This window comes from Zootoca vivipara, chromosome 15 (genome assembly GCF_965207765.1).
Source record: "Zootoca vivipara chromosome 15, rZooViv2.hap1.1, whole genome shotgun sequence".
Taxonomy (NCBI): domain Eukaryota; kingdom Metazoa; phylum Chordata; class Lepidosauria; order Squamata; family Lacertidae; genus Zootoca; species Zootoca vivipara.
The window spans coordinates 24,374,747-24,653,381 of record NC_142598.1 but is presented as its reverse complement, the minus strand read 5'-3'; the positions used below and the strand labels follow the sequence as shown (position 1 = coordinate 24,653,381).

The 278,635-nt window shown below is 43.9% G+C and overlaps 4 protein-coding genes and 1 long non-coding RNA gene across 18 annotated transcripts; 3 read left to right on the top strand and 2 right to left on the bottom strand.

Moving 5' to 3' along the window:
* Positions 1-36,690: 36,690 nt before the first annotated feature.
* LOC148683421 (uncharacterized) lies at positions 36,691-42,892 on the bottom strand. Its single transcript, XR_015947224.1, has 3 exons — positions 42,423-42,892; positions 40,797-40,982; positions 36,691-38,301 (listed from the first exon to the last, which is right to left on the bottom strand). It is a non-coding gene; the product is annotated as an uncharacterized LOC148683421 (long non-coding RNA).
* Positions 42,893-48,005: 5,113 nt separating this feature from the next.
* Positions 48,006-167,256, bottom strand: LOC132591255 (uncharacterized). 14 transcript variants are annotated; one of them, XR_015947354.1, is made up of 12 exons: positions 167,172-167,236; positions 163,851-163,973; positions 155,858-155,973; positions 147,108-147,213; positions 136,261-136,404; positions 134,129-134,259; positions 131,764-131,934; positions 122,553-122,594; positions 81,267-81,403; positions 77,407-77,529; positions 49,689-49,850; positions 48,006-48,315 (listed from the first exon to the last, which is right to left on the bottom strand). XR_015947354.1 is itself a non-coding variant. In XM_088659012.1 (9 exons), exons 5-9 carry the CDS (start codon positions 136,328-136,330, stop codon positions 81,386-81,388), a joined length of 432 nt encoding a protein of 143 aa, XP_088515138.1. In that variant the 5' UTR covers positions 136,331-136,404; positions 147,108-147,213; positions 155,858-155,973; positions 163,851-163,973; positions 167,172-167,236; the 3' UTR covers positions 80,210-81,385. The 14 variants fall into 14 exon arrangements, 7 of the variants coding, with proteins under 7 accessions (XP_088515138.1, XP_088515139.1, XP_088515142.1 ...); XR_015947350.1 differs by lacking the exons at positions 48,006-48,315; positions 49,689-49,850; positions 77,407-77,529; positions 81,267-81,403; positions 122,553-122,594 and adding exons at positions 127,521-130,309; positions 137,774-137,880; positions 152,259-152,340 and having other exon boundaries at positions 167,172-167,254; XR_015947351.1 differs by lacking the exons at positions 48,006-48,315; positions 49,689-49,850; positions 77,407-77,529; ... (1 more) ...; positions 122,553-122,594; positions 167,172-167,236 and adding exons at positions 127,521-130,309; positions 137,774-137,880; positions 152,259-152,340; positions 166,706-166,830.
* AMTN (amelotin) lies at positions 55,566-71,381 on the top strand. Its single transcript, XM_088659018.1, has 10 exons — positions 55,566-55,619; positions 57,786-57,830; positions 59,342-59,398; positions 61,230-61,313; positions 62,372-62,464; positions 64,119-64,178; positions 66,341-66,436; positions 67,697-67,732; positions 69,350-69,376; positions 70,926-71,381. Exons 1-10 carry the CDS (start codon positions 55,566-55,568, stop codon positions 71,379-71,381), a joined length of 1,008 nt encoding a protein of 335 aa, XP_088515144.1.
* AMBN (ameloblastin) lies at positions 85,432-100,398 on the top strand. The gene is given in 10 exon segments (XM_060268944.2): positions 85,432-85,510; positions 86,295-86,341; positions 88,798-88,845; positions 89,737-89,856; positions 90,761-91,003; positions 91,343-91,384; positions 92,524-92,583; positions 95,929-95,973; positions 96,886-96,930; positions 99,609-100,398. Coding segments are annotated over 10 exon segments (1,212 nt in total). The 3' UTR covers positions 100,092-100,398.
* ENAM (enamelin) lies at positions 110,335-126,423 on the top strand. The gene is made up of 8 exons (XM_035097408.3): positions 110,335-115,795; positions 115,896-115,940; positions 117,366-117,407; positions 118,735-119,052; positions 120,464-120,505; positions 121,965-122,015; positions 122,573-122,614; positions 123,427-126,423. Exons 1-8 carry the CDS (start codon positions 115,742-115,744, stop codon positions 126,109-126,111), a joined length of 3,279 nt encoding a protein of 1,092 aa, XP_034953299.1. The 5' UTR covers positions 110,335-115,741; the 3' UTR covers positions 126,112-126,423.
* Positions 167,257-278,635: the final 111,379 nt, after the last annotated feature.

The window sequence follows — 278,635 nt, the reverse complement described above, 5'->3', positions numbered from 1 at the left end:
GGCAGTCCCTGATCTCGGGCTTGCAATCTAAAAATCCTTCTCTAGAATCTCCTGAAATTAAATCTCTAACGGGTCAGTAGAGGCCGCCCAACAACCTTCAAGGAATAACCAGTTCCCACTAAGGGTGGAAGTACAGTGCTTTCTTCTAAATGGACTTGCATAGGGACTGTTAGAAAGCACACCTCAGCTTGCTGTTGTTACTTGGCTAAACAATTGAAGTAAAAATAACCTGTGCAAGCTCAGAAGCACTGATCTCATACTCCACTGTGAGTGAATGTTTAGTTAATAATAGTACTCCACAGTCTGAAATGGTGCTTCCTCCTCAAATAAACTAATATTTTACCAATAGCTTCCCTTCTACATGCTTTGCTCGTTCTCACAATTCATATAAACATACTCTGCATATGCTCAGAGGCATTTTCCATGGCCAGGGAATCTGTTTTTTGAGGCTGAGAAACCCTCTGAGAAATTTCATTAGTCTTGCTGAAACACTTTTCGCTCTACTTTAAATTACCGTACCCCGCCCCCCCCCCAAGCAGGAACCTCTTTGGGAACCTAGAAGTGTGAAGATGGTGAGGGGAGAAACAGCTGAGGAATTTTGCTGGTCTTATCAAAGCTTGTTTGGCTTGCTTTGAAATTCCCCAGATGTTTTGCACAATCAAGAGGTCCCAAGTGTGCCTCAAATTTGGCTTTAGGCAATACTTGAGGCCAAGCTAGAGGTATTATAGAAGCCAAGGGGATTATACGGTGGTGAGCACTGCTGAGATAATATATGCGGTATGTTCTAAAATACGATATGAATGACCTATATTGCTATTTCTTGTAATAATAGTACTACCACTATGGTGGCAGGAGGAACCTGTTGACAAAATATCCATCACTTTAGTCCCGTGTGAGTGAAAGCTGAATTACAGAGTCAAGACAGTAGACACAGATCTTTGTCCTCCACATATGCTCCTCACAACAACCCTGTGAGGTGGCTGGACCTGAGAGATGGTGGCTGACACAAGGTCATCCAACAAATTTCAGGGCTGAGTGGGGACTTGAACAGGCCTCTCCACCCCTGGTCTGTTACATAACACAAGGGGGAACCTTTTCCAGAAGGAGGGACTCATACCCTCCTTGGCAGCGTTCCAGGAGCCACATGCAAGTGGTGGGTGGTTCCAAAGGCAAAAGTGGACAGATGTGTTGAACCAAACGTGAGCTGCTCCGGAAGCTCTGATAGCGCTATCTTGGCACTCAAGATGACCCCACAATCAATTGGTAGCAGTTGTAGCCAAGAGCTCATATATGTTTATGTCCAGCTTGCTTTGAGGGTACCCTTATCTGTGGGATTGGGATACTGAGCTCTGAGGCCAGAGAGAGGGATTATCTGTGATGTTTTGGGTATTGGTTACCTGCCAGTCAGGTGGTCAGGTGATGTTACTTTGCTGTATAAAGAAGTAGTAACCATGCTGCTTTCATCGCTTACATAAATAATCGTCTCTGCTCCTTTGATATCTCCGCACCTAAAGGCCTCTGGATACTATTGGCCCAGAGATGGAAAGAACATGAAGTCCTGATCAGAGATGAATGGCTGATGAAGATGATGGACTAAGTCAAAATGGAGAAATTGACCGGGAAAATCAGAAACCAGGAAGAGAAGAACTTTAAGAAGGAATGGGGAAAATTTACAATGTACTTAAGAGAACACTGTAAACAACTAAAAACTTTGGTGGGATTTGAATAACGTTTGTAATGTACTAATAACTAAGGTAAAATTGGATTATGTAAGAAAAATAGAGAAAATAAGTGAAGCCGTGGGAAAAGATTGAAAATGGTAACCATGGAAGGGTAGAGGGGAGTAAAAGGATGCAGGGAATCCTAAATGATGATGATTGTTGGAATTTAAATTTGCAATGTAAAACTTAATTAAAAAGACTTATAAAAGGAAAAAGAAAAGAAGAAGAAGCTATGCCCTTTTGCTTGGGTGCGGACAAGCCATCTCCTTGCTGCAGTGCCTGCATGCTGCAGAGTCTCTCCTGTGTCTGTAAGCATAGCTGCCAAGTTATCCCTTTTTTTAAGGGATTTTCCCTTATGCTGAATAGGCTTCCTCGCGAGAAAAGGGAAAACTTGGCAGCTAAGGTAAGGGCAAGGGGAACTGGCAGGCTGCTTCACTGTAACTTTATGTCTTTCTTTAATAGAACGTTAGAACGGATTGCTCTGATGTTTCAGAATTCTTCCTTGGAACTCTTGCGTATCACATACAGTGGTACCTCGGTTTATGAACACAATTGGTTCCGGAAGTCTGTTCATAAACTGAAGCGTTCATAAACTGAAGCGAACTTTCCCATTGAAAGTAATGGAAAGTGGATTAATCCGTTCCAGACGGTCCGCGGAGTAACCGTTCATAAACTGAAGCGAACTTTTCCATTGAAAGTAATGGAAAGTGGATTAATCCGTTCCAGACGGGTCCGCGAAGTACTTAAACTGAAGCGTTCATAAACTGAAACATGGGTGTAATTGGTTCCGGAAGTCTGTTCATAAACTGAAGCGTTCATAAACTGAAGCGAACTTTCCCATTAAAAGTAATGGAAAGTAAATTAATCCGTTCCAGATGGGTCAGCCGCGTTCATAAACCGAAAATTCATAAACCGAGGTGTTCATAAACCGAGGTTCCACTGTACTCCCACGAGCCCTGCTCTGGCTCTGTGTTGAGCAGTGACAGAGCAACAGACGTAGCGTTTCCTTTGTGCAATGTGCTTGCACTCCAGCCACCCATCTCTCTCCATCCTGGGAAGCAAGAGGCTTTCTCTTTCAGTTCAAAGACACATCCCAGCCACACAAATGCTGGAGAGCAAAGCATTTCTGCAGGGGGGAAAAACCACTGGAGGGAACGAAATTGCTCAAGATCTGCTATTTCCAATAGCCAGTGTCCCCCAGATCATCAGTCCAAACTGGCCTGAGTGCTGGGAGGGCTGGGGCAAATGTTGCGGTGAAAATGGTTAGAAAAGAGGTTAGAGCTGATATCCCCCCCCCAAAAAAACCCCTATGACAATGACAAGAGGAGTTCACAATAGGGAAAACTCCACCACATGTGGAAATATGTGCCTGGCAAATTACAGCCCTTCCAAAACCCAAGAAGGAAGAGATCATTCTTTTAATGCACCAATGTTGGGCTGTTGCTGTACAATTCCATCACTATAGCAGTCAAGCATCTTCTCTAATCCTAGCCAAGACTTATTTCAACAGAATTTTTCAATGATCTGGCATTCTAGTTGTAATCTAGCTTGCTTCCTACATTGTCTTTCCCCACCTCCTTCAACCTGGCTGCACAGTTCTTTATCTTTAAAACGGGCAGCTCATCGATGGAGGATTCTTCTCTGACAGCCCCTCAATCAGAGGACTGCAGGACACATGTCAAGGAGGCCACATGACCACTCTAGCCCACTTTCTCACAAGCTATCCTTCTTCCTTAATTGCCTGGTGTGTGATACAATAACTTAGCCTGTGATGACATGGTAATTCATAGGAGAAGGCTGCTCATAGCGAGTAATAGATATACAGTCATACCTCGGTTTAAGTACACCTCGGTTTGAGTACTTTCAGTTTAAGTACTCCGCGGACCTGTCTGGAATGGATTAATCCACTTTCCATTACTTTCAATGGGAAAGTTCGCTTCAGGTTACATACCCTTCAGGTTAAGTACAGACTTCCGGAACCAATTGTGTTTGTAAACCGAGGTACCACTGTATATTAATGAAGGGGGGGGAGTGTATCTGAGCGCGGAGAGTGCTGTCGCACTCAGATCCTGCTTGCTAGCTTTTCTTGGGTATCTGCTTTGGCACTGTGACAACATCATGCTTGGCGAAATGGGCCTTGGGTCTGATCCAGCAGGGTTTTGCTTAGAGTTTTAAGCATCCAACAAAAGGGGCCAGATTGAGGCCATGGGAATAAGCACAATGGGGCAATATCTGGTTATACGCCTACTGGGAACGAGGAAATGTTTAAAAGATGACAAAATATGGTCAGGGGACTGTGCACTTATCTGGAAGCAAGACAACAATGCAAAAGGAGCAAGAGATGGATAGCAAGAAAGGGGGCAGGCTGTCTGATCTGAAAGCAGAAGATTGGGAAAGTGTTTGTTGTCTCCGTCCTGAAAAGTCCACAACATCAGCTGCACTGCACAACCCAAAAGTGAATTTCCTTATTCAATAGGGTTATATTCCACCACGTTGTGTGTGAGTTTTTTTTAATGAAGCCTTTCTCACCAGGCATGTATGTCACATATAACAATAATGTATAAAACTCATAACTTGGAATTAAAACCTTCAATGGCATTAAAAATGGCCAATTCACCAATTCTTGGCAAAAGTTAACAGCTAAAATAAGAGAACCTAATGATGAATGTTTTGTGGAAGAATGGAAGCCCTTTTTTTGGATCATTTAAAGAAATATTATCATATGATGAACACATGAGCAGGATTTGAATTCTGAGCAACAGATGGGATTAAAGATCACAGTAGTTTTGTTAAGGGTTAAGAGATAGAAGACAGGGTGCACCAGAGGGAGAGAAACAGAAACACCTTGGGAAAGGGGACGGGAAGTTGGGATAAAAGGCTTTTTTATTATGTATTGAAATATGTGTGAAATTTTGGAAAACTTAATAAAAAAATGGAAACGAGTCCTGAGAGATTTTGCACAAAGCAGAATCCTCTGGTGTGCTCATGCACAAAGAGCCAGAAAACAGCATGGAGAGTCAAAATTCAATTTGTTTGCCAGAATCAAATGGGAGGATGAAGAAAACATATTTCCTTGTCAAGCTTTGTAACTTGGCAAATATTCAATTAATTTCAGACCTTTTTTATTATTCTTGTTTTGGAGCCATCTTCAGTCAGCTGAGGAAAAGACATCTGAAAGTGGATCAAGATAAAAAGAAAATCTAATATAAAGTTATCTTTACTCCTCTTAAAAACAGTCATGCAAGGGAATGTTATCATATGTTGGCACAATGCCTAGTGACATAGGGAGTTTGATCTTGGCTGAGGTCCTATTGCACTATCAAAGAAATGGTGGAGAAGAATCTGGTTTGCTTTCTTTATCCTGCTCAGTTAGACGTCGTAGAGATGTCTCTAGAGGCCCATTTGAATATCAGTCTTAAAATGCAGCCTTCTTCATTAATTCATTTTATGGAGCTTCATGGAGAGATTTAATAATCTGCATGATATGTCTGTCTGAACCCTACAGAAATTCTTTTCGCATCCCTCAAGGCTCGAGGCCCACAACTGAAGATTCGCACCTGGTTTTCCAAGGTGCTTTGCCACAAAATGCAATATTTTGAAAAAAGCAAAAATCCTGTTCAAAGGAGAGTAACTCCTTGAAACCCTGTGAGATACTGTTACATTCACCCCACTTGAGAGTCACCATGGTATAGTGGTTTGAATGTCAGGCCAGAACATGGGAGACCACGATTCAAATCCCCATGCAGCCACAAAGCTCACTGGGTGACCTTGGGACAGTCACCGCCTCCCTGCCTAACCTACCTCTCAGGAGCACGGAGAACCATGTACATTACCTTGAGCATCTGGGGGGGGGAGGTATAAATGCAATAAATGATAAATAAATTTCTCGTGGTGACAGGTTCCAGGGGCTTAACCAGGATTGGTTAGGCAACCAACTGCAATGTATAGTTTTTGCAAACACAATTTTTTAAAGTAATTACACCACAATAAAACACTTTCTTGTGTTTTATGCCAAATGAATGGCAGAGGTGTTGAAAACAAAGGAAGAAGAGATTTCTTTAGAACGACATCGAGACAACAATGCCACAAGGCATGATGGGGATCAGGAATAACCAAGATAGACGTAATATTTGGCAAGGACAAAAAGGAACGATATGGTTAAAATAAATACCACACACAGGAAGAATAAAGGAGAGCTTCACTTGCAGATTCATAAATTATTAAATGTGTCAACACGAACTGAAGTTAAAAACATTGTAGCTGTTGTATAAGGGATTATTATTAAGATTGGATTGTAATTGGATTGAGTAACGGCTTGGAAGCAGAATTAAAGGGAATTATTAAACCTTGAAATCTAGCATGCAGGGGGCCACCTAAATTATTAATTGGCTATTTGATTGATGGGTATTTGAATTGGTATTGTAATTTGGTATAATAATAATAATAATAATAATAATAATAATAATAATAATAATAATAATAATAATATATTTATACCCCGCCCATCTGGCTGGGTTTCCCCAGCCACTCTGGGCGGCTTCCAACAGAAAAATAGAATAAAATAATCGATTAAACATTGAAAGCCTCCCTAAACAGGGCTGCCTTCAGATGTCTTCTAAAAATCTGGTAGCTGTTTTTCTCTTTGACATCTGATGGGAGGGCATTCCACAGGGCGGGCGCCACCACCGAGAAGGCCCTCTGCCTGGTTCCCTGCAACTTGGCTTCTCGCAACGAGGGAAGCACCAGAAGGCCCTCGGTACTGGACCTCAGTGTCCGGGCAGAACGATGGGGGTGGAGACGCTCCTTCACGTATACTGGACCGAGGCCATTGGTATTGTTATAATAAGGCTTACATTGGATTTTTGTAATTGAAAACTATTAAAAAATATTGCAAAAAAGAGAGAATGCTTTAGAGAGAATTCTACAAGCCCTTTGTTAGACTGAGCATTGAAATCAGTTCCTTTAGCCATCAGCATCTCCTCCCTTCTCAGAGACACAACAGCACTTTCCAATCTTTCAATAGTTTGGGTTCTCAACAGGAGTCTTGTCTACCTCTTTAGCCTGTTTAATCTAACAGCCTGCCTTCCTTGCTAAGTTTTTGGAAGGCAAACATCAGAGCCACCCAAAAAGCCCCGTGTTTCCTTAGTGTCAGGACTTCTGTTGGGTTTTATTTATTTTACATATTATCACATTCATTTTCCACCTTCCCTCTGATTCTACCCCTCCTCATTTCATCTTCACAACCCTATGTGAGATGAGGCAACTGGCCCAAGATCACCAGTGAACTTCATGGCTGTGATTGGGGATTTGAACCCTGGTCTCCCAGGTCCTAGTCCAACACTCTACCCACTAGACCTCAAAGGTCCTGTGCCAGACCAGCATCAAGCATGACCAAAGCAAGAGCCACCAAAACTGAAGGCATCTTGCCCCCTCAGTTACCTTTCTTACCTGGTGCAGGCAGGACAAGTTCAACACTTGCTGGCATCAGAGGGAACAAGGAGCGATAGAAGCCTCACAATAATTCATTTCCAGAACAATCCTGCTGGGGAGTCAGGGGCGTCAAAGATTTTGCATCATCCAAAGCCAGAAGCTGCCTCGCAGAGTGGGTGGCGCCACTAGGCTAGCTTGCCAACAGGTGGGTTGCAATTGCTTAGCAGAAAGAAAAGTTGGTGGAACGAGGTGGCAAGGAGGTCAGTACAGGGCAAACACACTGGCAGGAACCCCAGATGGGCTCTGCTGGTGTATTTCACAGCACCAACCTCCCCGCTGCTTCACCCCCTTACCTCCCAGTAACTCACCTGCTCATAGCTGTCAACTTTCGGATTTGAAAATAAGGGATCAGCAGCCTCACCTGTCCCGGGGACAGTCTACGGGTATATCTAACAATCCAGGATAGCAGCGGGAAACGGTGCTGGAATAAGGGAATTTCCAGCAAAAAAAGGGGAAGGTTGACAGCTGTGGCTTGGAATAAGGGAGTTTCCTGCAAAAAAGGGAGGGTTGACAGCTATGTACCTGCTGACAAACTAGTCTAGTCTAGTGGTGCTGCCTCACTTTTGCCAAAGCCTTTCCAGTTTTCCCCCTTGATGATTTTCCTCTCCTCCGCTCAACAGGCTGGAATAGTTGTCTCTCTGGCCTGGGAAAATGTTGGGGGACTGCGAAGGCTCCAGTTCTTGCAGATATATGTCTTGCCCTGGTACATATCCAGCATGCTCTCAATTTGCCATTTGCATGCCCCCTTCCATCAAAGCTAGAGAATTTGTGGCCCACTGTTATTGGATACCAACCCCCATCAGCCCCTGCCAGCATAGCCAATGGCTAGCGATGCTGTGAGCTGGAGACTGAAATCTTTTTAAAAGGCCTTCTCCACTTCCCCCCAGAATGTAGAATGAAGAACAAAACATGGCAAGACTTTTTATGAAGAACAGGCATGGTGCCAGTGCAGGGTAGGGATTAGAGCCGTCTTTCCAATAGGGCTTAGTGGTGCGCCGCATGAGGGCGCCGGCCTCTTAGGGGTGCCTCAGCAAGTGGGGGAGCTGCGTGGCTTTGCCGACAGCCTCCCCGTTCCCTGTACGCCCACCAGCTGCACCCTGCCAACCATAAGGCTAGCAGGCATGCAGCTTCCCTCCCAGGCCTCCTCGGAAGGAGAGCGATCTCTGCAGAGGCTTAGGATGGAAGCTGCGCCCCGCCAACCGTATGGCTGGTGGGCGAGCAGCTTCCCTCCCAAGCCCCCCCCCCAGCCTCTGCGGGGATCACTCTCCTCCCGAGGAGGTTTGGGAGGGGCGCAACTTCACTCCCAAGCCTCTGTGGGGATCACTCTCCTGTAGCAGCATGGGGGAGAGTTGCGCCTTCTCCCCAGATGGTTGGCAGTGCTCAGCTACGGCCACCCCAACACTATATGTGGTAATTTGGGGGCGCTGGGTGGATATTTGTACCCCGACGCCGCATCTGCTAAAGACGGCCCTGAATAGACTGGTGAACTAGACCCAAGAGACCCAAGAGATCAGGGTTCGAATCCCCACCCAGGCATAAAGCTCTTGATGTCACCTTTGACCAGTCACAGTCTCTCAAACCTATCCAACCTCAGAGGGTTGTTGTGGGGATGAAAATGGGGAAGAGGAGAACCACGTATGCCACCTTGTGTATCTTGGAGGAAAGGTGAAAAATAAATGTAATAACAGATGAAAAGGTACAAAAAAATGGGGACTATTCCTGGTATAGAGGGAGAGTTGCCGTGAAGTCTATGTTGACCAGCTGTGCCTTTCCTTTCCTAAAGAAAATACATCCCTTGAAGCAAAGCATTTCTTCAGTGCACACGTAACCCCCTCTTTTTCCTTGGTGACATTTACTCTACTCATCTCTCAATGACAGTGTCTGCCAACAGGGAACTATATTCCATATGTCTCAACTCCTGAGAGATGTGGAGGGTTAGATCGTGATTCAACAATCTGCTGCGCCTTGGGAACAGTGGGTAGCAGGGCACAGATCGAAAGTTGATGTGGAGTCAAGTTTCATTTCCTAATAAGCTATTCTACCCTGAGGAATAAGGAAGCAATTCCCTGACTAGTGGAAGAGACTTGTGCCAAGAAATGAATGTGTGAGCCCCCCCCCCCCACTGTGGTATTTAAACACGGGAATATAGGGAACAGTCTTAGACAGCCTTTTTTTGGGGGGGGGTATAACTTTTATTAAATTTTAGAATATTCATTTAAACAACCTTAAAATACCAGTGACTTCCCTTCTTTTCTCTCCATGGTTCATTTTGCATCACATAAATCCCTGCATATTTTATATAAACTAAACCAATCAGTATTCCGTTGTTGTTGTTGTTGTTGTTGTTGTTGTTGTTGTTGTTGTTGTTGTTGTTGTTGTTGTTGTTGTAAACCAATAGTATTCCATTGTTACATCCTCCAAAACTTATCTTTATGCTGCAAGTGCTATTGGGACTCGAACTCAAGAAACCCCTTTCAAAAAGATAACAACCATGCTCCTATTCCCACACCCCTTTGGTGAAAATGTTTTGTGAATTGAAGTTGTTGTTTTTTAAGAAAAAAAATGTAAAGGTTAGATTTGCATTTAACTTACAGAGGAGCCACACAAACAGCAGACTTAGGTAAGGTGATATATCTGTTGCTGGATTTACCACTTCTAAGTGCAGGAGAAGACTAAATTTGAATAGAATGCTTCCTCCTTATCAAACTCTTGGAACTTACAATAACATCAGGGAGAAGTTAACCCCAGATTGCCTGGTTAACTGCACTAATATTTGAAGGACAACACACTTGCTCTGGATTATATGATTCTGTGGCCTATCACAAGACAGGCTGTGAATCCCAGCTAACTCCCCTTTACTGAACTTCATGTTGCAGAAATTGCATTTGTTTGCACTGGCTTCAGGAGAGCTAATCTGATGGTCTCTGCCTGGAGAAAGCAGTTTCGAATTCTCCAGCAATTCCTGGCTATCTCTGTTTCAGGTCCTTCTGCTAACTTGATCTGTATCTCTGGTGCTCTTCGCAATCTGCACCTTTTAAGTTAAGCCACCCATCCAACAAGGTATCTGAAGAATTTCATCTTCCTCTGAGAAACGGTGGTGGAATTTCCCCTAACTGATGCGCCAGTGCAAAAGATAACGATAAACTGAGGGATTGCTTTGTGTAAATATTGTTTCATGGTTATCCGTTTCCCTATGGTGTGGAGAGTTCCAAGAGAGAACGTGGTCCAACACTGGGCAAGGGAGGTTTGAACCCATCAATTTTAATGGACTTGAGTGTGACTAACACCATGTAACCATAGTGTTTTTATGACATCCATTTATATATACAGTAAATCACAAGCTGAGAAGGGGGCAGCAACCTGGAAAATGCCTGTCTTCTGTTTCCCTAAAGGAAACGCCATGCAATCTCAGATTCCCCCACCCCGAAGGCAGCAGTTGGCCAGCCGACAGAACTTCTTTCTCCTTTGCTGACTGCATTTGAAGACATAGGGCAGGCACCCCCAAACTGCGGCCCTCCAGATGTTTTGGCCTACAACTCCCATGATCCCTAGCTAACAGGACCAGTGGTCAGGGATGATGGGAATTGTAGTCCAAAACATCTGGAGGGCCGAAGTTTGGTGATGCCTGAACATAGTGATAACCTTCTCCTCCATTAAATTGTCTTACTCCTATATCAACTTTCAAATGTTTGCTGAGAACCTTTCATTGCTACTTTGCCTTGTCTTCCATAATTCCATTACTACATGGGAAGTTCTTTCTTCAGCCTTTGACACGAGTTTGGTGGGGCTTACTCCCAGGTACATGAGTAAAGGTTTGAAGCCTTCATGACATTATCCAACTGAGAGGTAATTTGGGCAAAGCACATGGGTTCTTCAGTAAGATAGAACAGAACAGAAAGTAGAGGCATGAGACAAGATTTGGAATCATGGTCCTGGGTGCCTCCATTGGCTTTGGCTAAATTTGAAAAATACCTATACAGCTTGAGGATTCAATCAGGCCTGCTGGTTATTGGGTACTGAGAATTGCAAAAAGTTTACGGGTTCTTGCGGTCATCTCAGTTTGGCCCATATCTCTTTTCTTCCACTGCTGCTATAATCACACTGGACTTTACCCACTTCTATCCTATGGGCTCTCTTGAATGAAGCATGGTGATAAAAGACTTCTTATGCAAAGACATTGCTGATTTAAACCACCACCACCACCAGTTCAATGGAGTCAGCACATAAACATTGTGTTCTGAACCAAATTTAAAGGGGAAGTGGGGGTGGGAGTGACTTTTTAGCAGCATGTTTCAGCAGGCTGACCAGGGGGGGGGGGAACTGATGGAAGAGGAGAGGTCATGCCCAATGGGGTTTGCACAATTCTGCCCCTCTGCTTGTTTTTTAAGAGTAACTGTGGCTTCCACACAGGAAGTGAGGGGAGCACAAGATGGGAGCATGTCATGAGGTCTTTTTTAACAGTTCTGGACAATTATGGTTTCAGGAGGAGGATTGCATTAATTGCATGAGTTGTGGCCCATGTGTATGCATGCCAGGAAGAGGTTAATTTTCATTTCTGAAGCTAGATTGGTGTGGCAGTTAGAAGGTCTGACTAGGATTGGGGGAACCCCCACTCAGCTAGTTTGACTTTGGGCCACTTCCTATCGCTCAAGCCTGACTTACCTCTCAAGATCTTTGTGAGAATAAAAGGGAGGGGACCATGTGTGCTACTCCAAGCTCCTTTGAAGAAATGTGGGGGAAATACGTCAGAATGTTAACAGTCCTGGGAGAACCTCTTATCCACATTTTCCTCATATTACCTATTAAGACCTATTACCAAGAAGCAGGTGTCTTTTAATTCCGTGACTGCTGTCACCATCTACAGTGATCATGGAACCCAAGAAAGTAAAATCTCTCACTGCCTCCATTTCTTCCCCTTCTATTTGCCAGGAGGTGATGGGACCAGAGGCCATGATCTTGGGTTTTTATTTTTATGTTGAGCTTCAGACCATATTTTGCGCTTTCGTCTTTCACTCTCATTAAAAGGTTCTTTAATTCCTCCTCACTTTCTGCCATCAAGGTTGTGTCATCTGCATATCTGAGGTTGTTGATATTTTTTCTGGCAATCTTAATTCCTTTTTGGGATTCATCCAGTCCAGCCTTTCGCATGATGAATTCTACACACTGGGGAAGGACCATATCATAGCTGCCAACCCATTTTCCCTGGGAAATCCCCGTTTTTCCAGCTGTTCCTAGCTGAAAAAACAGATTTTTTTGTTTTTCCCCGGTTTATTCTGGCGCGGTGGCCATTTTGGAACTGGGCGGAGCATGCTCAGAAGCAACTTTTGATGCTGCTCTGCCCAGTTCCAAAATGGCTGCAGTGCGACTACTGGCACGACGGCCATTTTGGAACTGGGAAAAGCAGCATCAGAAGTCACTTCTGAGCATGCTCCGCCCAGTTCCAAAATGGCGGCAGCGCTACTTCCAGTCTGCTATTTCCGGCCCGGTCCCTTATTTCTCTGACAGCAACTTGGCAGGTATGGACCATATATATCAGGAAACACCAGCAGCTCATGGGGAAGAATGTTGGCTAAATGGGAAGGACCACAGCTCAGTGTTAGAGCAAATATTTTGCATGGAAAAGATGCTAGGTTCAACCCACAGAATCTGCCAGTTGGAAATGGGGCCTGTTGCTGCCAGTCAGAGTAGATGACAGTGAGTAAATTGGACCAGTGATTTGAAGGGGAATGGATTCTTTATTTCTATACTGCTAAAGTACAAACTGTCAAAATATCACCCCATGCAGTGTTTTTTTTTCTGGAAAAAAAGTAGGGGTACTCACCACGAAGTTTGCTTGCTTGTTTGTTTATTGAAGGCCCAGTCACAATGGGTAAAAGTAAGATGTGATTAATAAACTCAAGCAGACAATGATCTGGACTATGGTAGAAATGGCCACAACTTTATTGAGGTGGATTTTTAGGTTCAGGCCACAACATTATTGATTAAATATATAAGTGGTATAGGGCAGTATATAAATTCAATCAATATATACTGTATAAAAAATAAGAAATAAATAAGGAAAAATCATTTACCGTACTTTTAAAAATGTAAGGGAACTCAGTTCCCCTGTGTTCCTGCTCAAAAACAACAACACAAAACAACGACAAAACCCTGAGCCTATGACTTATATATTTATATATATTATTGATTTTTAATTTCAGATAACGAAACATACCCACAGCAGTGGCAGCAGTGGGCACTGCTGGGCCTGCATGGCGGAAAGGCTTCCCTTCAGCACCGGGCACTTAGCTCCCAGGCAGGCCTTGCACACAGCAAGCACAAGAAAGGCCAGCGCAGCGCCTGCCTGCCTGGCCTCCCACTTGCCTGTCCATTCCCAAGTGCAAGGGCTGGCGGACTGGATGGCTGGGCTCCCTCACCAACTTGCTTGCTTACTCCAAGGCTTTCCTTTGGACCACATCAGTGAGACTGAGGGGGGGGGGTTCTTTTCATCTGGGCAGCCCAGGACCTCCATACACCCTGTCAAAGCTTGCACCCCAGGGAGGTAACTTTGGTGCTACTAATGCAGCAGGTTGACTTCACCCCCGGAGGTACACTCCATTGTCTCTTGAGACAGACGGAGGCCAACCATGTCATTGTGGCTTGCATATGGTCTTCCTGCTTGGACCCTGTGGGAAGCAGGACAAGGTAGGCCTTTGGTCTGACCCATAGGAGCCAACTCCTAGGGTTCGAGGTCCCTTCTACCCCCACCCTTATAAAATATTTGAAGGGACCGCTCCGTCCCCAAAGTTGGTGAGCATTGCCATTCAAATGGTGTGCGTTATTTTATTCAAGTTGCCCCCCCTGGTCTGAACCAGCAGGACTTTTCTTAGGGCTGAGCCAAACTATGCATTGTAGTGCTCAGTTCTGCTTTCAAAGGCGTCTTGCAATACAGCCAGGGCTTATCTGTTTAAAGAAAAAGAAATAAAACATTCCACAGGGATCTATCTGCTTCTGCCTAAGCAGATCTTCATTTTGCTTTTTGTTTGGCTTTGCTTTTTTCCAGACATCTGGAATATGCAAGCAGCGTAAAAACCACAAGCCCCATAGACCGATGGGAAAGCATGATAACCGGTTACCCCAAGCGACTCCCAAGGTAGACATAACTCTTCTTCATGCTAAAACGGCAAGGTTTTTCCTCATATCAGTAATTTTCCAAGGCAGGTTGTTCAGCAGCACATGTCAGATAAGAAGATTATAACTCATTGCCTCTGCTCTGAGCTACTTCCAGCCTTAGTTTTGGATTGTCTCCAATCCACCGCACAGCAAGCAAAGCTGCAAACGTCAATGTGCGCTAATGAAGACTGGGATTGTTAGAAACTTTGCCATTACATATATACATACAATCATTTTATTTATTTGCCACCTGTGCTTGGCTCAAAGCATGCCCAAGATGTGGAAAAAACACATAATTACAACATAACAAAAGCAGCCGCAAACAATAAATAAAACTGCAAATAAAAATAAAAATAAATGCATAACCTAAATTTCCTTACCTGGCTTCCTAAACTCAGCATTCTTCCACTTTTGCTATGTTCTTTCCTCACCCTTTGCAATGTATATCTTTTCTAAATTTGACTATAGAAGACTGTCTTGTACTAGGTAAGACTATTTGTCCATCTGGACCAGTACAGTATTGTCTTTTCTGATAGGCAGCAGCTCTCCAGGGTCTCAAGAAGAGATCCCTGCTCCCTGACCCTTTTAACTGGAGTTGCCAAGGATCAGATCTCCTGCCTGTTCAACCTTTGCTTTGCAGTCCCTTCTCCAAGCAAAATAAATGGAGACACACGTGTAAACGCGGCCAACTTAATTTACACATTTTGTTCTCGAATGCACAATGTCGACGTTTGGGGTGGTCAAGGAGGTACGTCCTTCTGTGGGCCTCATCCAATAATTAATCTGTACAGCCTGTCAGCTGGTCAGTTCCTGCTCCTATATATTATTAAGGGGGGAGGCATGGAAGCCAGTGAGTTGCTTGATCAGTGTCTCCAAATGCCTATATCTGACCTGACCTCGTCCTTTTGCACTAGAACACTCTTATTTAATGTTCTGCAGAAAATATTACTTGCTCCCATGTGGCCTTCAGCTAATAGCGGATTTCTCAATGTATGCATGGCCTAAGAGAGTTGAACAGTGCCTTACACAACATGGGTAGTTATGCTTCTGCATTTTTTTCCATTTAAAAACCAGCTGTTCATCTCCAAGTGGGAAAATGAAGCAAGAATATTTGCTCTGGGTTATGGGTGATCAGTAGCAAAAAGGCAGGAGCTGGTGGCAGTAGGATGTGTGTCAACATTCTCCTACTCTGGATGGAAAATGGGAAGATGGACTCCTGTGCTTTGAACAGCTGCTAGGACCAGGCTGAAATGGTGGTGAACAAATTTCACAACCCTGCTCCTGGAGTTTGCAGTTGGGAGCCATTTCACTTTTTTAGTTGGAGTGAGAAACAATTTGTGTTAAGAATTCTTGAGTAGTGTGTGTGCTCCCCATGAGAATCTGATTAGCCACTGTGAGAACGGACGGGCCCTTGAGCTGTTACAGCCAGGCTCTTCCTATGCCAGGCATAGGCAACCTTGGCTCTCCAGATGTTTTGGAACTACAACTCCCATGATCCCTGACCACTGGCCCTGTTAGCTAGGGATCATGGGAGTTGTAGTTCCAAAACATCTGGAGAGCCAAGGTTTCCTATGCCTGTGCTATGCTCTGAGGCATGTATAGGATTGTACTGCCTTAGGCACCCTACAATCTCTTGGTCTCAGCCCCTCACCTACAACATGAATACTCATTTATCGTTTAGGGGTCTTAAGAACCAATGCAATGAAGCACTCCTAGCAAGCATTGCTGTCTTGTTCTTAGAGCCTCTGTGCAGTGGATCCCAGCACCAAACCTTTAGAAATAAATCAGAAACAAAACAGGGACATTGCACCACTCTGCATTTAGAACTAATAGAGAATTAATTGATTTGCAAAGATATATGTTTTATATGTGATGATTGCACAACAAAGGCCTACTCAGTTGGACATAGCATCTTCTCATTCAGGTGGCAATTTTAGAAGCATATATAAAAAGTGACTCAACAGCACTAAATTTCCATTAGTAGATTAACATAACTTGGTTAACAAGACTAGAGGGCAAACCATCAGCAGGGACTTGTAATTTTTATTTTATTTTTCACAGTGCCTTGTGCAATCAATAAGAGGAACCCCAATGTTTTATTTCTGCCTTCACAATTCATAATACAGTGAACCCTCCGGATACGAACTTAATTCATTCTGGGGATCTGTACATACCCCAAAAAGTCTGCATCTAGAGGGGCCACTTCTGCGCATGCACGCGGTTCAATAGAGCATGCGTATGTGGCGAAACCCGGAAGTATATACTTCCAGGTTTACCACGTTCGCAACCCGAAAGTTACGTTACCCAAAGGTAAAGTAACCCGAGGGTCCATGGGAGCTTCTCCCTCAAGGCAAGTAGCAACTGGGTGGGGTCTGCACTAAGGATTAGGTCTGTCATCAGGGCAATGGATTAACTTCTACCTCCCTTATGCCACAGCCTCAATTCAGATCAGAATGTTTAAATTTATGTGTACACACACACACACACACACACACACACACACACACACACACCACGCTGATGAATGATATAAATCTGCTTTGGCCTTAAAATTGTGCAAAGCAGAAAACAGGATACTCCCTAGCTGACACTGCAATGAGTTCTTTCACTTTTATGATATCTCTTCGAGGGAATGAACTTACTGGCCAGATAACTCAGGCTAGAGATTCTGGTAACCTGAGATGGCGTGTGTATTTTCCAAATATGGATGGACATCTGGAAACACTCAGCCTCATGTGTTTGCAGAAACAATGCCCCTGGACTATCTGCATTGAGATGTGAGTTGTGTTTGGGCAAGGAGGTGTAATCTGATCAAAAAGTCTTGATAATGTTCCAAATGCAGGGTTCTCAAGACCAGGGTTCTCGATTGCACAGGGAGTCTCCATTGGATATGCAAGACTCCCTGCTACAGAAATTTACTCCATTGCATAAGGGGCTGGAAGGAATCATGAGGCCCTGTGGGTGAGGCTAAACCTGTTCCCCCAGCCATCCTGCCTCTTTAGGGTAATAATCCCTGAAGAAGACTAAAGGTATTGTAAGATGGTCCACGAGACCATAAACAATGGTGCCTGGCCTGTTGTGGAGCAGTTTGCGGCTCCTTGAAAACCAGGTTTGCAGCTTGAGGGTGCTTTTAGAGCCAGCTTGACAGCTGTAGCATGATGTGCCTTATACCAATTTGAGTTGGTTAATTGACAAGCAGCATCCCCTTCTGGAAAAGAAATCACCTGGCCACAGTTTCCTATCACACTTTGGTAACATCATTAGACTAGCACTGCAACACATTGTATGTGGGGCTGCCTTTGAAAATGCATCAAGCGCTTGCACCAGGTTCAGGATACTAGGCTGTTGACTGGGACCCATGCCGTGTTGGCTGCCAGGTTCTTCCCAAGCTCAAGTCAAAGAGCCCCCTTTGACCCCTGTTAAGTCCTAAAGGGTTTGAAGCTGGAGTACCTGAAAGACCACCACGTTCCATGTGAATCTGCCCATTGGCTGAGATCCTCAGGTGAGGATCTTCTCCTTGTAAACTGGCCTTCGAAGATTCAACAATTTAAGACTGCTGCTCACTGGCAGCACGGTGGGGTGGAAGCATTTCTCTGATCTCCTGCCAGGTGAGTCACTGCTGTTTACCAGGAGAGGCAGTGGCAAGGGTGGTGTGGTGCAAACACACTAATGGAGCCAACCCAGTGGTCCTGCCAGCACATTTGCACTGCACTCCCCTTCCCACCACCTTGCCTTTCCTTATAAGTGGCAGTGACTCATCTGTTTGGACATCTCAAAAGTGTCTCCAATCCATCATGCTGTTTGCTAATTGACTGTCTGGCAGAAGCTCTCCAGGGCTTCCGGCAGGAGCCTTCCCCAGCCAATGTGGTGTAGTGGTTAAGAGCGGTGGACTCGTAATCTGGTGAACCGGGTTCAAGTCCCCGCTCCTCCACATGCAGCTGCTGGGTGACCTTGGGCTAGTCACACTTCTTTGAAGTCTCTCAGCCCCACTCACCTCACAAAGTGTTTGTTGTGGGGGAGGAAGGGAAAGGAGATTGTTAGCTGCTTTGAGACTCCTTCGGGTAGTGATAAAGCGGGATATCAAATCCAAACTCCTCCTCCTCCTCCTCCTCCTCCTCCTCCTCCTCCTCCTCTCCTTCTCCTCCTCCTCCTCCTCCTCCTCCTCCTCCTCCTCCTCCTCCTCCTCCTCCTTCTCTGTAGATTTCAAGGGTTGGACCTGGGACATTTTGGATGCAAACCATAACTCCTCTACTTACGTCATTCCCACATTACTATTTCTTACGTACTGTCCATCTTGTCCTTTTAACGCACATTTTATTTTATCTGTCTGTAGATAGATAAGCAGGCCATGTCACGTAATCAGGCCTCCTGATCTGTAAACGCTGCCTTGATGGGAAAAATATATATTGGGGGAACAAATTTTTTATTCCCTTAATGGGTCTAAAAAGCTTGATGCACCCAGTTGGCACATAGAATATAGCAGCCCATTTGACGTCAGCGAAGCAGAGGCTGTTTGGAAAAGTGGGAGGATAATCTGGCCCCCCAGAGTGTGCTCGGCTGCAGTTTTAAGAAAAATAAAGATAATATTCAAGGTTTGTTTGAATTCTACCACAAAATAGAAAGAGCACGATAGCAGCTGGTAGCTGCTTCCAGAAGGCAGCAAGAAACCCTTGCTCTTCTGCTGTAAGGTACAAGTGGAATTGCAACTCACTTTCTTCACCATTCGAGATGTGGGACTTTCCCCTGTGCGTATCTCTATACATGAATTGTACATTTAAAGCGGTACCATACTACTTTAAACAGTCACGACTCCTCCCAAAGAATCCTGGGCCCTGTAATTTGTTTATTACCCCCTTCACAGAGCTACAGTTTCCTTGCAAAAAGGGATAAATTGTTAAGCCGCTCTAGGAATGATAGGGGGAATGGGGATTTGGATTTGATATCCCGCTTTATCACTACCCCATGGAGTCTCAAAGCGGCTAACATTCTCCGTTCCCTTCCTCGCCCACAACAAACACTCTGTGTGGTGAGTGAGGCTGAGAGACTTCAGAGAAGTGTGACTAGCCCAAGGTCACCCAGCAGCTGCATGTGGAGGAGCGGAGACGCGAACCTGGTTCCCCAGATTATGAGTCTTAACCACTACACCAAACAACTCTCAGCATCATTAACAAATAAACTCTAGCTCCCAGGATTCTTTGAGGGAAGCCACAAGTGACTGTTTAAAGCGGCCTAACACTGCTTTTTTTTTTTAAAAAAAAAAAAACTTTTCGTTTGTATACTGATTTTCTATATTATTATACACAAGCTGAAGAAACAACAAAGATCACATGCCTTATAACAGATCTGAGCCAATACAAAAATGCAATGATAAAAACATAACTTTAAAATAAACAACTTGCATCAAATAAAGTAATATTCAGTAACCCATTACAATGTAATAGCACACGCAAATAATAATTAAACAGAAATTCACTCCTAGCAATGACAATAAATAATTTCTAAATTATAATCAATAAAAAGTCACAGTGCCTAAAATAACAATGCAAACTGAGAAGCAAAGAAGCAGGACTTATAAAAATATTTTTTAAAAAATATCCCTGAACTCCTGCTTTAAAGGTAGAGACGGGGTCCCTGTTCCATCCACATCAATGGGCTTGACATATCTGCTGCAGGTGGAGAAGATGGAGTTACAATTCACTTGAATGAAAAGTTCCAAGAGGGCCTTTTTAAACAGACCCACACCCACCATTATTTATTTAGTGCCAAGGAGCTCATTCATTTAAGCATGATGACCTGATTACTACCCATGAAAGTGTCAGAAAGATGTCTCCTTTGGATTAAAGGAAAGACACATTGCACTGCTGTAAATTGCTTGCGATTGTTGGGGTAACAGTACCCTTTCTGGGGTGAAGCAGCGGACCAGACATTTTTGGGAACTCGCCTTCCCCCACAATACAGATCAATGGAGACAGTCGGGCATTTTTTTTAAAAAAGAAACATTACATTACATAAGCTTTATAACACTTCTCAATTAAGTGATGAAAATAGGGGTGTCCCATTCCATAATGATTATTTTACTACAGTGGTACCTCACGAGACGAATGCCCTGCAGGATGAATTTTTCGCAAGACGAATGCATCTTGCGATCTGATGGTGACTCGCAAGACAAATTCATTTTGCGAAAAATTCATCTTGCGAATCGCGGTTTCCCATAGGAATGCATTGAAATTTAATTAATGTGTTCCTATGGGCAAAAAAAAAGAAATTTCAATGCATTCCTATGGGAAACCGCGATTCACAAGATGAATTTTTCGCAAAACGAATTGACTTGCGGAACGAATGAAATTCGTCTTGTGAGGTACCACTGTATTTACACCACACCTGCTACTGGGTTGCCCCAGCCACTCTGGGCAGCTTCCAATATATATAGATAAGCATAATAAAACATTTAAAAAAACCCTTCCATATACAGGATTGCATTCGGATGGCTCGGAGGCTGGATGACTCCATACCCTCCAACATTTCTCCAATGAAAATAGGGACATCCTAAGGAAAAGTGGGACATTCCGGGATCAAATCAGAAACCGTGATGGCTTCTCTAAATCAGAGATGTCCCTGGAAAATAGGGACACTTGGAGGGTCCGCTGAATTGGCAAGTAGGGTGACACATTTGGCACACCATTGCATTGCAATTCCCATTCAGAGGTTAACTATGCTTTTGAGGCTGCCATGCCAGTCTTCAAGTATTACACAACATGCAATAGTATGGAGAAGAAAGCAGACCTTTTAACACTGCTGTCTGTAACCTGTGCCCTACTCTAAAAGGATAGTGGAGCCGGGCATGATGAAAAGGCTGGGAAAGAGCTTGTATCTCTTCTGCCACCTACCGGCCATTAAAATACTGACAATGAGTTGTGGAGCTTTCCACTTCAAGGAAGGTTGCATGCACAGCTTCAGATACGTTAGAATGACACAGTCTAAATAGTTTTAGTGGAAGCAACAGGTCTCTATCTACCCTCTAAATTCTCCTGGGCAAGAGGAGCTCTGAAGTTGCCTTGAATGTCTCTGCATTTACTTAGTTATCTAAAACATTTTCGCCTTGGCTCGTCATATGGCTTTACAATATAAAAGCCACAGGGTCAAGAACAGCAAAAACATTGCAATACGATAATGGAGTCAAAACCTGACAGTAGTGAATTTCTGTTTTAAATTACATTTGGGTGGCAGCTTTCCCAATTGCCTCTGCTTGAATGTTCAGGGACTCTTCTATGGGTTATCAGCAGGCAAATCCTTCCCAAGAGTAAGAGATGCAGTGATCACTATAGCCACAGCTGTTGATTTCCAGCTGTTGATTGCTGAGTTGCAGAAAGCCAACAGGTAAATATTTTCTACAGCACAGAAACAGAGTGATAGGAAAAGTTGTAGAGGTTGGATTTCTGTCTTTTGTGGAGCTGTTGGAAGAACCTGTCCATTAAGATTCATTTTAAAAACCAAACAAACCAAAATCCACAAGCACAGCTGCCAAGTTCTCCCTTTTTTTAAGGGAAATTCCCTTATGCTAAATAGGCTTCCTTGTGAGAAAAGGGAAAACTTGGTAGCTATGCCCACAAGTGAGGTGCACTAAAAGGTTGCAATGGGAAATGTTCATGTGCTTGATTCCAGGCAGCTGGCTATGACCTCTTGCCCGATATTCCATTCCCCTCCTCCCATTGTCCCATTACTCCCTTCCAACACTCAATCAGCATTCTGTTCCCACCCCACCAAGATGTTCGGTCCTCATCAGTGGTGTGTGGTCAGTGGACTAGTGGGACTAAGCGAGTTCCTTAAATTTTCTGCGTAAATTAGAGTATTAAAGTATTGCAATTCCTTCCCAAAACCCAGGAAGCTTCTGCTTGGCTGAGGAAGGGAGGTGCAATGCTCACAACATGCATGCCATCAGCCAGCCACACCCCTCCAATAGCCCCTGCAAGCCGGCACCTCTGGTCCTAACTGTTCCCCTACAAAAAATTTCACCGCATGCCACTGGTCCTCATCAAGGTTTTCCACCGGCATTTAAAAAGCTTTTTCCTATTTTTTGTACTTCTACTAACTTTGGGGTTCTCCTAAGCCTGCTGATTCTTTCCTCTTTCACCTGGATGGTACCAAAAGAGGTTTGATGGATATAGCAAGCTGTTGGCTTGTTGTTGTTTACCAGAAGGTTGCAAATCTGGCACGCTTGGTGGTGCCTTGCACCACACTGACCTCGCAGCCACCTGGTAAGCAACAGTGACCCACCTGAGAAGAAGCTAGTGTTGTGGTTCCACCCCTTCTCTGGCAAGCTGCTTTTGGGTGGTACCATTTTGGCTATAAGAGCAAACTCATACTCCAAGAATGAGTTTGCTATTAGTGCATAGGATGCTTTTAAAAACAAACAAACCACTGAACAACTTTGATATTGTAAATCAGAGACACCATCAAATTGAGTGCCTCCTGCTATCTGCTTGCCGTCAGTGGATTTCAGATTGTGCCCCAAGGATCTTTCCTCTGTGTGTGTGTGTGTGTGTGTGTGTGTGTGGTTTCTAGGGTACCCTCTTAGAATCATAGAAGAGTAGCATTCGAAGGAATCATGAGGGTCATTTAGTCCAACGCCTTGCAATTCAGGGATCTTTTGCCCAACATGGGGCTTGAACCTGAGACTGTGAGATTAAGAGTCTCAGAGCTCTAGTGACTGAGCTATCCAGGGAAGTATTTTGCAAGCCTTCCTGCACTCCCCTTTAACCTGCAGCATCAGAGGTTGAAGCAGGGAGCACGAGAAAGGGTGTTGTCCTACGTTTTGCAATCCTCCCTGTGCTTCTTCCGTCCTCCCACAATATTGGAGGTGCAAAGGAGAAGTGCAGGGATGCTCACATCCTTTGCCAACATCCTACTTTGAACCCTAGGATACCTTACAAAGTGCAGGAAATCAAGGGCAAAGATCATGTATCAACAATGAAATATTCCCCAAATACAGAAGGTTTCAAAAATCCAGACTGGGGTGACTGCAAAACCATATTATATTAAGGAGACTGGGTTCACTAGGCTTCTACCGTCCTGGAAAAGAAAGACATCCAGGGACTGCAAGACTACATATTTCAACCCTCCTTACTACTCAAGTCGTCTCCCAGTGGAAGCCTTGTCAGCCTAGGATGTTTGTGATGACAAGGATCTGGCTTCTGCAGCCAGAGGTTGTTGAACAACAAACAGTTGCTTCTGAAATGCCTTTTCATTGCTGCCTAGTACACAATTCTGCTTACTTAGGAAAAGCTTGCTCTGAGGTTCTCAGTTTGTGCATGTGTTAGGGCTACGCCTGGGGTCAAGTAGGAGTGCTCATTTGCCCAGCACATTCTGTTGCACAACATTAGAGAGCTAAGAAGGCAAAAGATTTTTTTGGGGGGGGGATAGGGAAGAAAACCATGTTACTAGGGAGCAGTGCCATAGCCACAGGGGTGCTAGCTGGGTTTTCTGACCGGGATGAAGCCTTCCGAGGGGCACCATTGAGGCTCCCAGCTTGTGTGTGTGTGTACACAAATGTTGTGTGCGAGCATTCCAGTTGGAGAACAGCCTTTACCAAAGGTGTCATGGGCTTTGAAGAAACTCATCTCAGGTTGCAAGGGAGAAACGTGCTAAGAGGAAGGCATGCTTGGCAAATCCGCACCGTGATCAACTCCCGCCTGGAAACCAATGTCCCCACTGTGGAAGGACGTGTGGATCCAGAATTGGCCTCCACAGTCACCTGTTAAAATCATGTTTATGGAAGACAATCTTACTCGGCTACGAGTGATCGCCAAATAGTAAGAAGAAGACACAAATGTGAGTGGCAGGGTGTCAAACTGGGTCTTTGACCTGCTGGGGAAGAAAAGAGAACCCACGACACACTTAGAACTGTGTGTCTTGTGCTCTGTGTGAGGGTTTAAGGCTGCAATGCATCTTTACCTGGGGAAAAGTCCCACTCTGTGGGGCTCTGTGGGGTACTTCTGGGTAGACATGATTGCGTTCTAAATGGTCAAAGGCCTGGAAACGATGCCTTATGAGGAACGGCTTAGGGAGCTGGGTATGTTTAGCCTGGAGAAGAGAAGGTTAAGGGGTGATATGATAGCCATGTTCAAATATATTAAAGGATGTCATATGGAGGAGGGAGAAAGATGGTTTTCTGCTGCTCCAGAGAAGTGGACACGGAGCAATGGATTCAAACTTCAAGAAAGAAGATTCCACCTAAACATTAGGAAGAACTTCCTGACAGTAAGAGCTGTTCGGCAGTGGAATTTGCTACCAAGGAGTGTGGTGGAGTCTCCTTCTTTGGAGGTCTTTAAGCAGAGGCTTGACAGGCATATGTCAAGAATGCTTTGATGGTGTTCCTGCTTGGCAGGGGGTTGGACTGGATGGCCCTTGTGGTCTCTTCCAACTCTATGATTCTATGATTCTAGATACAAAACATAAAGTATTACATTTGTGAGAATGGAGTTTACCGTGATACAGAAGCCCATTTTTTGGGGGGGATAACTTAATGGAGCATTTACTTTAAAGGGATAGACAAAATCTCTAGCACTCGCTTAACTCTCCCACTGCAATAGATAGAGCATTGATGAGGAACCTGTTGCTGTTGGACTTCAGCTCCCATCAGCCCCAGCAAGCATGGCTGATGGTCAGGGATGATGAGAGCTGTAGTTCATCAACTTCTAGAGGCCCACCAGTTCTCCACCCTTGCAACAGAGCTTCAAAGAGTTATTGTCGGTCAGAATGATCCACTAAAGTATCACAAGACAGTGATCAAAGTGCCAAGTTTGGCAGAACTCTAAATCAGATGATTTTTAAACAGTGTTACATATATTCTTGCCAAGATATTTTATATTGCTGTGTGCCACTTTGTGTGAACTTTGTCCCATAAGGTGCTTTATAAGTCTGTATAATTTTATAATCATTTCAATACATAAATAAATAAAATGCTAACATTCTATGCATGTCTGCTTAGACATATATACCCTATAGAGGTCAATGGGACTGCAATCCTATACTGACTTACTTTGGAGTAAGCCCCGCTGAGTGCAATGAGACACTTTTGAGCTAGTTGTGCATAGGACTGTCCTCTAAGACGCTACATCCACATTTCCGTTTGCTCTGCCGTTTCCCCCTGGGGAAACCTGTCATTTAGTGCTGAATCAGAACAAACTACAATAGGATTTTCCTCAGATTGTCATTTGTTCCAATTTAGCACTAAAGAGTGACTTTTGTGTATGCCATCAAATGCCAACGGTGCCCTTCAGCTCTCTATATTGGACAAACAGGCCAAACCCTACGCCAAAGGATAAATGGACATAAATCTAACACCAGGAATCACAAGACAGAGAAACCAGTAGGAGAACACTTCAATCTCCCAGGACACTCTATACAAGATCTAAAAGTAGCTGTTTTATTACAGAAAAATTTCAGAAACAGACTGGAAAGAGAAGTTGCTGAATTGCAACTCATTACCAAGCTTAAAACCATGGAGAGACCTGGTCTGAATAAGGACACTGGATTCTTATCTCATTATACATGATCAAGCTTTCTTTAGCACCTCAGCCCTTGCTTTTTCCTGCAAGACCAATTGCAGTCATCAACAGGTTTCCACTCCTATCAGCCAATCACCCATTCCCACCCCTTCTGAGTAATACCCTCCCCACCCTCTGACTATACATAAGGGTCTGGTGACTTCTGTTTCAGTGTATCTGAAGAAGTGTGCATGCACACGAAAGCTCATATCTATGACAAACCTAGTTGGTCTCTAAGGTGCTACTGGAAGGATTTTGTTTGTTTGTTTTGACTGCGTCAGACCCACACGGCTACCTACCTGTAAATAATACATAATACATAATAAAAAACTTAGTTGGTCTTTAAGGTGCTGCTGGAAGGAATTTTTTAAGGTTTATATAACCCATCTTTAAAGCTTTATATATTTTCCCATTTTACTGATCAAAACATTTGCCTGAAACTGCATGTGGTCTTGCTAAGGCAGCCTACTGCCGACCTGGGTCATCTTTCGTCTGTTTGGTAAGCCTTTGCCTGAGAGTGTAGGAGCATAGTCAGGTTGGTCTTAACTCACACATGCCATCAACTTGTCAACATGACGTTGCTTAATCTTGAGGCTAATTGCTTCCCTCCCTGCCCTTCTCTCTAATGCTCCTCAGACATAGATGGTAAGGGGAAATATGCGAAGTTTAGGATGGCCCGTGAGTCATTTACCAATCACGGGGGAAATGTTGCTAAAGTAGTGCAATCTCACATGCTATATCCGGATAGATAAGGAAGTCAGTGGTATATTAGGCTTTAGCTCGTGGAAGTTGCTGCCCACAGGGTTACACAATGTGACCTCAACATTGCCTTTGCCAAAACAATACCAGTCATTCTTAACATGACAGGAGCAATCCGGGTACATTCACGAGGTTAGTAGTCGGGGAACTGTCAACCCCATTGACAACTTTAATGTGGTCTATAAATAAATCCTTCAAGTGGGTAGCTCAGTTGGTCTGAAAACACCAAGATTGCAGGTTCAATCCCCACATGGGACAGCTGCATATTCCTGCATTGCAGCGGGTTGGACTAGATGATCCTCAGGGTCCCTTCAAACTCTGTGATTCTATGAACATGGAATGAGAGTGACTAGGTTGTTGTGACTCTTGCTGGTTATGCACACAGTCACCAGGGTTTCCTTCCTGACCCTATGTCTCTATTTTCTGGGACTTGCCCATGTAAAGTGCTATTTTTTGTCTTTATTTTGCCATTCACGGAAATGTTAGGGACGATTTTTCAAAACATTGATAGTGCAGAGAGCTAGCAATTAAGTCATCACAGGGGAGGACAGGTGTGCACCTTCTCTCTCCTGAGCACTTGCCTGCTGGTAGGACATCTGCAAAGGGGAATAAAATGCTTCCTGCCTCCATCCTCCCATAACCTCCCATTAATTCATTAATTGTTGCCAAATAGGTTCAAGATCTAGCTGTTTCATTAAAAAAAAGGTACAATTAGATCCATTATGAGAACAAACACAACAACAACAAATAATTATACAATTCTGGACCCTTTCTTAATAGACTCTGTCTGCTTAAAGAAAGCACTGCAAAAAAGGTGATTGCGGAAGGAAGGAAGGGAGGAAGAAAGGGAGGGAGGGAGGGAGGGAGGGAGGGAGGGATGAGGCTGATAAGATTGATTTGGTATCCTAGGAAGAAACATAGGAAGGCGCCTTACACAGAAACAGACCCTTGTCCCATCTAGATTGGTATTGTCTGCACTGACTGGCAGCAGCTCTCCATAGTCTTTAACCAGCCATATCTGGAGATGCCAGTGATTGAACAGGGGACTTTCTACCTGCCAAGCCTAGGGAATATTCTGCACTGTCTTGGATACATCACAACACAAACAAGCTACCAAGAGGAGCAGTTTGCATTCACTGCATACATGACATGAGATCACCCCCTGGACAATCGCCTCAGTTGTGGTGTGGCTGCCCAAATAGGACGAGTGCAAACAGTGGGGGATGCAGAAAGAATGTGCCCCCTGATACCCTGCAGTGAGGAAGGGAAGAAGCCCAAAGGGCGGGGAGAAATCCTTCAGTTCTAAAGCTGCGATTGACAAGATAGGCTTTGGGGCTTTTAGGCTGATCCTTAGGCAACACCTGCTGATCCTCTGTGGTGAAAGTCATCCTGTATATGTGTGTTTGTTTGTTTCTGTTTCTTAGCTCACCTTCCTACAGCCAGTGGAAGGCTTAGCTGGATATAATTCCAAGGACACCGCATTCAAAGCCATATTGATTCACCACCATGTCCTAAGCCAGGCATGTCCAACTCCCAAGAGACTGTGATCTACTCCCAGTATAAAAAAAATGGCAGTGATCTACCCATTGTCATTGGAGGAGTGTGTGTGGATTGCCCAGTTATTGAGCTTGGGGGGGGGGTAGGATTGCCCAGGGTTCTTCAGCTTTTATTTGTTAACTTTCGGTAAACTTCATTTAATCCTACTATTGATAAGGGTCCCATGATCTACCAGGATCAGCCAGGGATCTACCAGTAGATCACGATCTACTGGTTGGACATGCCTGTCCTAAGCAAATCAGATTGTGTGGGAGACGAGGTCTGTCATCACAGAGATTTCAGATGGATGCATGTAAAGGTAAAAGTAAATGACCCGCTGGACGGCTAAGTCCAGTCAAAGGCGACTATGGGGTGCAGCGCTCATCTAACTTCAGGCTGAGAGAGCCGGCGTTTGTCCACAGAGAGCTTTCTGGGTCATGTGGCCAGCACGACTAAACCGCTTCTGGCACAACGGGACACCGTGTCAGAAACCAGAGCGCAAGGAAACGCCATTTCCCTTCCTGCCACAGTGGTACCTATTTATCTACTTGCACTGGCATGCTTTCGAACTGCTAGGTTGGCAGAAGCTGGGACAGAGCAACGGGAGCTCACCCCGTCATGCAGTTTCGAACTGCTGACCTTCCGATCAGCAAATCCAAGAGGCTCAGTGGTTTAGACCACAGTGCCACCTGTGTCCCTTGAATGATGTAGTCCTTTCAAAAGGACAAGAAATATTTACTAATAGAGCTGGAAGGGAAGCCTTCCTGAAATCCAATAGAACTGATCTAGATGGACTAATGGTCTGATTCAGTGTAAGGTAGCACTGTAGGTAGGTAGGATTCAACTTCTATTGTGTGAGCTGGCCCTTACCTAGCCAGACCCCTGGCAAACACCTCCCCCAGGCAGGATTGGGCAGTTGGCTGGGGTAGGCGGAGACCCCCTGCATCCTGCCTGGTGAGGTGGTGCCAGATCTGAACTTCCAGGGAGTTGCCTTTTTGTGGTCAAGAGGGCTGCGTGAGACCATGCAAAATGTGCCCCCCATTTTATGTGGGGAGCGGTCATTCCTGTGATACACAAACTCAATGGCACCTCAATCAGGAGATCGACAAGGTCTATAGAAAGCATTGGTAAGAAGCAGGCAGGGACAACAAAGAGGAAGGGTGGGGAAAGTGATTCCTCTCTTGTGGGAAACTTATTCCATCCCAGCTAAAGAAGAAAAACAGCATATGATGCAAATATACAGGGCCCTCTGGAGGAGGCAACAGGAAGTATGCAGTGGCATAGCGTGGTTTGCTGGCACCCCGGGTGTGTGTGGGCATGCACTCCTCAGATGGGGGCATGGTGCAGAGGGTGAACAGAGCCCACCACACCAGCCCAGCCCTCACCTCCCTCCTACCTGTCAGCTACAGGAGAAGGGTGAGGCGATCTCCACCATTCATCTCCCTCTTGATTCCAGTCCCTGACAGCAGGCTCTGGGACCCAGAGAAGCACGTGGGCAGGACAGTGAACCCTGTGGAAGCTGGCACCTGCGTGAGGGCACCTGGTTCGCGCAACCTCAAAATTGTGTGCCCAGAGCCACAGTCCCCTTAACGTCGCCCCCCCATGCTATGCCTCTGGAATTATGTGGCCATTTTCTACCCCCAAACAAGCACCAAGTTAGCATGGAACATGGCTGCACTGGGGCCCTTCTTGGTGGCATCCAGCTTGTGCCCCTGGAAAGGAGCACCCACACCCACCCACACCCAGAAACTTGGTGTGGTCTGAATCTGACAGTGGCCTGGTTCACAGTTAAACCACTAAACCATAGTTAAACCACATGCTACTCCTGCCACTCCCACTGCTGCCAGAAACAAAGCCATAGTTTGGCTTAGAGTTATGCCTGTGTATGCTGTGGTGGCTAGAACCCTGATTGCGAAAAATTGAAAAAAGAAGAAGAAATAATTCCAACAAAACAAGAATGGCAAGATAAACTATTTAGTTATGTCGAACTGGCAAGATTGACAGATGCGACCAGAGGGCACAGCAAACAACAATTTCAAAAAGATTGCAAGAAATATAGCGCTCACCAGAAAAAGCAATGCCCGCAAATTACTACTACTTGGACTTGTTTTCATTAACTTTTGCAAATCGATTTATTGTTAGAATATAAATAATTAAATAGAAATATAAAGAGAGTTAAAAAGAAGATAAAAGGAAGCAGATTATTATGGTTGATAACAGACCCACGTAGAGGATGAAGGAAGTCATCAAAGAAAATGGATTTGAAATTTAGTTGAAATATACTGTCCATTTGGGTATTTTTTCAGGTACACTTTTATTTTTGTTATGGTTCTTTTTGTTAATATTGTTATTCCTTTTTTGTTTTTCCTTTGTTTCTGCTATTTTTTTCATTTTCATTTGTTATATAATGTCTCTGTGTTATGTTTGCTTGTCTGCACATAAAATAAAAAAAATTTAAATTTAAAAAAGAAAAGAAGAGTTATGTCTGTATCCAGGCTTGTAGCTTGTTTCTCACAAAAATACAGTCGTGTCTTGGTTGCCGAATGTCTTGGAACTCGTACGTTTCAGCTCCTGAACAACCGAAAACCGGAAGTGAGTGTTCCGGTTTTTGGATAATTTTCAGAAGCCAAACGTCCGACACGGCTTCCATGGCTTCTGATTGGTTGCCGGACGCTCCTGCAGCCAACCGGAAGCCGCATCTTGGTTTTTGAACAGTTCCAGAAGTCAAACGGACTCCCGGAATGCATTCTGTTTGAGAACCAAGGTACGACTGTACTTTGATCGGTCAGTCAAAAAACAAATCTTAGTTACTGCTTAGGGCTTGTTTGGAAAGAAAGAAAACCACAAATACTGTTTCAGGCATAAAGCTAGCCGAAACCTGGCTGCTCAGCAACAGAGCCAGAAGCAAGTGAGGGAGAAGCAAAGTACGTGGAATTTTTAACAGTGTGCACTTTTAAACCATAAAGCTAATGTCCCCTGATTTCTTCTTTGCCTCCCCATCTCCCCATGCTAAACCAAATAAGCACCAAGTTGCCATGGAAAATGGCTGTGCTAGGGGATATCTAAGATGAATATCTCTTATAGTGCTGATCTTGGGCTCTTGTGAAAAAGCCTCTTCTTTGGGTGGCTGGGGGGGGGGAACTGAATACAATAGTCCTTGCAGTCTCCAAAGTATTTCAAAACAGATGTTTTTAAAGGTATTGCATGCACATTTAGAAGAAGATTAAGTTGAAATGTTCTAATCCCAGAAGATCTTTGGAGGAAGTTTCCACCTAATCCCAGGAAGCTTCTGATCATATATAACTGTTGCAGATACAGCACACAGGTATCAAGCCAAGAGAGAAGTCCAAGCTGCTAAGTGAAGACAAAAAAAGGTGAGCAATAATACTTGCATTGATATGTGTTTTGTGTCTTTGTCTGCACTTTTATGGTAAACAGGAATAATACTTAGGTTGAAAAGTAAGACGAGAGCCAGCTTGCAAAATCTAAACTGCCTTAAGCTCCTTGAGTTCAGCGGAAGTAGCATCTCCTGATCTTTCACATCAAAAAATCAAATGACTTGTTGTGACTTAGCACTCCATTTCTGAAATTTGTATTCTGATGTCCTGTAAAATGTGTGTGCTCTCTACTTTTATCAGTTTGCATAGTTAGTGATGGTCATTCAATGCATGGTGCTTTACTATTATTTTTGTAAACCACACTAAGAACGTATGACCGAATGGCAGTATTAAAATAGCTATAACCAATAAATTTAAAAAAAATGAACATCCTCTTTCTTTCAATAGCATCCTCCTAGTACCCAAATTAAAGCAGCCGCATGAGATCTGCTTATAGTGAAGTAAGTTCACAGAGTCTAGCACTATCTTCCCTGAGAGGCAGAAATTCCAAGTTCTCTGGAATCTTTCTTAATTTACCTGTGCTCTGTTTTTTAACCAGAGGTGCCAGAAAGCGAGCCTGGGATTGCTTGGTTGCAAAGCCTGGGCTCTACCCTTGAACTATGACCTTGCCCTAATAAAACTGGATGGGCACAACCCAAATTAAATCACGACTTTGGATCCTGTCCATGTTTTCATACTGTACCTCAGGTTTTGGTACGAGTCTTCTGAATGGCACAGGGTACCCACCCAGGCTTGTTGACTGTAATATGGTCGGAAAATCTCCAGGTGAAACTACAGCTGGTGAAAGAGATTTACTTAAATATTGCTAGGACCACCAATTATAGGTTCTAATTAAAGAAAAAACTTTGGGAGTGAAATAGATGCCGCATACCCAGAATGTTCTGGTCAAATCCAGCACATCGTTCACTTCCACTCTACTTCCATTCTTAATTCCTGTCCCTGCCCGTTCCTGCTCCTCTCTCTCGCAGTCCACATGTGGATGCCAAAGTTCCGTTTTAGTAACGCTAGCATTTGGTGTTGACTCTATGATATTGTTTTTGCTCATTGCTCTTAGGGATCAAGCAAGCAGAATGAAGACTCTGATCCTTCTTGCCTGCCTTCTGGCCCTCACTGCTCATTTTGAGGTAGGCACCGAGAGTTGCTTTTATATTGCAGCAAGGTCTGGGAAGTGGGGGTCAGGCAAAGGTCGGGCAGCAACGGCATGCAGCAGTGGCGAGAGAAAACTGGCCGGTAGTGGTGGCAGGCTGCAGCAGCAGGGGGCAGTGGTGGCAGGGGGTGGAGGCTGGGCGCCCACAACAATTTTTTTGTGGGTGTCAGGGCCCCCTGGAGTTGGCACTCGTGTAGCCCATTTTTGCAGTTCTGGGCAAGCAGTGGAAATGGTAGACTGGCTGATCGTATTCTGACTTGCATTTGGCTAGGAGAGTTTGGATAAACAGTACTACTGATGATGAACTTTGACTTGCCATAAAGGGCTCCTTATATCTACAAATGAAGAATTGGCATAGGAAGAGTGAAGTATTTTTATTTGTTTATTTCTCCATGGGAATAAGCACAGAGTTAAATACATTTATGTTTATCCATGTCTATTGTAGGGATATGGCTGGATTGGCGCTGGCACACCACGTCAATTCTGCCAAGGTTAGAGAATTACAGCGCTGGCAAACCAGGCTGAATGTCAGAATAGGCAGACACGTGTTGACAGGACAGTAGAACAACGGGGCGGTGGAAAAGTACTGGAAGTCACAAGATTGGCACAAGGAGGGGTGTTTGAGGAAGAGCAAGTGACAGGAGCATGGCAAGGAGTCATGTACACAATGGAGCCCGTGTGGGGAGTGTGGGGGTGTTACCAAAGGCGTGAACATTTCCTTATATGGAGTTGTTTTGGTCCAAAGTTGTGCCTGAAGGGTTAATCATTAACAGCATGTGAGATTGTCAATAAAAGGAAGCCCTCGGGTGTGGCCTGGGGTCGCCTTCCCGTGAAACTATCATCCTGTCATTGCATAGTTCTTTGCCAGCGCAACAGTCTATGCCAACTCTCCATTGTTGTTCTCTGTCTTCTCTGTCCTCCCAGGCTAGCAAGAGTGGAAGTGGAAGCAACGAAAGAAGGAATTGGCGACACTTCCGTCCACAACAAGCCTACTTCCCTTCCTATACAAGGAATCCATACTTTCCCCTCCCTTCCTATGTAGGGAATCCATACTTTGCACAAAGTCCTTTTGGATACCCCTCACAGAATCCATATTCCTCATACCCACAGCTTTATTATATCTTTGTCCCTGTCAACACTACCCGTTGAGGTAAGTGTCCATTAAAATGGTAGTAAAGGATTTAGTTTCCTGTGGCTCTGCTAGGGACCAGGTGAGCTGGGCTGTTTTGAGCAGTCATTCAGTGACAGCTTGCAATGAAGATTCAAGCCCAGCTTCTATCTTTTTCACTGAAGAACTTGGATGCAGCAACCAAGACTTCATGAATGGTTTCTAGGACTAAACCCTAAACATTTTGTAAACAGTTTTTGGTGGTTGTATACCTGACCGGGCTAGCCTTCCCATGAGACAGTGCGAGGTGACCGCCTCAGGTAGCAGGATCCACAAGGGCAACATATCCCAGTGTAGATCTTTATCCCACCCTCCTTGTTCCTGATGTAGATAGATATTCATTCACTGACATAGATCTTCACTGATCTTCTACACAAAACCAAGTGGTGATTCTTTGGCTAAACCAGTTTAAAAATAGCAGGTCCTGTTTGGTTTGTGTCTGTGTGTGACCGTGTTCTGAATAACCTGAAGTTGAAAACAGTTTTTTCCACCCTTATGGATTTGATTATTACCGATTTGTTCTTTTCAATTAACAGGTCTGGCTGAGATGCGTTCTTCAAGACAGACACTCAAAGAAACAATTTTCTTCTGTTGCAATGAACTACCTGATACCATGCATGATACAAATTTAATTTGGGGGGAAAATTCATGGTTTGCAATATATTCCTTTGAATAAATATGTCCAGCATCTACTTATGTTTCCTGTGGGTTATTTCTTCCTTCCTTTCTCTTCACTGTCAGGGCCAGCCCCAGACATTTTGGCGCCTGAGGCAAATGCCCCAGTTGATGGGCATTGACATTCAAATGGCGTGGGTGCACTGCATCATGTGATCAATAATGTGGAGCAGTGCTTACCTCCCCCCCCAATATTTTATTCAAGTTGGCACCCCTGAACCCTCTCAAGTGTAGTTTGCTAAGCATACTTTTTATATACCGTTGAGGCTCCTCATGCCCCACCAACCCATGCTGCACCCCTTGCCCCCCCTCCCGTTTCCAGTGCCGATCTTCTCTTGGGGAAGGAACCTCAGATAGACTTACGGTAAAGATGGCGACAAAGATAGCAGCTTAGTTAGCTTCGTCTGCCTTCAATTAAGATTTTAAGTATCGGTAGTGTTTTTAGCCCTTCTGAATCTTAACTTTACAGTTTTAATGATTTATTGGCTGCCTTATCTCCCCACCACTGCTCTTGTTTCTCTTAATTAGTGACTTACTGCTTTATTGTTTTATTGCTCTCTTAGGGAATACAGTGGAACCTCAGTTTTCGAGCGTCTCGGAACCCGAACAATTCGGATCCCGAACGCCAAAAAACCCGGAAGTAATTGCTTCTACTTATGAACGTGCCTCGGGAGTCCAACAGCTTCCGATGCGTGTTTTTCATCCCCCCCATTGACTTTGCAGCCAGCCCATTGATCCTTGGTTTTTGAACATTTCATAAGCCGAACGGTCTTCCAGAATGGATTACGTTTGAAAACCAAGGCTCCACCGTATTGGAAATGTGGGGAGAGAAGATCAGCATCAGAAATGGGAGTTAGGGGGGAAGAGAGAACCTGTGCTTTTATTTTCCAAAAAAATGTTTAGGGGTACTCTCATTTTCCTACTCATATTGAAATACTGCCCCTCAATGAGGCCAAACTTAGATTCACAAAATGTTTAGGTGTATGCGTACCTTTGCGTATCCCCCAGAAAAAAAAAGCACTGGAGACAACACAGGAGAAATGTTGGAAATGGGAGAGTCAAGATTAGCATCGGAAACAAGGGGAGGGAGTCATAATAAAAATAATAATAAAAAAATAAAATAAAAATAATATATTATTTATACCCCGCCCATCTGGCTGGGTTTCCCCAGCCACTCTGGGCGGCTTCCAACAGAAAAATAAAACACAGTAATCTATTAAACATTAAAAGCCTCCCTGAACAGGGCTGCCTTCAGATGTCTTCTAAAAGTCTGGTAGTTGTTTTCCTCTTTGACATCTGTTGGGAGGGCGTTCCACAGGGCAGGCACCACCACCAAGCAATAAGCATCTTAAACAAGCAGGGAGTATGAAGATCAGCACCGGAATGAAGATCTTCACTCCCCCCCCCATATTGATCTTCACTCCCCAATTTTACCTGGTGCTGATTTACACTCCTTCCTTCTTAAACATCACTCTTTGCTGCTTCTCCCTCTTCCCCAAGAGAGGGAATTGGAAATGGAAACAACACCTTGAGTTAAGGGGGTTGGTTGGCTCACATTAGTTCACCTTCTCCACTGTCTAGGTCAAGGGTCAGCAAACTTTTTCAGCAGGGGGCTGGTCCACTGTCCCTCAGACCTTGGGGGGGGGCGCGGCAGAATATATTTTGAAAAATAATAATAATGAACAAATTCCTATGCCTGACAAATAACCCAGAGATGCATTTTAAATAAAAGCACACATTCTACGCATGTAAAAACACCAGGCAGGCCCCACAAATAACCCAGAGATGCATTTTTTAAAAAAATGACACATTCTAGTCATGTAAAAACATGCTGATTCCTGGACCGTCTATGGCAGGGGTCCCCAGACTTACCCGCCTTTGGGCCGGAGGGCGGGGGAGTGCGCGCCCGTGCGCATGCGCACACACATTTACTGGCGCGGTGGCACGCTTCCAGGCCGGAAAAATCACCAAAACTTGTGCGCATGCGTATGACCCGGAAGTGCACCGGAAATGACCTCTTCTGGGTCGGGAGAGGCCCATACGCATGCGCAGAAACGATTTTCAGCACTTTTTTCAGATCTGGAAGTGTGCTGCCGTGCAGCGCGCCGTAAGAGCGGGCAGTGGCAGCGGGCGGCGGGGGTCGTCGCGGGCTGGATTGGGAGGCCAATTGGGCCGCATCCGGCCCCCGGGCCGTAGTCTGGGGACCCCTGGTCTATGGGCTGGATTTAGAAGGTGATTGGGCCAGATCTGGCCCACGGGCCTTAGTTTGCCTACCATGGTCTGGGCGGTGCTGCAAACTAGGTTTTTGTTGTTGCTGCTGCTGCTGCTTTTTGCGGATACATCCAGCAATGTGTCATTGACACAACAGAGGTACATTAGTGATGGATATATATCGGATTGTCCACATATCATTCCATTTGAATCATTGTCCTGAGATGGTTTCCCAGAGTTCCTGCATTCTTGCCATCAAGGGTGGCACTCCTGTGCTATTATAGTGCAATGAAAACAGCACAAAAAATAATCTAAACATTTGTGGTATAAAAATTTACAAGATTTCAGCAAGTTTTTATTAATTTATTATTATTATTATTTAAATTTGTATACCGCCCTTCATCCGTTGATCTTAGCACGTTGAAACTACTAATAAAAATATACAAGATAAAAAGCACAAAATAATAAAAACAAGAACAAAAAGAAACCAATAACCTAGGGTTGCCATACACCCAGAACTTCCCAGACATAGCTGGCAATCGGCCGTTGGAAACAGTGTTTGGGCAGAAATTGCTGACATATTGCAACCCATGTCAGCAGTGTCGTTTTGGGCGATTTGCCTTAAAAATAGCTCAAAAACTCAATTTCCCCCGAGATGTTGCAAAATAAAATCTTCCTAACCTTTCAAAGGGTATAGGTTGATAATCAGCCAAAGGCCTGGTGGAAGAGGAATGTTTTTGCCTGGTGCCTAAAGGTGTATAATGAAGGTGCCAGACAAATTTCCCTGAGGAGAGCATTCCACAAACATGGAGCCACCACAGAAAAGGCCTGTTCTCGTGTAGGAGGAGTATGTGTGCTGTGGAACTTTTGCAGGCACAAACAGCACTGAAATTGTATAATTCCCCGGACACCCTCATGAGTGGAAATAATCATGAATGAACATTAACATTGACTGGAAGGACCCTAGCAGAATTGATAAACTATACATGCTTTGGAGCATGACTCTATTCACATATTATAGGTTTGCCTTCCCTGCAGCTACTTAGGGTGACAATTGGTGGCAGAGGGCAAATTTTGGGACAGGGCAGGGTAGATACACAATAGAGAGGGCAGTTTTGGTGCCAGGGAGCACTGGTGTCTTTACAAACCATTGTAAGACAGATGCAAACATCAGGAAGGTTTGGGATCAGCTTGTAAGAGCTTGCTTTTCAAATTGGGGGGCAGGATAGTTTCAACCCGCCCCGCCCCACTTCACTGTCTTGTTTCAGCACCATGGACACAAGAACATAAGAGCAGTGGGTGACTAGGGATTCTTCTTCTTCTTCTTCTTCTTCTTCTTCTTCTTCTTCTTCTTCTTCTTCTTCTTCTTCTTCTTCTTCTTCTTCTCCTCCTCCTCCTCCTCCTCCTCCTCCTCCTCCTCCTCCTCCTCCTCCTCCTCCTCCTCCTCCTCTGTCTTCTTTGTCTTCATCTTCTTCTAAATTTGTGTAACACCCTTCATCTGCAGATCACAGGGCAGTTAACAACATAAAAATACAAAATGAAAACACAATATACATATTAAACAAGATGGCAACTCTTGGCCATAGGAACAGAAATAAGAATGGAAGAAGACAGGTAGTCCTGGCACAAGGTTTTAGGGAGCCCAAGGGCAAGGTGGACTAAATGGGCTCCTTATTAATTCCCCTCATCTCCTATTCTTTATTTGTGTATTTCGCTTATTAGTTACTCACTACAAAAGCATCTCTAAGCTACTGTCAGGGACTGGGCAGAGGAATGGTGGAGACTGTCTCCCCGTCCTGAGCTTCCCAGGGAGGAGAAGGAGGAGGAAGACAGTATAGATTTACAACAGGGGTTTGTGGGAGGTCGCAGCTCAGAGGAAGATGAGGCTGATAGTTGGGAGGAATAATGGGAGAGGAGGAGGCAGAACCAGGACAACACCCAGCTGATGTGGTGTCATTAGAAAGCATCCCAGACCCTCCATCTCCCAGAACCTGGAAAGCCTTAAAAGTAGGAGAACAACGAGCTCAAAGACAGAGGGCATGCAGCAGTACCCAGAAAAGTGATGAATGAGGAAGTGGGAGAGGTGGTGTGTGTGTGTGGAGATTCACTTGGGACAATGCCATTATCCAAGAGGCTGGGTTCTATAGCCTATGTCCGTAAAGATTGAAATAAAAAAAGGATGGTAAGAAACTTGTCCTTGTCTTTATACTTTCCTGGGCAACCAGCTGGGAGCCACTGACAGCATCCTGACAGCTACATACAAAAAATTGTTTTCACTCAAAGGCATAACATTAAAAAAAATGCATTGCAGCAAACCTAAAGTTCTTAAATTTATATCCTGCCCTTCCTCCTGAACGACGCGTAAACAGACCCAGAAAAATAACATCATCAGAAAAAACGTAGCTACAAACAGCAGAATATTTAGCACAATTTGTCGAATGCCTGGGAGCAGCGAGAGTTTTTCACATGGGGCCATAATGGTGTTAATGATAGTGTCTGGTGGACTTCACAGGGGAGCTGCAAGTGGGGAGCCACAAAGCAGGTTCTCCCCTTAAAGGAGAACATGGGTTGCGGAAGGGTTAACAAGACATCCCAGGGTTGGAGAGGCGGGTCAGTTTGGATGGCCACATGTGAGATTGGTGGGTGTGCTTTTGCTGGGGAATTTTGCATGTAGCAAATGATTGATTGACAGCCTTAGTCCCATATATGCTTAGTGAGCAGCTTTCAGTTTCCACTTTGCTGCTCGCAACGAATCTCCCGCCCGCCCTCCACTAATTTTAGGTGTCTTTGCATTGACCTTGCTGCGCCTGTCATGGGGTTGCCTGTTTTGGATCAGGGGCCTGTTAGGAATTTGCCCACTTGGCTGATTGGCTGGTGCCGGGTTTTTTTTGCCTACTGCATAGCAATAAGTCACAACTTGTAAGGTTGCGGTTAGGCATTGGTTCAAATTGGATGGTGGAGGGGGATGGATTTTGGTTGGGTCTGCCCCTCATGGTTGCTGCTACCTTTAGGGGTATTCCGTTAAAGGAATCCTGGGGCTCTACATGTTTGTCCGTTTATCCCCGCTAGGGGCCAGGGCTGCGCATGAGCCTCGGGGAGCATCTGAGGGATGAGGTCAAGGGCTTGGGCCCCTGCCCCGATCTCTCCCAGAGGTTGCTCACCTACTGGCACCCTCCTAGGCTAGCGGGAGTCAGATCTGTCCCAGGGAGGGGACAGATGGCTGGAACCAATGCCTAAGCAACCACTCACATCAGTTGTATTTAAATAAAGTTGTGGCCAAATTAATGTCAAAAACCTTAAACTTAAAATATTGTGCGAAGTGTGAGTTATTGGGGGGATGTCTTGGTACCTTGGCACGCGACTGAAAATGCCTTCTCCCATGTTGGCACCCTCTTAATCTCCCTCAGAGGGGTTACCTTGAGGAGGGCCTCAGATGAAGGCCCAAGGACTTAGGTTCATACTAACTCTTCCTCGAATCTGATTCCCACTGCACAAGGAGGTGACGAGGTGGCAACAGCTACTAGTGCTTCTCATTGCTCCTAGCACCCACAAATTTTCCTCTTGGCAGCAGTGGCAAAAGAAGTAGCTGCGGGGTCCCTGCTGAGGTTGTGGGCCTTGGGAGTTACCTGAAAAAGCCAACTCCTGACATCAGCCTTGGAGACAACTGAAAAACCAGCCTAAGATGCATCACAAGGCAAGGATGATGGGGCACAAAGAGAAAGGTGCTGTGAAGGATGTCAAGGTTGTTCACTTTAATGCTGGCCATTAAAGTAAATCCCACCAACCTTATTGTGATTTGAAGACTGGTGGTTGTGGGAAATGGAGGATATTGGTCCCAGTCTGATGACAGTCCCATGTTTAACCAGGTTAGGGAAGATCACTTGGGGCATAACACAAAACTGGCATATGTGCTATGGCAACGAGATTGGCATTCCATAGTGAGATTTGAAAATACTAACTTACTTCCTGGTTGCATTCTTCAGCACAACTCACCATGAGTTTTCTACTCCAAATCCACGATCTGGTGGCTTCCAGTGGGGATGGCAAAACTCACTAGATGACACCCATGACCACACAGTGTGCTCTGTTACGGTCAGTGTGGGTGTGTTGGTAGGGCAACTTGTCGTCATAAGCCACAACAACATATAGGACACCTCTCATTTCAGTCTCTGGGGCTTCCTAAACCAAAGCACAACAAAAGCAAATTAAGGGATGATCATCGCACATTAGTTGACTTTAAGAACAAAACCCAGTCATTCCTTTCCTTCCAATTCATATCAGCCAAACCACAAAGCTCATCTTGATGAGGCAACAAATCCTTTTTGTTTCCAGGTCCTTCAGACTTAAGTTCTTATCCCAACCCTACAAACATTATTATTCATTAACATGTTTGCATGAATCAAACATGAGGTTTTGGGCTTTTTTTTTTTTAAAAGAAAGACGTGCACCGAGAACAGCGATACCGCCTTTGCAGTGACGAATGCAACTTTAGAGAAGCCAATAGGCTGGTTGATAAAGGGGGTCAGGTACAAATAGTGTGGATTGCCATGGGACACCCAGTCCAAGGTGCCACAACCAGTTTTTCTAGGAGTGTTGCACTAGGAAGGAATAGTCAACAGGTAGGTAAATTATTTGTTTTTCTAATCAAAGTTGCTTTATATTTTTCCTTGTTGTATAGAGTGGTGCTTAAGATCTAAATCTGCTTTCACTGATTATTTTCTAAGTGGAAGCTGGGCTTAATCGGGCCCTTGATGAATGAACAGATTTATTTTGAGTGAAGAATAGCCTAAAATGACTACAGAGAGGAAGAAGGGTCCATGGGCTTAAATTAGCCATAACTCAGTGATTTCTGGGGTCAGGTCTTTGAGCAAATATATGATTTCATAACACATGAACCTGTGAAATTCATTGACTGAAGCATCTGGAATTGATCCCTCTTCATGAACTATGTTTCTGCCTATCTTATATAGTAATACAGAAATTTTCTTTTTTCAAGTAACATATTGAATTTTTGATATTTTCCTATTATGAATATTATTATTATTATTAAAAACATTCCACTCTTTATTCAAGGAGCTCAACAACAGGGCATACAAGATTTTTCATGTCCCTCACCCAGTGCTATTTTTCTAGAAAAAGAGGTGCTAGAACTCACCATGAACGCCTCCATTGTTTTCTGATAATGTCAATGGTGCCCACCTGAGAGGTGCCGGAACTGAGTTCCAGTGAGCTGAAAGAAAAACAAGCCCTGTCCTCCCCACATTTTCCCAAAACAACCCTGTGAGGTAGGTTGGACCAATTGATAATGGCTAGTCCAAGGTCACCTAATCAGCTTTGTGGTCGATTAAGGATTTGTAATCTGGATTCCCCACTTCAATGCCAATACAGTGGTACCTTGGGTTAAGAACCTAATTCGTTCTGGCCTATTTCTCTGTTTTGCTTCAACAGTCAACCCTTTAAAGCAGGCATCCCCAAACTTCGGCCCTCCAGATGTTTTGGACTACAATTCCCATCATCCCTCACCACTGGTCCTATTAGCTAGGGATCATGGGAGTTGTAGGCCAAAACATCTTGAGGGCCGCAGTTTGGGGATGCCTGCTTTAAAGAAATAGCACCCACCTATGAAATGGCTGGTTTGGCAAGGACTATGGAGACCAGATTCACAGAAGCTTAGGGCTCCTATATTCTTATCTGACTGGCAACAATGGGGTTAGTCACAGCACCAGTGTGGGTGACACTGTGGTCTAAACCATTGAGCCTCTTGCGCTTGCCAATCAGAAGGTTGGCGGTTCGAATCTGCACGATGGGGTGAGTTCCTGTTGCTCTGTCCAAGCTCCTGACAACCTAGCAGTTTTATAAGCACACTAGTGCAAGTAGATAAATAGATACCGCTCCGTCGGGAAGGTAAACGGCATTTCCGTGCACTCTGGTTTCTGTCACGGTGTCCTGTTGCGCCAGAAGTGGTTTAGTCATGCTGACCACATGACCTGGAAAGCTGTCTGTGGACAAATCCTGACTCCGTTGGCCTGAAAGTGAGATGAGCGCCGCAACCCCATAGTCGCCTTTGACTAGACTTAATCGTCCTTTACCTTTAAAAACAAAAACCCTTTTAGTCACCTTTTCCTCCCAAGAATACCCCAGGCAATAATACCACATAGGGTTGCCATATTTCAAGAAGCTTTTTGTTTTTGTTTTTCCCCACTAAATCTCCATATTCACCAAATTTTTAACACTTCCAATATGGCCATATGCCAATTCAGCAAGTCACCACATAATCCTGCAGTAAAGTGTTTTTCGGGTAGTTAAAAGAAAGAAAGAAATCCTTCCGCCATCTCACATAAAGTAAGTAAAAAATTAATAGCATTTACTCACAACCCCTAAAGTTCAACACAATATTGGGGGGTGTGTGTGTGTGTGTGACATTTTTTTTACCCTAACCTGAAACTGATGAAATTCATTAGTGGGCTGAATATTTGGCCCAACATAAATGAAAAAGTTTCCAGAGCTGTTTACAAAGATCAGTAACAACACTAGACAGTCATAAGGTGGATGTCCCTTTGAAGGAGAAATTTAAAATTATTAGGGAAATGGGAGAGGAAGTGCAAGAACTGTGTTGGTTGGAGCAGGCAAGGACGTGTGAACACAGAAGGGATGGTGTCTGAAAAAAGGGGGAAGAAGTGAGAGATGGAGGAGAAAGGTGGAAGAAAACACAGAAGGCTGGAGAGGGGGGGCAGGAAGAGTAGCAAAAAGCTAAAAGGAAGAAATGAGTTGGTGGGGAATTGAGGGAACAAGGAAGTGAATGGAGCTAAGGGAAGATGAGGAAGCAAAAAGGAAAGGATGGGAGGAAGGATGAAAACAAAGAGGTAAAAAACAGACGGGAAGGGAATGAGAGGGTGTTGTGCTCCCCTCTGACCTGGCCTACCACTGCCAGACGGCCTGTACAGGTAACAATAATAATGAACATTATTATCCTCATTGAATAATATCCTTAATGAAGACAAGTAAAACAATCAATGTGTACATAAGGAAAACTGCCCCACCTACTTTGTCGGTGTCCCCCACCCACTGAACTGGCTATGGGACTGGCTATGAGAGTAAGGCTCCAGCTAATTTGTATATTATCCCTGTATGTGGCTGAGACAATTTTCCCCCACCCTGGAGTGCAACTGGCACTTGCTTCTTGTTACTCAGCTGGTTTCTCTCCCAACAGAAATCATCTGTACCAGATGAGACCCGCCATCCTGTTGCTGTTTTTATTTGTCGCCATGGGTTCCTCTCGCTTGGTGCGCAGAGTGAGTATAATTACTTCGCGACAGTCGCCATCTAACAGCTTGATCTGTCTGTCTAATCAGTTGAAGTCACAGCCTAAACTTTGCACTCTGCTGTGTTGTGCTGGTTGCCTGTGAACCTTGCCAAGGCATATTCAGCAACAAGGCAGTTCCCCTAGTGCCTCTTAATGTAAGCACAAAAGGCGTTTGATAGAGCAGAAGGAATTTTTAAAACTGCTGATCAGGGCCGGCCCAAGACATTTTGCCGCTTGAGGCAAAACAGAAAACAGCATACCCTCCCTCCCTGCCTTCTTTTTCGCCAACTCACCTCCCTCCTCCTCTGCTGCCTGAAGCAACTGGAGGTGGCCCAAGGAAGCCCCAGTGGAGGAGAAAAAGGGAGGCCAGAGAGAAGCACGTTCTACTCTTCCCAGGTGATGCCAGCAGGTGACAAGTGCAGGAGGCGGCAAGCAGCATGCTGCATGGGAACTTGGATCTGCTGCCCCTCCAGTCTGCTGCCTCACTGAGGTTAATGGATGGGCCAGTCCTCCTGTTGATGCAAGGCGGCCACACCATTCAAGAGAATGGTACATGTGATACTAAAGCATACTGTCTTTTTTTTGTGTGATCAGCCAGTTCACAGCATACCCTCCAAAATCAGAGATGATAAAAAAATGGGACGTGGGACCCCCAGATCCAGTTTGCAGAGGCAATTGCACCACCCCTCCCCACTGCCAACCAGGGGTAAAAGCAGCAGGCGAGCTGGATTTGGGGGGGGGGCTCCCCTCATCCCTGGGCCAAAGCATCAGCCAGGACTTACCTCTGGGAAGGCATACGTTCAACAGTGCAATGGAAAGCAGGAGCCAGAGACCAGCAGCGCAAGGAGCCTTCATTCTTCAGGAGCTGATTTGCTCCTACCCTCGGCTCAGATCCCCACTCTTCCCAGTGCTGTGGGGTGCATTTCCACACACACACACACACCACCCCCATGCAAAAACACATGTCTTTTGGTCCTGCTGTCTCACAAGAGAGTGAAGAACCCCCCCCCAAAAAAGGGACATTCTAGGATCCAATCAGAAGCCAGGATGGTTTCTGTAATTCTGGGATGTCCTAGTCAAATCAGGATGGTAGGGAAAGGTCTCTTTTGGTGGTGGCCCAATGGAGCCCTTATGATTCTGAAAGGGAATGTTCAGAATCTGGTCTCCAGTCACATCCAACCCATCCATTCAAAACACTCTTAATACCATTTCAACAACCACGGCTTCCCGCAGAGAATCATGGGAACTGTAGTTTGTAAAGAGTGCAGAGAGGTATTAGAAGACCCCCTTACAGGGTTAAGCTTCTAAGCACCCATAACAAACTACAGTTCCTGGGATTCTTTGCAGGAAGCGTTAACTGTTAAAGTGATATGAACATTTAAAATGTGTGACCTTCTTCTCTGATATCTCTCCAAGACCCTAGCAGATCAAAATAGATGTTTCCACTTGTCTTCATTGTGCAATGAAATTACCAGCATACATGAGAACATGCTCTGTTTTCACAGCCTAGAAATGGACATTGGACCAAGTATACGCCAACGCTTGGACTTCACAACTGGTGGTTCTCGAGAATTCCCAGGCTGCCACCTTGTTTGGTGGTGGTTTATGTGCCTTTCAAGAAGCCCCTGGTGACCTCTGGAAATGGAAAACCTGTGACGCCTGGAAGAGTTCCGGATATGAGCAGAACTAATACACCACCGGGTTCAGTTACAGGAACTAATGGCAGAGGAGACATGAACATGGGAAGAGGGGATAGTGACCCCCTGGACACAGCTAGTCAAGATTGAATTGCTGAGGGAGTCCATGGATAGATTTCCTGCATTTCCAAAAGGCAAATGCAGCCCAGTGTGTGTCATTCAGATTAGGGTCAAGGAGTTGAGAAGGGGGCTTTAATTTCCCCACCCCAGTGCCATTTTACCCTGATCTAAATTGCTCTCTGGAGCTGCTCTGTGCTTTGGGAGGCAAAACATACAGACGCTATAAGGGCTCCAGTATGCTTTACATCTTAGCACCAATAGCAGTTGCGTGGGGTGGGGTGGGAGGCGAGATTTAGGTCAGCTAAATGGCATGAGAGGAAAGGGTTAACAGTGGTTCTGAATCCCCTCCAGCTGTATTTTCATTTTAAAGAAACTGTTAGAGAACCAATCAAGAATCTTCTGCGCTCTCATTTTGTTGAGCCCTAAGATGCTGCACAGAATTGAAATGAAACACCATGTAATCAAAAGGAATTACAGAGATCTCAAACTGAGTTGGCATTCATATTGGGGTATAGTTTTTTTTGTTTTGGTTTTGGTTCTTTTGTTATTTTTTGCTGAAGGGAAAAGTAGAAAAGATGAATATTGACCTTAGCTGTGTTTTCTTTTCTTTCTGTTTTCTTCCTGTTCCCCTCAAAGACTCAATAGTCCCTTAGTTTCTTTTCAAATTTGTTTTCTTTCTGTATTTTGGTAAATTATCTTCATTGGTTGAAAGCTAGTTATGACTTTTGTAACCATTTGATATATATACATACTTTTACATTAAATTGGAAATCCATGTTAAATATCATGCCACTGATTTTTTTTTTTTAGTGCTTGGCTGACATGGTGCTTAAATAGTGCTTAAATTCAAAACTCTTTGACCACAGTGTCTGATTTGTAAAGTGCTGGCTTAAAAACAAAGACACTGAATAGTTTTCTTCAATCTTCACATCTCTGTACCACATATTAAAATCATAACATGTTGTATGCCAACGGAACTGTGAGATCAGCTGTGACAGATGAAATGGGTTGGGTGGTATGTTGCCTTAATAAGTGAAGCTGATCCAAGCAAACAATTGTCCGTAGCTAACAGATCAATAAAGCCAGGCTGATCTTTGTAAATGGCATGATTGCTGTATTTCCTAAAACGGACACCAGAGGGAGGAAAAACACAAGCTACTACTGTACAGGATGGTATCTTTTTATTTTAAAAACTCCATAAGAGAGAAATAAACGACATTTGTTTTGAGTTCAACACAATTTCTAAGATCAGGAATTGTAAGGAAATGATTGGAAACATCAGCAGTAATCTTCTAGATGAATATAAGAAAGGCAAATATAATGCCTTAAGCTGTTTTTGGTGCTAGTAGTAGTTATGATGTTCATATCTTGTGCTTGTATCTTGCATTCACCAAGAATAAGAGAAAAGGAAGTCTATTTTAACCGACAGTGCAGTGTCGGATTTATGTATAAGCTAAACAAGCTATAGCTTAGGGCCCCACTCTCCTAGGGCCCCCCCCAAAATGTAAAGAAAAAAAACCTGGATGTACATTTCCAAAATATAAGATAAAAAACAAATAAAATAAAAACCTACATACCGCAACAGTGTTTTGTGTTGTGTAGGCTCCTGTGATGTAAGTAATGGGCCCCGCCTGCTAGTCTGCTCCCTAAAATATCACTGGTTTGCTATTATTATTTCATGTTCTAGCAAGTTTCTAGAGACTAGATTATGAATCTTTGTAAATTGTGTTTCTAAAGGAACCTTTGTTATTGCCAAATGCCAATGTGTTTGCATTATTAAGTTTGTTGTGAATAAAAAATAATTTTAATTACAGGTAGGTAGCTGTGTTGGTCTGGCGTAGTCGAAACAGAAGTCAGGAGTGAATTCTCCTGAGAATACCCCTCCCCACTCTCACACTATATATAAGGGTCTGGAGACTTTCAGTGTATCTGAAGAAGTGTGCATGCACACAAAAGCTCATACCAATGACAAACTTAGTTGGTCTCTAAGGTGCTACTGGAAGAAAAATATATATTTTTTTTAAAGTTGGAGCTTAATAATTATTTCACTATTAATATATTTCTTCTTAATTGTATTTCACTATTAATATACTTCTTCTTAATTGTATTTCAGTTGCATTTCAAACAATTACTTTGATAAAATACATATTTTGTTATATGCAAATGTCTTTAGGTACCTATTAGGTCCATAAATTACCATATAGCATATATTCAACAGAAAAACAGCGACAATTTGTTGTTGACAAAGGACAGCTGGACATATAAAGGGCCCCATTACCTTCAGTAGCTTAGGGCCTCATCAGACCTAAATCCGGCCCTGGTCGGAATCATCCAACAGCAAGTGCCACACAATACAGTCCTGGTGTTTGAGGCATCCTTGATTCAGTTGGCCTAGTTTAGCTGGAGCTTCAGTACAGGCACCTGTTGTTGTGAATCCTTTTTAGCAAAGCAGCTGGAAGAGGAGGAGGAGGACAGGACAGAGGAAGAAGAAACAGCTGTTAGTGGACAGGGAGCTTTTCCCCATCCTTTGGACCCCCTGGGAAACTCAACAAACCTGCTGGACCTGGAACAGGGTGTGGAGATTGCATCTGAAGGGGACAAAGCTGTAGGCAGCCTGAAGAAGGACCATCCTCCTTGGGTCTACCCATAAAAGCAAGTGAGAGACTAGGGTGTTGTCTACAAGTCAGACAATGGTTGGGTGCTGAACAAAAAACAGGCTTGAGTGAGAGAGAGGAAGAAGAGGAGGAGGCAGAAAGCACTGCAGACATAGGACAGACAGCTGAGGAGGAAGTTGGGGCTGAGGGGGCTGAGGCTGGAACAGATTCCCTGGAGCCAACAGGTCCTACTGTATTTAGCTCCCCTCCTCCCTTGTCTCCAAGAGCATGGAGAGTTTTGCATGTAGCAGAGCAGAGAGCACAGGGGGGTGGGGCTCCCCAACAGAGTTTAAGACTGCTGGGAAAACAGCTGGATGAGGAGAAGACTTCGGGGAAAGTGGGAGGCACAGATCGTCAGTCCTGGCAACTGGTTTGCCAGGGCCAGCCTTGCCCATAAGTTTTTCTGTTTGTATTCTGAATAAAGAATCAACTTTACAGCTCATCTCTGAGTCCCTTTGCTGACCTGCACCAGCCCTGACACCAGGTGGGAGCAGGCCCTTTATCAGACAACTGTTCTGAAATCCTTACTGTGGCATAGTGGTGTCACCTTGTGATAGGATAGGGATAAATCAGGATTATCTGATGTGGTATCCTACAGAAGTTTTGGGCTCCGAATCCCATCATTCCAGCCAGCTTGACTGGTGGTAGAGCATGGTGAGAATTGTAATCCAAAACATTGGACGGGCACCACATTAGCCTTAAAATCAGGCCTTAAAACCCTAGGTTTTAGGACAGGTATGGGGGGGGAACCTTTGACTTTCCAGATGTTGATGAACTGCAGTTGTTCTAATCCCTGGCAGGGCCTGATGCTAATTGTAATTCAGCAATATCTGGAGGGCCAAATGTTCTCTACACCTGACTTAGGAGATGGAGGTGTGGAAGCATCCTAGCTAGGAGGTTTGGGTTGGAGCAGGAATGTTGTTATTGTTGGCATCCATATGTCTGAAGAGACAATGGAGTGTGCCTCCAAGGGTGAAGTCAAACTGCAGCACCAAAGTGACCTCTCTGGGGTGCAAGCCTGGGTAGTGTGTATGGAGGTCCTGGGCTGCCCAGATGATAAGCCCACCACCACCCCCGACCTCACTGATGTGGTCCAAAGGAAAGCAGATCAATATGTTTGGTACCAGCTTGGCTGCAGAAGTTGCCAGAAGGAGACATTCAAGGCACCAACCTTGAACCTTAGGGACTTCACTCCGGATTTGGGTAGGGTTTACTTCTTAGCCTGTTCTTCTCCTGAAGATGTTCCACAAGGCAGCAGAGGTTTAGGATCAGAGTTTTCCTCCTCCTAGATGGGCTTCCTTCCCAGGTTGCCAAGTCCCAAGAGAAACAAACCCTATAGAAGAGGGACAGGGAGATAAACGTTTTAGTGCAGAGACGTGCCAAGGATGAGTTGAATCAATGGAGCAGCAAATGTGAATAAGAGGATGGGGGTTCTGCAGGCTCTCCCCATTTTGGAACCTACCACTGCTTTATCATGAGAAAAAAGAAGGCTTCCCCCCCCCTCTTTAGGAGTGTTCTGCAGGGGGAGTTCATTCACCTTAGACACCCAGGAATAAAGAGGTAGTGTGGATTGTGTCCTTTCAATATGTTGCACTGCCAGCCCAACTGATTTTGATGGCAATTTCAGTGTTGTGAGTCAAGGTGAGTTTGTCGGTACATTACTAGTCACCAGACAACCAGAAAGCCCGTAATTGGCAGCACAAATCCAAAGCTATTTTAGGAGATCAGTATGGGATTAGGAACACCTTTTGAATCAAATGGGTGCATTGGTTCTTGCTCATTATGTCTACTTATGCTAAGTCTATTATGAATCACATTTTTGCTTACTGCACACTTTGAAAATAGCCCATTTATTACATGTAATTCTTAACCTAAATGGGAAACATTAGTTTCTTTGCACTATAGAGAAAAGTTGGAGAAGTAAAATTATATACCACCAGTTGATCTGTCATTTTCATCTATATTATCACAAACGAATTAAGCATCATTTCTGTTTTGCTGATGCTGCGTCCATCTCTACTACAGATAATCTTAATGACATTTTTGCCTTGTCTAAACCATTAATTATGGTATGATGGTCAGGTTACCCAGTTCCAGAATTAGGTGTAGGTTTGGTGCAAGAAGTAACTTGTTAAAAATATTCTTTTTATTTCCTTTTCCTTTTTTGTGTGCGTAATTAAGAGACAGGTGGGGAAGGAGGAAACCATGAAATCAAGAGGTGATCAGAAAAAGTTATTCAGTTAATGTATGTATTTTTAGAAATGTATTGCTCGTGTAAAACAATGAACTTCAAAAGAGAGAGAAAGACCTAAAAATAGGAGTTTTAGGCCCAGTCCTAAATATATTTTTTATTCTGCACACTTCCCATTAAGTTTAGTGACACTACCCTCCACCCAAACATATGCAGGGTTAGGCTGTGTCCAATTTGCAAAACACTTTGCATTTAGTCTGAACTGGACACTATTGATGGTCGAGTATCTGGATGCACCTTCTTCATCTGTTGCTATGGTTACTGTTCAGTTTGTTCAGCCTAAGGCATAGCTGCCAAGTCTCCCGTATTCCCCGGGGAACCCCCGTTTATCCAGCTGTTTCCCGCTGGCAGCCCGGATTTTAAAAAACCCCGTAAATCCCCCGGATTCTTACTGGCCCAGGGAGGCTCCTTCTGCGCATGTCTGGAGTCTCTGGACATGCGCAGAAGCGATTTCTGGTGCTGCAGCCATTTTGGAAATGAGCAGAGCATGCGTAGAAGCGACTTCTGGTGCTGCTCTGCCCAGTTCCAAAATGGCCACAGCGCGACTTCCGACGCTGCAGCCATTTTGGAAATGGGCAGAGCATGTGTAGAAGCAACTTCTGGTGTTGCTCTGCCCAGTTCCAAAATGGCCGCAGCACGACTTCCGGTTCCGCACAGCTGCCGATCCCGGATTTTTCAGTCTGGAAGTTGGCACCTATGGCCTAAGGATGTGCTCAGGATGTCCGGAATTGTAAGGACATTTGCCTAGCTGATTAAAGTAACCAGAGGTAGCATGATCTGCTGGGTGGGCAAGACAATAAATGCTTCCTTGTAGTACAGCAAGGTGCCAAAGGTTTCGAAGAAAAGCATGGCAAGACACGGGGAACAGAAGGAACTCTTTTTAGACCCCACCATTTTTTATTACTATTGGCCTATACATTCCATCTGTGTGTCAGATGCTTGACACCTCAATTTCAGGTGCTCCTGGAATACACTAATATTTTGGATCCATTTCTATTCTGGCTCTCAGCCTGGTTTTGAGACTGGGATTGGACAGGGGGGCTTGCATCCTCATGCTGGATCTCTGATGGGCACACCGACCTGTCAAAGGGACTCATGGGGAAGAAGAAGAAGAAGAAGAAGAAGAAGAAGAAGAAGAAGAAGAAGAAGAAGAAGAAGAAGAAGAAGAAGAGGAAGAAGAAGAAGAAGAAGAAGAAGAAGAAGAAGAAGAAGAAGAAGAAGAAGAAGGGATTTGATATCCCGCTTTATCACTACCCCAAGGAGTCTCAAAGCAGCTAACAATCTCCTTTTCCCTTCCTCCCCCACAACAAACACTCTGTGAGGTGAGTGAGGCTGAGAGACTTCAGAGAAGTGTGACTAGCCCAAGGTCACCCAGCAGCTGCATGTGGAGGAGCGGGAAAGCGAACCCGGTTCACCAGATTGCGAGTCCATCGCTGTTAACCACTACCAGGCAAATCCAGTCCCCCACTCCTGGTTTCCATCTTGTCCCCAAACTATTTAATATATGCATGAAACTTCTGGATAAGTTGTCCAGAGATTTGGAGTGTAGTGTCATAGAATCCAGAGAAAAGGGCAAAGCCCACCCCCCCAAACCCTCCAAGGAGGCCTTTGTCGAGCCCACTCCAGCTACTACCCATCTCTTGGGCTTCCTATTCCTTTGGCCCTCCCACTCACAGCCTTTTCTTACTAACTGCAGCGATGCATCTTCTGTTGCTTCTCTACTTCCTTCCTAAACCACATAGGAAGCAAAGACACAGCCTATACTTCATTTCTCCTGTTCATCTCCCAACCATCCCCACCCCAGGACCAATAGCCTTTGTGATCCCCCAGGGGAAACACATACATACACTGGGGGGGGGGACCTGACCTCTCCCCGCAAATGTCAGGAAGAGAACAAAGGGCAGGAGTGAGCCTAATGGGCACTTGGTGGGGAGGGATGTAGTGATGCTTGTAGGTGCTACAATAGAGGGTCTGATGGGGCTATATCAGGCATCCCCAAACTGCGGCCCTCCAGATGTTTTGGCCTACAACTCCCATGACCCCTAGCTAATAGGACCAGTGGTTGGGGAAGATGGGAATTGTAGTCCAAAACATCTGGAGAGCCAAAGTTTGGGGATGCCTGGGCTATATGGATGCAGCAGACCCAGAGAATGAATCAGAAGAGGGACCACATTTGCAGAATACATGTCACCCAGCTAGGGCTGCACACACACCATACATGTAAAGCACATTCCAGCCCCCGCCCCTGCCCCCCTAAGAATCCAGAGAACTGTAGTTCATTAAGGGTGCTGGGGACTGTAGCTCTGTGAGAGGTAAGCTACAGTTCTAAGGATTCACAAATCTACAATTTGCAGCACCCTTAACTACAATGTACAAGATGTGCTTTACAATGCCCAAGAGAGCCAGTGTGGTGTAGTGGTTAAGAGCGGTAGACTCGTAATCTGGGGAACCGGGTTCAAGTCTCCGCTCCTCCACATGCAGCTGCTGGGTGACCTTGGGCTAGTCACACTTCTTTGTAGTCTCTCAGCCCCACTCACATCACAGAGTGTTTGTTGTGGGGGAGGAAGGGAAAGGAGATTGTTAGCCGCTTTGAGACTCCTTTGAGTAGTGATAAAGCGGGATATCAAATCCAAACTCTTCTTCTACTCTTCTGAATATTTGCGTGTTGAGACCCCACAGGCACCCCCTCAAGGAGGAATAAAAACACTAGGATGCATGATATAAGGTTAATGTTATTGGGCAAATTTAGGCCACAACTTTATTGGTTACAGAATGTGAGCGGTATTGGCTTAGGCATTGAGTAGACCAGGCTATATCTGACTCCTGCCCGCTGCACAGGAAGTCTGGTAGGGTAAACCACCGGTAGGGGGAGCCCTGTCGATGCAAACCAACTTGAGCTTCCCCCTGGGTTCCCGGAAGGGTCATGGCATGGCCCTAGCCCTGCCCTGGGCTTCAGACAAGATCCACACCCCCGGATTCCTTTAATTGAATACACCTACACATGGAGGGGCAGGCGATGGCCAGGCCTCCCCTCCCCCATCAGGAGGTCACCCAATGCCTAAGCACAAAACCTTACAAAGTTGTGACAATTGCTACGAGGTAGGCGAAAAGCAAATGGCCTGAGCCAATCTGCCAAGCGGAAAAATTCCTACCAGGCCCCCCAATGGCGACCAACCAAGGTCCATAGCAAGGCCATTAAAGACCAAACCTGCAAAAAGGGAGGGAGGGTGGGAGATTGAGAATGCGAGCCAGGAGGAAGTCTCTTGGCTTGTGCCTCAGTTTAAACTATCCCCGGCCACGCCCCCCAGCCAGCCGATTGGCTGGCTGATGGATGATGTGGCCGGGATTCCCCCCGGGCGGCACGGAACAACGTCCGCGCCCCCGGAGGGGAGTGGGTGGCCACGTGGTCCACTGCAACTCCGCCCCACCAGGAAGTGGAGCGGATTTGTTGTGTGTACAGCCTAGAAATGTTTGTGCAGAATACATGTCCCCTCCATAAGTTGGGGCATCAATCTGAAGAACCAGCGAGTTGGCCCAGGATATGGGTGAGCCTGAGGAATAATCACATGTGATCTGAAAGTGGGGTGATGGTGGTTAATTGCATTCTCTCAGAGGCAGCTGTGTTCCACCCCTCAGAGAAGTGGGCCTGGTTTGGTTTAGCTCATTCCATGTGTTATGGTGTTCCATCTCAGTGAGAAAAGATTGTGTGGCGATACCCCGAGTCCTCCCCGAGAGAAATAAAGACACAAGACACATTGCATAAGGTTAATGGGCATAAAAAGGCCACAACTTTATTGATTACGGATGTAGAGAGGTATTGGCATAGGCATTGGATCTAACTGACTATATCCAACTCCAGCCCGGTCTGCTGGCAGTATGTGAAGGGTTAACCAGCCATTGGATGAGTCCTGCGATGCACATCAACTAGGAACTCATACTGGGGCCACCATTAGGGGTGTGCCCTCTGGCCCTCACCTACCACAGCTTCGGACTTGGCAACGCCCCGGACTCCTTAAGGGAGTACCCTTCTGCATTTCGGGAGAGGTGATGGCAGCAACCTCCCCCCCCCCCCCGCACCTGTACATTCTCGAGATAATCCAATGCCTACTGCCAAACCCAAAGTTGTGATGATTTGCTATGCGGTAGGCGAAAACCACCAGGCCTGAGCCAATTTGCCAAGTGGGAAAATTCCTACCAGGTCCCTTAACGGCGACCAACCGAGGTCCGCAGCAATGTCAACAAAGAACCAGAGCGAGGAGGATTCCCCGCCGCGCGCTCGCTTAAATGCGCGAGCCCCCCCCCCCCGGGACATCTAGATTGGATGTGCCGAGGGCGCGCCGCAGTGGGGAGCCGACCAATGGGCTGGGGGGAATGCTAACCATTCCCCCCCCCTAAGTGAAGGCCTCGTGGGCCCACAACATCTCCTCCCCCTCAGGAGGGAAGAGATTTTTCCCTCAATAACCACAGACATTCTGTGACATAATGATACTTGCTGCTAATAAGATGTTGGGCATTGCGTGAAACACAAATGACTGTGTGTGGGTTCGGCTTTGATCACTGCCCACTTGGAAGAGAGTTTAAATTCCATGCAGGAGGCGGGCACGTCCCAAAAAGTCTCCAGCAGCTGGGGAAAGAGCTTCAACAAAGCAGGAGGAGAACCAAGCCATTATTTCTTCTGAATTTGCCATACAACCACGTGGTAAGAATGCCTTGTAATGCCAAGGTAGAAATTTGTAATGAAAGACGGTGGGGGGAAAATTCATTTCTGATTCTTTCATGCAGGTACCAATTTGAAATATGAAGATTGTAATTCTACTCCTTTCTCTCCTGGGGCTGGCAATCTCTTTACCAGTAAGTAGCTTTTAATCTACTTAAGCTTGGCTCTTTTGGTAAGATGCATACATACCTAGCAAGCTACAGCAAAGTACACTTAATGTATGGCATAGCTCTGGGCTTCTAGCTGATAATGGTTCAACATGCTTCTCCCTAAATCCAAGCCTGCAGGGGCAGTGAAACTCACCATGCCACATGGAACTTGGCTTCCTCTGTGCTGCAATGCTTTCCCAAACAGGAGGCAACTTCATGCTCCAAATGTTAACACTTAGGTGTGAAAATGTCCATTTTCAGACTTTTTTTTTTGTAAGCAGCATTTGGTTATACCAAATTTCAGCTGGCTTGAAAGTAGTAATTTTTGGTGTGTGTGTGTGTGTGTGTGTCCTTATCTCTCCCGTCCCCATTTCCTAGGTATGCTTCAATTCAAATGTCTGAGTTTCACACTGTGCCAGTAATCAGGGGCCTGCAATGGGCTATGCCTGTGCTACATTTTAGCTTTCTGAAAGTATTTTCAGTATATAATGTTTCTGGGGGCAGGCCTGTGAATGTCTTTCTTTCCAGCCTTTTTCTGCTAACTAGTCCCAGATTATGTGTGTGCTTTCTGTGTGGCAAAATACCTAAACCGCATGGGTTACAATTTATAAGAGGCAGATCCCAATTTGAAGGCAAGACATAGAAACGTCCTGCTTTCAGGGTTTTTTTTTTTTTTTTGGTAGTAATTGGGGTACACTGAACTTTACGTGTTCCCATTTTCAGAGTGCCCATTTTCGATTTCATTTCTCAAGTGAGCCAAGAAGACAGTAAGGGGTATATGTGTACGTTTTCAGAGAATGACAGGGATTAGAAAGGTTTATATCCAGGAGAGAGATTGCTGGCTTGCTTAATTTAAGGCTCAGCATAACAACAACAATAATTTAAATAACTAACAGTTTGCTGCCCTTTCACGGTGTCCCAAATCAGCTGCCTGAGGTAGGTTTACTTTGTCTAAAGGCAACTGCTTGCCTTTCATTGCTCATATTAGTTTGCAAAGCACTATGTGCATTGATTGTGCCATTGCGAAGTTTGTGCCATTGCAAACTTCTCATAGCTGACACACATTTTGCTTTTTTTAAATAAAATAAATAAATCCTGAATTAACATTAGGGACATGCATCCGTTTCAAAGGAAATTTTAAAAGCTTACTTTGTAGAGTGTGTATGAGAAAGAGCTACCCCCCCCAGAAGTGTTCTCAACCTTGTTTTGGGGGGCATCTGTGCCCTGTGTGAGTCTTACCTGTGGTTGCCATATGTCCAGAATTTCTGGGACATATTCGAAATATGTCAGCAGCAGTGTCCAGGCGAAAATTGGTGAAATGTCCAGAAAAATCCAGACATCTTGTCGTTTTTGCTGATTTTCCATTAAAAAATAGTTCAAAAATGTTAATTCTGTTTGCGGTTTCAGTAAAAAAAGCTCAACAACTTTTCTGTCCTCCTTTTCACTGTTTGAAATATGGCAACCCTAGTCTTTCCCTACCTCCAAGGATAGATCATTCTGCTATGTCCCGGGTTCAATCCCTGAATGTCTTCAGTTTAAAGGAGGGCTGCGTAGCATAGGCCTTGGGGAGATATTTAAATATTTACACAAGTACTGTAAACACAACACTAAAAAGTTCATCAGCAGCTCAGTGCAGATGCACCTGGCAAACAAAGCTGTCAAGTTCTCCCTTTTAAAAGGGAAATTGCCTTATGTTGAATAGTGTTCCTTGCGAGAAAAGGGAAAACTTGACAGCTATGCTGGCAAACACAGAGTAGTGAATTTTATGTGCTAATTTATGCCAGAAATATAATGCTGCAATTCACAAAGCTCTGCTGATGCTTGATCTCTGCCCATCTCATTGCACAGAAAGATTTGTGTTCTGTTTCTGCAGACCTCTGAAACTTCAAGCTATGATGCTGGGGAGATGTTGCTACCCTGATGCACTGGGGTAACCAGTGCACTGCCCAAGCAGTTGGTGCGACATAACCTGTCCATCATAAGCATTCAGGAACTACTGCATTACCATTATTTCATTTTGAGTAGGTTGCAATGATCCTACCTAGATCATGAACTGGTAACTACGGTAGTTACGTATAGGAAAAGCGAATGAAATGCAACGCCAATCCATTTTGGTGTACTACATCTGGAATGTATTTGCTTCCTCCTTAGCTGAACCAAATGGGCAGAATCCTTGCTACTAGCAACAGCAGAGAGGTAAGCAGCAGTGGCAGAGAAAGTGGGTGGAGGGACAGCCCGCCCTGGGTGGATCGCCGCTGTGCCGATAGGGACGTAATGGGATGTGCAGCGCCCATGGGGACACATGTGCCGCGGGGCCTCAGCCGCCCTACAGCTGGGGGGGAGGCAATGGGTGGACAGCGGATGGCCAGGCCATCATGGGTGCCATGCACATTGTGTCCCTATGGGCAGTTTGCCCCAGGTGTCCGAGAGGCTTCCTCCACCGCTGGTAAGTAGTGTTCTTGTGTGCATGCTTTGAATCTTAGGAAAGGGTTTTTAAATATATATATATTTCCTTGTCACTTGTACAAGTTGGATAATTAGCTAGACAAATGCCTATCAAGATGACAGTGATGCTGGAGACTGGCACAAATTCTTCCCCCTAGATACAGATTGTGGGTTGCTGGATTCCCTTGGCACCTCCTCAGCCTCAGCCCACCCCAACTATTGGTTCTGGCCAAGCAAAAGGCACAGGAGGGCCTGTTTCTCAAGGTCTGGCACTGTTCAGCACTAAGCCAGAGTGCACTTTGTGGTGAATTTGAGGGAGAATCCTCAGTAGAGGAAGCTGAACTGATGATCTCTGTGTACAGTCATACCTCGGTTTAAGTACGCTTTGGTTTGAGTACTTTCAGTTTAAGTACTCCACAGACCCGTCTGGAACGGATCAATCCACTTTACATTACTTTCAATGGCGAAGTACTTCAGGTTAAGTACATTTCAAGTTAAGTACGGACTTCCGTAACCAATTACAGTCATACCTTGGGTTAAGTACGCTTCAGGTTGAGTACTCTGCGGACCTGTCAGGAACGGATTAATCCACTTTCCATTACTTTCAAAGGGAAAGTTCGCTTCAGGTTAAGTACGCTTCAGGTTAAGTACAGACTTCCGGAACCAATTGTGTACTTAAACTGAGGTACCACTGTAGTTCCTATTTGCAGAGTATGCGGAAGACAGACCTGGATTATTTGACCCTTTCATTCTCTTTACCCTCCTATAGAAATGATGCAAGACACGCTTGTTTAAAGTTTAAATACTGTAACGTATAACTTTTACTTTGTGTACTTGCAGTTGTGGTTTTGCCCCCCGCATTGCCCTCGCAAGGTGGTACCTTTGTTCAGGAGTTTTGTGTTTCCTGCAAATATTTGGCTTCTCTGAGTTCTGGTGACAAATGTGCCACATAATTATAAGGGCTGGTGAAGGTGTGGGTGTTATTGTAGCATTTTTGTTCTTTTCTTCCTTTTGTTCCAACCTGAACATCTCCTAAAAGCCTTCATTGAAACATTCTATTTTGTTTTACCGCTGTGGACATTTTGAATGGTTTTCAGTCGAAGTGAACTGTCTCCCAAGTTTAAGTACATGTGTATAGGAAAACGTCCACAGTACAAGGGAAAGTCAGCTATCATAGTATAGGAATAGTCTACATCACTTCTCCAGTGATGAATAATTCCGATTATCCCTTGCAAGAAACTGTTCTGTAATTCAATCCTCAGATACTACGACTGATGCAAAGATACAAAGCCATGGGGAACAATCCACAGCAAACACAGGTACTGCCATAACCTTAAAAGCAAAGTAATTGAGGTGCAAGAAGTTAGAAAAGAAAAAATGTAAGTTTTAACTGCATTGTTCTTGTAAAAGTGACCTCTCAAGATAACCTTTAACTGCTGCAGAATTAGGTCATGATTTTAGTTCTGTATTCCTGTGTGCTGGCTTTGCTCTAACTTATTAACTGAATATTAACAACATTGAAATTTCAAGGCTAATTTGATGGCTCAGTAGAAGCATCCAGTTCAAATGGCAGTGGAATGAGAATTGACAACAGGGAGCTTGGAATGCCAACAACTCGTCAGAAAAGGCTGCCCCACTTCAAGTTGTGCAAAGCCCACTTTAAGCTTCTCCTAACTTAGATTTGGGCTTAGACTACACCTCTAATCTTTGCAGCTGGAGACTTGAGTACAAGACCCACAATCCTCAGCTGCATAAGGCGACCAAGGCTAGGTTCTGCTCAGTAAGGGAGGTGCGGAACTAATAAGGAGGGGAGTGATGGGGGAGGGTGTTCATAGTCTGGGTTTTGCTAGCATTTATTTGTGAGCATTTCAAGGTTTTTGAGTACATAGTAGGAATGCTTCCAAAACCCAGGTGGTTTTTTGAGACAAATAGGAGAGTGTCTGCACATGTTATAATCCAGGAGAACTCATGGAGTCTATTCTTGCCTCAAAGGGACATTTGGCACCAATACTCATATAGACTTCTGTCGGTATCCTTATCTTTGAGCCTCTCTCCCCCCCCCTCTCTCCTTTATGGGACTTCCTCCCAATCTTCAGCATCCCCAGTAAAGCTATTTCTGTCCCTAGAAGCTGCTGTGTGGTTTTAACCCCAGCCAAACTGAGAGCATTGCTGTCCTTCACAGATCCACAGGTACTGAGTTGCAAACATTCTGACACACTGCCCACTCAATTATGATGGATGATAGATAGATAGATAGATGATAGATAGATGATAGATAGATAGATAGATAGATAGATAGATAGATAGATAGATAGATGCTAGGTAGTAATAGCTTCCTGTTCACCAAATGGTCCAGGGCAAGTTACAAAAATATCACAATTAAAACAGGTGCAATTTATATTAAAATCATAAAAGACCACAAAACTAACTGATAACAAACTTAACAAAACAGAAGCCCAGAAGAGCAATGGATAGGAAGGAAAGAGGAAAGGAGACATATACTCAACCAAAGGCAATCAATACTGGCTCTGCCAATAAGTACCAGTGGCTAATTAGTACAACCTCAGTGCAATACAGGGGGTGGTGCTGTGGTCTAAACCACAGAGCCTAGGGCCTGCCAATTGGAAGGTCAGCAGTTTGAATCCCCACGACGGGGTGAGCTCCCATTGCTCGGTCCCTGCTCCTGCCCGCCTAGCAGTTCGAAAGCGCATCAAAGTGCAAGTAGATAAATAGGTACCGCTCCGGCGGGAAGGTAAACAGCGTTTGCGTGCACTGCTCTGGTTTCGCCAGAAGCGGCTTAGTCATGCTGGCCACATGACCTGGATGCTGTCTGCGGACAAACGCTGGCTCCCTCAGCCTATAGAGCAAGATGAGCGCTGCAACCCCAAAGTCGTCCGCAACTGGACCTAACGGTCAGGGGTACCTTTACCTTTTTACAGTGCAATATAGAATTAATTTCATCACTAGAAAGAAAAAATCTTGGAGCAGTATCAACACTTTGGGAGAGCTTTTCTTTATTTCGAACAGAGGGCATCTCTCTTTTAGAACTGAAGCACTAAGCAAACATAAACCTGATCCTTAAAATAAAATAAAAAACAACGTTCAAATCGCAAACTTCATCCTTAATTTGTGTTCCCTCCTTGATGGTAGCAAAGGCCAAGGTTGGGGCCTGGATTGCCTCCAGCAAAGCTGGTTCCAGATCAGAATCCATCAGTAAACCAGGTGCCCAATGAGGTAAGCTGGAAAGAATTTATCTCACAAGTCAATGTTGTGTAATGCGTTTCCATGGTAGTTGGTACCGCTATTTTAGAAGTGCAGACAGAGAAATCAATGCCAGCTGCTCGACTCCAAATTGCAGGCCTTCTGGCTCATGGGGGAATGACCCAGTGGAACTGGTCTGGCTAGGTCCATTAAACAGGATGCTGTAGGTGGGCTGAAAGCAAGGAGCTTAGAAGTCCCAGGCCTTATGGTGTGAGGGCAAAAATGAGAAAAGTTTGCAGCAAGCAGATCTGACATAATGGCTCACATTCTAGAGGGAGTCTGGTGCCTGACTGCCTTTGCAGATGAGGCTTCTGTTACTGTTATGGAAGACTGCATACATCTGCTCTGTGTGGTTCAAGACAAAGAGATCTGGGCGCTGAATGGGAAGACATTTCTCTCTTACTGCTGGTGTTATTTGTGCTACTAAATTGACTGTGCAGAGAGGAAGTGAGGTGGTTAGAAATACATTTTCCTCAGCCCAAGTAAGTGGTTCCAGCTATGTCCCTCTGTACTGCACATGGAGCGGTCAGTCTATGGACTGAATAATGATGATTCTGGGTCTGTGGCAATACTAGTTCACATTCTTGCTGCAGCAGCAAGGGTCAATCCCATTCTGAATCAGAACTGGGACTAACGGACCCTGAGAGTCCAAAATGTTCTTGCTCTTGTGTGTTTCAAAGCTAAATACCCTTGTTTTGAAGTCATTCCCTTAGTCTCATCTATTTGCACTGGACCCACTTCTGATTAAATGTGTTTGAGATTACATACAAAGTCTTTTCACCACAGCTGACTGTGACTCAGATTTCAACTAAGAATATGGGAGATAAATTTTGCATATCTCATGCCCAATATCTTGATTCAAACTATGCTTATCCATATTATTTACTCAGGCTAAAATTCTATGCAAAATGGGGTTAAGTCCTATTGAATTCTGAGTGGACTGCACTGTCCATCTATTCCAGCATAACCAGCTATCCAGGTTATATTTTTTAATTACATGTTGATCAATGTGATTCTTTGTCGCCCTTTAGCAGGTTGCTCCACTTGAATGGACATTTGCAAATTTCCCAGTTGCTTCCAATTTCCCGCAAAACCCATCAGAGCTGGGAGGGCCAAACATGCAAGTAAGGAAGCTTCTTAAACAGTTATGTGCCATCTTAAAAGCAGATCATTAATGCATTGTGGTTTTCTAACTTGTAACAGAGATTTGAGTATTATTTTATTTTCTTTCTCCATGTAGGCCAGGCATTATTTTATTTCAGCATGTAATCCAGATGTTGTTCAACTCCAGCTCCCACCATCCTTGACCATAGGCTATGCTTACTGGGGCTGATGGAACATTTGGAGGTCTTCCTCCTATTACTGTAGCTTCTTTGTTGTTGTTGTTTAGTCGTTTAGTCGTGTCCGACTCTTCGTGACCCCATGGACCATAGCACGCCAGGCACTCCTGTCTTCCACTGCCTCCTGCAGCTTGGTCAAACTCATGTTGGTTGCTTCGAGAACACTGTCCAACCATCTTGTCCTCTGACGTCCCCTTCTCCTAGTGCCCTCAATCTTTCCCAACATCAGGGTCTTTTCCAAGGATTCTTCTCTTCTCATGAGGTGGCCAAAGTATTGGAGCCTCAGCTTCTTTAGGACCTTGTTTTACCTCTTCCAGTGTTTTTAAATAAAACGGAAGGATACATTGGCCTGGCTGACACATCACAATGAGCCAACCATGGCTAAGCATATGTGTGTTGAGGTCTCAGCCACTTTGTTGTTGTTGTTGTTGTTGTTGTTGTTGTTTGTTATATTTATTTATACCCCGCCCATCTGGCTGGGTTTCCCCCGCCACTCTGGGCGGCTTCCAACAAATACCAAAATACATTAAAATATCACAGATTAAAAACTTCCCTAAACAGGACTGCCTTTAGGTGTTTTCTAAATGCCAGGTAGTTGTTTATCTCCTTGACCTCCGATGGAAGGGCGTTCCACAGGGCGGGCGCCACTACCGAAAAGGCCCTCTGCCTGGTTCCCTGTAGCTTTGCTTCTCGCAGTGAGGGAACCGCCAGAAGGCCCTCGGCGCTCGATCTCAGTGTCCGGGCTGAACAATGGGGGTGGAGACGCTCCTTCAGGTATATAGGACCTGTTGTGCTGAGCTATGCCATGGTTTGGCTTAAGATGTCTTCTGAACCTGTGCTCATGATGTAGCTCTCCCAGACTCTCTCCACAAGCCATAAACCACAGGACAAACCTTAAAGCTCATAGTGCAGAGGGCTAAACCACAAGCCCATATTTGGATGACAGGATAAGCCAAGCTATGGTATATTTCAGTGCAGTGCAGCTTAGCAGCAGAACCACTGTAGAGAAGAAAAGCAGCAGCAGGAGTCCCTATGTTTGTGCGTTCATGCTAAGCCATGGTTTTCACTTAAGCCTCAAGTCCATGAACCAGGCCACCAGTTCTTCACTGTTGTGAAACATTCATTGTGAAGTCACTCCACAAAAAGTTTTAAAAATGAGATTTCAAATGGTTTGATCATTAAGGGCTGACCTAAATATTCTAGAGCTGCTATTATTGATTTGAATGATTTCTCCTACTCCTCGGCCAAGAAAAGTTCCCAGAGCAGCAAACACTGTCTTGTAGTTGCATGATCTGATATCTAGAATACTCTTTGAACATTAGAATACAAAGTAATATTCTGCCTAGCAAATGTGAAATACTATGACTTTAAATGTTGTTGTTTTTTGCATAAATCACTTAAAAACAAAACAAAAAACTCAGTCATTTTTTTATTACAGAATTTTCCTGGCTTCAGTGTACTACCATTCCCCCAGATGCTCCCAATGGACCTTAATTCTGTAAGTTATTTTTCTTCCCAAGCATGCCATGTTCTATATTTGGTTTCATCACTGCAAGTTTCTTTTTTTATTTTTAACACAAAGAAATTGAAGAAATCATTCTGGTTTTGCTCTGTAGGAAGTTTTCTTATATAGGAAGCTAAGTTTTGTTATATCTGAAGGTGTTCTGATGTAAGAAGACACCATTAGTGCTGCTCCTAACACAGAACTTCTATTTATCTGAAAGAGTCAAAATATAATGCCATAAGCACAATATGCCCCAATTTTCTGGTACCTCTCTCTTTCAAACCACTGTCCATGACTTTCTTTTCTTTCTTAATTGTTAAAGCTGTTGCTCTTTGGGGTTCTAAGAAATACACACACAAAAATAGTATCTCAGAATCAGATCAGAAGGTCAGCGGTTTGAATCCCCGCGATGGGGTGAGCTCCCGTTGCTCAATCCGTGCTCCTGTTGGAAAGCATACAGTGCAAGTAGATAAATAGGTGCAGGAAAGTAAACGGCATTTCCGGTCGCTGGCAGGAAAGTAAACGGCATTTCCGGTCGCTGCTCTGGTTTGCCAAAAGCGGCTTAGTCATGCCGGCCACATGACCCGGAAGCTGTACGCCGGCTCCCTCAGCCAGTAAAGCGAGATGAGTGCTGCAACCCCAGAGTCATCCACGACTGAACCTAACGGTCAAGGGTCCCTTTACCTTTAACCCTGTAGTAGCAGGGGCTGTTGCTTACTAAGAGGAGGAAGGAGAGGGGCAAGGTGCAAGAGAGCTGGGTGCAGTGTGAATGGGCCAGTTGAGCCATTCTAGTGCTCCCACAACCTCCCTGCCACCGTCCCAGTAAACAGCAGTGACTCATCTGCCAGGAAACGGGTGTACTGGCTCTGCCCACCCACTGACCTCATGGTCAGATTCGAGCTGGAATGAAATTTCTCTGAAAACAATTTTCTGATAAATGTTCTGAATTTTTCTTTCTTTTTTCTTTCTTTTTTGTACTCCACCTGAACTGCTGGGGGATTTATTTTGAGGAAAAACAGCCATGGGAGTCCTAATCCAGAATGTAATTTCTATCTGGATCGTGTCAGTTTCCTGCTTGAGCAGCAACCCCCCACCCAACTGCTTTTTGCCCCCAAATAGCAGCTGAGACGAGAGGCGATTTTTCAGCAGGGACCTTGCATAGGTTGCCTGTCTAAATCAGGACCCCATGTTTGCTTTGTCTTCCAAACCAAAGCACACTTTTAAAAACACTGCAGATAAAGTAAAATGGTGTTTGGCCCTGCATGCCCCCGTTTAGCAGGCAAGCGGATCATCCATGGATCATCAGAGGCACAGGTGCAACAGAACAACCAAATGGCTTGCAATCTCCCATGGTGGTCTGCTACTCAAACCGACACCTCCTTCTCAGACGTTTCTGTCTGCTGTAGTTCCCTGTTCCAAACTGTGGCTGGTGCTGTGGGTGAAAAAGCCAGTGCCCAATTCTCAGGGCTTCAGGTTGAGGCCACACACTCATACCCTCCAACATTACTCCGATGAAAATAGGAACATCCTATTCCATAATAATAATAATTTCATTCATTATACGTACCTCACCCATTTGACTGGGTTGCCCCAGCCACTCTGGGCAGCTTCTAACATACATAAAACATAATTAAACATTAAACACTAAAAAAAAACCTTCCCTATACAAGGCTGCTTTCAGGCATCTTCTAAGGTTGTGTTTTTACATATCTCCTTGGCTTGGGGGGGGGGGGAGGTCACATAACTCCATATTTCGCTGATGAAAATAGGGACGTCCTAAGGAAAAGTGGGACATTCTGGGATCAAATCAGAAACCAGGGTGGCTTCTGTAAATCCAGGACTGTCCCTGGAAAATAGGGACACTTGGAAGGTCTGCATGCTGCCTGTCAAATGACGCAAACAACGAGATTCTTCAAACTGACTCAACATTGTCTTGGCAACATTGTGGCTGCCCTGCTTGCCCATCATGGGCTGGGCTCGGCTGAACGCCTCTGCTATGACAGCTCATGTCCCTGTCATCTGCTGTGTTTGGAATTAAAATATTTATGGTTCTGAGAAATTTTAATCAGATTTTGCATATTCATTTCAAATGGAACATTTCTTCTCTTTCTGTATTTCCCCCTGATAGTTTCAAACCCTTATTTCTTTTCACATAGCTTGCTATTCTGTTGGGGGCGTTGACCCTTCCTCAGACGCTGCCTGTTCCGGGCGTTGGAACAACTATGCCACAACAGCTGCTGCCACCCCAACCGGTAAGTATTTTATAGTACTTTGAGGCTGCAATCTCAAACCTGATTTGTTGTTTGGTTGTTTAGTTGTGTCTGACTCTTTGTGACCCCATGGTCCAGAGCACGCCAGGCACTCCTGTCTTCCACTGCAGTTTGGTCAAACTCATGTTCGTAGCTTCAAGAACACTGTCCAACAATCTCGTCCTCTGTCATCCCCTTCTCCTTGTGCCCTCAATCTTTCCCAACATCAGGGTCTTTTCCAGGGAGTCTTCTCTTCTCATGAGGTGGCCAAAGTATTGGAGCCTCAGCTTCAGGATCTGTCCTTCCAGTGAGCACTCAGGGCTGATTTCCTTCAGAATGGATAGGTTTGATCTCCTTGCAGTCCATGGGACTCTCAAGAATCTCCTCCAGCACCATAATTCAAAAGCATCAATTCTTCAGTGATCAGCTTTCTTTACGGTCCAGCTCTCACTTCCATACATCACTACTGGGAAAACCATGGCTCTGATTACCTGGCAGTAAATCCCACTGAACTCTGAGCATGCACTTATAGGATGACACTGTAAACATACTAATGGTGCAAGCCTGTATGTCTGCTCCAAAGTGAGCAAAGGATGGCAGCTAATAGTGTCTGCACTATTCACCCTTCGCGATTTTGGAATTTATGTTGGTGCTAGTGAAGAGATTATCGGGATCCAGGTGGCTCTGTGGGTTAAACCACTGAGCCTAGGGCTTGCTGATCAGAAGGTTGGCGGTTCGAATCCCTGTGACGGGGTGAGCTCCCGTTGTTCAGTCCCAGCTCCTGCCAACCTAGCAGTTCGAAAGCACGTCAAAATGCAAGTAGATAAATAGGAACCGCTACAGCCGCAAGGTAAACGGTGTTTCCATGTGCTGCTCTGGTTTGCCAGAAGCGGCTTTGTCATGCTGGCCACATGACCTGGAAGCTGTACGCCGGCTCCCTCGGCCAATAATGCGAGATGAGCGCGCAACCCCAGAGTCGGTCACGACTGGACCTAATGGTCAGGGGTCCCTTTACCTAGTGAAGAGATACTGGTGCAACACTAAAAAAAAGCCACTCATCTTTCTAGATAAGACAGCACAGATGAAGATTGTAAACTGGGATGCAAATGAGAATAATGTCCCAATAACTTCTGTGATTGCTAATAGCTTTGTGAGGGGTAAACTACATTTTCGAGCATCCTTGGGTAAGAGATGTGCTTTAAAAATATGGTGCGTATTTTAAATTTGTCAAGGAGGTGCCAATCATGACAACTTTTCTTGCAGATGCTTCCAATTATACTTGCACAAATGGGGCCACAGGTAAGAAGTTAGACAACATTATTTTATTAATAATAAGAATATTATTATTATTATTATTATTATTATTATTATTATTATTACCCCATCCACCTGGCATCCACTCTGAATCTCTCAGGCTCTTGATATATAGTTGTCCCTTTCTTTTTTCCTTTTTGCCTGAAAAATGAGGGGTGAACGCCTGTTAGATATTGCTGAGCTACAGTTCCCATCACTGCTGACCATTGGCAATGCTTGTTGGTGCTGATGGGAGTTGTAGTCCAACAACATCTGAAGTGCCACAGGGTCCCCATCACTGCCCTGTTCTCTCATTGAACCTGAGGGAAAGGAGCGATCTCATGTTCCCTGTCATATCCACTCTCCACATGCTGGTAGAAGGTCAGGTGAACCTGCACTACACATATAGGCTCCCTGCATGATTTAGCTCCCCCATGGCCTGACAGGGGGTATTGCAGCAAGGGGGTGGGCTAATGGCCATGGCCTCGCTTTCCCCACCTATCCTCCAACATTTCACTGAGGAAAATAGGGACGTCCGATGCTATTTTTCTAGAAAAAGAGGAGCTGGAACTCACCATGAACACCTCCCTCATTCTCTTAGAATCTCTTAGTTATTGTTAATTGTGTGAGGGAATATGGCTCCAGCTTATTACAGGTGCCCATTCTCATAGCAAAGGGAAAGGTAGCTTAGTCACAAAGCATTTCCCTTGCAAGCAGAGGGCTGCATGTTCATTCCCCCAGCATCTCTGGGTAGGGTTGGGAAGGAGACACAATGCTGAGCTCAACAGTCTGGCTCAGTGTGAGGCCGCTTCCTTCCCACGTTCTGCTCTTGAGAGAAACGCATAGGTGGAATGCATGGGGATTATTTCTCTGTCCTAGATCTGGCAGGGTGTTTTAATTTCCATGAAACCTGCACAGAAGCACACACAGGCAGATAACAGATGGTGTAGATGCACGCTAAAGAGCTAGGAACTGGTGGTGTTGCATAGTGGCTATGTTTGTTGACAGACCGAGCTGTGAACAAGGAAGTCCATTTTGTACATTGCCTCTGCCATATAGTAATTAACTATCCTTAGCTAAGCCACCCAACCCCTCAGAATCAGCTCATCTACAAAATGAAGGTGATACCGATCTTCCTTGCAGAGATTTTCTGAGGATAGCTGAGGTAATGTTTCTGAAATGTTTTGAAAGCTCAAAACACAGTGTAGAAATAGTAAGTCTACTTATTATTCTCATGAAGAGGATAATGCATGTCATTATGCTTATTTGCCTCATAAGACTACTAGACTACTATTACTACCAATACTACCCAGTTTGCATTGAATTTGAATAGACATTTGTGTGTGTGTGTGTGTGTGTGTGTGTGTGTGTGTGTCACACACAAAGAAAATTTCTATTGTTTTTATATACTGAATAGTTTCATATCTGTTATTAGCATATTGTAAATTTCTTTTGGGATGCCTCATGGCAAACTACTCCTAAATGAAATGAAACAACAACCACAAAGCCTGCTGGTGTTAGTATGTTGTGTACCTTCTTAAAGATATCATTAAAAAATATATATAAATATTTCTGCAAATTTAGCATTTGCTTATCTCGTCCCTCTCATTTTCTGGGCTCTAGGGTGCAGTGCTCAGTTCTGAAGAAATGGTAAGAAGCTCACTCCTTAATTTCTTATATTCATTTCTCAAAATAGCTGGTCAGCAATCACCGCCGAGCTGTTTCAAGCCCACCCTGTTAGTGTGGCCCCCTTACTTCTGTGGCCTCCACTACATAAGAGAACAATGAAGCACCCATTCCAAGATCCCGGGTCAAGGCAGGGGGGAGAGGGTATGGCAGAATTTGGTCTTGGTTTCAGGACTCAGTATCCCTGAGTATTTTAGCTTTCATTTTGAATGTGAGGATATATACCTTTAGTCAAGGTATATATGAAAACTCTGGGGAAGTGCTTAAGAGTGGTAGACTCCTAATCTGGGGAACCGGGTTCGCGTCTCCGCTCCTCCACATGCAGCTGCTGGGTGACCTTGGGCTAGTCACACTTCTCTGAAGTCTCTCAGCCCCACTCACCTCACAGAGTATTTGTTGTGGGGGAGGAAGGGAAAGGAGAATGTTAGCCGCTTTGAGACTCCTTCAGGTAGTGATAAAGTGGGATATCAAATCCAAACTCTTCCTCTTCTTCTTTTGAACTGAGGGCCAAAACTTGGACACCTTGGAAGACTCCCCTAGCCTCCCCTCTATCCCCACCTGATGATGCTCTAGCACACCTGATGATGCTCTAACACACCCTAGCCAGCTTCCTAGTGTGGGTTTGAGTGACTACTACCCACTCTGGCCACACCCTCACCCTCACCCTCTGGCCTCGCCCACTTTTGGCTCTGACCACACCCACCACAGGAATGTAACGGGCTTCCTCCCAGGACATTCTATACAAGATCTCAAAGTAGCTGTCTTATTACAGAAGAATTTCAGAAATAGCCTGGAAAGAGAAGTGGCTGAACTGCAATTTATCACCAAACTTAAAACCACAGAGAAACCTGGTCTGAATAAAGACATTGGATTCTTATCTCATTATACAATACATGATAAAGCTATCTTTAGCCATCTCACCCATTGCTTTTCCTGTGGGACCAATTTGCAGTCATAAACAGTCATAAATTCTTCCTGTAAGACCAAATAAACAGTCCGGTTTCCCACCACCCTTTTGAATGGTGCCCTCCCCACCCTCTCACTATATGTGGGGATCTGGTGACTTCTGTTTCAGTGTATCTGAAGAAGTGTGCATGCACACGAAAGCTCATACCAATGACAAACTTAGTTGGTCTCTAAGGTGCTACCAGAAGAAATTTTTTATTTTTATTTTTTGTTTCGACTACACCAGACCAACACGGCTACCTACCTGTAACTAGGGCTTCTGTTAGTTTGATCTGGCCCAATAATAACTAATAAGGATTGATGTGTGGGTAGGCTTGCCAAAACGAATTTGGTATTCTCCCATCTCACCATTAGGGAGATGCAGAAGTTCCAACTCAAGCACTGTGGATAAGGAAGCACACTGCCTTCCTCCTCCTCCTCCTCCTCCTCCTCCTCCTCCTCCTCCTCCTCCTCCTCCTCCTCCTCCTCCCTCTCTAATGTCCAAAGAGGCTCTCTGTGAGCCTGTCATCCTGACAAATGTTCTATTGCTTTTCCTCTCCCTTTGTAGCCACCACAGTCACAGATTGTTGGGGTTCTACTCCCTGGAGGAGGATTCTTCCCTTTGGGCCAGGCTGGGGCCCTTCCTGAAGGTCCAGAAGGTATTCTTCCAGCAAACCAGGCTGGTTCTAATCAGGGCAACCTACCATTTCCAGAGGGCACAGCAGCAGCCATCCAGAAGATTTCTCCAACAGCAAGTGATGGTCTGAGCGAGGTTGCAAGCGGCTTATACCCAACCCCCTCGGGCTTCAGACAGCCAAGCCCTGTGACGAATGGCGTGTTTGCCGAACCAACTGCTGGCATGAATATGGAGCCGAGTGAACTCCGGGAACAGCCTACTCCTCTCATAAGACTTGATAAGGACAATAATGGGAAGCAGCAGCACAATCCGTCTCGGTCACATGTGAGAGGAGACAGCTACGTGCCATTAAGCACCGTGGAGAGTAAGCCATTGAGAGAACCATAAAGGGAGACCGCTCAATTATCATGTCTTCTGTGTATTGTATATCGTATGCAGATGCTAAAATGTGTGTGATAACTGAGTTGAAATTTGGGCTAGGGGTGGTTGGAGGATTTTTTGCTTTTTGAAAAAATAATAATCATTATGGATTGTATCTAACACTAATCTTGCTTAGACGAGACCCAATGACATTAATGGACACGAGTAACTTAGGCCCCTCAACTTTCGTGGGTCTTAGTTGGATACAACCTTACTAGTTGGAAAATTTGGAAATTCTCATTCCAGGAAGGGAAATACTCTTTTAACAGCCTTATAAGAATGCTTAGCAGCTTCTGATTCCGGCTCTAGATCTTAATGACGAGGGGTTGAGTTGGGTGATACATATTGGGTGATACAGATTAATTTGAGAATCTTTTTATTTAGCTTCATGCCTCTTTACAGTGAGAGATCCTTTTTCATAAAGATTCTCTCTTATATACAGGGAGGAATCTTCACATGCAGGGGTTCCATTTAGGGAGGGCAACTAGAATCTCCCTTTCCCCTTTTCCAGGCACTGTGCATAGATCTGTGGCCTGCAAACAAGTTCCATGTACTGAGCCGCTATTGTGATAAGTTATTAATGGCCTAATTACACATGTGGGCAGAAGACCTGAGTTTTTAAACATAGGACCTGCCCAAATCACATGTAAAAGGGTGCCATTTAAAGTACAAAAATGGGTGCCTGATATCCTCTGCCTGGTGCTGTTTTTGTCTCCGTTTTTGTCTTCAACTAAGTCTTCAATTAAGGGGCCACATGTCAGTTCCTGCCTACTAAGGATAAGACTTGAAACAATGCTTCATCCACTTTCTTATATGATGCAAAGCCAAAAAAACAAATTTTAAATTCATGGGAGATAAATGTATCCTGCCAAAGATATCAGATAATGAGAGACTGTCCATCGGAGAACACATTCATTATATTTCACGATTTGACATGACTTGGTGAACAGTGTGCCACAAATGTCCCTTTCCTCATTGTGCCATATTGCATCTGATAGTAATTTCTGGCAGCAATGCATAATAAACAATAAGTTAATAAATATATCTTCAGAGGCATGTGAATGGGCTTAGATTTAGTGCGCTATTCCAGCTGAAGGTTTTAATCATATTAAAGGGAGTGAGAAAATTTTCCATTCACAATATGAAACTTGTTCTGGTTATTTCTTCTTTATGGTTGCTTGGAATTGTTTGTCACTCTATTACAAATATTACGCCTGCACAAATGTAACAGCTTGCCAGATGGGACGAGCTCCTCTCCTCCCCAAGTCCTGTTTGGGGGTTTCCTCATGCACAAACCCCAATTTTAGGGACACGAGGGGGAAACCCTGTTGCACAAGCGGAGGTTCATTAGATAACAATAGTATCATAACATACGTTGCTTGAGTTAAACAAAATCTAATATAGTTTGAAAACCAAACTAGAGCTTTAATAGCTACTCTGTTGTTGGTGGAGCCTCTTCCCACCTCCTAGTTTTGTCTGATTATTATTCTTCTTGCAGTAATCCCGAGAAAACCCATTAATCCCAATTTTATTTTATTTTATTATTTTATTCTTTGGTAGATTTTATTTTATTTTATTCTTTGCTAGATTTACAAAAAGGAAAAAAACACACCAATAAATAAATTTTAGAAAGGAGCAAGACGAGCAAGATAAGCACAAAGCATATTTTTAAAAATATCAAGACTCCTTACGCTCCGCTATGCTCCCCCTTTCTTCCCGCCCAGGGCAGCCCTACCCTCTGCCTTCACTAATAATAATAATAATAATAATAATAATAATAATAATAATAAATATTTATACCTCGCCCATCTGGTTGGGTTTCCCTAGCCAATCTGGGTGGCTCCCAACCGAATGTTAATAACACAATACAGCATTAAACATTTAAAACTTCCCTAAACAGGGCTGCCTTCAGATGTCTTTTAAAAGTAAGATAGTTGCTTATTTCCTTGACATCTGATGGGCGGGCACTCCACAGGGCAGGTGCCATTACCGAGAAGGCCCCTTAACTTTAGTGGCTCTTAGTTGGATACAACCTTACTAGTTGGAAAATTTGGAAATTCCCATTCCAGAAAGGGAAATACTCTTTTAACAGCCTTATAACAATGCTTTGTTGTTGTTTAGTCGTCTTAGTCGTGTTCGACTCTCCGTGACCCCATGAACCAGAGCATGCCTTGGAAACTTTCACTTCCTTCTCAAAGCTTCTCCTTTTTTTAAGTCTATGAAGATGTCTATGGAGTTTTCATGGCAAAATACTGGAGTGGGTTGCCAGTTCCTTCCCCAATAACAATGCTTAGCAGCTTCTAATTCCGGCTCTAGATCTTAATGATGAGGGGTTGAGTAGGGTGATACATATATTAGAGCTGACATGTCACGTGGGGCTGGACCTCAATGTCTCCCCCTCCTGGCCTGCTCTCCAGAAGCCACTATGAGCTGCCCAAGAGAGGAGGCTAGTGGTGGTGGCCAAGGAGAGGCCATGGAGAGGCAATGGGATGCTCCTTCGTAGACACCACTGCCATGATTGCTGCTCAGGAAAAGCACCAGGTCACCCTCCTCCCCAGGCTCAGCGGTGGCAGTGGTGGTGGGAAAAATAGGGACATTCCAGGATCAAATCAGAAACCAGGATGGCTTTCATAGTTCTGGGACTGTCCCTGGAAACTAGGGACACTTGAAGGGAGGTGACAGAGCCATTGCCGGAGTTTCAACCTGTGAGTCAGAGGATGGTGTTATGGCGGCATCCACCAGTCTCAACAATACTGGTTGAGTACCGCACCCTGAGGAAGTAGCCTGGATCCTCCTCAGAGTTTTCTGCAAAACACTGCAAGGTCATGAATTATGACAACAAGAGCATTCTCTCTCACAGGCTCACCCACCACATTGGGTCTGTTTACCCAGGTACTATTTCTACACACATACTATTTCTTGCTGCAGAAGCTTATGACACCCCTGCTGATTTTTTTGCAGAAAACCCTCACTGAAATGCCAATTGTAGCACAACCTGTGTGCTCTTGCTGTTTTCCTGAGATCTGTTAACCTGAGAATAATAATAATAATAATAATAATAATAATAATAATAATAATAATGAATTTTTATTTATACCCCGCCCTCCCCAGTCAACAGAATTACAATAAAACATAAAAATAATTAATTAAAATACAGATTAAAATAAAGTATTAAAATTTAAAGTGCAGCCTCATTTCAAGTAGTCCATAAATCCAAGCCATGAGGGAGGAAAACACAGGGGTCAGGCTGAGTCTAACCCAAAGGCCAGGCAGAACAGCTCTGTCTTGCAGGCCCTGCGGAAAGATGACAAATCCCGCAGGGCCCTGGTCTCCTGGGAAAGAGCGTTCCACCAAGTTGGGGCCAGTACTGAAAAGGCCCTGGCTCTAGTAGAGGCCAATCTAGCCATCTTATGGCTCGGGATCTCCAGAATATTGTTGTTTGTGGACCTTAAGGTCCTCCGTGGGGCATACCAGGAGAGGCGGTCCCGTAGGTACGAGGGTCCCAAGCCGCATAGGGCTTTAAAGGTCAAAACCAGCACCTTAAACCTGATCCTGTACTCCACCGGGAGCCCGTGCAGCTGGTAAGCATGGCTGAGAGAAGCTTTCACACCCTTCAAAAAACAGGGGAGTGGTGAAGCGCCTGCAAGGTGAAATCCCTAGGCTGTCCAGCAAAAACAATCTAAGGTGTAAGGCCTGCAAAAGACCCCCAGAGCCTGAGAGTGTCTGGAGACAGGAGACAATATTGAACTAGATCAAGGTGTCCCAACCTTGGGTTTCCAGCTGTTTTTGGACTGTAGCTCCCATCATCCCTAGCTAGCAGGACCAGTGGTCAGGGATGATGGGCATTGTAGTCCCAAAACAGCTGGAGACCCACGTTTGGGAAACCCTGGGCTAGATGGACGTATGGCGTAAGGCAGTTCTGTATGCTTCTAGTTCATCAGCCATGTATTGCAGCCCTCCAGGTGCATGACAAACTTCCCCCAGCTTTTGCAGTATTAGGCAAGCAGCAAGAGTCATGGCCCATCATATATCTTAGTGGACTGTGTGACTTGTGATATGTCACCAGTTGTTTAAGCAGCCATCCTACTCTGTTGCTGTTTGAGACTTTCTTCCAGCCAACTGCCGAGACACGTAGCTACTGCCTATCTCTCCACAAGGCTTTGCTCCTCCACTTTTCTCCCTTTCTTCTCTTCTCCGTTTACTCCTTTGTCATTTCAACCCCCCCTTCCTGAACTCCCTCCTTACAATGAAGGCATGAGGTACCTGCACATTATTGCAATTTATGAACTGCCGTCCATTTAAAATGGTCCGTGCAGCTGGAATGGAAGTGGCTCTGAGCACTTTGCAATGCTAACCGTGCTTCCCTATTTGCTCAAACGCCCCATCTGGTCTCTTCTGAAGCCACTTATATGTATTGGGTGCCCGGGAGACATCAGCTGGGTAATTTGCTAATACTTTAGGTTGCTAATGGCAGCTCCTGGTCTTTTTGTAATTAATATTTGCTCAAACGTTTCCCCAGGCTAATCAGTATTGATTGGGAAGATCAAAGCACACCCCAATCCTGTGCGATCTTTACTTAATTTTAAATGAATTCCTCCTTCTCGGGAGTTCGCCAGTGCATGGAATCTGAAACGCAGTCTTTACAAGGAGAATATGAAAGCAAACTATTTTAGGGTGGAAACGTATTTCCATTTCAAAGCCCCAAAGAACTATTTCTCTGGGTCTTGCACTGGCAGACAAAGTCTGGGCTAGAAATACATTCACTGCAGAGATTGCTTGCCTCTAAAAGAAGGAAGCCTGGCTAGCTCAGTTGGTTACAACATGGCGCCGATAACGCCAAGGTTGCAGGTTTGATCCCTGTATGGGACAGCTGCATATTCCTGCTTTGCGGGGCATTGGACAAGGTGATCCTCTGGATCCCTTCCAACTCTACATTTCTGTGATCCTGTGCAGACCAGACTTTGCCTGGAGCTCCAGCTCTTCAGCTCGCAAAGACTCGAAGAAAAAGCACCTGCTCTAAGCTGGTTTCACTTCTACTCATGGGGTTGGTTTCACGAAATAGTATTGGGTGACTGGGATTCAACCTCTGCAGTGGATAGGCAGGGTGATATGACTGAGTCCCTAAGGCCACTTAACAGTTACATGAAGCCTCTGGGGGCAATCTTTAGAAGATGGGGGGCAAGGGGCCACCAGTATGCCGGTGACACCTAGCCCTAGTTTGTGAGATGTAAGTGAGATGTGGTGTAATATTTCTTAATATAGGGGTGGACTTAAGGGTGTTGGGGAGTAATGAGTAAAGGTTAAAAGTAATGTGCAAAAATCACAAACATACCCTCCATCTCCCAAAAACCTCCAAGCCAGGCAGGGCAGTCTCGAGCAGGTCGCATGCCCTGGTGCTGAGGGGCGGAGATCGCTCCGGCGCCCCCGCCCTCGCAGGGCGCAGCATGGTTTCTGCGTGGCTTCGCTGCACGGCGCCCTGCCTATCGCCCAGCGCCACCGGGGGTCTACCTAGAGCCAGCCCTGAAGCCAGGATGCCTTCAGGAGATATAGGAAATGTGTTACAGGGTGGGACAATGTAAGAAAAGGAAGATTGCTCAGGGGGGAAAAGCTGTGTAAAACAAGGAGTAGTTAGCCCTGATTTGTGTGTCCCCAAAATGAAAAAACCCTATCAATTCAAATCGGATTGGCTATCTCTCATTACACCCCTAAATAATTTTCCCATTTTAAAAAAGGCCCTTTCCCCAAGATTCTCTGTGTTCCTTCTTTCTTTCTTTTTGCAATTCTGAGTTTTCCAGTTGTCCTTATCAAACTTAAGCCATAAATTCTTCTCCAAGCCTGGAAATAAAACCTTGAAATCACCTGGTTTCTAGCTAAGATTGTACCCTCATCCCTCAAACCAATTGCCCCAAACAAGATTTCTGTCTCTAAACAGGGATGAAAAACTTGGTTAAAATAAAAAGCAATCCAATTTAACAAACATAAAGGCACACACCTGGGCAATTCCAGACAACAGGGGAAGTCATCACTCACACAACTTTAGTTCATATCTTATATCCCCGACGTTCATCCCATAGTTTATAATTGGGGTGTTTTTCCTTGAACAGCTGCTTCCTAGCTGAATAAAAGAGGAGAGGCATAGGTAACTCTCAAATTCAGAACAAACAATGTGTAACATCAAAAGGTACCTAAAGATATAAATGGATGAAAGGATCCCAATTAAGCAACAATTCTGTGTTGCTCCAGAACAGGTTTGAGTGGGCTACAGTGATAAATCCACTCCTTTTTAATTAGAATAGGGAGTAACCAGAATCCCCTTTTCCAGGGATCCCTTTGGTGCTGCTATCGGAAAACTATCAACCAAAACCATATTCAAAGGAAGATATAGTGTCCATCTCTCTGTTAATGTCAAAGTTTGTATGCTGGGAAGAATGATCAATGTATTCAAGGATGTTTAGCCATAATTTATTTTGCTCCCTCCAGACCTTGGACTTGGCACAATAATCAAAACTTCCTGAAACCCAACTTCAGTTCATAGAGGAAGTGGATCTGCTCCTTCTTACAGCACCCCAAAACCCAGAAAATAAGTGTTTAAAAGTCCAGTAACTAAAACAAAGTAGTGGATACAAAAATGCATGTAGTAGGATAAAGTTTGAATAAGACGCCTATAACTATTAGGGATGCTTGCTTGCAAAAATGTGCCCATCAGGGAAAAAATTGCCTGCAAAGTTGTGTGTAATACACAAAATTCACACTAAAGTGCTGCTGAATTTTCATGGAAACTTCCTATATGAAAAAAATGCAAACTGATGTAGAAATGTGGAGAATTGAACTTAAGAGTGGAAAAATGAGAAGCTGGGTAACTCAGTTGATTAGAGCGTGGTGCTGATAATGCCAAAGTTGCAGGTTCGATCCCCGTATGGGACTGCTGCCTATTCCTGCATGGCAAGGGGACTAGATGATCCTCAGGGTCCCTTCCAACACTACAATTCTATGATTTAGCCATTACTAGTTGGCTTGATGTCCTTTCTTAGTTACTGGAACATATTGTGGCTTCCTTTCCACCATTGCCACTTATTTTTAGGAATTTTGCACCAGAGGTCAGACTACCGCCAATACCTCAGGGCATTTAGATCATTTCCATTGTCTAGCCAAATCTCTGCTTGCCTTGCTGAGTTCTAGTCAAAGCTATCTTTTTCTAACCGCTTGTGTGTATCAGCAAGCAGAACACCATCCATTACCAGCAATTTCAACATCGTGTGCTCTGTCTGCCCCATTTTAATTACCGTTTGTGCAACATTGAAACGCAAAAACTTCAGAAAGTCTTGCCTCATCATTCTGATCTGAGACACTACTTCACTTTCACACATAATCCAGCCTTCTGAAATGTGCAAAGAGATCAAAACAGGCACTTCTTCGACACCGGCTCAGAAACATAAACTTTCAGCTGTTTCGTCTTCTTCAAGAGCCACTCATAATTCAGACAACTGATGAGTCAAAGTCTGTTTTGGTCCATTTCCAGCCTCTTTCACAAGCATTGCTGAGGATAATTTCCTTCTCCTGCCTATACTAGCAGAGGTCACCCTGTGGCCAGCACATTGTTTGACTGACTAGTTGGGACTTCTGCAAGTATATGGTTCAGGATAGCCTGCCATCTGAATATTCAAGACCAAATGAAAACAAGCTCATCAACATTCACCAGGTTTCCCTCTCTAGCTCTGGGGTTATGCTTCAGGCACAGCACTCACTTTGGCATCAAAAGTGTTCCTTCCAGTGTTGTAACGCCAGCCTTTGGGCAACCTACAGGGTGCACAAATACCACATACATTGCCCTTCTGTCAAGGCCCACAGTGTTGGAATATAAATTGTGTGCATCCTAGAATTTTAGGAATTTTCCATGGGCAAAGCTAATATTGACAGAGACTTCCGTCCAAAATGGCGTCCCTATAAGGCACCACCACACCTTTCAACACCACACTTGGCAGAATGTCTGTGCATGCAAGACGTTTCTGACAATTCCTTCATCCAAGTCATTTATAAAGACAACAATTGGCCTAGGACAGAACCCTGTGGCACCTCACTTGTCACTTTCCCCCAGGATAACAAGGAACTATTACAGTCATACCTCGGTTTAAGTATGCCTCGGTTTGAGTATTTTCAGTTTAAGTACTCCGCGGACCTGTCTGGAACGGATTAATCCACTTTCCATTACTTTCAATGGGAAAGTTTGCTTCAGGTTAAGTACGCTTCAGGTTAAGTACAGACTTCCAGAACCAATTGTGTTTGTAAACCGAGGTACCACTGTAATGAGTTCTAGTCCAACATTTCAACCAGTGCACCATTCTGGCTCACTTTACTTCAGTTTGCATGCAAATTCTTTCCAAAACCTTTTTTTTGGGGGGGGGGTCTTTTTGGTCTTTCTTTCATCATAGATGCAACAAGTACTAAGAATATCTTCCATAGCCTCCTTATTCCCAACTGCAAGGGAAGCAGGAGGTGGTAGAGACAAAATTGACTTTGCCACGAATTTCTGCCTTGTTTGAACATATCTAGAGCACTTAAATAATACAATCTCCATTGACATTCTCCTGAATTCAATTCCTGAATTCTTTAGGCACTTTCAAAATTTCCCCAGAGAATCTGGCTATGTGACAAAGTAATTTTGCCTCGAGCCTTTAATTTAGAGGATGAAAGCAAGTCAAATCACATCACAGTGGAAGTCAAACGCCTGACTGCTGGTTTTGTCCTTTCTTCCAAGTTAAGAGAAAAAGTTCAGTGAAAGAAAAAATAGTGCCACAGCAGGAAACAGAGACAGCTTTATTGTTGTAATTTCATTTAGACACGGGGGCATATTTAAAAGGAATATCGAGATGTAAAGGCTTTATGTTAAGGGAGGCATTCAGAATGGGTGTGAGGTACCGTACATATATTCTAACTTCATTTATCAGAAATTTACTTTAAATATACAGAGTATTTCAAATCTCCCATTTTGAAGCATTAATATTGGTTTTAAGTGAGCTTTAAAAAATGGTCATGTGACAATTCCATGTCCCCTTTGGAAAAAGTGAAGAAGTGATTTGAATTCTTTAGTATTCAATGATTTTTATCTGGATGCCATGTTCTGAAGGGGTTTTTTTTGTTTGGTTTGGGGTGTTTTTGGGGAGGCATTATATGACTTTACATTTTCTGAAGAATCCATGGGATTTTGGGATGGGAGCATCCTGGTCTTAATGGAGGGATATGTTCAACACTCATTCACTGTAGCATCACTAAGTGACTCACAGGTGTGAACCATCACAAAATAATCACCTCTTACAGAACCACCATGTTATTTCATAGAATCATAGACTTGTAGAGTTGGAAGGGACCGTGAGGGTCATCTAGTCCACTGTTCCCAACCTTGTTGTTTTTGGACTACAACTCCCATCAACCCTAGCTAGCAAGACCAGTGGTCAGGGATAATGGGAATTGTGGTTCAAAAACAGCTGAAGACCCAAGGATGGGAAACACTGATCTAGTCCAACCCACCCCCACCCCCGAAATGCAGGAATCTTTTTGCCCAATGTGAAACTTGAATTCATGATCCTGAGATTAAGAGTCTCATGCTCTACTAACATATCCGAGTCATATGATGTCAATTAAAATTAAATACTTTTTTTCAGTAAAGTTCCCCCCCCCCCTTCAGTAAAGGATCTGGCATGGCGCTATGGTCTAAACCGCTGATCCTCTTGGGCTTGCCGATCAGAAGGACGGCAGTTTGAATATGCATGACAGGGTGAGCTCCTGTCGGTCTGTCCCAGCTTCTGCCAACCTAGCAGTTCGAAAGCACACCAGTGCGAGTAGATAAATAGGTACCACTGCAGCAGGAAGGTAAACAGTGTTTCCAAGCGCTCTGGCACTCATCACAGTGTCCTGTTGCCCCAGAAGCTGGCCACATGACCTGGAAAGCTGTCTGTAGACAAACGCCGGCTCCCTCAGCCTGAAAAGCTTACCTGCAGAAACAACAAAAAGAGATGAACTCATTGGCAGGTTTTGAATAAACATTCACAATCTTATTTAAGTAAATATGGAGAAAGACAATGCAATAACATCTAAAGTATATGCAGAAGATAACAAATAATGTAACAAACCAGAAGGAGAAGATGAGGGAAGTCAATGGGGAGGATGGGGATTGTAAAGCCAGTGTGGTGTAGTGGTTAAGAGTGGTAGACTCGTAATCTGGGAAGCCGGGTTTGCGTCTCCGCTCCTCCACATGCAGCTGCTGGGTGACTTTGGGCTAGTCACACTTCTCTGAAGTCTCTCAGCCCCACTCACCTCACAGGGTGTCTGTTGTGGGGGAGGAGGGGAAAGGAGATTGTTAGCCGCTTTGAGACTCCTTCGGGTAGGGATAAAGCGGGATATCAAATCCAAACTCCTCTTCTTCTTCTAAAATGTAAAATTGGATAACTGTATTTGCAATTTGTTATAATGAAAGAAATTTAATAAAATATTTATAAAATAAAATAAAAAGCGAGATGAGTGCCGCACCCCATAATTGCCTTTGACTGGACTTAACTGTCCAGGGGTCCTTTACCTTTTACCTTTGCTTCCCCCCCAAGAAAAACAATCTATTAAATTTCTTGAGATGAAATATCACAAAACAAATCAAAGTTTTCATTTCATACTTTTGCAACTTAAACAGCTGCGTGGTAGGTAGGTATTCCACAATACAGTGTTTCTAGAGATGCAGCAAGGTGGAAAGCTACACCTGTGGGATAGCTACTAAAATGGAGCGGTTTCAGGTAGAACACTTCTGTTGGGGCATGGGGAGGGTGACCGCCGTGACACCTGGCGTCATAAACAAGATTTCACCTCCATTTTGCTTTGTTGGACACATTCTGTTTTTGTGCTCATTTTCTATGTGTTAGACAATGGTTTCTATAAATATAGACTCGAGGATGCAATTATATGTAATGAGATATTGTGGCTTTGAGTTTTATGTGCTGTGATAAGGGTAGGTGGGATCTGTGGGAAGTCTGTAATTCCCCTGCCCTTTTGCTCGGTATTGATTGGTTAGCCGGCCATTTCAATAAGGCTTATATTCTAGAGAGAGAAGTTTACAAATCATTCCCGTGAAAGCTTTATCTTGTGAAGATTTCTCAAGTTGCCTCAAGACGACAAAGGGTGGGGGATTTTCAAGACAGCGTGAAGGTAAACATTTCTTTCCATCTTCTGTAATAGATATGCTTGGATGAAGGGAGCTGTATTCCATCGCAGGCAAGAGTTCTGTCTGAGAAAGAAAGCAGTCACGACAGCACACTTTCCCCTGAATTTTTGGTTCTGCCTCAGGCTAGTGGTGTGTGTGTATAAAAAGAACCCTGTGGAAAAAAAGTGGCAAAGCTTACATCACGAGAGCTCAAGGCAAGTATGCTAGGCCATTTCCAGAGAGTCGCTATTTTGTGGGTAGGATTTAATTGCACACTGACGACCTTAGTTTGGGCAATTAAAGTGGATTTGGTGCTCTTGCAGAACAAGCCCACTTCCCTTCAAAATAATAATAATGGGCCTTTTGTGATGAAGGAAGTGGTGAGGAGAAGCACTGGGAAAAAGTGGGATAATAATTGCGTGAACTGAGGTCCTATAGCCTCCTCAGAAACAAATCAGAGTGAATGTTCAAAAAGTAGCAGGCTATCATATCACCGCCCTGCAAACTTTGTGCAAGTTGATTAGGACAAATGCTCACTAAACACAGCCCCTCCAAGTGTCCCTATTTTCCAGGGACAGTCCCAGATTTACAGAAACCCTCCTGGTTTCTGATTTGATCCTGGAATGTCATTAGGATGTCCCTATTTTCACCAGAGAAGTGTTGGGGGGTATGGAGTTATGTGACTCCCAAGCCAAAGAGATAAATAACTATATAACCTTTAGAAGACATCTGAAGGCAGCCCAGTATAGGGAAGTTTTTTTTTAATGTTTAATGTTTTGTTATGTTTTTATATATGTTGGAAGCCACCTAGAGTGGCTGGGGCAACCCAGTCAGATGGGCGGGGAATAAATAATAAAGTTGTTGTTGTTGTTGAATAGGATGCTCCTATTTTCCTCAGATAAATGTTGAAGGGTATGAAAACAGTCTTCAGGAAACAACCTTGGTCTTTAAGGTGCCAAATAACTTACTTTGGTTTTGATTTTTGCTGCAATGGGTTGTCATAACTTCTTCCCTAAAATTTATCATCAAGAAACCCTTTCACTTTCCCTCAGCTACCACTGGCAGCTGATTTGGGGTTTGTTATTGCTGTATTTTTATTCCCAGAGAGAGGCACTTTTCTACCTCAGGTGCTAAAGTAACTTGACTGGCTGTGTGTACAAAATACTTTTTGTGGCGTGTGTTTGTGGACAGGAAAGGGCACATAACATTTGCAGCTTTGCTTCAGGCAGCAAAATATATTGGGCCACCTCCAATTCCCCAAGCAAGAATTTCCACATTTGTCTTCCGTTCCTCTATAAGTGAATTACAGGACAATTGTATTTAATCTACAAGCCCTGCCACTTGTGGAATATGGCCCCGCTGTGCTGGAGAGCTTGCTTAGGATCAGTTCATTAGCACTGCTTTTTATATCTCTGTGCACTCTCAGCCTAAAATTACTTTTTGCAATGTTAGGCTATAAACATGTGACAGAAGCTATTCTTTGGGGAAGAAAAAACGTTTGGCACAGGGTGTATATTATGTAGGCCTGCTTGTGATTGTTATGAAAACCCTCATTATCTTGTAGACTAAAGTTTCAGACAGTTTCAGCATTATACTTATTGGAGATTAGCCTATGCTCAAAAGGTATAAAAGCAGCAGACTCACCAGGAACCAGAGAGAGGTTTACTCACGAGGATCTCCACTGGCCCAAACCAGTACAATGGTACTTCTACTTGCGTTCACCTCCGGTTATGTATCATTCAGGATACGTACACGGCAAACCCGAAAGTATTTTTCCGGGTTTCACCACGCGTGCATGCGCAGAAGCGGCACCTCCGGTTGTGGGAACCTTGGGATCTGACCAGAGCTCCGGAAGGGATCCCGTCTGCAACTGGAGGTACTTGGAAAGTCCATTTTTAAAAGGAACAAATTTAGTTCAAGTACCTCTTATCCAAAAATGAACCTGCCTGAGTTCAAGTTTGCACTTTTACAAAGCAAACAAATTCACTCCCAGTTCATCCAAGCTTTTCAGTTCATAAAAAGTTTATCCTCACCTGCTTCTAGGCTGAAGTGTAGGGTCCGAAATCAAATCAGTAAACGGCATGCAAGTAATAAGCTCTCTTGACAGGCAGAATATTAACAGGTAAAGAAAGGCTTGCCTGCCACACAACTGGCACAAGGCATTGTTTGTTTAGTTCCCGTATCTCTCCTTTTCTCCACAAGCTACTCCTGTTGGAAAAGCAGGTATCTTAGATGCTGATTAATTGAATGGACACACACATGCATTTCGTAGTTTTCCTGTTTTTACTTGTCGCTGACTTTTCTTTGACGGTTTTTTCTTGTCTTCATTTTTTTTTCTTTTGTAGGTTTTGTGTAATGATTTGTAATAATCAATAAAGCTTTTTTCTTTAAAAAAAAAAAGGAAAAGCAGGACTCCATTCAACAGGGAAGATTCAAAAATGCCTCACATTCCTCCTTCTGACTGCTTGGCAACAGTGCTAAGTGACCAAGCATCCTTCCTTATTAGGTTGAGTGTGATGTCATGATAAACTAAATCCATTTAATTAGTGAGTAAAATAAATTATTTAATTTATTAGCATTGTATTAACAGTGTATTGTAATGTTGTATAAATAATCTTTTCCCCTCCTCCTAGGGATGTTAAGAAATGGTTGTGGGTTTTTTGTTTCAGGTGATAAAATAACTTCAAGCTTGGAAGGCAAACCACATTTGTCAAAGGGGTCTTTGCACTGACTAAGCCACTATTTCACTGTTTACTATATTTCATTTCCAGGACCTCATCATCCTCTGAAATTCTTCCCAGGTCCTTTTTTTACTCAAGACATAAAATCAGAGATATGAAAAAATGGTTCCTTATCTCAGTCCTATTAGGAATCTGCTCTGCAATGCCGGTAACTAATACAATTTTACCTCAAAGTGTTGTCCGTCAAATTAATGTTTTGTTTTGTTACTAGTAGCATAGATTGTTATTTTGGAGACTTGACATGCACAGCGCTTTCCAGAGTAGTTGATCCTCTGGTTCTTTCTCATGCTGGAGGGAAATATAACATCATAAATCTCAAGATGGCTTCCAAGGCATTTTACAAATGGTTTGAATTTTATATGACAAAGGCCCAGTGTTGCTACAACCCTGCCGAGACTGGGTTTGGGCTTGATGACTGGCTCCTCACACAACCTCTTCCCCTATCCAGAGAAATCTTTCCCCTTCTTTTCTTCTCCCAACATTAACTTTAGTAAAGGTAAAGGCGCCCCTGACCATTAGGTCCAGTCGTGTCCGACTCTGGGGTTGTGGTGCTCATCTCGCTTTATAGGCCGAGGGAGCCGGCGTTTGTCCGCAGACAGCTTCCGGGTCATGTGGCCAGCATGACAAAGCTGCTTCTGGCGAACCAGAGCAGCTCACCCCGTTGCAGGGATTTGAACCGCCGACCTTCTGATCAGCAAGCCCTAGACTCTCTGGTTTAACCCACAGCGCCACCTGGGTCCCATAACATTAACTTTAGTTTTGCACAGAGGTGAATCTGTGGCCATTTTTAGATACCTAAGCCTCAATACAATATAAATTCCATGCAAAAGAGCAAGTCAGCAATGGCAAACGTGCTTCTCCCCTTTCTGAATACACTGTAGGTGATTAGCACCTTCCCTAATGCATGTGTTGCAAAGGGGGGGGGGGAGATTCAATAGATATTTTGTTTGTCAGCAGATGCTTCTTCAACTGGGATACCTGGAATGGGTGGTATAAGCCTTGAGGTATTGAGATATATTCCCCCCCCCCACACACACACCTGCACTTCCAAGTATCTCCAAAATATCTGGAAGTCATTATGATAACCTTTAAGGAGAGCCGGTCCAATTAGCATCTTAAAACAGGCTTTTCTGAATGATGGTGTTTGCTGTTTTAAATCATTAATGCAGTAATGAATAATTAGCCAGGGCTGCAATGCTACAGCTGGTGAAAAGCTACCTGAATTGTCTTAGGAGGCTGTAAATGACATCCTCCAGCAGACAGGGAGATCTACAGACAGGCCTTGGCACAGAGAGCCCTGCAAGCACAGATGTTCCACTAGCAGTGGGGGTGGGAAAACCAAGGCAATTCTGGGGGCACATCAGGGTAGCCATGGATCATGGTGCCAACACTCCCTCATGCCCCTGGCACACCCACAGAATGATCCAGAACCAAAGGCAGCTTTAGCATAGATCAGACACCCCCAAACTTCGGCCCTCCAGATGTTTTGGACTACAGTTCCCATCATCCCTGACCACTGGTCCTCTTAACTAGGGATCATGGGAGTTGCAGGCCAAAACATCTGGAGGGCCGCAGTTTGGGGATGCCTGGTGTAGATCAACCAGAGGTACCATCATTGTTTCGGCTCTCTCCAGTATATTTTCCGTGATGCTTAGGAACAAATAAATTCTGTTGCATATGGGCTTTTATAACTAATTCACCACCCAGGACTGTACCTGTCATTTTTTACTCTATCACCTACAACAAACGATGGTTACAAGAGTTGATCTCAACATCACCTAAGAACTGGCATGCAGTACACACCTGTTGGGCTGCTGATATGCACAATCTGCTAGTGGAGGTTGGTGCACTAGGGCAAATGTGGCAGTGCCCCCAACAACCTTGGTCTGCCCCCTGCCAGCCCCTGCTTGCCTGCCTCCTTACAGACATCCAGTCCAGGGGGTGGCACTGGCTGTCAGCTTCTCTCCCCCCACCCCATCTTAGAATTGTCTTTGCAGATGTCAGCAGGGAAAAAATGGGGACCAAAGTAGAATTAGCTATCTCTGCCTGTCATATATTCTTTGGACCATTTGATAGATGAGAAGGATGAATTTTATGTATACAGTGGTGCCTCGGAAGTCGAACAAAATCTGTTCTGGAAGTCCATTCGACTTCCAAAAAATGTTCAGAAACCAAGGCGCGGCTTCCAATTGGCTGCAGGGAGCCCCGCAAGTCACGTTGGACGTTCGGGTTCCAAAGAACGTTTGGAAACCGGAGCGCTCACTTCCGGGTTTGCGGCATTTGGGAGCCAAAATGTTTGACTCACAAGGCGCTCAGGAACCAAGGTACGACTGTACTCTGTGTTAAGAGAGAAATATGAATTACCTTTAAATGCTCAATGGCAATATCTTCAGAAAAAGCATTTGCTAACTACCATTTACGGACCAACAGCTTTTACAACCTCAGAGACCCCAGAGATGTTAAAACAGCTGATTAATTCTTATGTAACAAGAAAAAAACACCTATTACCTTATAGAAATATTTATTAGCAGCAAACCAGTTCAATACACATATATTAAGGGAGGAGCGGAATAAAGAATTTGAAATCTCAGTCTTGGCCAAGCAGTGGGAAACTGTGTTAAGCTCTGTAACAGGGTTTCCCAAAAATGGATCTCCAGGTGTTTTTGGACTACAACTCCCATCATCCCTAGGTTTCAGAAGCAGATGTCAGGGATGATGGGAATTGTAGTCCAAAAACAGCTGGAGACCCAAGCTTGTGAAACCCTGTTCTATAACAAGGGTGTCTCTGGACCTTAAACAAAGACTCGTACAACCTGCATAGAAGAAAATTTGATAGATTTTCCACCACCCTTTTCCTCTCCTGGATGCTAATGCTTCAGGTCATCCAATGAAACTGTCCAGTAGGAGATTCTGAACAAATAAAAGAAAAGTGCTTCTATGCACAATGCATAAGCAACATGTGGGAATCGCTGCCACAATGGCCATTAGCTTGGATGGCTTTCAAAGAGGAAGTGACCATTTTAATACAGGATTGGTCTGCCAAGGGTTACTGGCTGCCACCTTCAGAGGCAATCTATTTCTGAATACCAATTGCTGGGCGCAAAAAAGTCGAGAAGGGCTGTGGTTTCATGCTGTGTTTGAGGGCTTCCCAAAAGAATCTGGCTGACTGCATTTGGAGACAGGATGTTGGCCTAGAGTGGATGTGTGTGACCTGGGGAGCTCCTTCCACAATAAGAAAGCTTCCACAATATCGGGGAGCTCCTTCCACAATAAGAAAGCTTCTCTTAGATGTGTTGTTACTTATATTCCAGGCACTATCTCTGGCATCAAAAGATAAGGACCTTGAGTTAAATACCAATTCTGAGTATCAATGGGCCGGTGGGGGCAATAAGAGGGAGAAGAATATTGCAAAGATAAAATGGTTGGTATTCATGTTGTGGGGGTTTTCATTTCTTTTCAGCGGATGAGACAATTGGCGGGACCGAACATGGCAAGTCCACTCCCGCAGGTAACTGCAGCTAACTACAGACACCCTCTTTGAAAAATTATCTTTCTAAGCGAATGTAACTGCAATAGAAAATACATGATGCAATTCTAGAATATTTTCCTATATGACAAACTACAAAAATAATAATAATCCATTGTTCCTTTGGCAATAGAAATCCAATTGTAATATCCTGCTTGCTCAGCAGATGTCTGCTTGCACAAATAAAACTTTCCTTTCCTCTGCGTATCTCCAAAAAGTTATCCGGAGGGATGGGGGATGCCTCTATAGTACATTTGCGGGGGCCCAAATCTTCATGGGGGAAGGAGAGGAAGGAGAATTCCTGTCCTATCTGCTGGTTACTGGTATGATGTTGGATCTTGTCTTAATATTCAACAGTCACATTGTGTTCAACATGTGTACAGCCTGTGTAACCAGACCAGGGCCGTCTTAAGCGCCCCTGGCGCCGTGGTGCGCCGGATCCTTCCGGCGCCCTCCCGCCCCGTTTCCCAGCGCGGCGGGCGGGCAGGCTTACACTGTAACTTTTGAAAAATCCTGTTGTACTCCTGAAAGAAAGGCTTTATGTTTTATTCATTGATACGGGTTTGTGTTGTTTGTATTTCTTTACTCATTTGTAAACTAACTTGAGGGTTCCTTGGGTACCCAAAGGCATAATCTTTGTAAATACCGGTACTTCTTTGTTCCACCTTTCTCTTCTGCCTCCATCTCTCTCTAACTACATATATGGCTATATTATCAAGCAGAAAAGAATTTGGTATGTCAACATAACAGAAATCAATAAGAAAACCCATTTCCAACTATTTATGATGCCACATTCTAACTCAAGTTTTTAAGAATGCTAAAATGTGAATTGGAACTACAGAATATCTGCATTGATTCCTGCCATTTCTTTAGTACGCTCATCCTTATAGCTACGCAGATCCGTTTAATACATTGTGGATGCACAATTTTCTTCCGTCACATTCATCTTACTATTGGATAAGGGGAGGACCTCAGCAACATGAAACTCAACAGGTAAGCTGTTCACTCTACAATACTTTTGGAAACTGTACTCGGTATAATGAGGATTAAAAATAAGGTGCTTCCAGGCCATTAGAATTTTGCGGGAGAGATTCAAGCACTTACTGGGACTTTAGGTTTGCGCAATTAAAGTGGATTAAAGCCTGAGTGCAAAACAAATCCTTTAAAAAACAAACAAACCCTGAGCTTTTTGTGGTTTGGAAAGCGATGGGGAAATGCATTGAAAAGTGTGAGGAGAATGAAATATTACCAGGAAGATGTGCAAAACAGTCTGCAAGCAAATCAGGATGGATGGAGGATGAATGTTCATTGTCAAATAACATATCGGAATGAATACTCAAGTCATAGTCTATTTTGGGCACAAAGATCAGGATCATAGTTGCCAAGTTATCCCTTTTTTAAAGGGATTTTCCCTTATGCTGAATAGGCTTCCTCGCGAGAAAAGGGAAAACTTGGCAGCTATGATCAGGATGAATGCTGAATAAACAAGGCATCTGGATGTGAGGCAATAGCTTTCATATCTTTTAAATGATGACAGCCAAACTGTTCCCCAAGATATTTGCTAGGAAGAATGGCAATCTTCTGTTTGCTGTCAGGGTACAGTATATATAGGGAGACAGCCCTCTTGGAACACATAAGGAATGATTAAGGATTGTGCTATATAGGCATTTAAAGAGATCATCTTTATTTCAGTACAACTCAGTCATTAGTATCGTTTGCTAATTATTTGACATCTTGAATACTAATGAAAGAACCTGAGATTTTGCAGGCAAGAGCCTAATACATTAGATACTTTTAAAAAATGCATGCACTACCTTTGGTATCGTGGACATAACTTGTTAATGACTATACCCTTTTTCCTTCTGGCTATTTGTCCTCCCCACGCCCCTCTCTACAGTATGAATACAGCATGCCTGTGCACCCTCCTCCACTGCCACCTCAGCAGACACCCATTCTGATTCAGCAGCCTGGACTGCCAGAGCAAGCTCTCCTCCAGCTCATGAATCTCAGTCCTACAAGGAAAGTCCAACTCCAGCAGTACGATATGCAGCCACCATTCCAGCAGAAACCATTTCGGCTGCCAGAGGGAAACCAGCCAGTTGTCCAACAGCAGCAACCGTCAGAGAGACAAACTCAGCAGGTCAGTTTTATAAACAGTTGACATCTAAGTCCCAAAGCCACTGGTACAGGTTTCAGAGACTCTGGTGCTTGAATCCTGGGCTCCAACCGCCCCCACCCCACCCCACCCCACCCCACCCCGATGATAGGTTCATTTTCCTACCAAAGGCCAGTTTCTGAAGATTTTGGAAGATTTTTCTTCCACAGAATTTCAAATTTCCATCCAATTCTGGTCAACTAAAACACTGTTGTAAAAGCATCCAGCCTCAACTGCAAGTTAGGATTAAGGCCTGTCTTTGCTTTTCTTCTTCACTTTGTGTCTCCTAACCTTATGTCTCTAATGTTTACTTGATAGGTACAGTTACCGGCTATACAAGAATACTCAGGGACATTAGGTCAGGCAGTAAGTATAGAATTTTATCACGTACTAACTGTACCCGGCCACGCATTGCTGTGGCTCCATCAGGGCCCCATGTATCTGGACAGATGTAGGATGTAACGATACCCCTCCCTCTGTTCCCCTGGTGGGTGATGTCATATTCCCCCCACGTGATGTCACCCCCCACTCCGAGACCTCTCTCTCTCTCCCCCTCACATACCGTCCGGGGAGGCTCTGTCCAGTGGATTCCGGTGGGTGGGAGCCTGGCTCTTGAGGCCCAGTATGTCTCTTGAGGTGGCGTGGATGGTGGTGGAGGGGTCCGGCCTGCCTCTCGCGCCGTCGGGGGAGGCGACGGAGGCGGCTGGGGCCTGGCCTGGGTCTCGGGGTCCGGCCTGGGTTTCGAGGTGGCATTGGAGGAGGCGGAGGTGGGTTCAGGGTATGGCCTGACTCTGGAGATGGAGCCGTTGGTGGTGTGGTAGGGATGGCAGGGCCCAGTCCGGCTCCCAGGGCGGTCTAGCTCTCAGTTGGTGGTGCGGTCTCCGGGCGGTCTGGATCTCGGTCTGCGGTGTGGCCTCCAGGGTGGCCTGGCTCCCGAGGTGGTCTGGCTCTCAATCGGCAGAGCAGCCTCCGGGTCAGCCTGGCTCCCGGATCGGCCCCGCTCCATCAGTTGTGGGGCCTGGGGGTCCAGCCTGGCTCTCGACGGCATGTGATTCTGCAGAGGCCTTGATGGGGAGTTAGGAGGGGGGGGCAGGATTATGGGGCTATTGCTACACAATGGAATCTGTTCCTTTGCTGTCCACTGGAGGGCGCTATGTTTTAAAGACAAATTCAGGTTTTTACCTGTCACAGGTGTGACATCTGTCAATCTAAGTGCATGCAAACACTCATATGACGTGCATGCAAATGACGTTGTGTCCAAATTTGAACGCAATCAATCAAGAAGTTTCAGAGAAAAGTGGAATTTAACAAACATGGACATTTTACATATATGAGAGTCTTGAAAAATTAACATTGAACTATATGCACAAATACTGTAAGCCGCACCTATAGTTCTTGGATACTTTTCTTGGGTACGTATTACAGTACTTGTTCTATATATTTTTTAGTTTTTTGCATTGCCTTGCATTTCACTGGATGTTTCTATGCTCCTTTCTCTTGCAAAGCTCTACCCAGGTTTACTTGGAACCCCACAAGATGCAGCCCAATAACCACAGCAAAGCTCTGTATGTTGGTTCTCAAAACAGAGTCAAGGGCGTAGCCAGGATCAAAACTAGGGGGGGGGGCCAAGCCATGATCATTCAGGGGCGGGGCCACAAAGTGGGAATGTGGGCGGGGCTACAGGGCCAGCTGGCCTGACGACATCGTGGTGGCGGCAGCGGCCACCTTGTGCTTCTGGGGCTGGCAACGGCGGCGGCTACCCTGCTTGGCTGGAGAGGACGGGAGGGTCGGGCAGGCAAGAGGGGGTGACAGGGTGGGCGAGGGCAAGGTAAGGCACGGCCGCAGTCACGACGGCTCCGAGGCGTTGCTGCATATCAGCATAATATTTCAACCATGTTGTGGGTTCAAGCCCCACCTTAGGAAAAAATTCCTGCATTGCAGGGGGTTGGACTAGATGACCCTTGTGGTCCCTTCCAACTACAATTCTATGATTCTATTGATATATTGCCATAGCATATGCATCATTCTGCTTTCTTGAATTGTCCTACTCCTAGGCATAGCAGCCAACTCCTAGAGGCCTAGGTGCCTCCCCCCCCCCAAATACTAGTAAATACCGTATGTGAAAGAGCCATCCCCCCCATGTTGATGGGCTTTCTATGTGGGGCTTATCTGCCCCCCCCATATTTTATTAAGAATGGAAGAGGGAGGGAAGGAAGGAAGAAATAGAGAGAGGGATAACTCATATTTGTGGGTGCCTCTGGGTGATGCTGTGATGCTGGAACTCTGCAGCAAGAGGACGGGAGGGTCGGGCAGGCGAGAGGGGGTGGCAGGGAGGGTGAGGGCGAGGGAAGGCACGGCCGCAGTCACGACAGCTCCGAGGCGTTGCTGCTTATCAGCATAATATTTCAACCATGTTGTGGGTTCAAGCCCCACCTTGGGGGAAAAACCCTGCATTACCATAGCATATGCATCATTCTGCTTTCTTGAATTGTCCTACTCCTAGGCATAGCAGCCAAATCCTAGAGGCCTAGGTGCCTCTCCCCCCCCCCCAATTACTGGTAAATACCGTATTTGAAAGAGTCACACACACACCCATTTTGATGGGCTTTCTATGTGGGGCTTATCTGCCCCCCCTTATTTTATTAAGGATGGAAGAGGGAGGGAAGGGAGGAATAATAGAGAGAGGGATACCTCATATTTGTGGGTGCCTCTGGGTGATGCTGTGAAGCTGGAACTCTGCAGCAAGAGGATGGGAGGGTCGGGCAGGGGAGAGGGGGTGGCAGGGCAGGCGAGGGCGAGGCAAGACAGGGCCGCAGTCTCGATGGCTCCGAGGCGTTGCTGCATATCAGCATAATATTTCAACCATGTTGTGGGTTCAAGCCCCACATTGGGGAAAAATTCCTGCATTGCAGGGGGTTGGACTAGATGACCCTTGTGGTCCCTTCCGACTACAATTCCATGATTCTATTGATATATTACCATAGCATATGCATGATTCTGCTTTCTTGAATTGTCCTAGGCATAGCAGCCAACTCCTAGAGGCCTAGGTGCCTCCCCCCCCCCAAAAAGAAATTACTGGTAAATACTGTATTTTAAAGAGTCCTCCCCCCCCCATGTTGATGGGCTTTCTATGTGGGGCTTATCTGCCCCCCCAGTATTTTATTGAGGATGGAAGAGGGAGGAAAGGAAGGAAGAAATAGAGAGAGGGATAACTCACATTTGTGGGTGCCTCTGGGTGATGCTGTGATGCTAGAACTCTGCAGCAAGAGGAAGATACCGGTACATCTGTACAGGAGCCTTGTAAGCAGCTTTCTCTCTGCTTGATTTACAGCAGGCACGTCCAACAGGTAGATTGTGGTCTACCAGTAGATCACTGGATGTCTGTGGTAGATCACTGCTAGATCACTGGCACCCCTAAAAAAAGCTCACCCAAATTTTTCCTCCTCCCTAAAAAAAGCTGAACTATGACCTGAAGCCCTAAACAAAAATGGGCCTCCCTCCCTCCTAAAAGAAGCTCAACAATTTTGACCTAAACCCCCCAAAACAGGGCTTCCCTTCCTTAAAAAAACTCAACAGCTTTGACCTGAACCCCCCAAAAGGGGGTAGATCACTCCCAGTTTTTAACTCTGTGAGTAGATCAGAGTCTCTTGGGAGGTGGCCACCCCTGATTTACAGTATACAGATGCAGGAGGAGGGGCAGACTGGAACACCAATGCTTTTTATAAACATCACTGTGTCTATCAAAGCTACAGCCCCCCCCTTCTTATTCACTTCCTTTTAGCCTTGCAGGGCCACCTTAGTCAAATTGAATCCTCTGCACCCTCATTAAATCGCCAATAGAACTGTTAATGCGATCCCTGAATGCCCATTAACAACTCCCACTGAATAACAATAGGGTGAATAGGGTGGACCTTGCCTGAAGGGATATTCTGCTCCATTGTCTTAACTGCTTAAGTACTGGTAGCCACTTTGCTTTATTTATTTGATGTGTTTTTGTTACAGCTGTGTTCCCGCCCCCAGCAAGTGGAGAGCTGCTCTTGCTAAAGCAAAGCCCTTTCCACTTCAGTTTTTGGAGGGGCAAAGTATTGGTTATGGTCTGTAAAATACAATAATTTTTTGCTTCTAGGGGGGGGCAGCTGCCCCCTCCTGCCCCCCCCTGTCTACACCCATGAACAGAGTCATGCTGCCAACACACGGATTCCTATAGCTGAACTCTCTTAACATGCAATCCCAGTGGTGCACTTAGGTGCTTTCAGGCTCAGAACTTTGTGGTATTAAAGGGAAGGTGTGAGGCTCTTTAGACAGTAAGCCAACCCATACGATTCTTACTAGTAGGATTTATTGACTGATCTGGAGAAAAGCCATCAGCACAGTGAATCACGTAAAAATCATTGCAGTACCTTAATCTCACCCAGGAGAGGTGTTGGATTCTTCTTCCTTGGAGGTTTAAAGCAGAGGTTGTATAGCCATCTGTAATGTATGATCTAGTTAAGATTCCTACATTGCAGAAGTTTGGACTAAATGACCCTCAGGATCCTTTCCAACCCTACAATTCTATGATTCTATACTTGCTGCAAAGAGATGATGACTTAAGTCGACAATGTAGGTACTAATTATAAGAGCAAGAATTGGGAACCTGTGGCTCTTCAGATGTAGTTGGTTTACAACTCCCACCATCCCTGACTATTGACCATGTTGGCTAGACTGATGGGATTTGGAGTCCAGCAGCACCTGGAAACTCAAAGCTTCTCCATCCCTATCTTAGGGCATTTTGGTGAGACTACCATTGAGAACAGGATGCTGTTGGGCCTGTTGTCTGATTCTAAGCTCTTCACTGTTTTGCATGAAACAACAAAGAGTTCTGCCCCCGAAAGCAAAACTACTGCTAATTGGTTTTCTCCTTTGTCTAGATGCCACCCAGTTTGCATTACATGTCTTACATGGCCAACCAAGGAGTAAGTATGTTGCATTCATTTATAGGCAATGAAATCCTTATCATTATCATGCCAGGGAGACACCAAAATATTAAAGGAATATCTGGGGTGCAGTACATCTCTGTGTGCTCTGCGCACAGTATGAGAATGCTGGCAACACCAATATTGTTGTCACCCCAGTAGAAGCTGTGGCCAGCTAGCACCAGAACCAAAGGGCAAAGTGTATCTAAGCGCAGACCTTTCCCCGCACAGGAATGAATGGAGAAGGAACTCAGGGGTGCCACCCGAATGAGGGCAGAGCTTGCCCTTCCGCTACGGCCAATCCTCAGCACTCCCTTTCCTCCCCACCCAATGTTCTCCTTATCACAGCTTGATTACTTTGTCTCAAAAAGCTCAACAAGAGTATCTGAGACCTAACTTGCCACCCATCTACCCATCTCAACCCGTTCATCTGCATAGCCTCATCCTTTTTGTCACTCACACTAAAATATGACAAACAGATAGAATCAAGGAAGTGATTTTTCCTTATGCTGCTTGCAAAAGAATAATTCCATTCTAATTTAGCTATTCAAATGTGTGTGTGAGAGGGAGGGAGGGATGGAGCACACTTATGGAAATGATCTTAAACCGACTCCTGGAAGCTACACATTGCAATTTTTTAAATTTCAAAAGACAGGAAGAATTTTCAGTGAAGGAAAGCAAAACACTCCAGAGCTCATTAACTTGTTTATGATACACTAATGTTTCAAAGGGAAGGAAATAATATAAGCAGCAATGTGGACTTTTAAACCATGTAGATAGAAATGTTTTATGAAGTGCAATCAGATGGGTATAGTAATATGCTTTAAAATGAAGGGTGTTTTCCCACCGCTGTACGCGTATTGGCCTGGCATGATTTGGTCCTCATCTGCTGTTTGCTTACATGTTCCTTAGGTGCCTCCTGGCAGACTGGGAATAGTAAGCTCAGAAGAAATGCAGGTGAGTCATGATAAGTTGAAATATGCCTCCTTAATTAATGCATTAATTTACACTGTGAATGAATGAAAAAGCAAATTCTGTTTGCAAAGATACTTTATGCCAGCTTTCCCTCACCTGGTGCCACCCAGATCTTAATGGGCTCCAGCTCCCATCAGATCTTGTCTACATGGCCAGCGGTCAATGGCGTTGGGAGGTTTTACCCTAAAACATCTGGGGGACAGCTGGTTGGGGGATGGCTGTGTTATGCTATAAACATAGCTGTCAAGTTTTCCCTTTTCTCGCAAGGAAGCCTATTCAGCATAAGGGAATTTCCCTTAAAAAGGGGGGAGAACTTGACAGCTATGGCTATAAACATTAAAAGCTAAGTATTGTAATAGTTACCATTCAAGGGACTCTATGAAATGTAGCAATGGCATTCAGAGTTGCTAAGGGACGTTTCCCAGTTACCTCACACAAAAATTGACAGTACAGTGGTACCTCGGTTTATGAACACAATTGGTTCCGGAAGTCTGTTCATAAACTGAAGCGTTCATAAACTGAAGCGAACTTTCCCATTGAAAGTAATGGAAAGTGGATTAATCCGTTCCAGACGGGTCTGCGGAGTACTTAAACTGAAGCGTTCATAAACTGAAGCATGGGTGTAATTGGTTCCGGAAGTCTGTTCATAAACTGAAGCGTTCATAAACTGAAGCAAACTTTCCCATTGAAAGTAATGGAAAATGAATTAATCCGTTCCAGATGGGTCCGCAGCGTTCATAAACCGAAAATTCATAAACCGAGGTGTTCATAAACCGAGGTTCCACTGTACTTGGAGAGGTCCTTGCCCTCCAACTGGTATAATGCTGATTACAGGATTGTAATGTCAGCAGGTCTCCATAATTCTCCTACATGGCTAGATAAGTATCACAGTACAGGTTCACCAATATTGAGTGATGTATACAGTTTACTGCTGAGGCTGGAAGAGAAATATTTGGGAGAAACAAATATATAGCAGGGTTTCTTTTTCTTTTTTTAAGCCTGTCAGTGCCAAGGAGGGTTAAAAAAAGAAAAGCTTGGCCTTCGAATAAGAATACAAAGATACAAAACATTTTCCCTCAATTAAAAGAAACTACTCCAATTTGAACCAGTAAGTGATCCCCAACACTAAAATCTTACATTAGACTCTAATTCACCAGGAAGTTGATAAATTCAAGCTGAGAATGTTCCATTAAACACACACCTGGCATCAGAAATGCCAGCCCTATTATTATTATTATTATTATTACCCCGCCCTTCCCAGTCAAGACCGGGCTCAGGGCGGCTAACAGCAAAAATATCAACGCAAGTATAAAAGAAACAATTCAATTAAAATGCAGATTAATACAATGTTAAAATTCAATTTTAAAAGTAGAAATCTACAAGTAAGATAAAACCATTAGAAGATAAAACCTTAGGGGAGGGTAACCCCGGGGTCAGACTGCGTCAGTCCAAAGTCCAAGCGGAACAGCTCTGTCTTGCAGGCCCTATGAAAAGATGACAAATCCCGCAGGGCCCTAGTCTCCTGAGAGAGAGCGTTCCACCAGGTCGGGGCCAGTACTGAGAAGGCCCTGGTCCTGGTCGAGGCCAGCCTAACCACCTTGTGACTCGGGATCTCCAGTATGTTATTATTTGTGGACCTTAATGTCCTCTGCAGGGCATACTGGGAGAGGTGGTCCCGTAGGTACGAGGGTCCTACTCCCTTCTCATTCCAAAACATTCTAGAGCAAATGTTTCAGCACTGAAGTCACAGCCCCCACTAGTAACAGACAATGATGTGGAGCAGGAAAACATGCATTGGTTCAGCTTGCTCGACACCTCTCTCCTCCCCTGGCACAAGCAGGAGCAACAAGCCATGCTCCCTGGTTTAGCCTTTCATCTGAACCAGGGACTGTTCTCTTGTTTCACTCAAGCCACAATCTCCAGTTTGGGTGTAACACTAAGCCAGGGTTTGTGCAAGGCAAGGAGTGAAGTGAGAGTCCTCTGCACATTCACAATGAACTACGGTAACTATAGCTTACAGAAATGTGAAAATACGGCTGAGATTGTGGATATTGGAAAAGATCTGCTAAGTGCTATTGGAGTGGGCAGGGGCAGAGATTTAAGAAATGGTTTTCATAACACTAAGCCAGGGGTTGTGCAAGGCAAGGAGTGAAGTGAGAGTCCTCTGCACATTCACAATGAACTACGGTAACTATAGCTTACAATAATGTGAAAATACGGCTGAGACTGTGGATATTGGAAAAGCTCTGCTAAGTGCTATTGGAGTGGGCAAGGGCAGAGATTTAAGACACGGTTTTCATTTCATGGACATGTAGCACTGCTTCCTTCCTCCTAATATTACTGGGAGGATGACACCAGTGGTATAAATGGAAACACCAGCGCAAATGGTTAGAGCATAGTGTTGATAATACCAAGGCTGCAAGTTTGATCCCCATATGGGAAAGCTACATACCGTATTCCTGCATTACAGGGCATTGGACTAGATGACCCTCAGGGTCCCTTCAAACTCTATGATTCTATGAAATATCTTAGCTGAGATTCTAACTTTGGCGAAATCCACATTTGTTTTTCATAGCAGGGTAAAACTTAGCAATGGGGATTTATGGCAATCGTGGTAATGAGACACACTGCAACTTTTCTCTCTCCCCTCCCCCCCCCAGGGTGGTGGATTTGGCGCACCAGCCTATCACGCACCAGGCCCAAACCTGTTTGCCATGAATGCTGGATATGGAAACATGCAACCAAACCTCGGTGGGCCAGGTGATTACACAGTTGAAGACGACCAGCTTGGAATAACAGAACAGCCTGAAGTTCAAGGAGGAGCCAACGCAGGTGCCAACCCTTCAGGCAAGGGGAGCAATATCATCCCCCTAGATGGCAGCCAGGGTGGTGCCTTGCCAAATGCCAACAGCCACCTGCTAAACCCCGCGGGCCAGAGCAAAGGACCAGCAGGTGTACCCCAGGCCACAGCAGTCCCTCCGGCAGCTGAAGGGCTCCCTGGCAGCTTCGTGCCTTTTAATGCTGACGCTGCCATGCCTTTGGATCCCACCATGTTCCCCGACACCGTATCCACAGCCAATGCAGGAAATGAAGCTGGTTACCCACAAGTAGGTCAAGATATGTGGCATTTCCAAGAGCCTTGAGTGCCCTTAAGGAATGCATTGCCCACAAGTGCCCTTCAGGTATTTCCTGTGCTTGATGCATTGGCTTAGGAGGACTGTTAATCTTCTGCACAACGAGCACCAAAGCATTAAATGTGCTAATCAATGTATGCAGCTTGTGGCAGTGATGGCGTAATCCCCCCCCCCAAATGTCTTACATTTCACGTCTGGAAAAGCAACGGAGGTGCCAGATGATTAATGGCTGAAAAAATGAATTCTGTTTCTGCTGGCAATCGCGGAGGTTCCCTTCCCTTTTGTTTATGCCACTTTAGCTTTCACATGCTTTAAGCCCTGGCCTGATTGATATTTTAAACAATGATTATTATTTATGAAACCTTTGGCATTAGAAACCAGAAATGCGCTCAAGATTTATAAGCAGTTGCGTGGAGCTTACGGTTGGTGTGTGCCTCCGATTCTGATTAGATGGCTCAGTGTGTTGCGTTGATTTATGTAGGCAGCATGTAATAAACTTTTATTTAGCCATATTAATGCTTCTTGAGGCTTGCTTTTCTTAAAATGTTGAGTAAATGACAGTGCAGTTATGCAAAAGCTGTTCGCAAACATAAGCAATTATTAACCCTCAGTTAGGTCACCTTTTCCTTCCCAGATATTTTGCCTACTGCACGTTACACACAGAACTTTCAGGTAACCAGATTTAATTTGGGGGAAACCAAAGTCCCCCATTCATACTCTTCCCTGAGTCTTCAGTGACTTGATGGCTGGCCAAGTTCATGTTCCTAATCCCCAGGGGCAGCCCATCCTGTTTTGCTGCCTGATGCAAAATGGGAAAGTGTTGTCCCTGCCTACAGCTGAAGTCTCATTTACCAGGGTTACACGGCAGTAGCTTCTGGTGAAATCTTTCTGGAAGCCAGCCAGAAATCTCTCTGTGCCCCCCAGCGGTGGTAGGGGGAGGCAGGGTACCCACGAAGGCAACATACCATGTGATTCTCTACTCCCCAAGGTGGCTGTTTTACCCTGCTTCATGGGCCTGCCAACCCCATAAACTGAACTGCTGGCACACCCAATTTTACAGATGCAACTCCCCTTCACATCCCTCCTTACTTAGCATATAGATTTGCAACTGGAGAAGCTCGGTGTAGCTCAAGGGCTTCCAGTTGCTTTCCTAGCACAGACCCCGAACTGCCAAATTGTCATAATCTAGGCTGGGGGCACGTGATGCTGGATCAGAGCAGGGTCCATGCATTCTCTTTTCAAAAGCGGCCAGCCCAATTTCCTCTAGGAAACATCCATGCATTTCCAACACCAACATTTCTGGTGGTCAATCCAATACCAATACCTTTTGCTGCCAGAGGCCATCCTGCTACTGCCACCCTCAGGCCCAAGTCAAGGTACAAAACTATTCAAGGGGCACTAAAGTGTTTTGAGAACTATGACAACATATCCCACAAGCACCACCTTCTTCTTCTTTCGACAGACTATTTGCTGCCATTTCATGACACCTCAAACCAGTTACCTGTCTTTACCTAGACCTGGTTTTATTTCTTTGGCTAAAAGAAAGAAAGAAAGAAAGAAAGAAAGAAAGAAAGAAAGAAAGAAAGAAAGAAAGAAAGAAAGAAAGAAAGAAAGCTCTCCCACTGCCAGTTGCCCCAGCCTTCACAGACATTGTTTACTGGAGGGGTTTTCCAGTGATAAAATAAATTACTGTAGTGTGACCTGATGGCCAAATGAAGAGTCTGACAGAGTCTGGGTTGAACTAGAGTCTCTTTATATAAGATTAAAATCCATAGAAACCCTGCAGAGGGCAACACTTGCATACCCTCCAACATTTCTCTGATGAAAATAGGGATGTTCCATTCCATAACAACAGCAGCAGCAGCAGCAGCAGCAACAACAACAACAACAACAACTTTATTATTCATACCTGCTCATCTGACTGGGTTGCCCCAGCCACTCTAGGTGGCTTCCAACATATAAAAAAACATAATAAAACATTAAACATTAAAAACCTTCCTATACAGGGCTGCCTTCAGATGTCTTCTAAAGGTTGTATAGTTACTTATCTCCTTGACTCGGAGGTCACATAATATAACTCCATATCCTCCGACATTTCTCCAATGAAAATAGGGGCATTCTGGGATCATATCAGAAACTGGGACAGCTGGAAAATAGGAACCCGTGGAGGGTCTGATATTGGTGCAGGAGCAAACCTGAACCCAATTGCAGTCTCTAGAGTGCAGGCGCTGGAGGCATGGCTTGCATGCTACTTCCAGACTACACCCTGAATGTGTGTAGGAAGGCCTCCACTAGCAAGTCTCCATAGCATCAGGCTGATGAAGCAGTTTAGTGTCAGAAGCAGCCCATATCCCACCTCAAAGCCCAGACAGGAAGCCTCAAGGGCAGCTCGTCACTCTGAAAGATGCCTAAAGAGGGTCACCAGGCTGAAACACAGCTGCTCCCCTTCCCACACCTGAACACCCACAAAGGGGCAAATCTCTATTTAGTCCACTTTCCTCCATAACTCACCCATTGGGCTAATGAGATGGTTATATCCTTGCAACACTGGTCCGTCTTCAACCACCAGAGCTAAAGATACACCTGACCATCAAGGGTCAACTGAGAAAACGGCTCAATCCAAAAAACTGGCACTCCCCAGAATCAGAAGTGCCAGAGAGAATCATTTAAACAGTGCACCACCTGAGCCAAACCTGATCACCTGTTGACCACCCACTCCAAAAAATGTACCAAACATTACCAAGCAGCCAGTCATAAAAGCTGTGTCAATGAAACAAGAGCCATTGATCTAGGCCCAACAAACAAAAATCCCAGGGTTGAACAGGCAGGAGGCAAAAGGCAGATTTAATGTTGCATTTGCCCATCGAGGACCGACTAATACAGTTTTGAACCATACAGATGGGGCTTTCAAAGGAGGTATAGCAAACTGTGCACACGTGTGCGCCTCGGGATAGCGGCCTGAAGCCGCTCAACAGTGACAGGCACAGTGGAGGTCGCCGCAGGCAGCACCAGGGGGTGGCAGCGGGGGGGCGGGCAGGCTGGCCAGCACCCCCTCCATTTTGGCACCCTAGGCAGCTGCCTAGTTCGCCTTAATGGATGTGTCAGCCCTGGGTTCTGTGGGCCCTCATAAGGGATGTGCAAACTAAAAAGAAAACCTCCCTGAGGTAAACAGTATCCTCTCTAAGGGGATAGTCTTCCAGAGTTTGGTACATTTAACACATGGCATCTACCCTAATTGGACATGGCCTTTTTCAAGATGCACTTTCCCAGGTCCTGAATTTTTGCAATGGGAATCTGTGTTAAGTGTACTTTAAGAATTGACACTTGGGGCAACTGGTGAAATTATGAGAGGTCCCACAGATGGAGCAGTCATGTTGACATTTATAGGGATTCGGTGTGCACGGACCACAGGAGCTGTACTCTCACAAATACATCCCACTGGCTACCGTAGTACTGAGGCGGACCAGGCAGTGGACTGGGCCTTTGCCATAAACAGAGGCCTCATAATCCAAACTGTGTTGGCAGCTATCACAGAGGCAGTGTCATTTATGATTACAGCTGCGCGATGTGTTGGCAAATATGGATTCTTACCATTCTTAGATAGGGACCCAGGTGGCGCTGTGGTTAAACCACAGAGCCTAGGGCTTGCTGATCAGAAGGTCGGCGGTTCGAATCCCTGTGACGGGGTGAGCTCCTGTTGCTTGGTCCCAGCTCCTGCCAACCTAGCAGTTCGAAAGCACGTCAAAATGCAAGTAGATAAATAGGAACCGCTACAGCGGGAAGGTAAACGGCGTTTCCGTGTGCTGCTCTGGTTTGCCAGAAGCGGCTTAGTCATGCTAAGAAGCTGTACGCTGGCTCCCTCGGCCAGTAAAGCGAGATGAGCGCAGCAACCCCAGAGTCGGTCATGACTGGACCTAATGGTCAGGGGTCCCTTTACCTTACCATTCTTAGACAGTGTTCTCGAAGCTACGAACATGAGTTTGACCAAGTTGCGGGAAGCAGTGGAAGACAGGAGTGCTTGGCATGCTATGGTCCATGGGGTCATGAAGAGTCAGACATGACTAAACGACTAAACAACAACAACAACCATTCTTAGAAAGTTTTGAACCGGACCTTTGGTACAGCGTGAACACTTTTTGCAAAAAAGAAAAGAAATGAAATGAGCCACATACACATTTATGTTTTTGAATATGTAAGGCCGCAGAGGCAAAGCGAGGCCATATTCTGGAGCTGCTTGGCAGGAGCTTTTGTTGGAAAGATGTGTGGAGAATAATTAGTTTAGTACTCAAAACTCCAGAAGAAATCTGTGCCTCCACAGCTATCTTGGGAGCGTTGCTAAATGCTGTTGCCATGAGCAACGAATCCTGTCCTTGTGACCATGAGTGAATGATGTGGATGGCACGAACAACCCCTCCTTCCCTGAATTCCCTGCACATGGCGAAGCCTTTGCAAAGAAGGGGAAGGGTTATGTCTTGTGCCTGGCGGGACTGACAACCTGACTCTCAGGGGGTCATGAGGAGCGGAGAGTCAACCTCTTATTTAGCACCAGGACCCTGCGCTGCAATGCAGCAATCGCCTCTTTCTCTTGCCTGATTCTGTGTGTCTTCAAAGCACACATTACTTGTGGGGACGCAAAAGGGGGCTTCTTCACTGGTGGCATCAGTGCTTTGGAATGCACTCCCTGATGAAATATGAGAGGTCCGATCTGTATTGGCATTGCACAGGCATTCCCATGATCTTTAGATCCAAATCTCCTGTTTGTATTGATGTGTTGTTCTAACGTATATTTGAATCATGGGTGTTTATATTTTAATGTTTGTATAACTGGTTTTAATAATTTGCAAACCGTTTAGAAGCCTATTTTGGCATGAAATGGTGTATAAAGTTGTTGTTGTTAAACATGAGTGAATGGCTCATTTTGTGCTGTGCTTTGAAGGCACTCTAGGGCAGTTAGAGCAATTCTGATGCCTCTGTGAGTCTGCAAATCTCATCACACAGTGAGAGTTTGATCTCATTCTTCTTTGAATCCCCGAAGATACCAAGAACTCTTAAAGATATCTGGGGATTGGGGGGGGGGGGTTCCGAGCAAAAACAAGTAATGACTGGGCCGCCTGTATTTTGTAACTATATATCCAACACTGTAAGTCCTAGACAAATACACACTACTGTGAATTCACAGAGCCCTGTTAACAACTGAGACTCAGTGCTTGGATAGACATTGGCCCCCTGTGCACTGAACAGCACAACACACTAAAATTTACAGTTAGGAGGCATATTATGAGCTGTAGAGCACAGAGAAATATGGAAAGATTTGTTCAAGGTGTTTGGAAGGTTTTGATGAAACCCATTACAGTTTTATGAATGTAACTTCAAAATGTATTCCCAGAGGGTGAAAATAGGGCAGCACCAAATAGAAAGAAGGAAGGAAGGAAGGAAGGAAGGAAGGAAGGAAGGAAGGAAGGAAGGATATATTACAACAGGCATACAACAGGCATCGACCCTCCAGATGTTTAAGACTACAACTCTCATCATCCCTAGCTAACAGGACCAGTGGTCAGGGGTGATGGGAGTTGTAGTCCCAAAACATCTGGAGAGCCGAGTTTGCCTATGCCTGAATTTCAAGAAGAACTCAACCATTTGTATTCTTGTGTTGCTGAGGAAGACTTCCACTGAAACACGCTGGGCAAGTAACTATTGATATGATCACATTTCTCTGAGCAGCGAGATGTTCCAGAGGTGCTGTTCTATGTTGTTTTCACAAATCCATGCATCTTTATGCAAACTTTCCCGTAATCTACATCTTTGTGTTCATTTTGTTGTTGTTGGCGAACTGCACCACAAAATTCAGAGAGGTGTAGTGTTTGAGGGATCATTGTGATTAGGTTTTGGGAAGTGTGGAATTGGTAATTTCACATTTCAACGTGAACCAAATTCCTCTTCTCTCCCCCCCCCCAGCTTGAAACTTACTCAATATTCCCCCTCATCTTCATATTGAAAGAGAACTTCAGTAGCGATAAGCAAGCGGCTTTTCAGGTAAGCTTGTCCACCATTGCTGATCTTCATACCAAGAAGTACTGACTGGATAGCTCAGTTGGTTAGAGCATTGTGCTGATAATGCCAAGGTTGCAGGTTCGATCCCCGTATGGGACAGCTGCATATTCCTGCATTGCTGGGGGTTGGACTAGATGATTCTCAGGGTCCCTTCCAACTCTTTGATTCTATGAATCCCCTTCCAAGTCAAGGAATCACCAGAATGCATTCTAAAAGTCGCTGGACCAGTCAGCTGAATATTAATACTGACCCACTCCATAAATGCCAGACAGCACATGATGCTGATTGTCCAGACCAGTACTCGAAATCCTTTCCAGCGAAATGCAATTCAGCTATACTTCTTTTCTTTAAAAAATGCCCGATGTTTGGTAGTAAATATATGTTGTGAGAACAGAAACAAAGTAAGAGTAAGGAGAAATATTCAGACAGCGGTGAAGCAGTGCCAGACCTCTGGACCTAAAAGGAATAATCAGGAAATATGACGTCTATCCTGGTTCTGCTGATGGTTTCTGTATTCCCCTTTCATCTTTCATTACAGTTCAGCACATTTCTACTTTCATTTGCTCTTAGATGGATAATTTCATACCAGGGAAAGCAAGACGAAGGGAGGGCTTTTTTTTTTTTTTGGCCAGGAAAGGTGTGCAATGCAAAGAGTTTTCAATGCGCTCAGGGGCTGTTTATGCAAGGAGAGGGTTGTTGTTTTTACACATGTAAAAACAAGGCAAAATGATACACTGGTAGTACATTATCTGTCTATGGCAGACACTGCAATCATAATTTTACATTTCTGTCTCTTTTTCCAAAAGATCAGCATAAGAAGGCTCACTATGCATTTAAAGCACATCCAGTGCAGATTTAAAGCAAATGATTGCAAAGGTTGCAGTTCAATCCCCATATGGGACAGCTGCATATTCCTGTATTGCAGGGGGTTGGACTAGATGATCCTCAGGGTGTCTTCCAACTCTATAATTCTATGATTCTCCCCTCCACACAAACATACTCAAAGAATCCTGGGAGCTGTAGTTGCCCCTCATAGAGCTACAACTCCCAACACTCCTGAAAAAACTACAGTTCCCAGAATTCTTTGGGGCAGTCATGTGCTTTAAATGGATATTACGTGTGCTTTAAATGTATAGGGCAGATCCACACATAGCCGTACTAGTATTTGTTATTGACAGCTGGTTGTTGTTTTTTATAGTACTGGAAAACTAACATGAAGTGTAATAATGGTATTTGGCAATCCCCAGAGGCATATGTTAGCCTGTTGAAGCACAGGCAACAAAGAGTCATGCCTCAGCACTTAAAAAAAACCAAGTAATTTCTTATGGCATGCACCTTTATAGACGTTACAGGCTGCAGTTTGCAAAAATGCCATAGTAAATCTCAGTGCTTTAAGTTGCCACAAGATACATTAGTTTATTATATTTGACAGTACGTACTGATCACTGCTGGAATGCAATAGTGTACAGCATGCGACAGAATATTGTCAGGTGCATGCACAGAGCACATAGGGTATGGCTGCACATCACCATCAAAACCAGAAATCTTAGGGTACAACCCATTATACCTGGGAAGTAATCTATTTGACCCCAATGAGGATTGCTTCTGTATAGGTTTTGCATTGTGTTTAATTACAGGTTTAAGCTGATGAATCAATTAAGTCTGCATGCATGTGAGATAAAAACCAACAGTTCTACAAAGAAAAGCACCTCTTCTTTGCTTTTAAGGTGATGCACACCAGTTCACAGCAGGCATCTTCTTAGATGAGCTATTGCCTCCTGGTTGAAATAGAAGAGGACATTGCCCTTTTCAGGATAGCACTGGTTGCAGGGCCAGCCCACTCATGAGGCAAGGTGAGGTGACTGCCTCAGGTGGCAGTAGGAGCACGAGCTCCTGGGGACACCAGCTCCCCAATGCCCAAAAAGCATGGAGGCATAGCGCACAGCCAACCATGACAGGGCTCCAGTGGCCAGCTCCTTTTCCTCCTCCTGCAGCAGAGGGAAAAGAGTGTTGACACCAGAAGGAGGCTCAGTGAGAGAGGGGAGGGTAGGTCCGGGCGATGGACATGAACAATGGGGGCGACAGAAGGGTTGCTGGGAAGAAGAGATGGGGTTGGAGTGGGCAAGAGACGGAATAGGCTGAGTGCCAGAGGACATTATAACTAAGAGACGGATAACACGGTTTTGATTTGGACTGTTTAAAGATGCTGGTCAGGTCGTCCGGAGAAGGGCACCCGGGTGAAGGAGGGTGATCTTTTGTATTGAGTTAAAATAATAAATGTTTTTTTTTCTGTTAGAATTTATTAGAAATAGAGATTTGAGGAGATTTTTAGGGGAAACAGGAAGCTAAAGGGGATTATTATAGAATTAAAGTGTGGGGAATATAATTGATGGGATTTAATGTAATTTGATATCATAAGAATTTATTTAAGATAATTGAATTAATGCAAAGAATTAGAAAAATTGCCAAAATGGGATATAATATGACCTGGGAAGGACGGAACGGGGAAGTCAAAGTTTAATACAATGGTTTATATTAGATGTTTAATTTTTATAAAAATTCTTTTTTCTTTTTTCCTGATATTTTTTGCTTTTTTTGTATGTTTTTTTTCTTTTTTCTTCTTCTCTCTTTTTCTCTTTTGTGCTAAAGATATAAAGTGGATGTGAAGATATACTGATTTGATTTGTAATGTTGGAAAATTCAATAAATATTATTGTAAAAAAAAAACAAAAAGCATGGAAGCATAGCGCACAGCCAACCATGACAGGGCTCCAGTGGCCAGCTCCTTTTCCTCCTCCTGCAGCAGAGGGAAAAGAGTGTTGACACCAGAAGGAGGTGTCACTGGCCATTGAAGCCACACAGCCACCACATTTGGCTCCCCTCCCAGCTCCCCCCCCCCACAACACTGGGACATTGGGACATCACACGTGTGACATTGCCACCCCCCCAATTGCCCTGGCACCTCTGGATGACAGGATCCACAGGGGCAGCAGATTCCGGTGTAGATCTTCATTCCCCGCTTGCTCCTGATCTAGATCTTCACTCACTCCTTCCCTGGCGAGAGAGGAGGGATGCCATTTTGTGGTTCACCTCAGGTGCCAAAATGTCTTGGGCCAGCCCTAACTGGCTGTGTCTGCAGTTTTTGAAAACGTGAGTTTTAAAAATAATTGCATTAGAAAAACAAAAACCTGCTGACCAATTAATCAGAGGTATGTTTTTAGTAGATTAAAGTGTTTTTAATCCAATGAACTAATCAATTATATGCCGTAGGGCTGAACTCATTATTTACCCATTGTGAACAGGGACTATTCCAAAGTCCCTGTTCATTCAGCATCCATCTGTAATTGCAGATCCATCTGTAATTGCATACAGCACTGGTGAAAATCACTTGTTTTTCATTCAGGAAAAACAAACCATGAACCCGGGTTTGGACATACCACCCAGCCAGACCATGGTTTGTTTCCCAGCAGTGTGGTAGCAGCAGGAGTGGGGCAAGAAGATAGTGCCCACAATTTCAGCAGCTTATGCCACCATGCTAAAGGTTATCATTTAAACCATTTTCTATATATATATATAATGTAAACTGGGTATGTTCCTTCGTCTCCAATGTTCAACAAAACCGCTTGACCAATACCGTTGAAATTGGGACACAAAGTCAAATGTGACTACCCAAGTGACCCTATGCCGTTTTCAAAGACAGATGTGTCACCTACGCCAGGCAAACTCCCCCAAACCCCATGTTTCAGAACACACAAATCATTCAAAAGTGCATGCTGGGAGCACAAGAGAGATTCCGCAACATCGCCCTCTAGCGATGGCTATACTGGTACTACATCTGGAAAAGCTTCACTCTCTACTGTATCTCGGCTCGGCTACGCAGTCTAGGCCGCTTTCAAGACTAGGCCGAGTGGAGGTGGGGGCTTGCCTAGGTGGGGGCTGGGGGAGGAGGGGGCGGGATAGGTAATGGGTCGGAACAGGGTGGGGGGAGTCACAGGGATACGCCTGTGTAAACATAACACATGTAAAACAGGGGCACTCTGAAGGTGAGGGGGGTCTGAAGGAGGACTCTGAGGCTCCATTTAACAGCCTGAGCCACGGCAATGCGTGGCAGAGCCAGCTAGTAGTTTAATATAACTATGGTTTAAAGTGATGCGTGAATAAGGCCATTGGGCTGCATATGCTTATATGGATGGATGCACATATAGCAGTACATATTATTTACTATGCCTTACTAGCTTGATATGTAAATTATTTGATTTCTGTAAAGCAGTGCTTTCTCAAAGCTTCTTTTTCCCAATGCAATTCACGAACCCTCTTTCGATGCAAGTTTAACTATTATTTGAATATGGTCATGTACCTTCTTGATGTTGCTGTTCCAAGGCTACATTTCTACATCCATTTACCTGGGAGTAGGGATGGAGGAGAAATTCAATCTTGTTTGCATTGCACAAAATTTGCATTTCTCAAGGCAATACATGAACCAAAATGCACCTGTCCCCCAGGTTTTAGCCATCCTTTGAAATTTGTACTTCTGTGAAGTTTGCAATGCAGTTCTCCGGTCAAGTAATGTGTACACACCAAAATGTACACACAAGGATAATGTGTGCATAAAATACAAATATTAGAAAATAACATACAAAAATGCATTATACAAGGGGAAATTGGTTGCAAAAATATGCACACTAACAAAACTGGCATACAAAACTGTGTTTAATAGGAGAAATTCACACTAAAATGCTGACAATTTTTCATAAAGATCTGAAAAATAAAACCTCACAAAGTACTGCAGAAATATGAAGAACTCAGTTTAAGATTAGGAAAATGAGAAAATGAGAGAAAGCAGAAAGGACAGCTTTGTCCATCCCTATCCAGGAATAAGCTCCACTGAACCCAAAGGGACTTACTGCTGAGAAGACATGTATAGGATTGCACTGTAAGCTTTTCCTCCCCATGACTTGTTATTAAACATAATAAGAGACTTTGAGATTTGGCAGCTCCTGTAATAACATATGCAAGACCTTTTTACAGTATCAACTGCCTGGCTGAAGCCTAGAGTGACGTCAAATGTCTCACGAGCACTGATTGGCTCCAACCTTGCAAAAACAACATTTAAATGTTGCCCTACAGGTGATTTTAGAATGGAGAGCAAATTGCTTCGATTTTCAGTCTTAAGTTGTTTCCCCCCCTCATCCCATCTCAGGATCCCAAGAATGCTTCCCCACATTTAAGAGGTAATTCTATTTCATATGACTATATGACTCCCCTTTATTTTGATTTTTTTGAAATTCGGGTTTTGCTTTGCTAAAGAGCATAATGGTTGATTAATTGAACAAGGAACAACAAGCAATCAATGACCGTGTTATGTATTATTTGATGTGTCATTTTTTACATTACTTTGCAAATACTGTGCAGCAAAATAGATATTGCTTTAGATTTAAAATCACCATAATAATCACAGAACAGTCATATCAGAGTTATGTGACAAGTCCCGCTGATTCCCATGGGAGAGATTTAAACATCCATCCATGGGACCTACTAATTTAGGAATAAATCCAATTGAACTCAGTAGGGCATACTTCTGTGTAGACAGGCATAGGTTTGCACTGTAAATCAATGTGAACAACATGCAATTGGGGCTATCTAAAAGCGAAAATTCTCAGGTATGGCTTTTGCCATGCTTCTTTTGCTGTATCAACTTTGTAAATGTCAGTAATTCAGCTTTTTATTTAAACTGCTTGAGAACAAGGATGGCTGGTGATGTGATGTTTCTTGGGATTTTGTTGTAATGTATATTCCCAATGTCTATTGTGTATGATGCAAAATATTTAGATTTTTTCCCCACTGTGTTTTGAGATTTGCAACCCAGTTCTGTTTTAAAATATTAATAAAGCTGGTTACTTCTATCTATATGGTACAGTGGTACCTCGGGTTACAAACACCTCGGGTTACAGACTCCGCTAACCTGGAAGTAGTACCTCAGGTTAAGAACTTTACCTCAGAATGAGAACAGAAATTGCGCAGCGGTGGCGGGAGGCCTCATTAGCTAAAGTGGTACCTCAGGTTAAGAACAGTTTCAGGTTAAGAACGGACTTCCAGAATGAATTAAGTTCATAACCAGAGGTACCACTGTAATGCGTTCATTTTTTAACCTAAAAGATGGAGTTGTCCACAGTAGCAGATCTGATGTGGACAGATCTGGGGGTAAATGTGCATAAATGTTAATCTCTTCTGCGTGATTTGTAGATTTTGCAATGTTCTACTTAGGCAAGATCTCTTAGGCTCGCAGACCAGAGAGGTGAAACTTCTCCTCCAGCTATGGACTTATTTTCTCCTTGGGGCAGGGTGTGGGGTGTGAACAGTGCCATATTTACATATAAGCTAAACAAGCTATAGCTTAGGGCCCCACTCTCTTGTCCTTCCAAATATACTTCTTCTTAATTGTATTTCAGTTCAACAATTACTTTGATAAAATATATACAGTGGTATCTCTACTTACGAATTTAATGCGTTCTGAACGCACATTCATAAGTAGAAAAAAATTGTAAGTCGAATCCCATAGGAATGCATTGGGAGAAAAAATTCATAAGTCAAAGCAACCCTATCTAAAAATTCGTAAGTAGAAAAAATCCTATCTAAACCGCATCCAAGATGGCGGGCGGAGCTCCGTTCGTAAGTAGAAACATTCGTAAGTAGAGGTACCACTGTATTTTGTTATGTGCAAATGGCTTTAGATACCTATTACAGTGGGACCTTGGTTTACAACCATAATTCGTTCCGGAGGTCCGGTTGTAAACCAAAACAGGTTGTAACCCAAGGCATGCTTTCACCAATTGGGCCTCAAAAAGGGTGTGTGTGTAATAATAAAAAAGGTTGTAATCCCCCCAAAAGGGGCACGCACTTCCAGGTTTGACGTGGTTATCATCCAAAATGGTTGCAATCCAAAACAGTTGGAAACCAAGGTACCACTGTAGGTCTATAAATTACCATATAGCACATATTCAATACAAAAAAAGTGGCAATTTGTTGTTGACAAAGGACAGATGGACGTATAAAGGACCCCAGTAGCTTAGGGCCTCATCAAACCTAAATCCGGCCCTGGGTGTGAGGCATCATAACTTCCTGTGCCTCTTCTGGGAATACAGTGGACGCTCGGGTTGCGAACGTGATGCTTGTGGGAGGCACGTTCGCAACCCGCAGTGTTTGCAACCCATGTCTGTGCATCTGTGCACGCATGGGTCGTGATTCGGCACTTCTGCGCATGCGTAAAGCGTGATCTAGTGCTTCTGTGCATGCGCATGTGCCAAAACCTGGAAGTAACCCGTTCCGGTACTTCTGGGTTTGGCGCTGAGTGCAACCCAAAAAAGCACAACCTGAAGTGGCTGTAACCCAAGCTATGACTGTATATTTATCAAACACTGTATAGTCTTATATACCTGCTACATCCAGGTAACAAGTGCATTTACCTGAATGGAATCAAACCAATGAAAACACATGGATCACATGACACAGACTCAAGAGACTCAGAGTGCCCAGAGTGGCTGGGGCAACCAGTCAGATGGATGGGGTACAAATAATAACCATTATTTGGAGGAGGCAACCATCAATTGGCTGAAAATGCCATTTCAGAAAGGGTAAAAAGACCCAAAAAAAATTAAACAAATTATGAAATTATGAACTGGGTATCGGCCACTGAAGGCGCCTGGGTGAGAGAGCTTCAGTTGGTCCTCTAGATGACAACTCCAAGGCAAGAGAAGTGTGTGGTGACAGACGGGCCGCTGTGGAGATTCGGCTTTCTTGGCAGTCCACTTTATGGAATGGGGGAGGGACTTGGGCCACCACCCTCAGCCCTCCTTCCTATGGCTTAGTTCTGTCATTACTGGGATTTTTAAAAATCTGTATTGTTGCTTTATACTGTACTACTATGTTGCACATTTTGAAACAGTATACCACCATGGGGACAGAAAGGAAATTCGTAAATTACTGATATAACTAGTAAACAGCCAACCATGGTTGAAATGAGTTATTATGCTACACACATATGAGTTCAGAGCAGCTTAAAATTGTTTGGGTCAACTCAGCCCGCACTCTAGAATGTGTGCACTCATGCATGAGAGAGTATGTCTTATATGTGGCACAATAAAGTTAATTCAGGAGGGATTCCACACACATGGGGAAGGAGATAGAACTACCTAAACCCCTGCCAGGTCCATGACAGTCAGTGGGGAAAGAGTTGGGTGTATTCTTTCCCCCCTTCCTTCCCAGTATAACTTTATTGACACCCCCCCGTTGCTTTCAGCAGGAGGGAAAATACCCATTCCAGCTGCAAGCCAGAGGAGTAATGGTGGTGTACCTTTCTGCTACCCCAATGAGGCACTTTCCACTAACAGGGAGGGAAATTCACAGGATCAAGTAGCCCCACGGTAGACAGTCTGGAAAGATACAACTGCTCCCTAAAGCATTATTTAGCAGAGCCCTGTTGCAGTGGTGGGGGAACATCTGGCCCTCCAGATGTTGTTGCAGCCCCAGCTTGCATGGCCAATTGCATGCTGCAGAGGAAATTTGGGGCACACAACTCTCGGGGTCTCGCAGGTGGCTCTAACGAGCGCTTTTTGGGGGGCCGTGCTCTCGTGAGAGCCAAAGCGGGACATCCCAGGATCCAGTCAGAGACTGGGATGGCTTCTGTAATTCTGAGATGTCCCGTTGAGGGGTATGTAATAAGTAAGGGTGGCAGGAATTGGAGTCCATCATCACCTGGAGGTTCACGGCTTCCCCACCCCTGTCCTCAGCAATTATATAAAAAAATAACTGTCCCACGTTTCTCTCAGGTGTCATTTGTGGGATGTCTTCTTACGCAGTGCAGTTCTGAGGCTCCATGGTAAAGGAGACGACGTTTCCAAGACATAGTCAACATCAGGTATGCCTGGAGCTCTTTGCTGAGGTATGCCAAAATCTGTTCCTGCTTCACTTCCAACTATTCTATCTTAGAACTAGGCTATGTCAGTCTTCTGTAACCTGGTGTCTTAAAGGTAAAGGTAAAGGGACCCCTGACCATTAGGTCCAGTCGTGACCGACTCTGGGGTTGCAGCGCTCATCTCACTTTATTGGCCGAGGGAGTCGGTGTACAGCTTCCAGGTCATGTGGCCAGCAAGACAAAACCGCTTCTGGTGAACCAGAGCAGCACACGGAAATGCCGTTTACCTTCCCGCTATGACGTGCTTTCGAACTGCTAGGTTGGCAGGAGCTGGGACCGAGCAACGGGAGCGGGGATTTGAACCGCTGACCTTCTGATCAGGAAGCCCTAGGCTCAGTGGTTTTACCCACAGCGCCACCCGCTGTGGTGTCTTACCACCTGGTGTCTTACCATCTGCCTGTTAGGTAGGTTTGTACTAACATGCAGGCCACACAAATTTCTCCTCCATCCCTAGTCATGTAACCAGAATGAAGACTAGGCTGTTGCCTTGCAGTAAAGAACACCTGAAGATACCCACTCTTGAAATTCTTACATGATATAAGCAAGCCAGTGTGCTAAAATGAATGGCCCAATACCTCTATATGTGATGGACTGTTGATTGTGTGTATGTTTTTTTATAGGCTGGAAAAGGTGAAGGATGAAGCTAACCCTCCTGTATCTTTGCCTCATGGGCACAGCTTGGGCCGTGTTGGTGAGCATTTCAGATCCAGCCAATTTGCTAGGCCTCCTCTTTTTTAAAATTTTCCTCTGTGTGGTCACTCAGCACCACTTTTTCTTTCTTTCTACCTTAGCTGCGCAAACCCCGTAAGGCAGGATTTGGAAGTAAGAGTGAAGAAGTAAGTAAATTTCCTTCCATTTTTCCTCATTCAACCAGCTCTGTATTTCCAGGGGCTACTCTGTCCCCCAATAATCCAAGCCCCTCGCAGGAGGTTTAGTCTGTTTCAGCTAGTAAACACTGCTTCATAGTAATAGAGCAGCCTGACTCAGAGATGGCCAAAGCCAGAGGTGAATAAAGGGGAAGGACCATAGCAGAAGAGAAAGTCTCAGATTCAATCACTGGCATTTTCAGGGCTGGATCTACACAGATATTTAAAAAAAATGCTGTGAAAATGCTTTTTTTAAAAATGTAAAATATATATGGAATTTGCCATTAGCTCATCTGTGCCACCTAATATTACATTTGTATAATGCACTTAAAGCATTATATTTCCAGCTGTGCAGTCATACCTCGGTTTAAGTACGCCTCAGTTTGAGTATTTTCAGTTTAAGTACTCCGCGGACCTGTCTGGAACGGATTAATCCACTTTCCATTACTTTCAATGGGAAAGTTTGCTTCAGGTTAAGTACGCTTCAGGTTAAGTACAGACTTCCGGAACCGATTGTGTTTGTAAACCGAGGTACCACTGTATAGCTGAGTCCTAAGTATGGCTAGGAAAAAAACCCTGCCTGAAATTCTGGAGAGTCCAACTCACCTCTGTTCCTAAGCATTGTATACAGTGGTACCTCAGGTTACAGACAATTCAGGTTACAGACTCTGCTAACCCAGAAATAGTACCTCAGGTTAAGAACTTTGCTTCAGGATGAGAACAGAAATCGTGCTCCGGCGGCAGCAGGAGGCCCCATTAGCTAAAGTGATACCTCAGGTTAAGAACAGTTTCAGGTTAAGAACGGACCTCTGGAATGAATTAAGTTTGTAACCAGTGGTACCACTGTATACGCCCCATCCCCAAAGAGAAGCAACAGTCTCACACACTCTCTTATGCAAACATGTTCCCCTGATGAACCAAAAATCTGGCAGCATTAGAGTGGCCAGGTGAAAAACAGAACAGGGCAGGACTCTTGCACCTTTATTTGTTGGGTAGGAGACTGAAACTCAGCAGGTGTAGCTTGTCAGAGGGCAGGGGGATGAGCCCTGCCTTCTTTTACCCCTGTCCACCCTACGCAGAATTCTTCCATGCCTGGGTTCAAATTTCCCCACTTCAAGTTTGTGTACAGCTGTAGTTCTCAGCTTATTGTCTAGGCAGCTCTGAAAACAAGTCTTGTGAGATTTGGCAGGCTTAGAAAATACTTTATGACTTCCAGCATTTTGAAATGACTGACAGGATGCAGGCCAGGGATAATTTACCCTCCCACAGTGCTAGTGAAGCCAATAGGGCTAGAATCAAGTTGATTCAATTGAAAACCTGTTCTGTTTAAATACTGTTGTTCATGGAGAGCCAGATTCAAATGAAACACACTCTGACAGGTATATTTCTTCACAGATGATGCAGTTTGGTCCCTATGGCTACATGAATTCACCACAAGTAAGTTCACTCTTTTCTTGGTTTTTGAAACATACACTTTCTATACTTCAGAGGATAGCTCAGTCAGTAGACCATGAGACTCTTAATCTTAGGGTCATGGGTTCAAGCCCTACATTGGGCAAAGCGTGTCCTCCCTAAAAGAGGGCACATGTTGCGGTGAGACCTGGAGACTGATCTCCTGGTTGTGGGTGGGTCTATTGGATAGCCACAGCACCCAATTGATAGGTCCCTCGTTGCTGGGTTTAATCTGGCCAATGGGGTGCAGTCTAAACGGTTCAAGGGACCTACATATACCCATGCACATGACCCAGAGCTTCCTCTTTCGGCTCGTGCATCGGAACACCCACCCACCTCTCCCTACTTTTAGGGCATTTTGCGATTGACCTTGCTATGCTGTCATGTGTCATCTGTCGTTGGGACAGGGGCACAGCAGGACTTTTCCCCACTTGGATGATTGGCTGTTGCCATTTGGGTTTCACCTGCCGCTTGGCAAATCGTCACAACTTGTAAGGTTGCGGATAGGCACTGGTTCATGTGATAGGGATGGGAGAACGGTGTCGCCATCCCTACGTGAAGGGTATTCCATTAAAGGAATCCAGGGACTCAACTTGGTTTGGTCAACCCCCGAGAGGAGGGGGGGTTGTGCCTGTGCCTGAGTCCAGGGGAGCATCCGGGGGGTGAACAGAGTCTGTTCCCAGGCTTTTCACCTATCTCAGTAATAGGCTGACCTATGATGGTGCCCTGGGTCAGCGCTACCTGCAACGGTGTAGGGAGCTAGTCGAATCAGAGCCTATGCAACCATTCACTTTTCTGTAATCAATAAAGTTGTGGCCTAAATTCTGCCAAAAACCAAAACTAAAATTTGAGTCAAATGTGCATTTATTTAGGGGTGTGTGTGTTGTGGTCTGGGTCTGAACATGCAAAAGATTCCTGCATTGCAGAGAGTTGGAATAGATGATCCCTTTCAACTCTATTATTCTATGATTTTATTACATGTTTTTATTATTATTCTTTATTATTCTTTTATCATTATTTGTACCGCACCCATCTGTACCCCAGTCACTCCGGGTAGCTTCCAACATATATTTAAAAACATGTATATCCTGCCTTGCCACTAAGGATCTCAATGTGGCGCACATGGCTCTCCTTCAATTTATCCTCACGACAACCCTGTGAGGTAGGGTTGAGGGAGACCAAAGGCCATCCAGCGAACTTCATGGCAGAGAAGGTAAGTGAACCTGGGTTTTGCTGGTCTTAGGCCATCCCTCCAATAAGAAATGCTATCTCATCATGTGCTGCTTTTATTTCTCTTTTAATCACATTTCAGCTGGCTCATTTGGCAGCTTCGTTATATGGCTACCGCTCGGGTTTCCCGCAGATGTTCCCCCAGCAGCCTATATTGCCCCAGCAGAGATTTTTCCTCTGGCCGCAGCAGACACCAGTGCATCAAATCGCCAGGCTGCCCCCACGCAAGCCTCACCAAACTCCAGTGGCCAGGCAGCCAAACATCAGGCAGCAGCCAAGACCACAGTTAAAACCACAATTACAGCAGCCACCAAAGCAGCCTCAAAATACCCACCCTTCTCAGACCCACCAACAAGTGCTGGTTCATCAACCCCAAAGGGGGAAGCAGCAACAGCCTCAGGTAAACAAGCAGGTTTGATCTGGGGGGGGGGATTGCTCCAATGTCCCCGGCATCTCACCGTCAGCCAGTGCAAGGGATCAGCAGGGCGGGCCCTATCATTAGCCAGAATGAGGGATCTGCTTCAGGCTGCAGATGTTGTAGGGCAGCAGTGCAAGTCCCCGTCCCCCCGGCTTCCCTCTGTTGGAGGACAGAGCTGTGAGTTCCACACTACCTTCCTTGAAGCTCCTAATATAATTTGTTTTGCTCAGGTGGGTGGCGGATGCTGTCCCATCGAAGTAAGAGCCGGCTGCCAGTCCAGTCAGCTTCTGTACATGGACCAGGGCTGAGAGGAGGTGCCATTTTGACCTTTGCCTCAGGCAACAATATGTCTTGGGTCAGTCCTGGCCTTCAGCCCTTATATTCCCATCGCTGCATCTCCAGGCCAGGGAAAGAAGCTGCAAATTTTCTACTTGTCACAAAATGTTAGGGTGACCCCTTGGCCTACTTTATGGGGGGGCATGTCCTATCATAGCTGCCAAGTTATCCCTTTTTTACAGGGATTTTCCCTTATGCTGAATAGGCTTCCTCGCGAGAAAAGGGAAAACTTGGCAGCTATGATGTCCTATATTTGAAGGCATTCTCTATTTGAAGGACTGCCCTGCCCGAATATGAGTTACAAATAAAGAACCCCAAGATGGGAGAGCTGTGGCCTTGAAATGAGTATTTGGATGGCAGACCGAGCTGGCACAAATGTCACTTGGTCGCAGTCTTCACACTATGGGGAGATTCACTTTCTTTCTATGCAAATTACAAAAATTATGTCTAAATTGTGCCCTCTTTTGCCCATGCGTAAGGGGCCACCCGGAAGACACAGGAAAAAGACACAAGGGGCGACCCTAGTTTTCATTTTTAGGCTATGATTATAGGGCATACGCATCAGAAAGGAGGGGGAGAAAAATGAGAGCGTGTGATGTATTGCACCACACATTTAAAGCACATCCCCCCCCCCACAAAGCATCCCAGGAACTATAGTTAAGGGCACAGTGTGGGGGTAAACTACAGTACCCATGTTTCTTTCGGGAAGGTGCATGTCTTAAATGTATGGTGTGTTTTGGACATTTTCCACGTTAAGGGGGAGAATGCGTTATGTGGTGTCAGGCAAACCAACAGAACAGAAGCTACTCTCAGTGGTCATTTTAGGCATAGCTGCCAAGTTTTCCCTTTTCTCGCGAGGAAGCCTATTCAGCATAATGGAAAATCCCTGAAAAAAAAGGGATAACTTGGCAGCTATGATTTTAGGCAAAACAATGATAGCTGGAAATACGGGTGGAATCACACTATTCTTTTTTATTGTAATCATTGCATAGTGACATTTTCTTTTGCAGGGAGTGTTAGATTTTTTCATAACAATACCTTCTCTTTTCCCCTCCAGGCATTCCCACCACAGCAACAATATCCTTGGCAATATCCTCAGGTGAACAGATGTTCCATGTTTAACACATGCAGAGAAATTTGACAATCATTTTAAGGGCTACAGTTGTGGGGTATTTTTTTATTATTAAAAAGGACCTCTGATTAATTGGCCAGCAGATCTCTCCTTAAAATAAAATATACTTAAAATAAAAATACTTCTAAGTTAAATTCTTCTAAATTCACAGGTAGAAGATGCTTTCTCAGGGCTGCCAAAGCTTCCTCCACTCAAACATGGGATGAAGTGCTTAGAAACTCATTTTGGCATTAAGCAATATATTGATGGATTCATTAATATCATTAACTGCCAATAATCATACTTTTGAAAATGATGCCCATTGTGGCAGATCTGTACCTTATCTGAAAGAATGCCTACCCCCTCAGCACCGTCATTGAGTCAATACTGTAGGCAGATTGAGCTGATCACTGAAAACTCACATGGTTAATCTACTAAGATTTCTTCAATGGGTTTGTTGCCAGCACCACAGCAACGTTGATCCAATGCATGCTTCCTCACATATCTTTGTGATTTTTGTTTACATAGGAAGACAAGCGAAGCACCAATAAATCAAAAACCACGCCTGTGGTTGGGTGGTTTTGAGGAGATTCCGCGTAAAAATTACGCAGTTCCATTATGATCTATGTTTTTGTACCATGAAAACACTGGGGGGAAATGTGGTTCTTATGGTAGAGTCAACAGGTGCCAAAATGATCTGTCATGTGATGGTGGGTGGAAGGAAGAATCCATGAAAAACTTAAGCAGTATCAGGGTGCTGCTTTTTTTTTTTTTTGGATCGTCGTGTCTCCTAGATCTCTTCCCATTCTCTCTTATCTTCTTGGTCAGTCTGATCCTGTTCAGATGCTCTGATCTCTGATTATTGTGTATGACTTTTGTTATGTAAATCTTGTCATGTTGTAAGCCGCACTGTTGAGCACTGTTTTAACTATGGAAAGGCGGCATACAAATAAAATGATGGCTGATGGATTGGTGCCGCTTCCTTGTTAAACTTTATGTATGAGGATGAGGAAGTAATCACCATCAACATGAGGATGGGGGCAGGGGGAGGCTCAGAGATGCTAATGTGGGCACCAGGGGAAGTCCAGAGGTACTGATGTGCAGTGGTTTATTTTAAAGTTCCCACACAGGGACTGTGGGGCAGAGTGCTCATGCACTTCACCACGTGCACAACCTACACCCCAGGGGTGAGTGTGAAGTGGCCCTAAGTTTAGCTGTGTTGAAATATTTTCATCTGATCTTTATTGTTGTAAAATGCCATTTGGCCAGGATGGTATGTTAAGCTAATCCCTTGTCCAGTCACCAACTAGCAACCTTGGTTCCTTAGTTAGGATATGAACAGCTACCCAGCATTCAAGCCACATCACCCCGGACACTTATAACATTTACTAACAATGGCAAAACTACAATTATGCTAACATGTGGCTGTTTTTCTTCTGCATTGTAGATGTTTGGTCATGGAGGCTTCCAACAGCAACCATTTGGTCCATATCAGGGAGTAAGATATTCTATTTGAAGGCTTCGGGGGGTAGTGGGGACAATTTTGGGGACCACTTAGCTCTATCCCATAGCTAAAGTGGCTTGTTTAATCAGGAATGATTGGTTGACAATGCCTTTGTCTGGATTCTATTAGTATCTCCATGGGCTGTTAGGGATTGTGTTATATTCTTAAGATTATGGATGTTTTAATTGTGTTGTTGTGGTTCTGAAAAAGTTATAAAACTAAATAAGCAAGCCCTGTGAAACTAATATAGATCCATACAGTGAATCCAAAATGCTGTTGATTCTTCCATTAGAAATAGAAAGAAACGAATTCAGTAGAACAAAGGGGGGGAGAAGTTAAGCACTTTCTGCAGTGGGGTGGGTGGGTATGAATCTGCCCCTCATTATTCATCAAATAGTTCGTGTCTGAGAAGCGAGGGAGAACCTTGCGAATTTCAACGCATCATGTGTGCTTAGACACTGGTCTTTATGTTTTAGAATAGCTAAGCAATTTAATTTCTATGCCCTCCCCGCAAAGTCTATCCAAACTTACTCGATTTTCTTTTTCTCCAGCGTATGCCATTTCGACAGCCACCTGCCAGCAATGAAGAAGGGGTAAATACAATTTGATATAATTGGGATGGTGTGAGCTAAACTATATATGAAGCTGCAGGAAAGAGGACTTCCAAGGCATCCTTGTACATTCTCCTGCTATAAAGTTCGCTTGGGAGCCCCACCCTCCCCATGACCTTCAGGAAGGTCAGGATGCACAGACCACATGGCTTTAATGTTTCCTGATTCTAGTGCTCAGGACTGCTGAGTGATGAATAATTCTATTAACAATAAAATTTCATTTGCAATTAGAATCATAGAATCATAGAATCCTAGAGTTGGAAGAGACCACAAGGGCCATCCAGTCCAACCCCCTGCCAAGCAGGAAACACCATCAAAGCATTCTTGACATATGGCTGTCAAGCCTCTGCTTAAAGACCTCCAAAGAAGGAGACTCCACCACACTCCTTGGTAGCAAATTCCACTGCCGAACAGCTCTTACTGTCAGGAAGTTCTTCCTAATGTTTAGGTGGAATCTTCTTTCTTGAAGTTTGAATCCATTGCTCCGTGTCCGCTTCTCTGGAGCAGCAGAAAACAATCTTTCTCCCTCTTCCATATGACATCCTTTCATATATTTGAACATGGCTATCATATCACCCCTTAACCTTCTCTTCTCCAGGCTAAACATACCCAGCTCCCTAAGCCGTTCCTCATAAGGCATCGTTTCCAGGTCTTTGACCATTTTGGTTGCCCTCTTCTGGACACGTTCCAGCTTGTCAGTATCCTTCTTGAACTGTGGTGCCCTAAAAATTGCTAATAATTTTTATTGTATTGGGTGGTATCAAACTATTTTACTCTCTTCATTATATTTGTAGACCCCCTATTATGGATATGGCTACCTTGGGATGGGAGGCAGACCTCCGTATTCTGAAGAGATGCTTGAGCAAGACTTTGAGGAGGCAAAAGAACATGAAGCCCCGAGCCCAACAGCTGATCCTGCAACCAACTCAACGGTCTTGGAAACAAATTCAACCATCTCTAATCAACCAAGCCAGGCAGCAAATGGCACTGCTTCTGGGCTCAGTTCAGTGGGCAATGGGGCTAATTCGCCAGGCCTTGAGAGGAACTTGCTCAGTGGAAACGGGAACCCAACACCGTCACCCACGGCTCATGTGTCAGTAAGAAACGGAGCAACATGGAATGGCATTGATCCCTCAAGTCAAAGGCCTCCATCTCCAGATGTCAATGCCATTCAAAGCTTTCCTTCAGGGGCCCAACAACCACCAGGGTATGGTGCACATGTCTATAAGCCCCTACCAGATATGGGAGATACAAGGCACAATGCTTTGATTTCTAGAGGAGACCCCTCTACCCAAACTAAAAACCCAACAAATTCCTTGACTTATGGAGAATACTCTAACCACAGAGGCAATCTCCGGAATACAAACACCAACCCTCCCTCAATGAACAATAGACCTAACTTATATGAGCAACAAGGGCAACCCCATTATCTTGAAAGGAACCCATCAGGTCAAAGAGAAAGAGTGCCTTTTCCTATTTCTGATCCACAAGGCCAGTGGGATAAAGTTCCAGTCTACAGGGATAATGGTCTAAATCATTCCCCATCTGAAGGCCGTTCCCTGGATCCACAGTTTAATACAGTAGGACGCACTGAGGATGTCTACATTGAAAGAGAAAACACTGAACGGCATCAGCCTTCTGGAATGCACCGAACAAGCACATTTTCCCACCAGGGAGCATTCTCAGCCACAAGCAGAACTCCATTTGAAACAGAAGCCCAGCAGTATGAGTGGAAGGAGAAGCCCTTTATTCATCCAGATCGTGAAAGAGAACAATTTCAATCTTCACAAAACCGGAGGTGGAACAACCAAGAAGATCCACAGGTCTTCCGAGATGCTCCTCCCAGGTATAACTCGATGTATTCATCTGGTTCTTTTCAACGAACGGGACATGCCGCTTACTCTGAAAGGGATCTCAATGGCCAACAAACCTATTCCTTTTATCCCAGAGGATGGGAGGATAGAGAACATTCACCCACAACGAGCCCAGCAAACCAAAGAGAAAGTCCACCATATTCTCCAGATTTGCCTTCAAATCAGATGCAAAGAAACACCTATCACAGAAACGTTCTGCAGGAGCGTGAGCCGTATCCCAGGCAAAACCCATGGACCCAAGAAAAACAGGTGCTTGACCTTGGCAGAGACTACAGAAACCCTCCATTCAATCCAACTCAACACCATGCATATCCAAAATATTCTATGGAGAATCCAGCCAATCAAAGAAGTAAGTTGCCATATGAGGAAATTAACCAGTGGACTCCAGAAGAACATTCTCCAGTTCGTGGCGCAGAACACTTGAAGCAAACAGAAAACACCCCATATCGCATGAACAATGCATTCGGACCAAGAGAAAGGAATTTGGAGAACCGAGCACCACATTCTCCATTACAAAGCAGCACTCTCCTCCAAAGCAGACCACAGTATCCTGAAAGAGATGTTTGGGTCCCCCAAATGGTGGACCCATCTGCTCCAAAAGAAACGTCACCCTACTTTAATACCTACCCCACAGACTTCAGGAAAAACCCAGCGCATGCTGAAGACACGGAGGGAGCCATGCATGGGAGAAGACATCATTCTGACACACTGAGATACCCAGGTGACTACCCAAGAGAACCCAGAACTGTCACCTCACACAAGACTGCCAGCCACCTGTGCTGTGCAGGTGACTCCCCAGTGCCAAGAGAGAACTTACTGGCACCACTGCAAAGTGCTCCTCGTTTCCAGTTTGCTTCATGGGAGCAAAAAGGAAGCTCGACATATCCAGAGAGCAACCACGCAAAACATGCCAGGCATGCCCCCTACCCAGCTGGCATTCAATCAAATCACAGGGATACATCTCTGAAGACTGGGGAAACAAAATCACAGAGAGAAAACTTCGATGCATTTGGAGAGGAAATAGCAGGCCTACAGAATGGTCCACCATGCTCCAAATCGGACCTAAGAAAACAGAATGAACCTGAAGCCAACTATGAAACTGGTCTACCTGCACCTAGGAACACACCTTGTTATGGAAGCAGCATCCGAGGCGACGGGCACAACGTCCTTGCTTGGATTGTGGGGGAAAATCAGTCCAAAAGAGAATCTGAAAGGGCAGCTTCTATGAAGTTTGTTCCTGAAAATGTACCGCCACCACCTCAAGGGATCAGAAGTGCAGCTCTTGATGGTGAAGATGTTAGGAAAGGAGAACGCGCAGCGCTTGGGTTCAAGGGGACTCCATGCTTTGGAAGCTGGTTAAAGCAATATTTATCCAGCACGGGAGCTCCATCTGGTGACCAGCAGCACGATCAGTTTCATCCAGATAACCCATTGCCCACTAGAAAGCCAAACATCATGGTGCCACCTGTACCACAGCCAATCTCTAGTACTAATCCATCTCATGATACAGAAGAAGCACCATCGAAATTCAGATCCCCGGGAGAAGAATTGGCTGAGCAAGCAAAGGAAAGGACGCTGGACTGTTTACTGTTCACAAACAAATGAAATGCTAAAGAGCCTCCTTTTTTCCATGTTTGGAAAACAGCATCTCTAAAAAATGACAACGGCATGCTCATTCAGAGCACAGATGCAGGAAAATGGAACATACATAATTGCATAATTACAAAGAGAGGGAAATAACAGCTGAATTTTGTAGATAGTTTGTGCATGTGCATAATGTAGGTCATTTGGTATTTGGTTTTTCAGACCTCAGCTGGCATTTCACCCATCAACATTCTAACCTTCAACCTTTCTTCTGGTTTTCTGTAGGACTCAACCAAAATGGGCTCGCAAAACTCTCTAACCTAAGCTTACCAATCCCCCCCCCAATAAATCCAGGGACACTTTTCAACTTCCTTATTCCAGGGATGGATTTTGTGAGGGGACTGATCTGTAAATCCAAGGACTGTCCCCGGGAAACAGGGAGGCCTGGTAACCTTACTCTAACCTGTTTGCAGGGGATGGTGAAATTCTTATTAATATATTTCGATTTAGTATCTGCCTTCACCATCAGGTCCCAATTGAATTTAAAAATTCAATATTAAAAACAAATTAAAACAAATTACAGCCATAGGGATAGGGATAGGTGGGGGAGGGGAATTACCTGTATTTCTCTAAATATTCTCTTGGAAGCATGCAGAATTCAAATGGAGAGAGAGAGAGAGAGAGAGAGAGAGAGAGAGAGAGAGAGAGAGAGAGAGAGAGAGAGAGATGGACTACGGTCATACCTCGGTTTGCGAACGTGATCTGTGCGGGAGACACGTTCGCAACCCACAGCATTCGCAGCCTGAAGCGCCGCATCTGCACACACGTGTGATGCAATTCGGGGCTTCTGCGCATGCGTGTAACATCATTTTGTGTTTCTGCACATGCGCGAGCGCCAAAAACTAGAAGTAACCCATTCCGGTACTTCCAGGTTCGGCGAGGTTCGCAATCTGAAAATGTGCAACCCTCAGCGTTCGTAACCCGAGATATGACTGTGTGTACTTTTGCCAGGCTTCTCTCCTTCAGACCTTCCCTCAACATGTTAGTAGTGTGGGACTGGTCTGAGATGTCACAGTATGCCCGTATTGAGTATGTGCGATCCTGCTGGCTCTCTGAATAGGGCCTTATGTATATGCTCTAAGCCTTTTTCTTCCCTGCTGATTTCACTTTGCACAATGCTTTTCAAAACAGCAACACCATCAACATCATGGAAACATCGGCATGGCTTTTCCTTACTGGGGAACAAATTACTTGTTTGAAACAAATGTAATCTTCCCCTTCTTTTCTGAACATTTACTTGACATTAAAATGCATTTATTATGGACACTTTCCCCCCCCTTTCATGTCTGTGTGGTGCATTTTCCTGGTTCCATTTTGCTCCGTCTCTCATCGCAGAAGATGCCAATTAAACTGTCACAAGTTTAAAGAAGTTCAGAATTCAAAACTGGCAGGGTTTAATGGTGCTCTTAAAATAGCATAATTAACCAGCTTCCAAGGAAAACAGCAGTCTCCGTCGCTTCACCAGTGATATGATGTAATATAGTCCCAGAGACAGCAAAGTGGTTTAGTACTACCTTAAAGCCAATTAAATGTAAGAGGCGCTGATTTAATCCAACAATAGAAGTACCAGGATGTCAGGTTACATGGGGAGAATGGTCCTCTCTGTCCTTCAGAAGGCAATTAAAATGTTATTTAAGCAGACGGGACACTACACAGGAACACAGGAAATACATAGGCAGGGAGCTGGCCCATCTACTTTGCTATTGTCTGCTACAGTGACTGGTAGCAGCTCTCCAGAGTCCTGGGCAGGTATATTTCTCAGCTGTATCTGCAGATGTTGGGGACTGAACCTGGGATATTGGACATACCAAGTGTGTGCTTTGTGTACACAAACAGGATGGGCTGCAGTCTTGCACACAGTAACAACAATCCACACACAGAGCTGATTTCAAGGGACTTAATTAAACCTAAAGGTGGACAGGTCTAGCCTATTCTGCCTTGGATGTCTTGCATTAAGGCATTGTCCTTTTGATACATGTTGTCACGAACACATCTGCCCGAAGTAGAGAAACACAGCATGTGTTAGTAAGAAGTCAGACAGCTGGGAGCAGCCCTCCTCCCCCTCTCTCTGAGACACAGAAATGAATGTTGATCAGGAGTTAGCAGAGAGTGGGAGGGTGAGAAGTCAGCTTGCTCAAGAAGCACAGGCAGACTTGCAAAGCAGGAGGAATAGCATTTCCTCACTGGAAGAGGAGGCAATTAATCAAGCAAACCCAGAAACATAAGGGTCATAGGTTCAGGATATTCTGCAGAACCAGGAGGCGGTCTTCAGAAGGGTCAACTGATTCATAAGCCGCGGACGTTTGGTTAGACGTCTGAGGCTAACTCTTTGCATTGCAATAAATCTTCAAGCTAATTATGACTTGTGCGCTGTTTTATCAAGATGGCAGTCTGGGCTCCTGACACATGTCCCCAAATGGATGTTTGGACTAAAGGTGGGTTTTGTGTCTGAAAACTGGGTGGCTGCTGCCTGCTTCTATGCATGTCTCAATGGGTTTAATGAGACTTATGTCCAGGGGTGCCAACTTGAATCAAATATTGGGGAGGGGGAGGTAAGCCCCGCCCTGCATAATCGATCACATGAGGCGGTGCACTGACACCATTTGAATGGCAACGTGCATTAACTTTCTGCAATCCTTTGTGTGGCAGGGGGCCATTTGCAGTACTTGGACACACACACACTCCAGGGTAATGAAGATGTAGGTTGATGAGGTGAAAAAGAGGGTCAGGCTTCTATAGCTTTAATTGTTTAGTGAAAGAGATGATTTCAGCAGGTGTAGCTTGCATGAAAAGCTGCACCTGCTCAAATTCCATCTACTACACAACTATGAAAGTTGCCAGTGCCGTTCTCCCTTTTGCAACACATTAAATGCCTAGGTTCCAGCCACCTCTAGCTCAAGCAAGGCCTGTGGGCTGGATGCAACCCTTGGGAAGAAGCAGGAGCTAAGGGGCAGAGCATCTGCTTTGCATGCAGGAGGTCAATTCCTGACATTTCCAGTATGAACGACACTGGGTTGGATGTCCAAATGGCCTGACTCAGTGCTAGATGGCCAAATGGTGAAATTGTGGATGGAAAGAGGTGTGTGTAGACAACTCCGACTTTTGCCTTTCTAGAATGGAACTCTACAAAAGTATGAATCACATTCATTGCTCCACCTACTTTTGCCTTTTGTGTGCCCCCCCCCCACTATGGCAGAGCTTTTCAACCTTTTTGAGTCCACGGCTCCCTTGACCAACTGCATTCTTTCTGCGGCACCCCTGTGGGGCTCAGGAGCCCAGTTACGTTCCCCCTTGCTTGCAGAGCTGGCAGCCTCTCACCCTTTTTCAAACACCCTCGACCTCCTCTCCTCTCCCCTCTCCTTGGGAGTTGTGCTGCTGCCACCCCAGTCTCTGAGCTGCCCTCCCTGCCCCAAAGGGAGGAGCCTCCTCACACTGCCCCACAAGGGCCTAGGACTTGTCCTGTCCAAACAACAAGGGCTGGTGAACTGGCTGGCTGGGCTCCATCGGCTGCTTGCTTGCCTACTCCTCAGCTCCTGGCAACCAGCACCCCTGGCCAGCCCCAGAGGCACCATTTGCCTGCAGAGCTTGTAGCCAGGGCTGCTGCAACAAACAGCTGTGCAGCTCTTTGGGAGGTAGAGACACGAGAGGGCATCAGAGGAGGGAGGGAGGGAAGGAAGGAAGGAAGGAAGGAAGGAAGGAAGGAAGGAAGGAAGGAAGGAAAGAAAGAAAGAAAGAAAGAAAGAAAGAAAGAAAGAAAGAAAGAAAGAAAGAAAGAAAGAAAGAAAGAGACAGAAGCCAGTGTTGTCTGCGGCACCCCTGACCACCATTCAAGACACCCCAGGGTGCCATGGCACACTGGTTGAAAATCACTGCACTATGGTAAGCTGTCTTGAGTCCATATCAGGGGGAAAGGAGGGGTTTACACAAATATATAGCAATATATAGCACAAAAGAGAACATCACCATTAGGCTGGGAAAGCTTACCCATCCCGTCTTAAAACACCTATCCTCTCCTAGCGTGCATATCTATATATTAAAAGCTCAAGTGGAACACTTCGTTACAAATGTCTACATTGCCACTATCTCGCAGGGCTGCTTGAAGTATAGGAAGAGGAGCTCCTTGACATGCTCTGTGCCAGCTCAGTAACATTTTCAGGATCTGCACATAAAAACAAGAGGGGAGCAAAATATTACCCTGAACCTTTCTCAACAGCTATAGAAAAGCAGAAAAATCTTATGACACTCATGTGGTTGGTTTTACCATATATCTACCATATACCATCTCATATATCAGTACTGTATCTGTTCATTTCACTTCATTAGCCTCAAGCCTGCTGGTTTGCGGGAAAGTGAGGGACACTTCCTGTAATCTACAAATTGATGGGCTTGTGCAGGAGCCTTGCTGCTCAGTGGCACTTTTTTTTTGTATGCAGAAGCCCCTAATTTTAATCCTTGGCATCTCCCAGCAGAGTTGAGAATAACTCCTGTTGGAAACCGTGGAGAACCCCCACCAGTTAGTATAGATTGGGTTCAGACCCTTTGTCCTGCCAGATGTTGCTGGACTACAACTCCCATCACCCCTAGTAGCAGTCCTAGTATCTGGTAGTCCATGGCCAGTGGCAAGGGATGATGGGAGTTGCAGTTCAACTATGTCTGGAAGGTCCAGGTTTCCCACATCTGTACTGAGTTAGGTGGACCAACAGGCTGACTCTGTCCGAGGCAGTTTCTCTATGTTCGTTACATTACAAAACCAAGCAGTCTTTCACAGAAACATTTGGAAGATTCTGCGCTTAGATTCCCCTTGTGAGCTTCCTATAGGAAGTTCATAAGACCAGAGCTATGGACTGGAAATCCCATTTGCTTCCAATCTTGTCACAATAACCATGCAAAGGCAAGCCAGTTGTTCTGCTCTTCTAGAGAAGATGACCCAGGAAAGGACTTCAGCCCTGTGGTTGGGGACTCTGACAACTAAGCATGCAGTATGAGCCCCTCCTCATGAGTTAGCTCCCCAAACATCCAAGCTCCCTCATGTAATCCTGCACTGGAAATACCAAGAGGCACACAAGGAGGATGCTGAATGTCAGAGATGCACACATTTCCAAGCTAGCACATGGCCCCTTTGAGTCCACTCCACTCTCTCTTAAGGGGAGGTACAGCTTCAGAAGTCATCAACTCCTCCATCAGGATAGGAGGTAGAGATGTGGAACCCATGGTCCTCCAGATGTTACTGCACTCCAACTCTTGTTTTCCCTGACAATGCTGGCCTGGGCAGATAGGGTCTAAAAATATCTGGAGGGCCACAGGTTCTCCATCTCTTCTAGAAGACCTCATCTGAATGCCACACTCGCTGTATTGGACATCTTGCTGCCAGCTAGGCCCCTTTGGATTATGCTTAGTGCCCAAGTATCCTGTCACTGGAACAGGCAACTTCCTTATCAGTTCAATGCATCGCTTTCTCCACAGGCCTAACAGGTATGCCACTCTTTGTCTTCCAATACGGCTGTTGCATTTTTATTATAACTACTGCATGTTCCCCAACTCCTGACTCAATTTGATTTTGACACTTGCAAAAGATTCCACACCCATCCACGCCATACACCAAATATGACTTACTTGGTCCTTTGTTTTCCCATGCTCATTCCCCAAACGGAAGTTGTCCTTCTCTATAATGCCAAGCTTACTAGCAAGAAGCCCCCAGTTTCTTTTTCTTGTGGCTATCTCTGTGGCCACCTTAACAAGTTGCAGGTCATTCAGTCCTTCTTTATCCTGAATATCTGCAGTGATCTGTAAAAACAAAGTGGATTATTAGAGAACTGCATTCTATGGGTGAGCCACATGGTCCTCGGTGGACTCAGCTTCTGGTTAGAACTTTATTCTGATTGGTTAATAACATAAAGTTATATTTTAAATGACCTTGCTGAGCGGAAACCCATTCAAGCATTCTGATTCCATCTATTCTACAGCTTAATTCCTTGGATGTTGTTACAGTACAATTACTGGATTAAATATATATATATATATGCTATTAGACAACTGTAGAAATACTCCACTGCTGAAAGATGAAATAAGAATAAAGGTTGCAACAGAAGACTCTGAAAAAATGAAAGGCATGCCGAGATAAGAACTAAACAGTAGCCATATTATAAAAACTTCTGGGAAGTTACCCGGTTTGCATTTAACAGCCTTGTATATTTCTCTTTCGCTTCCTTCACACTCTGTGAAAAGACAGAGCATGTAGAATGATGTACATGGTACCTCTGGTTACAAACTTAATTCGTTCCAGTGGTCTGTTCTTAACCTGAGGTACCACTTTAAATAATGGGGTCTCCTGCTGCTGCCACGCCGCCGGCATGCAATTTCTGTTCTCATCCTGAGGTAAAGTTCTTAACCTGAGGTCAGGGCCGTCTTAACCATAGGTGCCAGGAGTGTGGGGCACCCGGGTGCCAGGCTCTCAGGGGCGCCAGGCCAAGAATCCGGTGCCCAAGAGTTGGAGTCTGGGGAAGAGCCTGCCCGTCGGAGCGCCACAACAGGCTCTTCTGCTACTGGCTGCTCTGCACCACGAGTTCAGGGGCAAGCGAGCCAGTGAAGCGCTGAGGCGGCTGGCCGGCCGGCTGGCTCCACCCTCCTGTGATCCTGGGATTGGCATAGGGCCGTGGAGAGGCCCGCCCAGCGCATGCTGCTCACACCACAAGGTGCCTGGCTTCACTTAGTTGCCGACGTCTCGGGCTGGTTTGTTGTGCTGGGCTGGGGGCGGGGGCGGATCTTTGCACCCTGGTGCCGCATATGCTTAAGACATCCCTGCCTGAGATACTACTTCCGGGTTAGAGGAGTCTGTAACCCGAAGTGTTTGTAACCTGAGGTACCACTGTAATGGGGCTGTGCTTCTGGCCCCGCCCAAACCATGTGCAGCTCCTCCCATTCATATCATTCATGAAATTGCACGGGTGCCTCTGCATGTAGTTACTGGCTTCCTCAGCTCCTGGAACCTCACACAGTAGATGACGGGGACAAAGGGAGAAACAGGTGTGTGTCTGGGCAGGTCCGGATGTGTGGGCTCATTGCAGCTTTCTAAGCACTTTGTCCCTTCATGCAAGTAACTGTTGGCTGCTTGTGGCAAAACGGTTAGCAACATCTCGCTTTGGATCACAAGACAAGATGGTATCTAAAATGCTACCGTATTTCAGAATGGTCCTCTGAGCTCTCTTTAAAAGCTATGATTCCATAGGAACAGGTCAAGTGTCTACATCAGGCACCCCCAAACTGCGGCCCTCCAGATGTTTTGGCCTACAACTCCCATGATCCCTAGCTAACAGGACCAGTGGTCAGGGATGATGGGAATTGTAGTCCAAAACATCTGGAGGGCCAAAGTTTGGGGGTGCCTGGTCTACATGAACAAAGTACTGGGATTTCCACAGGATTTGAGACATCTTCCATATGCTCTCCATGCAAACAGCCCTACCTGCCATTTCTAAACTACTGCATCTCAAGCCCTCGAAGTCAGATTAAGTGTACTTCAAATAGATACTGTACACAAATCAAAAGCAGACGATTTAGAATTGATACAAAATTGACAATGATCCAAAAGCATCCAATTTAGAATTGCACTCTCTCTCTCACACACATCCTTCTGAATTAATCTGATCTTTCAAAAGCCAGACCAATAAGAATGCCATTCAACCCTTCAGAAGGCTGCTAATCCTTGGCGTTTTGCGGTTCTCTGTATTTAACTGATACAAGCTTTGCAAATATGTGGACTTATTAGAATTCTGGAAAGAGATGTTGACTGTACTCATATTGCTGGTTGGATCCAGAGATATTAAAAGTCCAACAGATATACCCTTGTTACATTATGTCACGTGCATATTCTTTAATGTGGACTGGTAACCACCTTCTTTTCTCCCACAGATTATTATTAGAGAAAAGTGACAACTTTTTTTAAAAAGGGAAATCTTAAAAATAAATCATAATGTCTACTTACACTCAGATAAGAAGTAGGATGCTCAATTTGTGTCAGATTTGGAGGTATGATTGGAAAATCTAGCGTAGATTTGACTATTTCTTCTGAAAAGGATAGAACCCAGGCAACAAACATATCTTCAGAGATATACCCTAAGGAGAAAATGTTCTTCTTACATTAATGCTATTTATCTGCAAGACAATGGGTGCCATCCTGTACCTGAAGTTACTAAAGAACACATTACTGTAGCCCAGTCTGGAAGTTCCCAAAGCATCATGGATATTCTACCACTAGGGAAGGTTGGTTTTAAAAAGTGCTCTGATCCAAAGCTCTTCAGATATTCAGAGCTGGAGATACATCTCCTAGGAAGAGCAGGACTTCCTATTCACTGAATTGTCAGGGGCAATAGCTGCACATGAGTGCAATGAGGATGGGTACATATTTTTATCTGGAATTGTCATGAATAGGAAAGTCCTTGTGGATGCAGGAAAGCTGTTCACGTAGGGTTCTGCGTAGAGAATAGCCTCTGGATCACAGAGGAATATATGTAATTTACATACATAAATACTTACTGCAAATTTATGTAGGTATGTAAAGGGACAGCAGCGACGGTATATGATGCTTTGGTTCAGGGGCGTACCCAGGATCAAAATTTGGGGGGGCAAGGGGCGGGAGGGGAGGGGCCACAGTGGGAATGTGGGCGGGGCTACGTGGCCTGCGTCCAACCAGCTCTTCTGAGGAGGCAGCCCCAGGCTCTTGTTCCCGGCGCGAAGCTCCAGAGGCGCGCGGGGAACGCAAGCCTGGGGCTGCCTCCTCCGCGCCTCCCAGGTCTTCTGAGGAGGCGGCCCCAAGCTCCCGTTCCCGGCACGAAGCTCCAGAGGTGCGCGGGGAATGCGAGCCTGTGGCTGCCTCCTCCACTTACACTCCCCGCTCCCGCTTACGCTCCCCTCGCGCCTCTGGAGCTTTGCGCTGGGAGCCGGAGCCTGGGGCTGCCACGCTGCGCCCCTTAGCCTTTTACTTCTAGGGGGGAATTGCCCCCTCCTGCCCCCTGCCCACGGCACTGGTCGCCCCTCTGGGCAGCTCGCCCCATCCCCCGGGTGCGCTGTTTCTGCCCCGAGCGCAGACGGCTCAGCCTCCTCCTCCTCTGCTTCCCACCCGGCTCCCCACTGTGCCTCCTGGGCTGGCTCCGCAGCCACTGTCCCTGGCTGAGCTGCCCCTGCAGCTGCTCTGCATAGACATCAAGGCACCCAGCCAGAAAAGTGAGTGTGAGTGCCTCGACCCGGGGAGAAAGTGGGGGGAGGGAGGATCTTGGAAGGGTTGAAGGAGCCTGCAGTGTGTGTGTGTGTGTGTGTGTGTGTGTGTGTGTGTGTGCGTGTGCGTGTGTGTGTGTGCATTTGCTGCTGCTGACTGACTGTATTTCGAATTGGGGGAGTGTCTGTTTCTCCTGCTGCAGGGGAGAAAACTACAAAGAAGTGACTTCTTGGTGGGGGTGGTCGGGGTGGGGTGGGGAGAACAAGCGAGGATCCCTCCGTCTCTTACGTTTACACCCCACCGCTTTTGCAGCTCGATAGTGGGAGGGGGAGAGGAGAAAGTATGATGGGTTATGGAAAGGGGAAAGGGGGGAGGGCTGGTCTGTTTCTTTCTGGCTGGGGCCGCGCCCCCCGCTTTTTACATTAAGATTTCTTCTTTCTTTTTAGCTTGGGGGGGGCAGCTGGCTTCTAGAGTAGGGCAGCTGCCCTAACTTGCCCCGTGGTGGGTACGCCCTTGCTTTGGTTTTAAAATAATAAACACGATCTAGCCATAGTTAAGCACTTTTAAGCCCCATTGGTTTCAGTGGGGAGAAAGTGGGTATATTCTTAATTGTCTCATTGGAATTAACAGGAACAGCTTGATTCAAGTGAGTCATGTAAAAGCAAAATAATCCTGGAAACCCCATCTCTTTGCAAACTTCCCCTCATTTCTGTTTGCCACATAACGAAGAAGCCACAAGATGGTGCTGTGTCACATCCTTTATGAAAAAAATATGGTACATTGTTTTTGATCTTCTTTCAGTCAATTTAAGTTTCCTGTTAACATACCGTAGTATCCTATACATCATGGACCCTGGAATGCACATTTATTCGATCAATATTCTCAAAAAGTCAGCAAACTACCTTGATTGTCTTTATCCACTTCCTTGAGGAAAGTAGCAGAAAGTTCATCAACGGCACTGCAACTTTGCATAGGATATAAGTCATGCAGCAAATCCCTGATTTGTTCCTTGCCAATAATGCCAGAGAATTATGTTTGGTATAGTCCTAAGCAAGGGAGATGGGAGAGAAAAACTGGAGGTTATTTTCTAAATCTGCTCCAAATATTTCCCCTGTTTTTATTTTTAGTTAGAATTACTGGCCATTTTGGAGAAATAAAAAATCCTGTCGTTCCCCCCCCCCCCCCAAAAAAAATTTTTTTAATTAATGATACTTCCACCTTTCAAGATTATTCACATGGGGAATTCCAACCAGTCATGGATCACAGAGTGAACAGGATAATTTTGTGCCATGGATTCCATCTAACAAGTTACTAGGCAGTAAAGGTAAAGGTAAAGGCAAAGGGACCCCTGACCATTAGGTCCATTCATGACCGACTCTGGGGTTGCGGCGCTTATCTCGCTCTATTGGCCGAGGGAGCCGGCGTACAGCTTCCAAGTCATGTGGCCAGCATGACAAAGCCGCTTCTGGCAAACCAGAGCAGTGCATGGAAACGCTGTTTACCTTTCCGCCGGAGCGGTACCTATTTATCTACTTGCACTTTGAGGTGCTTTCGAACTGCTAGAAAGCTAAAATCATGTGGATACAGGACTGCAATCTTGCGTCAGATTAAAGAGCCCATCTAGATCTCTGAACATTTTAGATCAGGGGTCAGCAAACTTTTTCAGCATTGTCCCTCAGATCTTGTGGGGGGCCGGACTATATTTGGGGGCGGAGAATTGAATGAATTCCTATGCCCCACAAATAACCCAGAGATGCATTTTAAATAAAAGCACACATTCTACTCATGTAAAAACACCAGGCAAGCCCCACAAATAACCCAGAGATGCATTTTAAATAAAAGGGCACATTCTACTCACGTAAAAACATGCTGATTCCCGGACTGTTTGTAGGCTGGATTTAGAAGGCGATTGGGCCGGATCTGTCCCCTGGGCCTTAGTTTGCCTACCCATGTTTTAGATCAGGCATCCCCAAACTGCGGCCCTCCAGATGTTTTGGCCTACAACTCCCATGATCCCTAGCTAACAGGGCCAGTGGTCAGGGATGATGGGAATTGTAGTCCAAAACATCTGGAGGGCCAAAGTTTGGGGATGCCTGTTTTAGATCGTGCAAGAAGTCCTAGATGGGGCACAATGATGTTAGCCAGCAACCTGGCATCAACAGTCAGGTTCTGAAGACCTTTTCACATCACACTATGGAATCTGAAGCAACCAAACAGCACAACCACAGAAACTACTTCTCTTTTGCAAGTAAAGGTAACCAGGTTTAGCAAGAATTGCCTCTTCACCAAGAGGCCACTGCAGACATGGCTTTCGGGGCAGGGCAAGGAGGTACAGCAGTGGCAGTGGGTGAATAATTCCATGGAGACTGGATCTACTGCCCATATGGATCCTGCTGCCCCAGGTGGTCACCTCACCTTGCCTCATGGGTGGGCTGGCCCTGGGTCTAGCCCATAGCCATTCTCTGCATCTCCTCCCTCCTCTGTGGTAGTGGCTCCAATCATGGATTTAATGGGACTTTGGTCTGAGGAAGCAAGGAAAACAATCTTCTCTTAAGTATATTTTTCCAATACTACACAGACAGAAGAAAGGAGATTTAGCCACAAAGGGTTCAAGAAGAATTGACTTTGGCCTCAAAGCAAATACAAGCTTTGACAATATTGTTCAGAATGCCACTTTTATAAAGCTAAACTCCTATGTACCAATGACACTTACAATCCTGAGCACCCTCTGCCCCACCAAGTTTGTTAAGGAAAAAAAGAAAAGCAAGCACTTGGGAAATCAATAAATCTTTAGATGTGCGTCATTATCATTTTTATGAGTTCGGTGAAATCACAGATGCTGTATCCTCTTCATTTGGGATAATTGCGTTGTTTGCATGCATCACGGGAATTAGAGTGGAATGACGGTAATTTATTGATTTGAACAAAAGGGCTTACCACTCATGTGGTAAAAACAAACAAAAGGGTATTGGCTGGTTTAAAAGCCAGATGTGCCCCCAAAATCCTGTCAATAACTGATGTTTCTAAGAACCATTTATTCTTAAGCAAAGACAATCTGCAAAGGGGGTTCTCTCAAGTTTCCCATGTTGGAGCAAGTTCATTGAGCTAAGGGGCAGGATCTCAAAAGATACAAGAACTGTGTATGATTATTCTTGAGCTCAAACCTGGCACTTTTTCTGTGGGCACGACCAGTGCTATTTTACTAGAAAAAGAGGTGACAGAAATCACAATGAACACCTCCTTTATTTTCTTAGAATGGCAATGGCACCCACCTGAGAGGTGCCAGAACTGAGTTCTGGCTGAAAAAAAAACCCCTAGGCATGGCATTGCTGATGTTGTCAAGGTCACAAGCTGACCTTTAAAAGCCCTAAATGACCTCGGTCCAGTAACCTGAAGGAGCGTCTCCAGCCCCATCATTCAGCCTGGACACTAAGGTCCAGCACTGAGGGCCTTCTGGCAGTTCCCTCACTGCGAGAAGTGAGGTTACAGGGAACCAGGCAGAGGGCCTTCTCGGTGGTGGCACCCGCCCTGTGGAACGCTCTCCTGTCAGATGTCAAGGAAATAAACAACTATCCGACTTTTAGAAGGCATCTGAAGGCAGCCCTTAAAGTTTTTAATGTTTTATTCTGTTTTTAATGTTCTGTTGAAAGCCACCCAGAATTTGTTCCCTTCAAAGAAATTAAGTACGTAACTCTGGCCTGACTGAGTTTAAACCTTTGTTTGTTTGTTTGCTGGAGACATAAGGGAAAACATACAGGCAATATTCAACCCAATTGCTCAGTAAGAAGTAAACCTGCTTCATCATTTCAGTGTTCTGAAAATGATAACAAAGGCCCTAGCATGATAGAAAGGCATTCATTTTAAAAAATTTTTTATTTTAAAATGGTTTGCATGTAACTTTAACACACAGTGGTGGATCCAAACTAAGGAAACTGTACTTCATTCCCATTGAGATCATTGGGCCAAGTGAGCCATGATGTAAGTAAACTCCATTGATTTCAATGGAAACTAAGAGAAATTAAAATGCATTGTGATCAGCTCTCTGTTTACTCATGAGTATTCTATCCTTTCTATGAATTGCTTTATCCAGCTGCACAAATCTTCCAATGGTGCTAAAATGTTGCCATACTCCCAAGATTCTCTTTTCTATTTCTCTCCCCCACAGCTCAGTTTTCTTCATTGAAAAACAGCCTTCAGCAGAGGGTATCTAGATTATTGAAGTGTGAATCTCCTTGCAAGCCTGGCAGTAATCCAAAATTCCTATTAATTTGGAATATAAGAGTCAATTTCATGGTTTAAGTCTCATGATGCAAGCCCACATTTCAACGCTGGTCAGAGATACCATGCTGTCTCGCAAATACTGTGGACTAATGCTCTGCACTGCTCAGAAATGATGGGCCTTTCCAACAAACCTTATCAGGGATTCTCACATAGCCACCCTATAGAATCAAGCAATGCCTAACAGTGACTGATGGATCTATTTTTGATGCCATTATTCTGTGACCAGAGTTGGTACAGTCAGGCTGATGAATTTTTATTCGGATGTCAGATGCTAGCTACACATCTGAATAATTATTCAGCCTGCAGGAAAGATGCATTAGTATCTGTCATGGCCCTTGGGGGGCTCTGTAGCTATCTGTTTTTGTTGCTGTTTCATTGTCACAGATTTTCAAGAATCCAAGCAAACTTTTTTTTCTTTTTAAAAATCTCTTTATTTATATTCTTTAAAATATTACAAAATAGAATCAAATAAACAGGAAAAAAGAACATACAGAAACATAAAGGATAATAACAGAAACATATAGAACATAAAATTCCAATCCAATAACCTTAACAAATAATAAATAAGAGCAAAGAAAGAAAAAACCAAAAACATAATTTACAAAGCAAATAAGACAAAACATAACAAAAACAAAAATTGACTTCCTAAAGTTTGTACACCGCTTCCCTTTATTTAACTTTCCCTTGTCTTGCTTTATCTGAATTATTATTTACATAGATTCTCTATATTTCCCTACTTACCTTTCAATTCAAGCAAATCACCAATTCAATATTCATATCCTCTTTGATCAAATAGTCCTCAACATGCTTCCATTCAACTTTACACTTCTGTTTGGGGATATTCCTAATTGCAGCAGTCATTTTGGCGAAGTTCATGAACTCTACCAGTTTTTCTTGCCATTCAAGGATCGTTGGGATTTTTTCACCCTTCCAGTTCTGGGCACTTCTGCGGATGCGTGCATGGCGGAACCCGGAAGTAAACACTTCCGGGTCCGCCGTGTTAATATCCTGAAAGAACGCAACCCGCAGCGGACGCAACCCGAGATACGACTGTATTACGGAGGTGGATCTTCGCTGCCCCTTAATGTTTTCCCATCAACCATCTAGTGTGGCTGTTAACAACTTGATAACTACCGTAAGAACATCCTAGTCTGATCTATCCCCCCCCATCTGGATCAATAGATGCAGCAAACAGCTTCAAACACAGTCACGGGTCCTTAAAGCATGCAAGCCCCACAGCAACGACCCTTTCTAAAAAGAAAGTAGAAGAAATCCGGAATTCTAGTCCCTACCATTCCTTCATTAATATGTTTTCCTGTCAATGGTGGTGATGTGAGGTCCTTAATATATCATTTAATATCTTCAGACCCACTGCTTCAGTACACGAAATTTTAAAGCCCTACGGACATGTTCCAGCAGCAAGTGAACCACTCATAAGTCTTTGACGCTGACCTAGCTAGGAAGGTCCAGGTGTCTTCTTATTATATGTTGATATATGAGGAGAAATGCACCACAATTGAGTGAATATATGGTATAGGTCCAGAGGTGGACGCGGGTGGCGCTGTGGGTTAAACCACAGAACCTAGGGCTGGCCGATCAGAAGGTCGGCGGTTAAAATTCCTGAGACGGGGTGAGCTCCTGTTGCTCGGTCCCAGCTCCTGCCAACCTAGCAGTTCGAAAGCACATCAGTGTGCAAGTAGATAAATAGGTACCGCTACAGCGGGAAGGTAAACGGTGTTTCTGTGTGCTGCTCTGGTTCGCCAGAAGCGGCTTTGTCATGCTGGCCACATGACCTGGAAGCTGTACGCCGGCTCCCACGGCCAATAACGCGAGATGAGCGCCATACCCCCAGAGTCAGGTCATGACTGGACCTAATGGCCAGGGCTCCCTTTACCTTTATGGTATAGGAGGAACTAGTCCTAGGCATATTTACTTGGGCAGGAGTGGGGAACCTCAGGCTCAGGAGTCAAATGCCCTTTGTATCTCCCACTCATGACTCTTCCCAGACCACACTCCTGGTTGGCCCTGCTTTGTTCCTTGATCGTTTTTGTCTGGCTAGAATGTCTCATCTCATCGAGTCATAGAGCTGGAAAGGACCTCGAGGGCCATCTAGTCCCAGTGGCATTGCTGGCAACATCAACCCTGCCATGTGGGAATCCCTTGCAGATGACCATAGTGCCTGGAGACAGGCAGTAAAGTTGTATAAACAAAGCTGTGGCCAGAGCAGAAAGGACTGCTGGGAGGAGAGCAGATAGAAGGAACGCCGTGATGCATCTGCAGCAGCACAACTGGATACATTCATCTGCCCCAGCTGCAACAAAACATCTCTCCCACATCAGTCTCTATAGGTGCTGCAACCGTCCAACAGCTTGAACTCACCCCAAAAGGCACACTCCTCCACTGTCTTCCGAGACAGATGGATGCCTGCAAATTATTTATATACTGAGTTCTGTAAAATCTATATTTATGCTATTTTTCTCTCATATACCTACCATGTCCATAATGTCTATGTGTTTTGTTTGTTTGTTGTTTTTCCTCTTTTTCTAAGATGTATATCTGTTGAATCTTTTTAAAAAATAAATAAATAAATGACAGAGCCACCCATTTCTACTCACAACAACTCTGTAACGTAGGTTAGGTGGAGAAGCAATGGTGGGCCCATGGTCACCCAATGAGCTTTGCAGCTGAGTGGGGATTTGGCCTTCCAGCATCTAGTCCAACACACTAAGTAGTTATTGGACCCCACTGGCTCTCAAATGAAGTTTGATGGGTAGGCTTATCCTTCAGATATCCTAGTTCTAAGCCACTTAGGGCTTTACATGTCATAACCTATAGAAATCACACAACAACTGAAGTTACTCCCGAGAAATTCACGTCCATATTTTTCAATCGAAGTTCCTTCCTCCCATGGCTGTAGGAGAAATAATTTTAGAAAATGTTGTGAGATAAGAACTGGATTACAGTCTTTTGTTTCACAGAGAAGGCCAAGCCCCTAGAGCTATATCATTTCTGTAAAGTGCTGGGTGTGTGCCTGGGGCTGAGGTTTTGAGAAGAAAGGAGCAGTTATTCCTGTTTGGTTGTTTCTAAACAAAATGATTTAATAGCAATAATAGTCGTTCCAGCAAAGGATTGTCCAGCAGCCAGCTGGAGGTAATAGCCCAAAACAAAGCAAAATTCCAGAATATTAGTTTCCCCCATCTGGCCATTAATCTGCAGGAAATGCACTGTGTGCTGTAATTGCTTTAATTAATCAAATGAACTCTGCACTTCAAAACTGGTATTCCTGGGTTTTTCAATTGAGACAGCTAATCCCATCAGGTATTTCAAAAGCAAAACCTTTCAGCAGTTCTTCACTCCTTCCAAGCCTGGGTAATGAATCGATAATTTCATTTTGAATGCAGAGCAGCTGAACGTGGGCAACAGATTTATACCTACAGCAATGTGATGCCCGAGTATAATGTTATTCGACATGTTTCTTGGATTTCCCAAGAAGGCTAATCCTACAGGAGGATACCCTCTCCTGGAGCTCGAAGAGCACCTCTGTAAAGCAGAACATACAGTCACCTTACAGCACGGGTGTTAAACACAAGGCCCGGGGGCCAAATCCGGCCCGCCAGACCTCGTCATGTGGCCCGCCGAGCGCCCCAGCCAGTGGGACCCAGCAGCGGGACCTTGCTGCTGAAGCGCTGCGCCGACAAACAGCTGGGGGCGGGGGGGGTAGAAAGGCGGCCAGAGCAGCGCTGCGTGGAGCGCCCCAAGCCACAGCAGGAGAAGGAGGAGGCAGCGCCGCACGGAGAGTCCCGAGCCTCTGTGACGCAGCAGTGCTCTGTAGCACTTTGAATCCTCCTCCTCCTGCCACGGCTCGGCGCCTGGAAACGGCTGCTGCTGCTGAAGCACAGACAAAGCACCCAGCAGCGCCGTGTGGAGGAGGAGGAGGATTCAAAGTGCTACAGAGCACTGCTGCGTCCCAGAGGCTCGGGACTCTCCGCACGGCGCTGCCGGGCACCGACCCGGCAAGCCGCCTCCACCTCCTCCTCTTGCCTCACCTCCTCCTCCTCCTGCCGCGGCTCAGCCTCATGAACATGAGCTCAGCAGTGGCTCAGCCTCACGAATGTGCAACTCTGAGGCTTTACGCACTTCTCCTAAAACGGACACCCGCTGCCTCACGCTGCACGGGAAATGCTTTTTGCCCCTGGGTCCCTTTGCGCTCTTTTCTGGCGCTGAATCAAGGCAGCGACCCCCCCCTTCCCTTTCTTTCTTCCCTTCTCTCATTCTTATTCTTTCTTTCCCTCTCCTTCCTTCCTTCTTTATCTCTGTCTTCTCTCCCTCTTTCTTTATATTTCCTTCTTTATTCCTTCTTTCCTACTCTTCTTTCTCTCACCTCTTTCCTTCCTCTCTCCCTCCTGCTCCCTCTTTTCTTCCTTCCTTCCTTCCTTCCTTCCTTCCTTCCGTCCTTCCCATCTTTCTTCCTCTCCCTCATTCTTATTCTTTCTTTCCCTCTACTTCCTTCCTTCTTTCTCCCTTTCCGTCTTCTCTCCCTCTTTCTTTTTCTTTCCTTCTTTATTCCCTTCCTCATTTCCTACTCTTCTTTCTCTCCCCTCTTTCCTTCCTTCCTCTCTCCCTCCCACTCCCTCTTTCCTTCCTTCCTTCCTCCCTCCCTCCCCTCCCCTCCCCTCCTCTCCCTCTCCCTCTCCCTCTCCTCAGAAACATAGGATGCTGCTTTATACTTCTGGCCCTTAAACCCTGGGACCAGGAGAGCAGCTGCAGTGAGTCAACCTCAGCCAGTCCCTTTGGTGAAGGGTGGTGGCTCACTGGCAGAACATCTGTCCTGCATGCAGAAGGACCCCAGCATCTCCAGGTACTAGTAGCTCTGCAAAGGTCCTGCATGAAAACCTAGCGAGCCTCCACCACCCAGTGCAGTTACCAAAAATCATTTTTCAATAAATTGTACAATAATTGTACATTTGAATATGTACTTGCCATTATTCTGACTATGTTTCTGCTTTCAGAGCTAGTTATTACTTACATTATTACAAAAAACAGTAATAATTGAATGCAGTGACAATAATTTATGATAATAAAGAGTGGACACATAGTCCTACAGATACAACCGGCCCTTTGAGGGTGACCAAACTGCTGATGCGGCCCCCAATGAATTTGAGTTTGACACCCCTGCCTTACAGGGCAGCAGGGGAGAAGAGAGGATGGTAATTTCATGAACTAAGATTACCGTTTTAGGATCCAGCCCCATGCCTAGGAAAGACTGTTGATGTATAAAATCATTCTGCTAAAAGTCCTGATTTAAATCTACAGCAGAATGCGTAGCTGCCAAGTTATCCATTTTTTTAAGGGATTTTCCCTTATGCTGAATAGGCTTCCTCGCGAGAAAAGGGAAAACTTGGCAGCTATGAGAATGGACTAAAACAACCTAATGCAATACACATGAGAAAGCGAGTAAACCCTGAACTACAAGCCAGTGATGAATTAGTGTGCAAAAAGCAAGTAAACTAGAAAATCCTGCAGCTTCAATCTCTACTCACTCATCTGGAAGCAAGTCCCATTGAAATAAATGGGACCCGTGTCTGAAAACATGTAGATGCCATCAAAAAGTAAATGGCATTTTCCATTCCAGGAGACACAAGACACAACTTTTCATGAATACTAAACTACGGAGAAAATTGACAGTGATCCCTGGAGAACAAAATACTGGATAGAAGAATATCCCCCCAACAACACGACAAAACTACCACCCACGACTGCTTCTGTATAATCATCCCACACAAGCCAGAAAACCTCCCTGGACTTGAGTGGAGTTCGGCTGATTTACAAACGCAAAGCCCATATCTTACTCAGACTCTTAGTCTGCCAATAGGTTGCAGACTGCAGTACTGAAATAGCCATTCTCATTTGCAGCACAGGGCGTTTGCTGATTGATGTCCCAGGCCATAAACTTGTCCACAATGAGGCGGGAACTGGGCTACAACTAATATGGGTGCAACCACCTATACAAATCTTCATTGTTGAATAGATAGGTCTTTTTCCTTTGCTCTTTCTTCCGAGGCTCTGCCTTTCTGTGTATATGATTCATTTATTTATTTTTGTCATAATATAGTGCTTGGTCTATTCTTCATGGTCTCTGATCTGGCTTCTTTTGTTTGGGCCAGAAGATAACCCAGTAGAAGATTCTTTAAGTACTTAGGACATAAGAAGAGCCTATTGGATCAGGCCAATGGACAATCAAGTCTAGCATCCAGCTCTCACAGTAGCCAGCTAGATGTCTATAGGAAGCCAGTAAGAAGGATCTGAGCACAACAGCAACTGAGACTTCCTGCTTCTTGTAGAGATGGACCATAGCCATCATAGCTAGCAGCCTTTGATGGATGACTAAAGCCACAGTTCTGGAAGATGCTTCCATTAAGAAAAATGCATCTCTTGAAATGTTTAGATTGTTTGCAACCTTCTTTACTGGTGTTCTGATCACAGTAAGGACTTGTGAGATAACACATGTCAGACAGAGTTTTATACATCAATAGCACGTTCTTCAATTATATTCCTAATCAATGCAGAGAATATAATAGGTGGCTTTAAAAAAAAACTAGTTTTGTGAGTGAAATATCGGTCTTAATCGTTTCCTCAGTTATTATTTCCTCAATAACATTAACCCTTGATTGGGTATCATATAGATTCAGCATAATGACTGTTGAATAACTCTGTCAATTTAAGCTTCTCGCAGTTTCTTATTTTTCCAGTCTTGTTCAGTTCTCCATATTTCCACATTTGATTGTGATTTGTTTTCAAAACTCTTGAAAATTCACCACCATTTTAGTGTGAATTTTCCCCCTTATGTATACAGGTTTTATGTAGTTCTGCTTAATATACATTTTTTTGCAAAGTGCATAATATAATGCATTTTTGTGATATTTTCATCTACTTCTGCATTTTTATGCAAACTTTCCCCCAGTAAATGCATATTTGTGCACATTGCTTTTGTACAAAATTCAGAGATATGCAAAGTTCAAAGGATGGCTCCATTTTGGTTCATGCACTGTTTCAGAAAGTGTGAATTATGGCAGGTTCCCCTTAAAATGTGAGCTGAAATGGATTTCTCCTCCCTCCTTAGATATGACATGAATGGATCTCTCAGTAGCCGAACCTTATTATATGTTTAACAGCGGTAAGAAGGAAAGGAAAAAGTCGAAAGGCATATCTGCTTCTTAAGTATATTCCAGCTGTTATCTTACCCAGCTAGGGACAGTATCTTAACATTTGTTGTGACAGCAAATAAGAGCTCAAGATCAGATGCCAGCACATCCTACAAGGATAATACTGCGCCGTACGAGGACTCTGTCGAATGTGTCAGCAGATAGTGTCTACTGCAATATTTAACACTGAAACTAACCTAATGTTGTGCTTAAGAGCAACTGAACAAACAGAGAGGACTAATATATATCCTGGAATTATGTCTTACCTTTTACTTTGGTCTCCAAGCTGCTTTTAGATAGCCAGGACACAGCATTACAGTAAGTCTGGAATGTTAACTGGTCATCATCCGTGACCGGAATTTGCTTTAACAACTGAAACAAACAGACAAACTTATTAAAAACCAAGGAGATAAATGATTTCTCTATCTTAAATATTTTTCTCCCTAAATTTCCATGCAGGGCCATCCATAACATTAGGCATAGTGAGGCAATCGCCTCAAAAGACAGGCGTTATGGGGCAGCAGCAGCAGCAGCCATCCAGCCACTCCTCCTGAGCCCCCTATTTGTTCCCCTCTGACAGAAGACACAGCTATGTGTGCCACATGGACTGTCCACTTTCCTGTACCCCCCCAAATATTAGCAAAAATGGAGATTGGTACTGAGCGATGCATTGTGTATCGATAACATTGTTTTCCATGCAAAGCAAGACGCTCATTGCAATACAAATATTTGCATTCTCCATTGGCTACATGCTCAGGATTGATGAACACAGTTTTTGCTATAATACACATATAACTAACAATTAAGCTCTTTTTATTTTGGAGATTTATAGCATCATCACTGTGTAAGCGTATGGCACTTCACAGAATAACCGCAAGGAGGAGGAGGAGGAGGAGGAGGAAGGAAGGAAGGAAGGATATAGGGAGATTTTCCTATATGCATCAGCTGCAGCCCGGTTATTAATAGCGGCCAGGTGGAAGGGGGACACGCTCCCAACACTCAAAGAGTGGCAAAGTAAATTGTCAGATATGGTAGAGCTGGCTCAGTTAACAGATAACTTAAGGGGAGTTATGAAACAGATGTTTACTAAAAAATGGGACGTGCTTAGGAGATATCTGCAAGAGAGAAATGGACATTCTGTAATTTCCATGGCAGCCTTAGAATGACTGGCTTTTAAAGTAATATTAGAACCTATAAGAATTGTCGGTATGATCGGATTTAATGATGTACAAAAGAGATTATAAGAGGACGAAGAGAAAAGTATGTACTTCGCAAAAAAAGAAGAGTTGCGCTATGGGAGGTGACGGGAAGTCAACAGGATAATAATAATGTAAACAAATTTGTTGTCTGTTGTTTAATGATAATTTTTATTTTTGTGAGATGACAGTGGACTTATGTATTTTAGTTTGAAATATTTGTTCTGTTTGTTTTGCTGTAAAAATTAATAATAATTTTAAAAAAACGGGGAAAAAAACGGAAGGAGGCAGGGCCCAAGCCTCAGAAGCTCAGAGTGTGGATCTCTGTTCTTCCTGGTTCTCCCTCATAGCATGAGAATGAAAACAATACCTGCCAATTTATTCTATGTGAAGTGATTAGCAGCAGCTTTGACTGTTGCACCAGTTATGTTTTGCACATGCATTCCCCTTGCCACAGGAGGGAGCACTAGAATCAAATTTTAAGCAAGCAACATTTCCTGCCTCTTTGCTTCCTTTGATTAAATAGGTTAACCAAATATATTAATAAGCACCAGGCAGTCAATCGTAACTGACTTCAAAACATAATTATTTATATTACTTGACAATTAACAGCTCTTTCTTCTCTAATCATGTTTCAGAATATAAAAATATGGTTACTTATACTTCTTAATTTCCCATCCCACTTTTCTTCCAAAGAAAATTCTCTTGCTCAGTCACAGTTTGGAGATGGGTTTTCCTTACATTTCGCTATTACTTTGACCAAAAATATCAGGCTGGCTGTAATAAAAAATGTCCCGTTTTCATACTTTCATTGCAATTAGCTTCTCCCAAAAGAGACATTCTACCTGTTGCAGAAATACCACTTGTGAAGTCCAATCATATCATTTATTGCCTCATAAATAAACCTTCTTCTATATAGAGATATATGTTTATTTTCACAGAACACTGTCTATTTTACAGTGGTTTTTTTAATTAAAAAAATTGTAACCTACCCTGGAACCTTATGGTGAAGGGTGGGTAAGAAATGTTCTCCTGTGGGGCATCCAGGGCCAAGCAAGGTTTCCCCCCTCCTGTTTAAAATCCCAAAAAAACTTTCTTTAAAAAGCAGGAAGTGGAAGTGTTATCTAGGCATTTAGTTCAATAGATGCAAGTATTCAAGCTGTATGATCTCTTCATTCAAAACATAAAAGAAAACAAGACTTTTTTTCATTAAAAAAAAAACTAAACTCCACCCTGTTGGAGGCGAGTGGAGGAGGTATGAGTATCATATGCCTCCCTGAATAACAGTTTGTTTTTGTTTAGTCATTTAGTCGTGTCCGACTCTTCGTGACCCCATGGACCAGAGCACGCCAGGCACTCCTGTCTTGCACTGCCTCCTGCAGTTTGGTCAAACTCATGTTCGTAGCTTCGAGAACACTGTCCAACCATCTTTTCCTCTGTCGTCCCCTTCTCCTAGTGCCCTCAATCTTTCCCAACATCAGGGTCTTTTCCAGGGAGTCTTCTCTTCTCATGAGGTGGCCAAAGTATTGGAGCCTCAGCTTCAGGATCTGTCCTTCCAGTGAGCACTCAGGGCTGATTTCCTTAAGAATGGATAGGTTTGATCTTCTTGCAGTCCATGGGACTCTCAAGAGTCTCCTCCAGCACCATAATTCAAAAGCATCAATTCTTCGGCGATCAGCCTTCTTTATGGTCCAGCTCTCACTTCCATACATCACTGCTGGGAAAACCATAGCTTTAACTATACAGACCTTTGTCGGCAATGTGATGTCTCTGCTTAATAAAGTCTAAAAGTCTCTAGGAGGCTTTTCTCCATCTTTTTCGACATGATCTTTTTCTCCATCATTTTTGACATGATCGGAGAACAAAAAGCAGGAATAGGACTGCGACCACAGAATTCCAAGTAGAAGCTTGAATCTGAATTCCCCTGGAATGAAGAATCCAGCCCTGAAACAATGAAAGCCTTTGGGGAAAGGTGACCACCCACCTCTTATGGCAGAAGCTAATCTTGCAAGTCCATAGAGATGGCGAGAGGGGAAGCTTCTGCAAAGCGAACAAGGGAAGCTTATTCAAAGATGAGGATTCCATTCTCCGTATTACTCGCATTTGGTTTGAATGAAATACAGTAAATGTTGAGCCATTAGTTAAGTCAGGAAGGCTTACATCTTCCTAAGGTTGTCTAGGTGACAACAGAACACAAATGAGAAGGAGGACACACACATTTTCCTGGCTCCCAAACTGGCTGTTGAGCTCTACAGTAGCCATGACAAGCAAGCCGGGAGCATAACATTTGTTGTTCTTTAGTCGTTTAGTCGCTTCCGACTCTTTATGACCCCATGGACCAGACCACGCCATTGCTGTCAAGTTTTCGCTTTTCTCGCGAGGAAGCCTATTTTGCATAAGGGAATTTCCCTTTTAAAAAGGGAGAAGTTGACAGCTATGGACCACGCCAGGCACTCCTGTCTTCCGCTGCCTCCCGCAGTTTGGTCAGACTCATGTTCGTAGCGTCAAGAACACTGTCCAACCATCTCATCCTCTGTCATCCCCTTCTCCTTGTGCCCTCAATCTTTCTCAACATCAGGGTCTTTTCCAGGGAGTCTTCTCTTCTCATGAGGTGGCCAAAGTATTGGAGCCTCAGCTTCAGGATCTGTCCTTCCAGTGAGCACTCAGGGCTGATTTCCTTCAGAATGGATAGGTTTGATCTCCTTGCAGTCCATGGGACTCTCAAGAGTTTCCTCCAGCACCATAATTCATAACATATACCCTTTCTAATCTAATGCTATTTGAAGGAGGTAAAGAGGTAAGTCTCACCTCATGCCATTCTAATTCATGTGTGGCTTGGCTTATTCTCTGTTGCAATGCAAGCAACTGTTCACTATCACGAAGTGAAATTCACAATTTCTGCACGACAGAAATAAGAATGGTCCTTTCCCTAGTAAACAAACTCTCTGTGTACCGATTTTTAGACTTTGTTCTTTCACAGCAGATGGAATCGTGTTGAAACCCCTTAAGGCTGGAACATCTTATAAATATACAATTGATCCAACAGCTTTGAAATGTGGTTGCTCTTCTGCATGACCTTGATTTGCGGCAGGTTTATGGAATTATGAACCTGTGGAAAAGTTCAACTATGTTATTTCCGATATCTTTGTTTTCCATTGCAGGGTGGATCTGTAGGCTGATTGGCTCTGGAGCTTTATCTGTATCTCTAGAAAGAAACAACTTCTTGGCTTCACAGACAGCAAAGCAATTATAAATTCCTCAGACTCTAATTAAAAACCAGATAGGTTTCCAAAACACTATTAAAGACACACTAGGGGAATAAGGATTTCAATTTATTGTCATGAATATCAAGCTCGTTTCCTTATTAGCTGCAAAGCAGTGAAGAGTAAATGTTCGATAGGCAAAGCATTCTGTTTAACAATGGTTAAAAAAATGTACCCCAACAAGAAAATGGTGTTTTGCAATTTGTGCCTTCTTTCCACTGAAATATATCTACGGTAAATGAATCTGCACTAATGAGAAATGTTTCCCATTAGGAGACACCATAATCTGCAAACAAGTGGCAGGCATGTCGCATCTTGTGTAGGTTTATCTTTTTCGCTGTATGTTTTCAAAATCTATGCATATTAATTTTGATTTATGAGCTGAGTTCTTACACTGGATACCTCCTTGGAATTGTTCATTCCATTTGACTGGTAACTATCTAGTTCATTAATGCCCCTCTCCTCCCATGCTAAATGCTGTAGGACAGACTCGTCCAACTCCTGTGATCTACTCCCAGTATAGAAGAAGAAGAAGAGTTTGGTTTTGATATCCCACTTTATCACTACCCTAAGGAGTCTCAAAGCGGCTAACATTCTCCTTTCCCTTCCTCCCCCACAAGAAACACTCTGTGAGGTGAGTGGGGCTGAGAGACTTCAGAGAAGTGTGACTAGCCCAAGGTCACCCAGCAGCTGCATGTGGAGGAGCGGGGAAGCGAACCCGGTTTCCCAGATTATGAGTCTACCGCTCATAACCACTACACCACACTGGCTCTCGTATAAAAAAAAAACTGGCAGTGATCTACGCATTGTCATTGAGGATTGACCAGAGTTGTTCACCTTTTCTTGGGGAGAGCAGAGTTCTTAAACTTTTTTGGGGGAGAGCAGAGTTGTTGAGCTTTTTTTTTCCGGGAGGACGGTATATTTTTAAGGGGGGATAACATATCGGTACACCGCTCACCTCATTCACAAAACACCAACAAACAACATCGACTGATTGAACATCTCTGCTGTATGCATGTGCAACTGTCAAATCTTCCCCCCTGAGGAGATATAGATGCCCACCATGTCAACTTATGGAAGCGGGTGGGGAACAGAAGGAACAGCAGCTATGGCAATGGGGAATGCTCTCAAGTTTGCTTGGATCCTAAATCCCATACTCTTGCCTTACTGTGCATGAGCTAGAGCCCCCACATTATCATGCCACATTTTCTTGTTCCTTCCGCAACTCCTGGCTCATTTACTGCTAGTAAGTGAACTGCATCCACTTTGAAATATTCAAGATAATCGCCCCATTTATCTGGTCACATCTAAAAATGAAACTGAGATGAGTTAAGACCCTTTCATGGTTCTGAGGATTTGCTCCACACTTTAAAGTCCACATCAGATTTATTTATTATTTTAAAATGTTTGTGATCCAGATTTATACTTAGAGCTAAGAAGGATATTTTTAAATAGCAAATTTAACAAACAAATAAAAATATTTCTTATTGTGCTCACCTAGAGTGGAAACCTCTGATAAACCAGTAGATTCTACAAACAAATCACTGATGTTAAGGTAAAATTGTTGGCCTGTTTCTAAAAGAATTGTAATTTAAATATGTGGTTTTATAACATAGCTGCCAAGTTTTCCCTTTTCTCGCAAGGAAGCCTATTCAGCATAAGGGAAAATCCCTTTAAAAAAGGGATAACTTGGCAGCTATGTTTTATAATCAGGCAACACATTTGCAATGGATCAGCTAAGTCAGCTTTCGAAAGCAGTTCCTAGTTCTTTAACAATGGACAAAGATTATTTTGTGTGTATGTGTTATAATATTCCAGTCCAGATATTTTAAAGGGACACTGATAAAATGATGTTCCCTTTGAGGCTCTCATGTCTTAAGTATAATTAAGACATTATGCAATAACAGGCTATTCTGCAGTTGTCTCGTTTTAATAAGGGGAGAGATTTTTATTGTTTATAGTCAATTATTAATAGCAGTGGAACTAACCAGAGTAGGTCAACTGGCAATCACTGCCTCTGATTATTATTTCATCTGGCTACAAACATTCATGCTTGGTTTTTAACTCTCTTAATAAAAATATGTTCCCTGTCCTGGCTAAAATGACCCACTGTCTCTTCTTTCTGAAGGCTATTGTCTACTGGGGAGCAAAGCCAACACGGTGATGACCCTTAGGTTTAAAACACACTGCTTTAAACTAGGCTGTTTTTTTTTCTAGACTGCAGCTTCTCTGCAGCCAATAGAACTTTATCGGGGCCAAGTGAATGGGCAGAGAACACTGTAAAGCATGTTGCAGGGCTGTGGCGTCATTGAAGCTGAGCAGCTGTGGACCTAATCAGTGCCTGGATAGGGGACCACTGGGAGCCTCACATAAGTTGCTTTGAGAGCAAAAGTTGGAAAGAGCAGGGGGGCTTCTGCAAAAAAACAAAAAACAAACAAACCCATGATGAGCTCCCCCAACCTCCCTAACTGTTTAGTTGAGCTTATTCATCCTTCTAACATCATTACAATGTCCATGTCCTGGCTTTGCTTCAGTATCTGCTGCTGGTGCCAAAGGCAGGAAAACATAGAGTGCAACATTTGACAGATGGGAAGCTGCCTTGTACAGAATGAGACATTGCTCATGTAGCTCAGGACATCTCCAGGGTTCACAGGAAAATGCTCAGATGTAACCAGGGACCTACTGTGCCACTGAGCTATAACCCTTCCCTAATGACTATTTCTGCTAGAATTGTCCAAGGAAGGGCAGTATTCGAGTACAAAAGAAAAGGTAAAACTGTGAACCCCTAGGGGTAATTGTTAGTAGAAGTGGCTTGGGTAAAATAGGCTGACTCCAGAAAGTGAAGAAGTTGGCAAACTTTATAAGCGGGTAGGCTGAACAAAACTCTAGCAGTAAGATTGCTATAAATAAGAACGTACAGAGTTGTCTGGTTAGCAGTCAGGGAGAAGCCTAATTTGCTCTGCTCTGCTAAAAATAAATGAATGTATTACTGCAACTAGAACATACTGGACATTTTTTTATACTCAAGAAACTCAGGCTGAAGGAAACTTCTTTGGCTTTCCCCCGGGAGCTCTTAATTAGCTGTCAATTAGCTCAACCGCCATGAGTGACTATTGCAATTGCACCAACTAGCAGCTTTAACACTCTAAGAAGAAACGAACTCTTAGCTTACATTTTGATCCCTTGGCATTGCCATTCCAAGATAATAACAATCAAAATACAGTGACTAAGTTAGATCCATTCATTTCAATAAGTCTACTCTGAGTAAAATAAAAAAATTCCTTCAGTAGCACCTTAAAGACCAACTAAGTTTATATTTTGGTATGAGCTTTTGTGTGCATGCACACTTCTTCAGATACACTAGAAACAGAAGTGTCAGACCCTATATATATACAGAGGGTGGTGGGGGTGGGTGGGAATGGGTGATGGGCTGATGGGAGTGGTAAACCTGTAGATGGCTGTTAATGGCTGCTGATGGCTGCAATTAGTCCTGGGCTGAGGTGCTAAAGAAAGCTTGATCATGCATAATGAGATAAGAATCCGATGTCTCTATTCATCCCAGGTGCTTCCATGGTTTTAAGCTTGGTAATGATTTCCAATTCAGCAACTTCTCTTTCCAGTCTGTTCCTGAAATTTCTCTGTAATAAAACAGCTGCTTTGAGATCTTGTATAGAATGTCCTGGGAGATTGAAGTGTTCTCCTACTGGTTTTTCAGTCTTATGGTTCCTGATGTCAGATTTATGTCCATTTATCCTTTGGCGTAGGGTTTGGCCTGTTTGTCCAATATAGAGAGCTGAAGGGCACCGTTAAGGTGCTACTGAAGGAATTTTTTTATTTTGCTTCAACTCAGACCAACACGGCTACCTACCTGTAACTATTTACTCTGAGTAAAAGTTAACTGAATATCACCCAATGTTTTCTTCTTCCATCCCCCCTTTATTAAAAACAGCTTTTCCGTTTCATTTTATACCATTATACCTTGCCCTTAAATACAAAACTTTCCCAGGAAGGCTGACAAAATAATGAACATATATATGAAGACAAATCGAAGAAGAAGAAGAAGAAGAAGAAGAAGAAGAAGAAGAAGAAGAAGAAGAAGAAGAAGAAGAAGGAGTGAAACAGTAGGATAAAAACAATAACCTACCATCAGTTGAACAAATCATTACAAGGGAAATGCTAGGGAAAATAAGATGGTTTTTGCCTGGTACTGAAAGGGCATGGAGGCTGCCAAGCATGTCTCCCCTGGGAGAGCATTCTAGAAGTGGGACACCCACAACTGAAAAATGAATGCAAGAAAAAAGATTTGCAGTTGCTACTCTGTTGAGCCTGGAGCCAAAAACCTGAACAGCCAACCGAAGCCAATGTTGTTCTGAAAGAAGGCATGCCTAGCCGTGACGTAAGTTTTCTGGGCACCTCTTTTGCAGTGACATGTCTATCAAGTGTGTGAGATTCCTAATGATCGTCTGGACGACTTTCCTTTCTCCCCTTGCTTATTGTTGGGCAGGCCTTATCCAAGAGAAAGAGCAGGAAAGTTCACGCAGGAGCTGCTGGTTGTACCTTCTGGCCAAAAGGACTGTTGGTTTGCAGGAGGCGCATTTGAGGCAAGTTCCCCTTCTGGTCTGGCTGCAACATAAGGAACCTGCTCCAGCATCTTTGAACCTCTGGCACTGGCACTGTTGAGAGAAAGAAGGCAAATAAAATATTAACCGTGCATACACCCCAGGCATTTATTTATTTTTAATTACATGTAACATTGTGGATATGCCAAATATGTGTTATACAGCTATGCTGGTAGCTCAGGTAGCTGTGATTGGCTGCAGCACCCTGTTGAATGTATAATAACCAGATTTACTACTATGTATAGGAGGTGGACGTCCTCAAATCTCAAAACCCTAAGCTTACCATATTTGCACTAAAAGCAAAGAGAGGAGTCTCTGGGTCTCTCTGACCTTTGAGGATCTCCTTAGGCCATGAAATTTCCCCAAGCCACACCCATCACAGGTTCTGCTCAACTCTTCCCTTAAGTGCTTAACTGTGACAGTGCATCTTCCTAGCTTAGATGATGATGATGATAATAATAATAATAATAATAATAATAATAATAAATTTTTATTTATACCCCGCTCTCCCCAGTCAAAAACCAGGCTCAGGACGGCTCACACCAACAGAATTACAATAAAACATAAAAACAATTAATTAAAATACAGATTAAAATACAGTATTAAAATTTAAAGTGCAGCCTCATTTCAAGTAGTCCATAAATCCAAGCCATGAGGGAGGAAAACACAGGGGTCAAGCTGAGTCTAACCCAAAGGCCAGGCGGAACAGCTCTGTCTTGCAGGCCCTGCGGAAAGATGACAAATCCCGCAGGGCCCTGGTCTCCTGGGAAAGAGCGTTCCACCAAGTTGGGGCCAGTACTGAAAAGGACCTGGCTCTAGTAGAGGCCAATCTAGCCATCATATGGCTCGGGATCTCCAGAATATTGTTGTTTGTGGACCTTAAGGTCCTCCGCGGGGCATACCAGGAGAGGCGGTCCCATAGGTACGAGGGTCCCAAGCCGCATAGGGCTTTAAAGGTCAAAACCAGCACCTTAAACCTGATCCTGTACTCCACCGGGAGCCAGTGCAGCTGGTAAGCACTGGATGAATGTGATCCCGCGGCCGGGACCCTGTAAGGAGCCGCGCCTCGGTATTCTGCACGCGCTGGAGTTTCTGGGTCAGCTTTAAGGGCAGCCCCGCGTAGAGCGAGTTACAATAGTCAAGCCTGGAGGTGATCGTCGCATGGATCACTGTGGCCAGATCAGGGCGAGAGAGGTAGGGGACCAACTGCTTGATGCAGCGGAGATGGAAAAATGCCACCTTTGCTGTGTATGCAACCTGCGCCTCCATGGAAAGGGAGGCGTCGAAGGTAATACCCAAACTCTTGACAGAAGGCGCTGGTACCAATTGAGCCCCTGCAAAAGATGGGAGTTGCCCCCCCCCAACCCCATGTCGTCCCGACCCAGCCAGAGGACCTCTGTCTTCGAAGGATTTAGCTTCAGTCGGCTCCCACGTAGCCATCCAGCCATAGCTTCCAAGCACCTGGTCAGTGTGTCCGGGGCCGAGGCAGGGCAGGGCAGCCGTCCATCAACAGATAGATCTGGGTATCATCAGCATATTGATGACAACCCAGCCCAAAACTTCGGACAATCTGGGCAAGGGGGCGCATAAAGATATTAAAAAAGATGGAGAGGTCCACTCACTTTTGCCACTTATCCCTAGCATACAGCCTCTGAAAGTTTGCTCATGTTGGAATGTGGCCTTCAGGCCAAAATGAGTTTCCCACTCCTGCACTAAAAAAATGATATTAGATTAAGGCCAAGGTTAATGTGGACATTTCTAAAGAATGTAAATCACTGGGGACACAGGGGTGGGGGAGGGCAAGTTTAACCCCTTCCCCCTGCCATAAAGGTAAAGGGACCCCTGACCATTAGGTCCAGTCGTGACCGACTCTGGGGTTGCGGCGCTCATCTCGCGTTATTGGCCAAGGGAGCCAGTGTACAGCTTCCAGGTCATGTGGCCAGCATGACAAAGCCGCTTCTGGCGAACCAGAGCAGCACACGGAAATGCCATTTACCTTTCCACTTGGAGCGGTACCTATTTATCTACTTGTACTTTGGCGTGCTTTCGAACTGCTAGGTGGACAGGAGCTGGGACCGAGCAACGGAAGCTCACCCCGTCACAGGGATTCGAACCACCGACCTTCTGATCAGCAAGCCCTAGACTCTGTGGTTTAACCCACAGCACCGCCTGCGTCCCTATTTTCAGGAGGGAAGGATACCATTGACACCTCCTCCGGCTCCAGCAAGAGCAGATTTTAGGCCATGTATTCTCTTGCTTACAATCACACAGGTATGGGCAAAATATAGATGGTCACTCCAGCTTACTCCTCTTCTTCTGAACACATATATCTACCTGCAACTGTAGTCTTTTGTAGCAAGTCTTCTCAAGGCCAAGCTTGGATCGTGATGCCACTGGGACCACAAGGGAGGGGGCAAAAGATTGGGGCACCACCCATGCCAAGGTAGTGCCCGCCACCCCTCCAATTTACTTTTCAAAAGCCATGCGTGCCATTGCTAACTGCATAGTGTCAGCTCCAGTTTGACCCATATTTATTCAAGTTGGATGCTCCCACTATCACCCTTCTGCAAGAGGAAAGCAAAATGCCCCCAGACTGCCACTACCATCAAAGCTTTTGAAATAGCATTGTTTGAGAAAGAAAAAATAGGCTTTAAAAAAATACTGTTTTTATTTATTTTCATGGTACAGAAGATACATTTTGAGAAAACAATTGTTACAACAGTAAACAGCAAGTAACTTGTCCTGATAAAATTACAGACTTTTATCAGGCCATGTGCTAAAGTTTCATTTGATAACGCTAAGAGATCATTTCACATTTTCCCATGGGTGCTGGGTGGGTGCTGGCATTTTTGTCAAGGCAGATTCCAACTCAGCTGCAAAAAAAAAAAAAAAGTGATTCCCCCCCCCAAAGATCTTTATTGAAACTTAACATATATACATAATAATCAAAATTACCAATAATTCCCTAACATACAATATAATACCTAAATTACAACAACTACATAATTATACGCTTATACAACCCACCACCCACCCTCTACGTCCCTCCACAGCAATTTGACTTCTTTATATTTCTTTATACCTTTTTTCCTTGCAAAAAAAAGTGATCCCCCCCCCACTTCAGCACTAGTTTTCAAAGGAGGTTCTGAGTCACTGAAGCTTTACCTGTTATTTGCTTGAGAGAATTCTGGTGCGACAAGAATGTGCTTGAAAGACAGATGTTGTCTTCCCTTTCTCAGCTACAGGAGTCTTATTGCTCATTTTATTACTAAATTCTGTCTGGAGATGTGCATCAAGAAATGCTGATGTGATATTCACCCTGGGTAGAAGACTGCTTGTAGGGCTTTCTGGAGAGACAAGAAGCTAAGCAAGGCTAAACAACCCCCTCTCTCCAGCTTGAAGAACGATTGCTTTGTTTTTTGTAAGAAAAAGTCAAGAGCATGAGACAGTCAGTAGAGCATGAGACTCTTAATCTCAGGGTTGTGCATTCAACCCCCACATTGGGCAAAAGATCCCTGTGTTGCACAGGGATGGACTAGATGAACATCAAGGTCCCTTTCAATTCTACAACTCTATTAGCGGAGGGTTCCAATTGTGAGGGGACCTTCCACAAGTACCATAAGCTCTCCACTTGGGAAGTTCATCATCCAACTTAGGGAGGGTGGTGGCAACAGCAGACAGAGCTTAGCATGCTCATCAATACTTACATGTTGTTTTGACATACGAGTACAATGCCTGAATGCTGGCAAAGGTCCGTATAATTAAAGCTATGGTTTTCCCAGTAGTGATGTATGGAAGTGAGAACTGGACTATAAAGAAGGCTGATCGCCAAATAATTGATGCTTTTGAATTATGGTGCTGGAGGAGACTCTTGAGAGTCCCATGGACTGCAAGAAGATCAAACCTATCCATTCTGAAGGAAATCAGCCCTGAGTGCTCACTGGAAGGACAGATCCTGAAGCTGAGGCTCCAATACTTTGGCCATCTCATGAGAAGAGAAGACTCCCTGGAAAAGACCCTGATGTTGGGAAAGATGGAGGGCACAAGGAGAAGGGGACGACAGAGGATGAGATGGTTGGACAGTGTTCTCGAAGCTAATAACATGAGTTTGACCAAACTGCGGGAGGCAGTGGAAGACAGGAGTGCCTGGCATGCTCTGTCCATGGGGTCACGAAGAGTTGCACAACTAAAGGACTAAACAACAACAACACAATGCCTGAAAGAGACTGTAGTGGTTTGCCCAAGGCAACAGAACAAACTTTTTGGTTGAGAGTGCTTTGAACCTTGGGCTTCAGTCCTATGTACAATTACCAGTACTTTTGAGTGGACCTGTATAGGACTGCACTTAACTTAGTAGCATTTACTCTGAGTAGACAGGTATAGGATTGTATGTTAATAACTGGCCAATATTCTCCTCTTATCTTTGTGGAGAGTTCAAGAAAAGGAGTCAAGTGTTAATCTAAAAATTGGTTGCAAAGCTGAACAATTTCAGAAGGCAATGTTACTGCTTCATGACTAGATCTCAGGGACTGGGCTGAGGAGGAATGGCTAGAGCCCCCCCCCCACACCTTCCTGAACCTTCCCAAGGGCAGTAGGGCAGTATTGATTTAGAACAGTGGTTTGCAGAAGGGCATAGCCCAGAAAGAAAAAGTTGGGAAATACTGGGTGAGGAACAGCTAGAAGAGGAAGTGCCAAGAGAGAGATAGCTGGTTAGATTTGGTGTCCTGGGACAGCATTCCTGACCCCCCTCCCCCCATTTCGCCCAAGACTAAATGGACTTGGAAAGTGATAGAACAGAAAGTGCAACAGCAATAAGCTCAGATTACCCGATGTAGGAGTGACATCGATTAATAGGGATGGAGGGGGTAAACCTTTACTGGGAGTGATGCCATTTTTTAGAGAGATGTGCATTCCTTTGTCTCTCGCTGTGATTATTAAAGAACTTATCTGGTAAGAACACTTCTTTTGTTTGATCTGCTTATTTACTGCCACCAGGGGAGGGATCCGATTCTTCAAAGCTTGACACTAGACAGAGTGTGTAATGTCTTGTTTTGCCATTCTTTCCCTCAGTACGGTTTATAATTGTGATCGATTTGCTGATGGGGCAAACATCAGGCCTGGAAAGGAGTACATTCAGTGCCCTCCTGCTTCAGCAAAACTACTGATTACAGCTGGACTCAAAGCCACCACTAGCCATTGCTTCAGGGTGTTGTTTTGTTTTGTAAGAAGCTGGAAAGTTTTTTTAAAAAATGTATCGAAAGCTAAAACAAATACGTATTTATGGGTTGGAAATATTTGCTCTTGAAAAGTATGGTATAAATCAGGGGTCCCCAAACTAAGGCCCTGGGGGCCAGATGCGGCCCAATCGCCTTTTCAATCTGGCCCGTGGAAGGTCCAGGTATCAGCATGTTTTTACATGATTAGAATGTGTCCTTTTCTTTAAAATGCATCTCTGGGTTATTTGTGGGGCCTTCCTGGTGTTTTTACGTGAGTAGAATGTGTCCTTTTATTTAAAATACATCTCTGGGTTATTTGTGGGGCATAGGAATTCGCTCATATTTTTTTTCAAAATACAGTCTGGCCCCCCACAAGGTCTGAGGGACAGTGGACCGGCCCCCTGCTGAAAACGTTTGCTGACCCCTGATATAAATGAATAAAATGAAGATAAATGGCATTGGATGTAATAAACCAAGTGTGTGATGGCTCAACCGTATGGAAATGTCATTTCATAATGGCTATGTTGCCACATTGCCACTTCCCTCATTGTCCCATCTTCCCATCAAAAGTTGCACCTTTGGTAATCAGTAAACGTCTCAGATACTTTAAGCTGCCCAGCAAGGGAGGAATCAGCAAATACAGTACCTAGGTGTATAAATTCTCCGTGTGGCTGTGCAATGTTTCTCACACTTTATTACACTTTCCAAGGTCTTCCCATGTGTGCAGTAACTTAGCACATCACAAGAGAGCCGTTGAGGATTTAGCACATACTTGTCCATTGTTGCCTCACTGCTTATTGGATGCAGAGGAAATGGATATGTTGTTGAGCTGGAAGGAGTGAGTCCTAATCAGTGCTTAATTTCCAGAACAAGAGATGCTGGATCTGGAAATAGCACTCTCAGCTGGAAGCCTGTATCCAAATCCCCAGTATGTTTGGCAGCAGGCGTGGGGTGGGGGCTCTCTGTTCTTACTCCATGAGAAAGGAAACCCATCCCGAACCTGTGCAGGATTGCTTTCATCTAGCACTGTGGACAGATGGTAAAAACAGGGTTCAGCCCTGGCACAATCAACTGATCTAATGCAATATTAAAGCACGTGCATTAAACCTTGTGCATTGCGGTTTTTCAGCATCATCACTGTTTGAAGGCTCTATGGACTTGCACATTCTCCAATCCACATGGCTAACATGAAAAATGTGTACAATGCAAAGTGGGCTGGATGCCTTAAATGGATGTCCACCACAAACCTCATTCACTGCCTCATTCCATAATCTTGACCACACGATCTTGCATAACAATCGCTTCATTCCAATGACAAACGTCATTGCAACATCAGCTCTTTTTGGAACCATGTTCAAAACCATTTTGTAGGCTTCAGACAATGGAAACTGCACCCTATTCTAAGGCAGAGTGCTCTACGTTACATGTAGGATGTGCATACACCCTATTACTGGATGTAAAAATATCTTTTTTCTCTCCTTAGGACATTTCGAAATCTGCTCTTTTATATTAAAACTGGGTTTGTAATTAATGTGGCAACTGCAGTCACGTGAACAAAAGTTCAAAATCTTTTTTTCTTAGTAAATCATTAAGATTTTGCTTTTACTTTTTTGGATTTTAATCTAGTTAGTTTGTGTTCACAACAGACTTAACACAGCATGTGCTAGCCTTACTATAATGATATCACACATGGAATCTGGGTGGCATGTCATTCTCCCATGTCAGGTGGCATGTCTCCATGCCAGCATCAGTTTCTACCACAAACCAGTGGCACTAGAATGAAGACATATTATCTGGGGGGTGGGAAAATACAATGACTGGGTCTAAATTAAGTTTTTTTGTTTGTTGGTTTGTTTGTACATACCCTGCTCTCCTATCTCGCTGGGTTTCCGCAGCCACTCTGGGCGGCTTCCAACAAAAGATTAAAAATACATTAAAACATCAGTCATTAAAAACTTCCCTAAACAGAGCTGCCTTCAGGTGTCTTCTAAACATCAGATAATTGTTTATTTCTTTGACATCTGATGGGAGGGCATTCCACAGGGTGGGCGCCACTACCAAGAAGGCCCTCTGCCCTCATGCCATGGCAGCAAAGATAAGTCGTGACTGGGCAACTGTTTCAAATTGTTCCCTTGTGAAAAGTGCAAAAACATAGAAAGGTGCCTTATACATAGTCTAATTGGTGTGTAAGGTTTGATGAAATGGACAGTTGCCTTAAGTAACCATCCAGCCAATGCCAAGGTCCCATTTCCATTACAAACCTATGCTGGGTTCACTCCCCCTTTGACCATCATTATTTCCTCAAGGAATCCTAGGAACTTAAGTTGGACAAGGTGCTGAGAATTTTCTACTTGGGCTTTTGTCCATTCCTTTCACAGAACTAACAGATTTTAAAAGGGAGAGCAAATGGCTCAAACCAGCACAGTGTATTACATGGAGAAACTATGCCGCTAATGATATCACCATAAATATACCGTTAATTAAACTTACTTTGGCTTCGTAATGGGTAAAAGGCGCCGTATGAAGTCACTATGAAGGGATACTTATTTTTTTAAGCATGCAAATGCTGTACTGTAAAAAGGATTACAGGAATGTGTTCAGCAATTATTGGTGTGGACAGAAATAGCACTTTATCCTTCAGAGGCCAAGAGAGAAGATTAAGGTGTGAGTCACAGCAGTGGCTGAAGCTCTTTTTTTTTTTAGTGATGCTCTTACTTTTGCAGGTCTCGGCATGGATCGCAATCCAGTTGGCTTGAGATGGATCTGTAATTGCCGTAAGGATCTGACCATCATTCTTTTGGAAGTGACTGGCATAGATTCCCATAGTTCAGACAAATCCTACAACATGAAGCAGTGCAGTAAACTACTGTAAGGAAAACTCGATTCTGCTACACCAGAGAACTAGAAATCCTCACTTTATTCTAGAGCAGAGTATGGACACTTTTTCAGTGTGATAGCTTCATTTCCTTCTGGGCAAGCTTTCAGGGACAAAAGGCCTGTGGTGGGTGTGGGCAGAGTGAGGAATGTATATTTTACCTACAGTAAGTACACTAGGCTAGGTTCTATACAAACACCCTCCTCTCTTTCCCACATTGTTAACTGTTAACTGTTCGTTTTGAACGGGCTCCTTCATAGTCCTGTATCAAGTCTTCCCAGCTTTGGGGCAAACTAAGGTTGGAATAGGAACCCAGGTGGTGATGCGGGTTAAACCACAGAGTCTAGGGCTTGCTGATCAGAAGGTCGGCGGTTCGAATCCCTGCAACGGGGTGAGCTCCCGTTGCTCGGTCCCAGCTCCTGCCCACCTAGCAGTTTGAAAGCACATCGAAGTGCAAGTAGATAAATAGGGACCGCTCCGGCGGGAAGGTAAACGGCGTTTCCGTGCGCTGCTCTGGTTCGCCAGAAGCAGCTTTGTCATGCTGGCCACATGACCCGGAAGCTGTCTGCAGACAAACGCCGGCTCCCTCGGCCTATAGAGCGACCTGATGGTCAGAGGCCCCTTTACCTTTACCTTTAAGGTTGGAATCCTAAACAGATGTGCTTGGAAGTAAGCTGCAGTAAAATCAGTGGGATTTCCTTCTGAGAAAATATATAAGATTTTATATTTTTATTTTATTTATTTATTGAATTTATATACCGCCCTATACCCGGAGGTCTCAGGGCAGTCTCAGGGCAGTTCACAGAATAATTTGGCTGTAAGACTTACCTTGCCAGGAAAAAAAATCCATTGACTTTTTGGGCCTTGCATACTATACGTTCCATTCATATTATGTGCATCAATCATAGGGCATCTGAAGCTACAGTTTGCTAGTAGCAATGATGACTGTATACAGGGTTTCCCAAACTCGGGTCTCCAGCTGTTTTTGGACTATAATTCCTATCATCCATGACCACTGGTCCTGCTAGTTAGGGATGGTGGGAGTTGTAGTCCAAAACTAGCTGGAAACTCACATTTGGGAAACCCTGTTGTATATTATCTCCAGTACAGGAACAGATAGGTCTCTATATACCAGTTTCTGGGAATCGTTCCAGTGGTCTTCCCCGTAGGTCAATGATCGGCCACTATGAGAATAGGGTAAGGATGCTGCACAAAATGGTCCTTTGTTCTGATCCAGTAGGGTTCTATTTCAGGTCTTACTTACTTCCTTACTTACTCATTTTCTAATGCTAGGAAGAAAGTATCATTTACTAAATGGGTAAGTTGGAACAAGCTCCATGCAAACCCAATAGTTATCCACGAGAGTTTTTTTTTAAGAAACACTTTAAGGATCTTTAACATTTCAGAAGTTGTCTCCCATCACACTCATTTGGAAAGTGCCACCCTCCCCCATCCCACCCACACACCCCATAAATAAATAAATAAATAAATAAATAAATAAATAAATAAATAAATGTGCCAGTAACAGATTTTGTGCCTGGAGTTACAGAAGATAGATAAGGAAATTGAGAGAAGCATCCTTGCCTGAGGTGTACATACGCATTTGGAAAAAAATTCCAATCACTGTCTTCAAGCCAGCAAGTTTACATGTTGTTGTTGTTTTGAAACAAAAACATGTGAATAGAATGGGATGAGAGATATACACCCCGTAATCAATGATGCCTCAATGCTTGGGGTGTAGGTTGGGACCTGTATTTCTCCAGCCAAACTAGTAACAAACTATAGCAAAATTGCTTCTGACTTTGAAGTCATGTTAATTCACAATCTGAATTAACTTGAGACACAGCTTTGCTGGTAAAGGTAAAGGTAAAGGGACCCCTGACCATTAGGTCCAGTCGACTCTTGGGTTGTGGCGCTCATCACACGTTATTGGCCGAGGGAGCCGCCGTACAGCTTCCAGGTCATGTGGCCAGCATGACAAAGCTGCTTCTGGCGAACCAGAGCAGCGCACAGAAATGCTGTTTACCTTCCCGCTGTAGCGGTACCTATTTGTTTATCTACTTGCACTTTGAGGTGCTATCAAACTGCTAGGTTGGAAGGAGCTGGGACCGAGCAACAGGAGCTCACCCCGTCATGGGGATTCAAACTGCCGACCTCTTGATTGGTAAGCCCTAGGCTCTCTGGTTTAATCCACAGCGCCACCCGCGTCCTCAGTTCTGCTGAGTTTGTGGCAAAAAGAAACAAAAGTTCTAGGGAGGGGTCTTGCCCTGTGGCTCCCTGGAGGGGTAACCCGAAAGAGAAATACTCTGAGTCAATACTTTGGAGATACCCCCACTACCTGAAGCAGGCCATACCCTGGAAGTGGTACTGCGTAGCCTGATACCCAGCTGCTGTTACCATAATATCCAAAAACAAGGCCTTACATGGCCCTGCATCCACACATATACCTATGCTCCTCTCTTCAAATATTGCTAGTGATGGCAATGGTTGCTAGCCACTGGAGCAGGGGGGGGGGTAGATGTTACAAATTAGCCACCCCCAATTTAGTGCCCCACACTTTCTTGCTGTCCTGGGCCCGTTGAAATACTTCCACTGCCTAGTTCCCCTCCTTACGCAGAAGCAACACCTGCAGAAACTAAATGGAGCAGGGGGTGTTCTTTATTCTCACTTCAGTGGAAGAAGAGCTGCTTCTCACCTCTGGCAATGCTGTTGGGGAAATGGTTGAAGTGTTGTTGTTTTTAAATTATTCCAGGAAAGCAGATTTGCAAGGGGAGGGAGGGAAGATGCCTTGGGTTGCTATTGCCTGAAGTGAGAGACAGAGAAATGGCTGAGGAGCATGTCAATCTTGCTGCTCCCAGGCACTTTCCTGAAACAAAACAAAGGGCTCCCTTGCCCCCCCCCCTCTTCCCACATACAAGTTTGATGAATCCTTTTGAAAGAGCTCCAACAAAAAGAGAGAGAGAGATAGAGATAGATAGAGAGAGAGAGAGAGAGAGAGAGAGAGATTGCAGTTCTGAAGCAAGTACTGTACTCCCTACACTAACAGCTCTGACTTGCATATAATATTACACTTTGAAAGGAAAGATCAAGCATAATTTAGAAAACGTCCCAAGATCAACTGAGCAGGGAAGAGGGGACAAAAAGAGCAGCAATGCACTCACCTTGTTTGTTTGTTCTCTCTACAATACACAAACACACCTTTTAAGGTTGCTACGATGCACTGTATCCAGGAAAAGCCTCCTCGTCTTGTTATTGGATGGAAGTTCTCAGGGCTTGTCTTTGCCCAGAAGCTCTCCACTCATGGCAAGTGGCGGCAGGGTGGGGAGGGGTGGGGAGATTCACAATAACGTAACCTGATGTTGCCTGGCCTTCACCTCTTTCTTCCAGAGCAACCAGAACCTTCAGTTGAGCTTGGAGGAGAGCTTTGTTGTCTGTATGTACCGGTAGCAAGGAGAGAGAATGCCTCACTACAATACAAGGAAACAAAATAAGTGGTTGCTTCCTAAGAGAACAACCCAGGCTTTAAAAAATATTTCTGCTCCTTATTTATTGCTAAGAGGAACTTGTGAGCAGCAATTAATGCAGTCAAATTATTTGTAAATTAAATAGATTAAATCGTTTAATTTGTAAATTGAATAAATCTGCTTGCTGTTGAGAGCTCAAGATTTCCCACTAAGTAGGGATGGAGGAGAAATTTGATGCAGTTGACTTTGATGCGGGTGGCGCTGTGGTCTAAACCACAGAGCCTAGGGCTTGCCGATCAGAAGGTCGGCGGTTTGAATCCCTGCAATGGGGTGAGCTCCCATTGTTCGGTCCCAGCTCCTGCCAACCTAGCAGTTCGAAAGCACATCAAAGTGCAAGTAGATAAATAGGTACCGCTGCGGCAGGAAGGTGTAAACAGCATTTCCATGCACTGCTCTGGTTCGCCAGAAGCAGCTTAGTCATGCTAGCCACATGACCTGGAAGCTGTCTGCAGACAAACACCGGGTTCCTTGGCCTATAGAGTAAGATGAGCACGCAACCCCCGAGTCGTCTGCGACTGGACCTAATGGTCAGGGGTACCTTTACCTTTACTATGGATGGGGGAGAAATTTGATGCAGTTGACTTTGAAAAGTGAACCTACCTAATTCACACTGTCGCAAGTAATATGCAAACTGAAATACAGGCATCCTTTGACATTTGCCCTTACGTGAATTTTGCAATGCAGTTCTCAAGCCAAGTAACATGTACGAAAAATCCATCTGCTATGGTAAAGTGAGCATATGAATGCATATACAGTGGTACCTCGGTTTATGAACACAATTGGTTCCGGAAGTCTGTTCATAAACTGAAGCGTTCATAAACTGAAGCGAACTTTCCCATTGAAAGTAATTGAAAGTGGATTAATCTGTTCGCGGAGTACTTAAACTGAAGCGTTCATAAACTGAAGCAAACTTTTCCATTGAAAGTAATGGAAAGTGGATTAATCCGTTCCAGACGGGTCCGCAGAGTACTTAAACTGAAGCGTTCATAAACTGAAGCATGGGTGTAATTGGTTCCGTAAGTCTGTTCATAAACTGAAGCGTTCATAAACTGAAGCGAACTTTCCCATTGAAAGTAATGGAATATGAATTAATCCGTTCCAGATGGTTCCGCGCCGTTCATAAACTGAAAATTCATAAACCGAGGTGTTCATAAACCGAGGTTCCACTGTACTGTATTCATAAAAATGGCATATAAAGCAGTGTTTCTCAACCTTTTTTGGGCCACGGCACACTTGTTCCGTGAAAAAAATCACGCGGCACACCACCATTAAAAAAGTTAAAAAATTTAACTCTGTGCCGCCCTATATTGACTATAATTATGACTGTAAGTCTTAGAAACACTTGCCAATTGCTGTGTGCATCGTTTCATTTCCACGTGGCTCCGCTCCTCCCGTCGAACCCGGCTGGGCCGTCCCGAGGTTGCGGTGCATGTTGGGATACTGGGGGTTCTGCTGCTTTTTCCTCTCTGGGGGGTCTGGGCTGAGGTTGCGGCTGCAGAGATGGTGAGTAGGGGAGGGGGAGCGCTCGGCGGCTTTCGATTGGGTGCGGAAGACCATAGACAACTAAGTCAAAGGGACGCTCGAGGAGGAACCATAGAGATAAAAGAGAGAGTGGAGAGTGGTGGTGGTGCGGGCGGGGCAGGCAGGCGGGTTATGACAGGAATCGCCGCCATCTTGTGAAGGGCACGCTCAAACGCAGCCATGCTGAGAAGGTTCTCCGCACATAGGTACGGTAGTTCTGCAAATCGCCCTTCTCGTCGCGGCACACCAGCCAGCGTCTCTGTGCCGCGGAACAGCGGTTGAGAAACGCTGATATAAAGAAAGCAATATATTAGGGAAATTGCTTTGCAGACCTGTTTGTCTTAGGCAAAATTGCATACTTGGGTGTCTATTAGCAGAAGTTCACATTAAAATGCTGACCAATTTTTACAAGGACATTTTAAATATATCACAAATTGATGCCAATATGTAGAGAACTGAAGAATGGGCAAATAAGAAACCGCGAGAAGCCAAAATTGACACATTCATCCATCTCCACCTATTAAGCAGATCATCTAACCTGAAAGCCTTTCCACACATAGGGCTCACTAGAAATGGCCTCTTGAGCATGCTCAAATGAGCTCTCCCTTAGGATGATTTTGTATGTTACACAGGACATTGAGAACAAGTTCTGGGACTGAGATCTGGAAGACTCTCACACTTAGGGCTGACACTTTTTAACCTGCCATCTTATGAACAGTTCAGTCAGCCACTCACTGTGGCAGTGTACAACATCTCAGGGTGAAAAATATCATCCTTGGGACCCTGACAACATTTTATTTTAGTGATTAACTACAGAGCTTGAGATCTAGCCACAAATTCCTTGTTATCTCATGATATGCCTTCCGCAATCTGGTGCCCTTCGGAAGTTTTGGACTATAATTCTCAGCATCCCCAACCAGTATTGTAACCTGAAACATCTGGAGGGCACCAGGTTGGAAAAGGCTACCATAAAGCAATTACAGCTTTCCAGAGTGTGGTTAACAGACAAGACAACACCAGTATAAATAAAATTTCAGCACCCCATCCCCTTCCCCCCTAATTCTATCCTAAACTCACATTTTAGCAAATTTCTGCTGCTTTTGAAGAAAAGCTCTGTCCCTTTGCCCTTAAAAATGTGTTCCTGCAAATGAAAGCTGCACTCATCAAATAATGTTTACTTTGGACACACAATTCAGTTTGCTCATTGAACATGTGAGCAAACACCACCCATGCTCTGCTCTCTCCTTTTTGTGGAGAGAGTTTTCAAAATATGAACTGTCCATAAAAATTATAAGCAAATGTCAGTCCTTCCTGTCATAGTTTAAGCTTTACCTAAAATGCTTTCTGTTGGGCCAGCCGTAGATTTACAGGATATAATGTGAAGTAGAATAAAAAAGTGTGGAGGAATTAAAGAACCTTTTAATGAGGGTGAAAGAAGAGAGCGCAAAATATGGTCTGAATATGGTCTGAAGCTCAACATAAAAAAAAAAAACCAAGATCATGGCCACTGGTCCCATCACCTCCCGGCACGTAGAAGGGGAAGAAATGGAGGCAGTGAGAGATTTTACTTTCTTGGGTTCCATGATCACTGCAGATGGTGACAGCAGTCACAAAATTAAAAGACGCCTGCTTTTTGGGAGAAAAGCAATGACAAACCTAGACAGCATCTTAAAAAGCAGAGACATCACCTTGCCGACAAAGGTCTGTATAGTTAAAGCTATGTTTTTCCCAGTAGTGATGTAGGAAAGTGAGAGTTGGACCATAAAGAAAGCTGATTGCTGAAGAATTGATGCTTTTGAATTATGGTGCTGGAGGAGGCTCTTGAGAGTCCCATGGACTGCAAGAAGATCAAACCTATCCAGTCTGAAGGAAATCAGCCCTGAGTGCTCACTGGAAGGACAGATCCTGAAGCTGAGGCTCCAATACTTTGGCCAACTCATGAGAAGAGAGGACTCCCTGGAAAAGACCCAGATGTCGGGAAAGATGGAGGGCAAAAGGAGAAGGGGGCGACAGGTGGACGAGATGGTTGGAAAGTGTTCTCAAAGCTACCAACATGAGTCTGACCAAACTGTGGGAGGCAGTGGAAGACAGGAGTGCCTGGCGTGCTCTGGTCCATGGGGTCACGAAGAGTCGGACACGACTAAATGACAAAATGACTAAACAACAACAACAACAGAATAAAAATGTTGTACCAAAAGCACAACCTCCTACATCACCTTCCGCAGAGATTATTCTGTTCCCTGTCCTCTAATATAGGATGCCTGTCTGCAGCCCTCAACTACTAAAGTTGCTTAGAGACACAGTGGGACTTACTTCTGTGTAGGTGTGCATAGGATTGTGCACATAGTTGATTTCAATGCAAATTACTGTCAAGTAAGTATGTTTTTGAGGCAGGGTTGTAAGAAGGGTATACAAACATCCCTAGGGCAGTTTCCAATGCTCCTGTTCCACTAGCATGAAAGACTTGCCCTAGCAGAATGGAACTCTCCCTCTATACCTCAAAATCAGCTCAAAGGGGTTTGGGGACCCTTTGGCAGATTTGATTCCAGCATGCAGGAGGAGGAGAGGAAACTGAAGTGGCTCAGCACCAATGGAGCTCTGATTTGGACATAGTCCCTATTTTACTATGGTCGGGGCGGAGGAAGGGGGTGCGGTGGTAGTGGGCCGCCCCAAGTGTCACCACTGGGGGGGGTGACAAAATGCCGGGCGGCACTCATCGCAGGGCCTGCAGTGCGCCCGAGCCACACATCTCTCCTGGAAGTGACGCGGTGGCTTGAGAGCCCACAGGCTCCGCGCTGCCCCAAACGGTGCGCCTGCTGCCTCCCCCTCAGCTGTAGGGCGGCTGAGTGGGAAGGAGGCAGGCAGACTCCTTGGCGGCCCCACAGATTGTCCTACCCTGGTTGGCCCCACCCCTGGGAGGCGCAGGGCACACACACCGCCCCAGGTACCCGAACGGCTTGCTCCGCCGCTGACTATGGTTACCAACTAAAGAAGTGGTCTGACTTTCTCTTTTGACTTGAAGACGGTGCCTTCCACACAGCAAGGATATAAGCATTGTCACCTGTGAATGCCTGCAATTAAAAAATTCAGTTCAAGGCAGAAGAGCAGCAGCCAGTGAAAAACCTGGCAAAACCTTAACTTGCTGGAGAATTGTTAGGGGTATTCATATAATACCTAACTGTCTAGGTCAGTGAGTTTTTTTGTTTTGATCCTGGAACCACCAGTTGTTTTCGATATGCCACAGAGTTTTCAGCCTTTAAGCCTAGCACCTCTTGCCAGGGTTTCTGGACCCAACAGAGATCCAATCTGGAGTCTGGATTCGGCTTGTTGAGCATCCATAAAACATTTGGGCTGCTCAGCTCTTCATTCAGAGTTACTTCCAGATTGAATTTCAAGTGGCTAGACCCATTCCAAGGACAAACCTAAGCATGCCAAGCAGCTACCTAGCAACGCTTTCCACTTTCCTTTCAACTTGCAGGATGCAGCACACAGTTTCTGCGGCAGCATGAGCTTCAATTAAGAAGCCTTTCAAGCCACCATGGCAGCCATAATTTAAAAATATATGTGGCGGCCAGCAAAGAACAAGCAAGCAAAAACTGTGTCCTGTAGTATGACTATGTTTCCAAATCATTAACTTGAATTAATGCAAGTCTTCCTTTTAAACTCCCAAAAATATTTTTTGGGGGCAAACTTAATTCAAACCAGTCCAGGGTCTGAATCTGTTGCCAAGGACAAAATATTATGGGGTTGCACTCCTAGGCTATGGATACATTGGTTGCTGTGAAGGGGAAATCTCTAAAAACCGAAGTGTGCTATTCTATAACAGCCTGAGTTATGTATGCTCATTCTGTTAAGAGGTGCATATTCCCATCTTTCTCTTTAAAGTGCAAATCCAACTAGTGATTCAGTCAAGGATCAGGACTTGAGGGTCTGGAGTACAAAATTTTACTAGAAAGGAGCTTCCAAGCTACAGTAATTGGAAGCTGAGTCCAATAATTACCAAAAAATTATACTCCCTTCATAATTAGTCTAAGCCCAAATACAAATTCTCATTGGTGTTGCAGCATCCTTGCGCTCTCTTCTCTGGCTTGAATTTCCCTGGCTGCATGGATGCTGATGAGGAACTGATGCTACAGTTTTTATTAAACACTACAGTGTGGGTACTTACACCCTAGGAGATGTTAAAGATAGGAAATGTCAATAAAGTCCTTATTAAAGATCAATAGCTTCAAAACCTGGCAACATTTATGGGGATCAAGCAATGTATGTTGGAAGTGTAAAGCAATTAACAGTGGCACGTACCATTTATTTGGTATTGCTCAAAAACAATATATTTGTAAGAGAGATCGTAACAGGATATGACTTACCAGCAGGCCCCTTCCGCACTATACATTTAAAGCGGTATCATTACACTTTAAACAGTTATGGGTTCCCCTGAAGAATCCTGGAGAATGTAGTTTGTTAATGGTGTTGAGACCCCTATTCCCTCCACAGAGCTCCAGTTCTCAAGAGTTCCCTGGAAAGAGGGGTTGACAGTTAAACCACTCTGGGAACTGTGGCTCTCTGGGGGAAATAAGGTAAAGGTAAAGCAGGGATGAGCCCTCCCTTGATGTTCTAGAACACATGAGGGTTTGTGGCACACTTCAAACTCTTTGAACTCAATGGAGCTTATTTCTGAGTAAATATGTTTAAGTTTGCAGTGTGCCTTTCAAGTGTACACTTTAAAATGCAGCATTTAAAGAGTCATTTTACTGTAGCGCTTATTAAAAAAAAACCCCTATGTGACAGCAATTTCTGTTCTTCCTTTTATTCTAATAGTGTGGAGAGTTTTGTAATTGATTTAAGGCAGATCTTGGCACCAATCTTCAACTCGCACATGAACCCTTGGCTTTATGTTGACAATCTTTTCAATTAACTGAAGAAATTAATTAGCAGACATCACACACAAGAAATGCTGTGAACTGCAGGCATTGTGTTGCTGACCGAGTGAAGTCTTCCTTTTGTTAAACTGCTGACAAGGATGTTGTGCCGCGATCACCGAGAGCGCTGCAAATTGCTCTGGGTCTCAAGCAATGTACAAACCAAAAGCTTCTTTGAAAACCTTTGTGCATGAGTACATTACATTATTTTCATGGTCCTGTAGAATGCTCATAATTATGAAGTTCAGGGTGCGACTGGTGTGTGTGTGTATGTGTGTGTGTCACAAAAGATATCTGTCTTATCCAAGAATGCCGCATGACCACAGCTAGTCTACTCAGCCTACTCTATTCAAGCTAGCATATTGTTGCCAGTAAACATAATAGAAGCAGTTTTTTAGAAGCAGTATTAAAAGTTTTTAAACAGGACCCCTTCTCAGTAAGGAAAGAAGTCCTATCCCCCCTTGGAGTCAACTGCCAGATGACTCAAAAATCGCTGACTATTCCCCATTCAGTCAGCACCCATTGCTCACTCTCCCAGAGGGATAAACATAATTTGAGCCACACATCCTGACCTAGCGAGGAACTAGCCAGGCAAATAAATTTAGAGCAGCCTAGCAAGGGGAGCTTCCTCCAGGAGCTATAGGGAGTCCTAGATGATGAAATGTCTTAGCTCCATCTGACGAAGGGAGAAGGAGAGTTAACCAGATGTTCAAGTTCAACAGCAGGGCAACAAAGTTGTGCACACCACTCCCCTTTCCTTGACCTAAAGCAAAAACAAGCTCTCAATACAGAAAGAATTATGCAGGTAGAATGCTAGTAGGGGTAGGGTAAATGCTTTTCACTGTTTTACACTGTCTGTCACATATACAACTATCTCCCTGTTGGACAGAAGCTGTGGGTATGTCCAAGGTCCAATAAGCTCCTGGCTCTCCAGGAATAAGTTTGTTTCCTTGAGACCAAGGTGGTTGACTTGGAATAGCTAAGAGAGGCAGAGGTTCGTGGGATGTTATAGCTGTGTCCCACTCCCACAAAAGTAGATAACCGTGTTGGTCTGCTGTAGTCGAAACAAAATAAAAAAAATTCCTTCCAGTAGCACCTTAGAGATCAACTAAGTTTGTTATTGGTATGAGCTTTTGTGTCCATGCACACTTCTTCAGATACACAAGGAAGGTGAATGTCGCTCTGAAGAAAATCTTCTCTTACAAGGGATTGATTTCTTGAGGGATGCACAACTATCCTCTTGTGCCAAGGATACATTTCTGGGGGACAGTCCCGTTAGTGGATGAGTCAATATTTAAGAACATAGATAGTTGGATGTGTGATTGGACATACAGACTACAGGATGAGTTGCCTACCTGGCATGAAGGTTGCTGATGTTGCCCATCATCTAGTTAGACTGGTAAATAGTGCTGGGGAGGAGTTAGTGGTTGTGGTGCATGTTGGTACAGTTGGCATGGGGAGATGTAGTTGAGACACTGTGATTTCGGTTGTTTAATTGGATGCTGAAAGCCGGGACCTCTGAGGTAGTTTTTTAAATCAGAAATGCTACCACTTCCACAGCCAGAGCCTACTGGTAGTAATCTCAAAGTATGGAGAAGATGGTTGTGTCAGGAGGAGGGTTTAGACACTGGTAGACTGGCCCAAGACATTGTGGCACCTGAGACAAACCATAAAATCGTGCTCCCCACCCCTGACAGGGAAGAAGGGTTGAGTGAAGATGTACACCAGGAGCATGGGGGTAAATAAAGTTCTACCTCAGGAGCAAAAGTGGGAGAACAGCAGCACCTCCTATTCCGCAAGAAGCCACTGCAGATATTACATTAGTGGGGCTGCTGAGGAGACAACAGATCCAGCCTCCAGCTGAGATTAAAATCAAGATGTTGAAAATGAACTTGAATGATTTTGGAATAGAAAAAGAATTGCTACAAATGGGTTTGTGTGTACACAGCCGATGATGGGCTTCGGGCTTCAAAACCCATACTCTAAATTAGTCTGTGGTGGGTCTACTCCAAAAGGAGCAAATGGGGAAAGGGATCACAGCCCACGCATGCTCAGGACAGGGTACTGCAAAATATATGCAACCCATTTGTGTCCTTGTGCTGTATGCTTAAGGATGACATCATTGCAACTTATGGTGATGATGAAGGAAACAGCCAAAATCTGGCAAAGCAATTCCCAAAAGTTCTGATTAATCTTGGCACAATCCCTTTACACTGCATACATTTTACACTGTAAAAATAAGACCAGATTTGGTACTGGATTCCTCCTCTAGAGGGGCCCTATGCATAGACAGACAGGGCAACTATCTTTTAATTGAAGAGGAAATCTCAGGAATTACAACTTGTCATTCAAACAACTGTATTTGAAGAACGTTCGGGAACTGAGGTTGGTGTAGGATGCTGCTGTCAGAGCCTTATTGAGGGCCCATTCTTCAGAGCATATATTATTCCAATATTATTCAACCTCTACTGCTTTCCAATTTGTTTCTGAGCCCAATTCAAAGTGATGGTCATCACCTATTGAGCTGTTATTGGCTTGGCTCCAAAATTGAAAGGCCTGCTGGCTGCTGCATGATTCTCTCCACCCACTGATATTTTTGGGGGGCCGACTCTGTTCTGTGTTCCTCCTCTGTCTAGAGCAAGGTTAGTGAGTATATGAGACAGGGCCTTTTTGTGGCTATGTTGTGCTGCTCCCCAAGAGGAGCCCATGGGACAAGGCACATAGTAGCACCAAGGACAGCTCCTTTGAGCAACTTGCTGAAGTTGAACTGATGTCTTTCAAGGCTGTAACACTCTAATGCTCCATCCAGCGTCATTAAATCTAGATTTTGTAGATTTCAAAATTAAATGCACTTGTATGTACTGAATTCAGGATTTGATTATAGAGCTTTTATACTTTACCAGTTCTAGTGTTCTGCCTCCCTGCCAATTTACCATTTGGTTATTAAAACATTTATTGGTGTTACCTCTAGCAAACTTTAAGAATGAAAGCTGACACATATATTATATTTTAACTTCAGAAGGTTAGCCATGCCTCTGCAGAATTAGTATTATTAACACCATTATTATTTTACAGTATATATACTCTCTCTCTCTCTCTCTCTCTCTATATATATATATATATATATATATATATGAGAGAGAGAGAGAGAGAGAGAGAGAGAGAGAGAGAGAGAGAGAGAGAGAGAGAGAGAAGCTTCTGTTCTTTCTCTGGTATCACTTAGATTTGAACTATAAAAAACCTTGCTGAATTATAAGCCAATAAAATGACCTTCCCACTCCCTCCCAACCATGCCCTTTTTTGTTCCCCAGATTTATCTGTTCATATATTTGGTTGACGTTCTACAAGGCCAGCAGCAGAAGCTGGACGGAGAATACTGCTGTAACTTTTACCCCCGTTTATGCTGAAGACTGCGTCATTTCTTTTCCATGAATTGAATTATAAACCTTTTCCTATTGATAACATATAGATCTTATATCTCAAGGCTTACTTCTTATAAGCTTGTCATCAAAAGCAGGGACAAATCTGGGGCCAGTTTCTCATTGGCCAGTGCTGGCTCCGGAATTTTGATTGGCCCTTGAGCCAGGCATCCACAGTGGGCCCTCTTCATAGGGAAAAAATATGATGAGCAAACTGAGAATCCTCACACACTACTTTCCATGCAAAGTAAGAATGATAGCTCCGTCAGGGTGGGGTGGGGGCTCCTGAAGCTCTGACCTCACACCATTTAGAACTAACACTGCAATTTATCTTAAATTCCCTTTCCCTCTCTGTGCTGAATGATCCTAGCGTAATGGCCTCGGTCCAGTATACCTGAAGGAGCGTCTCCACCCCCATCATTCTGCCCAGACACTGAGGTCCAGTACCGAGGGCCTTCTGGCGGTTCCCTCGTTGCGAGAAGCCAAGTTGCAGGGAGCCAGGCAGAGGGCCTTCTCAGTGGTGGCGCCCGCCCTGTGGAATGCCCTCCCATCAGATTTCAAAGAGAAAAACAGGTACCAGATTTTTAGAAGACATCTGAAGGCAGCCCTGTTTAGGGAGGCTTTTAATGTTTAATAGATTATTTTATTTCATTTTTCTGTTGGAAGCCGCCCAGAGTGGCTGGCGAAACCCAGCCAGATGGGCGGGGTATAAATATATTATTATTATTATTATTATTATTATTATTATTATTATTATTATTACTACTGTGCTCACTTGATTTGTTGGAGAACCATTCGGATGGCAATTGTGATGTAGCATACCTGTGCTGAGGAAGATTCAGGTGCAAATTCCAGTCTAGAAACAGTGGTTCTGGTCAGTCCACATCTCTCACACCTTTTAGGACTGTTGGGCAGATATATGAGTCCCTTGGAGGAAGGTTAGGACACAACCGTGATAACATTTAGAAAAACAGCTCTGAAACGTTTTTCTTCTTACAAGAAAAGAGGAACATTATCTACCTCAGTATCCCTCCACACTACTGTGACAAAGAAATGTGCTCTGTGCTAAGAATATTAACTTAGCTCTCTAAGCTCTATGACAAATTACAGCTAAATTGTAATAATGTGCCTGCCTTTTCTTTAATGAAATGCCTATGTTTTGCTGCATATGACTGCACTTCTGTTTTGCTTCCCCCTCTTTTTTTCCCGTCCCTCAAATGGAAGGTGTTCTTATATAGCTCTCAGATTATGTTTCTGTGCATAAACCTCTGAAAGACTTTATCAACTCATGTTGACCTGGCACAAGCAATTTCATCCAGGACTCTTGCAGGTGATGTATTATGAAGGGAAATATTTTGTAAGGAAGATCCAAAGATTGATTTAAATCTTTTGGTTAAAGCAGGGCTGGAAAACCTTTTATCCCTCAAGATTTTGTTAGACTCCCATTCTCCCTGACCATTGGGACACAGGTTCCCAGCCCCTAATTTAAAGACTGCAACTCCCATCATCCATTGGCCATGCAGGCTGGAGTTGATGGGAGTTGAAGTCTAACAACTTCTGGAGAAGGCCACAGGCTCCAAAACTTGATCATAAGTTATTCTAAGCAGCCCTCTATCTTTATGACAAGATATCTGGCAAAACCTTTGCTTTTCTGTTTATTTCAGTTCACAGTATTGTCATACCTTGGTTGTCGAACTTAATCCATTCTGGGAGTCCGTTTGACTCCTGAAACAGTTCGAAAACCAAGGTGCAGCTTTTGATTGGCTGCAGAAACACAGTACTTGGGCACTCAGTTGCAGTGAGAGAGCAAAATCTACCCTCCAAACATGAAGCCAAGTGGCCTGGAATTCACTGGTGGGAACTCTGCAGGGTGTGTATACCTTGTAATTGTGAGCAGAATGCCTTTTGCACACACCCAGGGTCCTTGCAGTATACAAGCCAGGTGTGCACTCCAGCCATCATAATGGTGTGCACTTTGAGAGAGTTATATAAATAATAATAATAATAATAATAATAATAATAATAATAATAATAATAATAATAATACTTTATTATTTATACCCCGCCCATCTGGCTGGGTTTCCCCAGCCACTCTGGGCAGCTTCCAACAGAAAAATGAAATAAAATAATCTATTAAACATTAAAAGCCTCCCTAAACAGGGCTGCCTTCAGATGTCTTCTAAAAATCTGGCAGCTGTTTTTCTCTTTGACATCTGATGGGAGGGCATTCCACAGGGCGGGCACCACCACCAAGAAGGCCCTCTGCCTGGTTCCCTGCAACTTGGCTTCTCACAATGAGGGAACCGCCAGAAGGCCCTCGGTACTGGACCTCAGTGTCTGGGCAGAATGATGGGGTGGAGACGCTCCTTCAGGTATACTGGACCGAGGCCATAGAACAGTAATTATTTGCTACTTTGAGGAAAACATTGTTCTGGAGAGCCAGTGTGGTGTAGTGGTTAAGAGCGGTAGACTCGTAATCTGGGGAACCAGGTTCGCGTCTCCGCTCCTCCACATGCAGCTGCTGGGTGACCTTGGGCTAGTCACACTTCTCTGAAGTCTCTCAGCCCCACTCACCTCACAGGGTGTCTGTTGTGGGGGAGGAAGGGAAAGGAGAATGTTAGCCGCTTTGAGACTCCTTCGGGTAGTGATAAAGCGGGATATCAAATCCAAACTCTTCTTCTTCTGGAATGCTTGTTTTGGGGGGAACCTTTTCCACCTCACAGGATGGTCTCCATGCCACAGCCTGCCTCAGAGATTTCCATTTTTAAAATTCAGCTCCTCTTGCACTAGGCTTGTGTGTACTGCAGTAAGGGGGGAAACTGTGGCTTGAAGGGAAGGTGAGCTAGGCAGCCGTTTGACACTGATAGGTAGGGCAATACATCATAGCAGTATCAGTCAAAACACTGCGACTCAGGGCTAATTCTTACATATAGCTGACAAATGGGAACCAAACATGCTGCTACATGCTTAAATAATATGGTGCGGGGAAGGGGGGGGGAGAGCAATGAGTCCGGGTGTTGTTGCCATCAGAGATGCTGGGAAACTGGGTTTGCTCCTCAGTTTTCCGGTGCTGAGACTCCGGGTGGTAAAATACTTTGGATAGGCAGTCTGCCAAGTTCAGGCTACCAGCAGTTTGTAAGACAGGGGGCAGGCTGAAGATCAACAGTCATAAATACAGCAGAAAACAGTGCTAATTTAGCAGTCCTTTCTGTGTTTTCTTTGCTTCCAGAGGACAAAAGCACACGCCAGTTTTCAAGTAACATGGAAATGAGTATTAAAATCTATCTATCTATCATCTATCTATCTCGCCACCACCGAGAAGGCCCTCTGCCTGGCTCCCTGCAACTTGGCTTCTCGCAACGAGGGAACCACCAGAAGGCCCTCGGTAATGGACCTCAGTATCAACGCAGAACAATGGTGGTGGAGACGCTCCTTCAGGTATACTGGACCGACCTTCCCAGATAGAAGGAGTGTACCGTTCTTCGGTCAAGGGTATACGATAGCTGCGCTCCCCTGCTAGAACCTCCAAACAAGATCAACAGTCTGGAGGCATGGCGGAAGAGCCTAGTGGCCTCCCTAAGCAACATGTTATTGGGAACTGGGTTGAAGGATAGGTAGGTAGGTAGCTAGGCAGGCAGGTAGGCAGAGTACAGTGCAAATTTTTCTAGAGAAAGAAGTGTCAGAACTCACAATGAACACTACCCTTGTTCTCTTAGAATGGCAATGGTGCTCAACTGAGGTGCTAGAACTGAGTTCCAGTGAGTTCTGGCTGAAAAAAAGATCTTGATAGATAAATAGATGATAGATAGATAGATAGATAGATAGATAGATAGATAGATAGATAGATAGATCAGCGTTTCTCAACCGCTGTTCCGCGGCACACTAGTGTGCCGCGAGACGCTGGCTGGTGTGCCGCGACGTGCGGCGACGAGAAGGGCGATTTGCGTTGTCACGTGCCAATGCCCAACACCGACCCGCCGGAAAGCAATATTTCTCCTCCTCTTTCCCAAAGCTCAGTGCAAACGAGCCTGGCGGCCGCCAATTCACAACACTGACCCGCCGGAGAGCAATATTTGGCAAGTGTTTCTTACAGTCATAATTATAATATAGGGCGGCACAGAGTTACATTTTTTAACTTTTTTAACGGTGGTGTGCCTCGTGATTTTTTTCACGGAACAAGTGTGCCGTGGCCCAAAAAAGGTTGAGAAACACTGAGATAGATAGATAGATAGATAGATAGATAGATAGATAGATAGATAGATAGATAGATAGATAGATAGATATAGATGATAGATAGATAGATTTTAATACTCATTTCCATGTTATTTGAAAACTGGCGTGTGCTTTTGTCCTCTGGAAGCAAAGAAAACACAGAAAGGACTGCTAAATTAGCACTGTTTTCTGCTGTATTTATGAAAGCAGTTTATATGTCGTGTGGAAGCTCAAGTGTAATGCAGAAATTTACAGTTAGGCAAGTGCCCTCAAAATGGAATAGACTGCAGGTGAATGCAATTTCTGTGAGGATCCCAGTTGGAACTGCCTACCTTTCCTCCTCTTGCCAGGAGCCCAGGCAGTGACACAAAGAGTGGAGACCCAACACCTGATCTGCAAGTCCTACATCCACCTGACAAAGTGTTATTCTGAAGAGGAAACCTGGCTTGGGGAGCAGTGACATACTTTGGGCTTATAATCGGCTAATAACTGTGGGAATTAAATTGGGGGTGGAGAGAGAATCACGCACACCACCTTGAGCTCTTTGGGGAAAAAGGCACGCTATGAATCCAGTAATTACTAAACAACCAAGAGCATTGTCTACTGTGCTCTTTTGGGTCTCCAATTTATTTAGCCAGAGTTTGCACAGGAGACTGTCAGTTCATGCCATTCCACCCCACCCCTCTTGTGCTCCAGAAAAGAAGATGGTGCAAAATAGGATAAGTGGTGTCTTTACCAACAGACAATATTACTTAGCTCATTTCCTCTCTGCTTCATGTATACAGATTTTTCATCAGTGACGTGTGTATGCTGCCTTTTCAGATACATGGTTTTAATAGTATATTTGCACTGAGACCATTTCAGTTTTCTTCCAATGGAAAATATGATGTAACTAACTGTAACTGTCCAGGTGAACAATTAGGGAATGTTATTGAGCCGTCTCACCTTTCCTTATGCCACTGCAGGTCTACTTTAAACAAAACAATAAAAGTCTATTTGAAGCCAGTTATCTCCTTTATGGGACGCGGGTGGCGCTGTGGGTTAAACCACTGAGCCTAGGGCTTGCCGATCAGAAGGTTGGCGGTTCAAATCCCCGCGATGGGTTGAGCTCCCATTGCTCGGTCCCAGCTCCTGCCAACCTAGCAGTTCGAAAGCATGTCAATGTGCAAGTAGATAAATAGGTACCATTCCAAGTGGGAAGGTAAACGGTGTTTCCATGTGCTGCTCTGGTTCGCCAGAAGCGGCTTAGTCATGCTGGCCACATGACCTGGAAGCTGTGCGCTGGCTCCCTCGGCCAATAATGCGAGATGAGCGCCGCATCCCCAGAGTCGGTCACAATTGGTCCCTTTACCTTCACCTCCTTTATACTGACATGCTTGGAAAGGTCATATGGGCCTTTAGAAATATTTTTGCATGAATCAATGCACATCCAAATTGATTCAGCCCCATCTTAATGTTTTGTCTATATCTGCTAGTGTATTTCATATGCTGTCCACTAGTAGCCTCTCTGACAGCTTCAAATGATGCTACTTATTCATAGGATGGTTTGCAATGGCAAAGTTAAACCAGACAGATTGTCCAGATGTGTAAAAACTGAGGAAAGATGTGGCACATTGCTCCAGGTGTCCAAAAATATTGCATGGAATGCAGAGCAGATACAGACAGAAAGAAAAAGAAGCTCTTTGTAAAAGTAGCTGCTGCAAATAAGTTTTCTCCCTTTACACTCCCATTACCACCTTACCTCTTTATAAGAACTAGGCCATTATCAGTAGTGTGTGCCATCCATCGAGCCATGTTAAAAAGGACTGAAAATGCTTATCAGGAAAGAGAGGCACTGGGGAAACTAATTTGATAAAGGCTTGCAAACTTGGACCCCAGGATGAAGGCGGGATGGCTCTATGGGCCCTGGTAGCAAGGGCATATAGGGTTTGTGTTTGTGTAGTGCAGGCATGGGCAAATTCGGCCCTCCAGATGTTCTGGGACTACAATTCCCATCATCCCTGACCACTGGTCCTGTTAGCTAGGGATGGTGGGAGTTGTAGTCCCAAAAAATCGGGGGGGGGGGGCGAGTTTGCCTATGCCTGGTGTAGTGTGACAGGTTGATCCTGATTGCAGGGAGCATATGAGCTAGCCAAGTAGCGCAGCCAAACTACAGCTAAAAGCTCCCGTATGGAGCTATCCAAGGTGCTGTAATCCTTGCTGCTGAGTTGGACCCATTACTCGGCTGCTGTGCGATTTTGCTGCTTGGCACTTTGCTCCCAGACGAATGATTTAGAGAGGGTGGGCATGCCTCCTCCCACATTTGCAAGATGCAGTTGTCCAGAACACCTTTATTTCTGGCCAACACATTGGTTCTAAAGTTCTTACAGAAGTTTACATTGGGCCTACATATTGGCTGCATACTAAGCACAGAGCACCTGCAGCTATTTCTCTGCCTTTGTCTCTGTTTGGTGGGATCATTCTTGCTTTGTTGCACATTGTTGCACACCATCCCAAACTCTGAGATGAGTGAGATTCCAGGGGTTCCAGGTGCTTAACAAAGATTCTGTTTCTTCAAAAGAGGGACAGCGGAGGCTGTGGCGTCTTTATGATATATGGTTTATTTACACATACAGTGGTACCTTGGGTTACAGACGCTTCAGGTTACAGACTCCACTAACCCAGAAATAGTACCTTGGGTTAAGAACTTTGCTTCAGGATGAGAACAGAAATCGCGTGGCGGCGGCGGGAGGCCTCATTAGCTAAAGTGGTACTTCAGGTTAAGAACAGTTTCAGGTTAACAATGGACCTCCAGAACGAACTAATAATAATAATAATAATAATAATAATAATAATAATAATAATAATTTATTATTTATACCCCGCCCATCTGGCCGGGTTCCCCCAGCCACTCTGGGCGGCTTCCAACAAAACAGAAATTCTAAAATACAGAAATCCATCAAACATTAAAATACAGAAATCCATCAAACATTAAAAGCTTCCCTAAACAGGGCTGCCTTGAGATGCCTTCTAAAGGTCTGGTAATTGTTGTTCTCTTTGACCTCTAGTGGGAGGGCATTCCACAGGGTGGGTGCCACTACCGAGAAGGCCCTCTAAGTTCTTAACCCAAGGTACCACTGTATAAACAACCTGAGCCTACAATGAAGGGGTGCTCAGCATCAACATTTCAATATGGCCTTACTTCTCCCATAGCTATAGCCTTTGATGCCTGCAGAAATCAGGCATGGTTCTGTCTCGCTCAACTGCCTAGCCTGTGGCCCTGTTTCAATGGCTTCTAGGTAACACACACTTCAACTCCACCCTTTGTCTTTCTAACTACCAGTGAGTTGAGGGAAGGGGGTCCACTCACTTGCCACACTGCCAAGAGCCACTTCCTTTGTTGCCTTAGTAGCTCATAATTTGAGGGCCATTACCTCACCAGGAAGCTAGCCTGGCTTTTTTTACAGGAATTGAATCCATGCTGTATCCAGGAATTAGAAGGGGGCTCAGGCATACAGCTTATATCCCTCCAAAAAGGGGGGGGGGAGAAAAACATCATAACAATATTATGTGCCATATATGAGAAACACACGGCAGTTTCATATTTAAATAATGGATCAGGTTCCAGAATCAGGATGGAATTACTGAAAATATTTATGTCTTCATTTCTTTTATTTTTTATTTATTGCTTTTATTCCCTACCTTTCTCTTTAAGGTGGTTCACAGTGGCTAACATGGTTTTCCACCTTCTTGTTTAATCCCCTCAACAACCCTGTGAGGTAGTTGAGGTGGAGAGGCAGTGGCTGGCCCAAGGTCCTAATCTAACACTCTAACCACTGCACCACAGTTTTCATGAAGTGTAAACAGAGTGCTTGGAGACCAGCTTAATACGATCAGGGAAAAAAAGAAAAGGGGGGGGAGGTAAAGGACGGTTAAGTCCAGTCAAAGGCGACTATGGAGTTGTGCAGCTCATCTCGCTTTCAGGCTGAGGGAGCTGGCATTCATCCACAGACAGCTTTCCAGGTCATGACTAAACTGCTTCTGGTGCAGGGTGATGGAAGCCAGAGTACACGGAAACACTGTTTACCTCCCCCCCCCCACAGCGGTACCTATTTGTCTACTTGCACAGGCGTGCTTTCGAACTGCTAGGTTGGCAGAAGCTGGGACAGAGCAACAGGAGTTCACCCTGTCGCAGGGATTTGAACTGCCAAGCTTCTGATCAGCAAGCCCAAGAGGCTTGGTGGTTTAGACTACAGTGCTACCCGCATCCCATAATAAGATAGTACAAATAAGTACAAACAAGATAATTCCTGTGCTCAGGCTTACAAACTCGAGGCAGGGACCTATAATTAACTTATGTTACTCTGTAAAGCACTACATCAATAGTGTTTTTTGTTGTTGTTGGTTGTTGGTTGTTGTTGTTGTGTTTTAAAAGCATTTTTACCAGGCTCTTTAGCTGGAAAAAAAACCAGCTGAAAAAACCTCAGTACAAACAAGACAGTCCCTGCATTCAGACTTACAAAATAAAAAATACAATGGGAATGGGAAGATGGGAAAAGCAAGCCTTGACCCCAGCTCTTAAAGCTGCCCAGTTCCTATAATGACCTGCTTGGATGGAAATAGTTCAAGAAGAGGAAGAGCCAAACGAAGCTGGTCTTTCAGCAGAGCCAATTAAGTGCAATGTGCTTCCCATCCCTTCATCTGTTGAAACCAGGTGAAATACAGGTGGAATGATGAAGGTGATTATTTCATGCCATCTAAAGATAGAAACACACCAGCCTGGACACTGTGTACCAAGCATTTTGATAGCAAACCTACTAGCCCTGTCTCAGATATACTCTACAACCTTCAATTCCATCTCATAAAACATATGCCAAGAAGGATCAGGAAAGAATTCATCCCATTTGATCCACTTAACAATGATGTCATCTGTGGCTACTTCATCACAGATCAGTTTGTTGCCAAGAGTTTAGCACAGACTGGTGGATGCCAGTGTTGTTGTTTATTTTGCTTTTCTTTCAGTAAGTCCAAACTATAGCAGGACATAAAGTATCACTGGTGCCAAAGTGCAAAAGATTCAAGTTATGTTTTGACAGCTTGGGTAGCAAGAGCAAGCTTTAAAGTCCTGTGGTGTATTAGCATTTCTGCCTTGTGCTACAGATACTGCTGTAGGAAGAAGAATTCATATAAGAAAAATTATGGTGGTGGAATATTGTAGCCAATGGTGGCTGTACCCATTGTGGTGGATAGGGCCGAAGGCAGGGAACAAACAAAAAAACAAACAAAGGCAGTGTGGGAGCCAATGTTAGGCAGAGCCAAATAATTCTGGTCTTGTCCCCATCTTCCTCTCTGCTGAGTTCTAGAAGTGCAACATTGAGACTAAGGAGAAGAAAGCTGATAGACCAGTGATGGGCAACCTTGTAGCTTGGTGTGTCAAAATTCGCCAAAAAAACAAGCATAACTCAGGTGGTGTGTCACTTCGAGAAAAAAAACCCATAATTTCACAATATTTATAGTTTCAATAACAAAAATGTATAATTGTAATATATAACTGTATTTAATAAACCAAAAACTAATTATTTAACCAAACCAAACCAAAAACCCCTTATTTATCACAAAGTGCCCAGAGTTGTTGAGCTTTTTTTGGGGGGGGAGCTGCTGGCCAAAGTTTTGGAGGTTTTTTTTCGGGGGGTGCAAAGGTTGCTTTGCTTTTGGGGGGGTGCCCCAAAGCTGCTGCACTTTTTTGGGGGGGGAGAACAGAAATAAATGACGAATAATACATTTGCTGGAACTAACACGCAGCACCGACATAGTCTGCCAAAGCGCCAAAAAAACTAGCACAGAACGGGTTAAAAAATGAGTGCTGTTACACCCAATCATCATCTGCCAAAGCGCCAGAAAAAACAGCACAGAAAGGGTTAGAAAATGAATCTCTGGCTACCAGCAATAACAACAACAACAAAAAGGATCCGGGTTTTAACAGCAGAGACAAGCTGTAGCATGAGGAGGAGTGGGAGAACAAATGGGGGGGGGGACAACAACAACAACAGTGTGAATGGGCCGATGGGGCACGTGCCAGCAGTGAGGGCTCTGCGTGTCATATCTGACACGCGTGTCATAGGTTCGCCATCACTGTGATAGACAGTGCCACCTCTTTGGCTGGTTAAAAGAAAGAAACAGACAGGTGACTGAGGACAGCAATGCCCCATCTGCCCAAACAAATTAAACACCAGCGTTTTCAGCTGCGCGGACTGAAAATGTGAATTAATTCAAGAGAATCTGAACCCAAATACTTTACCTTTCTCTGTGTGTTTAGAAATTAGTGCTACGTCTCCTTTAGATCCTGCTTACTTCTTAAAAGGTAGCTCAGATTCCACCAGTTGTGGAATTTTTCTTGCATTGTTTCTGAAGAACGTTATCAGCTGCACTAACCTGATGAAATTATTTGAAGAATTGTGTTTCATAGTTTATGTCAGGATGTTGTCAATGGCTCCTGGATGGTTGTCCAGGAAAGTATAAAGACAAGGAAAAGTTTCTTATCCTCCTTTTTTATTTAAATCTTTACAGAGAGAGGCTATAGAACCCAGCCTCTTGGATAATGGCATTATCCCGAGTGAATCTCCACCCCCCCCATCTCTCCCAGTTCCTCATTCGTCATTCTCATCGTTTCCTCTATGGGTGCCCTCTGTCTTTGAGCTCTTTGCTCTCCTACTTTTAAGGCTCGCCGGGTTCTGGGAGATGGAGGGTCTGGAATGCTTTCTAATGACAACATGTCAGCCAGCTGCTGCTCTGGCTCTCCCATGATTTCCCAACTTTTCCCCTCATCTGCCTCCGAGCTGTGACTTCCCGCAAACCCCGGTTGCAAATCTATACTGTCTTCCTTTTCCTCCTCCCTGGAAGGGTCAGGATGGGGAGACGGTCTCTACCATTCCTCCTTTGCCCAGTCCCTGACAGTTTAGCTCCCCTTGGTCCAGGAAAAACACTAAATGGACCCTTCACTGCATGCTTACCAGGGATTCAACAAGTATTCATGCCTACCTGCTCGGAAAGCAAGAGCCATTTATTAACTATGGCATATAAATATCCTGATGAGTTAACAGGCTTACAAATATTATTGTGTACACAGTAACAAAAGACATTAAGATGAGTGCTGAGTCAGAATAAGGTGCAGGTTTTCCGAATATTTTTCTCCCCTATGTTGCTGATTTTTTTTGAGGTCCCAAAGGGGGGCACAGTCATGACATGCAATGAACGTTCCTCAGAACCTTGCCTCAGAGCAAAACTCCAAAACAAGTCTCTAGATCAGCTGCTTTTTCAGCACCTCTTGTGGTCCATATCAGAGTTCTTCCTTACAACAGCCACGTCATCATGTAGCCTCCAGATGTTGTGAACTACAACTTCCCTCTGTCCCAGCCAGCATTGCCAATGATCAGGGGTGATGGGAGTCGTAGTTCATAACATCCACAGGGAACCACATTAGCTATGCGTGATATAGTCACTCAGATATGCTAGGGGGGAAATGAGGTAAAAGCAGCGCCAAAGCGAAGCAGGAAAGTAGATATTTATGGATAGCAAGAAACTAAGTGAAGAGGATTTTCCCTACAGCAAACATATGGACTGTTCATTATTCTGATTCCAGGGCTTTGTGGGTGTATTTATTTTCACACCAACCCAATTTGATAGGATCTTCCTTTTGCTGCCCTTCTCTTTGCTCCCCATAGGTGACTGTGATGGCCGGCAGCTGCAGGGGGTGTGATAAGTGCGATTTATTTCCATCTAATGTAGATAGAATATTAATAGCACTAATTCATGAATATATTTATATCCTCCCTCATTGCTTTTATTCTTTTTGAATAGCTGTAGGGGGAAATGTTGGGTTATAATTCTCTCCCCTCAGGACAAGGGAAGAAAGGGGGGGGGTGGTGAGGAAATGATAATACCTTGGGGAAGCCATAAGTCTAGTTTTCAAAAGCTTAAAAAAGAGGCAGGGGGAGAGAGGCTTTACAGGTTTCAGGGCTTAGCATGGGAAATTGTATGGCTGCACCAAAAGCAGAAGGGAATCACAAATTTGAGATAAGTGCAGCACTGCTCTGAAATAGTAAATGAACTAAATATATTTTTGTGAAACATTCCAATGGCTTGAAACCTAGGTTTCCATAGTCATGAGCTGCGACTGCTTCCACCTTAGTTGAAATCAATATTTTGCATCTATTTTTTTTTAAAAAAATCTGCCCAGTTTTCAAAGTCAGGTTCTGAACGTTAATTTTTGACATTCTAATTTGCATTTTCAACATGGACTTAACCCCCAAATTTGAAATCTGGATGATTTGTACGTCTCAGTGTCATTTTATCATTTTGATTTTAAGAGGCATCAAAGGTAAATTGTTATAAAATGTAATCAATCGGATATTGCTTAGCATTGCTGATGGAGTTTCATTCCCTTTTCTTTGTGTTTTTCCCATTGCTGGTTCCTCCTTTCCCCATTTTCTTTCTTTAATAATTTTGCAATTATAAAGTTATTTTTTTAAAAAAATAAAAAATTAGCACATGTCAGCTGGCCCATAACAAATTCATTTGCACAGAGTTATGTTGCAGAATCTCATAACTGCCTGGTTCAGAATACTAACTGGATGTGGTTGAATACACACTGATAGTCTGAGCTGGGCCTCCATGGCTCTTTGCTCCCCACTCTTGCTCTCCATGGTTCCTCTCTGGCTCAGATTATAATGTCCCTAAACACTCTTCAGGAATTCAATACCAAATGCATGAAATGGCTCTCAAGAAAGATGAGGCTAGCTTATACATCTGCATGCATCTAAACCCCCTTAAAAATTACAATTGGAAATCACCTGGGTTTGGGGGGCTGGTTCACACATCACAATCTAGGGGATAAGCAGGTTCACTCCTTCTCAAGAACACCTCCATGTGATTGTGCCTGAAGAAGCCCAAGCATACAGAAGTAAGCATATATGCTCACTTGTCATCATGGGCCATAGCAGAATTCCAAGTTCTGTGGGAATGGGGAAGGTGAGGGAAACAAAATGAAAGAAAGAGATGGAGGGTGAGAAGGGGTAAGACCAACTTCTGCCACTCTCACCACCATCCACAATGACTGCCAGAGCCCAGAAGCTGCAGCTACCATGCAAATAGGGGGGGGGGGAGTTCAGAGGTTAGGGCCTAAGTGGGTGAAACCATTACAAATACAAAGGAGGGAATTTTTAAATAAAGAAGAGTCAAAAGGCTGACTCTCCTTATTGATTGCTAACTGGTTAAAGAACAGTAAGCAGGGAATGAGAATAAATGGCTAGTTCTTACGATGGAGGGATGCAATCAAGGATCAGGATTGGGACCAGTGCTTTTGTGTATGTGTGTGTGTGTGTGTTCTGGAACATTACAACAGAATGTGTGATGCTACATTACAATTAAAATTCATGATTTGCAATGCAATCCTAACCATGCCTACTCAGAAATAACTCCTAGGCTTACACCTAGATAAGTGGGGTCACAGTGGCTGCCTTAATTTCTAAGTCCTATGGGAGAAAACTATTTTCTCCTGTGGGAGAAAACTAGCATGGGTTTCCCGAAAGATATGGTAGTTAATATTTCTCCAAATTTGGTTTAGCTGTAAAAAGAACAATTTTCTCTGCTTCCCTGTTATATGTAATACATTAAAATAAGCTACATTCCCCATGCAGTTGAGGAACAGATTGTCTTCAGCATTCACTTAGATTCTTCTGCAGTGTTGATAGGTAAAGGTAAAGGGACCCCCGACCATTAGGTCCAGTCGTGACTGACTCTGGGGTTGCGGCGCTCATCTTGCATTATTGGCCGAGGGAGCCAGTGTACAGCTTCCAGGTCATGTGGCCAGCATGACAAAGCTGCTTCTGGCAAACCAGAGCAGTGCACAGAAACACCGTTTACTTCCCTGCTGTAGTGGTACCTATTTATCTAATTGCACTTTGACGTGCTTTCGAACTGCTAGGTTGGCAGGAGCTGGGACCGAGCAACGGGAGCTCACCTCGTCACGGGGATCAAACCGCAACCTTTTGATCGGCAAGCCCTAGGCTCTGTGGTTTAACCCACAGCGCCACCCGTGTCCCGTGTTGATAATGGGAAGCAATTCTACGAATTCAGATGTAATGCTCACCTTTCTGCCTGGACAATTTGGAAACATGTTTGCTAGCTTTGTACATTCCAGTGGCTTGAATAGCTGCAAATCAACAAAGGAATAATACATGTTCTTGATCTCCTTTCAGCCTATTATTAACATGCAGCTCATAAATTCTGGGGGGAACAGCAGGCTCTTTTGAATTTTTAATGCTTTAGGGCATGCAAAATTACTAGTAGTAATATAATTACATATTATGATACAATAAATGTTTGCACAGATCTGTTTAACATAGGTGTAGAAACGCCGTACCTTAGACAGCCTCGGCGTCAAGTGGTTTTTCTGATTCAAATCAAATGCATTTCCACAGGTGTAGCTCTCACCAGTCACCTGTTAGGAAATTTATTCTGAATAAGCACATTTCGTTGTAACAGCTATTGACATTTAAATGTTACCGCAGTGATATACTCTGGTCTCAATATATTTATGTTCATGGAGATTTATTTTATTACAGTCATTTGGCAACTTTACACAATAGTAGATGTGAAAGGAGTCACCCTGTATGTCCTCTGTGCTACTATAAATAAATAAAAAGAATTTTTTCTCCATGCGGGAGAGGGGAGAAAGAGACTCATGCACTTGTAAGGGCGAGAGCTACTAGAAGGGTAGGACCCTCGTACTTACGGGACCGCCTCTCCTGGTATGCCCCACGGAGGGCTTTAAGGTCCTTAAATAGTAACACCCTAGAGGTCCCGGGCCCGAAGGAAGTCAGATTAACCTCAACTAGAACCAGGGTCTTTTCAACACTGGCTCCAACCTGGTGGAACGCTCTGTCTCATGAGTCCAGGGCCCTGCGGGACCTGATTTCTTTCCACAGGGCCTGTAAGACAGAGTTGTTCCACCTGGCATTTGGCCTGGAACCGACTTGATCCCCTCCCCCACTTTCCCTTTTGTCCTTTTTCCTTCCGGATGAGGCTGCATTTTAATTTTAACATTGATGTTGTATTTAATCTTGTTTTTAAGTTGTATCTTAATGAATTGTTTTATTTTTTGGGAAAAAAATCCTTCAGTAGCACCTTAAAGACCAACTAAGTTTTTATTTTGGTATGAGCTTTCGTGTGCATGCACACTTCGTCAGATACACTGAAGCAGAATCCACCAGACCCTTATGTATATTCAGAGGATGGGGGGGGGTGATGGGAATGGATGATGGGCTGATAGGAGTGGTAAACCTGTTGATGACTGTTAACGACTGTTAATGACTGCATTTATTTTTGGTGTTAGCCACCCTGAGCCTGGTCTTGGCTGGGGAGGGCGGGGTATAAATAAAATTTATGTATTATTAAGGAGAAATCCCATGTGTCTTTCCCACATGCCCAGTGAAAGAAGACATGTTGCTTGACAAGAGTGCGGGAATGTTAATGATAGTAGGGAAGGATATAGTGCAGGCATCCCCAAACTTTGGCCCTCCAGATGTTTTGGACTACAATTCCCATCTTCCCCGACCATTGGTCCTGTTAGCTAGGGATCATGGGAGTTGTAGGCCAAAACATCTGGAGGGCCACAGTTTGGGGATGCCTGATATAGTGAATAAGTATATCCTTCTCTCACTCACTCATGCTAGTGAAGTGATGTAGCAGAGCAAATTCCCCTCAATATACCGAACCTTTCCATGTATTGGACGATCTTTTTTCTAAAGAAAAGTATGTGAAAAATTGTGGGTCGTCTTATACATGGGCAGTGCCTTGATGTGGACTTGGGATTGGTTGCTGCCAAATTTGTGGATGCAGCAAGCTGTGTTTTTGATTGGCTGTTGCTGGAGCAATTGGATTGGCACTTGGCTGCTTCTTCCGGAGAGGGGACCGTTGATCGTTGCCTTTAGAGATGCACGGCCGAGCAGTTTTCGGCAATTCCCCCCCAAAAAGTTCAACAACTCCGGGCAATCTCACCCCATTTTCTAAATTTGGAGTCCCCCAAAACAGGGGGCATCTCATACATTGGGGAGTGTTATACACGGAAAAGTACGGTAGCTGGAAGCTAGTTTGAAGATTTGTTTGAATCTCTTAGTTAAGATTTTTTCCTGGTGTCCCCTTTAATCCCTCTTAAAAGAATAAAGACACAAGAGTCTTTCTGAGTAAAGTAAAAAAAGCAGGGGTCGGCAATGTGCGACCCATGGGCCGGATGCAGCCCACAAAGACTGTTTTACCGGCCCACGAGCCACCCCCGAACCAAGCTGCCCACTCGGTGAGTCCCTCGTGCGCTGCACTAAACTGGCACAGCATGGCACAGGGACTCGCCGAGCAGTGCCGGAAATCGGATCTGTGCATGTCCAGATACCAGAAATCACATCTGCGCATGTCCAGATGCTGAAAATCTCTTCTGCGCAAGTGCGATTTTTGGCATCTGGGCATGCACAGAAGTGATTTCTGGTGCCGCGGACATGCGCAGTTGCGATTTTTGGCGTTGTGCTGTGCGAGTCCGGCTCACAGACAATCTCTGTGGGAGTGATCCGGCCCATGGCCGGTAAACCTTGCCGACCCCTGAACAAAAGGTTTACTCACATTTCGATTCACAATTTGATCCCTGGAAGGCAGACTTTCCTTGGCAGTTACACAAAGAAACTGTGAGTTCATCTCATATGGAGACTGAACTCATGGGCAGCCAGCAGACAACAAAATTACATTAAGACAACAAAATGGCTGCCGGAGAGCAGCAACAAGACAACAGAAAGGCAAAACAGACTGAGAAAATGGCTGCATGATTTGGCACTTTTATGGAGTCAGCCAGAGCCATGCCCATCTCCCAGATCACATGAAGGGGGAGGAAAAATAAATGTTGCATTTGACTACACCAATGGATTGCATCCCACAAAGAGGCCTGGTGATGAGCCAAATTAGACATTGTGAGGAATGTATGACTATCGCTTAAGTGATCCACATAGCCTCCCAGCAATGTCTCGTAAAAGAATTATGCATGACTGAACATCATTGTGCTCAGACTATCCTGCAAGTGATAGCCAATAATGTACCTTGGATATCCAGGGGATTCTGGGAAGCCATGAGGAGCACTTAAGCAAGACTACTGCCCTACATGACAGCCATACATTCCTCACAATGTCTAATCTGGCTCATCACTAGGCCTCTTGGACTTAATGAGTGGCTTCACAAATTCCTTCCCCTGCATGGAAAGAAATAAAAAGAGAATTAGTTCATTCACAACATCTATCTTGATTCCAAGGCTGATTGTTCAGTAGCAGAAATGTGTAGGCATTTGACATCTCTTGGCTGCTTCCTTCTCCCTCTCCCGTCACTAGAAAATGTAAAGCGATTGTTCTCAGTCTCCCTGTCATTTCCTGGACTTCTGCCATTATTTTATTTTATGTGTCATTTGCATCATCGAAACATTATGTGTGCTATTGTTTAATGCGTTGATAAAATAGAAAAATATACACATAGAGACATTTAAAAGTCCATATTTTTATTTACGAAGATAAAGCAGCCCAGGATGTTTCCTTCATGAAAACAGAAGAAAATCAGTGTTAAATCTTTAACCAAAAGGCCAAGAAGCAATGAGAAATGTCCACTATATGAGTGACATGGAAGATTGATTTTTAGGTCAGGGTCACATCAACATTAAGCCAATAGAGAAAAGTTTATCATCAGTGCTGTCACCGGGCAGCTGACTGGGCATGAGGTGGGAGATACAACAGAAGCTACAAAACTGCTGCAACATGATCAAAGGTCACTGTATGTTTTGCAGTCCTTACATCTCAAGGAAGTTGGGTTTTTCAGGGGAAGGAGCCTTTTACCATTCTCTTGGATCAAGTACTGGATCCCAGTACGTTTCTGAGCACAATTCAAAGTGTTGGTGCTGACCTTTAAAGCCCTAAATGGCCTCGGCCCAGTATACCTGAAGGAACGTCTCCACCTCCATCATTCTGCCCGGACTCTGAGGTCCAGCACCGAGGGCCTTCTGGCGGTTCCCCCGTTGCGAGAAGCCAAGTTGCAGGGAACTAGGCAGAGGGCCTTCTCGGTGGTGGCGCCTGCCCTGTGGAACGCCCTCCCAACAGATGTCAAAGAGGAAAACAACTACCAAACTTTTAGAAGACATCTGAAGGCAGCCCTGTTCAGGGAGGCTTTTAATGTTTAATAGATTACTGTGTTTTATTTTTCTGTTGGAAGCTGCCCAGAGTGGCTGGGGAAACCCAGCCAGATGGGCGGGGTATAAATAATATATTATTATTATTATTATTATTATTATTATTATTATTATTATTATTATTATTATTTCTGGCGCCTTTTACCTTACAAATTCACAGGCTGAGCTGATGGAACTAAAGCAAGCGCATAGGCAGTGGCTGGTTCCTCAAACAGTTTCATTCCCAACAAGCTACAGCAGTCTCCCACCCCTTCCAATAAAAACATGTAAAAACTCAACACTTCAGTGGTGTCATTTGTGGAGACGGGACTGCAGGCCACATTTCCCTGACAGAATGAAAAACAAACAAACTAGGAAGATGCTGAATGTAGTGAATGAATGAGGTGTTTTCTTGGCTTTGGGGCTAGTTGACAAAAAAAAATCCTTGGGGGGGTTTTGGCCAATGTCGATGAGGTTTTTTCCCTGTTTTGGGGGAAATTGGCAAAAATGGCACTGCCGACATGGGCTACCATGCGGCCGCATTTTCACATTTTGCCAGTTTCCCGACTGCAGTATTCCGGACCTATGGCAACCCTATGAATGATGCTTCTTGGGGGTCATCCTGGTACCTGCCATTGTAGAATGTGGAGGTGTGTCTGGATGCTGGGTGCTAGATTAGTAACTAGTTCTCAGGGTGTAGAGCAGGCACCCCCAAACTTCGGCCCTCCAGATGTTTTGGACTACAATTCCCATCTTCCCCGACCACTGGTCCTGTTAGCTAGGGATCATGGGAGTTGTAGGCCAAAACATCTGGTGGCCCGCAGTTTGAGAATGCCTGGTGTAGAGACTGAGGTTAGATCTGCAAATGCCCTACAGACTTGCTACGGTCACAGCTGCTGCTGACTGGTGCTCCTTACTTGAGTGCCTGGCTATTTTTCTTTGTCATCCTGTAGATTTCTTTAAAAAAAAAAACGCAACCCTGCAAATTTGTAAATAAACACCTATTAGATGAGCCTCCAGTACTTTTCCACATGAATGTGATAGCACCGTAATGGCTGCTCCTGAAATATCCTCCTTCTCAAGGAAGCAGGGGAGCGTGAAGCAATAATTTAATCCCACAAATTAATCTACTGGAGGGACTCTTAAATGCCAAGCCAGGGCAGCTCAGCAATGCATGTGAACTCCAAGGGACCACAGAACATCCACATTTGATGGAGGACGCTATGAGGATGAGTGCCCTAAATATTTTGCCCACTGTGCAAATTAGCCAAGGATGCTCTCTGCACTGGCTTCCATAATGATGCAGCTTCTACAACAGGCCATTTTACCACAGGTGGTGGACGTGTCCATTAGTAAGTGACTTCTGGGATAAGATTTATAATGAACTCAAGAAGGTGTTGAAAAACACATTCATTAAGAAACCAGAAGCATTTCTAGTGGGCATTGTCAGTAAAGAGATTCTTAAGAAAAATGTTTCTTTTTTTATGTATGCCACGACGGCGGCAAGAATTTTACTAGCCAAGAACTGGAAATCCCATGTATTACTAACAGTTGATGACTGGCAGATGAAGATGATGGAGTTTATGGAACTGGCTGAGATGACCGGAAGAATCCGTAACCGGGGAGAAGAAGCGACAGATGAAGAATGGAAAGATTTCAAGCTATATTTAAAAAAAAAACATGCAAAAATTACATATTAAGATCAGAATTAGGATAAAAAGAAACTGTGGATTGTATGAATATGTTAAGTAGAAAGGAGTAAAATAAGTTTAGAAAATGTTATTAAAATGTATTAGAAATTGCTAAAATTTAATCTGTTAAAGAACTGCAGTAGATGGGAGCCTGAGGGGGTCCCCATATATAATGTGAACGAAAAAGGAATAAGTAATTTGGATTTCTGTGTTTATTTTTTCTTTTCATTGTTGTTATTGTAGTGTCTTTTTATATTTTCTGTTGTGTTTTCTTTGTTGTGATTATTTTAAAAATCATTAAAAATTATTATTAAAAAAAATATACAACAGGCCATTTGTGACAACCAGTAAGGTAGCCGTCAACCTTCAACAACTTCAGAAAGGAAATCCTCCAGTGAGAACTCACACCCTTCTCATTATGTAAACGCTGCACTTGGCTGAGATGTGGCACTTGGGAAATGAATTTAGAATAGAGCGGATCTGCAACAACCCCTGTACAAAAATATAACAGATCTACAGCATTTGCCTTCTGTATACATTCAGAAAGCAGGTGCATCTTCACTGCGCAGAGTCTTATATATACACACGCATCCACTGACCAACAATGCCAGGGAATGCTTGAGTTCATTGAAGTGTAGTGGCAAATTGGGAGCTAGGCTGGGGTGAGGAGGGAGAGATGTTTTCAAGCTATGAAAACAGGAGCTCACACTGACTCACTCAGATTTCACAGGGATTAATCCCTGCTAAATTGTTCCTCCAAAGAACCATTTTCTTATAAAACAGCACATGTGCAAAAGTGAAGACCCCGCAACTCATCATAAAAGGATGATTTCACCAGTCACTCAAATTACCTCTCTTCTCTCGCCGTAGATTTGTTTGTCGTAAATGCAGACATTTTGTCTCCTCTTCATTTGTTGCAATGTTTCATTTCCATCCTTAATTGGAAAGCTGACGCACCTAAAAATGAGGTGTCGTTTCAAAGGATGGAGTTGCATTTCCCGGTTTTTTATGCCTGGGTCACAGGTGGCTTTCGGGGATTTTTTTTTCTGGATCAAAATTGGAGTTCCATTTCCTACTTACATAAAAATACATCTATCCTTGAGCAGTTTTCAGATGAATGGGCAGCCATCATCATTGCAACAGCAAGGGATAGCCCAGCTAATAGTGTCATTCTTATTTCTTTCCTCCTCCTCTCTACTTTCTTTCTCTTCATAATAGCTTAGCTTTTATTTATTTCCTTCCCTTTATTTGCTACACCCCTTCATGGATCAATGCCTTGTCGTGGCGAAGGGGCTTGAATAACTCAGAGAAGCTATGAGCTATGCCATGCAGGGCCACCCAAGATGGACAGGCCATAGTGGAGAGTTTTGACTAAACGTGATCCACCTGGAGAAGGAACTGGCAAGCCACTCCAGTATCCCTGCCAAGAAAACTCCATGGACAAAGACAACAGGCATATAATAATAATAATAATAATAATAATAAATTTTTATTTATACCCCGCCCTCCCCAGTCAAAAACCGGGCTCAGGGCGGCTGACACCAACATTATATAAAAGTTATGATGCTGGAAGATGAGCCCCTCAGGTTGGAAGGCGTCCAACATGCTACTGAGGAAGAGCGGAGGACAAGTACAAGTAGATTCAGAGCTGATGAAGCGGCTGGGCCAAAGCCGAAAGGTCGCTCAGTTGTGGATATGCCTGGAAGTGAAAGGAAAGTCCGATGCTGTAAAGAAAAATATTGCATAGGAACCTGGAATGTAAGAACCATGGATGGAGGTAAGCTGGATGTGGTCAAAAATGAGATGGCAAGAATAAATATTGACATCCTGGGCATCAGTGAACTAAAATGGAAGGGAATGGGCGAATTCAGTTCGGATGACTATCATATCTACTACTGTGGGCAAGAATCCTGTAGAAGAAATGGAGTGGCCCTCATAGTCAACAAAAGAGTGGCAAAAGCTGTAATGGGATGCAATCTCAAAAATGACAGAATGATCTCGATACGAATCCAAGGCAGACCTTTTAACATCACAGTAATCCAAGTTTATGCACCAACTACCGGTGCTGAAGAAACTGAAATTGACCAATTCTATGAAGACCTACAACACCTTCTAGAAATGACACCAAAGAAGGATGTTCTTCTCATTACAGGGGATTGGAATGCTAAAGTAGGGAATCAAGAGATAATTTGCTACACATTTCTCATTCGCTAAGAATATAAGAACATAAGAACAGCCCTGAAGCTGGATCAGGCCAAGGTCCCACCTGGTCCAGCATCCTGCTCTCGCAGGGGCCAACCAAATGCCTACAAGCAGGACCTGAACATAACAGCACTCTCCTGGGAGTGCACACTCAGGGGGAGCAGTGCCAAAGTGTGGTACAACGTCAATAAAAACACAAAGTAACATATCAATAAAATACTCTGATGTAGTTTGGCACTGAAACCACCTTGGCCACCTTTGGGGGGCGATCTCTGTTGCGGGAGAGAGGTGGGGACTGTGAGTCTCTTGATTCCCCAGCTGCTTTCAAAACCACCAGTCATGGTATCTTTCTGGAGACACTGTCCAATTTGGGTATGTTGCAGAGTTTGTGTTCGTATTTAGGTGGCCATTTCCAGAAGGTGGTACTGGAAGATTTTTGCTTGACCCAAACATATCGATACGTCAAGATTCTGTCTCATCCCTCAAGCAGGACCAACCTGAGATGGACAGCCGTTCTGATGCAACCACCTGTCCTCTTCTGACCCCCCAACAAACTGAAGCTCAATCTGTTCCAGACAAGACAGAGGCACTGTTGGTAGGTGGCTCCTCTGTCCAGATGGCTGTTTTTGTTTTGTTTTGGGTGTTGTTTGTTTGTTTGTTTGTTTGTTTTCCTGCCGGGGTGCTCCTGGATTCATCACTGTCATTAGAGACTCATGTGGTCTCTGTGGCATGGAGTGCCTTTAACCAGCTTAGACTGGTTTTCCAACTAGACTCTTCAACGGTTTATGCACTGGTAACTGTGAATTTAAGCCAGGATCTGTCCATGTCTTGGGTCCCTTTTCTGCCCCAACTGGGCTAGCAGGATGACTGGAACACCTTCAGCTTAATTCGGAAACCATGGACCCACATTTGCACATTGTGGGCACCAACTTCAACTTCAATAAATGATGGAGGTTTTATCCTCATTTTATTTATTTCTACAAGCTACAGATTGTGTGAGTGTTACAAATCCTCACTCAGCCACTCAGTCATCATATCTTTCAGCACAGACATAAACACACACCCTGACTCCAGACTGACTGCAGACTGCCCTGAGCCCGAGAACTCAGTGACAGACTCACTTTAAAGGAAGAGCCACTGCCCCCTTTCTCTATTATCATCAGATCACCCGATTCTCACAGTGGGAGGGGTGAAAATGCTAACAGTACCTGCCCACTTGAACTACTGTCATGCACTGTACATGGAATCATAGAATTGTAGTGTTGGAAGGGACCACAAGGGTCACCAAGTCCAGCCCCCTGCAAAGCAGGAACCTTTTGCCCAACATGGGACTCAAACCCACGACCCTTGTATTCAAACTGAGCTAACATGGTGCTGCCTTTGAAGATGATCCAGAAACTACAGCTGGCTTTTTCTTCACCATCACTGGCTCCTGGTCTGTTTCTGGCCTAATTTAATGTGGTGGTTTTGATCTATAAAGCCCGGTGCGGCTTGGGACTTCAGTATCAACATCGCCTTCCCCATATGTGCCTACCAGAGCCTTAAGATCTCCATCAGAGGCCCTTCTCTGCCTTCCCTCTCATTTTGGAGGCTGGTTTTCCCTAGAAAAAGTAGACTGCTGCCCATGCTAATCTATTTTTTGTGCCAATGGCTTTTTTAATTATTATTTTTTTATTCCCAGGGCTTTCAGCATTGTATTTTGATATCCTCTTAGCTTCATTTAAACATATGCATAATATCATTTAAATATTGATATTACATTTTTGCATTTGTTTTGATGGCCTTTTTAAGGTTCTTTTCGCTCTATGTATAATTAGGTTATTTTCTGTTTTAGTGTTGGTTGGTTGGTTGGTTTGATTTGGTTTTAGTGTTGTGTTGCATTGTGTGGGGTTTCTGTGCTTTTCAATTGTTTTCAGTTGTCTGTATGTTACCCAGAGAATTAAAGAATATAATAAAAATATAAACAAAGAGTGACATCACATCTGAAGCAGATCCATGTATCTGTTGTACCATATATACTAGTCATTGCAATTGAGCAAACACAATTATTCCCCAGGAAACCAGAAGAATCAAGTGAAATATTAGGTGAAATTATCAACAATAAAACATGCATTGGGTGCACAGATTAGATAAAAATAAAAATAAAACACGCTATAGAAGAGCATAATAAAAAGCTCTGGTCTGACACAAAATTATTAGAAATGAACACCCTGTTCAGCAGATCACTGAAATGTGAAATAGACTATAGCTCTGAAAGTCAACAAAATCTATCCATGACTATCTCTGAATAATTTTACTATAAGAAGTATCTTGCCTCAGCTTTGCAGACTAGGCTGAGTGGATTTAGGGGCCTGCCTGGGGGGGGGGGCAATAGGCCGCAGCATAGAATCAATTGAATATGGGCCTTTTACAGGGCCGTGCCTTTGGGTGGATTAAATGTTATTTCACATAACACACGTGGGTAGGGGAGTCAGGGTTGGGACAGGGCAAAATGTTACAGAACACGCGCATTGGGGGAATGATTGTGTGCAAAATGAACAGGTCACAGGGATAACGGGGGGGATTTGAATGGAGGAGAGGAGGGAAATCACAGGGGTAAGCCGAGGGTGGGGGGGGAGAGGGGGCATGGATCAGGACAGAGTTGGGGGATTCACAGGGATGAGGGGGGGTGGGGGGAATCATAGGGATAAGCCGGGGGTGAGGGGAGGAGTGGGGGAATCACAGGGATACATCATGGATCGGCATAGGGTAGGGGAAATCACACAAATAACCCACAGCAACGCGTGGCAGGGCCAGCTAGTCAATCTATTAAACTTAAGCTTCCCTAACTATTTATTGGTGCTTGTTACCCCACTGAGGGCCCCCCAAGCCCCAGTGCTGTAACAGCAGCAGAAACAATTTAACACATGTATTGGAGCACAGGGGAGCAACCTCCACCTGAGAGGTCACATATGGCCTCTGATTTCATTTTATGTGGCCCTCATCTATTCCTGCCACTGCCCCATTCTTCCATCCCACCAGCTTCTTCATTCTTTTTCATTTCCTTCTTATTTTTCCTGGCTTTAAAAAGTGTTTTTTCCCCTTCCCCTTTAATTGGAAGAGGAAGTGTTTAATTCACTTAAAAATAGTTCAGAGTAAATACTGCAGCATTAATGTCATTGGTATTTATTGTCCGCTATGTCTCCATTTCGATAGGGATTTAGCAGTAAATGATCCCAACTCCAGTTCCTAATGAATTCAAGCTTAAGCCCCTTCCACCAAATGAATGAGGTTTTAAACTGCTTAACTAGCTCAGGGATGGGGGGAGGGGTTGGTCATGCAGAAATATCCTGCAAAACGATAACACTGATAGCCCTGCAACATCTCAGTTGTTTTGGATTTTTTGTTTAGAACATGTATGACTTAAGAAGAGATGGATTAGTTGGGCGTCACTTGTGGGCTCAGAAATTTTCTGGAATTTGTCTAAATCTGAACCAAACGACTTATGAACCAACCCAAAGAGGTTGACCAGCTAAGTCCACCACCAAGGACTTGAGTTTGCTGCCTGTCTCAGCCTGCATAGACAGGAGAGAGGAGTTGCCTGTTTGACTGGCAATATCACATGTTGTTAAGACCTAGTCTAAAGGGAGACTTAATGGGACGCAGGTGGATTGTGGGTTAAACCACAGAGCCTAGGGCTTGCTGATCAGAAGATCAGTGGTTTGAATCCCCGCAACGGGGTGAGCTCCCGTTGCTCGGTCCCAGCTCCTGCCAACCTAGCAATTCAAAAGCATGTCAAAGTGCAAGTAGATAAATAGGTACTGCTCCAGCGGGAAGGTAAACTGCGTTTCCATGCACTGCTCTGGTTTGCCAGAAGCAGCTTAGTCATGCTGGCCACATGACCCGGAAGTTGTACGCCGGCTCCCTCGGCCAATAACGCGAGATGAGCACCGCAACCCCAGAGTCGGTCACGACTGGACCTAATGGTCAGGGGTCCCTTTACCTTTTAAAGGGAGACTTACCGTGCAAACCTCATTATACTTACTCGAAATTCAATGGGGCTGACTCCCAGGTAGATGGGGTTTGAATTGCAGTCTGGAACAGTAGCTAAATATGTTATCACAGAACACTCAACACATACCCACAAAATTAATAGAATCCTTTCCCACAATTTAAAACACTTTGTAAAAAAATAATTATAATAAATGTGGCATAGTGTTAATATGTTTCAACCATGTATCAAGAAAGATTATTCATGATTAAGATTTATGTGTGAATATTTCATTTGTTTATATATTGATTTTCTTTCTTTTCAGCCTTCCTGAAAAGGCAAGATCTTCCTAGCCCAAGTAATTTATGTGCTTATTCAATATCTTATCAATTCATTTTTGCATATCAAGAAAAAAATTACTTCTCATCCAGATGATTTCTCCAGCATCTGCACTTAATTTCTTTCTAAATGTCAGTGTGACACAGCAATGGTAAGAGAGAGAGAGAGAGAGAGAGAGAGAGAGAGAGAGAGAGAGAGAGAGAGAGAGAGAGAGAGAGAGCAATTTTCCAGTTAACATTCTCTACAAAGCAAAGTACAACTAGAAATGAATGCAAATGCTTTCTGTGGAAATGTCTCTGTTTACTTTCCTCAGAGAGCATGCTGCAAGCTAGCTCATGCTGCCTAGAGAAGGAATTAATAACTATGTTTATAACCATTATAAATATTATTATTTTTAATTGGGCAAATGCTTGTGAGGCAATACACTTTTGTTAATGTGTTTAATTAAATAGAAATGCCTGTTGTTACTTCTATCAGGGGCTCTTTTTCAGCTGGAACTCACAGGAACTCAGTTGCCGCACCTCTCAGGTGGGGGCCATTGGCATCCGAAGTGAACAAGGGAGGCGTTCATGGTGAGCTCCGGCATCTCTTTTTCTGGAAAAATAGTGCTGCTTCTGTCCCACTTTGCTGGAGTTACTCGATTTAAACCAGGCATAGGCAAACTCGGCCCTCCAGATGTTTTGGGACTACAACTCCCATCATCCCTAACTAAAAGGACCAGTGGTGAGGGATGATGGGAGCTGTAGTCCCAAAACATCTGGAGGGCCGAGTTTGCCTGTGCCTGATTTAAACCATGTATGCATTGCCCCATTTCCCTGGTAGCCCACACTGGTGTGGGAAAGAACCACACTATACATCCCTCCTTGTCAGGGGCTGGACTGAGGAGGAATGGTGGAGACTCCCCCCTCTACTCCTGAACCTTCCCGAGAACAGGACGACAGTATAGATTTAGAACAGTGGTTTCCAGAAGGCCATATTTCAGAGGCTGCAGAGGGGAAAAGCTAGGAAATGTTGGGAGAGGAAGAGCAGGAAGAAGAAGCACTGGGAGAGACACAGCTCACAGATTCAGTGTCTTTGGAAAGCATTCCTGAGCCCCCCCCCCTTCCAGGACTACGAGGGCATTGAGAGTAGTAGAACAGAAAGCGCAGAGGCAGAAAGCTCAGATCAGCCGACAGGTATCTGTGCAAGGTATCTGTGCAAGGATAGTGTGTTCCTCCTATTAATTCTCCTCGGGGAAAGATATGTTTTCTGATGTGCCTGGAAAATTAGCTTTTTGTGAAACCTAGTAAAGGCAGATGGAGTCAGAGCTGTGCAGGTGGATCAGCAAACAGCAGTCATGACCCGAACTCCCTTATAAGGAGTTAGGAAGGACTACCTGTCCAATCAATGTCAATATGCATCCTTGCTGATGTGCCTGGTTTCCCTGAAGCCCCCTCTTTGGTAAGAGCCACATACTGGTGCACAGACGAAATCCCTGCATGCTCCGGTTGCCTGTTCAAGAATAAGCCCACTGGGTTAGAATCCTGACAAGACACGTGAATCATGACTGATGAGGCTGCATTGAGACAAGGTTAAGCTGTGTGGAAAGTGTCAAGGCATAGGGAGGGGAAATAATGGTAGGGATCTAAATGTAGCTTTGATTGCATTCTGGCAAATACAATCTGTTCTACTGATGGGCCAGTTGCTTGGCTAAAAGTATTTTTGCAGATTATTAGCAGGAATGCTATGGTACCCTGTCCAGGAGAAGGTAATGATTCAGATTATGCAAAGGAGCATGTGTTTTGTTTTGTTTTAAAAAATGGCATTTTCCAAGTGAGTTGTTCCTTTAATCCAAACGGGAGCATTAGGAAGACACGACACAGAGCAGCAAACAGAATGGCTGTAAATTTTGGAAATGGGATGTCAAGCTAAAAAAAGAATATGAGAACATGCACAGAAACTCATGTTCTACAAGCTGACTGCAGATATGTGGTGATGCTATCCAAAACAATGATCAAAGGATATGAATTACCAAGTTCAGGTGACATATGTAACATCATACCAGGATGCGCCGATGTCATCATAGCAGTCAATTAAAGTCACATTTTCAATGCATGTTTCAAATCTGCCTGCTTTCATCTTTCATCCAGCGGCACTTTTTAAAGTATTCTGAGCTGATACACAAACATGCTGCTTTTGAGTTCTATACAAAGGCTTTGATTCAGCAAAACACTCCGATGTATACTTTAACAGAAATCCTATTAGCTTCGATAGAATTATAAGCATGTCTTTAAATAATGCTAAATGAAACAGAAGAAGATAAACCATAAATTCTGCTGCTGGTTTTACTGAGCAAATTATGTGGCTGAGAACACAGGGAAATTCCTTTGGAAAACTCTGGCAGAATGCTTTCAGCTGTCTACAGAAGTTTACAAACATCACTCTAATCCTTGGGAGGTGGACAAAGGGCTTCTTTTTGAATCATCTGTTCAGTATGTCTGAAAAGGAAACATGTTTAGGATGGCGTTCAGCTCCCACTTGCCACCAACAGTGCAAGGATTTCCACTTGTTTAAAGGGATTTGCCCTCCTTCTCACCAAGTGTATATCCCATAGCTGACAAGTTCCAGCCTGAGAAATAAGGGACTGGATCGGAAGTAGCAGACCGGAAGTAGCGCTGCTGCCATTTTGGAACTGGGCGGAGCATGCTCAGAAGCTATTTTTGATGCTGCTCTGCCCTGTTCCAAAATGGCCGTCACACCAGAAGTCACGCTGCAGCCATTTTGGAACTGGGCAAAGCAGCATCAAAAGTCGCTTCTGAGCATGCTCTGCCCAGTTCCAAAATGGCTGCCGCTCCAGAATAAACCGGGGAAAAACAAAAAAATCCGTTTTTTCGGCTGGGGACAGCTGGAAAAATGGGGGTTTCCCAGGGAATACGGGAGACTTGGCAGCTATGATATCCCATGTCCTCACCAAAACTGCTGCAGAGGGTGAGAAGAAGCCCTAGATCAGATCAGAACTGGAGGAGAGGAGGAGAATGTTCCACTGAACAAATGCACTATGAAAATTCACATAACACCGCATTGAATACAACCCTTAATGTTTAGGGGCTGAGGTGAGGATGATGAAGATTGCAATTTCATTTAATACCCACCCTTCACCCTAAAGTCCCACTGCAAGTCGAAAAAATATACACCTCAAGTTTTAAAAGCCAGGGCTACTCGCCACATTCCACGATCTTTTTCATGTAAAAAAACCAAACACACACACTCATTCAAAGAGTGTTAAGAGTAGTCAACATGATTGAATAGTGGTATGTGCAAAACCACAAAAGAAAAGGAGGAGAGGGGTGGTTATGATGCCTCCCCAAAAAGCAGCCAAGATGACAAAAGGGCACTGGGTGGCAGCAAATATACAACAAAAAAATCATATACAAATATGAATTGAGGGGCTGAGCTATGGGCAGTCTGATCAATTGTATTAGATTAACTATATAGGGACCCAGGTGGCGCTGTGGTTAAACCACTGAGCCTAGGGCTTGCTGATCAGAAGGTCAGCGGTTTGAATCCCTGCGACGGGGTGAGCTCCCGTTGCTTGGTCCCAGCTCCTGCCAACCTAGCAGTTCGAAAGCACGTCAAAGTGCAAGTAGATAAATAGGTACCGCCACAGCGGGAAAGTAAACGGTGTTTCCAGGTGCTGCTCTGGTTTGCCAGAAGCGGCTTTGTCATGCTGGCCACATGACCTGGAAGCTATACGCCGGCTCCCTCGGCCAATAATGCGAGATGAGCGCGCAACCCCAGAGTCGGTCACGACTGGACGTAATGGACAGGGGGTCCCCTTTACCTTTTTAACTATATATGAGGCAAATAGAGAAAATTAGAGGACATTCAGTATAGCTCTAGCAGTGACAATATATACTACTACTATCTATGAGTGTTTCTGATGCTGGACAAGATACATTTGGTCCACTTCTTCATCCAATGCTCCTTAGCTTCCTTGTGGACTGGAATGCAGCTCCTAGTCAAATTATGCACATGACTGAATGTTGTAATGCATTTTTTGTGTACAAAAGGTGGCACCCCCAAAATGTGTGTTTTATATGGTCAGTGAGAAAGGGCACTGCTGCATACCCATCCTCCTGACAGCTGAAGGAGGGAGAGGGATGAGGTGGCAAGGAGGTCGGCACTGTGTGAGTGCACTGGGAGCACCAGATTGGGTCAACTGATGCAACCAACACAACACTGACCTCCCTGCCACATTGTCCCTCCTCTTCTAATATGTGGCAGGCACTCAGAAGCTGGAAGACCAGGTGTGTGGTGCCTCCCTCCTCACCAACCACTTCTGGCTTTAAATAAGTGATGCACACAGAATGCACAGGTGGATGTGTTTTACAGGTGAATGTGTTGAAAAGCATTGAAAGGGGGATGGATGGATAGTGGGGTAGATAGATAGATGATAGATAGATAGATAGATAGATAGATAGATAGATAGATAGATAGATAGATAGATAGATGATAGATGGATGGATAGATGGACGGACAGACAGTACAACTGAGGGAAGAAATTTTCAGATTCACATGCAGTTCAGCATAAAATAGTTGGCAAGTGATTCAGTGCCGTGCCTTCCAAGCCCATTTCAGCAAAATGACCCAGAAGAATGAGATGCCATGGTAGATTATTACTGAAGGTTGCTGAGAGGTCTAGAAGAATCAATAGGATCACATACACACACACTTTAGTTTCAGGCACTTGGAAGAGATCCTGCTACAGCATGGACAGCTTCAAAACTGCCTCAAGCAGCCTTGCTTCAGCTCTTGATTTGGGACTTTCTGCATCTTTTACATACACCCCTAATATTTACGCCCTTGAAATATATATTAAAGCATGTGTTTTCTCTCAAATAAATGTGTGTGTTTAAACTACTGGAAATTGTGCTGCAATATTCAGAGATGTGTGAAATCCAGTGGACGGTCCAGTTTCCACCTGGACAGTGTGTGCCAAGAAGTGCAGAACATGCCATTTGATATAGGAACATGCAAAGGTCCAATTCCTCAAGCATCCCTTTCACCTGCAGATACCAAAATCCATCTTATACACACATATTAAAGATACATAACCTTTTCCCTACTTTGAATATGGTCACCCTAATTGTTGCATTTTTAATCTTTAGTGGAGCATTGCAGATATAATTTCCCCAAAAAATGGGGAATTCAATAAAACGTGCAATTATGAGGGAAACATGGTATAACTTTTAAGCAGAATAATCAGTGCACTTTTTATATAAAGAGAGTTGACATACAATGTAAATGGTATTGTCTGGGGACAGTTTAGAGAGAACGCTTTTTAATTGTTGGGGCAGTATATGTTTTGGAGAGCTAAAGTAGCATAAAGGGAAATTTTCAGATTCACATTCAGTTCAGCCTAAAATAATTGGCAAGCCATGCAATGTTGAAGCTTCAATGTCACTGTGAATCAGGCCTCATTGTGGTAATGCTGGTGGAAATTACTGAGCCGTTTAACAAAGCTGAATCCTCAGTAGATTTTGCAAATTATTCGTTTCTTTTTATGATTGCCAAGGGCTTGATCCTCAATTTGCACACAGAAGAAAACCATTTCTCCTGGCCTGCTGTTTCTCTCCACACTGTAAATTGGGATTAGCAAGGAGTGAACAGGCAAGGAACAGGGCTGGAGAGTTCGAAGTAACTCCTAAGCACCTACCGTACTTTTCTGTCTAAAAGATTATTATTATTATTTTACCTTAAAACAACGCTTAAAAATTGGGGTAGTCTTATACATGGGTAGTGCAGAGGGCGGGGGACTGTGGAAATGATTTCTGTCTTGAGATTCTGTAGTAGATTGTCACTGGTGTTATTGCAGGTGACAATGTTTGCTTGTGATTGGGCGTTGCTGCGGCAATGTCTGCTTGCGATTGGTCGCTGCTGCAACAATGGCTGCTGGTGATTGGGCTCTGCTGCGGCAATTGGGCGTGTGATTAGTGGTTGCTGGTGTTGATTGGAAATACTATAGGAGGCTTCTGCGTTGCGTTCAATCGCAAGCGTTTGGAATTTGGGTGAGCTTTTTTCCAGCATTCCTCCCATTCTGGACAATCTCCCCCGATTTTCTTGATATTGAGTCCCAAAAATTAGGGGGCGTCTTATCCATGGGGGCGTCTTATAGTAAAGTACAGTAGGTCATGCTTCCCCCACCCCAAGTGAGCATAAATGCTGAGCCACCATGAAGGAAGAAAAGTCCATTGCAAAACCTCTTTGCTTCACTGAGATGCCTGATGAGTTAAATTCTAGTGTAGCTGGCCTCTTTCCTGGAAGCAGTTCCATTGAGCATTAATAAGAAAAGGTCAAATCTGGATTCAGTATAGCGTCTCTTGAAAGTGACAGGGCAGAAGGTCCACATCAACATGTAAACCAATCACTGTCCACTTCTGATTCACTGGATCTTTGCAAGGAGGCAGTTGCTTGGCTGTGCTTTTCAGACTGGTTGGAAGTACTACTGAACTACATATTGAGATAGTGGAAATGTTATTTATGTATGCCACTACTACAGCCCGTGGTTTGTTAGCCCAAAAATGGAATACGAGTATAGTCCCAACTAAAGAAGAATGGCAACTTAAACTGATGGAATATGGACATCTTGTGGACCTAACATATATAATAAGAGAACAAGAAGAACATACGTTTAAAGAAGATTGGAAAATGTTTATTGAATATATGAGGGGAATTGTGTATATTTGAAAACGAGGGCAGTATTAAAATGAATTCAACAGTGTAAATAAGTTTTGATGGATGTAACTACTGAATAGTTTAGTTTATATAAAATGTGCAGGGATTTATGTTATGCAAAATGAACCATGCAGAGAGAAGAAGGTAAGCTACTGATATTTTAAGTTGTTTAAATGAATATTCTAAAATGTAAAACAGAAAATTTAATAACAATTATGGGGGGAAATAGATCAATGGTCTGATGCATTAGGCAGATTGCTGTTAAAAGAAAGAAAGAAAAAGAAATGTAATAACAAATTATCTTCACAATGACTTATGTTCTTGTTACGACAAAGAAATAATATTTTGAGATACAATAAATTACTATACCTTTCAACACATATTCATGAAGTCAACTGCAGAGGATACGACCCTGAACTTAATCCTGATTTGTGTCCTAGATCTGGTGTAAGATGTAAGCGCTGTCAAAACTGCTTGGGAACAGTGATCACATGCTACCCAATTCGATATAAATCTGAATGAAAAATCACCCAGAAAGTCTAACATGATCATTTTTAGTTTTCAAAAGAGGGAACTTCTCAAGTGCATCAGCTGAAATAAACTTGAAAAAATAGGAGCCTGCTGTTGGAGTGGTGTGGGTACCAAGGAGTTAACACTATGTGCTAAGTGGAAATGCCGACTCAAGCATCATGTGATGAGTCAGCCTAACTGGTTTAAAGAGATATGGTTGACTTCCCCATGCTAGCTTCTCCCCTGTATGTAATCTCACCTGTGTATGCTGATTCCTGGATGCAAGAAGACTGCAACTGAAATAAAGCCCTACTTAAAATACAGCTTAACTCCTTAGTGCTTCCATACATTGCAACACCAACTCCTAGGGGCAAAGGTTTGAGGGGGGCACCCCAAAAGTTGCCCTTCAATTGGTGTGTATGTGACACATCTGGTGATTGATGATGCGAGGTGGGGCTTACCTGTCATTGCCCTCCCCCAATATTTTATTCAAGTTGGCATCCCTTTAGTCAAGTTGGTCAAATCTCTTCAGGGCACTTTGAGGGTACTTAAATCCAAGCAAATAGAAGCTCAGACAGAGTATCTAATGCAGAAAGTACACGTAAACCTGCGTGGTTAATAAGCAATCAATGGCTAGGCACACATTACCATTTACTCTGGCTCCATTGTACTCCCACTGGTGGTGTTTCAAGATGAGGACACATGACATTGGCCACAAGCCATCCTGTAGTTTCTTGAGAATTACTGCTGTTTGGTGCATTCCCCCTCAAACCAGCTTTCATCTGATTTGAAAACATAAGCCACATTCTCTTTGCAGATGAGCAGGGGGGTGTACATTTGACAGTTGCACATGAGGGGTAGACAGCAGATATTGCAGCTTCATTGAATAGGAGATGGGGGTTGCAGGAACAGGGAAACCAAGTAAGCAGTGCTCACCAGGTAAAGACATGCTGGCCCCCTCTCTGGCATGCATAGGGAGATGAAACTGAGACTCAAAACACAGTAGGGGAAAATGACTTCACTATGTTTTGTGCTGCTGTTGTGCGCATAGCCTAGGATGCTATGAAACGCAAGGTGGATTCTTTCAGTGGCAGCCTTACCCAAATGACAAGACTGTAATGATAATAAGGCAAACAGCAAAAGGGAAAGAAATACCTTGAGGAAATAATGAAAACAAACTATGAACATTATTTAAATGCATTAGGAAGAGGAAACCAGCCAGCAGTTGGACTAATAGGCCACAAACGTGTGAAAGGATCACTGGAGGAAAATGAGGAAATTGCATTATTTGCACTGGTCATCACTGTGGAAGATATTGGGCAAATTCTCCAGCCTCAAATCGCATTTGCTATGGGGTAAGTTCCACTGCATGGTTGCTGTCATTCCTGTGTTGATTTCTATAGCTGAGAGTCTTTAGACAGCTATTTGGTAGGATGTAAACGTAATGCATGCATACAGTTATTCATATATACATGCTTATATACATACATAAATATATTTGCTTGTTCATTCATTCATTTATTCGTTCATTCAGGGTGGTGAAATCCCAAGCACACAGTGAAGACCTCTGAAAGGATCTCTTAGAATTGGAGATTGGGCACCATCGTAGCAAATGAGGTTTCCCATCGTAGCAAATGAGGCTTCCTTGAGTAAAGTGATAGAAAGATGTAAGTGTAACGTCCACAGTATTCCTACTGGTGTGCCATCATTGCCATTTTCCCGCAGAAGTGGGGAACAAGCAGCTCTGTTAAATTTGGACAATGGAAGCACATGGAATTGCCAGATTACAGTTCCTGCATCTCCTTGAGGGTGTGGGGCTTTGACGAGACTTTCACACTATTTATCCGTCCCGTGTAATTCCATAATTCAAAGGTTAAGAGCCTGTTTGGCTTCAGTCCATAAGTTAGGCACCTCCCATACAGTTGCGGCAGTCAAAGCATGGGTAGGCAAACTAAAGCCTGGGGGCCGGATCTGGCCCAGTCACCCTCTAAATCCGGCCCATGGACGGTCCGGGAATCAGCGTGCTTTTATGAGTAGAATGTGTCCTTTTATTTAAAATGCATCTCTAGGTTATTTGTGGGGCATAGGAATTCATTCATTCCTCCCCCCCCAAAAAAATAGAGTCCAGCCCCCCACAAGGTCTGAGGGACAGTGGACCAGCCCCCTGCTGAAAAGGTTTGCTGACCTCTGCACTAAAGCAACCTCTCTTTTTTTGAGGTAGCTTGTTTAGTAGTTGCCACTTCCAATTGCTACCACTACATAGCAGTTTTGTTTCACACATCACTTTTGCCACATGGAGCAGAGCCCACATAATTTCAATGCAGGTGGCAACCATACTGCTGAGCTCATATATGAATTGGGCCTCCGGCTAAGACAAGAAGCAGAAGAGCAATATAATTGGAGGCAGCCCACTGGAGCCAAGACTACAGAGGTGGTCTTCCCCCTTTTTTTAAGATAAGCAGATGGTATGAATAAAGTTGCATGCTGGCAACTAATTCAGTGCCATCGCTAAACCCAGAGGCTATTCTAAGCCTTCTGTTTCTGATGGGAGGTCCTATCTTAGCAAACCAATGGATAAAGCTTTTTTTCACCTGGCATGCAATTATCCTGTAGAACTCGTTATCAGCCAAGAGACAGTATGAAGGCTAATGCTATATGAAGATTCAGAATAGGATACATACAATGCACAGTTTCTACACTTGCGAATTAAATAGTACTAACTGACTTAAAATGCTAATATATAACAATGCTCCTGAAAGAACAAATTCTTGGAGAGTTATCAACCTTATTCAGCTCTCCACTGGTGTGTATTATATTTGAAGCCTCTCAACTTATTCTGAAGAGAAAATGACCAAACCATATCTCTCTGTTTTTGAAAACTGGTTTCCATGTCTTTTCAGACAATGTTGTTTGTGTGATGTCATTCTGGAATAGAACACATCACTAGAGAGATTCAGCTGGAGACCTGCAGCAAAATGGTATATGTTGCTGGAGTCTGTGGCTGAGGGGGTTGAAAAAACAAAAATTAGTGTCAAAGACAGGCATACCTGTTTACATAAAAAAGAAGAAGTAGTTTTGGAACATTTACAAGTGCAAGCAGTCTACATGCAAGTCAATGGAGCATGGGGATTCTGAATGCAGTTCAGTGCTTGATTGGGCCTCCGTGGTGACTGAGGGAGCAATATAGGACAATACAACATGCACAAATTAACATTGGTATGGTGAATGCATGAGTTTGACCAACTCATGCCTGGCATGCTATGGTCCATGGGGTCATGAAGAGTCAGACACGACTAAACAACATGGTGAATGCAGTTCAACATCAGTGAGCCGTGCCGAAGAAAAACAAATCTCAACTTCATATATACACTGATGGGCACTGAGTTGGCGGTTGTTGTTGGCATCCACCTGCCTCAAGAAACAATGGAGTGTACCTCCAGGGGTGAAGTCAAACTGCTGGAGAATCACAACGCCCGCTGTGGCTGCAGAGAGCGGAAACTCATAACTGTTGCCTCTCAAATTGGTTTTGCTGCATTAGCAGCACCTAAGTGACCTCTCTGGGGAGTGAGCCTGGGCAGTGTGTATGGAGGCCTCAGGCTGCCCAGATGGCAAGACCTCTCAGCTTGGCTGCAGGAATTGCTGGAAGGAGGCATACAAGATGCCATCCAACCATCTTAGGGACTCCACTCTGGATTTGTGTAGGGTTTTCTCCTTAGCCTTTTCTTCTCCCAAAGATGTCTTGCAAGACAGAGGGTAGAGATGGTAATGACTGTCCAGAAAACAGATATTAATGGTGGGCAGCTCTATGAAAGGTTTGACACCCAGTGTGTGTCAGCTGTGAAAAGATGGGCTCCATGCTGCGGACCATTAGGAAAGGAATCAAGAATAAGAAAAAGAAATGGAAGAAACAGAATGCTGACCTAGAGAGAATGTTTACTGTGATCTAGCAAAGCTCTTATGTCCTTATGCTATTACCTTTTCAAATCTATCCTTGCAGCCATGGAAGTGGGAAATGTTTTAGTTTTATAAATGAAAGAAAGGTCATAGTCTGGCTTTGTGGCACCATATTTCACCCCAAGCGATGTAGGAGGCTTTATAATGGCATCCGATGTGTTGATGTCTTGGAAACCTGTTCTCAACAAATTTTGTACCTCCCATGGCACAGTACTGCTCCCCAGCCCCAAGTTCCTCCCCAACCCCAAGATCTTGTGGCATGTCTTCTTCTTTGGCAATCACTCGTAGCCGAGTAAGATTGTCTTCCATAAACATGGTTTTAACAATGAGTCCGTAAGTGACTGTGGAGGCCAATTCTGGATCCACACATCCTTCCACAGTGGGGACATTGGTTTCCGGGCAGGAGTTGATCACGGTGTGGATTTGCTAAGCGTGTCTTCCTCTTAGCATGCTTCTCCCTTGCGTCCTGAGTTTGAGTGTCTTCAAATCCCTTTGGTAAAGGCTGTTCTCCAATTGGAGGGCTCGCAGGCAAGTGTTTCCCAATTGTTGGTGTTATACTACATCTTCTAAAATTTGCCTTGAGACAGTCTTTAAACCTCTTTTGTTGACCACCTCTGTTGTGTATCGCTGCTAGCCCAAAAGCCACATCAGGGAGCATGTGTTCCTTTCAGTTGTGGTTGGGTTCCTGCTTCCATCAGCCTCAGCCAGCATGGCCACAGGCTCCTCATCTCTTCTCTGTGCCACCAGAGCAGCTGATCGCAGGAGAGAACTTCAACCATTTCAAGCCAGAATGTTAGCAACACGGAGCAGAGTCCTCCTGGTCCTTTGAATCAGATAGTCACAGGCTGAGCTGAGCCAAGCCACTGCCTGCTTTGTAATACCAAGTTCTGCTCCATTCATTTTGTATGGTCAAGTTTGTCTGGAGAAATGGCTACTTGGGTACCTTTAATGGAAAACAGGCAGGCAGCTTCCTTCTTTTCTAAGAACTTGCCGCCTCTCCAGGTTTTTTGGGGTAGGGGTGAACCTTACCAGGACTTGTGCCTGGGTGAAGCTCCTAATTAGCCACTTTGCTATTCTGTGATAAAGCAGTGTTTGTGCTTGTCGTCTTGCAGTTGCCAGGCAACTATAGAACAAAGTCCTTATGTCACCTATAAGTCAACCTTGGAAGATTACTGAGTGGACTTCCATAGAAGCAAGTTTCTGGGAGCAGTGGGAGCACCCAACAGAGAGCTGCTTAATGCCCCCCAAGGCTGACATCTGGTCCAAATGTCTTGTTTGCCTTTTGGGCACTTTGGTTCCATATGCATCTTAATTCAGCTTGTGCTCTTAAAATGTCCTCAATTATGTCAGATTGAACCTTGCAAAACAGCGGGGTGTTAATGAGATTACTTGTAGAAATAAGGCTGACATGGTTCTCTCCCATAACACTAAATGGAAACACATTGTTTTTCTGGTTGATAGAAAAGCCCCTAGTTTCATTTTCTAACTTTAATATGTATGTTGCTGCTTTGGGTAAAGTTTAGCTTGCTTTCTAAAATATACATGGGGGTGACCTTCGCCAAAAAATAACTAAATGCACTACATGGAGTGGTTGATGTGCTTAGCATTTTGCAGCCAATATTTCCCTCACCCCGTGGGGCTGGTTTTTTGTGTGAGGTTAGACCAAGGGATTGTTTTTAAGATTTGATTACCTCATATTGTGAGTTGATTTTATAATCATACAATTGCAGAGTTGGAAGGGACCTCAAGGAACATCTACTCCCACCCTTTGCAATGCAAGAATCACAGCTAAAGAATTCCTGACAGATGACCATCCAGCCTTTAAAAAAAAAATCCAGTGAAGGAGAGCCCACCACTATCTGAGGGGGTCCATTTCACTGTTGAACAGCTGTTAATGTCAGAAAGATATTCCTAATGTTTAGTTGGCATCTCCTTTCTTATCATTTGAATCCATTTAATTATCTTGTATTATGCTATTATTTGTAAGAAGCTTGGAGACACTGGTACAATGTAACAAGCATAATAAAGCACTGGGAACTTATCTGTAAGATCCCTCGCAATGAGTTCTCTCCCCCCCCCCGTTATTTGCATATTTTTCCATAAGCACACATCGATTTAATAGAAGGCATCACCCTGATATTTGGTACTTCACTAGGGACCAATCAGGCAACCACATTCTGCACATAAACATACAGCAAATCCAGTTTGGGAGGGATCTTTTGTTGCAGATGGAATGCAAGGGAGAAGGAAGAGCAAAGAAAATGCTAGATTTGTCTTAAAGGATAGCAGGTGTTTTTACTGCCTCTTGAGACTTCTGGCTAGCTAAAGAGGCAGCGAGGACATATTTATGCAATAGCCCTGATGAGCAGGCTCTCCCTCCATCCTTGCCCAGTTGGTATTGATTGGCTGTTTACTCTCATTAAGTGGCTGAGAAACGCAGCTACAGCCACTTGTCAGCAGAGGCTGCTCTGCTGCCCAAGTAGAAAACTAGGAATGGTATGCCTCCTGGTAACGTTTCCTGAAAAACATTTCAAAACAATGCTACAGAACCTCAGGATCCAGAAGGCTCTGAAAGGGGACGTCTTTATGTTAAGCAGAACCTGATATTTCTGAAGTCAAATTCCAAGTTTCCCTACAAGCACTAGTGTGATCCAGGAAGAGGTTATGCCGGCAGGAGGTAGCTTGGTTCTTAACAGCTGAGCTTACTATGGCCAGGGACAGATTTTTAGAGTTCTGCCTAAAATGATTTCTATTTGCTGTTATGATGACAAAGTAAAGTGCTACAGTTTCACTTTTTTTGGGGGGGGCTGTTGTATCACTATGGCACAACATTGCATTCTATGTTCTCACAAGTAATTTAATTATTTGAATCAAATAAGATATATTTGTGGGTTTGTCAAAATAATGGAAGGAATATGCTTCTCTTGGCTAAAATCCTGACTAGCTCCTCTCTTTCTCTCTCTATACTCTCTATTTTGCTTATAAATAGGTTTTATATATATATATATATATATATATATATATATATATATATATATATATATATACAGATAGCTTTTTGCTCAGCTGGGAGGTTACAAGTTAAGTTGCATAACTCAAAATGCATTCCTCATATCGCTTCTTATCTGCCCCTCTCTGCATATGACAAAACAATATATATGGATGCAAATGGACTGAGAGATAATTCATGTTCAGTAGTTCAGTTAAGTAATTTTAGATTCTGGACCTAGTGCTTTTATCCCTCCCCAACCTCTTTAGATAGTAATGGGCATTACTTCATTTAGCATTTGTGTGTGAGTGGGGACCTCTTTAGATAGTAATGTTTATTACTTCAGTTAATTCTCAAAATGTAGTAAACCAGCCCTGCTGCTTTTTTTGGGGGGGGGGTAGTGGGGCTTCTGCTCATTTTGCTGAGTGGGACCCTGGAATTCTGCCCCAATTCCTGTTTGGACAGCACTACCTTTCATGTCAACACAGGCACCTGGATAAAAGTGTTCCCGGTATGGAGCTCTTTGCATGAACTGTACATTATTACTTTGAAGCTGCAAAGATCTTCATGTGGGGGAAGGTAAAATATAGCTGAAGCTTCTGTTGTGGTTCTTCAATGGTCAACCAGGAAAGGGAAGGGAGATGAAAAGCAAGACATGCATGTTGAATTACAATGGCACACAGTGCTATTTTTCTAGAAAAAGAGGTGCCAGAACTCATTATGAACATCTACCTCGTTTTCTTAGAATGGCAATGGCACCCACCTGAGAGGTGCCAGAACTGGGGGGAGGGGGGGAGCCCTGGTAACACATTCTATTTCTCCTCCTCCTTTATATACAAATAAGTACAAACTGTTGCCAAACATATACTTTCATAATTCTATCAGATTAGATGGCTGCTTGTTATGGGTCAGCATTCTAAGGGCTGAACAACACATATGTGCAGATTCGTATGGACATGAATGTATGACCTGCCTCCACTGAAATGAAGGCACCTGGCACCACTGAAGTTCTACTAAAGCTAAGCAGGTTTGGCCCAAACTCACCTGGGAACCACGTGTAAGGTGTTCTGAATGCTTTGGAGCATGAACACAGCGTAAGTGTAATAATGAGCTCCATCTGTGGTGTTTGTTGTACGATTTCTCATTGTCGCATGAAGTCATCGCATGATGGTGCATCATTCCCTATGCAGATCCCATGCAGGCCAACTCAGGAGTAATTGCAAGTTAAATGATGCTTACTCTAGGACTTTTTTTCAGCCAAAATTCACAGGAACTCAGTTCTGGCATCTCTTAGGTGGGCCTGACCATTACGATTCTAAGAGAAAGAGGTAGGAGTTTGTGATGAATTCCTACACCTCTTTTTCTAAAAAAATAAAAATAGCACTGCTCCTAGACGAGAGTGGACATACAATTGCTGTCTTAATTACGCACCCACATGAACGCCCATCATGACAGTCCTCAGGTGATGAGCATTCATGGGTAGTGGTTCAGACCCCGGGTTTAATTGGTGGTCCAGCTACACCCACACTTGTCGCCTGGCCAAATTTACACATCGGTGATGGGTTTGAAAGGCATCTCTCTCAAGACACACACATATAAACAAACTGCACACAAATAACCCCACTTGACTGTGGGGGAGAAGGGAGTCATGCCCACACTCCAAGGGGTAGTCGTAGTGACTGAAGGCAATGCTTCAAAGGTACTCAGCACCTGAGCTCAGGCATCTCGTTGCATCCTCAGATACATCCTCACTGTATTAGTGAAGGGTGAGGAGGGGGTCAGGCTAAGGCAGAAAAGGGGAGGAGCTTCTATGCAGGTGAAGCATTAAAAGTGGCGCGTGATGGGAAAACATGCTGCCCCTTCCCCTCCCCCAAAGCCTAAGCAGCTGAGCTAAAGCGCGCGCCAAAGAGGGCGCCCTCAGAGCCCGCGCGGAACGTAAACAGAGCCCAGGAAACACATGGCTGCCGGCGCTGCTGCTGCTGGTGGCCTCGCGCCTTCAGCAGCTCGGCAACTCCGCCGCCTCCGTCAGTCAGCTTCAGCCACTGCAGGAGCTGCTCCTGGCGGCAGAAGCTAAAGAGGAATGCTGCTACCGTAACAGTTGGGCAATATCAAGCAGCGTCTTCCCCGGCCACGGTCGCCACCTGCGCACAGCGGCGGCGAGGCGCGTGGGGCTTAGAGAGCAGCGGCCCTCCCCCCCCCGCCCGCCCGCCCCTCAGGCGCTTTCCCGCCTTCCTCTTCCTCCCTCCTCAGTCAGCGGCGGCGGCGGCAGCGGCACCCTCCCCCTGCCACCCTCCCTCCCTCTCGGCCAGGCCAGGCGGCGCGCAGGTGGCGAAGCTCGAGGCTGAGGGGCACGCTGCCGGCGACCGGCGCTAAGAGAGCTCGGGGCTGCCCTCGCCGTTGCCCGCCGGCCATGGCCCCCCGCCACTGTTGCTGTGGCATCCGCCTGCTGCTGCTGCGCCTCGTCCTCCTCCTGCTGCTGGGCGCCTCGGCCTCGGCGGGGGCGCCCCCGCCGTGCCCCTCCTCGCCGCCCAGCGTGGACTCGGTGCAGGGGCTGGCCCGGCGCGCCTCCGTGGTGATCGAGGGCAAGGTGCTAGCTCACAGCGTGGTGGAGCCAGGAGGAGGCGGAGGCGGCGGCGGAGGAGGAGGAGGAGGAGGGGAAGAAGCGACGTCGCTGTTGCTGCTGCCGCCGCCGTCGCCGCCGCCGCCGCTCCTCACCCTGCCGGAGCAGCAGCAGCCGACCGCCGCCTCTGCTTCCAGCACCTCCTTCTCAGGGACCGTCCCCTCGCCAGCTCCCAGCGCGCTGGTGCCGAGCCCCAGCCTGCCCAGCCCGAGCCCGCCGCCCTTCTCCTGGGTGACTCGGGTGCGCGTGCACCAGGTGTGGCCGGCCAAAAGCGGCGGGCTGCGCAAGGACGGGCTGCTGTGGGTGCTGCTGTCCAAGCGCGGCTCCGCCTGCGGGAGCAGCCTCAAGGAAGAGAGCCGCTACATCTTCTTCATGGAGCCCGTCGTCGCCTCCAGCGTCAACGGCACTGGGGCGCCTTCGCTGCCGCCGCCTTCGCCGCTCTTCCGGGCGTCTTCCCCGCCCCTGGAGACGGGCAGGAGTCTCAAGAAGGAGGTCAGCAGGGCGCTGTGTACCCGGGGATGTGGTAAGTGAGCTGGCTTGCGAGGGGAGCCCGAGGAGCGGTGCCTGCGCTGGGCTGGCCCGCATCAGCTTCGGCTGTGCTTTGCGGGGCAGGTGGGGGAATGAAGGTGGGGAGAAGGATGAGGTTGGTTCTTCGTTCCTTCGCTGCTCGCCCTCTTTCTTGCCGCCCCCTCCCCCGAGGTGTGTGACTTGTGGCCCGCCCGCTCTGGATCTTTCCTCTTTTGAGCGATTTGCAGGTGCATGTGGATCGCGGGTCGTTCAAGTTGGGTGCCAACCATGGGTGGGAAACTTTGCGAAAGCTCCCTCCCTCTCTTACGCACAGCAACAAGCAGGCTACGAGATTAGGGTTGTGGAGAAGGGGGTATATTACTGCAACAGAATGGAACCTTTATCTCTCCTGCAGATTTATTTTTTAGTTAGTTTGCTAAGAGAAGGCTGCATTTCAGGCTATCAAGAAAGAGGGAGGAAACTGGAAGGCTGCGTGGTGCGGGGCAGGGTGTCTTTACTTCACCTGAATAAAAGGCCTTGGCTGTTTGTGTTTGCTTTCTTAGAAGGAGGAAAGTGCTTGGTGGGGTGATGCTTGCCAACCCTTGTTTACGTTGGTATGTTGTTGGATGTGTAACTTTAGATGAAGCTGTAGGCTTTTGAAGCAGAACGAAGGAAGAATTTGGTTGCATGTTGTATCTGGAAAGGATGCTCTTTGGTTGTGGCGAATACTTCCTTGCCTGGATCTCCTTTGGCATATGGGATTGGATATGTATCGTAAATAATAGATCCAGCAGGGCCCAGCTATTTTTCAACTGCTCACCTTCTGTCCACCCTTAAAGTCTTCTGATGCCTCCAAAATCATTTCCCTCAACAAAAGAAGCAATTGCTCTCTCCCAGCTTCTGGAATTTCAGTGGCTGCCAAATGTTAACAGTCCTCTAGAATGTAATTCTGTCCTCCCCTTTCTAGATGTGTTAGTACTCATGAGAACCACTGGATTTAACTGGATTGTTTGCGAATGCAGTGCCCTGTCATGTTTTATAGCACCTGAAATTCACAGTCTGTCAGCTCTTGTTAATGTGAGGGTTTCAAGATGATTTTGTTTTGTGGCTGGAAGAATGTAATGGTTGTTGGAGGCAGAGCTGCCGAGGAACAACACTGACCAGCCAAATCCATGAATCTTGGTGATCCTTTTCATTTTGTGTACTTTCACCTCAACTCAGATTGGTGTGCATTGGTTTCTGTTTTCTTGTTTATTTAATCCGTAATAGTTATCATAATCATTTTGACATTTTTTTAGCTAGCCTGTGCCAAATTATTTCAGAATGGCTGCAGAAGGGAGCTGTCCACATTAAACGGTGCTGAAGTTGAGTGAATGACGTCGGGATTCCCCGGGACTGGCGGATAGATGTCACTGTAAAACAAGGGAACTACTCTGTGGGGACCTGACATATTGGCTGATATAAAAGCTGAACATTTTTCTACATCAGGTTGTTTTTTTCTTATGGTGCAGTGAGGAAAGAGCATGTCTTTTCAATCCTTTGTAGTAAGATTTCTGGTGTGATTAAACAAGATACAACAATGGATTGGGCTGCTGCAAAGAAAACTGGACACTGGCATAATATGAAATAAGTGCGGGGGAAGAATTGTGGGAGTATTAGAATCCTGTTTATTCTTGTCTATTCCAAAACATTGTCATATATCTCACAGGTGTGTTAACATTAATAAAGCTTCTGGTTTTCCTGTGACTTTCATTCATAACAATTTTGAGGCTCCTGTGATCCGCAAGCTAACTTGAAATATATATTCCATTATATGTAGGATACAATATTGTTGTTCACACACACACACAAAACGTGTGTGTGTGTGTGTTTAAAAATCTGAATACTTCAGTAGTTGAGGTGTTCTATGAAAAATGAGGAAATATGCAAAGGCGAGTTAACATATAAGAGTTAACCAGAGTGGAATGTTTTTGTTCCCTTTTTCTGCTGTGGACCTGAAGTATGCAAATGAACATATACAGCATGATTGAGTTTCTTCTCAGCTTGAAATGTGAAAATATAAAGATGGCAATTTCTTCTTTTTGCAGAACTTGAATTTTAAAATGGAGGTTGTGGTGTTGATTAATTGAGTGTATCTGCTGTTGATTAAGTAATAGAATGTGACTAACACCCTTTGAAGTGGGGGGGGGGCTCTCAGCAGCTTTTTGCCTTAACCAGATTGAGGTTAGCCATTCCCAGAAAAATTAATGAGAGAATGGCTGATGTCTTGTTGCTGATGTCTCAGTTCCCATCTTTCTATCCATAGATTTGATGCCTGCTTACGTATTTAAAATATTTACCAGCTATCTAAGGCAGTTACTGAGTCAGGATTACTGACTCCTTTCATCTTAAAATAGGATTCCACCCCTTTTGCTTAGTCGGTAATAAACTGAATTTACCCTGCTGCTGTGACTTCTCAGCATCTGACAGCCTTTGACTTCCATAAAAGTCAAACCTGGTGAGCTCCAAATGTTCCAGACACTGCAGTGAGGCCTTAAACGGTTATTTTTTTCAAGTCAAGGACTAGGGTAAACCATCTGTTATAACAGTATTTAGTGAATAATGGTGGATAAGTGTTACATGGAATATCAGATGGTATTAAAATCTCTGGCTTCAAACTCAGCAGTTCAGTTCTAATATCATGCTGAATGGAAGTTTAACTACAGTTTAGTGTGATGCCTGAACAGATAAACCATGGATTGCTATTGATCAGCAGTCCAGAATCAGAAACAATGTTTAAAATAGACTTGTAAACCATTGCTTGTACTAATTATGATGTGTGAATTGACAGAAGATAGAAACAGCCATCATGCTGCCTTGGGAGGCCACTGCATCTAGTGATTGGTGTGCTGAACATTGTTGTTGTTGTTTAGTCGTTTAGTCGTGTCCGACTCTTCGTGACCCCATGGACCAGAGCACGCCAGGCACTCCTGTCTTGCACTGCCTCCCGCAGTTTGGTCAAACTCATGTTCGTAGCTTCGAGAACACTGTCCAACCATCTTGTCCTCTGTCGTCCCCTTCTCCTAGTGCCCTCAATCTTTCCCAACATCAGGGTCTTTTCCAAGGATTCTTCTCTTCTCATGAGGTGGCCAAAGTATTGGAGCCTCAGCTTCACGATCTGTCCTTCCAGGGAGCACTCAGGGCTGATTTCCTTAAGAATGGATAGGGTTAGGGTTAGGGATCAGTGCTGAACATACATAAAATTAAAGCTGATGAATAACTGTAACCATGTTTTGCTTGCACATTGGGAAACTGTAACCATAGTTTGAGTTTTAATCTATATTTAGCTGTGAGGTTTGTCAGAATAGATTCACTATATGATTAGCATAGCTGCCAAGTTTTCCCTTTTCTCGCGAGGAAGCCTATTCAGCATAAGGGAAAATCCCTTTTAAAAAGGGATAACTTGGCAGCAATGATGATTAGTGGTTGATATGGTTTGTCAGGGTGTATTCATTACAGAGAACATTCATCGCCATATATTCAAAAGGCCAACTTCTGAATCTAGATAACTAGGTCTCATGCTTTTGAGATTTTATTTATAGGTTGATATGTATTATTTCATCTATCAATCAAGCGCTTAATTTTATGTTGTTTACTTAATTTTGAAAGGAATGAATCCTTTCTCTTTATAAGTGTAATTTTTAATAGCAACCTTCTCTCCTCCCCCCACACCATACATTAAATATAGTGGATTCCCCCCCCCCCCTACTTCCTAGTTCAGGATTGTAGGAGAACACTGGTTTTTTTTACTTCAAGTGAAATCTCACAGAAGAAGGGGTATTATCTCAACCATCACCAAAGTTACTTGCATTTCAGGAGTAATACGTAACTCAAAGATAAATACTGTAAACCTTAATTATGTGATTGCTCCTTACTCAAAATAAGATATTCTATTGACATCATGGGTTATAGATTATAGAGAGATCAGAGCAGTCAGATAAACCTCTTTTTCATGCTGCGGTAAAACTTACACAAGCTGCCTAATGAAGGAGAAGCTGTTTATCTGCCTGTTTTGTAATGTACAAATGATTAGCTGTGTGCACCCTTACTCTCTCATTAGTTGCATAAAGTCCACACTATATAAATTATATGCTTCCAATATCAGCGAGGCTGCCAGCTACCATACATTCTCCAAGCAGTGCATATTTTACTATGGTTCTTCTCTAACACTAGCAGCAGCTGGTCAAGCTAGAGGGAAATGGCAGCCATTTCTGGGGGGCAATCAATTATGGTGGGGGAGGGATGTCAATTCCTTCCTTTACTGGTTGGTAATCATCAGGATTTGGCATTGAAAGCAGGTGGTGGGCACTGCAGCCATGTGCAAGTGTAAGACTGTCAATTGGCCCCCCCTACCCACACTGATATAGCAAATTTGGGGGTGACTAGCCCATCAATATCAGGGTAGTTACTCTGTGCTGGCAGAAATGCCCTTTGTCTCCATTGCCACCTTCCAACAGTTGCTGGTAAATGTGGTCATTCTCCTCCCCATCTTGATCACTTGATAGCTGCATCTGGCAATTCATTAGGTATTGGCCAGCGCTGTCTACCACCCTAAAGGAAAGCCAATACCGAAGTGCTAGAACTCTGGACTGTACTACAGGTGAAAAACTCGGGAAATTAGAATATCGTTGAAAAGTGCATTTATTTCAGTAATGCAACTTACTATTTTTTATTTTTATTTTTATTTTTACAAATGCTTTCTTTTGGAAATTCCACAGTAATAAAACATATAGTTACAATAATACAAAAATAAACATCGCTATTACATTACATTAATTACATTCCATTTATAATTGGCCCGCCTAATGACAAATAATTACAATTACAACAAATAAAGGCTTGACATATATTGCTTTGCATGTCATGCATCTATCTCATATATTGGTTTCACCTTTTAAGTTGCATTACAGTGGTACCTCGGTTTACAAACACAATTGGTTCCAGAAGTCTGTACTTAACCTGAAGCGTACTTTCCCATTGAAAGTAATAGAAAGTGGATTACTCCGTTCCAAACAGGTCCGTGGAGTACTTAAACTGAAAATACTCAAACCGAGGCGTACTTAAATCGAGGTATGACTGTACTGAAATAAATGCACTTTTTGACAATATTCTAATTTCCTGAGTTTCACCTGTACATTAGAATATACACGTCTCTCTCTGTGTGTGATATTTCCTGAAAGTTCAGATATATAGGGCGAGTCCTTTAAAAGAGTCCCCGTTGATACAGAGTACACATGTTCCACAGGGCCTCTTTTGAAAGACTCACCCTGTAAAAAGCTCACTCTGTGTAATAAACCAGGGATCAGACAATACCAAACCCCTTTCTCTGATGTATATGTGGGGGGGGGGGAGGGGTTGGTCTGTGGAGAAGCATTCGGAAGCATGTCTTCCTCACCTGCAATCTGAAGTGTTACTGCTGAGAAGTAGTATCATTTCAGTCTGCATAATTTGTGGATCAGCTGTTACTGCACACCACTTTACACAGATGATACATATCCCTTGATTATCTGTTTCCTACAGATGGGGTATGGAGTGTAGCTTCCTAGTCCCTGTGGATTGCTCCCCTTCCTTTGTCCTACATACATTCCAGTGCCTTCTACTTGGGTCCTTTTTAAGAAAAAATGGGCAGGGGAATGCCATGCAGTTGATTACAGGGGGCCATCTGGCCCAGGGTTTGTTTGATTGGACTCTAAATGAGCCAAGAAACATCTGTGTACTTCTCTCTTGAATCGTGCAAAGCAGCCTTAAGTCCAGCCAAAATTAAAGTTGGCTTCTTCTTTCCGTACTACGAGTTTTGATTTGGCCTGCAGGAGAAGATTACTGTATTTTTCCATCTATAAGATGACCCCATGTATAAGACACCCCCTACTTTTGGAGCCTCAGATTTAAGAAAATGGGGGAGATATATCTGTGTATAAGACGCACCCTAATTTTAGACATTATTTTTCAGGGGGGAAACCTAGTCTTATACGCGGAAAATACGGTAATTAATAGCATGCATGAACTTGCTTTGTGTTCATATATATCAGGTTTTTGGAGAACTGATTCCCCTATGCTATTGATCTGCTGTTTTTGAGGCATCCGGCCATTGCATTTTCTATTCTTTCTTTCTTGTAGTTTGTTGCTTTGTTTCATTTACCTACTGTGAGGGATTTCTAAAAGCAAAACATTGCGCTTGTCAGTGTATGTTGACTATGTGCCTCCATTTACATAAAATATTGCTGCAAAGGATTTTCTGTCCAGAGCTAAAGAGATTTCTTATAAAGCTGTATTAAGTGGTAAGCTTTAAGAATAGCAATAAGTTTGCTGCCAGTTTTACATATAAGTGCAGAAGCAGACTTAGCCAATAGCCAAGATAGTCTGCATGTGCATCGGTATTATGTGTGCATTGAGTTTGCTAAAAGCCACGTAAAGGAGGGCCTTCATTGCTTACTTAACTTCTTACATTCTTTCAGATTCAGTATCTATCAAGACAGTTATTTGGGTGCCCCCCCCCCAATCTTGTCTCATCTAACAGAGTAAAACTTGGAATATAGTCACCTGGGGAAACCTTAAGTACAATCAATTTTAAATGCATTTGAAAAGCTGTCTGAAAAATAGTTCACTTCCTTATTTACCCAGTCTGGGGAGTATATTTTCATCTCTATATACCAGGTTAGACAGACTCTGTACTAATGGAAGTGACATACATACCTTCCTAGACATAGGAGTTATGCAGTTCTCAGGAGGTTTGAGGTTAACTATCTTGTTTTCTTTTTTAAAAAACAAAAAACAAAACAAGTCTCAAAATAGCATATTGTAAATATCATTGTCCCAAAATCAGTGCAAGCTTAGGCATGTCTACTCTGAAGCAAGTCCCACAGAGTTCAGTGGGCTTCCTTCCTAGGTAAATAGGTATAAAAAGGTAAAGGACCCCTGACAGTTAAGTCCAGTCATGAACGACTCTGGGGTTGCGGCGCTCATCTCGTTTACTGGCCAAGGGAGCCGATGTTTGTCTGAAAACAGTTTTTCCGGGTTATGTGGTCAGCAGAACAAAGCCGCTTCTGGCAAAACCAGAGCAGCGGACAGAAATGCTGTTTACCTTCCCGCCGGGGTGGTATCTATTTATCTACTTGCACTAGTGTGCTTTCGAACTGCTAGGTTGGCAGGAGCTGGGACCGAGCAACGGGAGCTCACTCCGTCACAGGGATTCGAACCGCTGACCTTCCAATTGGTAAGCCCTACCGGTAGGCTCAGTGGTTTACACCACAGCGCCACCCACACCCCGTGGTAAATATGTCTAGGATGATAAATTTAATAGCCAAATGAAAGAGAAGAGGACAAAAATAACTCTCTCATGTTATCAATGCAGCTGCAAGCAGTAGATCAGGGTGGGTAACTTGTAACCTGAAGGGCTGCATGCAACCCTCCTCTTGCTTTCATGTGTGTGTGGCAGCCTGGAGGGAAGAAAATGGGGGCTGCTTTGAAATCCGGAGGGCAGAGCCCTCTGCAAGTGATCAGTTCACAGCTCTGGCAAGAGCCGCCTGTCCCCATTCAGCAGTTTATTGAATGGGGAGGAAGAGATAAAGAGGGAGAGAGAGAAGAATTTGGGTGTTCTCCCCACTTTTGGCTCTGGACCCACCCACTGCTATTTTCTGCCCTGTGCACATTCAGTATGTTCTTCCCCCTCAACAGATTATCATTGAGGCAATGAACCCCTTGGCTGAAAAAAGGTTTCCCCACTGTTGCAATAGATTGATCAATGAAAAGTATAGCTGGTTGACTGGTGAGGACCAAGGGCAAATTTTAATAGTTTGGTTGTTTCGGCTCTGGTGTGTTAATGTAACACAGAAGTAGGAAACTCCCATGGAGTTTCCATGTATGGCAACCTAAAGTCTCATTGAAAGTTTTCAAGGTCTGCTGGAGAAGTTCTCCATTCTATTTCTCCATTGGCGGGGTCAAGGGAAGGGATATGGCAAACATCTTTGGTGTCTTGTTTCCACCAAATCATTATTTCCCCAAACTAGACTGCTTCGTTATCCCTTGCTTAATTGTGTTATTGTAGCAGTTTTGATGTTGTCTATTATTGTGTAACAGTTTGGGTACTTACATGAAAAGCATTATATAAAATATTTTAATGAATGAATAAAATAAAATAAAAACCCTCTGGTCTAGAGTCCAAATGCATCCCTCTAGGCCTCTTTGTCTGACCCTTAGGACTTTCACCAGGTCACATGTCTTACATTCTTTACCTCTACTGTAATTGTGCCATTTAATTGTGATAACGCCTCCTGCCTGCTTGGGTGAAGGATGGAGAGGTGCTGGTGGGTGGGTCGGTCAACAGCTGTAGAAGTCTGACTTGTACGACTGAAATGTAGCCTATTGTAGGAAGACACACCCATTTTTTTTTTTTGCCTCTGGCCCCACTTACCATTGGAATATGATGCCCCAAACATTCCCTGTGAGGAAATGTGTGTAGCTCTCAGGCTGAAAAAGCTTCCTACCCCAGCTGTAACAAAATGAAAAAGACAATATTAACAGATCACTTTCCTTTCTAAGAATGGCTGGTAGCTACAGTTCATTCAATTCTAAATAATCTTCAATTACCTTCATTACCTCAAAATGGGTGCCTATATTGCCACTTTTGTACATTCATTTAAATGTAATCGATCATCAATTCGTCAGTTAAATGGTAGAAGAGTAGTCAACTAAAAGTTATGTAATTCAGTTGACAATCTGGCTTGTTTTAGTTAAATATTGCTTCCTTATTAAACATAAACAAACAGGGGTACATCCTATGATGGCTATCTATGGGTGGGTGCAGCGAGAAGACTACCCAGAAAAGAGGGGTACATTTTATTTCATCTAGGACATCACCATACAAACAAGAGAAAAGAGACTCTGTAGGGTCCAAGTTGGTCCCACATTTTAGAGTCGTGTGTGTGTGTGTGTGTTTTAATTGGTTCCAACAAAGTGCAAATGTAAAATACATATAAGAAAATATAAGAGAAAAATAAGAAAAGGGGAGAGGATCTAAGGAAACTTACAGCCACTGAGTAGATTATGGGACTACGTACATAACTCATATCACCCATATTAAAATAGGATAGTATTTTTAAATTGTTTTCTATGTTTACAGTATCATATGGGGAAATCACGAAGAGAGAACATATGGACCAGATCTCCAAATCACCTCTCTTAAGCTTGGTACCAGCTCAGGTTATTGGTGAGGGAGATTGAATATTTGAATGCCCCAATATATGTATTCCCTGTGAATAGAAAATGAGCATGCCAGGGGGAAATTCCTAGGCTAGCTAGCTTCTTGATATTCAGTATTTAAATGTGCTGGGGTCCTACAGAGTCTCCAGTCCAGGAGCAGATACTGCTGCTGTGTTCTGCCTCTTTTTTCATTTCTTCACTGTGTGGGTCTCATAATGCTGCTTGAGTACATCTGATCCCTGAAATAAACACCATATGGATGTACCCTAGGTAAAAGAAATGTCAGATTGCAGTGCACACAGCTTGTCAGTACGTTGTACAGACACTTTTAAAGAATGTAAATCCTACTGCTGATTAAGTGAGTGGATTACATGACTGTAGTGCAGGCTCCTTGTGCCTCTACCTCTGAAATAAGCTCACTGATTTCAGTAGACCTAGTTTTTTTTTAATAAAACCAGCTGAATGTTGTTTCATATGTGCAATGGTTGCAGAGATACGTCAATGGAGTTTTTGTGGTCTTAAGGAACAATTCTAATAGGGATCTTCAGCCAGAAAACATTTTCCAAGTTACTTTGTCCAGTTACGAATCAAACAATGCTAATCAGTTAAGCTGCCATCTGCTACATTCATATTATCACTAGTAATTATAAATATGAAAACAGATTTCTTTTTATTTTCTGGGGGAAAAGGAATAAGGATTAAAGAGAGAGACTTTAGAATAGTGTGGAAACTCAAAGCTATTGTTTGCACAATTGTTTAATTTAGTTTCCATTGAAAATATACCTTTAAGGCTTTCTGATAATGGGTGCAATTATCTATCTTGAGATTGTAAGTGTTTATTCTATATCTATTGTCACATATAAGTCATATTTTATTGTGTAATGTTCTGGAACTGCAGTACTATATTTCTCCTTGTGCCAAGATTATCTTTAGAAAAGCAATGATAATCTAAATTACAATGTGCAATGATTATTTTGACCGCAACAAAAAATGTGAGTCATAGACAACATAAGTAGCTGTCTTAAAACACCTAAAATGACTTGTACTACAGAATGTGCAGAACAAACCCTTCTTAATGAGGAACAATACATGTTTAACTTACATGTTTAATTTATCTCTTGGAGCAAGTTGCATCAATATTTAAAGTTCACCCTTGACTATGCAGTTGTATTTATTTGGTAAATTTAGAGAGCCGCTGTATTTTATCCTGATAAATGGTGAGATTATTGTTCTGATAATTGATAAAAATGTTTGAAACAGAATGTTTTGTCATCAAGAGTGAAACACCCACTCAGGTTATTGCAAAGATTCCAAAGCTTATTTAAAGAAACACGCAACTGTCACCTGTATAGGAAAAAAAGCAGGCATGTCTTACAGTGATGAAAATCCTCTCCAAGTGACCTTTGAGCAAACTAAACAATAGATGTTCTACCTCTACTGTCACAGGCATTATGCCTTTGAATACCAGTTGCTAGGAATTGCAAGTTGGGCAAAGTGCTGTTGTGCTTGAGTCCTGCTTGTGTGTTCCTACAGGTATCTCGTTGGCCCCTGATGAATACAGGATGTTGGACTAGATAGGCCATTGGCCCAATACAGCTGGTTCTTCTAATGTTCATTTCCTATCACAGTGAACTAAAACAAAAACATGGTAAGAATGGACACGTTCAGTTAGTGTTACAAAGGAGAACTGTCCCCGCTTTACGTAATTCAGTATAAAATGCATAATGCAGAAATAAATGCAAAGATAGAATTGTTAAAATCTGGGGGGGGGGGACATGTCATTGCACCAAACTGAAATATTTTTCTTCTCCTGCAGCCATATTTTCCAAGCTGTTTATCTGCCCATATTATTTAAAACATAATAAATGAAAATCACTTAGCTGAAAATATAATCTCCTGGTAGTTATTATTCTTTAGCTTTAAATAACTTGTTATTTTTTTCCATTATTGCTATATCCCATAGTTTAATCAACCAACTCCATAACTCTTGGTATATTTCATAATCAGCAGTACAAATATTTTCTGACACAATCACTCATTGAATCAAATCATGATCTTCACAATTGATATTATCAAGGATGTAGCCCACTAGTAATAGGCCTCAAGCATCTGGTAACAAGTACGTATAAACTGTAACCTATTACATGTGAAATTTCCGTCCAAACTTTTCACATTTGGGGGCAGCCCCATCACATGTGCAACCATGTACCCGTGGCACCACAACCCTTTGAAACATATGCTGGTCCCTAAAACGCTCTCTAAAAATCATCCACTGAGTAAGATACTACCTAGATACTGCCATAGACTAGCCTCTTTTAAACATTAGCAGTAGGGGAAAGATGTAGTGACAAAATAATCTTTAACAATATTTAAAATAGCACTTTCCCTTAGAAATTATGGTGGCAATGAGAAAAGGAAGCCTGTACTCCTCCTCACCTCAATTTCTATGTTCTAGCATAATTTTAATTGCAGATTCTGAAACGTTTATCTACTAAAGTGGGGGTTCATGTCTTTTTGCAGCTAAAGTGGGGGTTCATGTCTTTTTGTGTTGTTGTTGCTGCTACTGCTGCTGTTGTAAATCAATTAGGCTTCTCAAAATTACCATATAACTTAAATCATTTAATTCCTATAACGTTTTTAAATGCTGGTCATACACATGCCGATTGCTGTAAATGTACCACGTTGTGAGTTTTCATACACTGGTAGTTCTATATACATTTACTTTTTTATTACGTTGAGACAAATATTGATTTTTTATAACCCAGTTAATTTCAGTCAGGATGCTCTCTAGTGGTTATGTTGTTTTTGTTTTTAATGGCTCTCTGTGCAAGCAATGGCACCTCTCCTTGCGTTGAAGGAGAGCCTCAGAACTGAAGAAGAGAGACACAGCAAATGTCTTCAATAGCTACCTCCACACACTCCATCCTCTTGTGATGCTATATTGTTAACATGATTGCTAACCATCTTTTTCCTTGTCCCCTCTTCCTGGTTTATTATTTAGTAGTATGCTAAACCGCCTCATTAGAAGCTGCTGTTAGAACAGTTAATGCTCCTGTATTCAAAGCTTAGAGACTCGTAAGAGAAAATGTACAGGATCTAGATAACTGCTAACTGGATAAGGGAAAGAGTTAGAACTAATTTAAGATCTTGAGATTGAGAAAACAGCCAGCATAAATGAGTTTTCAGTAAGAGCTCTGTTTTGTTTAAAAATAATCTCCTCCCTCAAAGAGGGCAGATGTTGCGGTGAGACCTGGCAACCAAACCCTTGTGTTGTGGGTGCGTACAATTGGATAGCCACAACACCCAATTGGTAGGTCCCTTGGTTCAATCTGATCAATGGGACACTAGTCAAAATGGATCAAGGGACTTATATATGCCCATGCACGTGACTCAGAGCTTTCTTTCGGGTTCTTTGCATCGGAACACTCGCCCACCTCTCGCTACTTTTAGGGCTTGCGCGCTTGCCCTTGCTATGCTGTCGTGTGTCGTCTGTCGTTGGGACAAGGGCACGGCAGGAATTTTCCCAACTTGGCTGATTGGCTGGTGCCATTTGGGTTTCGCCTGCTGCGTAGCAAATCGTCACAACTTGTTAGGTTGCGGATAGGTCATTCTGGCTAGGGCTGATGGGAGTTGGAGTCCAGTAACATCAGGAAGGTCACAAGGTTCTCCATTCCTGGAATTGCGCTGAGGTCAGCACAGCTCTCCGTGGGAATGGGTGATTGGCTGATAGGTGTGGTAAACCTAGCAGTCGTCAACAGGTTTATCACACCTATCAGCCAATCACCTATTCCCACCACTCTTCTGAGTAATATCCCTCCCCACCCTCTCACTATATATAAACTTCTGGTGACTTCTGTTTCAGTGTATCTGAAGACTTCTTCAGATACACTGAAACAGAAGTGCATGCACACGAAACCTCACAGCAATAACAAACTTACTTAGTTGCTCTCTAAGGTGCTACTGGAAGGAATTTTTTTACTTTGTTTCGACTACGGCAGACCAACATGGCTACCTACCTGTAAGTAGCACGTATGAAGTGGTCTTCATTGTTTTATGGTCAGGCTTGCTGATTATCACCTGGTTTCTCTGAGGGCAAATATTGTAATCCTGTTAATCAAGTTGCAGTTCATCCCCCCCCCCCCCCGGAAAGAGCTGGTTTCAGACTCATGTTACAGGAAGTGTTTCTAGGAGTAATGAAACAAAACTTTAACGCTACCTAATCAGGAACCAGTATGTTTTGATCAAGGTGTATGAGATAACTGGGTAACAGTCCAAAACAGGGATCAGCCACTGCCTTTTTTTTTTTAAGGGATCAGCCACTGCCTATATGTAGAATTACAGTGGTACCTCGGTTTACAAACACAATTGGTTCTGGAAGTCTGTACTTAACCTGAAGCGTACTTAACCTGAAGCAAACTTTCCCATTGAAAGTAATGGAAAGTGGATTAATCCGTTCCAGACAGTCTGCGGAGTACTTAAACTGAAGCGTACTTAACCTGAAGCCAACTTTCCCATTGAAAGTTATGGAAAGTGGATTAATTTGTTCCAGACGGGTCCGCGGAGTACTCAACCTGAAGCGTACTTAACCCGAGGTATGAGTGTAATTGGTTCCGGAAGTTCGTACTTAACCTGAAGCGTACTTAACCTGAAGCGAACTTTCCAATTGAAAGTAATGTAAAGTGGATTAATCCGTTCCAGACAGGTCCGCAGAGTACTTAAACTGAAAATACTCAAATCGAGGCGTACTTAAACCGAGGTATGACTGTATTCCTAAATTCTACATATAACCTAATGCAGGCATCCCCAAGCTGCGGCCCTCCAGATGTTTTGGCCTACAACTCCCATGATCCTTAGCTAACAGAACCAGTGGTCAGGGATGATGGGAATTGTAGTCCAAAACATTTGAGGGCAAAAGGTTGGGGAATGCCTGACATAATGCCTGCTGTACATAGCAGAAACTAATACGATCTGTCACCCCCATTTTGAAAGAGTTTAAATGCAGACCACAAGGCTACAACAGACAACTTTTTTTGGTACTTTTATGAGGAAAGTGTCCCACATCCCCCTAACACCCCCCCCCCCGATAGAAAGTTCTGGAGAACTTGAAATGTCGATCATTATTTTGCGACATTTTCAACTATGAAATTTGGAGTTTATGTAGTGCACAATGCTTCTTCTTGTTCCTGAATTGTTCATTTTATTTCCATCAACGTTTTCCATCTTATTTCAGCAACCATGAGGATCACTGAGGTTCTTTCGAAGGATTGAAAAGTGGCATTCTCAATATTTCTTTCCTTTCAAAAGCCTGCAGGCTACACAAACGCGTATTGGGTGCCACATACTGTGTGCAGGCATATGTTGCCCACCCCCAAGATAAAGCAGCACACAAAAAGGATTATATTAGCTAAGCTGGACGTTAATTTGCAAAGCCCACTAGAAACAGAGTCAGTTCAATGCCAATTTGACCAAATTACCTACTCCTGTAGGAAGGAAGGTTGTGATTTTAAGCTCTCTGTGGGAGCACTGCCCTGTTTTTTAGAACTATGGAAGGCTCAGTTAACACTCTTGGTGTCTGCTTTTATTTATTCTTCTGCTGTAAAAATTCCATTTGGGAACTTTAAAAAAATCAGACATCCCCAATAGATTTTTAAATTTAATTCTACTATTTCCACTTAGATGTTCCTTTCCCCCTTTTTATTTTACTATTCAATAAATATACAGTTATACAATCAACATCTAATGTAAATATTTCAAAAAGGCATATAGATGTTAATATGCAAATATTTACTATGTTTATAAATAAAAGGAGGCCATTCTCTGTGAAATCTCACCCTGTTTTCATTTAGCATGTCTTCAGTTAGCAATGACACTTCTATGGCTTTCCAAGAAGGAATCAACCAGTTCTTCAAAGTTGGTGGATCCTGGCAACACCACTGACTGGCCACAAAGCTTTTAGCAGTGGTCAAAAGATTTGATTTAAACATGTTATCATCATTCACAATTGCATTTTTGCCATTTAAACTCTCCTATGTTTTCTTAGCTAACACCCTAATTCCTTACTGTGAAAAACAAAATATAAATTAATGTAGCTGGATTAACCATTTCTTCTCTTTTTAGTCCCTTTTTGTCTCTCTCATGGTAAAAAAAACCCCCAGTAACATTCCCCCCCCCCACTCCACAGGCCACGGACCAGGGTTTCCTATGGCTTTGTGAGTATGCATTGTTGCTTGCCTTATTTTAGAAAGCAATGTTTTTTTATTAATGTTACTATAAAGGTAAAAGTAAAGGGACCCCTGACCATGAGGTCCAGTCATGACCAACTCTGGGGTTGCGGCACTCATCTTGCGTTATTGGCCAAGGGAGCCGGCGTACAGCTTCCAGGTCATGTGGCCAGCATGGCGAACCAGAGCAGAACATGGAAACACTGTTTACCTTCCCGCTGTAGCAGTACCTATTTATCTACTTGCACTTTGACGTGCTTTTGAACTGCTAGGTTGGCAGGAGCTGGGATCGAGCAACGGGAGCTCACCCCGTCGTGGGGACCTTCTGACCGGCAAGCCCTAGGTTCTGTGGTTTAACCCACAGTGCCACCCACGTGGGTTAATTAAAAGTATGCAATTGTACCTAGATTCAAATTGTTAAATTGGGAACCAGCTTTAAGTTATTGGTTAGCTATAGGTCACAAGAGCAGATGATGCTGTTCAAAAGCAGCAAGTTTCTTCTCTTTGTTCGTTAAATACTTACAATCGGGTTAGTAAATAAGATAATGGGCAAAATACCAGTTCTTGAAGTATACCCATTCTCTGTGCACATAAGGATTCCTCATTGCATGTAAAGAGCAATCTCCTGTTCATCACTCTGCACACAGAGCACCATGTGTATACTTGGATCAGAGCCATTATTTTTACCTCACCTAGGCCAGTGGCATAGCATTGGGGGCCATGGGGGCTGTGGCCCTGGGTGCACAATCTTGGGGGAGGGCTGTGAACCAGGGCGTCCCCTGCAGAGAGACCCCTCACGCCCTGGCGGCAGTGGGGGCTGGAAAGTGAAGATCACACTCTGTGTGTCCTGCCCCCGCCTGCCACGCCCAGCCACAGCTCTCCCTTCCCAGGGTCAATCCTGACCCGGGGCAGAGAGTGGCTGCAGCACCCGGTGCACCCGGCGGCAACTCCGTCCTTGGGTCAAGCCTGACCCATGGGTAGGCTACAGCTGCAGTGCTCAGCACATCCGGCCTAAGCTCCTCCTTCCCCAGGTCAGTCCTAAGCATACCTGCCAAGTAGTGCTGCCGCCATTTTGGAACTGGGCAGAGCAGCATCAAAAGTTGCTTCTGAGCATGCTCCGCCCAGTTCCAAAATGGCCGCCACGCCAGAATAAACCGGGGGGGGGGAAACAGCCGGAAAAACGGGGGTTTCCCGGGGAATACGGGAGACTTGGCAGCTATGGTCCTGAGCTAGGGAAGGAGAGCAGCTGTGGCACGCCCGGCCGAGGCTCCTCCTGCCTTGGCTCAAGCATGCCCCTGCAGCACAAAGAGGCTGTGGCATGCAAGGAAGCTCCTTCTTCCTCACAGCCAGCCAGCAGTGAGAGAAGAGGGGGCAGCAATGCTGCTACCCATTCTCTTGGACTGGGATGCGCGAATGCGCCCCTGTGCTGGTGCTGCAGCTGGCTCCCTTCGTGCCCCAGGGGGTGCGCCTTGCTTGCCCTACCAGGGCGATATTTAGATACGCTCCACCACTAACCTAGGCTCTTAAAAATAAGGTTAACACATTAACTCTCATAGAAAGCAGAGATGCTTTTGGACAGTAAGAACCATAACCTGGGGAAGGGTATTTACCCTGTTTCAGATGAGTTGGCACTAACTCTGAAGGGTGAGTGAGGTGCAGAGCATGGGAATTCTCTTGAGCCTATCTTTGCTCTTGGATATCCAGATGAGAAGTGCTAGCCTAGGAGAGGTGCTTTTACACAATTTTGGTAGGTGTACCGGCACTGGATTTCTGGCCACGTTCTCAGGTTATACACCTACTGTACCTGGGGCTACCTTTGAAGAGAATTTAGAAAATACAACTGGTGTATAACGCTTCTGCCAGGGTAGCGCTAGGACGCAATTATTTGCAGCTTATTACTACAATACTTTCCCAACTATAATGATCCCCAGTTTATTTCTGAACCCACTTCAGAGCACTTTGATATTTAAAGCTCTAAATCAGGATTTCCAGGCCACCCGCTCTTAACCTCACTGGTTGTGGTGGCAGAAAGCTCTGCTGCTATCTAGGAAGAATTTCTGACAATGGACAGCCCTCTCCATGGGCAAAACATCGAGATGCCCACTAGGACACTCTCCAAAGGACCATGTGATTGAATCCACTGGGGCTTTTATGAAGAAAATGTTGTAAACATTATATTTGAAAAATATTCAGAAGATAGTATAGTAATACATATACATAAACTCTTCTTTGGAAAGACAGTAAACAGAATGGCTTTCAAAATTGGTGAAAGTCATCACTTACTTACCACGATCACTTTCCTCCAGTGAGGCAGAGAAATCTTTTGTCTGAGCTCTTATTTTATAATAGCCCCAATAAAAGACACATGCAACAAAGGCAGGTCAGAGAGGGAGTATTTTTGCAGTGGCACAGAATGGCTTTGACAAAGTTAGTGAATCAGTGGAGCTGACAGACGAGGCTCTCTCAAACTGATTGATATTTTCCAAAAGAATGATTAAATACGAAGAGTGGTGCCTTGTCACAAAGAAAAGAGCTTACCCACTAAAGATTAGGTATTTGATATTACACTGATAGATGCACACTTTAAAAAGGCCTTACCCCGGTTGTCATATTTAAGGGCACCTAAATCTTATCAAAAGTGCCGGCCTGTTTTTGTTGTTTTTTGCTGAGGCATACTAGATCCAAAAAGGAGGAGGTTTGTTTGTTTTTAAAAAACAAAAACAAAAACCTGTAGGCAAGCCTGTATGTATGCATGTATTTCTTTATTTAAAAATGTAAAAAACAATCCAAGGGATTTTTGATAGATGTGACACCAGGTAGTGCCGATTATCTGTGGGATATAAATAGATTTTGATGTCCAAATTTATTTTCTGTATTAAAGTATTGAAGATGCTTTGGTAGCCAAACCATGAGAATGAGATTTCAATTACTTACTTACGTATTTTTCTGTGTATAACACTCCCCCGTGTATAAGACACCCCTTATTTTGGGGGACTCTAAATTAAGAAAATGGGGGGGGGGGAATTGCCCAGAGTTGTTGAGCTATTTTTTAGGGGAAATTGCCGAAAGTCACTCACCCATCTACGCTGCCGCTCGCACACATCGCTAAAGCCACCTAGAGTCTATCCCACCACCAATCCCCCGCTCTACTGGTGCAGCGACAGCCAGTAAACACCAGCCCTTGACAGAGCCACCAATAACACGCCAAAAAGCCACTGACAATCTCAGGCTCGTGGCAGCAACCAAACCCATGCTCCCACCCCCATGCACTTTCTGTGTATAAGACTACCCCTAATTTTTAACGTATTTTTAAAGAAAAAATCCTTGTCTTATGCACGGAAAATTATGGTACAGTGGTACCTCAGTTTATGAACATAATTGGTTCTGGAAGTCTGTTCATAAACTGAAGTGTTCATAAACTGAAGCAAACTTTTCCATTGAAAGTAATGGAAAGTGGATTAATCCGTTCCAGATGGGTCCGCGGCGTTCGTAAACTGAAAATCCGTAAACCGAGGTGTTCATAAACCGAGGTTCCACTGTAGTTCTAATTTCCAGCCTATTCTAGTCTGAGAATTCTAAAGGTGGCAAAATGCTTAATAAAAAGATGACTGGGCGTATAAGACGACCCCCAACTTTTCCAGTTAAAATACAGAGTTTGGTATATACCATAGCTGCCAAGTTATCCCTTTTTTAAAGGGATTTTCCCTTATGCTGAATAGGCTTCCTCGCAAGAAAAGGGAAAACTTGGCAGCTATGGTATATACTCACCGTATAAGAAATACGACCCGGCGTATAAGACGACCCCCGACTTTTGAGAAGATCTTCCTGGGTTAAAAAGTAGTCTTATACGCAGGAATATATATATGTTTTTTCGCTCTTTGTATAACCCCCACCGAACTACTCTGAACCATCAGAAGACAATGTCAAGAAATACAAGATTTGCTTGACATTAGCAGCAGTTGAAACTGGGTGTTCAGTTTCTGGACTCTACACTAATGAATCAGCTGTTTAGCTCTAGTCCTCTGTGGCACCATAGTTGCATATTCAACAGCAGCCAGAGCAGCTGTAATGACAGTGCAGCCTGCAAGACCAGAACCAAGCCTCTTGGGGAATTCTAACATAGCCTCACTGTGATGTCAGATCAGACACTGTCCTCAAGAAAGGTAGGGCAGGCAGAAGCAGTGCATGAGTGGGGGAACTCTATAAGGATGGAGGTTCAACAGCACACACTACCTGTAGTATAAACTAGGGGTGGATCTGCACACAAAGAAAAGAACGCTATAAACAACTCAGAAATTAAATTGTTATAACAAAAAAAGGGGGAATGCTATGGAAAATCACACATATATATTTGTGCTCACCAGTGCCATCAGGTGTTGCATGACCATTGAATGCATAACACATTCAAAACATTGTTTTTTGACTAATGTAGCTGAGCTCACAGTCTTTGCTGAGAGTCAGGTACCACAGAGCAGAGCCCCTTCTCTCCACTTCTGGCTGCATGTGTTTATAAACATATGTAAAGAAAACTTGGATCCTATTGTCTGGCTCTTCTTTGACGTCTATGGTGCAAGCCATATTTCTAAACACCCATTATTTTCCTGAGCTGCGAAAAAGTTCATGAGTCAAGGGCAGGCTATGGCAAGACCGGCAGTTTCCTCCTTTTCCATCAGCTGCTAGTGCAAGAGAGCTGACCCAACAATGTGCAGTCATAAGTTGTCATTCTTGTCAATCTTTGTGACGTTATACCTTATAGTAGAAGCTTGTGCTTCATTGTAGTGCTATAATTTATCCTACCCTGAGGTTCTTTTAAAGCAGGCACCCCCAAACTCGGCCCTCCATATGTTTTGGGACTGCAATTCCCATCATCCCTGACCACTGGTCCTGTTAGCTAGGGATGATGGGAGTTGTAGTCCCAAAACATATGGAGGGCCAAGTTTGGGGGTGCCTATTTTAAAGTATTTATTTCAAAGATTTATATCCTGACCTTTGACAAGAGTCTCAGTCATGGCAGCTAATAAACAAAAATAACTCCCAATTATATTATATACAATATATATATACTGTATATATAAAATACAAAATATAATGTATTATGTTATATAAATAATATAAATAATAAATAAATAATAAATAAAACACTAAGCAAAAAAATCCCACATCACTAGTCTTCATGATAAGTTGACATCTTAGTGCCATTTGTAGCAAGAACGTAGCTATTCCCTTAATATCTACAGATTTTCAGTACAATAGGGTTTTTAACTAAGAATATTCAAGAGGGAGGCAAGCTGGCTATATTTGGTTATATCAATATTTATATTACTAATGCAGAATAACCCCTCCTGATTGCTGAAGGGAAGATATTGATCTGAGAAATCCCTTTCAAGTGGTATAGCAGTCTATTTAACTTCCAGACATAGTGTGGAGGGATAGGAGAATAACTACTTTTTCAGTCTTGGAGATGTGAATCACCCTTATTCCCTCTTAATTAAAACTAGTAATGTGAGTGAGTTCACAACTGGGGGAGCGGGTAATGTATTGCTGAAGTCTGCTCCTGCTCCTAGTCGACCCTCTCTGCCATTTCTGAAGTTTTTGTTTTTATTTTTAAGGTTTTAAATTCTTACTTTTGAGAAGGGAGAGTCGATAAGAGAGTAGTTCAGGTATGGTAATGGCTTCATGGGAGTTGATCTGGAGGAAACATGAACCTCCGTGCTCATTTTTCCTCCAAATTTTTCCTCCAAGTTTCTTACTAGACAAGTCCAAGAAGGAAATCCTTGATATCTCTGTGGAAATGTTCATCTTTAATCCTATTCTGTACTGGAGGAGGATGTGACTTTCAAGCATAATCTGATCCATTTACTGGTTTGGGATACCTCTTTTCTTGCTTGTCTATAGCAGGCATCCCCAAACTTCAGCCCTCCAGATGTTTTGGGCTACAATTTCCATCTTCCCCGACCATTGGTCCTGTTAGCTAGGGATTAAGGGAGTTGTAGGCCAGAATATCTGGAGGGCCGCACTTTGGGGATGCCTGGTCTATAGCATACTAGTACAACTTTTGATTTGTGAATGTTATTTCACCTCACCAGTCATGTATTCAGGTCTGCCAGGTACATACCGTAACAGACCTGCAAAAAGAAGCCACACTGGCCAGACCGCCATACATAAATTGTGACCTCTGGCTTGTTGATTGCAAATGGTGCAGATCTGGTATATAACAATAATTTGGTCCCAACCTATCAAGCTAGCAGACACCCTAATAGTAGCAGAATGATTACCAAATGGTGGGAAAGTATATTGAAATGTGGGCCAGGGAATCTTTCCATAATGCATAAGGAATGCCTTTGTTGCCTTCATACCTTGAAAATCTTATTCTGTTTCTCCTGTATATGTCACTCAGTTACCTGTCCAGGGAACAGTTTTTCTCATTGGACAATGTTCTGAAATTTGCATGGACCCACATTGCTGCTTGCTTCTCGTTTTAAAATTAAGAACTGTTTGTGATTGGAGAACCCGCCACCTTCTTGAGGAAATAAAGACACAAGGACACAATGTATTTAAGTTAATGGGTGGAAAAGGCCACGACTTTATTGGTTACAGCATGTGAGTGGTATTGGCTTAGGTATTGGATTGAACAGACTAGATGACTTCCCCTGCTCAGCGTGGAGTCATCAAAGGTTAGCAACCGAGGTAGACAAAAAAACCAAGAGGTGTGAGCCAATTTGCCGAATGGACAAAAAAATCCTACCAGACCCCTTGGGCAACCAAGGCAATCAACTGAAGTCCATAGCAATGTCAAAGCAAGGAATGACCTAAAGGGAGGGAGGGAGGGTGGGAGGGAGATCCAATGGGAAACCTGGCGCAAAATGGAGGCAGGGAACTGCCGCGGCTGCATTAAGTGCAGCTAGACCCCGCCCCAGAGCCAGCCCTATTGGTTGGCTACTGGAGGCGTGGCGCGGCAGCAAGGGCTGGTAAGGTAAGGGGCCTACACGCCCCCTTGCCAATGCGGAAGTGGCTTCTGTTCACAACCCTTCCCCTCTGCAATGAAGAGAGACTTTCTCAAATATAGAGGTGTGAGTAGTATGCTTCGTTGATTTACTTGCAGATATTTTTATTAATATTTGCTGTAAGTATCACCAACTGACTTTGACCAGCCCAGAGTCCAGACATTATTTTAAAATGTGATAATCCCATCTATACAGTGATGTCCTAGGAGATATTGTGGTGGGTACTGGTGTGGTGATTAGTGGTATTGGTTGAACTTCCCTGATGTCACAGCGAGGCTGCACAGCAGAAATGTAGGAACTAAAAGCATTACAACTTTCCAAACATCTGCCAGGCGGCATAGGCTAGAAACTCCCTTTGACTACAACTGCAATGATAGCTCAGGGATTAAGATGCTCCTGTACAGGACTCCTTATATCAAGACCTCTCCGATGATAGTTTAGAAGTAAGAGAGTCCAGAGTCAGGGTTCCTGAAGGAAAGAAGCAAAGTAGGCACTGAACTGAGAAATGGGAGTGTGCTTAAAGCATAGGTTTCAAAGGAGGTCCAGAGGAGCAAAAGGCAAGGAATTATTAGTGCAATTATTATTATTAAAGGGTGAGTGTTCTGGGATGGTGAAATATTCAGCAGCTGTTTTCTGTGAGTTGCCATTTTTAATGGGATATTTTTGCCTGTTCATTCTCTTGTACAGAGACTAAACATCCAACATTGCTACAGTCCACTGGCAAATTATACACAATCCATTACTTTGCCACTTCCAAACCATTCTGATGATTGTGGGGTGGGGGGGAGGGGAAGGACACTTCAAGTGTGTTAAGGGTTAACTATTCAGGAATAAATTATATTGTGTATATGCCCTACGATTCCTTGATAATTCATAATGTTCCTTCATCAGTATGGGTGACAATTAAAAAAAAAACACCCAAAATTACAGAAAACAGTTCTGAGGTTGGCAGGCAGGTAATTATTTGCAGCGTGTTTTGCAATTACAGAGTACTCAACTGTTAAAATGCCAACTAGATTTTAAAAAAACAAAACAAAACACAATTTTGCATAAGGCTTTCTGGAAAAGCATTCAACATGTTTTGCTGGAAGAGAAGCTTTTAAAATGTAAAATCCTGTTGAAAATTTGAATGTGAGCAGCAACAATAATTATCTGTGTTCCAATTTTGTTAATTAAGGGAAAGAGGCTGCAGGAGAAGCAATATATGAATGTGTTCACAGGGTCTCCCATTCATATAAGAATATGAAGTTGTCTCATTGAGCAGAGCAGTTCTCTGTTTAGCTCAGTATTAGTCCCATATTATCTGCTATTATCCCCTTCCCTCTGATCTTGATACTGGGATCTTTTTGATGGGCATGCCTAATTCAACTGAGAACCCTTTCCAATATCCTATCATTGTCCACTCATAATGATTTGTGCTCATGATCAGGGGCGTACCGATTGGGGGGCGGTCCCCCCAGGTGCCACTCTGTGTGGGTGTGGGTGGGTGTGACAAGATGGCCCCTGCTTCCCCCCCAGCTGTAGAGCGGCCGAGGGCACGCACAGTCCATATGGGCGCCGCTTGCGCAGCGTCTGTACGGGCTGCTGCTTTCTTGCGCCGTCCATACGGGCTGCCTCTTGCATGGCAACTGTACAGGATGCCGCGTGTATGCACTCTGTATGGGCTGCCCCACCCCGTGTGCCGGAGACAGTTCCTTCACCGCTGCTCATGATCATACTGGGTTGGTTATTTGTGATCCCACTTTCAGTTCTACTTACACCTGCCCAAGGTTCTTTTTTTTAAAAGACAATTTATTAAATTTTCCAATTAAACACATTTAAACAATAACAAGACAAACAACCAAAAACACAACATCACATAAACATAAAAACACACAAAAAATTCTTCTAAACATCTTATCATTTATTACACTTTTCTTTGCTCTGCCGAGCTTTGACTTCCCTCCCTGCCCCCCATCGGTTTTTTTGTCCATTCCTGTCTTACAGTTTCTTTATTCCTTCTATCTAAAATCAATTTGTAGGATTTATTTCAATCCTGCAAGTGTCTTTAAACTTCTACAGTTCTTTTCCAAATAGTCCACAAATTTACTCCAGTCCTTTTGGAACTTTGACTCTCCCTGGTTTTGGATCCTGCTAGTCAGTCTTGCTAATTCCGCATAGTCCATCATTTTTGTCTGCCACTCTTCAATCGTCGGTAACTCCTGAGTTTTCCATTTTGGGGCTAACAAAGTCCTAGCCGCGGTTGTTGCATACATAAATAATACTTGGTCTTCTTTCACGATCTCCTGTCCTATAAGTCCTAATAGAAAAGCTTCAGGTTTTTTGGGAAAGGTATATTTAAAAATCTTTTTCAGTTCACACCTGCCCAAGGTTCTGGGTGGACATCATGGTTTGTTGCACGGCGTGTCCTGTAGCTTTCTGCTGAAACGCAGCAACTTTTTATGCCACAAACATTGCACTTTTGTTGTGCTATAGTGAATGGCCCTCCAGCAGTAATGTGGTAACGTGGTTCATTAGAACAATGAAATAAAGTGGAATGATTTGTGGATGGTGCAGTATAGATCCAACAGTAATGAAGTATTGTTGGATTAATGACACCTTGTCAAATACACCTAACAACAACAACAACAACAACAACAACAACAACAACAACAACACAACACCAGGGTGATATGATTGAGAAGCTAAGAGCCTGGTGGGGTGGATGATGAGACCTTACACCCTCTTTCTCCCAAGCTTGTGGGTATAATTAGGCTTGTCCAGTAGCCTTTAGAACCCTGAAAATCACATGGTGACTGTTGCTGCTGTTTGTTTGCTGTCTATGAGCATCTCCCACCGTCCAAAACATAGGATGAAAAAATGTCTTTCAAATAGCACTTAATGGACACGTCTTTTTAAGTGCCTTTAAAATGGGAGTCCTTTTATCTATCTGTCTTCCGCATCGCATATTGGCTCCGAAGTAGGAGAACGACTACAATGACCATTGTCCAGTGACTTGAATGGAAGACGCCAGTTTACAGGCAGCAGCAAACCACCTGCTCTCCCATGCACAACCAAAAATTCCTCTCTTTCCTGTAACCTCAGCACAAGTGAGCTGCTGCTAGGGTAAATGAAAATGAATGAAGAGATCCATCATGAACATTCTGAACATTGTTTCAGTTTCTTTCATTTTGGTATGAATAGTGAATGACACAAAAGTGTTGTGCTTGTTTTAGGTTATTCGTGTTTGTCACAAAACAAATGTGCCTTCCCAGGATCATGTAGACTTCCTCCTCAGAGCCCCAGGTTGGATTGTTGGATTGGGGTGGGGTGGGGGGGCCAGGAAGCACACCATGTTCCAGTTAATAGCCAGTATAGTCAAGTATAGCCAAGGAAAGTCCTATAATGATCCCTCTGTTAATAGCCAAGGAAGTTGTGCCCATCATTCTTAAAACTATTTAATGAGAAAATGTCCTTCATTAAATGCTTATTTGCTTGGAAGTCCATTTTTTAAAATGTCATAAATATATTATACAGTATGTCTAATATTAGTAAGCTGCACTATGGGTGAATGAACTCCTCTATGCTTGATTAAAAACAGTCTCAGAGAGCATTAAAAGAAAAAAGAAAAGTGTTTCCTGGCAGTTTTCTCCCAGCTCATAACGTTGGTGTGTGCACATTATCTCATTGCCCCCCAGGAACTGTAGTTTGGTGTTATCTGCCCTGCATTAACCACATAGCATCAACTAAAAAGGAGCAAAATGCAGTGGGTGGGAGCAGACAGACAAGAGAAGGTTTTAGATCTGAATGCAGGACAGCAGCCCCACAAAATGCCTGCAGGAAAGTTGATGGGCCCAAATATAGCATATGCTAACTAAGCATAAAGGGTGCTTTATCAAGTAATCTGGTCATTTACTTCACACAGCAATCCAGGAAAGTTTCATCAAGAGGAAGGTGTTAGCAATGCATTAAAGAGCTTCCATGCATGTGCCCCAGGTCATTTGCTGTGGCACAGTTAGGTAACATCAGACTCCGGCCATAGTAGTTTTACAGGGGTCCCCCTCTTTAGAAGGAAACATGTCTTATTTCACTTAAGCCAGCACTGCTCCATTTCCCAACGAGTTGCACATTGTGCTGTGTGGGGCCCTAGGCTTCTACAAAGTCCTGCTTTTACAGCGCCAGCATCACCTGGATGATTGGTTTATTAGATGTGGGGTTTTTTGTATGCATGCATGGCAAGAATCCAACATTCCAAGCTGGAGAAAAACTCAGGTAAATGGTGCTTCATTCAGAATACAACTGAGTAGTATAAGGTTAGATGAAATCGGCATAATAGAAGATGCAATTTTAGCAAAATCCTTAGTACTTTGTAACTTGTTTCAAAGATGATTACAAAGATTTGTCATTGCCAGGGTAGCATATAGGTGTGCATCTAACCGGTGGGCAGGATGACAATGCTTCAAACTGTTGTGCACCTGTATTTGTTTGCTTGTTGCTGACATGAATTTCAAATCAAGGTGTTGCTTATGAAGAGGTAGAAGCATGACTGTGGAGTTTTAAATTTGTAAAAGGAGGATTTGTTTTCTTTAGGCCTACCCAAAGCCATTCTGATAATCTACCTAACTTCTGAGTGACACTTTGCATAGCATTCCAACTAGAAAGTTGTATATTGATTCACATCACTCTGTTTGAACTAGGTCATTACTAATCCCTAAAGCACGTGTCTCTTGTCTATCTAGATCTCCTTATTTATGGACATATTGTTCTTCCATTCTGTTCACCCACCCTTCAGTTAGGGATTTTCCCATACATCCAAGTAATTCTGTCATTTGGCATGCTGGTATAGCAAGAGAGATGCAATCTTGGGGTGGCTGTTCTACATGATTTCTGCCTCATTCCATGCCTTAGCCCTTATCTTTATAATACGACATTAAAAAAAGCTTCTTACGGATGCCAACAATGCTTTTGTGGACCTCTTAAAATATACAGTACTTCTCTTTGATTATTTTTCCACCACTGCTCCTCAACTGTTAGTAACTCCATTTCTTTTTGTTCATCTAATTTTGATACTTCATTTTGTATTTTGGCAGGAGGCCTAACCCAGTATTACACAATTTCTGGAAATTTTCAACCGTGTTGAGAGGTCACTACAGTAATTCCCTTTCTGCAGGTGTCACTCTGGGTGTACAAACGAACACAAGTGTGTTTGCACATGCTTAGTGTTGTTCCTGAACATTCCAAACTCTCAGTGAGACGAAGTGTGCATGCAAAGATCCTAAGCGTTTGTACTTAAAAGTCAGCCCCATTGAGCTCAATGGAACTTATTCTCTATAGAGATCATGTTCAGCCTTGACCTCTAAACGCAAGTGGGACACTGAGGCAAACAAAAAGTCAAATAAAAGAATGTATAAAGGTGGAATGTATGTGGAAAGAGACAGGATAATTAAGTAGCTAAATCAATGCAAGTGTTACATGTAGTTTATTCTATAGTTCCATGTCCTGGAATTAGGTGTACAACTTGTTCTGGGAGGGATTGCACTCCTCCTAAAGGAATAGGTTTATGATTCTATGATTTTACTCCTGGATTCCAGTTTAATGCTACAGCCTAAAGTGGCTTATGTGGTTATGGGTACCGATGCCCAACGTAGGCTGATTTACCAGGTAGGGTAGCCTGGCCTCCGGTGCCCATGCTCTGGTGACTTCCCATCTGAACCAAAGGGAGCACGTCTTCCAGGACTCACAGCTAAGAGGGTACTGCTTGCCTCACTCCTTTATCACCTCCAACTACATCTTCCAGATTCCCCCCCCTCCAAATTGTAGCAATCTATGCTGAATCACAGGCACCATTTCCAGTTCTGGACCATGACTAGAGAGTGGTGGGTGGGATTTAAAAAGGTACTGTGGTGTCAGGTGTGAGGCGGGTGCAGTTTTATTTCTGGGGAGCAGACCTGAGTGGAGTCCTCAGTGGACCCAGACAGGCCCCTACTCCCCAGAGTAAGCCTGCCCCGAGCCTGCCTGCCATTGGTCCAGTCTTGCAGGCGGGCTGAGTTCTAAGTATCCAACCAGAGGTGGAGAGGTACAGGAATTTCCTGGCTGTGGTAGTGAGCTGTCCCTGTCCTGCAAAGTTGCACGCCGATGACCCATCACCCATGTGGAGTAAATAAAGGCCACAACTTTATTGGTTATAGCATGTGAGTGGTATTGGCTTAGGCACTGGATGGGAACGCAACATGTGACTCCACCCAACACTTAAATGTTAATGAACAGTGGGAGGAGCTTATTGATGCAATACAGTGGTACCTCAGTTTAAGTACACAATTGGTTCCGGAAGTCTGTGCTTAAACTGAAGCGTACTTAACCTGAAGCGAACTTTCCCATTGAAATTAATGGAAAGTGGATTAATCCGTTCCAGACGGATCCATGGAGTACTCAACCTGAAGCGTACTTAACCTGAAGTATGAGTGCAATTGGTTCTGGAAGCCCATACTTAACCTGAAGCGAACTTTCCCATTGAAAGTAATGGAATGTGGATTTATCCGTTCCAGATGGGTCCGCGGAGTACTTAAACTGAAAGTTCTCAAACCAAAGCGTACTTAAACCGAGGTATGACTGTACAACTGGAAGCTTCCCCTGACGTAAACAGGGGTCGTGCCATGTCCCTAACCCCAGTAGGGTATCGGACGGAATCCATGACCGCCGGATCCCCTTAATGGGATACCCCTAGGAGGTAGGTGGTGGCCTTAAGCTGACCTCCGATGGGGGCAGGAAGCAAAGAGAAAAAATCCCCACCACCGTAGCCGTTTAAACAGAGCTGGACTCTGCCACCCAGTGAGCCCTATTGGCCAGCGGGGAGGGGCTGGTGCAGTGGGCCAGCCACGCCCCCCGTAGATGCGGGATGCAGGCCCTGCACGCAACCCCTCCCTTCTGGAAGGGAGGAGAGGCTTTGCCCCCACTGCTTAAGTAAGTGGTATTCGCCTGCAGAGGTCCCCACAGAGACAGGATAGCAACAACGGTTAAAACTCTTGAAACTGCAGTGCCTGCAGTCATATTTGCTCTTGAGTGGTTTCCTTAGGGTTTCAGGTGGCTTGCAACTGACAGGTGGCTGACAATGAGTTTTGCCAATGGCCTGAAGAAAAGAAACCACCCGTCAGCTAACTTATGTGATCAGTTTTAGCCAGAGTAAAGGTTGATTTCAGATTTATTTTCATTCAGAGGGCATATATGGGCATCAGCAATGGTGAAGGTAGTAGTTCTTTTCTTTAAAAAGAAAAGAAAGTGACAGCAATGAAACGGATGGGCCACTTTTATCACTCTCACTGGAGAGACAGCTATAATCCCAAAGCCATCTAACAGTAGAGATATCTCTTCCCCAGCCTGCTAAGACAAATGGGTATATTTTTGTTCAAAAGGGCATCTATGCACACAGTATTTTTTCCTTGATGTTTAACATCTGAATTGAAAACTTTGGCTCTGGAGCAGCCTTTCTCAACCTTGGGTCCCCCAGAAGTTGTTGTACTACAACTCCCATCATCCCTGACAACTGGTCCTGCTAGCGAGGGATGATGGGAGTTGTAGTCCTACAACATCTGGGGAGCCAAGGTTGAGAAAGGCTGCTCTGGAATCTATATATGAAAGCTGAGTATCGCACACAGGGTTTTTGTGGAATTTGCATAAAAGATTTCAAGAATCATTCATATTGACATACGTAGCACCCTTTTCAGGCTCTGGAAGTGCAAGCTGTAATAATGGCAGAAGGCAAGTGTGTGGGTGGTACTCCTTGGCCATGGCAAGGTAAACTGGAACTGCTAAATCCGTGGAAGAATTTGGAAGCCTCGCCTCCTAGAAATGATACTGACATGTGACTGTATATGCCAGAAACAATTCTGCTTTCTTCACTTCTGACCCAAGTATCACCAGTCTCCAACCAGATTTTGTTGCGCTGTCAAGGACTGCTGATCCCCTTACGACATTCCTCAATTATATTAGCTAAAAGGCTTCAAGTTTGCAAAATACCCAGTGAACAAGGCTGCAATCCTACAAACCCTTGTTTAAGAGTAAATTCCCTTGCAATCAGTTGGTTTTACTTCTGTGCCTGGGGCACAAAACTGAATAACAGTTGCTGAAAACATCTTAAAACTACTCAGCAGTTGGTGGAAATACCTGCTTTTTCATTTTATTCAGACCTGTCCTTCTTGGCTACTTTTGCATTATATAATGTGTAGGAAGGTTGTTTTTTCCTTCCTGCGGATTCTGGATTAGCAGTTGCAGAAGCATCAGATCACAACAAATATATTTGTTACATATTTATTTTTTTAAAAAAACACCCAATTCCAGTCACCTATGGAGCATGGGAAGTTACTAGAGTCATAAAAAGAGGTAGCTTCTTGATTTCTGTAAGAAATAATAAGAGGCAAAGTACCTTTTAAATTGAGGTGCTTATCAGCAAAGTTTAGTCTACTGGCTGCCGTTTTATTGCCATTTATTTGTATAGAATGTCATACAACAACTTGGAAAACCCAAGTTAAAATCCTTGGTCAGGAAGCTCATTATGTGACCCTGGACTAGTCACTAAACCTACTTTACAGGATTGTTATAAAATTGGGGTGTGTGTGTGTGTGTGCATCTATGGCACATTGAGTACCTTGGAGGTAAGCCAAACCATAGTAATTAAGGCTATGTTTTTTTTAAATAAAAAATAAAGGCGAAAACAGCTCCCCTTAAATATTTGGTGTTGACTTGTTTAGCTGAACTTGTTGAGAGTGCTCCATCAACTTGGAATGAAATATTTTGGCATGTCCTATCAGTTACACAATTATTTCTTTGACTTGAAATCAAAAATTTAAAACAGTCTTACTCATACATAACCGAGCATTAAAACAAATGAACGAAATCTTCCTGGCTACCTCATTGCAGACACAACTTGAACTGTGCAACAGCACTGTTGCATCAGGAGGGAAAAGCCACCAGGGAGGTATATTTTGCTTAAAAGCTGAAAGCATTTCAATTTTAACTTTTAATAAGGCAATATCAATATATCTGGGCATGCAGAGAATGGCACTCAGTCAAAATATCTCTTCAAGTATGAAGCACAGGGAAAATTGTTCTTAAAATACATGCCTTTGAAAGAAGCAGTGGCAGCTTAGGGACTTGCTATTCAACATCACCATTTATCATCATTTATTGGAATTGTCAAATCCTTCTAGGAGGTGCATGCTTCTTGGTCTGACTGCTTTATTGCAGCATGTGTCACTCAGCGTTTATGTAACCAGACTAATTTCCTAACATTTCCAATTCTTCCTTCAGATTTATCCGTCTTGTGCTCATTGAGACTCTAGGCCACTTATTCCCTTTTAACAGTTTTAAAAACACACACACGGCTGTAAATTTCCGAAGAGACTCCAGCAGCAGCCTTATTTTCACATCACAAACCATGGCTCTATACTGATATATTGCAGTATTCAAAAGATGTAGGTGAACAAGTCTACAATCTTAGAAACTCTTACATAAGAGTAAATTCCCTTGCGGTCTGTCATTTTTGCAAACCTGTTTTTAAAAACTGATATAAAAATTGAGCTTTCCTCATTTTAATTTCTTACATTTGTGTTTATACCTAACTAGATACCAGACTGACTGTGAAAATCATATTTCTCTATCCACTTCAACTGGAACAACGTTTCCCTCTTTTTGTTTGTTTGTTCTTATCTAAAATATTCCTGATTTGGACAGAAAATGTGAATTATAGTACAGTACTGAAATGGTATGCAACAGTAGTAGGAGAAAAGACAATTCCACATGAATTTATAATGAATTTCATGTATCTTATCCTATCCTCCTTGCAGAATAGTAATGTGGTTTCTCTCTCACACACACACCAAAAACCACCCACTGCATTATCTCTGCACTGGTATCACAAATGGAGTACGTGGGTGGCTTTGACTCAGCCCCGAACCAAGAGTCATGTATATCACACTTTCTTTGTGAACAGAATATTAACACTGTTCTGTGTTGTTGATGGCAGTGTTGGTCAACTTCTTCTTATATAATTGTTGCAGCTTGGGTGTTGTTTTTGCATGGTTCCTAGTAGCAGAGGCTGGTGTTTATTCGGACTGTTAGGGCAAAAGGCCAGGGGATGCCAACTTGAGCCAATGATAGATGGAGCCAACTCATTCTTCTTCTGGCCCCATCCTTCTCCCTGTTGAGTTTCTACAAGGGCAATACTAAGGAGAAGGAGGGTAACAACAGCCAGTAGCACTCCCTAGACTGGTTGTTCAGTAAGGAGTGTAGGCAGTTGGGGGCAGGCTGAAGGCAAGCTGAGCTGGTTGTGGCAGTGCCCCACTTGCCCTAACAGTCCAGCCTTCGTTGGTTCCTAGAGATGCCAAGAGTAGTGATTTTGCAGGTGATTTACTTCTCTGGCCAACACTGACATGGGAAGTACCCGTGTAATCCATCTGTTCCATATGGTTTCAGGTTGGAGGCATTCCTGATGGAGAGTTGAGACTATACAAAGCAGAACTGATTCCCATGGTTTTAAGAAGTCCACTTTGTTCAGTTTCTGTTAATTGGTTCTCATGGGAAACTTACAGATTCTTGCTTCATACAATTAACTCAAGGCAGTCTCAATTTACTCTTGGCAGAAAGCCAAGGTCTGCCTGGCCTGGAAACTACTCTCTGATTGGTTAATGACCAGCACTGAACTCTGTTATCTAGGAATGCTAGCACAGTTGTTTCTTGTTGGGTGTTAGGAGTAGGAGTGCTGCGTATGGTTGGAGAGAGAGAGAGACAGAGAGGATTTATTTTGCTTTGCTTTGTATGCAGAAACTCTGCTGCTTTTATTTTCTTTTAATAAATCCTGTAAATAGTTATTCTGTGTCTAGCCGACTAGTCATTTCCACCTCAACTAGCTTCTGCGCTGTGCAGGAAAACTCTGCTACGTTTGGGCTAAAGCCACTAGAGCTATGCCTGACACTTCAAAATTCTAAGACACTTACCTTACACAACACAAGAACAGGCCTTTTCTGCAGTGGCTCCCCATTTGTGGAATGCTCTCCCCAGGCAGGTTCAGCTGATGCCTTCATAATACGTCTTTAGGTGCCAGGCAAAAACATTACTCTTTCACCAGGCCTTTGGCTGATTGACAACCAGTTCCCTTTTAAAATGTGTTGCGGAGTGGGGGGGGCATTATTGGGTTGTTCTTGCTTTTATTTTCATTATGTGTTCTGTGTTTCTATATTTTGATTTTATGTTGTGAACTGCCCTGAGACCTGCATGTATAGGGCGGTACTGGTGAAACTCGGAAAATTAGAATATCGTCAAAAAGTGCATTTATTTCAGTAATGCAACTTTTTATTTTATTTTTTTATTTTAATTTTTACAAATGCTTTCCTTTGGAAATTCCACAGTAATAAAACAAATAGTTACAATAAAAAATAAATAAACATCACTATTACATTTCATTAATTACATTCCATTTATAATTGACCTGCCTAGTGACAAATAATTACAATTACAACAAATAAAGGCTTGACATATCTTGCTTTGCATGTCATGCACCTATCTCATATATTGGTTTCACCTTTGAAGTTGCATTACTGAAATAAATGCACTTTTTGACGACATCCTAATTTTCCGAGTTTCACCTCTATGTTAGCGATCTGGCAGGTTGGCTGGGAGGACAGCAGCCCTGCCTGCGGATTGGTCAATGGTAGGCAGGCTGCAGTCTGGGGATTCCCCAGTGGTATGGGCGTCGCTTGGGCCTCCCCCCCCCCCCCGGGGAATAAATTGAGGCCGGCCCAGCACTCCCCCTTGGAGGCCTTGGCATGCAATCAGCCTTGCACGAGGATTTTATGGTGTGGAAAAATGTTAATATATTCAAAACTATGTACCCTAGCCATGTTGCCTGCAGCTTACATCCCCAATAGCGGAGAATTCCTCTATATATTTCAAAGGCTGTCTCTGAGAGATGGAAAATCTCTCCCCACCCCCCACCCCGGCATGTAGAAGCTTTAGATGTGGAAATTAATGGTCTGGTGCTTTCATAATATCTGGTCAAGAGCTTTCTGCTCTATGTTCTTGGGTTAACTGCTATAATCAAGGCTGAAGTAGATTATTAATGTGTTGAACTCTGGCAACCAGCTTAAGCAGGAACAAATATATTTACTATGATTCATACCTCTGTTCTGTCTACCAGGCAATCTACTGTTAAATTAGGCTTTACTATGCATACATGTATCTCTCCTACAGATCAAAGGTAATTTGAAGGGGTAAGGAGGAAGACCGAATTCAGAACTTACTTGAAGAATATTTACAATACAATAAAAAAACAAAAAAGATTACTGTCTCCAGCTTATTGCCATGATCTGCCTCAATGGTGAGGAAATCATCATCAATTTTGTGCCACTTTTCCATAAAAAGAATCATGCTCAAAGCAGCTTACAGCAAAGAAATAGTGAGAGGAATAAAATTGTTGTTGTTGTTGTTGTTGTTGTTGTTGTTGTTGTTGTTGTTGTTGTTGTTGTTATTTGCATGTTTGAAAATGGCATTCCTTTCTAGCAATCTTGCTGATGTGTTTCCAGCTCTTGTTCATGTATATGCATCTTCCAAGAGCAGCTCAGAAGGTGGAGATTGCAGTTAAATAATAATCGTAAACTTCTCCAGTGCTTTATATGGCACCTTTAATCCTACTACATGGCACGAGGCCCATTTTTAATTGTTTTCCTATTACGTGATATATGGTTACATAGCCGTGCAATAAACAGACACTAATCTTAAAACCTGTAACATGTAGTTTGATACTGTGCAATATACATAAAAGCAAGTTGTTGTTTTTTTAAAAAAAATTGTATAAAAGCCTGAGTTTATAGTAGCAGTATTTACATTTGCCAGTTGCTTTATACAAAAAGAGCCTCAAAGCGACTTAACAAGATAACGTACAAGCAGCTAAAGGCAATTAAAACCCAGAATAAAGTAAAACAACACAATTCAAAATACCTAAAATTATAAAAAGATGGTGGAATTATGGAAATCTAGCTTTCCTTTTTCTGCCTATTGGCAAGATAGCATACAGCTTCTTAAATTGTTTGTTTCTCCAATCCTTCCTCAACTTCCTTGATCTCAAACAATGTTCATAATTTAACTTCGTGGTATGGCTGCTGAAGCAAAATTTGCATGCTCTTTGTAAATGAAAAGATGGGTATGGGAAATATCTCTCTTGCATTGGATGTGCCCTACACCCACTGTTATTTCTGTCAGAAAAAGTTTCCCCAAACAGGAGCAGGAGAGGAAGGAGCAAGGAATGTCATGGTGGGCAGTTTCTTAATGAGAAGGCTAATTTCTAGAGAGATCTCGTCTGAGTGCCTCTGAAATCTTTATCCGCCCATTAGCCAGAAAATGCTGCAGACCTTTTTGTGAGTTCAGAATTTATGCACTACTAACGTCAACACTGAAGTGGATGAAATGATACCACTCGCTGGGCGTCCTGTGCTCTTGGCCATTAGCCACCAATTGTTGCAGATCCATTGTGAGTTCAGAATCTGTGTACATTAATGTCAACACTGAAGCAAGCTAAGAGGTGGCCCTTGCTGGCTTAGTGCTGAGATAAATACTTGGCAGTTAAGAAGCTGAGCATGAAAGAATAAAGCTGTGCAGGAAACCTCTGGCTCTTCGGGCTCCTTCCAGGCGGGCAAAATGTATAGTATAGTTAAACTAAGCTGTCCACTCCAATGCTTTCTGCTTTTGCTTCATTGCAAACAATCCCTCTATTTCCTCGTGCTTTTAATGTCAATTGTTCAGGCATAGTCCTTGGGGAATCCACTCTCTATTTGGACTCCCCTGTCTACATCCAGAGCACCAAAGATCACACCCTGATCTGTCTGTATCTCAACAATTCACTGGCAATTCTCCTCATTGGATTTTCCCATTAAACTCAAAACTACATCATCTCACCTAAGTTGGCTGAAACAGATCCGTAGGATGCACCCTTTCAGGGTTGGAGATTTTCCTCGTGTACACCCTAGCACAGGGGTGGCCAACCTTTTTGGGGAAACTCTTCTGGTGTCCGGGTTGTGCCAGATGAGCAGGAGTGGTGGCAAGCCCCTCTAGGCGAAGCAGCAACCACGGAAGAGTCTGGGGAAATGGAAGAATTCCTACCTGGAGAAGCCTGGTGGTGGCACTCCTCAGAAGAGGAAGAATCAGATAGCGAAGAGGGAAGACCAGAACAGGAGGAAGAAGGAGTCGAGTCAGAATCAGGCCCTTGTGAGGAGAGGAGCCAGCAGGCCCACTCCCCTCCTCCCTTCACAGCTGTAGAGCGTGGAGCTGAGAAACTGAGGGAAAAATTGGAGGCAGCTGCAGCTCGTAAGAGGCATGGTGATGAGGCGGCTACTCAAGGAAGGCCGGCTGCTCCCTTCGTCAGCACTTGCAACTACTGTGCTGAAGTGCGTGGTTGTCCTTGTTCAGCCTGTTCCTGATTCCAGTGTTCCTGACTTCGGCTTCTCCTGACCCCCGGTATTGATACCCGGCCTCGGCTGATTCCTGGCTCGGACTGTTTGACCTAGGCTCCATCTGCATCCAACTGCCGCCTTCAGCACGCCAACCTGTTGCCACCCTAACATCTGGGCATCTTGTGCGCCCCTTCCTCCCAATAACTTTTGACTTGAATTCTGAGAGTGGAGCAAAATTTAGAAGCTACAGAAACAGGGGTGGGGTGGGGTAGGGTGGACAGTGACAGTCTCTACTCATAATAGCAGCAGTGTTTGTTTGTTTTACACATGGGCTCATATCTTCATGATCATTTATTTGTCAGCCACTTTTACATGATAAATCATGCATGCTCAACGCAGCTTGGAACATCAACAGGTTTACGTAGGTTAATTCACTAACAATGGCAAAGCACATACTTTTTTAAATAGCCGTGTAAACAATAAGCTGATGAAAACATTTCACCTTAATAAATGTATTCATAATAACAATACAACAACACAACCCAGACAACAGCAAAAATAATACACATCTCCATAACCAAATCTTGACCTGAGCAACAACCTCTAAAGGGTGCCCCACCCTGATGGTCTTTAGGCACTTTGGGCAGCAGGAGCAACCTTTGCAGGTGCCGTCACTCAGGGCCCCACTCTGCCAGACCAGGTGGAAATGAGCCAGACAGAGAGCAGGGATTTTTTTTTTGCGAGGCTCTGGCACCATCAGAGTGTGATTGTGCATGGTGTGTGCATGGCTTTTTTGTTTTGTTTTTACTTTTTGCTGTTGGCTGTGGTGGCAGCAGCTAAGGCAATGCTTCTTTTTGGTTGCCCAAAAAGCAACCATTTTGGTGTGTCCATTCCCCCCCCCCCCCAAAAAAATAATGTCCCAGACACAGTATGTCTCTCTAGACATTTGGGAGATCTGTAGGTTAATATAAGTGATGGAAGCTTGGACCAGAAGCAAATGCTTGGATTAAAATATAAACAAGTCAGTGTGTGATTACAGATAAGAAATTTCGATCCCTTCAAGATTTTCAAAGTATAGGCATGCTCTAGAACAGTGTTTCCCAACCTTGTGCCTCCAGCTGTTTTTGGACTACAACTCCCATCATCCCTAGCTAGTAAGACCAGTGGTCAGGAATGATGGGAATTGTAGTCTGAAAACAGCTGGAGGCACAAGGTAGGGAAACACTGCTCTAGAAGTCCTGTAAGACATTCTGCTTGTTTAACTTTGAAGGGCAGTTTATAACCTCCCACTTTGCTCACCTGCTGAAATCAGTGGACTTTTTAAACTTTGCCTAACTTGAGCTAGATCATGCCCAGATTTGTAATTTGTTATATACTGTTGTTATACACACTCTAAAAACACACGTGTGTGTTATACGTATTCCAAAGCAGCCAAGTAGTGTGTAAAAATAAATACCAACTTTAAAGCAGCAGCAATGAAAGTCATATTTTTGTTTTCTTGGGTAGCAAGGAAAACAGCTTTGGTAATTAGCATTCAGCCCTATGAATGATGCAGTTATAGCCATGCCAATGAGAAACCTCAAAATATGTGTAAAAGATAGCTGTAATGTGAACAAAAACTTAATAGACTTCACTTCAATATTTAATTATAATATGCTGCAAAAAGAAACCCCTGGAATTGTTTCTGCAACCTTTCAAACCAGATCTATCTAGTTTCTTTTTTGCTATACACATTCCTTTATTCTTCTTCTCAAAAAATTCAATCAATATTTAATATCAGAGCAGGCACTAATATTCAGTTCTTTCTCATCATTTACCTAAGACAGCAGGTTTCTATATGAACCAGAACAAAGCTGTAATATCAGCAAGCAGTAGCCATAAGTACAGTATGTTTACTTGTTTTGTTGCGAGTCGAAACATGGCTTTAGGTCAAAAACTACTGTACTTGGAAAATAGAATTACACTCTTATGTTTTTTTTACCAAAGGCTAAAATGTAGTGAAAATATTGTTTAAGATACATAATAGATTCAGAATCCTTTATTACTTGTTCTGCTGTAGAAAGTGGAAGAAATAATCAGGGATCATAGACCCGCAGGGTAAAAGATGTGCAAAAGGCTGTTGTAGCAACATTTTGTTCTAGTTTGAGATGCTCTTTTCCTCACAGGATTCTACACTGCATGAGAGAATGGGTGAGATTCATGTGTGCTTTCATTTACCGGCATTTCTCCTATGGTTCACCTACAACCTGCGCTGCAAGAGGAGTGGGAGATGGAACACCCAGCTTGTGTACTGCTCCTGTTTTCACCCCAGACAGAATCCTGTGATAGTAAAGTACCACCAGAAACGGCCAAGATGAAGCAGAAGAACAATGCACCTCTATATTGGAGGCATTATTACTGATGTGCTTGTCATCATGTGGTGCCAGGAGCAGGTGCCAGGAACAAGTCAGCAATAAGCCTAGAGAGCACAGCAACGTTTTCCAGTAGAACTTGCCCTGATGAGGCAGTTGCGAGGACTGAAAGTCCCCCGCCTTCCCACAGCTCCTTCTCCTAAGCAACCTGAGGCTCCATCGTCTTGCCTGCCTTTACTTCACCCTCTTCATACCTTTTCGGATTCTGGGAGATCAAGAGGGAGGGGAGCTGGTCGCCACAGGGCAGGGAGGACAGCCTGGCTTCCTCACCATCCTGAGTCATCCCTGCCTCTTGGTCCCCTGTGCTCTGCAACCTCCTCTTCTGGACTGCTGTCTGCCACAGACTCTTCCTGCTCACTAAAACCTGTCATCTCTTCAGCTTCTGACACAACCAGCTCCCAGTCTTCTCCCTCTTCTGACGCTGGCCACTTATGAGGTTCATATGTGAAGAGGCTCAGAATAGGCACACTGATGTTAATGGCCATGGCTAACTTAGGTTCGCTTACTTCAGTGGGTCTTCTCTGAGTAGAATTTAATGGGATGCAACCTGCAATGCCTGATGCAGTGCATATTGAAGAACATCAGTGTGACAAAAGAGGCAGCGAGGTGGATTCAAATGGAAAGCCCTTAAATGGATTTGACATGGGACACTTTGGGGACAGCAAGGAGAAGATTATGACTCATGTTCCATGGAAACGGGGAGAGGACAACCATGTGTTGAAAGGAAGGCAGGAAAAAAAAACCATAGTAATATTGCTTAGAATATAGTGAGGAGGTTCACTTTCAGCCCACCAAGAAGCACTCGTGCACATACTGGAAGAATTGTGTCAAATTATTTTTTTGCTTTTTGCCCAAGATTAAAAACCTTGGATTGGAAGATGGGAAACAGATCAGGTGTCGAGTCGTATTAGATTCAACATTCTTTATACTGAATGGATTTCCTTTTTTCTTACAATGGAAGGGGTTTAGTCCCACATGTGGCGAAAAGAATCTCTCAACTGATGTTTACAGCTTATCTGAGCTTCCAATCCAGACAGTTGCTTTTGCTTTCTCCTATTTTGAAGTTGTACCTTTCTTGACATATGAGAGTGGTTTTGAAAAATTAAGAACATTTTTGAGTTAATGAGCATATGAGCAGTTGCTTACAAATTCTTAGCTACTCATTTGATTCTGTGATTAACTGCTTTTCACATATTTTAAAGCACCGAGACCAGTTCAATCATTTATTTATTTTCTTTCCATGCTAGCAACCATAAATTTCCCTAGGTATGTACTGACAGAGAGCCATTTCATACATTACACAGAGGAATACCTGAATTTGCCATATACACTGGACAGGGAGATGTGGACCTTTGTTTATGCTACAGTCGTGTTGTTGTTGTTGTTGTTGTTGTTGTTGTTGTTGTTGTTGTTATTTACGGCTACTACTACATTTATTACCAGCCCTTCACTGGCAGGTCCCAAGTGCATTCCGACAATCTAAAATGCAACATTAAAAACAGTTAAAACAAATTACAGACACAGGAATATGGCAGCTCCTGAAAAACACATCTCAGGTTTCAAAAGAGAGGTTAAAGAGGTCAGTAATTCTGTGGGTTAAACCACAGAGCCTAGGGCTTGCCGATCAGAAGGTCAGCGGTTCAAATCCCTGTGACGGGGTGAGCTCCCGTTGTTCGGTCCCAGCTCCTGCCAACCTAGCAGTTCGAAAGCACCTCAAAGTGCAAGTAGATAAATAGGTACTACTCCGCCGGGAAGGTAAATGGTGTTTCCGTGTGCTGCTCTGGTTTGCTAGAAGTGCCTTTGTCATGCTGGCCACTTGACCTGGAAGCTATACGCTGGCTCCCTTGGCCAATAATGTGAGATGAGCGCCGCAACCCCAGAGTCGGTCATGACTGGGCCTAATGGTCAGGTGTCCCTTTACCTTTACCTTAATTTACATTAGCTTTAACGTATTGTTTGCTTTCTCTGCTGTGACAGTTTTCACCACAGTCCAGTTTTTGCCTCAGTAAACTTTTTCATATGTAAGGAATTATGCTACTTTTTATTCCCCTGTTTCCAATCAGTATTAATTGGCTGTTGTTGAGCCAAACTTTGAGTATCTCAGGTTTAGAATTATCTGAATAGTTCTTATTGCGTATTTTCTCGCTACAAATTATACATTAGAGAAAAATAATTTTGTTGACAGGCATATAAATCTTCTGCCAATAATTTCCTAACACCTACATAACATGAAGTTGTATTTTTTTTTCTCCTTCACCCTTTACATTTCAGGGAAAGAAATAGTTTTGATAAATTTATCATTATGTCTGGTTTGGTGGGCTCTGTTGACTACAATGTTCTTGAGTTCAGGGCTACATGTAGTGCATGTGGGCATGTGTTTTCCATATCTGTATGAAAAACACAAATGTTATTACATACCTTAAGATATGTAACCAGGCCTTTTGTTGATCTGATTGACATCCTATACCCTTTTAAAATGTGGCTCTTTTCGGGGTGTGTGTGTGTGTGTGTTACTGGATTGTTATTTTTATTCTGATTATATATGTTGTGATCTTTTCTGTGAACCGCCCTGAGACCTCCGCGTATAGGGCGGTACAGTGGTACCTCGACTTACGAATGCCTCGACTTGCGAAGGTTTCGACTTCCGAAGTCCGCTAACCCGGAAGTATTTTTGCTGCGTGAGCGTTCTGTGCATGTGCAGAAGCGGCGTGCGTGGTCTGCACAGGCACAAAGCGCAAAATTGCTCTTTGCGCAGGCGCAAAATGGACACTTCGACTTCCGAAGTTTTCGACTTCCGAAGAGCGTGCGGAACGTATCGCCTTCGTAAGTCAAGGTACCACTGTATATAAACTCAGAGAAGAAGAAGAAGAAGAAGAAGAAGAAGAAGAAGAAGAAGAAGAAGAAGAAGAAGAAGAAGAAGAAGAAGAAGAAGAAGAAGAAGAAGAAGAAAGTGTACAGGAATGTCAGTTTCAGAGTCAAGGTGAGAAATACTTCTGATCAGCCTACAGAGAATAATGATGTGGTCCCATTTGATGCTGTGACCTGTGGACACTTTATGGGCAATATGACTCAAATATTTAGGTAGATCCCAGCATTGATGTAAAACATTCCATAATGGATGGTTATTATCTCTATGTAAAGATTGAAATGAAAAAGGACAGTAAGAAACTTTTCCTTGTCTTTATACTTTCCTGGAGTTGCTCTAAGCATGGATTTTTTTTTTATCGTGAACCGATCTGATCTCAGTGTGGTTTTATTATTATTACTTGCTGGTAAGAAAAACTCCGCAAATCAGACTGCTTAGCAATGGTCATTTGAGGGAATGTCGCAAAGGAAGCTAAGATCACACATATACCGTGGTGTCATATTAGGTCATAAGAAGATATACAGTTGTTGTTTTTTTTAATTCCCTTTCCCTCTCAGAAAATCATGATTTCAGGTGTTTCCAACAAGCCTAGTTTTTCAGGTCTGCACAATTTGTGAATTATCAAGCCAAATCCACTGTGCCAGACACATGGCAGCTCACCGGGGGCCCTAGAAACATCTTCTGGGACTGGAAAAATGAGAGGCAGTTGCCAAGCACCTAGCAGGCCACAGCATATGGAGGGCTACATTCCCCATAGCTTGACTGGCACCATCCCTACCACAAGTGATTGCTGGTTTACCATTGAACCCTTAAGACACGCATCAGAGGAATGGTTTAGCATTGCCCTGTTGCCTGGAGTGAATATCTGGGGCAAAGCTCTAGCAATATATCAAGGAATTGCCTCTATTTGTCTTCATGCAGTAAGCCTATTATTTTCAGAAAGTCTTCTTTATCATTGCTGCCCACAATACAATGCATGCTATATTGCTGAGGCCGATTTGAAACAATTGTTGTTGTTTTAAAAAAATTGGTTCACTGGCATAATATATTTAGCTGTATTTTGTCTTTGCCCTCATGTTTTATTTTTATTTCCTTTTACTGTGTGCCTGATGTTCATTTGGTTACCTCCCAGGCTTGTCTCCCTTTCCTTCTTTCTCCCAGTTACCCTGAGCCTAATTCTGTTACCTAGTAGAAGCTTTTCGAGAAGGAATCTTCATTCCTTGCTACAATTCTATAAATATTAATCATGTGCAGTTGTACTTCAGTGTGCTGAGACGTTACTGTGGTTTGCATTGTGCATTTTTATAATTTCATGGATAACAAGAGAAGTGGAAAGGAAATAAGCATCCATGGTGTTTTAGAACATAATGGTTCAAATGATAACACTAAAGAGCACTGAATAAGTTAATTATCCACTGACCCTGAAACACAATAGAGAAATCTCATCTGGACTTTGGTTGAAATGTTTGGCCTCCACAGAGAAATGACACCTTTTGCTCCACTATTTACATGCCTGTTTAATACATACCTATGTATGTATGTAACCACCACAGCAGGTGGCGCTGTGGGTTAAACCACAGAGCCTAGGGCTTGCCGATCAGAAGGTCGGAGGTTCGAATCCGCCGTGATGGGGTGAGCTCCTGTTGCTCGGTCCCAGCTCCTGCCAACCTAGCATTTCGGAAGCACGTCAAAGTGCAAGTAGATAAATAGCTACCGCTCCAAGCGGGAAGGTAAATGACGTTTCCGTGTGCTGCTGTGATTCGCCAGAAGCGGCTTGGTCATGCTGGCCACATGACCTGGAAGCTGTACGCCGGCTCCCTCGGCCAATAAGGCGAGATGAGTGCCGCAACCCCAGAGTTGGTCACGACTGGACCTAATGGTCAAGGGTCCCTTTACCTTTATGTGTATATGTACCAGAACTTTGGATACCACATCATGCACCTGACAATGTAGATGGTAAGTCTGTGAAAGTTTAAGCATTAATAAATTTGCTAATCTTTAAAGCTGCCACAATATACCTTGCTGTTCTAGTTCTAAGGTGTCCTTGTTCAGGTATCTTTTTTGTTCTGCATATGTTGTCTAAGTATCATTTAAATGCCAGAAAGCTAATCAATAATACTAATCCCACTAATAATAAAACCACAGATAAAAACAGCTCGGGTCTCAGATACCCGAAAGAATGCCTTCCCCCATACTAAACTGCCGCCAAGACCATATAACACCGGTCCTGAAAGACGTACATTAGCTCCCAGTACGTTTCTGAGCACAATTCAAAGTGTTGGTACTGAACTTGGAAGCCCTAAACAGCCTCAGTCCAGTATACCTGAAAAAGCGTCTCCACCCCCATCGTTCTGCCTGGATGGGCGGGGTACAAATTAATAATAATAATAATAATAATAATTTAAGATCTGCAGAAGAAGCCTTTTTGTCTACCAAGGACCATAGCATGAGGAACTATGGGAGAGGACTTTCTATTTGGATGTTTCATACCTATGAATGGCCTCCCTTCTAAGGGACATCATGCCTTATTTCACTAGCAGGTGAAGACACACCTCTTTGTCCAGGCCATTGGGGCAGGATGAGATGCATAGGGGACTGAGGATGCTAACAGGCTGCTGCATATACGGCTGATGCATTGAAATTTAGATCGATGGATCAGAAATTGTGTTGTTCTTTGTAACAACATCTAATAGCAATGTAACAATGCCATGCTTATATAAAAGTTATTTCTCACTGGATGAATTAGTATAAAAACCACGTGGCAAAACTATCTTATCAATATGTGACTCTTACTTTTGAAACATCGCAATGCGGAATCTTTTTTATTATGTTGCCAGCAAAAGTGTACTTGAACCCTCTCTTTATTGCATTCTAACTGCAACAGTGAGCTCCACAAAGCCACTGTCCTTTGTTTCCTTATTGTTTGTATTATTTGTATGTAGTGGCTTTTGAAAACTCAATAAACACACCTTAAAAATAATAATGTGAAAGCAAAATGAAATTTCAGTTCAAATAAAAAAAGGTACTGTCATTGTTAAAGGATGGATTGGCCCTTTCTAGTAACACTGCATCAAATATTTAAGGTATCATACATTTTTAAGGTGGTTTTAGCTATATTTAATTTTTAACAGGTGTACCTTTCTTGTTCAAAAGCTTTGTTGTTTCTAACCTCCAACCCCCACTTCTGCTCTGTTTTTTCCTTTTATGTTTTGTAACCACCCTTCCTTTACCTCTAGTGCACCTTTTATGTCTGACCCTAGACCAAACCAAATAAAATAAATTCAGACAAGCAGCTCCTTATACATTGCAGGTGTATCTGAGAATTTCTAAAAACTGTGTTAAAACAGATTTAGAGTTTGGGTCTGTTTTGTAGCTATTATCAAAATGCACAGCTCTCTAAAAATTAGGCCAGTTTGTTTTCAGATGGTAATAAGCCTACTAAGATGGCTGATGAATTGCTTCCTGTATAGTTGTTAGATATTGTGCACACGTAATGTAAATAAACAAAGCAACAAGCCCTGTCTTTTCCATTCGTATCACAGTTCTCTGGCTTTCTTTTAGGCTGTGTATATACTCCTTTTTACTCTGCTGTTGCCACTGGTTTGGAAAGAGTTGTACACATTGCTTTTTTCCGGGGGTACGTTTTTAAATTTTAGTTTCTTCTCTAGCACGGTGAATTGTCAGTTCCGTTGAATAGCACAGTGAATTGTCAGTTCCGTTGCTACCTCCTATGGCGGCCTCATTCCCTGTCACGGTGTTTCCTGAGTCTCAGGCGAGCATTTAATGTGTGAAGTAGGAGTTGGAATCTAGCACGGTGATTGGTCAGTTTCGTTGTTACCACTTCCAATGGCGGCTTCCTTACCTTTCTCAGCGCCACAGTCTCAGCGGGAACCGGCCAACCCCCTGGACACTGGTACTGGCCCTCGGCGTTCCACCAGAGTCACCAAGCGGTCATCCTACTTAAGGAACTATGTTAGTAATTGCATCTGAAACGTTGCATTGTAAATAGAAGCTATGTACCTTGAAACCGTTATGCTCTTGTACCTAATTGAAACAATTACGAATGTAACTTTTCTCGGTGGGGAGGGGTGTTATGTATTAGTGTATTTAGTTTTCCCTTAGGTCCTTGACAGTTGTTTTAGGAAGGAGCTTTGAATTATGTTTGATACGTTGTTTGAGCCAGACTCTATAACAGCAGGCCGGCTCGGCAATGCAGTTCAGTTCTGTTCTGGCTTCCGAATAAAGAGCTTCTTGAAGAATCGCTGTGTCATCTACCCACTATTTAATACTAACATACCCTCCAACATTTCTCTGATGAAAATAGAGACGTCTTATTCTGTTGTTGTTGTTGTTTTGTTTTTATACCCCGCCCATCTGACTGGGTTGCCCCAGCCACTCTAGATGGCTCCCAACAAAATATTAAAAACATAAAACATTTAAAAACATCCCTCTCCAGGGCTATCTTCAGATGGTTCATAACATAAAAATACAAAATAAGAACACAAATTGCACAATAAAACAAGAGCAAAAACAAACCAATAACCCCCTTCCCTTCCTACAAATACATTTAAAAAGTCATAGAATGTTCAATCAGCCCAAGGCTTAAATATATATAATGGACTGTGGTTTATGACTGCCCTGCAGCAATGAGGTAAAGCCTAAGAAAAACCTTTCTTTCCCTCGGGAGCCGGCAGCCCAGGCAATCCAGTGAGTTGATCAGGATTTATAAGTCAATTTTTACTTCACTTTGTATTTCTGGACTTTGTGGAATTTCTTTTTTGGCTTAAGTGCTTGTGAAATGTGAGTTCGAACTTTATTGTTAACAAGACTTGAAGAATGCAGCCAGCTTGTTAAAATGGAGTCGAGAAAATAAACTGTGATCATATTCCACCCCACGTGATAAGTTTTGACCTTGGCAGGACTGAAATATGTCAACAAAAAAGTGTTCCCCTGAGTTCCAGCGGTCTGTTTTGACCTTAATGTGGGAAACAAGAATAGAGTTATGTCAAGAGGAGACACGACGACAGGAGTTACAGCAGAAATTTCAGGAGGTGATGGCGGAATATGATTTTCTAGGAGATGAAGCTTTTGACACTGAAAAAGAGCAATGTGAGAATGACAATGATGGGGAAGGAAAAGATGAAGATGAGGACTGTGATGATTCAACACAAAATGAAACACACCATGAAAAAAATGATGACTCTACTCTACAAAAAGTTGGATGGAGTGCCCTGCCTTTGAGGGGGGCACGATTGGTATTATTGGAACTCCAGAACGCCCACAGGGAAGAAGGAAAAAATATGCAGAGAAGAGAAGAAATTCAGGGGTCCTGTATGGTGACCTGGATGGCAAGAGACTGTAAACAGGGGGTGGGGTGAAGGGAAAGTGATGTTGTGATTATAAGGATGGATTAACAGGTTTATAACTGGTCTGCTGATTTTGGAATTTGCTGGATTGGGGGGGGTGGAGCCGGTAATCGGGGATGTAAGGTTAAATTGAGAATAGTTATAGTTTTAAAAGTGAATGGATTTTGGAAAATGTGAAAATATGGAGGCTTATAGAGGGAGAAAAAAAAAAATTAGGCACGGGAAGAGAAAATGGGAGTTTGAATTTTCAGTGATTTGAATATTAGATGAAAATGTTAACAATTGATTTATAAGTTGTATAAGATACAAAGGTGTATTTTTATAAAGTAAGAAACTGTTGCAGATGATAAAAAAGGGATGAAAACCGGGGAAGGGGGGGAGGGGAAGCCCATAAAATATGGTTTTTCAACTATGAATGCAAGAAAAATTTTTCTGTTTGGTATTGTTTTTTTTCTTTTTCTTTTTTTTCTTCGCCCTTTCTTTTTCCCCTTTTTTTCCTATTTCTATTTTTCTCTTTTTTTTGGTATAACAATAGATGGTTGGATGGATGTCCTCCTGCGTACTGCCCTGGTTTGCTGGAGCTCCCTGGTGGCAGGGGGGGGCTTTGGGGTCAGGGGAGGGGGAGGAGGACAGAAATCCAAGCATAAAATGGACCATTTCTGACTGTTCACAAACATGGGATACTTCTGTGGCAGGGGAGGACCCATGTGGGTGGGTAGGAAGGAGGTGGAAAAGGGGTTTAAGTATGTACCGTTTTTTTTGTTTTTTTGTATTTTGTAAAATTAATAAAAAGTATGTTAAAAAAAAAATATATATATATAATGGAAGGTACCAGGCAAATCTCTCAAGATGTTTGCTCCATCCCCATTGATACTTTAGGAAGTTTTGGAGTCATAATTTCTTGTCATTCCAATTTCAGAATGATAAAGCCAGAGGTATTTAGTTATAGATGCTTTTACAATGCTTTTTTCTTAAGTTCCTCCAATAAAACGGTGGTTTTCAAACTGTGTGCTGCTGCAAGAGAACTCTTCACAGGCCATGTAAAATAAAAATGATTTGATGAAAAGTTCCTGTAAGCATGAAGCATCCATCCAGAGTGTGAGCCCCCTCAAAGTGTGAATAATTCTGGTCCATATTTGCACTGAGAGCAACTGGAGATGCAACAAAAGTTCATTCCTGCAGATGAGGCTTCCTGTCATTTCTTTGCATGAGAGATGGCTCTGGGCTCGCCTGCTTCCAGTCAGGAGGAGCAGGGCCTCGTGCAGAAATACAGAGGAGGTAGCTTTTGGAATCAAGTCTCTTTCCTCCAAAAAAATAAAGCCTTTTGGGTGCCACACTGATGTATGCCTCCAATTTTAATTTCGCAAAAAGTGTGCCTGAGCAGCCGGCAGTTTGGGCAACATCATAAAATAATAAGGAAGGAATGATGCAAGAGTCTCATGTAGCTCGTGAGGGAGCTGGGCATTTGATACCTCACAAAATAACCTGCAGAAGACACCGTCAGACCTCATATTCGTAGACTTTTAACATTGTGACACAATAGCAAGCAATAAACCTTTAAGTATATATATATATCATTTTTCTAACACTGTCCCAAAACAAAATTTTGTGTATGAAGGAGTAAAAATAAACTTTCTTTTCCTTCTCCCTGCCATTTTTTCACTGTGGTACCATAAAAATTTGGCAGATATGACCTATTCTAGTTTAATAACCAATCCATATGGGATGTGGAAAGACTGCAGATAACTGTATGGCGATTTGCAATCTGTTTGAGAAGTGGAAGTGGAAAAGTAATGGACAATGCAAACCTATATGTGTCTGTTCAGAAGTGAGCCTGATAAAATCCATTGGGACTTAATTTCAGGTCATTGCATGTACCACTATGGTGCTCCATTTAATAAAAACTTTAACTTGCATTTCTCGCCCTCCCCCCTTCCCCTCAGGTGGGCGGGGTTTGTGGTATCACGCAAGGCTTACCTGGAACGGGTGCCACCCACCTGCTTGGGTTGGCCTCTGACCCACCCTCCGGCCAGGTAGGACAAAGGACGCCTGGCTGGGGGTGGGGGGGTGGAGTTAAGGCCAAAGAAAGTAGGCTGAGCCTTGTCCCCAAGCCTCTTTGTTCTTTCTTCCTGTTAGGGTCCGTTTAATAAAAACTTTAACTTGCATATTGTTTATATTTAGTCTACCTAAACTTTTGCTGAAATGTTTATTACATAAAATCAGAAGTTTTGTAAAAAGCAGTTGCAAAATGAAAGAGCTTCAAACATCTGTACATCTACTGAAGACCTTTTCTGTCTCAGACAATGTAAGGTGCAAATTTCTGTTATAAAAATTCTAAGGTCTCAAATACAGTCTCAAATACAGAATAAATGTTCATAAATGTACAAGGCTAACACACACACACACACATTATATATATATATATATATATATATATATATATATATATATATATATATATATATATACCACGTGTCCGAAATAGTACAGGAGAGCAATCCTGTAGCAATTTTGACTCTCCCAAATTGACCTCAAATATTTATCTGCAAGGAGGAAGGAAATGGGAAAAACTTCCCAATTGTCTTTGGACTGTAGGGGCTTACACCTCTCTGCAAATACAGTCTGGCAAGTATCTGTTAAGCTGAGCAAACTATCAATATGTCAAAACAAAATAAAACAAATCCTTCCAGTAGCACCTTAGAGACCAACTAAGTTTGCCATAGGTATGAGCTTTCCTGTGCATGCACACTTCTTCAGATACACAGCATGTGTAAGAGATTCAGGAACTAGAGTATTTACCATCTCAAAGGAACGGCCAGGCTACCCTGAAAATGTAATCAAGTAAGGCATTATCAGGTACTGTATCCTGGAAGACAGTATAGAAGCAACACTCTCAAATTTCTGCCAGAGACCGCCTCCTTCTAGGCTGTATGTATGGTGTTTTGGGGGGTGGTCTTGGGCTACAGGTTGGGGATTTCAAAAGTCTTTATAGGGGGCTTGTGCACCATTCTTCTGGGTCTCTCCTACCTCCTTGCAAGGAGGGCAGGGAACTCTCTTGCAACAGAAAAATAAAGTAAAATAAAAATAAAATCTGCCTTGCTTTATAATATTGATCTTGCCTTCATCTGTTCATCTCTTGACCGATCATGGATTTAGGATATATATTACATATACACAATAGACATCTGAAAGGCAACATACAAATCTCTAACCTGATAAAAGACTGAGTTCTTCTGCTACTATAGACAGAAAGGCTTGATGAAATAAAAATATTTCCAACTGTTGTCAGAACTCGGGTACCGCAGGAGACTGCATAATTTCATGGGCTAACTCATTCCATAGTCAGGATCTTACCACTAAGAAAGATGTTTTCCAGGTTCCAGCAAGTTGAATTTCCCTTGATGGTGGAAAGATCCACAGAGCCTCACCTGTTGTGTAACTTGCCTACATGAAGACCTGCCCATCCCCTCATCTATGGCAGCCCATTAGTAGTCTTGCAGTTTCACCCCATGGTCGATTTTGCCACATGCAATCCACAAGGGATATTGTAAAGTGGACATAATGGAAAAAGAAGCTTGCTCATTTCCTTTCTTATTACTGACTGCAGTCCCATTTCTGGAAATTAAATCCACAGATTAAACCCACTACAAAAATTAAATCCACTGCAGAATATTTAACTTATTGTAGCCTTTGCTTGGCTAGGTGTCTTTACATCTTTATTCTCCTAGATGTCAGTAACCAAAGAGATTCTTATACAGAGACTGCCTCTCTTGCTTTTCTTCCCGGTACATAATCTGTTTAATTGATGTATGTATGTGTTAGGACTAATGCTACCCCCATACTGAGATGAGAAAGAGTGACCTTGTATGTTTTCCCCAGAACAAGTCCCTGGATCAATGCATTTTGATTGCAGAACATTGTTTTTATTAGAGGTATTTGTTGGGTTTAATCTCCTTAACATCCCTCAACACATGGCAGGCATTAGTGATCCTTATGTGTTTCAAGGGACAGACCTTCAAAGCCATTAATAAGCTGATTTTCAGAGATGAGGAAAAGGATACATTCTACTCAGTGGTGTTCAAGTATTGGATAGGAATACAGAAAATGTACAGGGAGAAAATAACACCAAATGGGAGGCAGGAGTGAACATTTTAAGGCAAGGAGACATCATACATGTGTAACACTAGAAGATTTCCATCTACAGTGAGGGGGGGGGAAGTATTTGCTCCCCTGCTAAATTTGCCCGTTTGCCCCCTGTGATGTTTTTACGCTGTTTGTTATAGCTTTATCAACCCGACCCATCAAGGGTTAACTCAGACTCCGTGTTGATTGACTGGACATTCCATGAGGGGAGGGGAATGGTTGAATGATTAAAAGAGAAGGGACAGCCTTTTGGTCAGTTTGAGAAGGTGCTGGGGAGCAGGAGTGTGAGGGTGGTTGTAAAGAAGATCTAGGAGAGTAGGTTTAGGTTAGGTAGTCGTTAGGTTATCTAGTACATGAGTAACAAGGTTATTACCATTGAAACTAAGCTTGTACAACAGGAATACCTTAAAGCAACCATTACGTTCTTGAGAAATAAAATTTCCAGTGTTAAAGTGCCAATCAGAAAATCGTCTGTGTTATTTTCCAGCCAAGGTACATGAAACTCATTCATGAGGACACCCATTAAAAGGACAACATTTCCTTCAAGAGTGGAACTGTTAGTTTGTATATTTGGGGTGCACCAAGAGGGCGAGCCAGGCAGACAGACCCAGGGTGTCATAAAGTTACCTCAGGGAAGGGGCAAGCTTTTACAGGAAGGGATTCTTAGAGGCACAACTCCCTATACTGTGGACACAAGGGATAGTCTCAGATAAAGCCCTGAACTTTAATAGGTACGTGGCCACGGTTGTGCTGGAAGAGGACTCTCTTTAGTATAAAAGAAGAGGAAATAGAATAAAACCCTCGAGTGCATGAGGGAATACAGAAAGGCTAAGGGGAGCAATAGGGGGGAGGCTCGGCTTACCCCAGACCATCCCTGTTAGTTCTGTTAATAAGTGAGAGGTAGAATAAATAAGATGGAAGCAAGCGTCTTTTGTCGCACCCCCTTACGAAGAAATGACCAGTCCATAATTTTAATGGTAGGTTTATTGTAGCTGTGAGAGACAGAAGAACAACAGGAGAAACCCCAGAAACCCAGAAGACAAAAGTCAGAGATTGATGTGCATTATAAAGAATCATATTATACGACAAGAGAAGCTTTTTAAAATAAACATTTATCCACTGCTAGAATGATTCGGGCACTGTATGATTTCAGGCAATGCAACACTCTGACCTTGGATGAATCTATACAGGGTGGGGTGGGGGTGGGGTGGGGAACCCACGATAAATAAGTCAGAAATTAAATCATTATAACAAAAGAAAAAATGCTATGGAAAATCGCATAGAATTTTTTTATTTGTTCTCCAGCGCCACCTGGTGTTATGTGTTTATAATGCATTCAAAATGCTGTTTTTTGACTAGTGTAGCTGAGTCCCTTGTGCCTCAATTAGCTCAACTGTAGGAAAGGGGACAGAAGCTGCAACTGGCTGAGAAAGGCAGCTGGTGCTGTGGTACAATGCTGTTTAAATGAGAAAATTATTTACAGCTCCAATCCTATGTGCAATCAGAGGGATTCCTGCTGAGTTCTCTCTCTCTCTCTCTCTCTCTCTCTCTCTCTCTCTCTCTCTCTCTCTCTCTCTCACACACACACACACACACACACACACACACAAGTTTCTCTCATCTTTACTCAAGGATGATTTCCTTAGTCATATATTGGTGGCTGAAGGAGGGCGGGGAGCACAATCAATGCTGGTAGAGGCATCTAACATTACAGCTTTCCTAGGCCTAAAATTGATTGGGGAGGTTAGGCTAAATCAGGGGTTTCCCAAACTTCAGTTTCCAGCTTTTTCGGGACTTCAACTCCCACCATCCCTAGCCAGGAATGATGGGAATTGTTGTCCCCAAAACAGCTGGAGACCCAAGTTTGGAAAACCCTGGGCTGGTATATACTGGCATTATTGTGTCATCTTGTGGCACACTTGTATGGCCTGGCATGTGTTTTGGGAATCATTTTTGCAGACCACTTGGTGTTTAGTACATTGCGGTCTGCTTGTTTTGCCAGACTATAAAAGGAGAGAAGGGCAGGTGCTTTTAATTTGTCTCATATAATTCTGGCCTGACATTATAGCAAAATACCTACTTGTGGTTGAGTTCATTACATGGAATTGGAAAATGCTTTTAAAATGAATTACTGTTCTAAATGCCAGTGGAGTGTAGAATCAGATAAAAAAGGAATGGTGAGCGGCATTTGCGAGTTTAGGTTTTATTTTTATTCTGTGCGTTGATGCCCTGAACCCTGCCCATCTTAGCAAGTTGTTAACAAAACCAGAATTTAATTACTATTTTTGCTGGGATAGTGACTCCAATGATTGTGTCTACCCACCCACCCCGCACCCTGGTAAAATCACTTTGTCTTACTAGAGCTATGATTGGTGCCTTGAAACAGATAAAGCACAGGTGGAGATTCTTCTTTGCTGTTGAAGGTTAGGCTGAGGTAGGGGTCAGCAAACTTTTTCAGTAGAGGGCCGGTCCACTGTCCCTCAGACTTTGTGGTCTATATATTTTGAAAAAAATAAATGAACGAATTCCTATGCCCCACAAATAACCCAGAGATGCATTTCAAATAAAAGCACACATTCTACTCATGTCAAAACACCAGGCAGGCCCCACAAATACCCAGAGATGCATTTTAAATAAAAGGACACATTCTACTCATGTAAAAACACGCTGATTCCCGGACTGTCTGCGGGCCGGATTTAGAAGGTGATTGGGCCTGATCCGGCCCCCGGGCCTTAGTTTGCCTATCCATGCTCTCTGAGGTATAATCTGTCAAGGCTAGCATGATGGAGGTGGGTGGGCCAGAACCAACTCCCTGCCACTCCTTTCTCTTCTTTCACACCCAACAGACTGGGAGGGGGGCTGGGAACAGGTCACTCTAGCTGGTGGCCTGCCTCTGAAATGATGGCTTGCAGAATGCCTTCCCCCACTCTCCCTCCTTTACTTACTCCATCCATTTCAGCTTTCCCCCCCACCTCTTTCTCTTGCTCCTTGCTCCCCCCTCCACTCATACATAATTAAACCAAAATCTGCATGATGTACCCATTGGGCCACAGGCTAGTCACCCTCACTTAAAAGGCAGTACCAGTCATTCACACTTTATGTATTTGCTGCGGGAAGCACCTATAATACCCTCAGCAAACATGACTGCTGCATAAATTGTGAAAGCTTGTAACAGTCTAACAGGGGGTCGCAATGGATGTCCCTTCACAATGTACTTTGTACACCTGGATTTCAGCAGTTCCTACTTTAGGCTTTCTGCATTTTTTAAAGTGGCCATTAATGTGTCATCTATTTTTTTTTATTTAAAGAAAATAAATAGCTACAAGACTGTCCTGGATTTATTTGGAGGGATGAACAGGCAATAACAGTGAAGGGCACTTCTGAATCAGGTTGAACACTTATTTGAATTAGCCCAAGACAGCCTTCACAAACTGCAATAAACCGCAGGACATCAAAATACTACAGCAGCCTTAGCCTGCTCAAGTTTATGGGAGATGGAGTCAAACAGCTGGAGGGCACCTGGTTGGTGAAGGCTGAACTTTAGGGTGTTGACGAACAGACACTGTGGCAACTGATGGCATGTCCACAGCCAATTGTAGGCAGCTATGTACCCAAGCTATCATATTATTGGCTGGCACTCTTCTTCAATGGAATTATACCATGGGGAAATTGTTCTTTGAAGGATGATTGATGGGAAAACATTTAGAAGCAGAAACATTATTGCATTACAATTACAAACCTGCAACACTTGCTTTTTATTGCTTGGTTATATGCCACTGCGCTGCGCCATCAATGGATAAGAAATAGTGGTATACTCCCCCCTCCTTCATCTGTTATTGAAGAGAGAATCTCAAATAACTACTCCAGGCTGTGTGTGTGTGTGTGTGTGTGTGTGTGTTATTCTTGAAACTGATAATTTACTATTCTTCCCCTACCCCAGTTGAGCTTTTCCTGTCTTTCCCTTTGTTTTATATTGCATGAAGTGATTATATTTTTCGTGGCAAAATGTTTGTTAATGTGTAGAATGCCAATTCGGAAAGCTCTTGTTATTTAATTCAGGGATACATGCCAGACCATTCAAAACCTGCAAGAGCTCCTGGAAATTTTGTTAAAATTTCAGGAATCTTTACTCTCACTTTCTTTTAAACTAATGTGTCTAAACACATGTTCTCTAGTAATAGGGCTTTAAAAGGCTGAAACAATTGTGCCCAAACAGCCAAAAACCTAATCATGCAGTCTTATACGTGCCTGCTGAATTCAAAAAGACTTACTCCCAGGTAAGAGACTATAGGATTGCAACCTACATTGTTAATTAATGGGGCAGTGGGAGATCAGACTATTTCTCTTAACATTTGGCATGGCAAATGGCATTTGTGGGTTTAGGTTATATTTTTACTCTGTGCGTTGGCGCCCTGAAGCCTACCCATCTTAGCAAGTTGTTAACAAAACCGTTCTAATGGTAAGTTTAGCATTAGAACACACAGCTTTCACTGGTCCTGGTTCATACCCTCCTGACGGTGCTTTTGCCTGGCTAGAATGTATGTTTGAGCTATAATAATGCTTCTTCCTTGCCTTGACAATGGATGGAGGAAGGTGCAGGTGATTGATTGATTGATTGATTGCAATTATATCCCATTTATAGGTGTGCTTTCTAACAAGCTAAACTAAGGCCTCACTATAAACTCAAGATCTTAAACACAGGGCTAAGGCAACAAGCAGTTTATAAGTACTAACCATTGGACATTGATGCCACATGGCCAGTTGCTAACTCTAGTGCCCAGAACATTCACCTAGTGAGAGCATGGCCTGGTGTAGACATAATGCTTAACCAAGAAAGGTGTGGCCTGTGGTGAGGTGAAGGGAGTGTTATGTGGGATGGGTAGAAACGCCTTCCCCACCCTGGCACAGAAGTTACATTTCACTTTTTGGCACAGCAGTTTGATTTTATGACTGGTTTATTTCCCCTAAAAAAGAACCCAGAAGTCAGACGGAATAATGAGACTTGTATTCCTCTATTCTAGAGGGGGAAAGAATCACACACAAATTATATTGGAGGGGCTGAGAATCTTTATATTAAATAGACGTGGTTTTTCAAATGAATCCACTGAAGTCTTGCAATTCTGCAGCATTAGATGTTCCTCAAGGAAATATATTAAAATATGGTACGGTCTCTCGTGGAAAGAAGTAGGTAGTTCAGTGCAATTCAGAGTAATAAAGTTCATTATATAGGCTCCCTATGTCTAGGTTTATAAGGTTATGAGGCGTGAGATGTATTTAGTGGTAGAAATATTTGCAGATTCCTACTTGGCAGTACGTTCCGTATCGTTGGTTGGAATTTTACCTAAACAATCTCTACTGCCCACTGGTCTTTGAACTGATAAGGAGCTGCCTTGTTACTTAAGACATGTGCAGCACAATCTTACGCATGTTTGTTTGGAAGCAAGTCCTGCTGTGTTCAGTGGGCCTTATTCTGAAATAACTGTGCACAGTCAGAAGAAAAGCCTGTTTGAAGCCCAACTGGGTCATACACGTCAAGTAGACAGTCCTTCACAAAGGAGTCTTGGAAACTGAGCTACAGCTCTCTGAAGTAGGGGAGTTTGGGATACCCAGCAAAGGATTCTCAGCCGTCTGGCCAAAGTCTTATTCTC

What these genes read in the sequence shown, in the direction of transcription:
- LOC132591255 (XM_088659011.1), bottom strand. Translation starts at nt 163,949, where the DNA reads ATGCCAGTCACTTCCAAAAGAATGATGGTCAGATCCTTACGGCAATTA. An exon ending in CCATGCCGAGACCTGCAAAA is followed by an intron (nt 155,974 to 163,850) that starts GTAAGAGCATCA and finishes TTCTCTCAACAG; the next exon opens with TGCCAGTGCCAGAGGTTCAA. An exon ending in CTTGGAGACCAAAGTAAAAG is followed by an intron (nt 143,180 to 147,107) that starts GTAAGACATAAT and finishes TCTGCTTTACAG; the next exon opens with AGGTGCTCTTCGAGCTCCAG.
- AMTN (XM_088659018.1), top strand. Translation starts at nt 55,566, where the DNA reads ATGAAGATTGTAATTCTACTCCTTTCTCTCCTGGGGCTGGCAATCTCT. An exon ending in TAAACCAGGTGCCCAATGAG is followed by an intron (nt 61,314 to 62,371) that starts GTAAGCTGGAAA and finishes GTCGCCCTTTAG; the next exon opens with CAGGTTGCTCCACTTGAATG. An exon ending in AGCTGCTGCCACCCCAACCG is followed by an intron (nt 66,437 to 67,696) that starts GTAAGTATTTTA and finishes CTTTTCTTGCAG; the next exon opens with ATGCTTCCAATTATACTTGC.
- ENAM (XM_035097408.3), top strand. Translation starts at nt 115,742, where the DNA reads ATGAAGCTAACCCTCCTGTATCTTTGCCTCATGGGCACAGCTTGGGCC. An exon ending in ATCCTTGGCAATATCCTCAG is followed by an intron (nt 120,506 to 121,964) that starts GTGAACAGATGT and finishes TCTGCATTGTAG; the next exon opens with ATGTTTGGTCATGGAGGCTT. An exon ending in CATTTGGTCCATATCAGGGA is followed by an intron (nt 122,016 to 122,572) that starts GTAAGATATTCT and finishes CTTTTTCTCCAG; the next exon opens with CGTATGCCATTTCGACAGCC.